At 41.6% G+C, this 288358-nt stretch overlaps 3 protein-coding genes across 4 annotated transcripts; all 3 read left to right on the forward strand.

The window, feature by feature from the left end:
- Positions 1-36732: 36732 nt before the first annotated feature.
- On the forward strand, positions 36733-131443 carry ANO5 (anoctamin 5). Of its 2 annotated transcripts, XM_065403062.1 has the most exons (23): positions 36733-36793; positions 66966-67010; positions 70061-70131; positions 77063-77110; positions 83348-83389; positions 84935-85048; positions 97897-97965; positions 99141-99425; positions 99881-99994; positions 102782-102897; positions 103788-103922; positions 105493-105598; positions 105694-105754; positions 107625-107776; positions 113110-113184; positions 114005-114227; positions 118011-118180; positions 121752-121849; positions 122177-122307; positions 123988-124193; positions 127558-127739; positions 129516-129621; positions 131219-131443. In XM_065403062.1, the coding sequence occupies exons 1-23, from the start codon at positions 36733-36735 to the stop codon at positions 131441-131443; spliced, it is 2835 nt and encodes a 944-aa protein (XP_065259134.1). The 2 variants fall into 2 exon arrangements, with proteins under 2 accessions (XP_065259134.1, XP_065259135.1); XM_065403063.1 differs by lacking the exon at positions 66966-67010.
- Positions 131444-146950: 15507 nt separating this feature from the next.
- On the forward strand, positions 146951-149944 carry LOC135877258 (P2Y purinoceptor 1-like). Its single transcript, XM_065402652.1, has 2 exons — positions 146951-146977; positions 148964-149944. The coding sequence occupies exons 1-2, from the start codon at positions 146951-146953 to the stop codon at positions 149942-149944; spliced, it is 1008 nt and encodes a 335-aa protein (XP_065258724.1).
- Positions 149945-164012: 14068 nt separating this feature from the next.
- SLC17A6 (solute carrier family 17 member 6) lies at positions 164013-213837 on the forward strand. The gene is made up of 12 exons (XM_065403209.1): positions 164013-164098; positions 166966-167218; positions 168794-168912; positions 195121-195235; positions 197069-197156; positions 197271-197357; positions 198748-198890; positions 203278-203427; positions 206108-206240; positions 207713-207823; positions 212086-212213; positions 213502-213837. Exons 1-12 carry the CDS (start codon positions 164013-164015, stop codon positions 213835-213837), a joined length of 1749 nt encoding a protein of 582 aa, XP_065259281.1.
- Positions 213838-288358: the final 74521 nt, after the last annotated feature.

Raw genomic sequence — 288358 nt, forward strand, 5'->3', positions numbered from 1 at the left:
AATAATGAAGCTATAAGGAACATTCAGCCAGCTATTATTTGTATTCTTTCAGATCCTGAAATACCTAAACTCATTGTAGCCTGCTGGCTTTTGGTTCAATGTGGCTTCCTTATGAGCACCATGTTGAGATATCCTGGCTATCGCTGCAGCATGGAATTAGCACACAGCAAAATTTGGATAGTGTAGGGGCCAGATTTTCACTTATATTAAGGAAATGGAGGGAAGGGGGTGTTCCCTGACCTCTCCTTGCTTGTATCTTTCCTGAGTTGCTTTTATGCTTCAGTAGGATTCCACGTGATGCCATGGCCTGACATTACATTATTGTAATGACTGTGGGGAGTGGATAAAGCACACGACCAATGTGGTTGCAAGCTGAACTCTGAATCTGTTTATTACAAGCTTTCTTTTATAGTCTTTCTAAACATTACACAACACAATTAGGCTACAATCACCCATCCACTGATTGGACAAGAAGGAGAATCATGTGCTCACCACATGTATAGCCCCACACCGATAGGTTCAATTGTTCCTTACATAAGGCCTCATCTTATATAACCACCAGGGGCCTTACATAAGGCCTCATCTTATATAACCATCAGGGGGCCTTACGTAAGGCCTCATCTTATATAACCACCAGGGGGCCTTAAATAAGGCCATGATTTATTGCCAGGCAAGTGTCCCATCGTGACCCTTACCCTCTCATGGAACTTTACATCCCCACACCTCCCCCCTTTTTCTTAAATAAGGAAGTACAGCATTATCAGGTGTCTAGGCTGTGACAAACAATAAGTGCAGGTCCAGTGTCACTACTGGATAAGCCTCGGGCGCAAATTCCCCATCTATATGGGCTTCCCTAATAAGTCCGTGCCAACGCCTTACGGGGTCCGGGGGGCCTGAGCCGCCCGGGATATTGTTCGAAGAGTATGCCGGAGGCTTCGGGGCAAACGGGTTGGTGAATTAACTGGTAGATGAGAAACTGTATATGGTCATCTGTTAGCTTCTGGCACTTTACAATGTTATTCAAGTCAGCACCCATTAAATTTGTTACAAGATACACTTCATAAGTTGCTGGTATAACAAAAACCCGCGTCTTTGTCCCCATTTCAGTAAATGGGACAAAGCGTCAGAGGGAAGCTTCTCTCCCTTTTTTTTCAGCGATGCGTAATAAAAAATTATGCACCGTCTCCTCCTCTGCAGACAAAGCAGAGCCCATTTTATGGAATGCAGCCGCTCACCTGTGAGCTCACGAACGTCTCTCTCGGACGACCAGGAGCCGGTATCCTCCGGTACCTCCTGCCGCGGCTGCCATCGAATGCAGCCGCTCACCTGTGAGCTCACGAACGTCTCTCTCGGACGACCAGGAGCCGGTATCCTCCGGTACCTCCTGCCGCGGCTGCCACCTCCGCCTTTTCTCACCGAACGCTTCAGTCGGCTGTGTTTGCATACGTGATAGGAGAATTTGGACAGTCTTTATCTGCATCCCCAATTTCTTTAGTTTCCATGGCTGCATCCTCACTTTTCAGATGTTTTTATATATTTCATTCTTTTTGTTCTGGTGTAAGGTTCTTCTGTATGTTTACGTTTTTGTTTCTTTATATGTGTTTGTTTTTCTTCTTCATTATGATTACCATTTCCATTTCTTTCCACCCGAGCTGTATTATTCCTCTCATGCTTTTTCTTCTTCTTCTTCCTCTCTGCATTATTGCTTTTGGAAGTTTCCTCATTTTCATCTTCAGTACCTTCCTTTTCTTTCTTAGGCTTTAATCGGCTGCCTCGATGTCCAAGCCGAATCACGTCGGGGTCACCATTTGTGGGGAGCGGATAAAGCACACGACCAATGTGGTTGCAAGCTGAACTCTGAATCTGTTTATTACAAGCTTTCTTTTATAGTCTTTCTAAACATTACACAACACAATTAGGCTACAATCACCCATCCACCGATTGGACAAGAAGGAGAATCATGTGCTCACCACATGTATAGCCCCACACCGATTGGTTCAATTGTTCCTTACATAAGGCCTCATCTTATATAACCATCAGGGGGCCTTACATAAGGCCTCATCTTATGTAACCACCAGGGGGCCTTACATAAGGCATCATCTTATATAACCATCAGGGGGCCTTACATAAGGCCTCATCTTATATAACCACCAGGGGGCCTTACAAAAGGCCATGATTTATTGCCAGGCAAGTGTCCCATCGTGACCCTTACCCTCTCATGGAACTTTACATCCCTACAAATGACTATATTGAAAATGTGCCAGTTATGGACTTTGGGGACAATAAGTGTTCAGTGGATTTCCTGGGGAATCCCTAGAGCGAAACTAATGCAAATTCCCCACCTCTGGTTATGCAAAAACCCAGCAAGTGTCCCAGTCTGGGTTGACAGACTTGGGTTAGCAGGGCTTGTGCTAGTGCTCAAAAAATTGCTGCATAGACAGAGTTTGAAGTTTCAGTTCAGGCTGGAGCTCAGGCTCTGAAGCTCATGCCCCTCCCAAGGCTTCAGAGTCTGAGCTCCAGTCTGAGCCACAGCATCTAAACAGATATTTTTAGTGAGGTAATGCAAGCCCCACAAGCCGGAGTCTGTTGACCCAGGCTCGAAGGTTAACTGCCACGGGCGATATAGTCATACATATCCCTAGACAGTTTGGCTTACTAGGGATATCACCGTGTAAATCAGGAAGCTGTGCAGATTTAAAATCCCCAGTCAGGAGGAAGTGAGACATGGGTGACACCTGGGGTGATGACTGGGAGCCGAAAGCCTCAAATGGGTGCTCTTGGTGGACCAGAGAGTGGAAATACAGGTTCAGTTGCATTGAGGACTGTGACACTTAGTATTTGGGACATTCATCGCAGACCCAGATCAAGTTACTGATTCAACTTTCTATGGCACCTTTAGAAACCCCTCAGGACAAGAGAATAAAACTAAAAGAAGATTTTGATCATTTGTATTATATCACAGTCGGGCTTGAAGAACACCAACTCCAGCATTCCTCAGAACATTGCATCAATTTGATTATCGGCACTAGATGTTAATTATTCCTTCGACACCTGGCTTGAAGATTGAGCCACCTATGGCATATATCCTGGAAATGTCAACCAAAGAGTGAGAACTATTATTTTTGGATCTCATGGTCCTTTCTCACCCGTTTTATTTTGGACCAGGTTATTAGATTAGTTGGGTGGCAGGATTTTGAGTTTCTGTTAGTAATAAGCAGAGTGGAAAAAGAAGCTAATAGAATTTAAAAACGCACTTCCCAGGGTGACACAGTACAGTTCTATGGGAACAGGACATTTCAGAGAAGCAGAACAACAAAACCTACATGTAATTTGATGCCTTGTCAGAGAAAAGTTGTCATTGAACTAAAATTAACATTGTTCTCCTTCACCCACTGCCAGCTTTTATCTTTGTGTTAGTGGTCAGATCTCTCTAGTATACTAAATGCAATGAAAGATGATGATCTCTGTGATACCTACAGAGTTCTCACGTGCACTGCAAACAGCAAGTCGAGATTTTAAGAGACTTTCTTTTAATTTACTTTGAAAGAATTAAAATCATTGCTGAAATGGATAGTCAACTCCATTTCTTAGGCTTTCCCCAAATGCATTAATTTTTACTTGAATGAACTGAGTTGAGTGAGAGAAATTCCCCTGCCTCAATTTTTACAAAACCATTGCCTATCATGTCAAATTGAACCTGGTTTTCACTAGCGACTATTTTCCCACAAGTCCAGGTTTATTTCAATTTGTACTATATCCAGCTTCAGGGAAGGAGTATGGTCTACTGGTAAAGGACAAGACCAACCTAGTTTCTATTCCCAGAATCTTGCAGTCCCATGGATTGGATATTGGAGAGAGAGTTCTATTCTGTTTGTCTTGTCTTCTTAGATTTTAAGCAATTTGGGCTCTCACAAAATGTTTGTACAGAGCCTCGCAGAAGGGGGCCCTCATCTCTGTAAGGACCTCCCTTCACTACTGTAATACAAATAATAATTATTATAATAAATATTTCCCAGTACCGCCACCAACATGCTGTATACTTGGGGCAACCTATCAGTGCCATAGTTTCCCCACCTGTAAAACTTGTATAATAATGTTTACCTACCTTACATGGGTGTTGCAAAGCTTACTACATTAATGTTTTCAAGAGCTTTGCACAAAACATCTACTGTTAGTAGACTTGTTATTTCTAAACAAGTACATGTGTAAAACGGTGACCCAATTCTATGTTGCCTCAAAAAGGTCTTAAATCAGGTAATTCTAAAGAACAAAGTGCCGTGTCATAAATGAACAAAATGCTATTATTTTTTTCTTAAAAGTCTACACTGGCTGAGAGCAGTAGCAATATAATTGCAGGTTGTCAGGACTTAGTATCTTTTCAATACTCAGTTTAATTAGGAATAGTAGGGTCAAACTGACCTCACTCTCACTGAAAACATAACTTGCTTTCTCTTTTCTGTGACTTTGGAAACACACTTTGTGCTATTAATGGGACATTCTTTTTCAGGTACACAAATTTCAGAATATTTCTGGATTAAATTTCAAGACAGTCATAAATCTATTTTAGAAAATACCTTGACTAGCTGTATAGTGCGTGTGTATACATAACACTAAATAGTGTTACATAGCAAATTATTGCTTCAAAATTGAAGGGCCACAATCAAACCTACTATAATCAGGTGCAATTTAATTGACATCAAGAAGGTCCATTTACACCACATCTTTATTTCGTCCTAAAATTTTAGGAAATATGGATAACATTTATGACCATGACACTTAGGGCCAGATATTTAAAGGAATTTAGGCACCTAACCAGACAAGTGCCTAAATACACCATGTGGGAACCACCAAAGTTTCTACCTGTTGGCATTTTCAAAGCAGCCTAAGCCTTGTTGCCATCCCACAGCTAACAAGCTGTTCAGAGCCCTAGCTCAAGCTGAAACACTGGAGGCCCTGCAATGGGATTTTTTAAAGGCGTGTGTGTGTGACGGGGAGCGGGAGGGGTCCAATCCTATAAGCATGCACAGAGGAGAAGCAGGCCACCAGTTGTTTCATCTTTAGGACTGAAATTTTCCATGTTTCATTTTGTTCAAAGGTTGTTTTTCTTTTTTTTTGCTTCTTATTCTTGTAAATTTCAGCAAAATCCCTTAACCTGTTGTGGGACCAGATATTCAAAAGAGCTCAGCTCCGATTTAGTTGTCTGAATAAGGACCAGATGTTCCAAAGTACACCCAGCAGCTTCCATTGTGACACTTATAGCCAGATTTTCAAAAAAGCTTGACATAAGAGCCATCCACAGAAGGGAAATCTGTTCCTGTGAAAAAAAATTGCATTTTTACAATTTTCTGTCCCAAATCAAGTTGAAAACTCAAAAATGTTGATTTTTTCATGGGAAGGAGTTTCTAGGAAAATCACTTTTTGGAAGAAATTAAAGGTATTTCTTCCTGCAAGTGAAATTGGCAAGATCCTTCCAGGCAGGCAGATGGGCAGCCTGTGGAAAATTTTGATTTTCCAAAAAGGGCATTTTCCATTGAAAAATTATTTCACCAGAAAATTCCTGACCAGTTCTGTTTAGCATGTAATGTGCTGAATTGTGGATAATGTGTCTGCTTCTTTGGGTGCCTGCCTAAATGACAGCTGAACTCTTAAAAATCCAGCCCCTAAGGTTTTTGAAAATGTAAAAGAACAAACTTTTCCCATATAATATACATATTTATTATATATAATATATTAAATGTTAATCACATTGATCATACAAATATGCCTGAACCTAGAAACAAGAAGCCTAGGGCCTGATCCTGCAAATATTTACAAATCAATTACAAATCAATGCAGCATTAAGCACTGCATCCAGTGGTAAGAATATATAGGATTGGGCCCTTAGATTGTAAATAGGCCTCCCTGAGGCATACTGTCATGAGTAAGTCTGAAAACAATTAGTTGACTAATAGTAATGTTTGACTAATGAAGCCCCACTGCCATGGCAGAGCCTGATGAAGCCCTGTTCTTTCTGTGACATGAAGGTGCTTAGCTGATCAAAGATCTAAAGGCAAAGATGTTGCTTCTCTTCAAGCTTCTGCTGGGACAATTTATGTGAGGAAGACTGTAAATCTCTCTTTGAAATACAGAGCAAAATTTTCCTAAAACATACAAATAACAGAATAAACTCTGCCAGGGCCGGCTCCAGGCACCAGGCACCCAAGCACATGCTTGGGGCGGCACCTGGTAAGGGGCGGCGGGAGGAGCGCGGCTCGGCATTCCACGGGGGGGCGCTCCGGCAGCGCTCGGCGGGGGGGGCAGCGCTCGGCGGGGGGGGCTCCGGGGGGCGGCGCTCGGCGGGGGGGGCAGGCTCCAGCGGCGCGGCGCTCGGCGGGGTGGCAGCGCGGGGCTCGCGCTGGGGGGGGTTCCGGCGGCGCTCGGCATGGGGGGGCGGACTCCGGCGCGCGGCAGTCGGCGGGAGCGGGCTCCGGCACGCGGCACTCGGCGGCGGGGGGGGGGCGGCACGGGCGCGGCGCTGGAAGGGGGGTTCCGGCGGCGCTCGGCACGGGGGGGCGGCTCGGCGCTCGGCTGGGGGGGGGTTCCGGCGGCGCTCGGCGCAGGGCGGGGTGGGCTCCGGCGCGCGGCGCGCGGCGGGGGGGGCGGCGCGGGGGGCAGCGCTCTGGGGGGGGTTCCTGCGGCGCTCGGCTGGGGGGGGAGCGGCACGGCGCTCGGCTGGGGGGGGCTCGGGGGCGGCGCGGCCGCTCGGCTGAGGGGGGCTCGGGGGCGGCGCTTTTTTTTGCTGCTTGGGGCAGCAAAAAAGCTAGAGCCGGCCCTGAACTCTGCCTTAGTATAGTAGAAGCAGGAGAGAATCATGTGTGCAAAATTGTCAAATACCTCCATTTCATGGTATCACCACAAATTTTGCTGCATTCTCTAATAATTCTATCTTGTCATTTAAAAATATTTTTCTTTTTCAGTTGCCAAGCTACAGCCACATAAACAGACGCTCTGCTAACCTAGTGTTTTAGGAAACTGTCTCCAGGAGGAGGATCCAGTGGCTAGGAGACAAGCCTTGGCCTTGTGAGGCTGGGTTCAGTTTCCAGCTCTGTGTGACTTTGAGGCCTGGTCTACACTAGGAGTTTATGTCGAATTTAGCACCATTACATCGAATTAACTATGCACCCGTCCACACCACGAAGCTATTTAGTTCGACATAGAGGTCTCTTAAATTCGACTTCTGTACTCCTCCCCAACGAGGGGAGTAGCGCTAAATTCGACATGGCCATGTCGAATTAGGCTAGGTGTGGATGGAAATCGACGGTAATAGCTCCGGGAGCTATCCCACAGTGCACCACTCTGTTGACGCTCTGGACAGCAGTCCGAGCTCGGATGCTCTGACCAGCCACACAGGAAAAGCCCCGGGAAAATTTGAATTCCTTTTCCTGTCTGGGCAGTTTGAATCTCATTTCCTGTTTGGACATCGTGGCGAGCTCAGCAGCACTGGCAACGATGCAGAGCTCTCCAGCAGAGGTGACCATGCAATCGCAGAATAGAAAGAGGGCCCCAGCATGGACTGATCGGGAAGTCTTGGATCTGATCGCTGTGTGGGGCGATGAGTCCGTGCTTTCCGAGCTGCGATCGAAAAGACGGAATGCGAAGATCTCTAAAGCCATGGCAGAGAGAGGATACAGCCGGGATGCAACGCAGTGCCGCGTGAAAATCAAGGAGCTGAGACAAGGCTACCAGAAGACCAAAGAGGCAAACGGACGCTCCGGATCCCAGCCCCACACATCCCGTTTCTACGAGGCACTGCATTCCATCCTAGGTGCGGCCGCCACCACTACCCCACCACTGACCGTGGACTCTGAGGATGGGATATTGTCGACGGCCGGTTCCTCGGACATGTTAGCGGACGGGGAAGATGAGGAAGGAGATGAGGAGGACCAGGCAGTCGACAGCGCTTACAACGCTGATTTCCCCGACAGCCAGGATCTCTTCATCACCCTTACAGAGATCCCCTACCAACCGTCCCCAGGCGTTAACCCGGACACAGAATCAGGGGAAGGATCAGTCAGTAAGTGTTTTAAACATGTAAACATTTATTTTTAACAGAACAGGAATATTAACAATATTAACAATGGGTTTTTCATGATTACTTTGCCCTAGGCGCTTAACGTTTCAGTCCTTGGCAGTGCAACTACTGGAAAAAAATCTAACAATGTCCGGTTTAGCATGATTGGTTTGCCCTAGGCGCTCTACTGTTTAGTCCCTGCCAGTGCAGCTACAGTAAAATCCGGTCTATATGTCCGGGGATAGAGCAGAAATCCTCCTGGGACATCTCCACGAAGCTCTCCTGGAGGTAGTTGGAAAGCCTTTGCATCAGGTTCCTGGGGAGAGCGGCCTTATTGGGTCCTCCGTGATAGGAAACGTTTCCGCGCCAGGAGACAATCAAGTACTCGGGGATCATTGCCTTGCAGAGCATGGCGGCATACGGCCCTGGTCTTTTCAGGCTTTCCCGAAGCATCCTTTCTTTCTCGGTCTCTGAAATCCTCATCAGAGTGATGTCGCTCATGGTGACCTGCTTTGAATTAGGTAGGGGAATGTTAGTATTGGGACTGCTTGCCTGTTCCTTTACAGAACTGTAACCGGCGGTTTACAGCCACGCGGTGGAGGCGGGAGAGGAGCAGCATACAGGGATCTTTCCCTGGGACAGCCGCGAGGGGGTGGGACAGGGGCAGAGTTCATGCTTGCCGGATTGCTGGCAGCAGGGACTGGCATTGCTTTGAACGTGAAAGGAGGCCAGTGCTATTATTAAAGTTTTAAGCAGCCACAAGTCTACGGCTTACCATGTCAGCCTGTTACCCAAATTCCGCTGTCCTGCCCCGCTTGTCTGATCTGCACTGCAAGACCCCAGGCACTGAATGCGAAGGCCGAAAATTCGACCTTGTCCTGAGTGCGCATGTGATAGGTGCTGTGCATGGTCTTGTTCACAGAGAAAGACTATGTTCTTTGTTCACAAAAAAATTTATCTTTCTGAGGAATTTACTCCCTTTTTCCCATCCCACAGCTGCGACTGTCTCCCGACCTACCCTGGCATCACACTCCCAGAGGCTAGTGCAGATTAGGCGTAGGAAGAAGAGGACACGGGAGGACATGTTCTCAGAACTTATGGGCTGCTCCCGAGCCCAGGCAGCACAGCAGACCCAGTGGAGGGAGAACTTGTCCCAAATCCACCGATCACACATGGAACGGGAGGAGAGGTGGTGGCAGGAAGACCAGCAGGTGACTCAAACGCTGCTTGGACTAATGAGGGAGCAAACGGACACGCTCCGGTGCCTTGTGGATGTTCTGCAGGACCGGAGGCAGGAGGACAGAGCCCCGCTGCAGTCTATCTCTAACCGCCCTCCCCCGCCACAAAGTCCCATACCCCCCTCACCCAAAGTCCCAAGAAGGAGGGGCGGCAGAGTCCGTGAAAACTCTCACTCCACCCCTGCAGACTGCTCAAGTACCAGAAGGCTCTCATTCCCCAAAATTTGATAAGTCCTTTCCTTCCCGCCTCACCCAAGCCCCCGTCCCAGTTTCATCCCCCAGTTTCATGTGTAGTTGCTAATAAAAAATACGTTTCTGTTAATTACTGTTTCCATCATGTTCTTTTAGAGGAGAGTCTGTTTGAAGGGGGGGAGGGGGGGTTGGTAATTGGACAGGACAGTCACCTTTACCAGGGTACAGACGCGGGGGCAGGTTCAGCAGCAGGGCACACACACATTGCAGTCACTAGTTACCCTGGTCAGTCTGGGAGGTGGTTTTCATGTTCTGGGGGGAGAGGGGGGGCTATGTGACTTTGTGGCGGGGGAGGGCGGTTAGAGATCTTATGCAGCGGTCCTTATCCTGGATCACAGAGCCACGCAGCAGGGGATCTGTAACCGTCCTCCCCCTGCCACAAAGTCACATAGCCCCCACACACAGAGTCCCGAACAGGAGGGGTGGCAGGCTCCATTGAAACAACCAGTCCTCCAGTGCGGAGCCTGTCATTCCTGGAGTTTAGAAGCGTCCTTTGCATCACTACACTACATCCGCTCCCCACCACAGTCTGCGTCCCAGGTTCAACACTTTACCGCGAAAACAGTAATAAAGAAAACGGTGTTCATTAACAAATTTCAAGTGATTTTATTTTTAAATGTGTGTTGGAAGGGGGGGAACGGGGTGAACGGGGTATGTAACTGGAGAGGATAGTGAACATTCACTGGATAAAGAAACGGGGGCAGGTTCAGCTTCTCTGTAAACAAACTTAATAGTCACAGGTTACCCTGCTCACTCTGGAACCTAGCTTTCAAAGCCTCCCGGATGCACAGCGCGTCCCGCTGGGCTCTTCTAATCGCACAGCTGTCTGGCTGGGCGTAATCAGCACCCAGGCTATTTGCCTCAACCTCCCACCCCACCATAAAGGTCTCCCCCTTGCTCTCACACAGATTGTGGAGCACACAGCAAGCTGCAATAACAATGGGGATATTGGTTTCGCTGAGATCAGAGCGAGTCAGTAAGGTTCTCCATCTCCCCTTGAGACGTCCAAAAGCACACTCCACCACCATTCTGCACTTGCTCAGCCGGTAGTTGAAGAGTTCTTTTTCAGTGTCCAGGGCGCCTGTATAGGGCTTCATGAGCCAGGGCATTAGCGGGTAGGCTGGGTCCCCGAGGATGACTATAGGCATCTCCACATCCCCAAGAGTTATTTTGTGGTCCGGGAAGTAAATACCTTCCTGCAGCTGTCTAAACAGACCAGAGTTCCTGAAAACACGAGCATCATGAACCTTGCCCGGCCATCCGACGTTGATGTTTGTAAAACGTCCCCTATGGTCCACCAGTGCTTGCAGCACCATTGAAAAGTAGCCCTTTCGGTTAATGTACTGGCTGGCCTGGTGGTCCGGTCCCAGGATAGGGATGTGAGTTCCATCTATAGCCCCACCGCAGTTTGGGAATCCCATCGCAGCGAAGCCATCTATGATGACCTCCACGTTTCCCAGGGTCACTACCTTTGACAGCAGTACCTCAACGATTGCGTTGGCTACTTGCATCACAACAACCCCCACGGTAGATTTGCCCACGCCAAAGTGGTTCGCGACTGACCGGTAGCTGTCTGGCGTTGCAAGCTTCCAGAGGGCTATGGCCACTCGCTTCTGGACAGTCAGGGCTGCTCGCATCCGGGTGTCCTTGTGCTTCAGGGCAGGGGACAGCAACTCACAAAGTTCCAGGAAAGTCCCCTTCCGCATGCGAAAGTTTCGCAGCCACTGTGATTCATCCCACACCTGCAGCACTATGCGGTCCCACCAGTCCGTGCTTGTTTCCCGGGCCCAGAATCGCCGTTCCACAACATCAACATGACCCATTGCCACCATGATGTCCTCGGCGCGGGGTCCCGTGCTTTGTGACAGGTCTGTGCCACTCTCAGACTTCAGGTCCTCACCGCGCTGCCGTAGCCTCCTCGCCCGATTTCTCAGCATCTGCCTCTGGGAAAGGTGGATGATAAGGTGCGAGGTGTTGACAACGGCCATAACTGCAGCGATGGTCGCAGCGGGCTCCATGCTCGCAGTGCTGTGGCGTCCGTGCTGTCACTGACCAGAAAAGTGCGCGAACTGATTTCCCACCGGCGCTTTCAGGGAGGGAGGGCGGGAGTGACGGTTGGATGACGACAGTTACCCAAAACCACCCTCGACACATTTTTCCCCCAGAAGGCATTGGGGGCTCGACCCAGAATTCCAATGGGCAGCGGGGACTGCGGGAACTGTGGGATAGCTGCCCACAGTGCACCGCTTCCAATGTCGACGCTTGCCCCGTTAGTGTGGACTCACAAAGTCGAATTACTGTCCTTAGTGTGGATACACACGTTCGACTTTGTAATATCGATTCCACATACTCGATTTAAGTAAAATCGAACTACTCTCGTAGTGTAGACATACCCTGAGTGAGTCACTCTCTGTGCCTACATTCCCTGTCTATAAAATGGGGATAACAGTACTTACCTGCTTCAGTGGGGTGTGGTGAGGATAAAAACATTTAAAGACTGTGAAGGGCTCAGACACTATGGCAATGGAGGCAGTATAAGTACCAAAAATAGATGATAGGAGAACAACAGCAAAAGCAAACATGCTGCACACTTTACAGGACTCCCTCACCTAAAGTAAAATGCTTTTGTTCTTTTCAGTTCTTTTATGATGTGTAATGCAAAGTACTCTACTTAGGAAGGAACAATCAGTTGGACATGTACAAAATGGGAAATGACTGCCTAGGAAGGAGTACTGCAGAAAGGGATCTGGAGATCATAGAGGATCACAAGCTAAATATGAGTCAAGAGTGTAACACTCTTGCAAAAAAAAAGAAAAAAGAAAAAGAACATCATTGTGAGATGTATTAGTAGGAGTGTTGTAAGCAACACATGAAAAGTAATACTTCCACTCTGGTCTGCACTGATTAGGCCTAACCTGGAGTATTGTGTCTAGTTCTGGGTGCCACTTTTCAGGAAAGTTGTGGACAAATTGGAGAATGTCCAGAGAAGAGCAACAAAAATGATTAAAGGTCTAGAAAACATGACCTGTGAGGGAAGATTGAAAAAAAATTGATTTGTTTAGTCTGGAGAAGAGAAGACTGAGGGGGGACATGATCACAGTTTTCAAGTACATAAAAGGTTGTTACAAGGAAGAGGGAGAAGAATTGTTCTTCTTAACCTCTGAGGATAGGACAAGAAGCAATGGGCTTAAATTGCAGCACGGGTGGTTTAAGTTGGATATTAGGAAAAGGTTCCTGTCAGGGTGGTTAAGCACTGGAATAAATTGCCTAGGGAGGCTGTGGAATCTCTGTCATTGAAGATTTTTAAGAGCAGGTTAGACAAATACCTGTCAGGGATGGTCTAGATAATACTTAGTCCTGCCTTGCACGCAGGGGACTGATTAGAAGACTTCTTGAGGGTCCTTCCAGTCCTAGAATTCTATGATTCTGTGATGGAATTGTGGGGCAGTTTCTCTGCTGTGTCCGCCTCTACTAGGCAAAGGTGAGCAATTATAGCTTCCTGATTCCCTATGCCGGCCCCAATGCAGGTAGGAGGAATCTGCAAGCTGTTCTAAGTTGTGCCAATTGGGTATGGTCATACACCAGGATAGCTGAAGTGCATTGCTCCCTACACAGAAACACTCCCTGTCCCCTGAGCCCAGGACTGAAGAGAGGGAAGGATAGGAGCTGGCTCTGTTAGCTCTCTGCTTGGTGGGGCTCCCTCGTGCTGGGGGTATCAAGTGGAGGACTAATGGGAGGATTTTGTTCCCTTTTTGCCACCTTGAGAATCTGCAGAATCTGCTTTTTCTGCTGTTGTCTTACGGATGTGATTTTAATGAGTAAGCTGCATGCAAGCAGGGCTGGCTCCAGGCACCAGCTTAACAAGCAGGTGCTTGGGGCGGCCAAGGGAGAGGGGCGGCACCTGCGGCAATTCGGGGGCGGCAGGTCCCTCACTCCCTCTAGGAGCGAAGGACCTGCCGCTGAACTGCCGCTGCCGATCGCGGCTTTTTTTTTTTTTTTCAATTGCCGCCGGGGTGGCAGAAATGCTGGAGCCGGCCCTGCATGCAAGGGATAGAGGAAGTTGTACTGCACAGCCAACTATTATGGACCATTTTGGCCAATGACAGAGCAGTTTTGAATCATAAGGAAAGAAGCAACGCAGTCTTCCTCAGTCAGATTAAGAGCAGTGCCCACAATGTGGTCTTCTGCATAGTGTTTGTTCTGTCACTTGCCTCTGCTACATTCAAGGGTTCCAGAGAGAGCCTTTGCTTCTGACCCAGGCATGGGATGTCCCTTTCTCTCTTTCTTTTTGCTACATATGGAAGGGAAGATGACCCCTAGCAGGCAGCAAGTAATATACTATCACAGAGCATTTGGAAAGGAAGCCTTTGAGGGGCTGAGTTACTTTGCCTTTGCACTTCCTCAAAGAAAAGAGGTTTTAAGTTTCAACCTTCTGCATATGTTATAAAGAAAACATTCAGTAACAAAACAATAAAAGAACATGTATGTCCTAAAATACTTCCATTACTGGCAGTAAACAGCAAATTACTGCATATGTGAGAAATTTTGCAAGTTAATTCCAAGTCAGATAATGGTTCTACTTCCACAGTACCTTGAGACAAACTGTGCCACAAAATGACCACGACAATCGTCATAACATGGTCTTTGTACAAAAAGGATGCAATCATCCAAAGAGGCATAAACTTACATGGCAAATAAGGTGTAATGGACAAAGTCATACATGAAATTTTGCATTGTTTTTTCAAGAAGAACAAACCTATTAATTGTGTGGATGATGATTAATGCTAAAATTGATTTACTATCAAGTCTGAGTAGACTTGGGATAACACTAGTCGCCTTTGATAGAAATTTGATTCTATGCAGACTCTCTAAGCTTTTGATCCAGGTCAGGCCTTTAAAAGAAATTCAAAAATTAAAAGGAGCATCCATTTTTACCATGCAGCTTATGTTACAAATTATTTGCACTGTATTACTAAACAGAACTTTAAATCTAAAGAGGACACATAGAGGGGAAATGTTAAGTAAGGTCCACCCCAAATTTGACCTGCTTTAAAATTGACAGAATATCTTGACAAATAATTTGCACATGCTAAATATCTTTCTGTCCTAATACATGGAGAGCTACTATTTTGTTGGATGCACAAAACAATCGGTGAGCTCCCCTTGCTGGTTCTGCAGTAGCATTAAGCCAAGAAACACTTTCTTCAGAGAGCTGTCCACATGATGAGTGATGCCAGCGCCCAAATAAGGAAGTAAACAAAACAAGTCCTTTTCACCATTAGGAATACAAGGAAAAAATAATCATGGCCAGATTTTTAAAGGTTTCCATTTGGAAACACCACAAACCAGATTTTCAAACTTAAACACATACAGTTACATGCATACCTTTGCACATGCCTTATCCTTGCAAATACCCAATGGCCACATATGGCAAGTTTTCTCCCTATGAATAGAAAGATAAGATGATCATGTGGCTGACACTAGACATCTCTCAGAAGACCTGGGTTCAATTGCCAGCTCTACCCCAAATTCCTGGTGTGACTTGGGGCAAGTCATGTAATATCTCTCTGCTTTAGTTTCCTTCCTATAAAATAGGGATGATAAATAGTATTTCCTTGACTAGTATTGTCTATTCAGATTGTAAACTCTTGCAGACAAGGGCTATCACTTGTTATGTGTTTGTACAGTAGCTAGCACAATGGTACCCCATGTGGTTGGGGACTGTAGACATTATTGTAATATAAATAAAAATATTTGTGTTTAGAAGTTTGTTTTGAGCATATGTATAAATTACATTGCCTACACCAGAAAGTTGGACCACTTGCTCTGAGACAGCTGCCAGTATGTGCTATGCATATTGCATAATTCAAGCTACTGTCTACTCGCTTGCTTTATTTCATAATGTGGGGATGAAGCGGGCACTATGGAAACGATGCACATCTCTTCTTTCCTAGGTCCTCCCATCCACTGCCTCTGGCTTATTGCTGTTTAGAGCCCCCTCCTGGACCGTAAGACTCCTCTTCCTTCCCATACCTGAACAAAGTGAGGAAAAACTACACTACACGTAGCAGTATTGGATGTATGTTGCTCTTTAGCTGAGAATCAACATTTCATAGAAGCAGTGCAGAGACAAATCGAGCTCCTGACGCCACAGCATTTGGTGTATCCCGCATTGGCATATGACAAAAACACAGAAAATGAATCAGATCCCTAAATAACTTTTACTTCTTAGCTGGAGATTACAGTGGAGATATATATTTTCAGTCACCATTAATGTCAGCACTTTGTTTCCACAATGGGGATGAAATGAGAATAACAGGCAAAGAAGAAACAATGAGTAAATGGGATTCTTTGTAAATTGGGACAGTTTGAAATACTTCCATTGCGTTTTCTTAAAAGGTTATTAGTCACTTGTAACAGGATGCACTTGATAAAACTGAGATTTAAGACATGGGGAGGTTTGAGGTCTAGAAAGTCAACACTTCTGCTTTCACTTCCACAACACCAACAGGAAAAAAGAGTCTTACTTCCAAAGTGACTGATCTGTCAAAAACTCAACACAAAAAGAAATCTGAGTTGCAAATGGATGAAAAGAACATATAAGAGCTAAATGGAGACCATAGAATCCATTTTAGATTTAACCTTAATAGGCTGATTCACACAACAAAAAAACCTTCTCTTCCTCATGCATACACTAAAGAAAGGGATGTTATTGTTACTAATACTAGCCCAGCATTGTGGACTACAGTAAATTGGACCCATTCTATGCTCACCACAGGCTGTATAAGCAACACTTTTTTGGTACATATCTAGTTATCAGTAGACTGGGGATATCTGATCAGTACATTTATCAATGTCATCTAACTGTCATTTAAGACAGTCATTTAAGAGTATTACTAAAGTCAGTAGAAGAGACTTGTAAAGAAAAGAAAAAACAGATCCTCAGAACACTGTTAGTGCATACAGCCTATGTCAGACAGCTCTTCCAGATTAGAAACTCTTGCTGCAGGCACACAGTGTCTGACTGAGCGCAAGCAGCAGCCATCGGCCCTGATAGCATTTGGAATTTCACTCAGGAAGGCACACAGCAGAGGCCACCAAATTAACAATTTCACCTTTATTAGGCGCTCCAAGATTTATTACTCACTTTTCAATTTGAAAAGATTCCCCAGGGTAATTTCTAAGGAGTGCTTTATTTATTAGTCTTTATTAAGTTGGACCATTTGACAGCTTGTGTGTCATGTTTGAATAACAAAATCTTTGATAGGAGAGGATCAAGTGACCTCTGGTGACTGATATAGAGGAAATTAATTTGATTTGAGCACAATGCTCCTAGTTTCCATTGTTAACAGAATACAGACAGGTTAATTTACAATATTAGTAGGATCTCTGCGCAGTGTACACGAAGGAGTCTGTCTGGGTCAGTGCTGCAACTTTTACTCATGCAAATACTCCTTACGCCCACAAGTAGGCCCATGGATTTCAATAAGATTACATGTATGAGTATGGATTACTCATATGAGTAAGAATTGTTGGTACCTAAACTTCGGTGTGTGATACTCACAGTGTCATTCCACTGATGTATGATAGAAATCTTTTTAGGGCCTGATCCAAAGCTGACTGAAGTCAATGTGAGTCTTCTCTGGTATTTTTGAGGACAGACACTGAATGATATACATATTTGTAATATGTACTGAAGCCTATCCTATGCAAAATGCATTGCTCATTAAACAGAAGTCGAGTTTATAATGTCACTGACAGTGAATGCTTCAGAAATATGGCTGGTAATTCTATCATAAATATTTTATATTTCTTTTTATTGTTAATTATTGATACTCAATAAAAAAACATGCAGTGAAGTATTACAGCAAATTTCAATTAAGCTTCAGCTGGCCTTTGGGGTAGACAAGTTATATATCTAATCCAATGGGCCAAATTCTTCTCTCTTATGTCTGTGCAGCCCCACTTCAGTGGCCTTGCCTGGGTCTGACTGCTGAGTTTTGCAGAGAAGTAAAAGTAAGAGGCACCATGGTGAGTGGATGGCTCACTACACCAGGAAACCTGAATTCTATTCCCAGATCTGTCACTGATCTACTCTGTGACCTTGAGCAAATCATGTCACCTCTCAGTGCCACTGATTCCCATCCCACCTCTTGTCTGCTTAGAACATAAGCTCTTTAGAGCAAGGTCTATATCTTATTACATTGTAAAGTTCCTAGCAAAATGCGGCTCTCCGGTAGCACTGCCATGTAAACAATAGTTGCACTGAAAAAACACACATTGAAAGAATGTAAAAGTCAAACACATAAAATTTAGGATAGGCCAGAATTATAGGTGCTCATGCAGACTTGTGCTTCTCTATTACGATACAGGAGAAGACAAGTTTCAGGATCAAGAGAGGAGAAGGAAAGAGGACTGTGGCAATGGGAGTAGGAGCAAGAGAGGCAGTCCCAGTTGCAGCAGGAGGAGTAAGGCACTGGGCTTTCCAGCGCCAGAGGCTTAGAGCATCATTATCATTAAAAAAGGCATAAAACACAAGGAGGGAAGTGGGGAAGCCTATTATCACAGGTATCACCCTGCTGTGAAATGGCCCTCTCAGAACCCTGATGAGAGAGGAACACACACCAGTTACTGTGAAGCCTATCCCAACAGGGGAGAGAATTGCAGTTCCTTCATCTGTCCTCTCTCCCCTCAGGAGAAAGTGCTACATGACTTTTCCTGACTGAGCCAGGAGGACAGGAGCAAAGTGTCCACAAAAGTAGGAGACTGGTTGTCACAAAAGTAGCAAGTGCCCATGGCAGACATGCATGTCAGACCCAGAAAGGAGCTCTGAGCTAGGGGTAAAGATGATGGCTGTGTATGAATGGATGGAGATAATGGACACCCACACTGTGAAAGAAAGAGGGGATGTACAGTTCCGAGAGCAGCTCCTGAAGGGGCATCATAAAGAACTAAGGGTGCATCCCAAACTGCCCCCCCCCCCCAAACTGCAAGCCTCAGGCGGGCACAAAATTTGCCCCCCAACACACAGCCCTGTTGGCCTAAATGGAGTTGCCCCCCCAAAATATAGAAGTCAAACTACATCTATGCATCCATTCAAAGGCTGCTCAGCTGCCTGAGTGGAATTTGGGCATAAAACCCTCCAGTGCTTGAGGGGATAGCTGAGGGAAATAAATCAGGTCACAAAGATAGATCCAGGCATTGTTCAATTATACAAACAGAGTCAATCCCATGTGTGTGCACATGTGCAAAAGCACAGATACATGTGGTAAGAGGCACATACTCAGGCACGTGCACAGGCTCCCAGGTAGTCATGTAAAGACTGCACCAAGACAGTGCATTGATTTTGCTAGTGGATGTTCCATACCACAGGCTATATGGGCTGCCTCCAGACTTGCAGCTGTAGTGTCGTCTTCCTCCTAGATTACTGAATAATGACAAAACTGGCAATAGTTCTGACTCCTCCTGGGCCAGCTGACTTGGGGTGGGATGGTGCTGGCAGTTTGAAGGGGGTGAAATTAATGGGCTGTATTTCTCAGGTAATAAACTCAATTCATTAGCAAGCATTTGGAATACAGGGCCTAGCACCAATGATCTGAGTCTGGCTATGCTCCTTAGATCCTGTCACAAGACGAATGTTAAATAACAACAGCAATATAATAAAGTGAGACTGAGCCTCATTGGGTTGGAGCGGTTGGGATCAGGGTGCATGACTGGCACTACAACTGTGAGATCAGTCAAAATGCAGAATGCCATGTCCTTCCTTGCTAGGCTGTAGAGAGAACAGGAAACTGCATTGCTGTCAACCTGCTCCTAACACTTGCGGCTCTGCAAGCAGCCAATTACTATAACCAGATCTCATGTTTTAGGGCTACAGCTGCTCATTCACAGGATCAGCAAGGAATTTTTTCCCCCCTGATGCACAATTGGCAAGATGCATTCTGGGGTTTTTCACCTTCCTCTGAAGCATCAGCTATTGTGCAGAGTTGCAGGCATGACAGAGGGACAAGATGGGTCAATGCTATGAGAGGGTACAGTGAATCCTGTGTGCCTAGAAGCTCTGCTGGATAAATCTTGCTCACATGCTCAGGGTCTGATGGATTGCCAGATTCGGGTTGGGAATTTTCCTTGAGGACAGGTTGGCAGGGACTGTAGTGGTTTTTCAGCTTTCTCTGCAGCATGGAGCAGGGATCACCTTCCAGGATCATCTGGACATATTTCACCTAATCAGTTCCCTGCCAATGAAGGGGCCTCAGGCATTGGTGGCATGTTGGTCTCTCTTGTTCACACCCTGTGGCACATAACAGTTTAGCCTTCTGAGGATTGGAAAGTGGGCAAGACATTTGCCTCTGATTTGGTCAAATAAAATCAAGTTGGAAAGATTCAGAAGCGAGTTGTCTTTTATCCCTAGTTATTTCTAACATGAGGCACAGAGAGGGCCAGAGATTTACCTCGAGTCACCCAGCAAGTGAGTGGCAGAGCTGGAAATGGAACCCAGCAGTCCTGACTCTGAGATGCACTAACCTTTAGAGCTGGAGAATTATTGACAGGAGGAAAGAATGTTCAGCATCAAGAAAGAAGGAGAAAGACAGGGCAGTGGGAGCAGGAGAGAGAAAAGCTGCCCCATTGCATCAGGAACAGTAAGTATGCTGGCAAATATAGAACCAGAGAGAGGAGAGGGGACAAAAGCAGCATGAAAAAGAACAGGCACAAAATTCAAGGGGAAAATGGGGAGTGGACAAATACAGATACAGTCCTGATATGAAATGGCCCCCTTAAAACCCTGACAAGGGAGGGATGGACACCAGTTAGTGGGAATTTGGAAAACTGTAGCCAGTTCCAATTGGGGGAGGGAATTGTGGGGCCTTCATTTCTCCCCACTCCTCTTAGGGGAAAGCTTTCTCTTCACTGAACCAGGAGGATGGGCATACAGTATCTATGTAAGTTAAAGATGGGGTGTTACGAAGATACCAAATGCGCATGGAAGCTCATGGCAATGGCAGACATAGCTCAGGCCCAGAAAGGGCCTGGGAAAGAGTTCTGAGATGGGGCGCAGATGGGGACCATGTGGATGAATGATTGGCAATGGTAGATGCCCACACTGTGGAGGTAAGAGGGGATGTAGGAGCAGGAGGAGTTAGTGCAGTGGTGATTACAGAGCCAGAGAGATGCGAAGGTAATGCAGCATGGTAAAACAGAACAGGCACAAAACTCAACAGGGAAAATGTGGAGGCCCATGAGGGGATGATACCCTTCCACATCCCATTTTCTGTGCAACCTTAATTGGCCCCCTGGTATAAATGCATTATAATACAGTGTTTAATTACACAATCAAACACTTTTTCCACAAGACCTCTGCCTTGTTCAGTGTTCAGGACAGAGAGTGCACATGATTAGCTAATAAAGGTGTTTTTTTTATCCTCATTATTCAGTGTGTGCCTCTTAAGAATGTAGCTTAGTTGTATACTGTGCAAATACAAATTGGAGAAAGAGTCATTTGGCAGAAGATTGACTCTTACAAGTGTTACAGGTTATTATATCCAACACCCTCTTTATCCAATCCCTTCCATGGTCATCACAGTATTGCCAACCACAAGCATTCAAATAATGTGAAAAAAATCAAGACTGTTTTAAAAGTCATGAAGTTTAAAAAAATAGATTTTGGGTGTGACATGTTTCCCCCTGAGTTGTCACCTGGAACTGGGGTACCACTGATCCCCCGACCCACCAGCCTGGGCTCCTTCTAACACTGTACTGCTGTGACAAGCTGCAGAGCCCTCCAGCCTGCACTTTCACCAGCATACATACAGGTAGGGACACACCCAGCTGCAGTTACATGCAGGCTCTCTGACCAGCCCCTGCATAGGAAGGCTACAGCCAAGGCAACTCCCAGCTCCCCCGGCACGCACCCTCTCTAGAGTATAAATGCAAAATTATACCATCTTGCGCTGCACGGGGAGTTGTACAGCGCAAGCTCATGAAATTCACCCCCTCCCTCAGTGTGGAGAGGAATATGCAACAGCCTTTTGCCCTGAGCTATGATTCCCACACACTTCACTCCAATTCACTGGTTTAAGCAAAAGCAAAAGCAAAAAAAAATAAAAAAATTATTAACTACAAAAGATAGATTTTTAGTGATTATAAGTGATAGTAAACAGATCAAAGCAGATTACCTAGCAAATAAACCAAAACACAAACTAAGCTTAATGTACGAAATAGATTTGATATTCTCACCCTAAGAGATGATTCAAGCAGGCTGCAGTTTCTTAAGGGGCAAGCTTCACTTGCTTTACAGCTTGGAATCCCCAGGTGTTTCATTCACAGGCTAAAAATCCCTTTAGCCTGGGTCCAGCACTTCCCCTAGTTCAGTCTTTGTTCATCAGGTGTTTCCAGGAGTCTTCTTGTGTGGGGAGTGAAAAACACCAGATGATGTCGCTCTCTGCCTTATATAGATTTTGCATATGGTGGGAACCCTTTGTTCCCAAAGCTTGGTTCCCAGACCAGTCTGTGGAAAAATACTGATATCCCAAGATGGAGTCTAAAGACATGTGGTCTTATCACATGTCCTTGTAGAGTAATAGCAGCCATTACTTGGAGGTTGTCTGTAGCGTTCTCAGGAAGGCTACCCAGGTGGGAGATAAGCTTCTCCTAAGGCCCATTGTTTTTTCCTAATGGCTCATTGCCCTGGGTGGGCCCTTCCCCACCCACTATCTAGACTGAAAGCATCTTGTCTAGTGGGCATTACCAAGGTGTAACTACCTTTTAAATACAGATTCATAGATTCATAGATTCTAGGACTGGAAGGGACCTCGAGAGGCCATCGAGTCCAGTCCCCTGCCCGCATGGCAGGACCAAATACTGTCTAGACCATCCCTGATAGACATTTATCTAACCTACTCTTAAATATCTCCAGAGATATTTGGATATCTGTAGATTCCACAACCTCCCTAGGCAATTTATTCCAGTGTTTAACCACCCTGACAGTTAGGAACTTTTTCCTAATGTCCAACCTAGACCTCCCTTGCTGCAGTTTAAGCCCATTGCTTCTTGTTCTATCCTTATAGTCAATATTCATAACTTCAGATACAAAAATGATACATGCATACAAATAGGATAATCATATTCAGCAAATCATAACTTTTCCAATGATACCCCACATGACTTATCTTGCATAAAATACATTATAATTATGCCATAATATCACTGTGGAGAATATGGGGTGTGGTGTCACATTGGGATTCTTTTTATTTGCTGTCTGGTTTCTGAGAATTGGGGTGCACATCAAGCTTTTCTCTGCAATTGTGAGGGTTAGAAACTTCCATTTTCATTAAAATTGAAAGCTGAGATTTTCCTGTAATCAGGTTACACCAGGATCTGGGATGTTAAAATTAATACTGGAAGACTCATGGTTATTGTGAGACATGGCAACGTGGCAGTCATTCCTATCAAGGCTATGCAATGGGCCAAATTCATCCTTGGAGTATCTCCTTTGGATGGGGAAGGGTCATGTATTTTAGAGTTTGTTGGAGAAAATAAATTAGCGGACAAATATCTGTACACCTCCTTCTCAGAGTTACTGCTTCTTGTCTTTCTTATATCGATATAACTCCCCTGTCTTGGGTTGACTCATCCCTGATTTACTTCACTAGAATGAGGCCACAGTCCGGATCCCAGTGCCCTTCCTTCCTAACTGGAAGCATTGTGCCTGCCAGCCTGGAGTTGCAGGAGTCATATGCTTGCTGTGCTCTGGCTAATGGCAAAAAGTTAGTGAGTGGCTGTGATTCTCTAAAACAGACAGAACACATTATGTGCCATTAGCACCCTTTCCCCCAAATGATGCAACATTGCATTCCTTCCCAACAAAACTCTGGCTGAGCTACTAACAGGCAGAACAACTCAAGAGAGAATGTTCTGCAATGTAATTCAGTGCAATTCTATTCATTACGCACTATAATGCCTCAGTGAATGAAAGAGCCCAGGCATGAATGCTTCTTGAAAGGCATCTAACAAGGAAGCAAGGGAGGAACACACCTCTTCAAATTAAACCAAATCATAATACCATGTTCAAAATGCTAGCTATAGATGACTAAGCCTTGTAAATTGTACAGGCATATTACGGAAAGTTATAGTCATTATGATATTGATATCATAAAGCAAGAAGCACTCTGAATCTAAGGAGCAGCACATAAGATCTGCCTCATTCAAAGAATGATTGATTACTTGCAAAGAAGTAAGAAATTACACAGGATAGCTCTTTTCAGGGACTGTGCATTCTTACTCATGCTTTTAAACCCAAGACAAAGCCTCAGATAATGTTGTGAAATATCGATTTAGAAGAAGTAAAAATCACTTTAACCTGTTGCATCAAAACCCTGTGCTACAGCCCTTTCACTCACAATACAATATTGGCTCTTCTCAGTTATATTTATTTTTTGGTTCTGCCTTGTTATTTAAGATGTAACCACTGTTATCTAAGAATGAATACTTTGGACATTCTTCACTCTTTTTAAGTTTAAGTTTCAGTGATGTTATTAAAGGGCCAAAAGTCCTGAGGCATTTACTTCAACGGGAGTTTGGCCTGAGTAAGGATTTCAGGACTAGGCCCAAAACGGCAGACTGTGATACCTTTTCTCATGATGAATACTATTTTACTCCACATTTGTGGGAGAACCTAGGAGTACCAGAATCTGACCAATAGTGATAAGTTTCAGTCAAGCTGTCCTGAAGAGACTCAAGAAAATGGGTACCAACCTCAGGGCAGACTGTTAAGAAGGAGGGTACAAACCCCAAATTGTTTGTGAGTTCTATACTTAGATTTCACCTACTAATTATCAAGCCATTATAACTGCCTTAATGTGGAGTCACAGATAGTCCTTTGGGGTACTCCAAATTATCCTGCCCCGCAGATACTCTTACCTTTGTGACAGATGGTCCCTTACCCCAAAGATCATAGCAATATTCAGGTTATTCCCAGTCACAAAGGATCAATCACTGGCCCAGGTCAGTTGCACCTTAGATTTCACACCAAAGTGAGATTGTAGCCAATCCTACAATAAACTATCTAAAGATGTATTAACTGGGAATATGAAATGAGAGCTATTTACAAGGCTAAAGCATGTAAACAGTATACACACAAATGAGTTCCAGTCTTAAGTTTCAAAAAGTAATAGAAGCTTCTATAATAAGCAAGCTTTAGATGTCCTCTGCCAAGCTGCTATTCTCCATCCTGTGCAGGTGGGCAAGGACTGGGTGGGCAGGGGCAGGGATAAGAGGACATTTGGCTCCATCCCCAAAGTACCAACTATGCAGGAGCTGAGAGGGAAGTAAACTGTGGCAGTAATGGGTCTGGCACAAATTATTTCCCTCAAGGAGCAAAGGGACCAAATTGTGAGTTTCGGAGTAATAATTCAGTCCTTAGTCTGCTCCTGAGTCAGCCAGCTATGTTACCCTTACTGTGAGCAGATTTCATTCTTACAGTCTAGTCCTTGCTATTATTATTTCATGCAAATCTTCCATACTTTTATTGTTTGATAACAATGTCTGTATTAAATGTTTATTTGTGATATTTACCTAGATCTCATTTCATTAGAATTGTGACCGTTTTCTAGAGATACTAATATTTCACTGATTTTTTTTAAAATACACATATAGTAACACTTGAAAGCTGAAAAGAAACCTACCACAGATAGAAAAACATATGACTGGTGGAAAACTTTATAGAAAGACATCCAGTTGTAGGCCTTGATCCTGCAGTCAGGAGGAAAGACTCACATGCATAAGGGTTTGCAAAATTAAGTCCATAATTAATACACATCAAGGACCTGATTTTTAGAGATTTAAGTCAATGGAAGCTTTGGATGTTCACAACTGCTTAAAATCAGACTCCAATCCTACTGAAGGTGTGAAGTTTATCCAGTGTAAAACAATTATTATGGCTACTGATCAATTTCATAAGAACATAAGAACATAAGAACATAATCTTATTAACTAATCTATTAGAGTTCTTTGAAGGGGTCAACAAACATGTGGACAAGGGGGATCCGGTGGACATAGTGTACTTAGATTTCCAGAAAGCCTTTGACAAGGTCCCTCACCAAAGGCTCTTACGTAAATTAAGCTGTCATGGGATAAAAGGGAAGGTCCTTTCGTGGATTGAGAACTGGTTAAAGGACAGGGAACAAAGGGTAGGAATTAATGATAAATTCTCAGAATGGAGACGGGTAACTAGTGGTGTTCCCCAAGGGTCAGTCCTAGGACCTATCCTATTCAATTTATTCATAAATGATCTGGAGAAAGGGGTAAACAGTGAGGTAGCAAAGTTTGCAGATGATACTAAACTACTCAAGATAGTTAAGACCAAAGCAGATTGTGAAGAACTTCAAAAAGATCTCACAAAACTAAGTGATTGGGCAGCAAAATGGCAAATGAAATTTAATGTGGATAAATGTAAAGTAATGCACATTGGAAAAAATAATCCCAACTATACATACAACATGATGGGGGCTAATTTAGCTACAACGAGTCAGGAAAAAGATCTTGGCGTCATCGTGGATAGTTCTCTAAAGATGTCCACGCAGTGTGCAGAGGTGGTCAAAAAAGCAAACAGGATGTTAGGAATCATTAAAAAGGGGATAGAGAATAAGACTGAGAATATATTATTGCCCTTATATAAATCCATGGTACGCCCACATCTCGAATACTGTGTACAGATGTGGTCTCCTCACCTCAAAAAAGATATTCTAGCACTAGAAAAGGTTCAGAAAAGAGCAACTAAAATGATTAAGGGTTTAGAGAGGGTCCCATATGAGGAAAGATTAAAGAGGCTAGGACTCTTCAGTTTGGAAAAGAGAAGACTAAGGGGGGACATGATAGAGGTATATAAAATCATGAGTGATGTTGAGAAAGTGGATAAGGAAAAGTTATTTACTTATTCCCATAATACAAGAACTAGGGGTCACCAAATGAAATTAATAGACAGCAGGTTTAAAACAAATAAAAGGAAGTTCTTCTTCACGCAGCGCACAGTCAACTTGTGGAACTCCTTACCTGAGGAGGTTGTGAAGGCTAGGACTATAACAATGTTTAAAAGGGGACTGGATAAATTCATGGTGGCTAAGTCCATAAATGGCTATTAGCCAGGATGGGTAAGAATGGTGTCCCTAGCCTCTGTTCGTCAGAGGATGGAGATGGATGGCAGGAGAGAGATCACTTGATCATTGCCTGTTAGGTTCACTCCCTCTGGGGCACCTGGCATTGGCAACTGTCGGTAGACAGATACTGGGCTAGATGGACCTTTGGTCTGACCCAGTACGGCCTTTCTTATGTTCTTATGTTCTTATTGTGAGGTGTCTTGTATATGAGCTTATGCACCAATCCTGTAAATGGATCCATGGAATCTGTGGAGTCCTACTGGAGTACAAGTGTGTTTGAAGGTCTAATCTGATCAGTACATATATTGAGAAGGTTATTGTTTTCTGGCTGAGCCACTAAGCTCTTCACTTCATTTTAATACTCCGGCTTTTATACACAGAAGCCCCGTTCACTCTGTTCATAATCCTCTGTTTATGAAACGAATACATTACTTTAGTTGGTAGCCAGATATATTCATATCCTGAACCAATATTTAACTAGCTATGTGTTCTTCCTATCTATATGTGCACAGTTTATCCATCTATTGCCCTATGTAAATTAACAGACATAAGTATAAATAAACTCACATAAAACAAGACACACAGGTCAACAGATCCAGCCTCAACAGGAAAGTATATTTTCTTCCCGCCAGAGGGCGCTAAATACTGAAAAAACAGAACTATCCAATATGAGACCAAACAGAGACAGATTAGTCTTTTCACTAGAGGATGGAAAATGAGTTCAGTAAAAAGATGAGTTCAGTAAAAAGGTGCAGCCTCTGAACTTTATGTGGTTAAATAGGCTTTGCTCATCAGAGCTTTGTAGACAGAATTTGGGGACTGGCTAGGGCCTTATCTTGCACGCAGTGAAATCAATTGTTGCTTTGCTATTAGCTTCAGTGGGAGCCCAGGCAGATTTGTAGTGTCATATGAATACAGCCATCTAAATAACCCTCCAGAACCTGATTCTGATCATGCTTGAACTGGTGTTAATTAAGAATAGTTGTAATGGAATTACATCAGTGTGAAAGTGGTGTGAGAACAGAATCAGGCCCCATAGGTTGGCAATAAATGATGAATATAAAAGAAACTAAATCCAGATTTTTTCCCCATAAATGGACCTTTCCCTACCAGCGTGGAGGAGATGGAACCCACCCGCCTTCCACTCCAAGGGAAATCTATAGGAAAGTGAATTACCTGGTGTGCCTTAGGGTTTCTGTGGAATTTCCCCTTTTCAGGAGGTTCTGGGGGCAGCTGCACACCGAGGACAGTCTTACACACTCCTTTACAGCTCGACTCCAGTGAAACTGCAATATCAGAGAGCACAACAGGGGCCTTGATCCAGAAGCACAAGGCATGTGTGTAGATTCCCTTGGTCTCTGGTGGATCTCCCATGATGTGTGTGGGTTTCAGGAGAATCATGAAATTGGGGTCTGAACCCCCTGTTTTTTTTATTGGGGCCAATCCCTCACAAAGATATAATTCAAAACAAGATCTACAAAGTCAGCATCATGTAATTTTCTTCCCCTGTGGGACAGTGCAATCTGGGACTCTGCTTTCACTTAGACTGGTTATGGTGTAAATCCGGAGTAATTTAGGCAGAGAAGAATTTGGCCCATAAACTGAAAAACCATCAGTTACTTTACAAAAATCTCATTTTTTTCTTTTTGCACAATTTGTTTTTCAACCCAGAGCCAAGATCACAAACTGCTAATAACTGATCAACTGAAAAGCACTGACTTTGAAAAAAATACAGGGGATACTTATGTGCCTATAACTACCGGGAGTTATTTTCTTTAAGAGCTATTTACATCTAACATCTCTTTAAACAGGAAATCTTCAATGTGCACTGTCATTATTACTATTCCTTTAGCTTACATAAGGACTATATACTGTGGTATCTAAATTTAAGCAGCTTTCTTCAGAAATGTAGCATATTGTACACAAATATATCTCATCAACACATACGTTACCATATAATCCCAGTCAGAATTAGTGTTTAAGTGTCTCTCCAGGTACTGTAGATATCCAAAAGAACCAACAGGCTCATTAGGATCTCAAATTGGGTAAAACGTGGGGATCTTTAATTTTTTGTGGTGGGAGCACATTCATGATGTTGGAGTAGGAAACAATATTAGTTTTAGGAATGCAGTTTATGAGCAGTAGAACTTCAGAGCAACAGGACTGTGGATGGTTTAGCTATCTGGGGACCAGTTAAACATTACAAGGGGAAAAATAGCAAGCGGGAGATGAGACTAAAAGGGAAATCAGCTACTTTCCTGTTGCTGTTAGTTCTATTTCAATTCTCTTGTGATTACATTTTCTAAAGTATGTACAGATGGAGCTTTGCAACTCTGATTTGCACACAGTGCCTGCTTTGAAAATTCAGTCACTCTGAAGTTGACTGAGAAGGTATGATTAGGGAAAACATTGTTTCCAGGCCCCTTGGAGGAATGAAACTGGTAGAATGATTAATTCTCTGTCAAAGCTATGTTGCTTAAACAATACAATGTTATAAGATTCTGAGTGCACACAATACCTGGGATCCTGATTGCACATGGTACTTGAGAAGTACAGACACCCACACTCTCCTATACAAGGCATGGGAATTGCCTAGTATAGGAATTGCATCCAGAAAAGCCAGCATGCTGAGCAGGGGGCTGCCCAAGCTAGCGAATAGGAAAGGCCAAGGAGAAGGGTGTGGCCTAAGCCCCCTTCCTCCTAGGGCCTTAGGTGCCTAATTCTAGGCCTGGAGGGAAGCACATCCCTTTGCTCAGGATTCTCAGCCACAAACTCTTTCTTGGAGTTAGGCAGCTAAGCCCTTTCTTGCAAAAATCCAAGAGGGCGAAAGTGTTGGTGATGGTTGCCCCGTATAACTTTTCAACAGCACCTAAGCAGCTTAGATCCTAACTCTATGCTTTGAAAATCCCCCTAGCACCTATCTGCATCTCTAGCCACTTAAATAAGAACTTAGGCACTTTTTAAAAATTTCCCCATAGAGAATAAGAGTCTAGAAGTTCTAACACTTAACAGCATTACTCCTTTAGCTTACATAAAGGAGTAATTCTATTCACAGCCTATTCTGTGATAGTGAGGGTCCCAGGTTCAGTCCCTGATGATATGTGATACTAGTGGTCATTATACATCATATACCCTGAGATTTTCTACTTATTTCCATTTTAAAACATAAATACTTACATGAAGCAAATATATCAGCTAAAAATGTTTCAATTAAATCCCACCAATTTCAAAGAATAAAGGGCTACAGCCTCTATTAAGAGACTGGGGAGTGCAGGGATTCCTTCATAATAATTGGTGGAGTGAATCATGCCTATTGAGGGGCTGGAGAATGCTCCATCCTCCCCACATACTGGTCTGTGGAACTGCCTGGCTATGGAGAGATGGGCAGGGAATGTCATTTTAAGGGATAGTACAGCATGCACACTTTCCGGTGCTCTGGGAGCTACTCTTGGATGGTACAGCTCTCTGCCTCCAGCATGGGTCACTGTGTAATTTACACGATCTGGCCCCATACCTCAATAAACCATAAACAAGTTCAATTACAAAGGTTTATTCTTGGAATTCCAGATACAGAGTTTAGAACTATATAATAACATGTGGATATAATACAGAACAACTTGTAGCACATGTTGGGTGGAGCAGGGAGGAGACAGCAGATAATTAGAAGACCAGAAACCTAGTTGTAACCACCAGTATTCTTGCCATCCCTTGCTCTTGTTGAATCTTAGCATTATAATTGTGTCCCCTGTGTACATAAAACATGTCCCCTGTATTTGAAACTGTGAGTAAATTAAAGGCTTAAGGAAACTGTATCTTTTTAAAGAAAATATTTTGAGTCAGTGAATTGTAGGTAGTAACATGCAGTTTAATTGCCTTCCTCAACTCACCACGAGCGAGCAAAGTACTTAGGCAACTTTAAGCACATGAATAGGCCCGTCAGGGGAACTACACGTTCTTAAAGTTGGGCACATACTTATATGCTTTACTGAATCAGGTCCATTGTGCTTACTACATGAAGAGGTGTCCCCCTGAATTTAACACTATGTTAATTAATTATTAATTATTATTAATTATTATTTGTATTGTGCTAGTCCCATGAGGCCCCAATCAGGGCCCAGTTGTGTCAGGCAGCATATAAACTTAAAATATATATAACAGCCCCCTGTTGCAATGAGCTTACAGTCTAAGTCAGAGGTGGGCAAACTACGGCCCGGGGGCCACATCCAGCCCTCCAGATGTTTTAATCCGGCCCTTGAGCTCCTGCCGGGAAGTGGGGTCTGGGGCTTGCCCCGCTCTGGCGCTCCAGCTGGGGAGTGGGGTCGGGGTCTTGCTCCACTCCACACGGCTCCTGGAAGCAGCAGCACATCTCCCCTCCAGCTCCTACACATAGGGGCAGCCAGAGGGCTCTGCACACTGCCCCCACCCCAAGCGCTGCCCCTGCAGCTCCCATTGGCCGGGAACCGCAGCCAATGGGAGCTGCAGGGGTGGCACCTGCAGACAGGGCAGCGCGCAGAGCCTCCTGGCTGGGCCTCCACGTAGGAACTGGAGGGGGAACATGCCACTGTTTCTTGGAGCTGCTTGAGGTAAGCGGCACCCGGAGCCTGCCACCCTGACTCCCTCCCACGCCCCACGCCCCAAACCCCTGCCCCAGCCCGGATCCCCCTCCCGCCCTCCAAATCCCTCCGTCCCAGCCTGGAGCACCCTCCTGCACCCCCAACCCGTCATCCCTAGCCCTACCGCAGAGCCCGCACCCCCAGCCGGAGCCCTCCTGCACCCCAACCCCCAATTTCGTGAGCATTCATGGCCCGCCATACAATTTCCATACCCAGATGTGGACCTCGGGCCAAAAAGTTTGCCCACCCCTGGTCTAAGTAGTATGCTCAGTAGCATTTCTAGTTTTGAGCGCTTATTTTGTATGGCATCCTTCACTGGAAGCTGTAAACAAATGTCTACATGGTGCAGTAAAGCACATTAGAAGGGTGTGATTGCAGAGTGCGCTGATGTGCTGTGCTCTAACTGACCCTGCTGGCATGAACTAAACTGACATGAACTGGGTACCTTTTAGTTCACACCAGCAAGCTCTATGCAGGGCAGTTAGAGCACTCTACAAATCACACTCCCTTATGCACTTTACCATGCTGTATAAACAAGACCGAAGTTCAGCCATACTATGACCTCCATTTTTAATTAGAACAATATGACCCACAGTAGAGATTAAATAAAGGAAGAGGGGAGAAAAATGAAGAGGTCTGAGCAAGAGAAGAAAGAGCATAGATTTTTCAGATCAGATTTGAAAAGCGATGGATTCACTGAGGCTGAAAATATAGGAAGGCTGTTCCAGAAAACTGAAGTGCAGAGAAAGTATACAGAGACACAAAAGAGAAGGCTAGTGTTAGATGGGTGGGAGAGAGACATGAATAACAAGAGACTGGACTCAATTTTCAAAAGCACCTCAATGACTTAGGAGCCTAAGTCCCATTTTCATAAATGACTTAGGCTATGTCTACACTACCACTTATGTTGGTATAACTTATGTCACTCAGGGGTGTGAATAAGCCACCCCCGAGTGACATAAGTTACACCAACCTAAGTGCTGGTGTGGACAATGCTATGTAGGCAGGATAGCTTCTCCTGCCAACATAGCTACCACCACTCTTTGGGGGTGAATTAATTAAGATGATAGGAGAGCATTGGTGCAGCTGTGCCACTGCAAGCTGTCTAGTGTAGTCATAGCCTTAAGCACTTAGGGTCAATTTTCAAAGATATTTAGATACCTAAAGATGCAGATAGGCAACTACCAGGATTTCCAAAGCATCTAAGCTGGTTAGGCACCTAACTCCCATTGAAATCAATATAGATCAAATTTTTGAAGGACTTCAATAAGAAGCAAGCAATTTTGAGCTGAATCCTGAAATGAACTGGGCAGTTATGGAGTCTGAGGATGGGGGTGGGGCAAGGGAAATATGATCTTGCTTCTTATTATACCAGGAGTCAACAACCTTTCAGAAGTGGTGTGCCGAGTCTTCATTTATTCACTCTAATTTAAGGTTTCGTGTGCCAGTAATACATTTTAACGTTTTTAGAAGGTCTCTTTCTATAAGTCTATAATATATAACTAAACTATTGTTGTATGTAAAGTAAATAAGGTTTTTAAAATGTTTAAGAAGCTTCATTTAAAATTAAATTAAAATGCAGAGCCCCCCGGACCGGTGGCCAGGACCCGGGCAGTGTGAGTGCCACTGAAAATCAGCTTGCGTGCTGCCTTCGGCATGCATGCCATAGGTTGCCTACTCCTGATCTAGACCAGTGGCTCTCAACATTTTCAGACTACTGTACCCTTTCAGGAGTCTGATTTGTCTTACGTACCCCCAAGTTTCACCTCACTTAAAAACTATTTGCTTACAAAATCAGACATAAAAATACAGAAGTGTCACAGCACACTATTACAGAAAAATTGCTTACTTTCTCATTTTTACCATGTAATTATAAAATAAATCAATTGGAATATAAATATTGTACTTACATTTCAGTGTATAGTATATGGAGCAGTATAAACAAGTCATTGTATGAAATTTTAGTTTGTACTGGCTTTGCTAGTGTTTTTTATGTAGCCTGTTGTAAAACTAGGCAACTATTTAGATGAGTTGATGTACCCTCTGGAAAACCACTGAGTACCCCCAGGGGTACACATATCCCTGGTTGAGAACCACTGAGCTAGACCAAGCAGAGCTAGTAGGAATGACAGAGAAGTGATTCTCCCTGAAAGAAATAGTGGTCTGACAGTGGGAGGAGCTTTTTGGTTTTGCTTATAAAGGCATAACAAGATCTAATGGCTGGAAGTTGAAGTTAGATAAATTCAACCTTGAAATAAACTGCAATAGCAGTGAGGGTGACTAAACCTTGGAGCAGCTTACCAGGGGAGGGTGTGGACCCACCATTGCTGGGAGTGTTTATGATGAAAGTCAATATCCTTCTAAAAGATGTGCTTAACTACAGTTTCCGGGAGAAATTCTACAGCTTGTGTGTGCAAGAGGTCAGGCTGGATGGTTGTGGCCTTGGAGTTTCCTGGCCTGGGAGTCTGTGCACCAGTGAATCTATGATTCCCTCCTCTCATAGGCCATGGGGAGAACAGGATTGCCTGCATTGCCCTCAACATGTACATAACACTTGCAGCTCTGCATTAAGACAATGACTGTAATAAATCTCATGCTTCAGGGCTTCAACTATTCACGTGCAATGGTTAGGAAGGATTTTTTTTCTCTGATGCACAATTAACTAGATGTTTTCTGGGAATGGGAGGGTTTGCCTTTTTCTGAAGCATCAGGGATGGCCACACTTGGAGACAGGGACACTGAACAGAGTGGGTTAGTGCTCTGAGGCAGTACAGAAAATCCTCTTTCTCAATGCTTGGCTGGTCACATACTCAGAGTTTAACTGGTCATCAGATTTGGGGGTAGGAAGAAATATTCTCTCAGGTCAGATTGTCAGGGACCTTGGTGGGGTTTCACCTTCCTTTGCATGAAATGTGGATTGCTTGCTAGGGCATATCTCTCCTAATCAGTTCCCTGCCATTACAGGCACCTTCAGCATTGGTGTCCCCTTGATCTCTCCTGTGCCTGTGTCACACAATGGTTTAGACTCCTGAGGACTGAAATACTTTGGTCTGACCCAAATTATTGGGCTCAGTATATACGGGTAACTGCATGAAATTTAATGGCCTATGATATACAGAAAGTCAGACTAGATGACCTAATGGCCCCTTCTGGCCTCAAATGCTATGAAAATATGAATGGAAGGATGGGAGTGCATGGAAGAAAAAGTCTGAGATTATTTGTGACTCTTATAAAATGGCTAATTAAATAAATTGAGATGCCTGTTTGGAATGAAGTGGTCTAGTAAAATTGTTTTAAGAGGGGGATGCCAAGAAGCTTATCTATAACTCAGTAACTCTGAAAGTTAGGTGCAGTTGGGAGGTATTTATAAGATACACACACAGTTTTATCTAAGTATTTATTATATGTCTCATAGACTACAATCGGATACATAATGAAATGTCAAAATATAATACTAGCAACCTCAAACAAAGCCTAGAGCAGATAAAGAAGAAAGACTTTATGAAGAAAGACTTCATGAACATCAGACTTCATTAGCTCTCTTTTGCTACAAAAAGGGAAAGGAAGTGAAATATTTCTTTACATTTTGGCTAAAAAATTCTTCCATTAATCCATTTTTAATGTTTCAGTAAATTACATGAAACCATTAATGATTTATATATTTACTGCATTTGAAGTAATCACAAAGTTAATTTTTTACTCTACCCAGTCAGTTCTACTTATGCACATTCACTGGACCATTTACTGGACCACTCTAAAGTCAATGTGAATAACATCAAAAAGAATAATTAATTTTTAGTGGGGAAACTGTGGGATGTATTATCATGTGGAATGCATTCTGTTTGATTGCAAAACAAATCTTTTTTAGAGTCAGTTCTGATAGTTCCTATATAATCTTTACTGTAGGTGCTGCATTAGATAAAGGCATTGTATAATACAGGGGTAGGCAACCTATGGCATGCATGCCGAAGGCGGCACGCGAGCTGATTTTCAGTGGCACTCACACTGCCCGGGTCCTGGCTACCGGTCTGGGGGGCTCTGCATTTTAATTTAATTTTAAATGAAGCTTCTTAAACATTTTAAAAACCTTATTTACTTTACATACAACAATAGTTTAGTGTTATATTATAGACTTATAGAAAGAGACCTTCTAAAAACGTTAAAATGTATTACTGGCACGGGAAACCTTAAATTGGAGTGAATAAATGAAGACTTGGCACACCACGTCTGAAAGGTTGCCAACCCCTGGCTTAGTCCTTTATTAGCTTCCAAACTCCATGTTAGTCCATTTGCAAGATCACCTGGTACAGGAAGTATCTGGCATAAAACAAACAGCCCAAATACCATATATACATTACTCAGAGGCATGACAGTCATGCAGGTTATAGGGTTCCCTGTCTGGTTGTCTGCTCCTCCTTAATAGGTGCAGCCAAGAATAATAAATGTTTAATCCTAAACATATTCCACATGCTTAATCCTACAATAGTGTTCATTCTCCCTAAGGGGAAATTCACTCTAAGGGACTAAACCAAACTGTAACAGCTGGTGTATGATGCCAACTTTTGGGCAGCACTATGGTATGATAGAGAAAAACAGAGAAGATCTGTATTTATCTGCTCTGTTCTCTGATTCCATGGCCCCCACATTCCCCTGCTCAGCCAAGAACGCCAACCTTGAATACTTGTCTAGTTCTCCTATCAATATTTCTGAACTTTCTTCCACGCTGGGCTTTACACATAGCACAAACTCACGCTGAAAGGGCTCTCCTTCTCAAGATCCCTGTTCGGAGTCTTTCAAATGAGAATCACCTGAAGTGGTCCCGCTACTTGTCTTTCCTGTTCACTGGCTAGTTTGGTTTCTCTTTGAGCAGTTGTAGTGAACACGGATCTATTTCGATAACTCTGCACCACTCCATGCACCTTTTACTTTTCTAGGTACTAATATTTCAGGGCACAGAGATTTTGGTCCAAGAAAAAAGCCAGCAGTTTTCTGCCGCTACACCGGCTTCTTGGGCGGAAACAGCAGATGTGATTAAGAGCCCGCGTGTGTGCAAGGAGGGGCATCCCGGCTCCATCACTAGCAGCGTGCAACATTGCTGGCACATCCTGGAACAGGCGCCGCTGCCGTCCCCTCCCGCTCCAGCTGGAGCTGTGAGAACTACGCATGCAGCCTACTGCCCGGTAACCCAAGCCCAGCCCCGGCGCAGACCCTGACTCAGCCCGCGCCCCCCCTCCCTCCCAGCTGACACAGTAACCCGAAACCGGGGCGGGCGCGGAGTTCCGGCGTCCTCCGGGAGCAGGAGCAGCTGGCGAAGGGAGGAGACAGGGAGGAGTGGAAGAGGGAGAAGGGGAGCGGGGTGCTCTCGCCTGGCTCCAGCACTTAGGCGGCTGGGTCTCAGTCTAGCGCAGGGCCTGGTGAGCGGAGCAGCCATGAACAGGCTGGGGCGGAAGGACAACGAGACCCTCATAGAGATGTCGCTGGCCACGGATGGTAAGTGCCGGCAGCCGCGGGGTGGGCGCTGCTGTTCGTTCTTCCATGTGTCCCCGGGCTCCGGCTGGCAGTCGCGCGCTGGCTGCCCCACCTAGGGTGACCAGATCTCTCCCTCCCCGGGCTGCGGCCTAGGAGCCTCCCTGGGCTGGCGGAGTGCCTGGCCAGGGACCTAACGGTGCCGCCGGCGGGCAGGCGTGGCTGGGCGTGGGAGGAGGCTGGAGCTGGGGCGCTGGGCGGTCAGAGCGAGCCGGGGAGCCGTGGCTGCCCTGCCGGGTGCTTGTGCCGACGCTGGGGGCCGGCAGCAGCGGGGGATCCGCAGAAAAATGGGGACAGGTGGTGGGGGGTAATAGGCACCTATATAAGAAAAGGCCCCGAATATTGGGACTGTCCCTATAAAATCGGGACATCTGGTCACCCTAATTCCCCCAGGCCTGGGCAGAGAGGTTCCCACAGACGGGGAATAAGGCGTTAGAGGGGGTGCTTTAGGCAGTTTAGGGGCCACTGGAAGGCCCATTCGCCCCAGTAGGGAGCCGCCTCCTTTCCCTCCTTCTCCCCTATGTTGGAGCCTTCCCCACATCCTTCCCTTCTTCAGAGGTGGGAGACTGCACCTTCTCCGTCCTGTTTATAGCACGCTCAATGCTTTAGGCACAACACATCCTGCATCTTGGCAGGGGGTTAGACTAGACCCTTGCAGTGCCTTCTAACGCTATGGTTCAGTAGACCCAGGGTATACAGCTCCTTGCACTGGTGCAGAACTCTACCTGGGGCAGCCGCTTGCTGCTTCCCTCTCTCTGTGCTTTGCTCTGCTTTCTGTAGAGCTTGTCATGCCAATGAGTGGACTCCCAGAGAAGCCCCCTGGTTTGAGCAATGATGGGCAGTGGGGCTGCAGCCTGATGCATTTTGGGGACAGGATTAATCTGTAACAGTGGTTTTCAACATCTTTTAATTTGCAGACACCTAAAAATTTCAAATGATGATGCAGACCCCTTGGGAAATCTTAGACATAGTCTGCGCCTCCCCTGGGGTCCATGGACCACAGGTTGAAAACTACTGTTTTATGGTAACAGCCACCTTTTGCAGACCCCTTTAGACATAATCTGCAGACCCCAGTTTGAAAACCACTGGTCTGTAATGATTTGCGATCCTGAAGCTGATATTTCCAGGTGCCTGGAGTACTTATGTGTACACTCCCCCCTTTTTATTAAAACAAATAAACCTCTGGAGGAATATTTATATTTTAAATAAAACTCCTTTGATTTTTTTTTTTGTAATACCCTCTGAAAAGCTTGAAAAAGGAGGCTTTTGCCATATCACATTGGCCACAATTTTTTTTTCTCTTTTTGAATGCAGTTGAAATTAACATGGATGCCATTGTTTAACAGCAACAGAGCATAACTTTCGCTTAGAACAGTGGTCTGCTTCTACTCTTACTGAAGATAATAGAAAATATCCCCTGACTTTAGTAGGTGCAGGATGAGATCCGTTGTTTGTGCACCGGTATTCCTGATTAATATGACAGGAATTCTGAAACCAGAGTTTGTCAGTTTCATGTTGCTTCAGAGTGCATAAACATTCCCAAAACAGCAACTATCAGGCCTAAAAACAAACAAACCAACACCACCAAAACACCTATTGAGAATCTAGTGGACTTTCCCCATCAGATTCAAAGTATGTTGAATCAAATTTTGGCCCTCAAGGCAAGCATTTGACAGTATTGCTTTTAAGGAGTTTGATAGTGAGCAACATCAAATGGAAAATTAACTGCCAGGAGCTATTTGCAGTGACAGCTTTTCTGGGTACACAGTTCAGATATCACTGGGTTCACAGTGAGTTTGCGTATTCTGAAGCTAATACCCACTGAATATTTGCCCATATTCACATTTGATGGTACTGGAAGGAGTGGGGTATTTGAGCCTGCTAATCAGCAGAACGTTATCAGAGCCATGTGGGGAGTTCTGCCTGACTTGTCTTTCCCCCACTTTACCTAAGCCAGGGGTCGGCAACATTTGGCACGCGGCTCGCCAGGGTAAGCACCCTGGCGGGCCGGGCCAGTTTATTTACCTGCTGACGCGGCAGGTTTGGCCGAGCGCGACCCCCACTGGCTGCGGTTCGCCGTCCCGGGCTAATGGGGGCGGCGGGAAGCCGCGGCCAGCACATCCCTCGCCCGCGCCGCTTCCCACCGCCCCCATTGGCCCAGGACAGTGAACCGCGGCCAGTGGGGGCCGCGCTCGGCCGAACCTGCCGCGTCAGCAGGTAAATAAACTGGCCCGGCCCGCCAGGGTGCTTACCCTGGCGAGCCACGTGCCAAACGTTGCCGACCCCTGACCTAAGCACTGAAATTTGTAAATTGTGCCTAAAACTGACCTACTAGAATACCTCATAACATATTCCAACTAGTTGTTTTTCTGTAGTAGTCTGAGATGAAGTTTTCCTCATGAGTAAAAAGGAAAGATTAATATTTACAAAGTACACACTGTTTTGGGAATAATCCCATTGCATTCATTTTTACCTGTATGTCTCCTTTATGTTTTTTTTATTAGTCATAAACAGAGAATGTAAGGAGAAGCTAGTTTTCCTGCTAGTTTTAAGTTTCCATGATCATATAAAAAAATGACTGGACCCTACCACATAGCAAATGTTACAAATGAGAAACTGGAAACTGTTATATACATATTTTAGAAACTTTTTTGGCAAAATTGATTTGGATTATGGTGAATCCTTTCATTGCTTTATTTTTTCACACATTTGCAAAGCAACTTGTAACCATCAGATTCCTAGACAATTTTCTAGGGTTGGGTTTTAGTGTTTGATTGTCTGAGAACAAATACAAGGCCTTTATTTAAAAAAAAAAAATCAGCACACTCACACCTCTGATAAAACCTGTAAATGTTGACAGTTTAAGACCTCCAATGACTTTTCAGTAAGTTTAACCTCACTCTTAGTACTTCTGAGGGAAAAGTTAAGCAAAACCACTTGCCCACTCTTTAAAACAAATAAACAAACAAACAACAAAGAGCAAAACACACAGAGACCTTTTTAAGCCTTCTTCATAAAGAAGCAAACAGGGAATAAGACCAGTTTTGATTTTTTTTTTCAGATCACGTAAATTGTCCTTCCACTTCAGAACATTGAATTATTAATGTTTTCCCTAGGTGTGCTGCAATACAGATCTTGACCTATATGCACCAATTCAGTAATAAAAGTGTAAGGGAACACAAGCCATCCAAGCTGTATTAGAGGTCACGGAAAGTATGGGTTGATTGGGGCAACAGCTCTGCAGAATAGGCCCTATAGTAGAGTCTTCTTCATGGCTCCTCAGAGCTAAGATCAAAATATATTTTTACAATGCCTAGCAAAAAGGGACCCTGATCCTTGATTGGATTCTGTAGGTGCTATTCTAATGCAATTACTCATGATAATTAATAGCTTCCCACTGAGCATGTAGAAGCTTTTCCATGCTATAGGTATTCAGATACTACAGTGATAGGTGACAGTATAAAACCCCTCAACTATACACCCTATATGCCCTGTATGCAAAGGTCTGTGGGTCAGGAGGGATAAAGCAAAGTGAGCAACTGGAGCATATTTTCCTCCAAGGCTGGTTCATATTTGCATAGGAGTTAATGTGCCTTTGCACCTGTTGTACAACTGCAGTCCCTTCAGGAACTTGAGTAGTGGGAAAGCAATGATAGTATAAGGGGAGGAAAATCACAGGTCCATCTGGAGCTGAAGCTTCCTCTTGGGATTTGGAAGTCACTCCAAACCTTCTCCTTTGAGGGGAACACTTCAAGGAAACTATGAGTTTCCTAGACTTTCTTGCCTCACTCCTGTGGTTTTACCACAAAAAAGGTAGGGTAATGGTCCCCTATTCATGGGTGTGACATGAAGTTTTTTACTGAAGAATTTTATTTCTTACTATTCTGGTAAATTTAAAGGCATGTCAAACATCACTTGGGAAACTTGAAACTAATAATAAAAGGCAGGAGACTGTGGGCTTTGGCTAGGAATATTTCTCTGATATTAGCTGGCTTTCTCCTTTGTTTTTTTTACATGAAAAATTAATGGTAAAGGTAGCACTGTTGTGGAGGATAGCCCAAGGCTCTGGACCATCAGAAAGCTAGTATACACTTCAGTGCCATGTTGCAAAATGTATTGCTTTCCATTAGTAGTTTTTTGTATTTTGAAAAAAGAACTTGCATAAACTCTGTGTGTGTGTGTGTGTGTGTATACACACACACACACACACACCCCCCCCACACACAGTTTGAACTCAGAATAATTAATACAATGCTAAGAATTTCTTGACAGTAATAACCTAAATTCCATGACACTTATTTATATTGCTTGTTATCTTATTTGTCTTTTCATACCTGAGAAAGAAAAGTAACAAAATGACAACAGGAGCTAATGTTTTCTCTGAGTGCACTTGTAACGTGTTATTGTAGTCTAATAACTCATCATCATTCTGGGCCATATTCTGATCTCATGTAATCCAAGGTAAACTCCACTTATTTCAGTTTAATTACTTGGATTTACACTAGAATAATGAAATTAGAATATTCTGTATTCAGTACTACAGTAAACTTCAATTATTGAAGTGATAGGTGTAATAATTTCTTGTCCACGTATAGAAGAACTGAACGGGATATCCTGTTCTAGGAGGATTTGAACTAAAACGGGAAGATTTATTAACCTGAACAATGTTTGAAAAATTACCCTTATGTGTTGAAAAACAAGCCTGTAATAGTTTAGAAACAGTTCAGAAAATATGTTTATGAGACAACATAGAAAAAACTCCTTAAAATCAGAAAACATGTTATCTGTGGATGGAATTTAGTTAATAAAAAAGCTGACATGTAGCTGCGTGTGACAAAAGTAGATGAACAACTTAAAAACATTTTGGCTAACGAAAAGGACAACTATGTTTTAACAAACTTCAGTGTTGTTTGTAATAGGAAAGTTTACAATTTGGAACTGGACCCAGCTAACTTAAATATTACTGGTTTATATAAATGCAAATACATATGGTAAGTGTTTTAGTGCATTTAATGAGAAAATGAATCTGTAGCCCCATTTCAACACACATTTAAGTATTGTGGAAATCTGCTCCCTGACTTGGCACAGCACCTAAGCACATGCTTAACTTTAAACATGGGGTTAAATCAATCTGTTCAGCACATCACTAAAGCATGACTTCAGTAGGATTTAAATACATGCTTAAAGTTAAGCACATGCTTACATGCTGTGCTGAATCATGGTCTAAATGCAGTTTGGATAATGCCAGTTGAAGTTATTAATTCTATAGCATGTATGAATTATAGACTTGCTTATGATAAGTTACAAATGGAGCACTTTCCATATAAAACCATTGTTTCAGGACGAGGAAAGTTGCATGAAGTGAAACTTCATTCAATTTTTTGGCCAGAACTGGATTGTGTATTAAATTTAAAGTTATCAGAAAAATAACAGTTTAAAAATAAGTTTGTATGGCATTCAGTCCTGGATTTGGATGTCTCTGTTCACATGTGAAGTCTATTTTCCTTGGATAATTTTTTAATTGGATTTGGAAAGTGTCACTCCCTTGCCTTTTATTAAGTCTGAATGTACTAGCTCTTTAGCACTCTTAGGACTTCTCTACACTTAAAATGCTGTAGCAGGGTAGGTGCACTGCTATAGTGCTTAAGTGAAAACACTAATCTACAACAACAGGAGGGGATCTCCCATAGGTGTAGGTAATCCACCCCCCCCCAAGAGGCTGTAGCTAGGTTGACGAGAGAATTCTCCCATCCACCTAGCGCTGTCTACACCAGGTGTTGCGCTGATTTAATTGCGTCGCTCGGTGGGTGTGAATTTTTCACACCCCAATGAGCAACAGTCAGACTGATCTAATTTCTAGTGTAGACCAGGCTTTACAGTATGTCTGCACTGTAATCAGAAGATGTTTCTAGCTAGAATAGCAGTGTAGCTGTAGCAGCATGGACTGTGACATAGGCCGACTAGATCAAAGCTAGCTCAGATATGTCTACATGATGCCTTTGGTATCATGGGAGATAAGGGAGCAGGCCAGAAGTTATTCCTGGATATCCCGCCTGACAGTGCATAACACGGAGCAATTGAGCCAAATTCTTTTCTGTTGGACATTAGTATAGTTCCACTAAAGTCAATAGAGTTGTGCTAATTTACTCTAATTTGGCCCCTTTGTTTTAATACATTTTAGCACCCAATCCAGTGCTCATTGAAGTCAGTGGAAAGACTCCCACTCACTTCAGTAGCTATTAGATCATGCTCTCAGTTAATTCTGGTTTAAAACTTTGATTTCCATCAGTGCCAGCTCCAGGCACCAGCTTAACAAGCAGGTGCTTGGGGCGGCCAAGGGAGAGGGGCGGCACCTGCGGCAATTCGGGGGCGGCAGGTCCCTCACTCCCTCTAGGAGCGAAGGACCTGCCGCTGAACTGCCGCCGCCGATCGCGGCTTTTTTTTTTTTTTTTGCGCTTGGGGCGGCAGAAATGCTGGAGCCGGCCCTGATTTCCATGGAGACATATTGTAATTTCCCATCAACATCCAACAGTCTGATGTCAGTATTGGAAGAAAAAAGGCAGACAGGATAATTTTCTTACTGTTCCCAGTTTTGTCAAGCTCAAGCAGTCAAAATCAAGAGTCAGGTCTGACAATCACGAGATTGTTTAAATCTCATGAGTTTTAAAACCAAAAAAATAATGCCTTTTGAGTTTTTAATTTATCTTTGCCTTAGAGCCTTTAGGGCACACAGGCCATATTTTCTAGCTTTTGTATTCAACCATGAGGTTAGAAATTTATGTATTTTTTAAAAATGAAAGTTGATTTTCTCACATAATCCCAGGATTCCAGCAGTTGGGGAATAAAGAGAAACACCACATCCCACAAGATTTGTGATGATGACAATGGGCAACACTGAGTTCCCCTGAGATTAGATGTGTTCATTTGGAAGGCAGTTCTTTCATTTTATTTTAGTTTAGGGTTGCATCCACTTTGCTTGAGTTCAGATTGGATCTAAATGAAAAACCTATTAATTTAATTGCCAGCATTTTCTAACAGTGAAATGGTTCCCTTACAAAAACAAAGGGAATCAGAATAAACTGAAAATTACCCTTTTACCAGCCTGTAGAGTATAGTTATTGCTGCACATCTTACACAGTTAGAGTAGTCAATTTTCAGTGATTAAAGCCCAGTCCTGCAATGGGCTATGAATGTATCAGTGCAGGGACCATCCTTGTGGAACATATTGCAGGAGTGGGGCCTAAACCATATGCTCTCTTGCTTTATGTGGTGTAGTGAGGAACAGCTTGTGCTAACTCAGGTGTAAAATGGATTGCACACTAAGCTTCGACACCCATGTTTGAAAAGTTTGGCCTTAATTACCAAGACCCCAGTTCAGCAAAGCAGTTAAGCACCTGCTTAAACTTTAGGCCTAGGTTTTAGTCCATCTCTGTTCATCAGAGCTCTTAAATGCACACTTAGATTAACTTTAAGCATGTGCTTTGCTGAATCAGGACCTAAAATCAGGGTTAAGTATATAGTGATGTATGAGTTCAAGGGACTTGTTAGTCATCTTTATTTCAGAGTTTCTTTTACAGGAAAAAATATGTTGTATATTCTAGCATACGTAGTGGCTCTTACAACCTTGGAACAGCCTTAACAATTAAAGGTATTAAAATAGATTTTCAAAACCATAATACTGTGCCCAAATGTCAATATTTATCTTTTATACGGTCATTCTCTTTAGGATTTTTGTTGGAAGTAATCAGGGGAAACTAGCATTTAGTTCCATACAATTTGCTTGTAACATGGTTTAAAATAACCCCAGTTTTGAATACATTAGACAGATAAACTTAGAGCCATTGCCGTTCTTATTTGGGGAAAACTCCTATTGACTACATTAGGATTGGACTGTTAGTCCCGGAGGGGGAGTGTGAAAAGGAAAGGTTAAGAGAAGGAACGTGGTGAACAGTTTAGGATGTTTAAATCTTTTCCTTCAACTAAAAAAATGTCTTAATCTATAAAAATACATTTAAGCATAATGTTAGCCCAAATTGTGGACTAATTAGAATTGTTTTAAAAATTTAAAAACCAGCATTTATTTATACTTGAAAAGAAGCTATAGAATATATACAGTAATTGCTTTTAAGCTGTTCATAATTACACCAAATTACATGGTATATAATACTTATGGTTAGTACCATCATTCATTTTAATGGGACTTACAGTAATTATTATAGTTCTATAATTTAATCAAATACAATACACATATACCAGATCCAAGAGAGCCCTGCACTGAATGTTACAATTTTATAACCATTTTGCATAGGGAAATTATGTATTGATAGGATATGCCCTTTTACCAAGATGTTGTACAGTGTATAGTGCATATTTCTAATATGCAAAATGTTTATAAGTTAATGATACATTTCCAGCCTTAAAGCATTCTGTGTGTGCTTTTTGTTAGCTTTATGTGCATGTGATGATTGATAATTTTTAAGTATTGTAGCTCATCAGTAAATGGGCCAAATTATGCTTGCATTACACATGCAAGCAATCCCACTGATTTCAGTGGCAGAACTCATGTGTAAGGTTAAGATTTTGTCATGGTTATATTTAGTAAGAGTCACAGACAGTTCGCAGGCAAAACAAACAAAAATTCACGGAAGCCCCCGACCTGTCTGTAACTTGTACTAAAAATAAGGGGAGGGTTTGAGAAGGGATGACTGATGCCTAAGGTGGGGGAGGGGGAGTGAGAGCCCAGGCCCTGCTGCAGGGGGGTGTAGCACTCACTGCCCACAGTGGGTGGGAGCTGCGGGAGCTGCCCATGGTGGCTGGTAGCTTCCCTGGCTGGCTGACAGTTGTAACCCTGCTGCCCCGGGGCTGAGGCGGAAATTGTCACAGAGGTATCTGGAAGTCACAGAATCCACAACTTCCATGACCTCCATGATGTAATCTTATCCTCATGTGTGAGGCGAGCAGAAATAGGCCTTAGTTTGTCTAACCTAGCGATTGTTAATTTGGGTTTATTAATTGCCAAATAACTTTAGTTAGGTGACATGTTTGTACATACATTTTCATTTGACTTTCATGAACATCCATTTGAGCAAAATTTTGTTTGGATGAATGTTCTCTGAAAGCAAATTACAGACCCATAGACAAGATTTGTTTAATCAAGAAACAAAATTTATTTTGTAATGAAAAGGAATTTGTCTTGAGAGGATGCAGAAGTATACTTTGCAAACATTAAGTCATCCAGTGAGGGAACAGAAACAACACTATGCGAGTTAGGTTGAATAGTGATTTCTGAATATTGAATAATTGTATATTTGCTATGAAGAATCAGCAAAATAACATTAATTGCACAATTTCTAATAATTAAGAAATCTGTATAAAATGTGATCTGCTTGTGGACAGTTCATTCATTCAAGTGCCTATTGAACCTAGGCTTTGAAATTCAGGGTGCTTCTTTACAGGGCTTGAAAAATTTACCTGACATATACTAGCCACAATAAAAAAATAAAATAAAAATGTTTGTCTCCAGGTCCCATGCTGGTGGGTAGAGTTCATAGTTTTCCCAGTGATCAGCATAGCAAAATTGATCTGATGCTTAGCCATTTCACTAGTACGCAGAGAGTTCAGAAGTGCAGCAGTTAAAATTAATGAGACCAGGCAGCAGCAGAAACACATTGGAGCTGTCAGTTTTGGTGTGCAAGTGATTCAAATTTGGATGGTTCTTTGCAACCATAAGGGCTAGAAACTTATTATTTTTTTAATAATAATAATAATAATAATAATGAAAGCTTAGATGCTGCAGAGCTCAAAAGCATTAGTCCCCATGCTAGTCCAGAAATGTGGATTTTTCAAACCCTCTAGTAATTCATTATAGACCAGTGAGCAGAGGAGGGAAGGGGAAAGAAAAAAAAAATTCACATTTGACTTTTCCATTAGAGCCCCCAAAAGGCCGCCAGCCTTTTCTGGGAGATTTCTACCATTTAAATAGCACTTTAAGGTTATGAGTGATTGACAGATATCTAAGTGAAGCTGAAGGGTGGAATGCTTTCAGCTTGATGGTGTTGTATTGTTCCCCCTGTTAGGGGGGGAATCTGAATACACCTCAAGATGGAGAAAATATATTAGAGCATTTTCAGAAGGAGAATGTTTTTGCATGTGTGTGGTGGGAGGTGAGGGTATGGGCATGTGTGATGAGAATTTCCAGAGGTTTGAAAGGCTTGCTATTACATACTTTGAAGGCTCCCCAGCCAATCTGGGTCTAAACTTTCACATTAAACCATTAGAGGTCTGTAATACAACACTGAAGTAAAGCAGTTAGTTCAGTATCTAATGAACACTCTCAAGTGGCAGCTTCCTCCAGAGAAAAGGGTGGGGGATCTTTTCTGCAGCTTACTCTTACCAAATATAGATTGAGCTATGCAGCTGACTCATACATACAGTACATCCGATGTGCCCGTCGCTCCACAGTGCTGAAAAGCAACTCTTTTGTGCTTTGTTTAAAAAAAAAAAAAAAAGCCATTGTAAACATTTAAGGCTGGAGTCTTACCTGGTGTAAATTGGTATAGTTACTTCGAAGTAAGTCTGTTTAGCTCCATTGACTTCCATAGAACTAGACCAAATTACACCATTTGAAAATCTGTTTTGATATTTGTAGTGCAAGATGCTATCATATGCAGTTGTCTTTTGCAGTCTAGCTAAACATGTTGAGAACTGTAATAGAAAGAGTAGTTAAATCAAAATGCACTTTGAATTTAGAATACGCCAACATTGTTAAGCAATTTGTTTACCTATATAATATAATATGGATGTAGCATACTATGATTTACATGTCTCACTTATAATGATTCTATTCTATAAATCCAGTTAATCTAGGGTTACCATATTTAAAAAATAAAAAAAGAGGACACTCCACGGGGCCCTGGCCCCACCCCTTTCCCACCCCAACTCCGCCCCTTCCCCAAAGTCCCCACCCTAACTCCACCCCCTCCCCTGAGCACCCCGCATTCCCCCTCCTTCCTCCCAGCCACGCGAAAAGGGCTGCCCGAGCGCTACCGGCTTCACGGTTTGCCGGCCAGCCCCCAGACCCTGCGCCCCCAGCGCAGCTGGAGCCCGGAGGGGAAGCGCCCAGCCGGGGGCGCAGGGTCTGGAGGCTGCCCGGCAAACCGTGAAGCCGGTAAAGCCCGGGCAGCCCCCATGCCTCTGGGCCCTGCGCCCCCGGCCGGGCACTTCCCCTCCCGGGCTCCGGCGGCTGCTGTGCTCCCTGAACTCCTGGGCTCTGTAAGCGCCGAGCTGCCCGAGCGCTACCGGCTTCGGGCAGCCCCCATGCCTCCGGACCCTGCGCCCCCGGAGCCTGGGAGGGGAAGTGCCCGGCCAGGGGCGCAGGGTCCAGAGACATGGGGGCTGCCCGAAGCCGGTAGCGCTCGGGCAGCTCAGCTCTTACAGAGCCCAGGAGTCAGGGAGCACAGCGGCCCCCGCTCTAAGGTAAGCCAGGGAGTATTTTTCCCAGACATGTTCGGCTTTTTGGAAATTTCCCCCGGACAGGGGTTTGATTACCAAAAAGCCGGACATGTTCGGGAAAAAACGGACGTAAGGTAACCCTAGTTAATCTAAAGAAAAATGCATCTTGTGTCCCTAGCACTTTTCAATTCTTATTTGGCTTAGCAAACAACAGCATGCTCCAGGGGCAGAATACCATTACAGTAAACATCTGCATTAGCAACATAATCTTCATACTAAAGTACTTCATTATGTAATGTAAGCCATCAGTTGTGGGTTTTGTGGCTATCACATCTAAACAGTTTGCAGGCAGTTCACTGGTTAATTCACAGAGTCTTCCCCAAATGCAGTGCTGTTAATGGCCTTGTGCTGGGCCCATTCCACCACTTATGGCCCCTCGACTCCTCAGTTTAGAAGTGAATGACGCATTGGCCATGGCTTTTTGAATAGAGGTGAATTTCACCCACAAAGAGTTGCAGAGGGGTGTTGAATTCCCTTCTGTGGCTTCTGCTATTTAGCTCCTCTCACACTGCAGAATCATGGCATTTTCCTTTCAATTTGAGCCATCCACAGCTGCAGAGGTGCCAAGAATATTTCATCATGTAGCTAAAGGAAAAATCCTTTCTAACTTACTAGGGTGCAGCTGCTTCCACATCTCTCTGAGCAAATCTTTTCATACTACTAACAAATTCAAATATTTAGCAATAAATTCTGAAAAGCAATGTAAATGCAGACTAGTTGGCTTTAGTTAACACCCCTTAACTACAGGATATTTGATTGGAGCATGAGAGGTTTGTTGCTGTTGCCCCTGGAGAAAAGATTAAGCACTGAGATAAGCTTTTCTAAATGAGCTTATTTCATCCATCAGACATTCTTGGCTGTTCTTGCTGTATAAAGTTTGCACTTCTTGCTGAAATACTGAACAGCTGCTTCATACAATGGAAGGACAGTGTCACATGTGTAGATGAGGAGGCTTGCAATGTACTCTTATTCAGCTGATTGGATAGGATTAGCCGAAGGAATGAGAACTCTACCAAAAATGCTTTTAAAAATTATACTAAAATGTTGTCAGCAAATATTTAGTAAACAACCCAAGATATATTTGTGAATATCTTTCATTAAAGTAATGAGCCTTCTAAGGAGTTGCAAGTGGTTCTGATTATTGTTAAATAAAGATGTACATAACAGTAACATTATCTCTGACACAGCAGCTTTCTCGACAGATTTATGTCATTTGTGATAATTAGCAATTCAATGAACATTGGTACTAACGGTTTTATTATCAAGAGGCTGAATTAAAGGAGTGATGTGATTGCCGGGCAGGCTTCATTGCATCACACACTAATGCCCTAGATAAAGCTAATTAGATATTCTCAGTTGTACCTCTATATACATGTAGGGAAGGAAGAAAAACAAAATTGTTTGGATATTTGTTGCAATTATAACAAGATCTCACCTCTGGAATGTCAAATTTGTTTTTCCCTGTAAGGCAGTAATATGCAAAAAAGTCAACAACGTGAGTCAGGGATAATATTGAAGATGGAGGGAAACTTATTTTTTAAAATACTGGTTAAGGACTTATTGCTAGGTGTACTATACTCCCAGTGATGTGCAACCATTTGTGATAGATTTGTAAAAGTCTACAGCTTGTTAAACATTGGTCACAGAAAGAACTCCATTTTGTTTGCCAGTTCTACACCAGGAAAATTGCCCATTGCTGATAGTGAATGTTAGCATGGATGCAGACAAACAGCTGCTGGACACAATTTAGACCAGAACAAACCATGTTCAGCAGTATTTCAGAAAGCTATGGGGACAGATTTTAACCCTAGTTTTCTGAAGCAGAGGTGAGCAAGATGTCTCGATCTACAGTTGCAGTTAAACTGTGTTCAGCACCAGTTCAGCCGCACACATTGTTGACTTTATATCAGCAATGGGTAATGTTTTAGCATCAATCAGGACTTGAATGCTATTAGATGAATTCAACATACTACAGTAGCACTCTTAATTTTCGGCACTTTACAGCAGTTCTAAATGTAAATAGGTCATTAATATCCTAAAATCTTTATTAAAATATATTTGTTTAAAATACTAGTTTTAGTGTATTTAATTGAAAGGTCTTATAATTGACATATACACATGCATTTAAACAAAGTTAAATATTAAGCTTAATGTTAACATTATATAGCTTATATTAAGGCAATGGAGTACTGACAGTTTTGACCATAATGTAGTTGTTTACACTTGCTTCCAAACAGCTTTGAGGCTTGTCCAAATTAACTCTCTCATATCACCGAGGTTTAATTATGATAGGCTGACCCTAACCAAGTCTACTTACCACTAGGCACCCCTCTTATACCTAGGCATGGCATAGCAGCTCCTCACTGGGCTAACACTTCCTATCTAAAGTCACTCCAGTGCTGTGGCACTTCCTGTGTCTGGAAACTCATTCAGCAGCTCTGGCTAGGTCAGTCTTTAGTCTACCCTTCCTGGGTCACAGCTGTCCAAACTGTGAATCCAAAACTGTTTTTAACTGAAACAAAAATCCTTCTGCCTCTCTGGGGCTCTTCCTCAGAGAGCCCTCAGTTCAACCTGGAGCCTCCTTGCTAGGCTCAACAACCATTGTGACAGGCTTGTATACCCCATTCTCAGGGCTAGTAGGGGAACCTAGTCCAATTCTCTACGCTAGGTTCTAGCCTAAGGTCCTGTTCTACACTTCTAGAGTCAGCTTCTTGACTCATGTTGAGGTTTTCCCTAGGCCACTCACCTCACCTCTTTATTTCTCTCTGAGTTACCCAGTCCCTTCCCTGTTTGTTGAGAGTCTCTCCTAAGCCTCCCTAGAGAGCTTTCTTTTCCTGCTGTGAGCTTCCCCCTTCTTATTCCCTGTCTAACTTTCCTCCTGTCAGTAGCGAAACCTGATTCCTTTTATAGAGGAATCATCTGATTCCTCTCATGTGGGGTTCATCCAGTAATCAAGGTTGGCTTAGCTTCAGGCTCTCAAGCTGATGGGGCAAACCATCCTGTTACACTGACTAGTGAGTCAGTAATGGTTAGCATTGTATTATCTAACTCAACTCTTCACAATTGTGTTTGAACATGATACAATTTTATAATGTAGTCTAGGTCTTGCAGGTGGGATCTTGAGGGAAGATCCTGAACTAGATCAGACCTTCCCTCCCCACTTACCCCAGGCATTATTCCTAACAAGAGAACATGAATTCATCATTTCTGAAACTACCTTTTTCTCACCCACAGAATATCACATTTGAGATCTATCTTGGTACACTGAATTTTCTGTACAAAGTGCTCTAGTAACTTTTTGATTTTTAGGGTCCCTCCGCCCGGGAAAAGCCTGTGTAAGCGGACTTTATGAGTCCTCTTTTACCAGGCTGCGGAGCACTAATTCCACTACTGTGTTGTCACATTGGCTGCTCCCTTGTCCTTGTTGAATGTGTGGAGAAGGATGCCAATGGATCCACACACACACGTGGAACATCAGAGCTGAAGCAGGTCTGCTTTTAGGCCTTTTGCTCCTGGGTTGGGATTGAGGCAACATTTACCTCTTTCATAATTTTCAAAAGTGTGTAGAAATTACTATGAACAGAGATGCTAGAGCACTTGAGCCCTTCTTATTATGATCCTTAGTAATATATTACATTTCAGAAATCTGCCAAAAAGTGTGAATGGATTACACAGGCTCATTTTCCTGAGCGTGGCTCCATCATACCATTCATATACTGTGAATACTGAGCTATAGAAATAGGTTCTGCAATTCTGACTTCTGCTTCTTATGTTTAATTGCTACTGAATTTCTAGTGTGTTATCTCTTCAGATGTGCACACAATAGTCAGACTTTGAGGTTTGACTTCTTTGGTTTTTTGTTTTTTTTTAACCCTTCCCTTCTATTCAGCCTGGATTTTTTTTTAATTTTACTTTTAAGTGTATTTAAATCTAGTGATTGTCAGAATCCACAGAACAGGCTTAATGTGAGGAGTGACAGCATGAGCTTCCTTGCATAGCTCTGGCACTGAACGACCTGGAGGGATCAGAGTGTACTCCAGTTACCATATCCCCTTCTCAGTTGTGGGTCTCTGCTGAAGCTGCTAGCAAAGGGTTCAGGTTAGTGCCACTTGTGGTGTTGCTGATTGTAATGTGGGTATTTAGATATCATGCTCTGAGATGCTGCAAAATAGCTAAGATGGATGGGGCTGGCTTCTATATAAGTTTTGGGAGGTAACCCTGCAGCTGTGTGTGTGTTTCTCAAGAGCGGGTAGCAGAAACATCTCCTCTCACTCCCAAGATGAAGTGCCCTGGGTGGTGCCTGAGCCTGCATAGTTAGGAACAAATTCTGCTCTCTTTTACATTGGTGTAATCCAGCCTAACTTCAATGACTTTAGTGGAGTTATTCTGGATTTACTTTGGGATGACTGTGATGTTTTGTGGATCACCCAAACTGGTCAGGAGCTCTGTCACCACCTACTCTGTAGCTTCGGGGTGTCTTTGTGCCATGTGGCTATCGTTCAGATCCCTGCCACAAGTAGCCAGCTCTTAAGCATAAGGTTTCACCCTGGCTTTCACCAGCCTAGTTACTCTTTGCAGGGTGACACCAACAGCCCTCCCAGTCCTGTGTGTTTCCAAATCAATCCTCACCAGGTTCTTAATTACCAGAAACCAATCCCCCAGTTATCTGTTCCCTTGGGCATACACAGTACACACAGATTTCACACCAGAGACCTGCTCGGGGTATAAATAAACAAACATTTATTTAATAGAAAAAACACACATTCAAAGATGAAATAATAAGAAAACAAGCATACACAAGTTACACAGAAAATAAACATAGTGACTTTACACTTCCATATTAGATAAAATCCCTTTTCTAATATAAGTTATCTATTGCTTTTAAACAATTTCCCAGCAAAACCCCCTCACTATAGGGGGGATCTACTGTTCCACAGACAGTTTCACTCCTCAAGGCTGTCCCTCAGTTTCTGGATAATTTTCAGTTCAAACCCCTTCCATTTTAAAACGGTTTGCAGTTTTTTCCCCCTTCAGTCACTGTAAATACTCAAAGGGGAAAACTCCCTCCTTGCTTAGTTTTCGAAGACTGGGGTTTTCTTTTCAGTTTCAAGCTCTCTCCATGTGCTTTGATGCTTTCTTGTTGCTCTTTCTTGAGCTGTACAATAGCTAGGTGCTGGGAGTCAGTTTCATCTGGTAAAGAACATAAGAGCTACCATACTGGGGTCAGACTATGGTCCATCTTGCCTGGTATCCTGTCTCTGACAGTGGCTTGTACCAGAGCTTCAGGGAGAGTGTAGAAAACAAGGCAATTATGGAGTGATCCAACTCTGCCTTCTGCTCCTGGCTTCTGGCAGTCACCCTGAACACGGGGTTGCGTCACTGGCCATCTTGGCTAATAGCCATTGATGGACCTATCCTCCATGAACTTATCTAGTTCTTTTTTGAGCCCAGTTATACTTTTGGTCATTACAACATCCCTTGGCAATGAGTTCCACAGATTTGTTTGTGTTGTGTGAAAAAGTACTTCCTTTTGTTTGTATTAATTTCATCGGGTGACCCCTGTTTTTTTATTGTGTGAAAGGGTAAATAACACTTCTCTATTCACTTTTTCCTCACAATTCATGATTTTATAGACCTCTATCATATTTCCCCATAATCCTCTCTTTTCTAAGCTGAACAGCTCTAATCTTTTTAGTCTCTCCTGGTATGGAAGCTATTCCTTACCCTTGGGAGGTAGCCTCTCCTTGCTTGATTGCCCTATTGTGAGGTGATGATGAAGCTGCACCACAGTTACAATTATATCAGTTACAATCTATATATGATACATACTAGTGGTTCTCAACCTATTTACCATTGTGGGCCAGATATGCAGCTCTCTGTGTTATGTGGACCACATCCACACACTATATATACAATCTGTATGGCCCTGAGGATGTCACATGGGCTGCAGCTGTGTGCTGATTGGGCTGCGGATTTAGAACCACTGATGTATACATACATTCATAACCATAACATATATACATATCTCATAATGACTATTAAGTTCAGAACATTACAAGCGTTCATAAAATTTTTTACTTGATATACTTTTATAGTAGCATAACACAGTACACAATCAGTTGGTTTAACTGCTTGTTTTTAGAGTTTAAACCTTCTGTTCTCACCTTGGGGTGTCTGGATCCTGATTGTCACTGACAGCAAAATTTGGGCCATTGAGTTCCTCTTCACGCTCAGTTATATTAGGGCTAGATTCTGGTTGTAGATTCTGTGCCTGGTTTCATCCTATTCCTCCTCAGTTCCTGTGGGGATCCATGTACCACTATCAACGCTATATTAGTGGAGTGCTTGTAATTCCCACTGATTGTTGCTGGCCCCTAGTAAGTAAGCAAGGAGGAAAGGTCTGCTGGTGCCCTTTTCCCCAGTTGTAATCTGGACCTTACTGTGCAACCCTTGGAATGTTTGTTTTTGCATTTGTAATGTAACAGTAACACACAGATCTATAGATGAAGAATAAATGTAGGGTAAGGAACTAATTATAGTCTTTTCTCAGCCAGAACAGCTGTCACATTTTATCTTGCTAGTGTAAATGGTGATAATTTCAGGCTTCAGTTTGAAAACAGACATTTTAAAGGAGCATATGGGTTACTCATGAACATAACAGTGTAGTATCAAAATTTAATTAATTTACCACACTGATTAATCTGCATGGAGTTCTTGATTATGGTCAGAACCTTTATGTATACCCTCTTGGGTATCTGTGACTGATTAAAAGCTTCCAAGCATGTTCTGTTAAGAAGCAAGAATCTCTTTAGGAGTGGTGCAGTTTTATAACAAAATCTCAGGAGATGACGTGGCCTTCTCAGCAAGGTTATAGGGATAACTGCGGAACTTCAGCGTTATCAAATACTTGGCAAGAGAGCAGAACACCATCAAGCCATGAAAACTGTAGGTGGGGCACATATGCAGGCAGCACATCTAAATATATCATAGTCAGGCCTTTAATTTTTCTACAGTCTGTCTTGAAACTACAGAGTGCCCTGTGGTTTGCTCCTCAAAGAGGTTTTCTTAATTATGAGTTAGGATATTGGAGAGCCTGGAGTTGGCAAATTTGTAGTGTTCTGTAAATGTATCATGCTGACAAGTAAAAACTGTAACAGACACGTGTATAGTAAACATCCAATTTCAAGGCCATTGTCAAGTTGGATGTCTGTGATCACTTCACTTCGTTTTAAAGACTAATGCTTATATCAGATACTGTAAGTGCTGAGGACTATGGTCCATTGCCCAAATCATCTTATTGATTGATGGGAAAGATTTTTTTCTGAGATGATCTGGGATCTAGTGCCAGCTCCCCAAAAGTCATCCCATCTCTGTTACAGTATCTTGGGCACAAAGCATGAGTTTTCCAAATTGGGAGTTTACAAAACCAAATAGAAATAGGAAGGTTTTAATGCAATTCTTTAAAAAAAAAACAAAAACCCCAAACAAAACAAAACAAAACAAAACAACAAAAAACATTTTGTGTTGTTCTGTTTTTGTTATGGCTGTTTTGATTATAAGCATAGAAGGTGAAATCCTGGCTCATTGAAGTCATTGGGAGTTTTGTCACTGACTTCCAGAGGTCCTGGATTTTACTCATATTTCTGGATAGGTCAGGAAAACCAATGGAATAGATCACCAAACTTGTGCCCAAGAACCAAAAAGTGCGGAAAAATATAATGTGAAATTGACCAGTTGAATTTCAATGTCGAAATGGAATGAAATGCAAAAAACTTGCCTAGTGAACAGTAAATCTAGGGCCTGGTTCTGTCTTTACTGCTTCTGATCATCTTATTATGCCTACAAATGGTACACACACCCAGTCTGTGTAAACCATCTTATTATTATTGTTATCCCATTCACTCTGCTTGTTCATTACACCCAGCTGTTACAGTCTTCAAGACTGTCAGCTCTTCGGGGCAGTGATTGTTACTTACTCTATGTCTGTACAGTAGCTAGTGCATAGGGCCCCCCACCAGGTTGAGACCACTATACACCAGTATAATACAAATAATAAATAATAATAAAATTAACCACTGTGTTACTTCAATTTTACACCACTATAACTCCAGTGATTTCAGGGGATTTTGGAGTGTGCAGTATATCATGGCTGCATGCTCATTCAGAACCTCTTCTCTTGAATATAAAGACTAGGGTGGTCCTTGGCATGTCTCTATGTGTGCAAGTTAAGCAGGTATCCAGAGCATTTTCCTCTTCTTGTGCAGCCACATACGTAGTAATGGACACATCTGGCCCTGAGGGTATAGAAGACGTAAGCAGTACACTACAGTGAAAACAAGTGCATAGTAGTTGTTACAGCTGAAATGCTGAATTAGATCGGTTTTTCAGGAATTCCAGTGTTTGGTATTTTGCCACTCCGCCTTTGGGAGGCTTCTTCAGCATCTTGTTTCCCCTTTATTTAAAATACTACCTAAATGTCTAGCAGTTTAAAAATACTATAGGTTTTCCCTATGTCCAACTACCACAATTTAGAATATTCCTTTTTGGAACTGTAATTGATAAGATTATCAGTGTAGATGTGTATCATTTTGCAAAATGTTGAGCTGATGATACTTGTAACGTATAATATGTACAGAATGATATTTTATTATAGCCCACATTGGAAAGAACTCCCAGCACTGCTAGCTATTCAAATATTGTTTGCTGTTGAAAAGAGTTGCCAGCAGCACCACATTAAAATACCATTTAAGTAATGTGCCACTAGACCCTTGTTTGTGGTTTTTTGCTAAAAACAGACCATTTCCAAAGCTGATGCCTTTTATACCAAAGGGTATAAAAGAGAGACACAAAGGGTCAAATCCAAGGTCTCTGCCAAAATTCCCATTTATTACAATGGGAATTTTTCCTGAATAAAATTGACCTAAAAACTGAGTAAGGATTTTAAGATTTGACTTATACTGTGTAGGAGATCAAAGACATTGCACAATGATAGACTTTTTCTTTCTGACATATTGTTCCGGATTGCATCAATTTAACATGTTGGAGCTGCCCTTGGCATTCTTTCTAAAATGATAAAAGAGATTTTGTTAGCACTGGGAATAGGCCTTGTTCTCTCTCCTGTATGTTGATGCCTTGTTACACACTATCATTCTTGTAAATTTTGTTTCTTGTATTTGAGTAACACGTTGTTCTTTGGAACAATTCAGGAGGCTTGTTTGTAGCAAAGTTTAAAAATAAAGCACTTTTTGTAAATGAAAGTGTCAGTGCAGCAGATAACATTTGCTACACCCTTTGAAAAGGAGGCACAGCTCCTGCTCCAGCATGTTCACCCTCAAGGCCTCTTCCTGAGTCATCCGAGATGCCTATGGGGGACTCCTGCTCTGCTAATGGAATTAGTCTGGATTTACACTGATGTCAGAGCAGAATTTATCCCTGCATTCACCGTAGAGAGCGAGTATATTTAAAGTTAATTTGGGCTTGGTTTTTAGAGATGAGACATGCAGTACAGTACTAATATTGCATTACAAAATAATGGTACCAGTGTAAATGTCTGTAGCAGCATCTTATTCCTAGCTGCTCAGGAAAACAGGTATCTCTAGTTAAGAGAGGTTTTGCATCAACTATGTTATGAATTCACATGAGGAACATAAGAGGTGATTTCAGTTCCTTCCTTACACTTTGTTTATATTTCTGCTGATTTAGAAACATAACATTTTCTTGTAGCTTATTTACGTACAATATTAATGTATTGTCTGATAGAAATTCAGTTCTTTTGATACAAGGGCCCTTTATATGAGGCTATATTATTTTTAACTGCTGTGTTAACTGGACTTCTCTGCAAACTCTAGAAAGAGGGAGAGAGAAAAACCTGATTAGCATTTGCTTAGGATTATTATTTATTAATTATAGATTATTTATAAGTGTCAGTTCAGATGTGCTAGCTTCTTAATCATATCTTTAAGGGAGGCTATGTTACTTGCTCTGTCTGTGTTCTGTGTATGTATTAGTTTGAAAATTGGGCCAGCTTTTCAAGAATATAATGATTGCCAGGGCTGGCTCTAGGTTTTTTGCCGCCCCAAGCAAAAAAATTTTTGGCTGCCCCCCACCCCAGCCCTGGGCTCTCACCCCCACCTCCACCAGTGCCCTCCCCCACCCGCACCCCCTGCCGCCCCAGCCCTGGGCTCTCTCTCCCCACCCCACCTGCACCCCCTGCCACCCCAGCCCTGGGCTCTCCCCCACCAGTGCTGACTCCGCCTGCTCCCCCCTCGCCTCCAGCTGGTCTGGCGCTGGCAGGGTTGGGGTAAGCAGCGGGTCTCCCGGGCCGCACCTCAGCCCAGGGTCCCTCCAGCCAGGGCTCTCGCCTCCAGGACTGGCCGGGACCCAGGAGGGCAGAGCCAGGGGACCGCCCCGGCAAGGGGCTGAGGAGCCGGGGCAGGGTAGCCCCAGAGGGAGCGGAGCCCCGGAGAGCGGGACACGGGCCCTGCATGGCAGCGCCCCACCCTCTATGGCCCCGCTGCTGCTGCTTCTGGCCGCCCTGCCGCAGTCCCTGGGCGGCTCGGGCTGCTTCGCCCAGCCCCGGCTGTGGTGCTGGGGGGCGGCCGCCCTGCGGCACCTGAAGGCGGCTCGTGTGCCCCGCGGGGCGGCCCCCAGCCCGAGTGTTCCCCACTCGGAGCCTGCCCGGCCCAGCCACAAGGTGCAGGCGCTGCTCCCCCACGGTGCGAATCGCAGGCCCCAGGGTGCTCCCCGCGCTGCTGATGCCAGGGTCGGCTCTAGGCTTTTGCTGTCCGAAGCAACAACAATAACAAAAAGATGGCCGAAATGCCGCCCCTGAAAATGTGCCGCCCCAAGCACGTGCTTGGTTTGCTGGTGCCTAGAGCCGGCCCTGATGATTGCTCATACAGTGGATGTGCAGTAGCTTTTAGGGCTGAACAGTATGATTTATATAAAAAAAATTACTTAAGGAGAGTAGATCCAGTACCTTAGTTTCTGTGTGTGCATGTGTAATTGAGTTTGGGGACACATGCTTAAGTTAAAGGGCTAAATTCATCCATAACTCTATTGATTTCTGTGAAGCTGTACCAGGGTAAGCTTGACTCTATGCCCAGCAAGACAAACATAATAAATCATGTTGACATCACTAGGAACTCAAACAATGTTTTTTAAATCTACTAAGAAATAGATTGTGTATTTAGGCACAGCTCTGAATGTGTGTAAACCACCAGTTAGGAGTAATCCAGGGAGGCATTGTGTCTCAGAGACATGCTTCAGAGGCACAATTCACTCTCTGCTTCCCCCTTGCAGAGATTCAGATAGTAATTTATTGCTTATGCAAGCAACAAGTTGCAACACTCCCCACATTAACTTAAGTATGCTGGTCAGCATGCTGAATGGAGTCAGAGATCCACCTCTCCCAGCCCACCTGCTCTAGAGGTCCGGGGTGACCTACCTGCTATGCACCTGGATCCAAAGTCCAGGTAGCCTGTGAAAGGGGGCCCGGGATCTTCTTTTGCAGGCAAATACTCAGAGTCACAGTCTATCCCAATAGTATTTTTAAAGATATTTATAATAAAAGGATGCTACGTTTGATTGACCCTCTTTAAAGGAAGGTACATATTGGGGCCCTAACTGGTTGTCAGTATTCTTTTGATTGTGGCTATTTCATTACATCTTTGTATTAGCCAGTAATGTTTTTTTCTCTCTCTCTCAGTACTCAGAATTGTGGAGTTAGCATTTATTGCATGATTTCTGTGCATCTGGTTTTCCTATAAACATTTATGTTAATGATTTTCTAGTGACCTTAAACCTGAGCAATGTTTGTTGGGCATGCCTGTCTTTTTGAGTGACAATGCTGAATCAGATGCCTGGGTCAAAGATAGAAATTAGTCAGACCATGACTCACTGGTAAGTATGGCACAGATTCCACTGTGATCCTTACCGCACACAAGAAAACCTCTTGATAAGTAATTCATTGACTCAGTGGTAGGTTATCATGATGTGAATTTTAATTTACTTTTTGTGTCAGAACAGGCCATGCAACTAGAACAATGAGTAGGATTTGGTAAGGCTGTTACCTCAGAGACCTTCTAGGATAACATTCTGTCTCACTAGTTGAGCATGATGATGGCTAGGGAGTCTAGTAAAACGCAATTATTTCATCCTAGATACATTGTTTCCCTTTTCTCTGAAACATCAAGTACTGATTGTGACATTGCACTCCATATGTTTTATGGAAATAATAACAAAATGTTTTTTAAGTACATCAGAAGCAGGAAGCCTGCTAAACAACCACTGGTGCCCCTGGACAATTGAGATACAAAAGGAGAACTTAAAGACGATAAAGTCATTGCGGAGAAACTAAATGAATTCTTGCTTCAGTTTTCATGGCTGAGGATGTTAGGTAGATTCCCAAACCTGAGCCGTCCTTTGTAGGTGACAAATATGAGGAAGTGTCACTAGAGGAGGTTTTGGAATTAATTGATAAACTTAACAGTAACAAGTCACCGGGACCAGATGGCATTCACCCAAGAGTTCTGAAAGAACTCAAAGGTGAAATTGCGGAACTGTTAACTATGGTTTGTAACCTGTCCTTTAAATCAGCTTCTGTACCCAGTGACTGGAAGATAGCTAATGTAACACCAATATTTAAAAAGGGGTCTAGAGGTGATCCCAGCAATTACAGACCGGTAAGTCTAACGTCAGTACTGGGCAAATTAGTTGAAACAATAGTAAAGAATAAAATTGTCAGACACATAGAAGAACATGAATTGTTGGGCAAAAGTCAACATGGTTTCTGTAAAGGGAAATCATATCTTACTAATCTATTAGAGTTCTTTGAAGGGGTCAACAAACATGTGGACAAGGGGGATCCAGTGGACATAGTGTACTTAGATTTCCAGAAAGTCTTTGACAAGGTCCCTCACCAAAGACTCTTATGTAAATTAAGTTGTCATGGGATAAGAGGGAAGATCCTTTCCTGGATTGAGAACTGGTTAAAAGACAGGGAACAAAGGGTAGGAATAAATGGTAAATTTTCAGAATGGAGAGGGGTAACTAGTGGTGTTCCCTAAGGGTCAGTCCTAGGACCAATCCTATTCAACTTATTCATAAATGATCTGGAGAAAGGTGAGGTGGCAAAGTTTTCAGATGATACTAAACTGCTCAAGATAGTTAAGACCAAAGCAGACTGTGAAGAACTTCAAAAAGATCTCACAAAACTAAGTGATTGGGCAACAAAATGGCAAATGAAATTTAATGTGGATAAATGTAAAGAAATGCATATTGGAAAAAATAACCCCAACTATAAATACATTATGATGGGGGCTCATTTAGCTACAACTAATCAGGAAAGAGATCTTGGAGTCATCGTGGATAGTTCTCTGAAGACGTCCACGCAGTGTGCAGAGGCAGTCAAAAAAGCAAACAGGATGTTAGGAATCAATAAAAAAGGGATAAAGAAAAAGACGGAGAATATGTTATTGCCCTTATATAAATCCATGGTACGCCCACATCTTGAATACTGTGTACAGATGTGGTTTCCTCATCTCAAAAAAGATATACTGGCATTAGAAAAGGTTCAGAGAAGGGCAACTAAAATGATTAGGAGTTTGTAACGGGTCCCATATGAGGAGAGACTAAAGAGGCTAGGACTTTTCAGCTTGGAAAAGAGGATACAAGGGGGGATATGATAGAGGTATATAAAATCATGAGTGGTGTGGAGAAAGTGAATAAGGAAAAGTTATTTACTTGTTCCCATAATATAAGAACTAGAGGCCACCAAATGAAATTAAGGGGCAGCAGGTTTAAAACAAATAAAAAGAAGTTCTTCTTCACACAGTGCACAGTCAACCTGTGGAGCTCCTTGCCTGAGGTGGTTGTGAAGGCTAGGACTATAACAGGGTTTAAAAGAGAACTAGATAAATTCATGGAGGTTAAGTCCATTAATGGCTATTAGCCAGGATGGGTAAGGAATGGTGTCCCTAGCCTCTGTTTGTCAGAGGGTGGAGATGGATGGCAGGAGAGAGATCATTTGATCATTAGGTTTACTCCCTCTGGGACACCTGGCATGGGTCACTCTATGTAGACAGGATACTGGGCTGGATGGACTTTGGTCTGACCCAAAGGCCATTCTTATGTTCTTATGCTTATGATTGTGAATATAATGTAACTGGAATATGCTTTATGCAAAAGATCTCTTGTAAGGTATCATTACAAAGCTTATAATCTACTGAGTGTGTTCATCCTATTTGTATGTATGTATCATTCTTGTATCTGAAGCTAGAAATATGAAGTATAACTCTGAAGTCCTATTGTAATTATGCAAAGTGTGGGCCATTAATGGTGGTTTGGAAGCTTGATGGCTCCCATTGACTAGGACAATTGGTTGTAAATGGCTCTGTTTGCTTGTAAGTAAAGAACACTGTATAAGTGTGTGCCAGCCAGTGAGTAATGAAGTCTCACAGGACATGTGAACATGTCACATGATACTGGAACCCATCTCAGACCTGGTGCTTTTCCATTTAGAAGGAAGGGTGGGAACCCAAAGAGAGACAAAAGATTCCCATCTTGTGCCAAAGATATAAAAGGGAGTGGAACAGAACAAAGGAGGCTGCCAGTCATGAGAAATCCCTCAGTTACCACCAGAGCTTCAACTAACAAGGACTGTACATGGGAAAGGATTGGGCCCAGATTAGGAAGGAGTCTAGTTTGTGAAAGAAGCTTATTGGAACATCTGAGGGTGAGATTTTATCTGTAATCCGTTTCTTAATGTATTAGGCTTAGACTTGCATGTTTTGTTTTATTTTGCTTGGTAACTTACTTTGTTCTGTCTATTATTATTTCAAACCACTTAAATCCTACTTTTTATACTTAATAAAATTACTTTTGTTTCTTACAGGAGTGGGTGGGTGAGATTCTGTGGCCTGCGTTGTGCAGGAGGTCAGACTGGACGAGCCGATCATAATGGTCCCTTCTGACCTTAAAGTCTATGAGTAAACCCAGAGTAAGTGATTAATACCTGGGGGAGCAAACAGCTGTGCATATCTCTCTTTCAGTGTTATAGAGGGCGGACAATTTATGTGTTTACCCTCTATAAGCTTTATACAGAGTAAAACGGATTTATTTGGGGTTTTGATCCCATTGGGAACTGGGTGTCTGGGTGCTGGAGATAGGTGACCTGCTGAGCAGTTTTTGGCTGCAGGCTAGCGTGTCTGTCTCAACAAGGCAGGGTCCTGGAGTCCCAAGCTGGCAGTGAAAACGGGCTCAGAGGTAATCTCAGCATGTCACATGACAGTCTCAAGGGGGTCTCTGTGACCAAACTCGTCACACTGATTATGACCAGAGACAAGATATTGCATTAGATGGTCCAGTGGGTAGCATCTGGGGTGGCAGATATTGTGTGTACATACTTCTGTGTTTTGCCCCAAACCCTAAACGTTCACAAATCAATATGGCAACTAGACTAATGTTTTATCCAGCAGTTTTTTGATAACTGGAAAGGGCAGTTAACTAACTGTTAAAGTTAACAGGTATAAAAGGCAGCCTACCTTGACAGTAGTCCCAAGGCTTACCTGTATTATTATTTCCATATGTTATTTCTGATAGAAGGTGATGAGGTCTGAGCACAGGACTGGGAATCAGGAGCTCTTGCATCTTAATCCTGGTTTTGAGCATCTCTTTCTTTGTAGGCTTAGGGCAGTCATTTACCTCTCTGCCACAGTCTACTCATCTGTAAATTGAGGATAATAATACAAATGTACTTCCCAGGAGAACTATGAGGATTAATTAGGGTTAAGTAACATTGTTGATATTAACTTATCCATGTTACCAATAGGAAAGTGAAAAAAGTATCTTTGTAAAATAAAATTATGGCTGCTTGCACATGGCACTAAGAGCTTTTTGCTTACTTTTAGCTTACTGGTAATTCTCTTAACTTTGTAGGGATTAATTGTGCCTCTGAGACAGTGCCCCAGGTTGGAGTGAAGTGGAGCTGTGAGGATGCATTGGGCTAGATTCTCAGCTGTGCTAAAGACTTCACTTGATGCAGATGAGTCAGGGTGATAGGAGATGAAGGAAAAGAGGCCTTCAAATCACCTTTATGCTTCCCCACTTCTGGCTATTCTAAATTATGCCTGGCCACACCTTCCCTCAAAGGTCTCTATTGCAGGTGAAGACAGGTAGAGTGCTGCATCACTCTGGTCATGTCCCTGCCTGTAAGTATGCTCTTGACAGTAGGGCAGGAAGGTGATGTGGCCTGTGACAGGAGAATTCCCGGTTATGCCAGAGTTAAGGGTACGTAGAACGGTCAGAGCCTTATTGAGTCCAGGGTCTGACCCATTATATCTTATGGAGCTTTGAGGGAGCAAAGCTGCCATTTCATCCTTAAACAGAGTGCAGAGCATGTTCATTTCTGAAGCTGACCAGCTGGCTAGTGTGGAGGGGGTGAAGGTAGTGTCCCTCGCTTACACTTTGCACAGGCTAGCACTAGCAGTAGCACTAGTCCTATGGAGTTCATCTCATTTCTCAGAAAAGATGTAATACACCTCTACCCCAATATAATGCTGTCCTTGGGAGCCAAAAAATCGTACTGCGTTATAGGTGAAACTGCGTTATATCGAATTTGCTTTGATCCGCCCGAGTGCGCAGCCCTGCCCCCCCGGAGCACTGCTTTACCGCGTTATATCTGAATTCGTGTTATATCGGGTTGCGTTATATCGGGGTAGAGGTGTAGTTCATAACTGCAGTGAGGTCTTGCCTTACTAAGGCTTCATTGCTTTTTCAAAATACATTGCATATGTATACTAGTATATTGTGAAGCTTTATAAATACAGTTGAACTACACATGTCAGGGTAAATGAACAGATTACATTTTATGATGCTTTTCCTTGATTTTCTTATCTTGCATTTGTTTTTTTACTTGCTAATTAAAAACATATTCTGCCATCTATGCTGGGTCTCCCTGCCATGAGAGTGAATTTACCTGGTTTCACCATGTTATCATATTAAGTCTAGTGCATTCATTTAGTCTCCTGCCCATGTATCTGCTTTTTCAAATGTGTGACTACCAGCCACACTGCACTCTCTCACCTGTTGGTCATTGGAAGAGTACTTTATTGATGACGTAGAAAATATATGAGTATACCGCTGTCTAAACCATTGAGGATTTTGTCCGTGATCTTTCTGGAATGAGATGGATCTAAGAAGAGTAGGTAGATTTTAGAAGAAAGCCAATATTTGGGTTTTTGAAACACTGAATTATCTAAAAAATCCATTTCTTAGATGCAGATATGTGAAATGCAATTGCTTTTATTTTGGGTTTTTACTTGTTACTGTATTTCTTTTTTGCCTGGCACACATAAGGAAGACCTTTTGTGTAATTCCAGTAAAGATGTAGAATGCTATGTCTAATGTCCTGTACTGTAATTACTTAAGAAATTTTGCACATTTATAATAAAAATATTACCTGATCTCCCTAGTGAATAAATCCCTTATTTTTATATACAGTAAGTTGTCTAAAAACCAACAAAAGTGTCAAAGCAGCTCTATGCCCTCCACATTCTATTCCTACTGTTGACTTATATATGGGCTATTTTACAGCAGTCTGATTGTCCTGGGATGTGACTGAAGTGGAAAGAACCTGAAATTCTATGGGTGTGCATACATATAGATAATGAAATACGCCCTGGGATTTGGTTGGCAATACATTTCTACTATCACCTCCTGCAAACAATGGCTGCTTGTACAACCAAACTGACAGTTTTGGCCATGGGAGGGAGTATAGTGATTCAGGGGTAACATTTTCAAGTGTCTAAGTCCCGTTTTCATAAGTCTCATTGACTTACAATGAGATGTAGGGTCCTAAATCACTCAGGTGCTTTTGAAAAATTTAGCCTCAATTATGTATCCAATTGAAGAGACATCAGAGACAGTGGTCGTAGTGGGAAGGCATTTCTTTCAGAAACCCCATGTTGCTGACTATGGAGCGGCAATAACATTTACTCATATTTAAATGTGGAAACGTGTCCTTATCTTTCTAGAGTGGATTTCTATAGATGTAGTTTATCCTGTGATTATTTGAGCCATTGCAAAGGCTGACAGCAATTTATGTGCTTGAATTCTGCATTGTAAGGTGAATGAGTCTATTTATTTTCCAATAGATGTGTTCATTGCATACTCCTCTGAATCTACAGTCATTTTAGATCTCTGTTTACTTTTATTAGACAATCAATGTTGAACAGCAAAACAGGGCCTCTGCTGCGGTTGTACTCTGTATGTGTGGAAAAATGCATTCTCTTTTGTCATCTTTGGCAAGCGGAAGTAATGTTTACTGCAGATGTGACTGTCCTTTTCTTGCTGTTGTGGCTGTCATGCTGTTTTAGGCTGCTGAATAAGATGCTTGTGTAAGAGGGTGAAGGACAAAAATGTACACTAGAGATTTTTATTTTAGGAGGGAGTCTTATAAAAATCATGCTGTTTGCTCAGTTGATAACCCTTTATCTCTAATGGCTTGTTCTGGTTATGGCAGCTTTGTCTGCTGCAACAGGAGAGGTCTGTACTAACTGTATCATGATATAAAATGGATGTGACTTTCAGGATTTTGGTTCTTATTGTAATGTTTTTTCCCTTAAAGATAATATTGCAGTTCTCACCAAGTTCAAGCCATCAAGGTCAGCAGGTATTGTACTAACCAGCAATGTGCCTTGTTCTCTTTTTTTGTGTGTCATCTTTTAGTTTCTCTCTTTGTTCACATTTGGAATTTAGATCAGTTGTGTCATAGATATTTCATAAAACCAGATCATAGCTCAGTGAGATACATGGAACCATGTTAAATTTATAATATGTACCTCATACATTCTAATGTAAATTCTTGATTGGAAATAGAGATTGTCCTTATTAATACTATTGAGGAAAGACACTTTTTTTTAAATGCAAATACTGCCAAATACAGATAGAACTCTTTTCACTCCCAGCATATGTAATCAGCTACATTACTGATAGGTCAGTTCAATATTACAATTCTGAGTTATAGTTTCCCTTGAATTTAACGTTAAACTCTCCTGTTCTACATTCATGATAATACAACATGATTAAAAATTGTAAGGCTTTCATCCCAGACTGTCATTGTCTAAAGTTCCAGCTTTCTTTAGGTATTTTGTGATATGAACAGCTTTGTTTTTCAAATAAATGGGACAAATATAAGAATACTAATTACTTGTTATCAACAACTATCAAGCAGTCAAATGTCCTTTTTTGTGACATGCCTCTCATGTTAAGTGCAGGTCTGTTTTCTGTTGTGTGTTGAGTATTTGTGCTGTGCTGAAGATGTACTGAATTAAAACGTCAGCGCTGAAGCCTTTTTCCTTGTCTATACTTCTGAAAATCTAGGGTTATTGTTTTGAAACAAATATTCACCACAGGAATTATGAACCTCTATTTTGAGAAGAGCACAGTTTTGGCTAGTACTCAAAGTGGTACCTAAGGGATAGTGGGATATGAAAGGAAGAAAATAATCCTATTACTCCTGAGCTGAATTTTCAAGGATGCCTTAACACTTGGCCTGTAAATTTGCATCAACAAACGTGCATGTGCAGATCTCCAAATATGGGTACACAAACCATATTTGTATGTGCAAATTGTGCAAATATGTAACTGCAAATTTAACTATGCTGGCATAACTGAATCGTATAGACATAGCTTGCACCAACACTGTGGGAACAACACCTCCCTGAATGACAGTGACTCGGTCAGTGGCAGCATTCTTCCATTGACATAGCTGCATATACACTGGGGGTAGGTTGGATTTTTTACACCCCTGCCTGACATAGCTATGTCGACCTAAATGTTGAGTGTAGACCAAGTCTCAGATAACGTTTTATGGGGAAGCTTCGGGATGTTATAGTAAATTAATGTATCCGTTGTTTAGTATCTCCTCACCTTAGATGGTGAAAATATAAAGAATATATTTTAGAAACAAGCTTAAATGGACACACATTACTTTAAGAGCATTAAGTTTGCTCTTAAAGATAAAGTAAAGAATTTATTTTTACCCTGACTTGCTTATCATAACTTTTGGAGAAAACCAGATGAGTGCCAGATGAGATTTTGTAATCAGATATGGATACGTTTGCAGGCACTATAAGTGTAATAGATTTGTTACTTGGTTTACACTAGTGAGGAAAAAAAATACACAAATAAACCAACACTGAGATTTGGAACAGTTTGTGGAAAGGAAAAAGGCTGATAATGCAGCACTTGATGTGAATTGTCGTTCCGTCTTGTAGAGCAACTCAGTGAAATACATGTTTGTCTGTGTGTTTCTTCAAGCGCTTCTGGTAAAATGCATAGGCTTGATTTTAGATGTGCTAAGCCCCCACAGCTAAATTCAAATGAATGGGAGTTACAAGTGCTCAGCACCTCTGAAAATCAGACCCTGTGCACATCTATGTTCTTGGAAATGGAGGGAAATGATGATGATCTTCCCTCTCTATAAATGCTCCAATGTGTGGATCAAATAATTCTCTTATTTCTCTTGTTTCTTTTAAAGGCATATTTTTCCATGGACAGCCAAAAACAAACCGTCTTGTTAACCTTGTGCAAGAATGCCTCTTTGTAAAAGTGAAAGGCTGAATTGACAACACTTCAACCCTATAGTGAATACTTGTTTCACTATATGACTAAACAGTTTCATAGTAGCAGAATGTGGAACACACACTATTTTCCTACATTTTTTTTTCTTAATACAAGGAAATTCTATAAAATGTATTTTATTATTTTTTTAGAATGAAACCTGAATATAATAAAAAAGTTGACATGTCAGCAACCTTTAAACATTAATAAAAGAAAAAAACTCAAACAGGGACAGAGTCCACAGCCTCCTTATTAGAGTTAAAGCCAATATAAACCCTAACTCCATAGTGATATTTATTAACTCTGCCCTTGCAGAGCATCTAGCAAGGAGAGGCAGTCAGTCATTCTGGTATTCTAGTTCAATCACAGGTGTGGGTGCGATAGATGACAGTGATATCAACACCAAGCACTAGTATTGTGGGCTGAGTATACATGTGGTAGGTAATGCTAGCGATCAGTGCTGCTGTCAAAGTAACACCATGAAGTCCCTTTTCCTTTTTTTTTAAACAAGGAGTTTGGTAATCTGAGCTGTAGTTACCCCTCCTGAGTCTCTCGCCATATCTCCATTACACAGGCATCTGTGATTCAAAAAGACCTCTTGTGAAGTTTCAGAGCTGTACTCTATTGATTCCCCAACAATGACAGGCCAATTTCAATTTCTAGCTAACATCCTCAGGGAAAATTGAATTTTCAGAACTCAGGCAGCAGGGTTCTCAATGTGTGACCCTTATAGATATGATCCTATTAGACATTCCATGCAAGAATGGATTTTATCTTCTGAGATTTCTGACATTCATTTATCAGAGTTAAATTTATTTCTGTGACTGCAAGGTTACAACGAGCTAGTGGAACTTGAGCACAACACTTGGAGTATTTTGTCTCCGAGGCTACAGGAATCATCTGTGAAGGAAGTTTCTGGTTGTTGTTGAGAAGTACAACTATTTCCCAGCTTTGGCTTTTGATTTTTTTTAATGTAAAATTAGTATTTTTAGCTTGATGCATTGAATTTTTGCTTCACTTACACTTTCAAATATAAAAAGGTTTTAAATAGGAAATACATATTTTGATGTGATTTTTTTTTTTCCCTGCACCCTTTAGGGGAAGATAGCAATGGACCTTTGTGTGAAACTATTTCAAACACAGAATCAGAACTTCCAAGCAACTCTGAGGTAAGATACAGGATATGTGCCATTCACTTTTCAAGTTTGTGTACATCAGTTGTAGACAGGAAGGGGAGCACCGCTTTGGGAGATGGAATTAATCTGGATTAATAGTATGGCTTTAGATGTATTGACATTAGTTTGTCTAACCTGATTTAAATACTTATAATATTATCTATGCAAACACTTTCTTCCTTCACTGGTTTTGTGATGAGCAAATCCTACCTTAATATTGTTCCTGTACATAGCATGATTATATATTGAATCTTGCAAAAGAGTGTTACAGTATATCAACATTAAAAATATGGCGTGCAATTTCAACTGTAAGTATTTCCAATATCAATCTGAAATGAGAACCACAGTGCAGTGTCTTGGCAATTGGGAAAACACAATGTTTCTGTATAAGCACAACACAGGATAACACAGCACATTGCTATATGTTACAAAACCTTATGATATTGGCCTGTTAAAGAGACAAAAGGCATATTTGCATTCCTGTGCCCTAGGAATTATTTGAGATACAGCTATTGAACTTGGTTATGAAAAGGATAAAGGAAATTGTCTAATTTGGACATGTGAGCCCATCTGTTCAGTATAATGGTGTACAGTTCCATGTAATGAAATAACAAAAGATATAATTTGTTTAACAAAGCTCACAGTATCTCATTTAAGTATATACAGTACATTGTTTACTTAAAGAGAGGGAAGTGTATGTTCCCTATTTTTTAATTCAGGTTTAAAAAAAAATCTAAAAAGACAATATTGAAGATGACATTCATTTTTTATAATGGTTTAATGATTTTTAGGGGATGCTTGGGACATCTAATCCCCCAAGAGTTTCAGGTGTCACAGCAACAGAAATATGTGCCCTAGGAATATATTCACATGCTTGCTATGAGCTACTAAGCTGAAACAATATCCTTCAAACTTTGGGCATTGATAGGCCTTTTGCTACTACTGCTAAACCATTTAGGTGGTGAAATCTCTGTTCCTATCACTAAAAGGCTTACACAGAGTTGCTTCCATTTTCTTTGCACTGGTCCCTCAAAAATTGTTACAGTAGGAAAATATTAATGGTCCCACTTAAAGGCACAATGCAAAGGGGTTTAGAGAAAGGAATTAAATCATAACATTAAAGGAGAAATGAGAAGACAGCATACTCCTTACATTAGACCTATCAGCTTTGATTTGGTTTAGTTTGCAAGCATATCAAAACATCACTCCCCTTGGGCTGTCTGTTTTGTTTGGAAGGGAACAGAGGCCTGGTCTACACCTTCGATGTAAGATACGCAACTTCAGCTACGGGAATATCGTAGCTGAAGTCGACATATCTTATTCTGACTTACCTCCCGTCCTCACGGTGCGAGATCGACGGCCGCGGCTCCCCTGTCGACTCCGCTACCGCCGCTTGCTCCGGTGGAGTTCCGGAGTCGACGGGGAGCGCGTTCGGGGATCGATATATCGTGATCCCCGATAAATCGATCGCTACCCGCTGATACGGCGGGTAGTCTGGACGTACCCAGAGGTGCACATTACAGGGACAGCATGACCAACCCATGATCGCTGTGGAAGAGTAACCTATGGGTTTGTTTTTGGACAGTCATCAAGATGAGCTGTTAGATTTTAGGTTTTATTATGAAAGGATAATCTCATTTGGTTTTGGTTTATTTGAGGGAGGGGTTGCATTCGTATGGAGTGATTTTCCCCCTGTAATTTATACCAGTACTTTTATCAAAGGATGATTTAATTAAAAACACAAAACAAAACTATAAACAGCTCAAAAAATAAAATAAAAAACAACTCAGAAGCTCATCTGGCAACAAAAATCTACAATATTTATTTTTTCTTTCTTACCCACTCTGTTCTTATTTTTCCAATCTCCCTGCATTTGTGACCTACTTTGACATTACTTCCCTATTTCTTCCCCTCTCATTTCACTGGGTACTTTATTTGGGGGGCGGGGGAGTCTTGCTTGATCTGCTTCTTTTCTCAGTCTCTCCCAAGCAGGATGCAAGCCCGGTAACATTTGAGTGGAACTTTCTAATTCACAGTGTTTATGGGGGTTTGATATTGTGCAGAACGTGCCCTTTCTTAAATTCAGACCAGTAGTTTTCAAATGACAGGCACTAAATTCCCTGAATCTCTCAGTATGCCTTCAGTGCAATGGGAGAAGAAGATCTTAGCAGTTGCCAGAAAACAGCCGATTGGGGAGGAAAGGACAGGAATTCTTGTAAATAGCTGCAGTAGGGAGGACAGTGTTTCAAATTGCTTTCTATGGGTCTGTCATCTGAGACTGGATGCAATCATAGCATGGATTAGAATATAACCCTGCCTACCAGTCGCGTCCAACGTTAATCTTTGTAAATAGACTGCTTGGCAGACGCTCAGGGGATCTTACCTCGGTTATCCTTAAATCTCCAAGATATACATAAATAACTCTAAAGCACTCAAACAAGTGACAAACAGAGCTGATTTAAGTTATAATGAGCCTGATTCTCTGATGCATTTTATCCTATCTCGTCACTTAGATGAGTGCAAAGATGGTGGAAAGTGAATGTAAAATGCTACCATTCCAATTTGGTAGCATTTTACATCACTTTTCACGGGTGCAATTGATGACACAAATTGTGAGGCAGCAGAGAATCACTGACTTTATTGCTTTCCAATTCTTTAACTTCAGAAATAGAGGAGAAAAGGGCACAAAAGAAAAACAGTCCAAATTTTTGGAGTTAGAAGGGAAGTTTAAATGGAATTTTTTAATGAATGACCAATTAGTAAACCAGGTATTGTAGCACAGGGGAAATCAAATCAACCACAGTTCTTTGCCCTCTGTGATATCTGCACAATATGTATACTTGGGTAGGTTACAGATGGAGCTTTAGTCTAATCTTTGTCTATCTGCTACTATAGATTCAATTAAGGGATTAATGATACTTGAACATAGCATTTTTTTGGTTTGTTGGGTTTTTTCAAGTTCCTCACCACCATAGAAGGCAATGGCATTACTCACATAAATCAGGTGGTGAACCTGTTAGAGCTGTTGAAAGTGATGAGAATTTTTTTTGCAAATTTATGCTCCAAAATGTTCATCATTTTGGGTGATTTTATGTGTAAGAAATTTTGTCTTTTGTGAAGTTTTTGTGAAATTAAAATTTCCATCATGAAAGGCTCTCAGCGCCATCATCTCTTATTAAACCAGATCATTAGCTAGTTTAAACTGCCATCGTTCCATTGTAGATAACGACGCTACACAATTTACACCAGTTGAGTGTCTGGCCCGGCCCACTGACTTCAATGTGAGCTGCAGGTGGTCAGCACCTTTAGGTACGTGTCCCAAAATGAGTTAAATTTTATCTGAAAGAAATAGCAAACACCGATTACTTTCCCATTTTAGACAGACCTATTTTCAAGTAGAAAAAATGCAAAATACCACTTTTTGTAAGTGTGAAATCAGATCAGTTTCAAAAATTGGAAACAAAATTTTAAAAATTGTAATTTTAAAATTTTTTGATTTTTTTTTTTTTTGCACAATTGTACCAAATGCATCAGTGAAACATTGCTAGAGGAATACTGTATACATATTGAGTACAGAAAATGTATAGAAGGTCAGATTTCTAAAGCACTCAGCATTGGGCTAATTCTGCTGCCACTGAAGTCAATGGAAATTTTAGCTTTAACTTCAGTGTGAGCCAGTTCTGACAGAAAACCCCATTCATATTTCTTCCTGTTATTATTGTTTGTATAGTGACAGTGCCAAGGCAACGTGCACAGACAGGTGATAAGATCTATGCAAAAGATCTTGCAAATTAAGTATATGAGGAGAGGGTATTTCATCTCTCTGACCAGTTTGACACTTCTGAACTCCAGTAATGTCAGTGAAATTATTCATGTTTTACACCAGCGTGCCATGAGAACAGACTCAGGTCCCCAGCTTGATGAGAAAGTCTTTTAAATTATATGTGTGTGTTTCTAAGGACCTGACTACTAGGGTCGTCAACCCTCCCAGTTTCACCGGGAGTCTCTCGGAATCAGGCCCTATCTCCTGGAGGCTACTGAAGCCAAACCGGGAGATTTTAGGTGCTGAAAGTCTGGCAATGCAGCGGGGCTAAGGCAGGCTCCCTGCCTGTCCTGGCCCCGCGCCACTCCCCTCCTCTAGGGGCCAGCAGTCACATTCCTGCGGCCCCTAGAGGAGAGGCAGGGGGCGCCGTGAGCTGCCCCCGCCCTCAGCGCCGACTCTGCAGCTCCCATTGGTCAGGAACTGCGGCCAATGGGAGCTGTTGGGGCGGCACTTCCAGGTGCTGGCTGTGCGCACCACGCAGAGCCACCTGGCCATGCCACTGCCTAGGGGCCAGACATGCCAGCTGCTTCCGGGAGCAGCGTGGAGCCAGGGCAGGCAGGGAGCCTGCCTTAGCCCTGCTGTGCCGCCGACCGGGAGCCACCTGAGGTAAGTGCCGCCCAGCCGGAGCCCACACCCCGAACTCCCTGCTCCAGGTTGGAACCCCCTCCTGCACCCTAACTCCCTCCCAGACCCTGCACCCCTGCCCCAGCCCTGAGCCCCCTCCCACACTCCAAACCCCTTGGCTCCAGCCTGGAGCCCCCTCCTGTACCCCAAACCACTTGGCCCCAGCCCAGAGCCCACTCATGCACCCGAAACGCCTCACCCCAGTCCCACCCCAGACCCTGCACTCCCAGCCAGAGGCCTCATCCCCCTCCGGCACCCCAACCCTCTGCCCCAGCCCTGAGCCCCCTCTGGTACCCAAATCATCCCCCTCCGGCACCCCAACCCTCTGCCCCAGCCCTGAGCCCCCTATGGTACCCAAACTCCCTCCCAGAGCTTGCACACCACACCCCCTTCTGCACCCCAATCCCCTGCCCCAGGCTCAGCCCGGAGCCCCCTTCCACACTCCGAACCCTTCCCCCCCCCCCCCCCCGCCCAGAGTCCACACCCCTTCCCACACCCCAACCCCCTGCCCCAGCCTGGTGAAAGTGATGGAGGATGGGGGAGAGTGAGCGAGGGAGGGAGGGGGATGGAGTGAGCAGGCTGAGGCCAAGGCCAAGGCCTCGGGGAAGGGGCAGGCCAGGGGGCGGGGCAAGTGTGTTTGGGTTTGTGTGATTAGACAGTTGGTAACCCTGCTGACTACACTGAGTTGTTGGCTTCATCCTACTCTGTTTCAGCTTTGTTCTGTACAATTATTTTATCTCCGTTTTTTTTTTAAAGTCAAGATTTTATTAAAACAAAGCAGCTGCAGAAGCCAAATAAAGGGTGGTATGGGGCCTAAAACTGATCATGGAGGAGATGAAAAATGTTTGAGTGCGAATGCAGAAAATAAACTCAAAAGGGAGAGCTAGTGGAATTGTGCAAACTTGAAAAGGGAGGGCATTTTTCAATTGAAGAGGCTGAAATCCTTAAGGGAACAAAGAAAAGCAAGAATAAGCACAGTACTTTGAATTTTTAAACATATTAAATATGTAATCAGGGGAAACTTTTCCACTGAAGACTGAACTACAAAGATTTAATGTGCTTCTCAAGATTTCTTCCATGGCTGCCAATAATGGGGATTGGCATTAACAGCAGCAGGATCAGTCCTGAATGCAGAATTGAGACTAGGTAGCATATCAAGGCACTTTAACCATCAAACAGATTGATCTACATACTGTTGTCTAGGTGGGACTTTGTTATGAGGATTTCTTTTTTGTTGTTTGAACAAAATATCAATAATTGAGTTCATTAGCAAAGTAAAGAAAGACAAATATTTGTTTCTTGACTTAAAATTTCAATGCAGACAAAACTTTTATGTTTGCTTTAAATAAATTATATTGATATTTCTTTATTTTTCTCAGATTTCTAGTAAATGAAAAAGTGAAAAGTAATAATAAAAACATTTTCATTTAATTGTAATTTCATTTCAGTTTTCAAAATTCTGTGTTTATTCCAATTGACTAACAACAAGGTGTTTTTGTTTGTTTGTTTTTTTACTCTATTTTAATGCACATTATGTAAGATGAGTTATGGGAAATCCATTATCGAAATACTGTAACTGCACAGTACTAAAAAGCAAGGATTTTATGTGAAGTAAATAGGCTACTCTGTCCAGCATCAATTCCAGTTGGCAGACAACTGCCATATTTTCACATCATGTGTCATCCTCTGCAGTTGCTGCACCACTTTATATCCTACCACATCCCATTGCTCATCTCCATCTTTATGCTGTGAGTTAGCTTTGGAAACAGATTTGTAAAATGACAGCACAAAGGATTATCACTTATTAGAAAAGCATTTTCTGCAGTTGTTTTGCAAATTGTTATCTTTTTCCATTTTTACAGGCTTGATCCCACAAACCGTCACTTGTGCAAGCAATGCTTATTCACACTGGTGGGATCGGGGCATGTGGTTAACTTTACTCTCATTATTTACCTTGCCTTATTCACATCAGAAACCAAATCATTTCTCTCATCATACTTGTTTACATTATGAGGTGCACGTTGTACTTCTAGTTTACATGGGAAAAATAACTCTAGATGAAGGACCTAAATAACCCTTTCCAAAATTAAGTAGGAAATAGCCTATTTCTATAAGGTTTTCCTTTATCATGAGTTCCAGAATATTTACTGATTATCATTTTTACAATGGAAAATCTTAGAGATATTGGATTGGCACCTTTTAAAAAGTATTCTTCTTGTTAACTATGCATTTCTATGTTCTACTAAACCATGCAAAACATCAGTGGCTATAATCCAAACAACCTGTTTTGTCTGAAGAAGTAAAGATGATGAAATGATTTAGTTAATCTACAGTTTCCTGGGGCTGAAATCCAGCAATCACTCTGCACAACTTTTGACAAAAACAAACTTCATTGTTTCTGCTGAAATAACTTTTAAAACATCCTGCTGCCTTTGCATCATCACTAACATTATGTCTTTCCCATGATGCCACTGGCAGGGCCTAAGCAGCACTGAGACTTCTTTACTCATCCCTGATCATCAAGTGGTAAGCAGCAAGCAATATTCATGCTTCCTTGCATGAATTTTTGGTGTCTTCTATTATTGTGTGCCAAAATACAGCCCCCTGAAAATTTTCCAGTTTTTCAAACACGTCATCCTCCTTCAAAAGCTAATCATGTTTTCTCTAGTATGTGAAAGCAAATGTGGATTTGAAGTATTCTGATAGTAGATTGGCCTATGGGCACTTGTTGTGTTTGGTTGCAACCCATAAACCAAGCGAGTTGAAAATGATTATATAACTTAATGTGGACAAAATTAAAATGTTAAATGAGAGAACTGGAAAGTTTTTCTTTTATGCTTTTACTCATTGTTTTGTTTGATGAAATAATCTATATAGGGTGTGTTCTAATTCTGGTGTTATTAGTCCATGTAAGTTTGTTTCCTCCTACCATAATGATCAATAGTTCTGTGTCAGTGTCAGCATGATACTTTAAAATGTGTTAAAGATCAAGAAATAATCACTAACATAATTTGAGGTATTTCATGTGCTTGTTTCTTATTGCAATAAATTGTAAATAATAAGTATAATGCCAACTCATCAATACTGAAAAATTTTCAAACCTATTCCTTGTTTGCTTCACCAAATATACTACATTACTACACCCGATATACATACTCCCGTCATAAAGCAAAAAAAAAAGTTTACATATAAATGGAGAATTACATGCTGAGATGCACTGGAATTGTATGCTTACTTACACTGGGCTCTGGTGTCTTACATTAATATACATTTTCTCTTTTAGCATAGTTTTTTTCTTTTTTTGTTTGTTTTTTGTTTAAATGTTTCCCTGTGTCTTCCTAGTTTTTCTGTGTATTTTAACTTCAGACCAAAAACATTAAACTGCTTTGAACTGTACCTTCACACCCCCTCAGTATCTAAGTAGTTCAAAATCATAAGAACTGTAGTGAACGTGCAGGAAATACTTATAAGCATATATTTTTTAAATTGAAAACTTTATTGCAACGTTGTGCTGCTTGCGTGAAGCAAACCTTGAAATTGGGACATTCATGGCCTTAACAAGGTTTATATTACACTTTCCTGGCAAACTGAGAACAACCAATTAAATTATATTGATTACTTACAGCAAGAAAATGCTACAGAACCTTATGCTAAATGAATCCCTGGTGTAATAATTCCACTGGAGTTACTGGAGAGCTATACCAGGGATGAATTGGCTCATTGATTTTTGGTGGAGCACATGTACATTTGCATGTGCTGTGTAAGTGCCGTTACAGAATGTTTTTGTTCTTTGGGAATGACTTTCATTTTAGAGGGTTTTTTTAGCGTGGAAGAACTTTAATCAGTATCTCTCTCTTTTAGTTTTAAGAAAATGTTTAGCTAATTCTGTTTAAAAGGTGTTTTTTCATGAACATCAGATTCAAAAATTAAACCTAATAAGCTACTGGTGCAAACTATGTTTACTTTATGAGCCACTTTATGATTAAGGCTACGTTTTAGTCATGGGTATTTTTAGTAAAAGTCATGGACAAGTCACCGGCAATAAACAAAAATTCACGGCCCATGACCTGTCTATGACTTGCTGGAGCTGATGGGTGGGGGAGACCAAGACTGCCCCAGCAGTGGCCGGTGCGGCTGGCCAAGGGGCCGCCCTAGCTGCACTGGTGGCCCTGGGGTCAGTCGTGCCGGCAGCTGCAGAAGTCACAGAAGTCCCGGATAATCACGGAATCCGTGACCTCTGTGACAGACTCGCATCCTTACTTATTATTAGAATGCTGATTCCTGTAATGCAGCTTTCAGATCTTTTTAATCTTCATGCATTCCAGTATCCGCAGGGAATATTTCTGCAGTGGATTGTTAATTTGTACAAATTAATAACTAAATTATTTATAGTGTATTAATTTCAAATTTCTATATTATCTCAGAGATAAAAATCTACAAAACAGGCTAGAAGTAAGACAGTCATAACTATGCAATAAAAAAACACACACTAAATCATCAGTTTTTAAACATTATCCTTACAAATCTGCAAAATATTCTAAAATTGAATTTATTTTAGGACAGGTGAAATAAAGATTTTAATTCTGAGGGATGATGGACATTGTCTATTGCCTTCTCCGGCAATGGAGGCCAATGATTGTACAACTCCTAGAACCAAATGTGGGGATAATGTTATTGGCATAGTTAGCTAGTTAACTTATAAATTATTTTCATATCCTATAGCTCTTCAATACAGTACAACACTGATTAAGCTAATTGATAAGGCGTCCTTCCTAAATATTTGAAAATGACTGAAGTACTTCTTAGATTACAGTTGATTTAGTGCCCAAAAGTACCCATACACTGTGAAAATAAAATGGAACATTAGAAAACTATAGATTGGAGGAGCAGAGTTTGAGTCTTTGGTCCCAAGTCTGCAATGTTGGGGCTCTGTGGGATGTTAGGGAATGTAGTACGGTTGGAAGGGAATCAAGGCTGGGAAGTACTACATTCCAAAACATGCTCCCCCCAAGGACCACACAGATTTTTGACTAGAAATAAATGTGGAAATGAATGCTCAAAGCAGAGTTCCCTCTTTGGCTTCTACTGTGTAGACACGTAGGTGGGGAGATGTTTAATGGCAGGATGAATGCTGAGGAATTACTATGTTGCCACTAGAAAGGGAGTGGTGCACTCAGCAGCATAGACAGGTAGGCCTTCCATGTTAATGTCTTGGAATGCAGGATGTTAGGATTTGCCTGAAATCATACAGGGTTCAATCATCAGTGGTTGTTACAACATCACCTGGTAAATGATATTGAATGTGTGTGTTTTTTGCCTCAGTAATGAGGGATATTTGACAGAATAAATTAAGGTCAGAACTCTGCATGTTAGTGGGTACTTAATGTTAAGTAAACATTTACAACAGTCACTGTCACTTAGTGTGAATCCCAGGTGAGAGTCAAGTCATTTTTATAAAGCACCTTCTGTTATGATTTTTCAGTGGTTGATGCCACATCCAGCAGTTTGCTTTCCCCTCTTGTATTAGTGGTGGCTGGTTTGTTTGCTTTGGATCTGGGGCAGGGCGTGAGGTGGTCAGGACTTGTACATAAGCTGTTTAGTTGTGTGACAGGATTTAAATGGGTGGGATTTTAGACTGCAATTAGTGGGGTGGGCCCACCAATAAACTTTTAGTCATTTTACACTAGTGCATCAAGGCAAAACAGAATGTGAAATTTGTTTAGAGTTGTCCTTAGCTCTAGGGCAGGCTTTGTTTAATTCCAGACTCAAATTTTAGTCCAGTTTATAACCTTTCTTTTTAGATCTGAAGTCCCTGGGATAGGGCTTTAGCTCATACCTATATGAACACTGCAACATACTGCTAGCCCGGCCATTCTTTGAAGTAGCTGTTAAGACATAGTCCCTTCTGCCAACTTCTGGTGGATGGTTAGGTGGAAAATAAAGATTCAGGGTTAAATTATGAACTCAGTTAAAGCAGTGTAACTTTAATAGGCTTGCACTTGCGTAATTACATGAAAGGGAAATTTTGCCCTTAATAATAGGATAGTGATAATGCTCAATTACCTGACTGGTCCAAATTTAATAAAATCACATCACTCTCATATAGGTTATTGGACTGTATGTATCATTGGAGAGTTACTATAGGTGAAGATTGGAAACCAAAAAGTGAAATAATTTTTTTTTTTTTAAGAATAGTTTCTATTCATCTCTCTTATAATTGTTGGATTTATCAGGTTCTTGTGGGCACTGGTAAACTATGAACATTCTGGGTGACATCATTTCATAAGCCTCTACCAGTCATCTGTAACACTTGTGAGGTACCTTGTAATTCAGTTATAGATTCCTACAAGAGCCATATAAATCACATAATATAATAGCTGCTAAATTGAGTCAGGATATTAATGAATGTAATAGATAGTTTGTCTCACATCAAACTGATCTGCCATAATTAAAAACAGAACTGTTAAGAAAGAGAAAATATGAATCTGTCCAACTGCTACTTTTCAATATACAACTGATGCAAGTTACTTTACAGTGGTTTTATATGTGAGCCCCTAAATGCGCACATGCACACAGTGGGCAAGAGTGGTCTTGCTTTTGCTGCAAATTCTAAAAACAGAAGGGTGGAAGGGCATAATTAGTGTGCTTAATAAGGCCTTCCACTAACTGTTACAGATAAATATATTTGTGCTGACTGAGAGAGAGAAAGATTCATATGAGTATTTTTCCCATCCTAGATTAGATCCAAACAGAAATTATAAGATTTTTAGATATCTAAACTGACAGTACTTTATGGACAAGAAAAAAATTAATGATGTTCAGTACCATGTAACTGTGGTCAGAATTTGGTTCACCTGTGAAACCTTGTGGATTTCACTATAAGTGAAGGCCAAATATAGTCCTAGGTGTATTGTAATACCTGAACACTGCTGACCTCAGTGGAAGTTTTGCTTGATTAAGGATTGCAGAATTGGATTGATTTTCTTTGTTTGTGTAGATTTTAATCAGGTTATTTGAGTCAAATGCTGTTCAGTGTAGTCAGCTCCCACTGTCTTTTCACACAGGTAATTAAAGGCAGAGTTTAGCTCCTAGGGCCTGATTTTTAGAAGAGACTTCCCATTCTGAGTGCATAAAATACTGCTGGTGCACTTTTTTCAGGCCAAATACGTATGTGTGCAATTGAAAGATGTCGACAAATTGGGGAGAGTCCAGAGAAGAGCAACAAAAATGATTAAAGGTCTAGAAAACATGACCTATGAGGGAAGATTGAAAAAATTGGGTTTGTTTAGTCTGGAAAAGAGAAGACTGAGAGGGGATGTGATAACAGTCTTCAAGTACATAAAAGGTTATTACAAGTAGGAGGGAGAAAAATTGTTGTTCTTAACCTCTGAGGATAGGGCAAGAAGCAATGGGCTTAACTTGCAGCAAGGGAGGTTCAAGTTGGACATTAGGAAGAGCTTCCTAACTGTCAGGGTGGTTAAGCACTGGAATAAATTGCCTAGGGAGATTGTGGAATCTCCATCATTGGGGATTTTTAAGAGCAGGTTAGACAAACACCTGCCAGGAATGATCTAGATAATACTTAGTCCTGCCATGAGTATAGGGGACTGGACTAGATGACTTTTCAAGGTCCCTTCCAGTCCTATGATTCAATGATACTATTTAAATGGCTATCTGATTCAAATCAAGTATTATATGTGTAGATAACAATAATTGCATCTGTAAGTATTCACCCTCATATTTATTTGTACGTGGAAAAGCATATGCTACTCATAAAACTCAGATCCAAAGTGTCTTTTCTTCCCTTTCTTGGATTGCATGTTTTCTGGGATCTTCTCCGTCTTCAGGGGTACGTGGATGCAAAATCATTCTCCAAGGCTCCCCATGTTTCTTCTCTAAGAAATTAGTCTAGCTTAGTTGGTCTGGTGTATTTATTATACACAAAAGCAAGTATTGCTAGTTAATGAACAAGAGGACCAGGAGGGGATTAAAGAATAGTTCTGAAAAAGATTGTATTGTCACTGTATGTTTCTCTAATTTGAAATATATGGTCGATAATTCTCTGAAAGGTTGGCATATTCTAAAGAAACATAGAAATTGCTACATCAGAACAAATGATTGGTAGCTGGTCCATTATCCTGTCTCTCACAGTTGCCAATACCACAAGTAAAAAATGAAGACATAGCCCCTCAATTCACTTTTTCTATGTTGTGGAACATAAGGGACATCTCTTTCTTGATCCCATTTAAGGATGAGTTTATGCCCTGAAGCATAATTTTATCAGATATGGCATTATATAGCTGCCCATTTGCTTTTTGTGTGCTGCATGACTCCAAAATAAAGTAAGCCTAAGAAAAAGATGCTTGATCTTTTTATGAGCTGCTGCTTGGTTTTGTTGTTACATTTGTGTGCTGATGACCTTTTCTTGGCCTGTTGTTTTGATCTGCTTGACTTTTTAAGTGACCTCATAGTTAGCAACAGGTAGTATTATGGAAATAAAATAAAGAAATTGGGGGCTCCTCATTTTTACTTGATGAATGCCAGTTGCTGCATTAGCTTTATTATAATTAAAGATTATATATTATAGCCATATAGGGCTTGTTTTAATCCCCTCCCCATATCCTTGAAGCTATATCTTGCCTTTGATTTGGACACAGAATTCTCACTATCTTCACTGTGAGTTCTGTGCTTGGAACAATGTCAAGATTTGGGTCCTTGAAGTGGATAACATGCTTGCTAACTCCTTGATGGTTGTTCCAACAGACCGGAAGGAGATACAATCTGTTCCTGAAGCAACGTCTCAGGGTAAAACAGTGATGAATGATACTGCTAGTGGCTTGGATGGCTGTGGTCATAACTTGCTTCACTGTGTCATGTCTTTTGTTAATTGGGAGCAAAGTTCATACTCAGATAACTACGTTGCAAGTTTTTAGAGAACTTTTTATGTACTTCGGGGTGTAAACTAGGGCAAAATTTGATCTATAGCTAATAATGACATACGGTACCTTCTTTGTACATGATTCCTTTTTCAGCTCTAATAAAATGTTGAATTGAGCCCTAAAAACCAAACTCAGCCCTTGTGTAAGCACATGCAACTCTTACTGAAGTCTATGACACCTAAGCCCATTTAGGCCAGGGTTGAATTTAGCCCTAAGTGTCAGCTTGTGTAGATTGCTTTATTTTGGCAAGGCAGATTTTCTGGAGTGGGATAATCAGAAAGATCCTGTTTAGAAAAGTTGTTGTTTCTAGACAAAATGTTGTATGGGATTATCCAAGCCTAACAGTATTGGCAAGAGCAGACATGCTGAAGTAGTGATCTTTATTAACTTGAAAGTATAAATTCAGTAGCTCACTTACACTGAGAGAGATTTATGCCATTCTAGCATCCTGCAAATGAAAATATGAAATTAACTGTTAGATTTTTTCTTTAAAGTACAGTTTCCCTGCTTTCCTGGTCCATTGGTCTAGGAGATTTTTTTTTTAAAGGAAGCAAGTAATAAATTATGTAACCTGTTAAATGTAACCCATATGTTCTTTGTGGTCCAATTATATATGTGATCATCTAAGTATTGTTGCTTAGCAATGTTTCTGGACAACTGCTGCTTTAATGAGCCTTGTTGTGAAATGGAAAGTGCATGGACTTTCTTTACTTTCAGATTTCACAGTGGTAGCCGTGTTTGTCTGTATCAGCAAAAAAGAATGAGGAGTACTTGTGGCACCTTATAGACTCACAAATTTATTTTGGCATAAGCTTTTGTGTGCTAAAACCCACTTCAGTTAGTCCACGAAAGCTTATGCCCAAATAAATTTGTTAGTCTATAAGGTGCCACAAGTACTCCTCATTCTTATTACTTTCAGAGTTGCTGTAGTGCCACCTGCTTTCAGGTTTTTAAACTGTGCCCTTGTTTGTCTTTGTTTAAAGGGGCATGCTAATATTTTACAGTGGGCATCATACTCTCTGACACTGAAGCACTTACCATGTTCATTTTTGCAGAAAAGTGTTAAACTGAAAAGAGGCATTTCAGAAGATTGTGAGTGACCTTTAACTATAGTAGTATTGCCAAGTATTGCTATACTAATGTGTTTCATTGTATATTGTAGTGTATATAACATTTGTGACACATAAGGTATGTGGATGGGCCATGCATGTGTGCAGCCAGTTTTGAGATCACTTCATAACTCCCATATAACAGGTGGAGCTGTTGTTGAAATTTCACCTGAGTTCAAATCTCTTCAGGTCTGAAAAGACTGAAGAACTGAACCAAACTGAGGAAACAATTCTCTCCTCTGCCTGGTTTCGGAGCAATAACAAGATTTGGTTTTTAATTGTGTTCCTTATGTTCTCCACAGATTAACAAGAGACACCAAAGCAAAGATTCTGTTTTCTTCAGGGATGGTGTCCGACGAATTGACTTTGTACTTTCTTATCTGGATGATCCAAATAAAGAAGAGGAAAAGAAGGCAGTAAGTTTTTTTTATGATATCTTCTGAATGATGACCTAGCATAGACCTGAACCTCCTTACTAAGCCCTTGGAATCATTTACATGAATTGGACTATGTAAAATCTCATAGCTTGGAAAGAAAGTTCATGCAACGTACTGAAGGTTCTGGTGTGGAATTTTGTTGTGAATTAGGACTGATCCTGCAAAGTGCTGATCACGCTCAGATCCTGCTTATTCTCAGCACCTTGCATGACTGGGTCCTTAAGCCTAACTAATGATGATAATATTTTCTTCATTTAATGATATTGCCCTATACACCTTTATCCCAATATAACGCGACCCTATATAACATGAATTCGGATATAACGTGGTAAAGCAGCGCTCCGGGGGGGCGGAGCTGTGCGCTCCGGTGGATCAAAGCAAGTTCAATATAACACGGTTTCACCTATAACGCGGTAAGATTTTTTGGCTCCTGAGGACAGCGTTATATCGGGGTAGAGGTCTAATTAGTATACTGATGGTGAAAAATTTCTAAGTAGTCATAATGAAGCCTTTCCTTTTTCGAGAAGCATGAACTGTAATCAGACTGATGTACGGGAGCAACTGAAATACTTTTATACAGAAGAACTGCAGCCTGATTCTCCTCCCATTGATGACAGTAGAATTTTGACTTCTGTTAGAGCAGGACTGGACCTGCAGATGCTGCACTGATCTACTTTGATTGTCCTTTTAATACCGATAATGGAACAGCAATCAGTGTCAGAACATCAAAAGCTGAGTTAAAACTAAAAAATTATTTTGCAAACTCAATTTACAGCAACTCTAGGTTCCTGGAAATTGAATTATAGGATACTCGCATAAATCTCAGGTTTCTTTGAAATTGCTGTCTTCAGCTACCTTCAGAGCTCCAGATACTCTTCCTCATTATAAGGCTCCTCTTTAAACACTTTGTCTGAAATAATAATGTTTAGTTTCTTGTACTTTGTGCTAAATCTCATCTGTCTGCCCAGAGCTTATTACAGGGGATGCCTCTCTTCTCATGTTTTACCCTGGCACTTGTGATCTACTGATGCTCGACCTTACTGTGGAAGGCCCTTGAATTTGGAACTAACTGTTGCTCATTGGTTTATTGACCTTCGGAGCATGTTGCAAAACCAATCTATTTTGCAGGCTTATGTAGTTTGAAAGGGGTAAATGGGGCTCTGGCGAAGGGGTATAGTTTTGTTGATTGAGAAGGATAGTGAATGTGGCCATTAGTTCAACAGTGTGTGCTTTTAAATGGTATTGTACGTGAGCTCAAGAGACATGGATTAGTACATTCAGTAAATCTTAAAACAATTTAATAAATAATTACATAAATAAATGTAGGCATCTTTTCCTTTGAGAAGCCAGACTGAACTGCTGCATTTTAATAAATGTTTGCTGCTAGTCCTAGCAACTTTTGGTCTGGATTTCCTCATTTGGAAGCATAGTGTAAAAATAATCTTATCTTATAAGATTTTATTGAGATGAAGATGACTGTGTCCTTGGAATCTGGAACCTAAAGGAGCAAGAGGTTCTGTTAAAACTTTTAGTTTAGGAGTGGAAATAATCCACCCTGAAACTATGAGGTAATTTTTTTCCCCTTTGCTTGTAACAACACTGAAAATGCTTGGCTCCCGAGGGTGATAGTGCACAGAGACTAAAGCTGACTTAGTCTTTTGGTAGTCACTGGAAGGGGAAGGAATCTTGATTCAGATTTTCCACTATTTAAAGTACAGAGTCAAAGGGAAAAATGCGTCAAAGGGAAAAAATCCAATTTCAGAAAAATTAGTGGCTTAGCCAAGTGCTTTTATGTAAGCAGGTGTGAGTTATTAGGGACACCATTTATTCCTGGCACTAGCATTTTTATAAATACCTTAGTAAATGCATTGATAGTGTGCTAGCTTCTTAAAAACATTGATGTTTACCCTTTACAAGTAGAATAATGTTTTAGTGTACTGGTTAATAGGAATCATCATTTTATGATGAATGACATGCCTGGGGAAAGACGAAATAAGACAGGCACCATGAGAAAAAGTTACACTTGATGATACAGTGTCCAGGTTTGATACTGTTTGTCCCTACTACTGTGAGTAAGAGCTGCATGACTGGGTCCTGCCTTTCCACAGCTGATCTGCACAATATTTATTTAACAGTTAGTGTCTAAAATGTAATTTTAGGGTTTCACCTACAGGCATTCCTGCATTAAATTAATTTGGTCTATTTACCTGTGTGGGCCATTGATGACTCGTATATCCCCCTACATCCTCCTGAGGTTTCTGTGATGGATGAGGTCTGTGTGAGGCTGTTAGTGGAAGAGCTTTTATTCCTAATTACTTACTTTATACTCCCGGCACAACAATCTCAGCGCCTGCCCCTTCTAGGCTCTCTGCCTGCATTTTGCCTCATTGCCAAAGTACTTGTAATTTATTTCCTTTTATTTTTTATTATTAAAGCATTCTCATTCCTTTAAAAGCAAGTTTAAAGTGTCCCTGAAGATGGAATCTTCCATACAAGAGGCCATTAAGTGCAAGCGTGCTGGGTTTTGCTGCAAAGTTCCAGTTGGAACTCAGCACTCAAGTTCCCAGCAAGGTAAAACAGCAAAGGTGGCGACAGTGGGCCACATTTCCGGAAAGAATCAAGAAGTGACTTTTCTAATTATTTTTTTGTCTACTTTAATATTTTGGGCCTGACTTAGGCTGTTTACATTGTAAGCTCCGGTATTTCCAACCACAGGCATTTAAAAAAGAAGTCACGAGATTGGCCTAAAAATGCTAATATTTTTAAATATAGTAAAGTTGGGGTTATTTTGGCTTTTTTAATATGTCTTCACTTTCTTGAGCCATTAGAGATTGCATTTGGAATAAGAAATAGGACTTAACTATATTTTTAAGCCTACTGTATATTTATGGTGCCAAAAATGTTATGTAAGTAACAATCGTATTTTTTCTAAGGGCATGTCTATACTTACCTCCAGAGCGATCGATCCAGTGGGGGTCGATTTATCACATCTAGTGAAGATGCGATAAATCGACCGCCGAGCGCTCTCCCGTCGACTCCGGCACTCCATCGGAGCGAGAAGCATACGCAGAGTCGACGGGGGAGCGTCAGGAGTCGACCTACCACAGTGAAGACACCGTGGTAAGTAGCTCTAAGTACATCGACTTCAGCTACGCTATTTTCATAGCTGAAGTTGTATAACTTAGACCAACTTAGCTCGCCCCCCCTCCCCGCCCTAGTGTAGACCAGGCCTAAGAAAGGAACTGCAAGGCTGGGCTCTTTAATACATTATTAGCTAAATTTATACTTTCCTATTAAGGAACGAATGCCTTGTTTAAAAGTTTGTGCTCCCTGCACTCTTATGCAAATGTTAATCCTCCTTTTAAACAAAGAAGTCCTGTGTTCTAGTTGTAGGAGGCAGAACAGCTGGAAAGATCAGTCCCTGACTTACAAAACCCTAGAATTTTATTCTTGTAATCTCAATAAACTAAAAAAAGCAACATCAAGAAAAAAATCAAAAGAGAATGCCCTTTCTTCTGACATAAGCACATCTGTTCTGCACTTCCCTGATCTTACAACCTAGCCTCCTTAGCAGCCCCAACCCAGCCAACGTGTCTGGAGAGAGTAGAGTTTTTATTACAGCAACAATCCTATAAGACCTTGCTTGTTAAAAAGCACTCTACTGCTTGTTTAAAAGCACTCTATTCCATTCTCATATTGATCCTTTGGCTTCTGCATATACAGCAGTATGATTCCCCAGACAGGATTATCAAGAGGCTTCCTCTTCTACCGTATAGCAAAAGGAATAAAAAGATGGAAGAGGACGCCAGTCAATAGAGAAAAGAAAGAAACAGATATACATACATGATGAATGGTTCGGCACTTCTGCTATAAACACAAACCCCTATATATTGGGCAGCACTAGTCAACCTCGGGAAACAAGAAGGAGGAGAGAGAGGCTTAATTACCAAGATTACAAGTGGAAAAAGATGAAATAAAAACCCAAGGCAGTAGTTAATTCAAAAGCACAATTGAAAGACTGCACACAATGCTTTCTCTCTAAGAATATGTCTACACTGCAGCTGGGACCCCGCTTCCCAATGTAGATAGACAGATGTGCTAGCTCAGCTCAAGCAAACATGCTAAAAATAGCAGTGTAGCTGGGGGTAGCATGGACAGCAGCTAGACCAGGGGTGGGCAAACTACAGCCCGGGGGCCACATCCAGCCCTTCAGATATTTTAATCCAGCCCTCAAGTTCTTGCCGGGGAGCTGGTCCGGGGCTTGCCTCGCTCCGTGCGTTCCATGGCTCCGTGTGGCTCCCGGAAGCAGCGACATGTTCCCCTCTGGCTCCTATGTGTAGGGGCAGCCAGGGGGCTCTGCACGCTGCCCCCGCCCCAAGCGCTGCCCCTGCAGCTCCCATTGGCCAGGAACTGTGGCAAATTGGGAGCTGCAAGGGCTGTGCCTGCGGACGGGGCAGCATGCAGAGCTGCCTGGCCACGCCTCCACGTAGGAGCCGGAGCAGGGACATACCGCTGCTTCTGGAAGCTGCTTGAGGTAAGCGCTGCCCGGAGCCTGTACCCCTGACCCCCTCCTGTGCCCCAACCCCCTGCCCTAGCCCTGATCTCCCTCTTGCCCTCTGAGCCCCTCGGTCCCAGCCCCACTCCCACCCCAGAGCTCACACCCCCAGCTGGAGCCCTTCCCCCCCCCCCCCCATCCTGCACACCAACCCTCTGCCCCAGTCCGGAGCCCCCTCCCACACCCTGAACTCCTCATTTCTGGCCCAACCCGAGAGCCCTCACCCCCTCCCGCACCCCCCAATTTCATGAGCATTCATGGCCCGCCATACAATTTCCATACTCAGATGTGGCCCTCGGGCCAAAAAGTTTGCCCACCCCTGCTCTAGCCTGACACTGGGAATGCTACCCTAACATGCTGCTTCATAAATGTACAGCTCAATCAGTAGAGGAATGGAAGAATCTTAAGTAGTTTGTCCAATCAAATACAGTGAAACACAAATGCATTCAGTAGTGAAAGTCATTGATCAGCGGCATCTCTTATCTGTGTCCTGACTGAGGATATCACTTTGAAGAGTAATAACAAATACTAACTGATGTTCAAATGTCTCTGTGAGGTAGGTATTATAGCTACCGCCCCCTTTGATTAGATGGGGAAACTCAGGCACAAACAGTTTAGGGGTACGTCTACATTGCAGCAGCGAATCTCAGAGCGTGGATCAGCTTGCAGGGCTCACGCTCTGAGGCTAAAAATAGCAGTGTAGATGTTCCCACTTGGGGTGAAGCCTGGGCTCTGAGACCTCCCCCCTTTGCTAGGTCTTAGCTATTCCTTTTGGTAATTAGAATTTTTACTTCACACTATTTTAGGTCTCCCCTCACAAAAAAATTATGAATTAAAGCACAGATATGCACTATAGGTGCTTAAATTCACTCTAAGCCAAAACTTTCACTGTAAAAGTTGCCTCGGCACCTAAGTTTTGTCTCTTGGCACGTGTACTGCTGCCTCACACCAATGTCCTGCCTAATCCCCAGAGCAATCCACAAACCAGGGAAAGCTAGGAAGAGAAGCATCTTTCTCACCTATGGAGCCTGATCCAGTGGGCGTGCTCAGAGGCCATCTGTTGGATCGAATCTCATTTAGAATTTGGCTGGAGGAGGAGGTGGGAGTGCTATTACCTACCTTATAAATTTTAGCCCAATGGTTAGAGAACTCACCTGGGATGTGTGAGACCAAGGCTATGGGATATTTTGGTATGGGGCTTCTTCAGTCTCTCCTACGGAAGCTGTTCCACTGTGGATAAATAATTAAAGAGTCAATGGAGCAGGGGAACTGGCCCCAGGGTCTCCCAGCTCCTGGATAAGTCCTCTATCCATCAGCCTATAGAGTCATTCTCTCTCTTGCTCTCTCTCTGGCCCAATGACTACTGATGTATTTAAATGCTCTAAGCACTGAGCTAAAAGCTATTAGGTGGGCATCTCTTCCTCCTCCTCCAACCATTGTGTGTGGAGTGAAGCAGGGTCCTAACTCATTCTCACAAGAAACAACTTAGGTACCTTAGCCAACTGACTCCAGGAGAGGGTTCCTGGCTGTGAATCACAAGCAGATAGGGACCTCCCTGCAGCCTGGATTTGGGCGCCTGTCTCCGTGAAAGGGATGGGGCTTAGATATACCCCTCTCCTTCACATCTTCCATTGGCTAGCTTAGGTGGCTCCCTGCCTAGCGTGCTGGCTTTTGTGGATCACATTCTTAGACACCTATCTCTCCTGATACATTGTATAGAGAACCCAGGGAGTATAGGAAGCCACCTAACTCAGGCTTTGTGGATTGCATTGTTGTTCCTGTGATTTTCGAGGTGCCTAAATCCCTTTGTGGATCCAGGCCCATATACAGAGCAGGAGTTAATACTTTGTTTAAGCCCAGCCCCCGAGTGAACCTGCTGCAATAAAAGGCTACCACCATAGGCCTGCCACTTCCAGCAAACTGTCTTCTCAACCTCAAACTCCATTGAATTGCAGCTGACGGCGTTGAGAGTTAGAAATACGTGCACTGAAGCTATGACTTTCCCATTCCATGTCCCCATACTATTTATTCCCACTTCCCCTCCATCAGCACAACTGAATGGGACCATCACATCTTAAATTTGGAGCAGATCAAACCTGTTTTCCTTCACCAATTCTCCCGGCAGGGAGACTAGGACTAAAGCCAAAGAAAAAGAGTGGTGCATTCACAGTTAAATGGCCTGATTTTCATCCTAGTCTTAATGGGACCTCCCTGCTTTTTACTCACAAAATTAGGATTGCAGGCACAGTTTTGTAACTGTAGTGTTTTGTTCCCAAAGTATACATAATTCAGGTGTCTCCTTTTTTGTGCCAAAAATCAGTTCAGGTTTTGAAATTTTGGCCTTAGAAGCACAAACGTCATTGCACCAATTTCAGCATGGAGATAGGGTGAAATTCACCCCTGTATTTAGGGCCAGCACAAGGCCTATGTGCACAACTAATGTCCCTCTTAAACCCTATAATGGGTAGGTGCTATGCTGCTCTCTGCTCAGAATTTTATCCATAGAGAACAAATCACCATCTGTGGTTTCATATGAATTAAGTACACACTCAGGCACTGGATTTTGTTTGAAAGGTTACAGAAATCCAGTGCAGTTTGTTGTTGTTGTCTTGGGAGAGATGTGCAGTTCTCTTACTGCAGTACAGTGACTTGGCAAAATTGTACAGGCTAAGAATAGAAACATTCTTAGGAAAGGAATAAAATTAGTGACAGCCGGTTTCTAATGCTCATGCTTGCTTCAGGGAAACAGTTTGTTTTGCATAAATAAGAGTGGGATTAACTTCTTCATGGCATTTCAACATTACTATTCAGTCAAAGGCACTTTAGATGATTAAAGCTATGTGCATCTTCTGTCTTAGCTTCATGCAAAACAAATCCAGATACTACAGATTTAGTGTTTTGCTGATCTCTAGCTCACACTAGGGAATCTGCCAAGTGAAGTCTTGAGAAAAATATGCTGTTAAGAAAATGGTCATACTTTTGAGGCCACGCCCTTAAAATGTAATCAGTTTGTTCAGTTCAGAGTTAATAGGGTGGTGTCTTGAGATAATCCTCAAAGTTACCATTTGAAACAGATTTGTAAATATTACATCCATAAAAAGCTTTCTTATTAATAGAGCTTTCCTTATCACTCATGCAAAATGAAAGGGATGGACCTGAATAGAAAAGTTTGGATATGTATTCGATTCAACCCCTCCCAAAATCTGGATGTGTTTGTATCTGGGGTTTTGATTCAGGCCTAGTTTTTTTCCCATTTGATCTCCCCTGCCTGTTGATTCCCATTATCTCTACTATTGATCCTCTAATGGCTGTTGTGGAATGCTATGGTCTATGTAAACAGTGCTTTTTAATCTCTGGATTCAGTCCAACTCTGAGAAGTGTTAGCCTCAGCTGTCTTGGAAGTTAGACATTTATTTCTAATACTGCTTTGTCTAGGTGACTTTTCAGCAGGCAGCCATCTGGTTAGCTGTTTTAATTTTTCAAACCAAGCTGTCTGATGATGCAGGGAGATGCTGAGTATTCTTAGCATTCACAGAAGGCAAAGCTAGATAAAGCCCTAAGATTGAAATTTTTAGTAAATTTTAATCAAATATTCAGTCAGGCTGGATATATTTAAGAAATCTATTTGTGATTTATATTCATCGCAGTCTTACTGTATTCATTACAGGTTCCCAGTGGTCTAGCACATGTGAAAAGAGAGATTTAAAAAATAATTGATATCTCAGTAAGGGGTAATCCATAAAGTTACTGATTGCATTACCTTTTTCACTTTGAAATCCCACTTAATAAGCTCATTTGCATTAATGTATTTATTTTAAGTGCAAAACATAAACCCACTATCTTGTACATAGCTATATATAATTTTTATTCACAGGGGAATGGAAAAAATTACATGCAAAACATTCAAATCAGAATAATTTTCACAGTAAACCATTTTTTCTATGTATTGTACTTGGCTGTTCATAAGCCACATGACTGAATCCTAGCCATAAAGCTTTCTGTTAACAGAAGTCTAAATTATGTTGTATGTTCAGCAATTTACTTTATATTTCTATTCAATACCTCTGACAGATAGTGTTTATTTTTCTGACTGATCTCACTATTTTATTTTTATACACACATTTACTGATTTTATTGATCAAAAAGAGCTGAGTTTGTTTTTTAAAAAGTTCTGACTAGACCTATTTATTTGGGACTAGAGAGGTGGTTTTCAACCTTTTTTCATTTGTGGACCCGTAAAAAATGTCGAATGGAGGGGATGACCCCTTTGGAAATCTTAGACATAGTCTGTGGACCCGCAGGGGTCCGCGTACCACAGGTTGAAAACCACTGGACTAGAGCATGCTCTTTACCACCCCATGCGGAGCACCCCAAACTTAGTGCCTCTGGGAGCTCTCATATGGGGAATATTTTATGACACCATTTTCTAGGGTGCAGAAATCTCCCTGTCTCCAAGGGCTAGGCTGGTGCCTGGAGGGGCTGAACCATAGTTTCACCCACTGCCTGCCCAGTTTTTGCTCATTTTCTCTAGGGAAGAACCACTGATGTGAAACTCCTGCATACCCCTAAACATTGTGAGCTATGTTCTGGGTAGCTTTAATATCGGTTTTGGAAGGAGTGGGGCAAGGGGAGATCATTACTCTGTCCTATTCCACAGTGCATGACTATGGTACAGCTAAGCACAATCTGGCCTTCTCTGCATTATCACTTGGCAATTACTATTAAATGTAATATTTTATTGCTTTTTAAAGTAGAAAAAGTAAATACATTTCCAAAACGTAGGTCTTGGACTTGCATTCCTTTCACACTCAAAATTCAAATTGCTTCAGTGGGAGTTTCAGGAGCACAATATATAGAGGACTGACCTTTTATCTTTATGGGTCTGATCCTGCCAAGTGCTGAGCACATTCAGCAAAGTACTGAAAAACCCTGTTGGGAACTGGAGATGCTCAGCACTTCATAACACCAAGCCCCTAAATTCCTAACTGAGGGCCAAATTCTACATTCACTTATGCCCTGTGCAACTTCAATGAAGTTAATGGGGTTGAATGAGGCCTAGATTAACACAGTATTTGGTCACATATTTCATTTTTTTTTTAAATATAAGAATGTTCGTAATTTTTCATAGGGCCCAAAATTACACAAATGGATTTCAGTCGGAACAGGAGTGGATGCTCTACCACACACCAAACTTTTCCAGCATGACAATCTGTTGCTCAAGAGTAGCTTTTTAAAATTTATCTTAAGGGATAATGTGCTGTAAAGTTTAAAAATTAATTTTACTCTATTACCCTTTTTTATTTACTGATTATTGTTACTAGCAAACAGCATAGTTATCAAGAGATGGATTTATCTTTATAATATATGTTTATCTTTCTTAGATAACTGATATTACTTATGTATGATATTAAACCTGCATTAGTCCCCCTGTTCCCATTGGACTTTGGGTCTAATTTTGGTAATCTTATCAAATATGTTTTCATATCTAAGTCTACTTTAGGCAGTAAATTCATACTGGATCACTTTAGTGCGTATAGGGAATACACAATGGTGTGGTTTGAAATGAAAGTTGTGTTAGCGTAGATGTAGGATGGGTACACCTTGATCATGAAAAGCAAAGCTGGCAGTGAGTTTTGTAGGTCATTCCATGAGTGCTGATTTTAGTTTATCCCACCGTCACAGTATCATGTATCGTGCATATACTGCATATAATACATATGCAGTATATGCACGATACATGATAGTGTGAGGGTGGGATAAAGGTAATGCAATCAGTAAACATCTCTTAGAAACACTTAAGAGAGTTTTTAAGTTATTTTTTTAACCTCTGCCATAGGGGTGGTGTAAAGTTAGTGTAATTGTATAAATTAGTTTTACTATTCCTCTGTGGTTCTGGAATGACCCAAAGGGTCTATAGTAGAGGCAATAGTATGGGCCCCCATTTATAGTCCTGCAGGATTATGAGATAATGAATTTTTAAATTGACATTTTTATGTCTAGAAAAAATATTGCCCATCCTAAGCCTGGGACAGGGGACATTTGGGGGAAATTCCATTCTTGGCAAGAGAAGAAAAATTTTCCCTGGCAAGTTGACATTTTTAAAAAAATAAAAACATTTATGATGGTTTATTTGAAACTTTGGAGGAGTACAAAATGCCAGAATAAGTTTCAGAGAAGATGAATTAGTGGACAGAGGACTGGTGAGGTGATCAACGGAGCATAATAATTTCACTTATCTTATGGTTCTACAGTTTATTTCATGGGGTATTTTATATAAAATATATGCGTGTGTCACTTAGGACTGGACTCTCCAGTCCTCTGTATACCTGCACCTCCTGAGCAGCACAAAGGATCAAGCGACTGTCCTTAACTTTCCCACTGATGATTTTGCCAATATGTTTGAGTCCCCAGTGGGCATAGAACCAGCAGAGTTGGCTCCTAATTCTCCTCTTCCCCACAGGTTCTAATACAGGGGCTGGGGAGAGTGAGGAGTTATTGCTGGCTGATGCAAAATTAAAGCAGACCCCAGCTTGCTCTAAATTGTATGTAGGGCTGAGACTCAGGGACTGACAGCCTCCCATGTGCTCTATTTAGCTGAGTACCTGCCCCATAACATGGCATTGTTTTTAGATAAGCCACCTGAATGTAATGGCCATCATGCTATACAACCTTTTCATATGCATTGTTTTGTGTTGATTGGATCATCAACTCAGTGAATTACAATTCTGTTTGTATGCTTATGCTGGTATGGGAGACAGAGAAAATGTAAAGGTCAAAATGATTCCAGCTCAATACATAAAAAGAGTAATTAACCAAATCATAGAAGTCATAGAAGGAAGATCTATTTTGTCTCAATAGGAAATCAGTTTCTAGGAACATAGGACTTGCCATACTGGATCGGGCTGGTAGTCCATCTGGCACAACACTAGATGTTTCAGAGCAAAGCTACTGTGATCAGTAAACATACTTATCTATTTAGCATATAGTACCATAAGACATGGGATCCCCATTTGACACACAATCAAATGCAAAAGGAGTATCCTGCATTTCCTTGTGTTCTACGGCATTCTTGCTTTACAAATTGCCTTCATACAGAAATAGTTATAGTCTAAAGGAAATTTAGGTGAAAATTAATTTTTTGATGTATGGCTCAAAAATATTCTGTAGAAATATCTATTCAGTTAAAAAATATATTTAATTATAGTCCTGATCTTGAAAGCAGTAAGAGTTTTGCCAGTGATTTCTAAAGGAAGCAAGATTGGTATTGCTTATTTAATTTAAATGATAAATCCAATATGATAAACTAAGTATTTAATTGCATGTAGTGCAATTAGCGACTGTCACCAGGGCCACACTTCTCCTTTGCTCCAAAGCATGCATTGCCGTGCTCAGTCTTTTGCAAGGAGGTTTATTTGCTCAACAGGTTAACAAACAAACCAAAAAACAATCTTAACTCATTCCTTAGCCTCAGGCCACCCCTCCCAGGAGTCTCTAGTTCTCCTGCTTCTGGCAGTTTACCAGTCTGTCAGTTGCTCCCTTCTTAGGGCAACAGCCCCCAGGGCTGCTTCCCTGAGCCCCTTACTCCAGGTACCCACCACTCCAGTTTGGCTGTCACAATCCATCTCTCCCAGTTGCTCACTAACAGTGCATTTATAGGACCAGGTGTAGCCCAGCTCTCTTAAATTGGCTGGATTGGGCTCACCTACTCTGGTCTAGGGAGCTAGTCCTAGGGTATGTCTATACTACCCGCTGGATGGCGGGCAGTGATCGATCCAGCGGGGGTTGATTTATCGTGTCTAGTCTAGATGCGCGCTCCCATCGACTCCTGTACTCCACTGCCGCGAGAGGCGCAAGCAGAGTCGACGGGGGAGCAGCAGTAGTTGACTCAGCGCAGTGAAGACACCGCGGTGAGTAGGTCTAAGTACGTCGACTTCAGCTACGTTATTTACGTAGCTGAAGTTGTGTAACTTAGATCAATTCCCCGCCCCCCCTCCCCCCGCAGTGTAGACCAGGCCTTAAAGTCAATACACAGGGACCAGCTACTTTGAGAGAGATTGGTGATTAAAAGGCAACAAGTAGAATTTGGGAAAAATTACTCTTTGGCATCCAACTTTGCTTCTATTTAGGCAACGACAAAACTCGTATTGACTTTGATGGGTACAAGATCAGACCCTATATGCAGGGATACAGGGAGGGTTAAAGTTTTTGACAGATGAAGTAAAATTTGCCTCAGCTTCATTTTTTTTAGTAAAGTCTCTTTATTTATCCTCAGGAAAGAAGGCGAGAATTTGAAAAGAATCTACAAAAGGCTGGTCTGGAACTAGAAACAGAAGACAAAAAGGTAAAAAAAACAGTGTTCTCGTCCTAATGAGCAAAATAGGACCAAATAACTGAATTTTCAGATTGCTAGATAGTACATTTGTTGGTCTGTTCCGACAAGATTTTATCCACCATTGTATCAGTGGTTATAGGGGATTTCAGTACTTCAAACCATGTGAGTAACTGAAGTTAAACAGGCTAATATAGGAGCAATTTTTCTTGATAAGTATTCTAAGCACTGTGAGAAGAGAACTGTTGTGTTTCAGGAGGAAGTGATTGTGTTTTACTCAGTAATGAAAAGGAAATGGACTCAAAATAACTGAATCGTGAATTCATTTACACAGGGAGACCAGTGTAAAAAGGAACCTCTGCTTGGGCCAGATTCTTCCTCCAGCACCTCCGCACGGCATACCAGTAACATCTGTTGAAGTCAATGGGAATTACTCATATCCTGTGGGGGATTAGGATCAGGATGGGGAAAGGCTTGGGATGGTAGTTGTGTCCATTTGTTTAGTGTTACTTTTCTGCCTCATATGATTGGGACAGCAGGGGGAGTGCTTCTCTGATCAGTGTTATCCTTACTCTACTTGAGAATAGGTGGAGCAAAATAACTTCTGACAAAACCAATGGATTCCATGAGACCCAGAGATGGGGCTCCAGTAAACCAGGGATTAAATATTACATTTTCCAGATTAAATATTACTGTTTTAGAGTCAGACCCTCACATATACTATGTGCAGAGAAATTCCAGCAGTTTCAGTACACCAATCCTAAAACTGCCCTCTCTGCTGGGAGATGGCACAGCACCATTGCATGCAAGGAGTTTTGACTGCTGTGTGGGTTTTTTATACCCTGCATAGCCTGCTCTGTAGAACCACATCATTTCCAATGCATTCAGTGTCTTCTGTGGCCTTTAAGTAGGCTGGAGAATTTGACCTTTAATGTACAAGTTTGATGCAGTTTGAAATCTCCTCATAAGCCTCTAATCAGTGCAAAGAGTACAGATACCCACTACCATCAATCATACAAGCTTTCTGGCGGAGGGAAATTTTTCCTCCTGTTTTTTCAGAATCAATGTACGCCTTTAAGATAATAAAAGAACAAAGAGAGAAAAGTTTTGGATACCGTCTGGCTTGATTTTAATCCAAAAAAACCCCCCACCTCAGTTTGACCTCAGGCTTAACTCTTCTTGTGCAGGAATCTGAAGATGGCAAAACTTATTTTGTGAAGATCCATGCCCCATGGGAGGTTCTGATCACATATGCTGAAGTGCTGAACATTAAAGCACCCATCAAGGAAAATGATATTCCCCCTACTGTAGAGAACCCATTGGACTGTATGCTTGGACCATTTAGGCTACCGGAGAAGGTGATGCACCCTGAACCAGACTACTTCACGGCACCCTTCAGCAAAAGTAGGCAGGAGCTCTACCTCATTGACAATGAGAACACCTTCTTCTCACCATCCAGGAGAAACAGAATAGTACGTATCTCAACCCATCTGTTTACAGGTGCAGGCAGAATGTAACATAGGCCTATGGGTGGGTGGGTGACTGGAGATATGTGTGATCACATATCAAACACTAAGCTGAGACAGCCATTTGAGTTCTGAATCTACAGAAGGTCAATTACTTTGATGCTGTATGGTACAGTATCTCTGGATGTTGTGTGATGAAATCTGATGTCTATGTATCTTTCTAAATACAGATGGCATTTGAGAAACCAGTTCTCATCCAGGGTGGGACAGCTGGGGCATCCTTGTTCCAGCTGGAGCCTTGAGGATCCTCTAATTTCCCCTATATTCCAGTTACTGCAATGCATTGCCTTTGAGGGGGATTGGACAGTCCCATCAGCAGTGCTCCTTCATCCATCAGTGGAGTGTGGTATTAAACCATATTATAACAGAAGAGGATTAAACTCTCTGTGTTTGCATTTTAGGTGTACTATATCCTAACACGGTGCCCCTATGGAACAGAAGAAGGGAAGAAAAAGTTTGGAATTAAAAGATTGTTAAGTAATGGCACCTACACAGCTGCTTACCCTCTCCATGATGTAAGTATTTTAGCTTTACATTCCCAAAGGTATAGCACGGTCCAGCTTTCCTCCCTCATTTGCTTTGCCTGCTGTGACATTACTGTTTCCAGTCGAAATGTATTTGGTCCCCAACCCCTTCAGCTTTTATTAGGCACTCTGATCTCCTGCCCTGTAATGCACAAGGAATATCTGCCAGCCCTATTATGCTGTTTTTGTATGCATTACAGTGCTTTTCGATATACTCAAGTGTATTGGGTTTGCCTAAGTGTTTCAGTCACAGAGTTCAGTATTGTGATTCACACTGCAATGTATTTTATAAATGTTTTTATTTTACATTGTGAGATAAATTATAATAGTAACATATTACAAAGACAGATGAAAACAAGGAAATGAATAACATCTTTAGCTGAGCCCTCTGGGTAATATCTATATGTGGTATAAAATGCCATTGAAGTACTTACACCAGGGATAAATTTGGCCCTAAAGTTTTGCGCTGTCATTTCTCCACATCAGGATGCCCTCTGGTGGCATACTGTCAGTATTGTAAAGTCTGGTTGCTTTCTCTGTTTTTTGCTTTAGGGCAGTGGTTCTCAACCTATTTACCATTGTGGGCCGCATATGCAGCTTTCTGTGTGTTCTGTGTATTATGCGCATCCACACAATATATATGCTACTTGTATGACCCTGTGGATGTCATATGGGCTGCAATTGTGTATGCGGGCCATGAGTTGAGAGTAGGGTGACCAGATGTCCCGATTTTATAGGGACAGTCCCGATTTTTGGAGCTTTTTCTTACATAGGCACCTATTACCCCCACCCCCGTCCCGATTTTTCACACTTGCTGTCTGGTCACCCTAGTTGAGAGTGACTGCTTCAAGGTATGCTTTAAACACAGAATACCTGCATATAGCCCTGCAGCCACTATTAGTGTAAACAGGAGGGAGCTGTGCTACTAAATACCAGTGTATTACACTGGAAGTTTACCTCCTAGTAGTATTTTTAATTTATTGTTTTTGTGAGGCTCTAATTTAATTCCTTATTTGTTTTTTAATAATTGTTTGAGGATAATTATGATGCCTAGTGGCATTTTAAATCACTTGTTTATTTTTTAATTTCCTTGTTTGTTTTTGACAATCCTTTGATAAGTTTCTGTCACAAGACAAATCTGAGAAAGAAAGACTCTGAAAACCAGAAACTTCTGTTGAAAGGAATGATGCCAGCTACTTGGGTGAATGGGAATTCTGGTGGTTTTCAGATTTTAAGCTTGGCAGGGTAGGACCTGTGCCATTTTTATGCTTGGCAAGCAGCAAATACATTGTGGGCAACATCACAAACAATAATAATAAATAACAGCAGTGGTGCCAAAATACAATTTTGATGCCTTTCCACACAATACCAGTATTAGCAACCTCAAGAGTTTGAAAATTGAGTGAGGCTCCCAGAATCATGATATTGACTTAAAAATCATGAGCTATTTAAAATATAATATTTGGGGTTCTTTTTAACTTACTTTCTGATTTTTGAACCAGTAGGGTGCCCTTGGGTCATATTTTCATGCTTTTTCTGAACAAACAATGAAGCCTTTAAAAAAAAAAAAAAAAAAAACAGAAGCAGAAATTCTCAATAAGGGAATGTCTAGAGCTAGAGGTGTGATTCCCAGCTCAAGGAGACATTGCCACTGGCTGTGACTGAGCTAGCGCACTAAAAATAGAGTATAGCTGTGGAGGTGTGAGCCCCAAGAGGGGCTAGCTGCCCCAAGTGTGTACCTAGGGTCTTGGATGGGATTGTACTCAGGGCGGCTAGCTGCTCCCACCGCTTAAACCATGTAGCTACACTCTATTTTTAGTGAACTAGCTCAATTACAACTAGTGCAGGTATGTCTCCTCGAGCTGGGAATTACACATCCAACTCAGAATGTAGACATACCTATAGTCATGTGACTCCAGGAGCTGGGGCTTTAAGAAATGCAATAAAAACATTGACAGCATTCCAGTCCTTCCATCCTATTCATTTCATAGGAAGCTGAAATGATCAGAAAACTCTTCTTATTCTTAGTATTCTGTCATACAATAGGAAAATCTGTGAAAGTACAGCCTACCATTGAAATGAATTAGTGTGGCAGTCTTATTTTAGAGGATGTTTGCATTATAGCCTCAGAAACTGCAGTGATAAACACAGTATAACAATCTCTGAAGAAACAGAAAATAGCTTTACGTTGTGTTATGTGTATATCTTTGCATCTCTCAATGGAAGGCCCTTGATTACGGAATTTATCACAAGAGCCTGATTCTGACCTACAAGGGATTTGGACTTGAGTCTGTTTCATGAGGTGGGGATTGTTTGGGGCTCATCTACATCAGGAAAATTTGCACTGATGTAGCTTCATCACTGCAACCTCCTAATGTAGACAGGCTACACCAATGTAAAACATGGCTTGTACCACTGCAATTTACTCCAGTAACTTACTAGAAGAAATCAGAAGTGCAAGGCCCATTTCCCAGAAGTGCAGCATCCCTACATTAAGAGTTTACACTAAATAGCTATATCAGTGCAATTTTCCTTAACGTCTAATGTATGCAGGCCTTTCATGTTGACAAGTGGTCTATGGGTCCATATATTTTAAAATATTGTGTGTTGAAAGGGCTATTCTTGGGTTGAGTTATGATGTTGAGCACCAAGTCATTTTAGCTGGCCCTAAAACTCACCCAGGATGTGTTGCTGTTATGATTTTCATATTTTAGTGTAAAGTGTTAGTCTACTGATGAGTTTCTTTGTCTCTCCTCTGATCTGTGCACATCCACACAGTGCCAATACTGGAAGAAGGCAAATGATCCAAACTGTGACAATGAGAGATACACATTGTACATGGAATGGGCCAGGTTTTTACGGTTTTACAAGGAGCAGCCTTTGGATCTCATTAGGTAAGATATGGGCTGTGAAGTGTTCATTGCACTTGGCCACATTTCATTGGTTTTCACTGCATTCATTTGTGATTTGTTCCTCCTGGGGATTTTTTATTCCTTTCTAATGTTTGAGGAAAAACAGGTGCCTAAACAGGCACATGTGCTGAGAGTACACAGTGTATGTTTTATTAGAGATGGCAAAACTCTACCTCAGATCCAAAGCCATTCAAGCCAGCCAAATGTAGAAGGGCCAGTTTTCCAGATCTGCTTCAGATGCAGAAAAAAAATTATGAGGAGTATCAGGTATTTTGTAAAATCAGTTGATCTCTTTCACCGCTTAAGGTAGAAATGTTTCAAGAACAGTCAATGAGATTTTGGCACATTGAATCTGAACTTGAAACTTAACTCTAAGTAAGCCTAAAACCCAGCACAAACCTGCCTGAGATTCAATCAGTGTCCCCTTAGTCCATTAGTTCCTTTAGTAACACACCTTGTTGCCTGTGTTATGATAAATATCCAGTTCTTTTAAAATGATCCATTTGGAGCCATTGTGAACCGTTAAATTTTATACTCTGCTATCCCCTTTTGGTGCATAACACAGGTAAATCTGTATTTTCATTGAGAGTGGGGGAAAGAGTTCCTTAAGCAAGGTATTCCTTGAAGGGAAAGCAAGGGGTAGCTTCATCTGTTCCCTAAATAAGGTCCATGTGTTGTGCTTGTTCATTGTAGCTCTCATTTATGGGCTAGATTCAGATCTCATTTATACAGCATAAATCATTGGATTTACTATTTGGTGGGGTCAAACGTTGGCCCATTGTCTTTAGTTTTGCTTGGGTCTTGCTAGTTTTGCCTTTTGAGATTTGCAGTCTTTGTGTGTTTGCCTATCCAATTGTATTCTTTGTGTGCAGGAAGTACTATGGAGAGAAGATTGGAATCTATTTTGCCTGGCTGGGTTTCTACACAGAAATGCTGTTCTTTGCAGCAGTGGTTGGCTTAATCTGTTTTCTCTATGGTTTGTTTACAATGGATGAAAATATGAGCAGGTGAGTGTAACTGCCAAAATTACATTGAAAGAGATATCTTTACCTTGTTTGTTAAAAAGCAGGATTATCGTTTTAAAATGTCTAGTTGTATAGTATCAGAGGGGTAGCCGTATTAGTCTGGATCTGTAAAAAGCAACAAAGAGTCCTGTGGCACCTTATAGACTAACAGATGTATTGGAGCATAAGCTTGCGTCTGACGAAGTGGGTATTCACCCACGAAAGCTTATGCTCCAATACACCTGTTAGTCTATAAGGTGCCACAGGACTCTTTGTTGCTAGCTGTATACTGTGTTTTTAGGGCATCGCATTTTCATAACTGCTTATGTTCAGTATTTTTTGTATATGTAGAAGTCCTAATTTGTACTAACATTTACCAACAAAAAAAATTACAAGTAGGAATTATTCTGAAAATACAAAGCCAACTAAAGAATGTAGTTTTGCTCATTATAGAAAAGCAGCAAACATAAAATGTTTTTAAGCAGAGGGGGAAATTCTGCTCTGTTACTCCCAGACAACCGCCAGTCGCTTAAATGGGGTTGCACAAATAGAGCACAACTGTCCACTGTACAGTAAAATCTAACATATAGTTGGAAGTTGAAATTTTTGTTTTAATTTGGCAAAGGGTTTTCTCTCTGCTCGTATCCGGGCAACGCTGTGGCCGGTAGGGTCCTCAGGATACTGCCGTTTCTGCCCGTTTAAGCTTCTCTCCCATTAAGATTGTTTATGTATCACTGTTCATTGTTGCCTTAGACCCTCCAGTTTTGATCCATCTTGTAGAGAAAGCTATTTTGCCTCCTTCAGAGGGCCATCAATGGTGAATAATTACCAAAATGTCCAGGAGCAATACAGAGAACATCCCGCATCAGAGATGAACCAGGCTTCACATGTAGTGGACATTCGAAGTTTGTTTTGGTCTCTGACGTGTGTAGCTAAAAAGTACATTCAGGAATGGGTACCTCTGTGCCCTGTTCTGCTGAATAATGCCAGTATGAAACTTGTGTTATATTCATAATATCCTATATTCTTCCTGAAAGATCCCTATGCACATTCAGACTTAAATGGTCATTAAAAAGTATACACACAGGTCATTTCACCTAGTCCATCAATACAGCTGCTTATGATTAAAAAATGGAAGCTGCTTAACATCATACAGCAACACTACACAACAATATAGAACAGGAAGTAAAAAGAAGAAGCAAGTTGAAATTACAAAAAAGTGCTATGAGATCTTTAGTGACCAGATTAGAAAGAACCTTTGTTTATATCTCATCTGAAAGACTGTACATCCAGCACAGTGCCTCCCGAACAGAATGCTGAAGTACTGATTCAGTACTGACACAGAGAGAAGCATGGCACCAAGTGAATCACCAACTCCATCTCCAGGAGCAACTGGGTTTTTCCTGGAGGTTTCTCTGGCCCTGCTACAGTTGTATCAGTGTATGTAACCTTGACACATCATCAGCAAAGCTAAAAACCCATAAGTTTGAATGAATGAAGCTTTGATCTTTTTCCAAAAGAAATGTCATATTGAGCTTCTGAAGAAAATGTAAAACCATCTTCTTCTCCTCAGCACAGAAATCTGTGCCCCTGCGATTGGAGGAGAGATCATCATGTGTCCTCTTTGTGATGAGAAGTGTGAGTACTGGAAGCTAAACACCACATGTGAATCCTCAAAGGTCTGTATCCAACTCTGCAATTATTTGTCATGTTCTGCTTTATTTAAAACTGTTCTGTCACTGAATTGTCCTGTCCCTGTGTGTTTCTGTTACAGTACTCCCATTTGTTTGATAACGTGGCAACACTTTTTTTTGCAATTTTCATGGGCATATGGGGTGAGTACATTTGATAACAAAGTTTTTAAATAAAGCAATGGGGAGATCTTGACTAAACCTTTCAGGGACATTGGGAAAGCCATTTTGTTTTGCCTTAAATCTAGAAATATTTACCCCATCAAAGAATAAAAATAATTTAAAGTTGTGGAGGAATTGCTCTTTACAGAAAACATAACCTAGTACCTTAAACAACCTACACACCTGGTGCAATGCAATTAAAAGACTGTGTTTTTGCAGAATTGTTTATCTGCAGGTCACTCCTAATGTTACAATTATTATTTTCTTTTAACAACCTAATTTGTAGTGAACACATTGCTAGTTTCTTCCCTACATGACAACAGGTTTTATACAGTTGTAAGCAATTCAGACTGTGTTCTCTCTTTTCTCCTGATCCTTGCAATAAAGTTTCTCTTTCTAACCCTATGAAGCAAATTTCTTCTACTTCTGATTGATGGCTGCCACAAGCAGAAAGTAATACATAGGCTCAAATAATGCATTATTATAGGTAGCCTTAGGACCAGGACCTGTACATTGTCCCTCTTTTGCACCAGGGAAATCAGACAACGAGTGTATTTTGAAGATACAGAAGGCAGATGTATTTAACTGAGTTGTCTTCTCTGTGATGAGACTTCCTGTAAGCATGTATTTGTCATTGTTTTATTCATACCATTTAACATATCCATTTTAGATACAAAATTCTATTTACTTTAATGCTTGTTCTTTTGTTAAATTTCATATGCATCTTTGTAAATGTCAGTGAGAGCATGCTTCTTATTATTTCCTATTCTTTACCTTAATTAATGAAGAACCTTCTTTCCCGTTTGGGTGACTAAAGCATGAAAGAATGTATCAAATGTCTTAGCCCACCAGAAATAACCATATTACAGAGTTTCCATTATCCCACAAAGGTCTGTCTATCATATGTCTATTTACCATCTTAGCATCTAGGCACCATCTTTTGCACTGGGATCTTTCAGGAAATTTCAGAATGAATAGATTTTGTAAGCCTGGGTTCTTCAAGATCTGTCTTACTTTTAAACACTGTCCCTTGAATGGCATAAATAAGTTTATATTTCCAGAATGCTCTACCAAGGCTTATAGAGCACAACAACATAAACTCTTTCTTGTGTATGTTCAACCCACAAACTCTTACCAACTCAGATACAGACATTTCAGGTTACCAGAGGTTTGCAGTATTTTAGATCAGTTTGTAGAGGGCTTTTTGAAGCTTTTTAGATGCCTCGTCATTTTTATATAAATATACACACACGCCTCTACACCCTGCTATTTCAAAAAAGAAAGTTCTTAAGCCAAGCTCTCCCTTGACTTTGAGAAACATCAAAAGCTCAGTATCTTCAAAATTCCATCTTATCAAAATAACCCTCAAAAGAGCATCTGACGCTTCATGAAAAACTTTGGAAAGCATTCTACTGAAAAACCGTTCAGCTTATCTATAATAAAGATGTTTCCATAATGGATTCTTGTACCCAACGGCCTAGGTTGAAATATCCCAGCTTATTTGTTAGTTCTGTGTGGCTGCTTGTGTTTTAACTAATCACTGTAATAAAATGTGTGTGTCTTATCTAGTGCGGTCATGAGGGCTTGCTACTTTGTCATCTACTCTCTACTCACATTTACACTTCAGTTTACCAATAAATATATCTAATTCATATTATAGCTCTTAGCAGTGAGTTTTCTTTTGTGGCTGATATACTGAATGAACATCAGGCAAATCACATTGAGAGAAGAAGTAATAGAATAGCAATCATGAGACACGGGAGAGAAGGGTTGTTTAATTTGGGTGGTATCTAGAACCTACCAGTCAGTTCACTTTTCATAACATGGTTTATTTGACACTTTTCACTTACAGTAACACTTTTCTTGGAGTTTTGGAAGCGGCGACAAGCTAGACTCAAATACGAATGGGATTTGGTTGATTTTGAAGAGGAACAGCAACAGCTCCAGCTGAGGCCAGAATATGAAGCCAAATGTACCCGCAAGAAAAAGAATCCAGTGACTCAGGTAATTTAAAAAAAAAAATGCTCAGTGTGAGAAGATGTCTGTTGAGTGGACACCAAAATGAACAAAACTTTATGCTAAAATTCCATACTAACTTTTTTGTAATGTGATGGTTCTATCTTAGGAACTAGTTAGCATCTAATTGCTGAGTAAAGATCTGTGACACTATGGTGGCAGTGAACCACTTGAATGAGGACAAATCAGACTTTCAGGTACTGTGCTACACGAAGCAATGAGGCACATTCTGCTGTCTGTTATACCAGGAGCAATCTGGAGTAAATCCACTCAAGTCAGTGAAATTTTCTCTCATTTACTGTGGTGTCTGACAGCTGGTTGAAAAATGGATAAGCACTCGGACATTATGGTGATGATGGTTATAGAAGAACCAAGATATATAGAGAGCGTCAAAAAGATGTTGCAAACACTTGGTGAAATTATTTTCCTTGTTTTTCATCAGAATGATTGTACATTAAATTTTTTCAACAAGCCCTATATCTGGGAGTAGAAAGTTTGGCATATAGAACTTTATAGGACTAAATTCAGTCAGCCCAGACCCCGTGCAACCTCAGTGAACACAATAGAAACACATCAGGTTTAAACTAGGGCAGAATCTGGCCCCATAACTTGTCACTTATTATTTTCTTGCAGCAGGTAGCTGCATGGTAAGTAGTCAAGTTTTCACTCTTTACATGAATGTAATGTGACAAATAGATAGATAGACATGCACACACAATGTAGCTAAGGAGAAATGACCAATCAACAGATGTTTGCTGTCTGCATGATAAGGAATGCGGCAAAGCAATGGAAAGTACTAGGTATAGAAGAGGAAAAGTCTGCTGCACAGAGATAGCAAAAGTCATACTGGCTTTTAGGTTTCCGTGCAGTAGACATTTTTGTTTACTTAAAGGAATGCTGAATACAGAAATGATATAACACAAACTGAAGTATCCCTCCTCTCTGTTTCCAGTTGAAACAAACCTATAATTTTTCCTAATGAAAGAAAACACATTTGTTGTCTTCATTGCAGAATGGAATGGAAGACAAATAACTCCTCACACAAAAAAGATGCAGAAAAGGTGGCTAGGTGTTGTGTTTGTCCTCTGATGGCTAAACTTGCTTGTGTTAAGTGCTGGGGAAGTAAACCTTGTGGAGGCCCATGATATGAGTCTGAAGTTTAATTTGGGATGCAGTTAAATGTTATGTGCTTGTTAGTTTTTCCATTATCAAATTTTTAAGCAGGTGTTAATTTGCAGGTTTCTAGAATATATGATTGAGATTTCTTGTATTCTGGAATAGCCCCCGTCATCTTAAAATGGACTGTTTCAGTCACACTCTTTGTCCCTGGAACTATGTTTTAAGTAGTTCCTTTTCACCAGTCATGCAAATAGACACATGAAAGTAACACATTTTTCAGAGGAAACATTTCAATTTAGCCATGGCTGTTAAAACAACATACTGTTATATGAACAACATGGCCCTTCCCTTCAAGCCTCCTTACTTTTTAGGAGAAATGTACATTGACCTTTTTTTCTCACTGAGAGTTTTTCTACTTATGCTAGGGCACCATTGTCATTTTTATGCCTCAGTGTGATATGCACTCCAACAGTGAAATAAATATCTCTGAAGATCACACAGCATGACTGCTTGAGCACGAGGCCATGGGTGTAGCTCTGTGGAGGTTTTGTTTTTAGATTGATCAAAAGAACATTTCAGGCAAGTAACTGTTTTTGACTACTGGATCAAACTAATTGGAAAGGAACATCTGCCTGTTTAATAATATATGTTGACCTGTGTCCCTGTCTATGCTTAGGGCTAAATACTTTCCCTTCTTGTATAGCTCCACAGTACCCACAAAGCAGCAGAACCACTGTGATTCTACTATGTAGGGAGGAAAGGCTATGGGAAAGTCACACAACTCTTGTGTCTTGCAGAGCAGTGTGCTGCAGCCTCACTGTCCATGACAAAGCATAGTGGGTTTTGGACCGGGAAGTAAGGGCATGACTAGTGGACAGTGATTGTGTACATCTACTGGCCTAAAATTCCAGTGTTGGGTTATGGAGGGTGAAGCAAACATAGATGCTTATAGAGTTACATATAAGCTATAGTTGCAGCTTATCTGGAGCAGATTTGCTGGTGCCGCTAGACTCAGAAAGGATTCCATCACCCCCAAAAACATGGTGGACCCCTGTGCAAAATTGTTTATTTTGTCTTTGTACAGGAAATCAGGAGTTGGCTATCAGTGTATTTTCTTGTCTCAAACATGAAAATCGAGCATGGAGTTATAAGACAGACTAAGAAATCAATGCATAGCTGTTTTTTTTTCTTTGAGCATGTATTGACATTTGCCTTTAAAACCTTAATTACCTTCTGATCCTTTTCTTTATGACAAAGAGCATTTGTTATCTTTGCAGATTTTCAGAGGCTTTTGTAGCAATCCCTGTCAGTGCTCAGCCATAGAAAATTATACAGATTAGCCACACTGTAGCTTCATTTCCTTTCATTATCTAATGTGTGGTACTGAAAGTGTGAAGGGACATTGGTTTCAAACAGATTAATTTTGTAAACTGAAAAGGTAATATAGATACAGTTCACTGAATTTAGAGAGCACTGAGGCTAGCTTTGCTTCAATTGTAAAACCAATTTCTCATCACTACTTGCAAAGATTCAAGGTCTTTGCCCCTAACTGGATACACTGATACAGAAATTACCCATTGCGAGAAAGTAATCTTCACCTTGTTTGCTATTTCTGCTGACTTAGCATCACAATAGTCAATGGTGAAAATACTGAACTAGTTCATAACAGGTCAAATTCTTCTTTCACTGGCTTCAGTATATGTGCAAATGAAGGAGAATTTGGCCCAGAAATTTTAAGGCTTGGTCACTGTACAGCATCAGTTCTTAAGTAGTAAACTAACTGTGTGTCAAATAGCCTAAAATAGTTCTGAGACAGTGATTCCTAAAAGGAAATTGTGTATCCCTTATGAGAAATACTTGCTTGAACTGCATATTATGGGCCTAAATAAATCCTCGAATATTTGTATACATATCACATTAACTTCAGTTGTTTTTATAATTCCGTTAAGGAGGAAGACTTTTATTGTATACTGTCACTGAATATAACTTATGCCAATCAAGCTGCAAGAGTGCTCAGAATTATTCATTGATAAAAGTGTGTTAAGTACATTTTAGACAGTAATATCTCTCACCCATAAAAGTACAGCACTATACACTTCAAATTCAAATTGTGTCTTGTGGACAAATTGGTCTTCTGCTGGCTAAAGAATGTTGTCATTTGTCTCAGTTATGAACAGCCCTCACATAAAATGATTGATACTATGTGATTGACGCAAAAGAAAATGCTTTTCCCAGTTACACTGAGATACGTTCACTGAATCCAGTAAAATTACTCTGCATTACACCAGGGTAACTGAGAGCAGTATTCTGTCCAGTATTGGTGGTTTTGTATAACAGAAATAAAGTAGTGTGAAGAAAATGCCTGAGGTCCAATATCACCTTATTTCAAAACAAGCATCTACTTTGTCTCAGTAGTTATATGGTATTATTAGTAGTAGTAGCAGTACTAATATTTGTATTGTGGTAGTGCCTAGAGACCCCACTCAGGGATCAGAGCCCCATTGTGGAAAGCATTGTACACAGACATAATGAGAAAACAACGCTTGTCCTAGAGCAGGGGTGGGCAGACTATGGCCCGGGGGCCACATCCGGCCCTTCAGACATTTTAATCCTGCCCTCGAGCTCCCACCGGGGAGCGGGGTCCAGGGCTTGCCCTGCTCCACGTGTGCCGTGGCTCCACATGGCTCTGGAAGCAGCGGCATGTCCCCCCTCCGGCTCCTACGCATAGAGGAAGCCAGGGGGCTCCGCACGTTGCCTCCGCCCCAAGCGCTGCCCCCGCAGCTCCCATTGGCCCAGGCAGCACGCAGAGCCACCTGGCCGTGCTCTGGGTAGGTGCTGGAGGGGGGACATGCCGCTGCTTCTGGGAGCTGCTTGAGATAAGAGCCCTCCAGAGCCTGCACACCTGACCCCCTCCCATACTCCAACCCCCAGCTCTGATCCCCCTCCCGCCCTCCGAACCCCTTGGTCCCAGCCCGGAGCACCCTCCTGCACCCCCAACCCTCCAGCCCCACCCCAGAGCCTGCACCTCCAGCTGGAGCCCCCACACCCCAACCCCCAAATTTGTGAGCATTCATGGCCCACCATACAATTTCCGTATCCAGATGTGGCCCTTGGGCCAAAAAGTTTGCCCACCCACCCCTGTCCTAGAGAGTTCCACGCTATGGAGACTATATGACTAGATGACCCTTCTTCTAACCCTATGATTTCTATACCAGCGGGATAGCTTTGTAGTGTAGATGCAGCCTATACCACAGAATGTTTCTTTCTGTAAGTGTAGGAACACCACCTCCCTGAATGAAATTATCTATGTCTGCGGAAGCTGTCTTCCATCGACAGACCTGTGTCTACACTGGGGATTTTGTTGGCATAGTGATGTCAGTCGGGGCTGTGGTTTTTTCACACCCTTGATCAATGTAGCTGTGTTTTTTTCACACCCTTGACCTGTATAACTTTTTCAGTGTAGACGAGGCCTAAGTAACATAATTATCAGATTATATGTGCTGTACTAATTTCTCTGCCCTTGGTATTAGCCCTTGTTAATCCATCTGATCTGATATTTTAGGAGTCAGAAATGGTTGCTAAAAAGAGGACATTACATGAAAATGGGAAACTGTTCTTGTGCTATATGGGAATAATCTTTTGGGTAAGATATAGCTGCATGATAGTGCAGTTAGACTGGCAACTAATAAACTTAACCATTTCTTCAACTGAAAAAAAGGATTTGAAGAAGTGGAGTAAAATGCTTTGTGGCTGTGTGGAACAACTTAGTACATCTAAGTAAACATTTATTGTAAGAAACCTTGATGTGAAAAACACTGAAAACAGTAATGAAATTTTGAAGCCAGAGCTGTATTACAACTGACCTGGAACTATAGTAGTAATTCTCTCTTGTTCTCAATATCAAACACTGTTAATTGGAGAAAGTAAACACAATCGTCCTTCAGGCACTGTGACTGATTTTGTTTAACCTATTCTTCCTGGTTATTGGCTTTATTATTGATACTGTTTATTGGCCTCTTCACTTCTGATTTCTTTGCTACCACATGCAAACCATACAACATACATTCTTCAGAATGAAAGGGGTTAAAATGATTTTCATAGGATGTTTGCTTTCACACAGCTGTTCCAGGCATTGTGTGCTGCTTGGGGTCCAAATATGTATGTGGATTGTGAACTGTGCTGTGCTTGCTTGACTGTTGCAGGAGATGGAGCCTTATTTGCCTCTAACTAGCCAGGCTGTACGGTTCTGCATCTCAGGAACTACAGTGTTGTTCTGGGTGAGCATCTTTTTGAATCATCACTTTAACATGTATTACAATCGCTGATCTTCACTATCACATTAACTTGTATTACAGTGTTTGTTTTAGATCTCCCAATTAATACTATCCTGCATGTTTCTTGCTGTCATGCAAAGTACACTTTAATTTATATGGAGAAGATAAAGATCTTGAAGATCTATCAGTAACTAAAGATTTGGTGAGTTTTGCTAGGTTAGGGCCAAATTTCACCTGGGCTCACACCTTAGTGTAACCCAATTATCGTTGAAAAAATCTAATACAGAAAACTGCATGGATTATCATGTTTAAAAATAAAAAGGGAAATTTTTTTGCTAAGATCAAATGTAGTGTCAGTTTGATAGATATATAAACAGATAGTGAGTTTGCAGGGAGATGAACTACCCAGTACTATTATAATTATTATAAATTATTTGTACTACCATGCACATTGGAGCCCTAGTCATGGAGCAGAACCTTGTTGTGCTAGATGCTGTACAGACACAGAAAAAATAATTTAACAGGTGTTTTCCATCTCTAAGTCTATAGTCCAATGTCTTCCCACACATGTATTTTGAATAGAATTATTATACTGTCAAACTTCTATGCTGATAAAATACTTTTGGTGGATTATGTAACTAATATAACAGGGTATTTCATCTGTGTACTTTGCATTTCAGTGCTCCTGAACTCATAGCCAAAAGAACGAAAGAAAAGAAAAAAAAAAAGTTAAAGCATGACCCTATGAATTTCCATTCTTAAAGTGCATGCGTGCAACTGTGTTGTAATGTAAATTTACTCTACATCTCTGTCCTTTCCTTAGATCTCTCTGATCATAGCTAGTATGATAGCTGTGATAGTGTACCGTCTTGCAGTCTATGCTGCCTTTGCCAGCATCATGGAGAATACACAAACTCTGCAACCCATCAGTGGATTACTGACCCCACAGCTGGCAACTTCAGTCACTGCATCGTGCCTGAACTTTGTCATCATCATGATACTGAATTTCTTATATGAGAAAATAGCTGTCTGGATCACTGATATGGGTAAGCAACTTGCAAGAGGACAGAATTGCCAGGGAGACATTCTGCTCTATAATGGAGTCACTAAAAGTAGAATCTATCTAGAGGGGCCTGATACTGCTTTCCTTGCTCATGCACAATTCCCATTGTGCCCAAGCCCTATAGGTTTGTGGTGAGTCTTTGTCTTGTTACTATGGCTATGCTGGACAAAGTTTAACAATTTCACTTAGTCTCCTTGTACAGTAACTCCTCGTTTAACGTTGTCCCACTTAACATTGTTTCAATGTTACGTCCCTGCTCAATTAGGGAACATGCTCGTTTAAAGTTGTGCAGTGCTCCCTTATAATGTCATTTGGCTGCCTGCTTGTAAGATTCTGTGGAAGAGCAGCGACTTTATAAGGGAGCATGGCACAAGTTCCGCTTCTCCGCCTCCTCCCCCTCCCTCCCAGCGCTTCCCCCACCGCCAAACAGCTGTTTAGCGGCACTTAGGACTTTCTGGGAGGGAGGGGGAGGAGCAGGGAAGTGCTGCGTCTCCACTCCTCCCCCTCCCTCCCAGAAAATCCTAAGCGCCACTAAACAGCTGTTTGGCGGCGCGTAGGACTTTCTGGGAGGGAGGGGCAGGAGCGGGGAAGTGCCGTGTCTCTCTAAGCACCACCAAACAGCTGTTTAGCAGCATTTAGGATTTTCTGGGAGGGAGGGGGAGGAATGGAGACGCAGGGCTTCCCTGCTCCTCCTCCTCCCTCCCAGAACTTCGCGCTTAGGACTTTCTGGGAGGGAGGGGCAGGAACAGGGAAGCGCTGCGTCTCCGCTCCTCCCCCTCCCTCCCAGAAAGTCCTAGACTTTGGGGGGGGCGGGGGAGGGATGTGGCGTGCTCCGGAGAGGAGGTGGAGTGGGGGTGGGAAGAGGCGGGCCTGGAGCATTCCTGGCAAAATCCGAGCCTGTTCTCCGGGGAAGCTGCTGCTGCTGCTGCAAAGGTGCTTCCTAGCGTCCTTGCCTGCAGCGGTCTGTGCCTGTGTGGGGTAAGCCAGGGGCACTTCCCAACCACAGTACAGTACTGTACAGTATAATGCCTTTTGTCTGCCCCAAACAAATTTCCTTGGAATCTAACCCCCCGCAATTACATTAAATCTTATGGACAATTGGATTCGTTTAACATTGTTTCTCTTAAAGTTGCATTTTTCAGGAACATAACTACAATGTTAAGTGAGGAGTTACTGTATCTGAATAGCTATTGTCATAAGTGGCTTTGTCTTGTTATGTGTGTATCTTTTTGTATAATGTCTGCACATGCTGGAATTATCCTGACACCAAGGCAATCGTGTTCTGAAATCTAAATAAAATTATAATTGTGTGTAATATTAAACTCTTCAAAGCAAGATCAAGCCATCTTGGTTTAGCAGAATTTCCTTTAGAAGTCCTGAATATGAATTAACTGTGATTCTAAAAATGGAGCACTCTTTTCTACATCAAGTAGGACCAGTTAAATAAGCATGCTCCTTAACCTAATTTTATTGTGTACAATTGTCTCACTCAGATTTGTACACCTGGATCTCCCTTATGGAAAAGGAGCAGGGTGGGGAAAGCTTCCACAGTACTGGAGCCTGCAGATCCAGCATTCATACAGGGAAGGGAGTGGAGACTGAGGGCAGGAGCAGGTGGATTTAGGACTGTGTCATCTTTTTCCTCATGTCTGTGACCAGGTGGGGGTCCCTGACAGTGCATCTCCAATAGAGCCAAGCTGCCCAGGAACTGGAGGATGTTGCTGGAGGCCCATTACTGACATGGGAGTGTGTATGGTTATTTGCATAATGAGGTCCTTGTAGAAATTTCCTCCGCCAGGACCCTTTGTGTGTGTTTTTTCCTGGGAGGGAGCGATCCGGCTTCTTCTTATTTTTCAGCCCCTCGAAGTTGCTTTGCATTACACAGAGAATGAGTATGTTGCCAAATGTTCAGTTTTAACAAACAAGCTAACTAAAAAAGTACTGTCCACTAACATGTTAGTTTGTGAAACTAAGGCTACGTCTACACTACGGGGAGGGGGTCGACCTAAGATACGCAACTTCAAGTCAAGTTGGACTGGACTGTGCACTGTGAGAGTTCAGCTCACTTTGCAGCTGCTTGTCTTGGTATACTCGGAGCTTACCTACTCCCTATTTGTAATGAAATTACAGTGGGAGTTCTGCCATGGGCTTCAGTGTGAGCAGAACTGGGACAAGAAAACCACATCTAGAACTGTAGTTCTGTATTGCTTACTTCTCTGGGCTAAATTTGATTGTTTGGCTCTTAACTTTTATTCCCCTCTCTGTCCAATAATGGGATAATAGGCGCAAATAAACTACTAAGATAATCATTTGCATAGAAGAGAAATTGATTCCTATTTAATTTGTTTTTTTCATCTTCAAATTGAATCCTGCTAAATCCCACTAATATGTGCATGAAAGCTCAAACAATCATTTTTTTTATGTCTGCACATTAATGTGAAGGACTAATTCCTTGTCTGTGAAATACCATTGACCTCTGTAAATTAGCTCACACTGTTTTGTGATGATCAGCTAATATCAGAAAAGATCATCAACTTCTTCACTTTTGTGTGACTACTGCCCTCTAATGTTGAGAAGAGAATCTGCACTTTGCTGGGACTTTTGAAGCTTTAGCGGAAGAAAGGAGTATGAAACATTGACTATATCTGTCAAGAATGTGATTTACCACCTTCATTCCTGAATTATATGTAACAATTAGGCCAAATTTTGCTCTGAGATGGACAGATTTAATTACCAGTGGCGTCAACATTTGAGGGCAAAATTTGAACCCAGATGCAAAATGTGTCACTTCAGTAGTTCTAAGACCAGAGTTCCCAAATATTTCCCTATTATGACTCCCCTGTTTTGGACTGTCCAATTACTTGAAAGCCCTTTATGGGCTCCAGAAATTATTTGTCAGGCCAAACTCACCAACATTCATGCAGGGAAGAGTAAAGTAGCCCTTTCCCGAAGCCAGCTTAGTCCAGTGTGTCTGCAGGGAGATTCGGCCCACTGCTGGCCAGCCTGAGTTCTTGTGGTTTATTTTTCTCTCCCCTCCTGCTCAGAATGGCTATTTAGCTAATGATATTTTACAGTTTATTTTACCAGTGGTGGGATTAGTGCTTTCTGCTACTGAGAAAAGCAAACATGATGGAAAAGATGGAGCAGAGTCCTCAGTAGCACCCTTGTGGTGATCACACCAGCATGTTACTTCTTTGCTTCAACTATCTTCCTGACAAGTAGGAAGCCTCCTTGCTCTCTCACCCACCTTTGGCCTTTCTTTGTGAGGTGCTGAGTACCTACAGCTCCCACTGGCTTCACTTACAGTTATGAGAGCACAGTACTTTTGAAGATCCAGCCCTATAAAACTGCAGCAAGTGATTCTCTTTCAGAACACAGGAGATCTTCTCCATCTATGCTAGGTTTCTATTTTACTGCCAAAATGGAAACTTTCTCACTCTGCGAGGGCACAACCAACAGTTTGGGAAATGCTACTCTGAGGAATTAAGTGATGAAAGATTCCAAGGTGGAGCTGGTGACACTAGCCGATATGTGAAAAGGGGGAAATCTGATCCGATTAGCATTTCTAGAATGAGTCCCATGCCCCTCCCTGCTCAAAGAGCTGTGCTGTGCATAGAGGATGTACTGTCTGACAACAGGAATGCCAGCTGCTGACTGTAATGTGTTTTCTTGAGATGTTAGACTCCTGAGGGTGACAAACATTTATGAATCTGCATGTTTGAAATGGGGTAAAGGCAATTTAAAACTGTTTATTTTGGTTTCCCAGAGATCCCAAGAACTCACCTGGAGTATGAGAACAGACTCACTATGAAGATGTTCCTGTTCCAGTTTGTCAACTACTACTCATCCTGCTTCTATGTGGCTTTCTTCAAAGGGAAATTTGTGGGATACCCTGGCACATATACATACATGTTTAGTCGCTGGAGAAACGAAGAGGTATGCATTCCTCTGGACTTTAGGAGGAGGATATATAATAAATACAGTTGGCCAGATCCTCACTAACGCCTCCCTCCCCTTGATAACAGAAGTTTTCTAGATGTGGGAAGGTGCTTGGAATGAATGCCCTGTTGCTGCTCTAAACTGGCACTAGGGACCGAACTAGCCCTTGACTGTTCCCAGGATCAGAAAGATGAAAAGATAATAGAAAGCTACCTAGGGCCCCTACCCCTCCTCCTTGGGGACACCAAGTGGAGTCCAGGTATATCTAAGGATCTAGAGCTAGATCCTTAAAGGGGACTTAGGGTCAGCATTGCAACACCTAACATTTAGGCACCCTGCCACCCAGTAGAATCCACAGCCCTACATTAGCTGCCGAGGCTCCCTATACAGTGGAAGGGGCGAGTTAGGTAGTTAAGAATGGGATTCAGAAGGCAGCAAGCTGAGAGGGGAGATGCCTAAACTACACTATAAGAAATGCAGAGGAGAGGGTTGTGGCCTAAGCTGTGCTCCTCAAAGGGAGTTAGGTGCTGGAGGGAGATGCTTATTGCCACTTGGGATTCACAGCTGTGAACCCTCTCCTGGAGTTAGGTGCCTAAGCCAGCTCAGCTCTTTCTTGCCAAAAAATTATGGTGATGGTGGCAGCTCCCTTATGCCCAGCGGTTAGAGCATCTGACCCACTGAGCCAGAGAGAATAACTCTATAGCGTAGCAATTAGCGCATTCTGCTGGAAGACCTGGGCTCCAATCCCTACCCCAACAACTATTTAAGTGTTTTACACAATATGGAATAGTTTCAGCAGGAGAGATTGAGAGCCCTGGCCCAGAATACTCCATAGCTCATTGAGCAAGTCACTCACCTGGGAGATGGGAGACCTGGGTTCAAGTCCCTGCTGTGAATCAGGCAGAGTGGGGATTTGAACCCAGGTCTCTCATAACCAGGGTGAGTTCTCTAGTCACTGGACTGTTAGTATAATGGTGACTCTGGCACCATGACCACCTCCAAGGCTGTTGTCACAGTTTGGGGCAACTGCACCTGTACTTCACCTCAGTGGTCCAGCAAGGGCACCCATTCTTGGTCTTCCAGCTTCCCAGCCGTTGCCTTTCTGGCAGAGAGATGTGTGTCTCTCTGCCTCCTGATCAGGGTATTTCCAGGTCCCTGCTTTCACTGTTATTCCCAGCAAAAGTCAGGCTGCCTTCTTCATTCTCTTCTCAGAGATGGTACACAGTATAATTGCCACAGTTGTAAGTTACCACACAGTTCTTTCTAAGCAAGCACATATTCTTAAGGTAAAAGCACTATAGAGAAAACATATTAAAGACAATAAAACCTATACACATGCTAATAGCTTACCAGGGATCACCTCAACTACAACCTGGGCTCTGGCAGGAGCAGTCCTTCAACCTGGGGTTTCAAGTTCACCATACCCTTTGCTCTGAACAAGAACCCTCAAGAGTAAGATAGTTTCTCATTTATCCAGCATGGCTCTTTGAAGAGAACATGATCAGGTAATTAGCCAATGGGTCTCTGCTCAAAGTGCAGCTTTCAAAGGATGGATTTGAGGGGGTCATTTGCATTCCCCTCACCCCTAAGTATTTCCTAGGAAATCCACTTCACACTTACAGTCCCCAAAAGACCTTTGAAGTTCCTAATATCTTCCAAAGATTTAATTAATACTGCCTTCCTCCTAAAGAAGTTCTGTACAATAATACACAGTTTATATTTTCAATATAAGGGACCCGAAAGGTATTAAAATGTAATTCCATAAGGTTTGCCCAAGATATGGCAGGATATCGTCATATCTGTCACCGCTGTATTTTGTGCAGGGCCGGATCTGGTAGGTATGGCCTAAGGCGACCTCTAAGCCTGCCTACCAGATCAGGCCCTGCAGATAAGATAGATGGGGAAGAGATATGTAGTTTGAGGATTCCGCAAGAGTTTAGACGTGAGCTTGGCTCTGAACAGTTTGGCAAAGTCATGATTTGAACAGTATTGCTCATGCCCACTGGAAGAATTTTGTTCATTGCTGGGACTTTACAGGTGTAAATTTAGGTACGTAGGGAGTTTAGATATCTACAGGATTAGGTGGCTGCTGAGTGAGGGTTTGGAGGATCTAGATTTTGGATTTATGTGCCTAAAGCAGCAGTTAGGAACCTAAATCCCTTTCTGGCTCTGGATGTATTTAGCACTTCTCAAGATTTGGCCCTTGCTGTTTGCAAAGAAGACTAGTCTTTAAAACTTCTGCTCTTTATGATGGCCACCATGAGAATTTACTGTCCCTAAACAGCATGAGGACCTTGAGGATTATTTTTTCTAAATCATTGATGGGCACCTTACTTATCTCAGTGATGTACTGGCTCTGTTTAGTGGGGCCTCTGGCTCTGTGAGTACTGTACGCGGGTGAAGACGGTGCTCCTCTGGGCAGATTAAAGCCAGGGTAAATGTAAGTGCTCACTGACATTAAGGTATCTCCACCAGCATTTTGAACACAGGTTAGCATCAAAGATGACTGGCCTTCTGCTGCATGCAAAACACTTCTAAAAGTTCTGGCTTTGGATATTCATGCACGACTCCCAGTGAAGCCATGTGTAAACCTCCGAAGGCAAAATTGGGTGTTGAATGTTTCCTGGAGGGCAAGAGGGAGAAAAATAGCTTGAGGCAAACAAAGGGCAGCTATATTAGCAAAGTTAGGGACTGAAGTCTTCTAGATGTTTTCAGGGCCAGTAAATTCTCATGGTGGCCCTGATAAGGAGCAGAAATTTTAAAAATCCGCAAACAGCGAGGGCCAAATCCTGAGAAGTGCTAAATACATCCAGCTCTCTATGAAGTGAATGGGAGATGCAGGAGTTGAGTACTTGGGATTTGGCCTCTGGTATTTCGAGGTACCAATGTTGGTGCCATGTTGGCATCTCACTGGATTCAGTGGGAAAGGCAGGAACTGTTACTGGAGGAAGTTGGAAGACTGCTTATGCCCCATCCACATGCACCCATACGGGGTATGTCTGCACTCAGCTGGGAGCATGGACTAGGTCTGTTCAAGCTAGCACACTGAAAATAATAATGTGGACATTGCTGTATGGGCAGTGGCTCAGGCTAGCTACCCAAGTCCAAGCCCCAACCTGACCCCATGGATCCAATCTCAGGGGGCTAGCCCAAGCCAGTGCCCATGCCTCTCCATTCACACGGCTATTTTTAGTGTGCTAGGTTGAGCAGAGCTAGCACGAGTCCGTCTCCCTGAACTGGGAAACACATTCCAAACTGCAGTGTAGATAGACCCAGAGAGGCCAGTCTAAGCCCTGTTGAGTCACTTTGTCTTTCAAGTGGTCTGAATATTTCAATTTTGAAATGTTTTACCTAGCACATTTCCTTTTTGGACAAAAATACAACACGGTGTAGCCTTTTGGAACAGTCTCCCTGAAGGTGAATTTTTAGCTGGGAGCTGAAGTGCAAATTACTTCTTTCCCTAAGCACTTTAAGAACTCTTTCTTACATTAAATTGTATTGTATGCAGGTGATGGCCAACTTAGTAACTTGCATGATTGTTTTCTCCCCAACTTCTTTTTTTGGTCAGTGTGATCCTGCAGGCTGCCTGATTGAATTGACAACACAGCTCACCATAGTTATGGCCGGCAAACAGATTTGGGGAAATATACAAGAGGCCATTGTACCGTAAGTGATGCCTTACATTGAGCCACTCGGTTTGTAGATGGCTGAAATTAAGGGTGATGAGTAGCATCATTTCACTGGCCACGCTGAGAGAAATGCTGTAGGTAAATTAACCGCGTAAGTGCTGAAAAGTAAATCAAATTTTTAGAGTTCTTTTGGCTTCTTTTCTGTAGGAGATGTTTGTAAAGACTGTTCAGTATGGGAGTGAGGAGTTGGTTTCCTTTGGGGGAAAGAGGTGCTTATGAATCAATTTATAGCGCACAATATATTCTCTAATCATGACTCTATATTCCCCCCTCCCTTATTGTTCCTATTTCCCCACACACACAGCTGGATTTGGAATTGGTGGGGACGCAGGAAAGCCAGATGTAATCCAGAGAATTTATATAGTCGCTGGGAGCAGGATCATGATCTGCAGAGCTTTGGAGCCTTGGGGCTATTCTATGAATATCTAGAAATGGGTGAGCTGAAAACACAACTTTGAAATGAGGATAAGAAACGTTGTTATTATGGTTATAAGAACAGAGCTTTCCAGTTGGGGGGTTGGCATGTTCTCTGATAAGTATTGTAAGCAGCATAGAATTCATTGATAGGAGTTAAATAGGTCAGCCCAATAAATGAAGCTGCCTTTATATTGTTATAATGCATTGAGCAAAGTTCTTGTTCATAGTATTTATATATCCAGGAACTGTTTCTCTCTCAGTTGAATGGTGGATCTGTTATCCACACTGCATCTCTCTAGTGCATATTCTGCCATTCTTCCCAGGCATAACTTCCACTGATAGTGGAAACTCTGACCATGGGATGAGTGCCAAGTATGCTGTAAGAATCTGCACTGCAGATATGAGATCCACAATGTGGATCAGAGAATCCACTGTGTTTTGGGTCTGCACTGATTTGTGCTCTGATACTACCCAGCTGACCAGCAGAGGGCGCATGAGCTAACCAACTGGCACTGTTTCTAAAATGATGCCGACATGACTGATGAAACAGTTTGCAAACAGCTAACTAAAAAAACAGAAATTAAGCCCATGCAAAATCCAGAAAACACTGAAAAAAATCAGTGTTTGTCAAATAGAAAGGACAAAATTTGTTGAAAGGGTTGCCTGGTGGTATCCCTCTTAATGAAACTCCTAAGCTGTGCATATAAATCTATAAATCTTGTTTGGAACCACCTAGCGACATTCGTGTCATGTAGCCATTTCACCTTGGGCTGTGATAAAAAATAGCTGCTGTAGTAGCTGCTGGTGGCAGTGAAGATGCAGTAGATGTTTTTCCTTTTCCTGAATCATAATTGAACGATTGCCCCAGCATAATTCAGCGACCTCTTGGTTGTTGGAGATTCTGTTTTTTGGCTGTGATGGAAAATTGAAGTCCTGACCACATGTGGTTATTAGAGATCTCATGACAGTTTTGGAACTGTATTTAACGCCAATGTCCTGGCCAAATGTTATGGTGTTTTACATTCTCCTTGGGCTTTAAGTAGATCTAGTATTCCTTTTCACTTTCTGTGCCTAAAACTATTGTGGGGTAGTGTTGGCACAACTGAAAAGGCTGCCACATACCACACCAGAGGTGCTTTCATTTTGGTGGTAGCTAAAGTGATTATTTATGTATATAGTTTGTAATTTTTTTATTCATATTAAGATTTACCAGTGGCACTAATCACATATATAATGAACTGTCAATAAACACATGAACAATAGAGTCACAAGGGAAGAATACATGTTCAACAATTTCTTGTTCGGGAATGAATTAAAATTAATTAAAAGCTAAAAGAGGTTGGTCTATAAAATAATTGGAGGATTTGAGAGCCAGCATGTAAAGTCCTGCATCAGTCCAAGTCTGGTCAGTCAGACTTTACTGCTTTGTACATTCAATCTCTTCTCCAAACTGCTGAGTCTTTCAGTTATAACACACACACGCTATTCTTTCTTGAAAGTACTTGGATACTATACTTTTATTAGCACGCTGTTGTAATTTAGAAAATTGGTGATATGAATGCATTCCACTAGAGTTGTTTTTCACTTGGTAGGGTTATCTTGAATGCTCTGGTATTACAATAGCATGAATTGTGAACTTAACGATAATTTCCCTAGAGTTCAAAACAACTGTTGTTCATTTCCCTTCCTCCCATGCAGTCATTCAGTTCGGATTTATTACTCTGTTTGTGGCCTCTTTTCCACTGGCTCCCCTTCTTGCACTGATGAATAATATCTTGGAGATTCGAGTAGATTCCTGGAAGCTTACCACTCAGTTCAGGAGGCCTGTTGCTGCCAAAGCCCACAGTATAGGAGTTTGGCAAGAAATTCTAAATGGAATGGCCATCTTGTCTGTTGTCACTAACGTAAGTAAACTAACTAAGTCCATTTGCTTATGATTCTTCATATTTTCAGGATTTGTAGGTTTTATAATCAGCTTCTACTGTTTCTCATTCTGCATAGAACCTATTCATTATGTGTATAACACCACCATTTGAGTTGCAGTGCTACCAGGGTGTTGATCATAGAATCATAGAAGATTAGGGTTGGAAGAGACCTCAGGAGGTCATCTAGTCCAACCCCCTGCTCAAAGCAGGACCAATCCCCAACTAAATCATCCAAGCCAGGGCTTTGTCCAGCCAGGCCTTAAAAACCTCTAAGGATGGAGATTCCACCATCTCCCTAGGTAACCCATTCCAGTGCTTCACCATCCTTCTAATGAAATAGTTTTTCCTAATATCCAACCTAGACCTCCCCCACTGCAACTTGAGACCATTGCTCCTTGTTCTGTCATCTGGTACCACTGAGAACAGCCGAGCTCCATCCTCTTTGGAACCCCCCTGTGACGGGGGTGACGACTCACCGGTGCGGCACCTCCTGTCGGTCGTCCTGGGAATTAGCTCTTTTGACCCGGAGTGCCCTCTGCAGGCCGGTGCCTCGCTGCCGCTGGCCCTGTGTCCCTCCCGGACCTGGTGCCCCCCTTTCTCATGGGGGGCTACCCCCTAGCAGTATCCCCACAGTTTCTGGGTCTCCCCACGCAGGGGAGCCCCACCCACTATCCCCACCTCGCCTCCGTCTTTGGCTACTGCCAGTCACCATCTAGCCCCCGCACACTGGGGCAGACTGCAGTGTACGTGCCACTCATCACTAGCAAGGGGAGGGTTGGCTCTGCTGCCTCTACCTGCCCTTGGGCTGCCCCTCTGCAACCCCAGTATCTTTTCGGCCTTACACTAGGCCTGCAGCCTGGGGGGTTTCCAGGCTGGAGCTCCCCAGCTCCTCTGGCCTTCCCCCAGCCCTGCTCCACTTCAGGTACTCCGCTCAGCTCCCAGCAGCCAGGCCCTTCTCCCTCTAGAGACAGAGAGAGAGAGAGACTCTGTGCTTCTGGCCCACTGCCCTCTTATAAGGGCCAGCTGGGCCCTGATTGCACTGGCTACAGCTGTGGCTGCTTCCCCCATCAGCCCAGCTTTTCTCTGCCACAGCCCTCTCCCGGACTGCTTTAAGCCCTTCCAGGCAGGAGCGGGTGACCACCCTGCTACACCCCCGTTCAGGTAGTTGAAGGCTGCTATCAAATCCCTCCTCACTATTCTCTTCTGCAGACTAAATAAGCCCAGTTCCCTCAGCCTCTCCTCATAAGTCATGTGCCCCAGCCCCCAATCACTTCCCTCGATCTGCTGGCAACGCTCCTACTAATGCAGCCCAATATGCCGTTATCTTTCTTGGCAACAAGGGCACACTGTTGACTCATATCCAGCTTTGCGTCCACTGTAAACCCCAGGTCCTTTTCTGCAGAACTGCTGCTTAGCCTGTCGGTCCCCAGCCTGTAGCAGTGCATAGGATTCTTCCGTCCTCAGTGCAGGACTCTGCACTTGTCCTTGTTGAACCTCATCAGATTTCTTTTGGCCCAATCTTCCAATTTGTCTAGCTCACTCTAAACCCTATCCTTACCCTCCAGCATATCTACCTCTCCCCCCAGATTAGTGTCATCTGCAAACATGCTGAGAGTGCAGTCCATCCCATCATCCAAATCATTAATGAAGACGTTGAACAAAACCGGCCTCAGGACTGACCCCGGGGCACTCCACTTGATAACGGCTGTCAACTAGACATCGAGCCATTGATCACTATCCGTTGAGCCCGACGATCTAACCAGCTTTCCATCCACCTTACAGTCCATTCAACCAATCCATACGTCTTTAACTTGCTGACAAAAATACTGTGGGAGAGACTGTGTCAAAAGCTTTGCTAAAGTCAAGATATATCACATCCACCACTTTCCCTATATCCACAGAGCCAGTTATCTCATCATAGAAGGCAATCAGGTTGGTCAGGCATGACTTGTCCTTGGTGAATCCATGTTGACTCTTCCTGATCACCTTCCTCTCCTCCAAGTGTTTCAAAATGGATTCCTTGAGGACCTACTCCATGATTTTTCCAGGGACTGCGGTGAGGGACAGTCTGTAGTTCCCCAGATTCTCCTTATTCCCTTTTTTAAAAATGGGCACTATATTTGCCTTTTTCCAATCATCCAGGACCTCCCCCGCTCGCCACGAGTTTTCAAAGATAATGGCCAATGGCTCTGCAATCATATCAGTCAGCACCCTCGGATGCATTGCAACTGTCCCCATGGAGTTGTGTATGTCCAGCTTTTCTAAATAGTCCTTAACCTGTTCTTTCACCACTTGAGGGCTGCTCACCTCCTCCCCATGCTGTGCTGCCCAGTGCAGCAGTCTGGGAGCTCACCTTGTCTGTGAAGACCAAGGCAAAAAAAGCATTGAATACTTCAGCTTTTTTCACATCGTCTGTCACTAGGTTGCCTTCCCCATTCAGTAAGGGTCCCACGCTTTCCCTGACCCTTTTCTTGTTGCTAACATACCTGTAGAAAACCCTTCTTGTTACCCTTCACATCCCTTGCTAGCTGCAACTCCAATTGTGCTTTGGCCTTCCTGATTACACCGCTGCATGCTCGAGCAATATTCTTATACTCCTCCCTAGTCATCTGTCCAAGTTTCCACTTCTTGTAAGCTTCCTTTTTGTGTTTAAGCTCACCGAAGATTTCACTGTTAAGCCAAGCTGGTCACCTGCCATATTTGCTATTCTTTCTGCACATCGGAATGGTTTGTTCCTGTGCCCTCAATAAGGCTTCTTAAAAATACAGCCAGCTCTCCTGGACTCCTTTCCCCGTCATATTAGTCTCCCAGGGGATCCTGCCCATCAGTTCCCTGAGGGAGTCAAAGTCTGCTTTTCTGAAGTCCAGGGTCCGTATTCTGCTGCTCTCCTTTCTTCCTTTTGATGACATGCAGCTCTCCATTGCTATTTAACCGGGACCGGGTAGTTCATTCACTTGACTTTCCCAGTGTCTGGCCAGATTGAGGCATGGATGGGAGTTAGTTTACTGAAGCTCAGTGCAGATATGGTATTGGCAGTGCTGGTTGGCTAAGGGAAACCATAGGAGTTGGCCACGGTAATTTCATTCCTTCAGTTGAGAATGGTTAATAAGATTCACAATCTATGGGTTCAGTTAGATCCTCAGCTACTCCTGGATGTCCAGATAGCAGCAGTGACTAAAGATACTTTTATAAACTGAAAACCAATAAACTGCTGCATCTAGTGTTCCAACTTCACATTGGACTGTCAAACAGAATCAGATATTTCATTTCAAAGGAAAATATTAAGCAAGACACTAAGTCACGGCTTATGCGGCACCATCTCAAGTTCTGTTTCTTTTTTCAGGCCTTTATTGTAGCCTTCACATCTGATATGATCCCTCGTTTAGTTTACTACTATGCCTATTTTACAAATGAAGATTCGCCCATGTCTGGATACATTAACAACAGTCTATCTGTGTTCCAAGTCTCAGATTTTCTAGAGGGAAAAAGGCCTGAAAATAATCCAGAGAACTTTCTCACATGCAGGTTTGTGGTGATTTTAAAAAAATAATTGTCTCTATGTTTTACATGCAGTTTTCTAAGTAGATAGTTCTTACTTAATTATAAAATAGATAGGCCTAATTCTTCAATGTTTGAACTAGTGCAGGATCTAGCTTCCTTTAGAAAATGATTTAGATAACCCCACTAACCACCAAAAATCATAATTTTTTTTCATTTGAGTCAAAAGGAGTCCAGGTTGGTGTAACTAATAAATGCAAAGGCATGAAAAAGGGTGTAACACAGAAAGCAACCAACAGGAGAGACTAAGAATGTATGATTTAAAGCCATCCCACTTTGGTAATTGCTGGAAATAGGTCTGACGGTATCTAACTGAATCTAAGGAACCTAGATACTCACCACTCATTATATCACCTCTGAATTCGGCTGTTTCTAAAACTGATTTTGGTCTATGTAAGGGATGATCAAACTGTGGCTTGCAAACCACCTGCGGATCTTTTACCATTAAAGTGAGACTCATGGAGCTCCCCTCGCTCTCCCCCATTCTCCACCTACCAGACTGGGGGCGGAGCGGGGAAGCTCAGGACCTCTGCCTTGCAGTGGGGTGGTGGGGTAGGGGCTTCTGCCCAGCGGAGGTGGGGGTCTCTGGGCTTCAGCCCTGCGGGGCGCACTTGGGGCTTCAGCAGAAGCGGGGCTAAAGCCCTGAGCCCTGTTGGGCACCTCCCGTGGGGCTGAAGCCCCAGCCCCCGGCAGGCGGGTCCCGGCTCTCGATCTAATGAAGATTATCGTATGCGGCTTGGAGGGCCAGTAAGTTTGGTCACCCCTGTCACAAGCAGTTTGATGCAAGTATTCAAAATCCAAGCTCAGCTGGTGAGTTTTGATTGAACACACAGTGCATATGGTGTGCTTCTGTTGCCTGATTGGATACAAGTAAACCTCCTAGAATCAGGTTTAGAATGGAGTGAAAAAATACCCAAAGAATAAGGCCCTGGCATAGCACAAGTTTCTCAAGAGCAATGTTGTGCTTCACACTGTCATGATGGAGCCCTGCATTTTCAAAATGACTCTAGTGTTGTCTTCTTCTGCCTGGCTTTGCCGAGGTATTTGACATTTTATACAGAAGGGCCAATATCTGTATACACATATTGGGACATATTCTTAGCTGGTGTACATTAGCATAGACATATTTTTCCAATGGCAAAGGAATTATGTCCATAAGGGTTCAGTGTGTTGGTGAAAAAGCCTGGATTTGTCCATAGTGAAGGAATTGTGAATCAGAGAAGGAACTTCAGAGACATCCATGACAAAAGGAAAACATATGATTGGATACAAAACAAATCCACTACAGATAGATCATGACTCAGAGTAAAGCTCCCGTAGTCTGTCTTTATCCTGCCATAGATATTAATGCTGAACACACACATGCCTGCTCACACATTGAGCCCTTGATCTGTCCAGTAAATCTGTCCATTCTGATACCATTCAATCAGCTTCCATTGTGCTATTCAGGAATTGTCCATTATTTGGTCACCACCTGAATACAGTAGTAATCCATGTATAAATTTCACTTCTCACACATCCTCAGCCATTCTGTGTTGTTGTGAATAAGAGTGTCTGAGCAAATTGGCAATAGAATCAAGTTATGAGGGCCAACCTGTTCCTGCCAAAGAGAACAGAACATTTAGAACAAGATCAAAAGGTTCCTTAAATGACAGCTGTATTTGCATGTAAATGTCACTGAGCTTGTAGTCTGTCTCAGATTAAATATGACATTTCACCTTTACATTTATTTATATCTAACAGGTACAGAGACTATCGATATCCACCAGGCCACGAGAAGAAATATTTACACACTATGCAGTTTTGGCACATTCTTGCTGCAAAAATGGCCTTTATCATTATAATGGAGGTATGTGCCAATCAGTCTTCTGAAATCAATACATTATACATTCTGTATATAGTTACTATCTTTTTATGAAAGTCAAACAACTGCTGATAATATCCTGTATTCGCTTGCATAAGCAACACAAAGAAAATGTCAGCTGTACAAAATAAAGACCAAACCCTCAATTTTCACTCAGTCCTTACTCAGGCAAGACTCCCGTTGAAATCAAGAGATTCAGTCCAAAGAAAAGAGCAGAGTTAAATCCTTTTATGCAAATAAGAAAATAACTAAACCACTAGGCCTCCCATATGTATAACTCCCATTGGTTTAGTTGGGAGTGCTACTTGTGAGAGGACTGCAGTACTGCTTTCTAAAAGTGTTTTAAGATGATGAGCAGCAGCTAAAATTGCTCAAGTCAATCATTTCAAGTAGTAAGCCAGCCTTTTGCAGGCTATCAAAGGAGTAGGGGGATTGTTTATGAGCTGCATCCATGGCATTTCCCACTGCGATCCTGTCAGTTCTCACAAGTTGAGCTGGGTCAATACGTGGATGGGATATTATGGTAGGGCGAAGACTCACTGGCACGGCGCCTCCTGCTGGTTGTCTAGGAAATTTGTTCTTTTCCAACTCCAGAGCACCCTCTGACAGCTGATGTCTCGTCTGTCGCTGGCCTCCGTGTTCCTCCCAGACCCTGGTGCCCTTTGCCCAGGGGTTCTAACCACCGCAGCAATCCACAATTTGGGTCTCCCCACCCAGGGAAACCACCAACCTCCTATCCCCACCTTGCCTCAGTGGCTACTGCCAGTCATCATCTAGCCCCTGCTCCCTGGGGCTGACTACAGTCTATAAACCACTCATCATCGGCAAGGGGGTTGGACCAGCTGCCTCCGCCTGTATCTGGGCTGCCCCTCTGCAGTCCTAGTACCCTTTTGTGGGCCCTCAACTCGGCCTGCAGCCTGGGGCTTTGCTATACTGGAGCTTCCCAGCTCCCTCTGCCCTTCCCCAGCACTGCTCCACCCTAGGTACCCCGCCCCTCAGCTTCCCAGGCAGCCAGGTCCTTCTCTCTGTACCGCTAGAGAGAGACTCCTCTCTTGAGCTCCTGGCTCACAGTCCTTTTATAGGGCCAGCTGTGGCCTGATTGGGGGGTGGCCTCAGCTGTGGCTGCTTCCACAATCAGCCTTTCCCAGCCACAGCCCTCTCCAGGGCTGCTTTTAATCCCTGCAGGGCCGGAGCTGGGTAATCACCCTGCTACTGTTATCTCCAACGAGCCATCTAGATCCAGCAAAATGGTGCTAGCGATTCAGAAGGTATCACTCTTCCTCCTGAACCTGTTATGAAGCACTTTGGGATCAAAGTTGGTGTTTAAGTGTAAGGGTGTTTTATAATCTTTTTATTTGTACATAAAATCCAAAAATAGCAGCATTTTTTGTAACATGGTGTGTATTGTTCCAGGACAGTCATATTACAGTATGCTCAGTTTTAAAGGAAAAGAGAAAATTTCTTTTTAATAATAATACCTAGCTCTTATGTAGTGCTATTTTAGCTGGAGATTTAATTATTTCTTTATTCTGTAATACATCATCATCACTTTCCCTTGCCTCTTTTTTTTTTTTTTTGGCAGCATATTGTGTTCATTGTCAAATTCTTTGTGGCCTGGATGATTCCAGACGTTCCAGCAGAGGTGAAAGCCAGAATAAAACGTGAAAAGTTCTTAACTCAAAAAATCCTGCATGAATATGAACTCAATAAGCTGAAGCAGAAACTGTGTGAATGCAAGACGTATGAAAACATGGAAAAGGAAGTAATTGCCACAGAAGGAAAAGTGGAGTTATCCGAGGCAATGTAGCTGGAGGGGCTATCCGATTTTAGTCCCTGAAACTCTAGTCCTTATTTATCTGTGATCTGCTCAGTATGCAGTATGTTGAAAGCCATATGATAGTTTTAACCCTTTGCTTTCAGTCCAAAGATTTTAAACATTTGTTTTTCTAAAAGACACCTGTTGCTGAGTATTGTAGTCTTGGTAAATACTATTTCTCAATTTCCCTGTTTTGTAGCTACCCATCGGTCTGGACAATGGATAAATCTCAGGGGTCTAAAAATCAATATATTATTTGGAAATCCTGTGACACTGATTCCCAGCGTAGAGGTTGTGACTCTCCCCAAGAGGTTGTGATCAGGTGTATGAGGGTCATGACTACCCTGAGCTTCCCATACTTCTAAATGGGAGAAGGAGGGGCAGTGCCAACTAGCTCCCAGCTAGATGGCAAGGTATGTACTGGTCAGCTCCTGCTACAGAGAAGATTGAGAATGAGTGTTTAGAACATCACAACTTAATTAGCTAACATTGGAGGCGGAATGATCTTTTTTTGTATCCACTACATTTCATATATAATATTTGTTCACGGGCTTGCAACTTGTATTCATTTTTTTAGGAACATGTGTTTTAAAGATATATTGACTTAATTCTACTTTGGATTTTTTAAGGCTCAGAATTGACATAGGATATCTCCATTAATTTATTTATTTAGCCTATCTCCTAGAACTGGAAGGGACCTTGAAAGGTCATTGAGTTCAGCCCCCTGCCTTCACTAGCAGGACCAAGTACCGATTTTGCCCCAGATCCCTAAGTGGCCCCCGCAAGGATTGAACTCTCAACCCTGGGTTTAGCAGGCCAATGCTCAAACCATTGAGCTATCCCTCCCCATGAAGAAGCTATCCCTCCTAATAAATAAAAAGAATAGTTTAATTTATTTTCAATTTTTTACTCTGAATAATCCTCATCTGCTAAAGAGTTTCCTCATAATAAAGTTTAAACATTGAAAGTTTGTGGAATAATCTGCTAGTTACAGTACTTTTGCCAGGGTTTGATAGTTTAGTTTAGACTACATTATTTAAGGAAACTTAGCTGTTTTATTTCTTAACTCTACAAGACATCATTTGAAAAACTATACTAAGTTAGTAGGGGTCTGCCCCGTCATATGATTTCTGATTATGCACATGTTATCTCTGAGAATGACAACAAAGGGATAAAATGGTTTGAACCGCCTAGTCAGAAATTCTTCAGGAATTAACCACAGGGCTGTGAATTTTGAACAGACCCCAGTGTGGGGTAGCTGGACTGTAAAACAAATTGATCTATATATGTCATTGTGTTTGTATGTGAATGTGATTATAAAGCGATAAAGTTAAGTATTCTTAATATTTTAAAAATGCCAAGCAATGTACATTTATGTAGCCATTGTCCTGATAGTAGGAACCCTTGAATTTTTTTGTTTTTAATCTTGCCAAGCAGAAACCTTTTTTATTTTGTCATGGGGCTGTCTGCAAAGGTATGAAGTATATTAATTGTCAGCTATTTGTGCAAGATAGCTACAAGCTGTTTATGAGCACTGCCCTTGCTATATAATTTTAATTACAAAGGTTTTACTGATTTTACTATATTTTAAAGACATATCAACCTTACAATGCTTAGTGCCTTGTTTATATGCATTTTACACAAGATGTGAAAATGCTAGCTGTATAATTAAATGATATAGCATATCTTAGAAGTGAACCTGCAGGCATCATGAAACTTTGAACCTCCATATGGCAGTGCATAGTGTTGGCTTAGCAATGGCTACATATGCAAACTTCAGTTTGTCAGTGCTATGCAAAAGAGTGGAAAGCACTGTGAAGTGGACTGCGAGCTGAAGATGCAATGAACTTGCTGTATTCTCCCAAAATGTAGTATGCTAGATAGTGATATTTGGAATTTTAGTATATCTGCACTTTGAAAGTTATAGTTACTCAAATGTACCAGACCAAACCCCCCATCATCTATTTTGCCTTTCAGCTAAAGAACTCATTGTTTACTAAATCCACAAGTTTTCGGTTCCACTTTTGGTTTTAGCAGAGCAAACTTGTGAATCAGAAAAAGAATATAATAAATACCTGGCTAATTAGCTGATTATTATAACAGAGTTTTAAATCTGTGTCTTGGGCAGAACTAACATTACTGGTAGAATTTCTAATGATAAAATGTTTACCTCGAATGAACATCACATGATTCTCCTACCGGCCAGGAAGGTTAAGAAGATGTACATCTCTTTCCATTGTAATTCAGCAAGAGTGTTGGCTTAGCAATGGCTACATATGCAAACTTCAGTTTGTCAGTGCTATGCAAAAGAGTGGAAAGCAGAGTGGCAACTGACCACATTTGATGACTGAATACTCACTTGGCTTTCTTAGACAGGCTTCCCAGAATCTTTATTGACGTGGGTGTCCCCAGGGCTTCTTGGTTAAATCTGTAACATTGGCGATTAGTATATGTGATGAGCTGAGATTGCGCGGTAACATTGATGTAACTTTAAAAACTCTGATTCATTGTAGAAGTGCATGTATAGCTAAGATTAGTCTGCTGCTTAAGAGCGTATGTTATATTATGAAGTGCAATAAGCCAAAGATTCATTACAATTGCTGTAATTCTGTATACTCTACCCAACCATAGTAAACGATGCAAGCACTTTGCTGCTTTTTACAGATATTTTACAAATACTGTAAATTAAATGGAGAATGTGCAGTTTTCATATTATTTTCAAGTTTAAATTATTTTCATAATTTTGTTACTGTTAGCAACCGGCAAAGCATGTGTAAAGTAGTAAGGTGAAAAGATACAACATGGTAATGTAACCTCTGAACAAGATGCACAAAAGGTCTGCTTTCAAGTTAAAAACCAGTAAACTCAGTGTCTGATGTTGTATTCATGCAGATTTAAGAGAATGTCAATTACTCCAAGTCTTTGTAGTTTAAAAAAAAAAAGTCTTAGTTTGCCACACTTAAAGTTTCCAGCAGTGTAGTTGTGTTGGCAATGGACAATGCATCTTAAAAAACAAGGAGAGAAACAAATAACTTAAAGATAAGGATGCAGCACTGATGTGCAGAAGCACCAGGTAGTAAAACAATGAAGCTGATTTAACACGTGGCCCCATTTCTTACTTCTAGTTCATTTTCGGAGAGCACTTACTATGTAATCTTATACTCTAGGAACATTGGGTTGTTTTCTTCACATACTATAGTATATATTGAAAAGTGAAAAACTCTGGGATCAGCTTTAAACATACACATATTTTACACTTTAAAGCATCACTTTTTGGCGTGCACAAAAAACTATTTAAAAGACAGTAAATTATCATGAAATTAACAGCTAAAGTTACATAAGAACAGGTCGGTCTAAGCTGTCTCAGAATTTAACTATTTACCTTTTCTTTGTTAGTGGCTAAGCATTGTTTCAACAAACTTTTATTAGCATAACTAGGGTTATAACCTTTCACAGATGATATTTTTTTTCCTGAAAGGTGTTGCAAAGTGGCAAAAATAAAAGCCATACTGGGAATCTGAAAGTATTAAATATTCTGTGTTGGGTTTTTGTACATTTGAATACCTAGTTTTGATGTTGAACATTAATATTGAACGTACAAAATATATACTATGACTGTATATATGTCTCTAAAAGTGTCCTTTAACCACAGTGAAACGAGTTCGGTGTTGTAGCTACTGTAACTTTTCGGCAACAGTGGATTGCTTCAATAGAATTAGTAAACGAGGAAGATTATTGGCTTTTAAGTATAAAGAGTAACCCGATCAGGGAATTTTCCCCCCAATATAGTGGTGATATTTGTGCTATAGAAAGATTTAACATGCAATGATATAAGCAAATGACCATGAAATAAGCGTTCAACCACAAAACACTATACTGTTTTTCTAGCAAATTTATTACTGTGGTTTATCTTTTTTATGTAAATTGTTTAATAATGTTGCCAGTTTCAGACTGCAGGAGAAAGTGGCAGGGAAGGATAGATTTTCTTACTGAGCTGTTTGCCTCTTTTGCTTCCAACTGATATTGTCATGTAAATGGACTGGTATTTTTGACTGTTAAGTATCGTACTGATGTATATGATTCACTAATCCTGGGATAATTTTTTAAACATTGCATTAAACTAGCCTATGTGTACAATACTGAGATTTAAAATGCATTGGTGAATAAAGCAATGTTTATTTTTTAACTGGACTGTCAACTTTTTTTTAAAATATTGCTTGTTTTGTAAAATTCGGCATGTGTCTGGAGTTAAAGGGCTGAGTCTGTGTTCACAGGGCCTCAAAAAAAGTGATATTTGTATTATAGATGATTAATCTTTGATCATCGATTTGAACACGACATTGTATTTAGAGTCAACAAAAATACATACTGCTGATGAATTCCTTTTACATACTAAATGCTATAATAGAGAAAGAGTATAGTGGACCTATATCTTGCTTGAAAGAACTAATAGAAAATCACAAGATAGAATGATTTATGTAGCTTCATCATGATTCATAAGAAACCAATTGTAAGGACCAATTTTTTCTTGTATTGTATGCACTTCCTCTTGACTGATAGGCACGTGTATATCATATCTAAGGGGAGTATATCCCTGAATAATTTGTGTTTGCTATTTCCGAGAACCATGATGACATGAATCCACAATCCAATAATTTTGCTCCTGGTGCAAACAGGACTGTGCACAAACAGGCTGTCATCTCAGACAGGCTATCTTTTCCTGCACTATTTGAAGCAGTCTCTTTTTTCTACTCCTGAACCCAATAACTTAGATGGCAATTTCCTCACATGCTTTCAGCTCCCAGAGTCTGTCCCACACAGATACCACCAGTAGAACCAGTGGACCACACATTTGGAATTCACGTTTTTAGAAGTATTTTTATTAAGATATTGGATCAAATTGTGGTCTCAGTTAACTAACTTACGGCATGAGCAGAGGAAAAAAGTGCTAAAAAAGGTAAAAAGTTCCTTATGAAGAATTTTTACAGTGCTTTACTCAATGGATTTGTAAACATGAACATATTTTATTCTCTTCTTTCAAACTCAGTTGTGACAACAAGCATCCATTGTAGACTCTGTGTTTGGCACTCCCACTGGTGAATCTGGAGTCTGGTCCATCATTGCCAGAGAATTCACTTTACTTTCAACATTCAGCAGATGCTGCCACTATTATTAAACAAAAGGCAACAGGCCATCAGACATTATCAGATCCTCTCTGGGAAAAACTGAAGACGAATCACAAAAAGCACTTGGATTGATTCCATCCAGACTTCAAAGGGGTTTAACTCCAAGAAATGAATAAGTACAGGTGCAGTGACAATATTTTAATGCAAACATAAAATGACACTAGCTTGGGAAAGGATGCTGTGCAAAAGATAAAGTAGACAATGTGATTATCTACCATGCTGTTGACTCTGTAACCCTATGTTTGGTGGGTTCCTTAAGTGGGTATCCAAAGGTAAAGTAAGAACAGTAGTAGGAAAGTGAGGAGGAGGAAAGCAGCAGCAGCAAAAGAGAAAAATAAACAGAAAAATTGAGAGAAGGTGAGCAAGATGGAAGCAGATAAAGTGTAGGGGGATGATGTAGCTATGCCTTGATACATGATCGTTATGTTTTATGATAGGGTATCTTTCAGAAGCTCCCAGAAGAAGAAGAATTAAAGCTCATTTGACACTCTCAAGAAACAATAGCCTGGCCTTGAAGGCCAGCAGCATAGACAAAGGGTCAAATCCTGGCTACATTTAATTCAATGACAAAAACACTCATTGACTTCAGTGGATCCAGGATTGCACCCAAAGAGGGGTACATTGTAATGGGAAAAATTCATAAAAACTTGTGAGACACATTGTTCAGTCATACAAACAAATGATGGGACCTCGCAGAGAACCCTAGTCTACTCTTGTGACAGGTATGGCAATGTCCTGCAATATCCCTGTAAAACATTATTGAATTAAGTTTAAGTTTGGAGTCCATTGTATTAAATGCAAAGGTTTTGTATTATTGTGGGCTGGGATGATCAAAGGACTATACTGAACAATGAGCCAGACAAGAATGGTCTTTTGGGACAATATGTATGAAGTGGATTTCCTGGGAAATATCTAGGAGGAGGTGAATAGAAATTCCTCCCTCTACCCCCAAGTTATGTAAAACCCCAGCCTTTTGAAGCTACATCCTGTGAAGGGAGCCTTTGTCTGCTGATCACCTGTTACCTGAAGCCAAGATCAAAGGCCCAAGGTGTATAAAGGAAGACTGAACTATTCATGGGTGTGAGAGTTTTGACATAAAGCTGTTATGAACTTTTAACCACAGAAAAATCCCTTTGGGGGGGTTGAAGGACTAACTCTTACCAGAGCCATTATTGAAATTGGGCGTGGGATGATCTCTGGTATGTATATTAATATGCACATAGGTTCTTTTATTGTTTTAATATCTTTTCTCTGTAATGCTCTCACTTTAAGAATAAATGTGCTTGCTTATATGGGGCCGTGTGGTAACTTATAATTGGTAGCAATTACAGTGGTTCATAGTCTCTGGAGACAAAGCAAAGCACAGACACTGGCCTGTTTAGGCTGTCTGGCTTGCTGGGGTATTGTCACAGTCCTCGGCAACTGCACTTGTATTTCCCCTCAGTAGTCCAGCTGCACAGTTCCCAGCACAGACGGGTTGCCTAAGGACACTTGCTTGCTTTCTCTTCAGAGATGGTTAACAGGTCTGATTGCTACAGTTATAAGGTACCACACAGCACTTCCTATGCAAGCCTACTTTATTCTTAAGATAAAAAGCACTCCATGCCAATAAACATGCTGGAGTTAACTGCAGCCGTAACATAGATTCTGGCAGGAGCAGTTCTTCAAACCCCCACTCAAGGGGGATCCCCTGGGGTTACAAGTTCATTGCACTATTGCACAAGTTCAGATCAATACAAGCACTCAGTCTCTGAGACATTGGTAGGCCCCAGTGTTTCCAACCCTACCATAAGGAGCAGGGCCCTCCTTGGACCAGGGGTCCTGGCCATTTGCTTGAACAGGAAGAAGACCATGAGCCTGTTTAAAACCAGGCTCTTTCTCCAAAAATTCTTTCTTTGTCTGTTGGTCCCTAGAGAATCCATTCTGAACTAGGATATGTGCACGTCTCCATCGGGGTGGTTTTCAAGGATTGATAATGGAGGAAGTACATAGTGTTTCCCCATCTCCACTAGAGATGGTAGAATGACATACACAATTGCATTTTTAATGCCATGTACCCTAAAGGTATTAAATCTAATTCAGTAAGGTTTAACTTTATTCACTAAAGTTTAACTAAATTCCATAAGCTTTGTTCAGGCTATTATAGGGTATTGTCAGTCTGTCATAGGGATATCACAGTGTAGGCCGGGAACTGTGCAGCCTGGAAAAACTCTGGTCAGGAGGGAGAGAGATGTGGGTGTACACCCAAGACAGGTGACGGCTGAGGAGCAGGAGCCTACAGTGCGTGCCCTTGGCAGACTACAAGGGGGAAATACAGGTGGAGGTGCCCTGAACTGTGACAACAGCCCCATACTGCCCCCATTAATGTAAATGGCAAATTTTCAATGGGGGAAAATATCAAAGCTTTTATTTACCTTGCATGATTACCAAATATCCAATAACAAGGGCTGCACTCAGAATATACCTCTTCTGTTTTAACACGGTACAAGAGGAGAAATAGTGCTGTGCTAGTTTTGTCCAGTGCACCTGTTTGTGGCTAGTCAATGTTCTTCCTTTATGTTCCTCATTTGTCCTATGCAAAAATGGGAAGGGCATTCTCCATGTATTAGGATGTATTCGGACGCCTGACAGTACTGATGGACAACATGTAATGAACTTATATTAAATATCAAGCAAATTCATGCTATACGTAAATTAATTGTAATTCAATTCTAGAAACGTAAGTGTCCCATTAGTAGGTATGTGGGAGAGTAGGTGCTCCAGCTAGGGTCTGGAAGGTAGCATGCTACATCATCAGAATCTGCACATTTCAAATCTGTCTCAAAATGGAGCTCAGCAACACACTGAGAAGATGCACTTGGAAAATACCTTGTCCAAAATGAAAGAGACACTGCATCCATAAAGAGAGGGGCTTTTGGACCTGACACCCTGAAAGGGTTGGAAGTCACAGGCGCAACACAAATTTTCAACAGTTGAACATCTACCCCCCTGTTTTTAAGCACTGGCTTGGTGTCCTTAAATGGTGACACTGAAACTTAGGTTTTTGGTCTAGTTTAAAATAGTTAATTACCTACTCTCAATTATGCCCATACATAAAATGCTTTATGAATTGCATTGCAATGGTTCAAGGCTGTATTTTGAGAAATCAGCTAGGAGAGGAGTGGGATATGAAATCTGGCAAGGAGATCTCTACTTTGAAAGATGCCTAAGAACAGTCCTCTGCCCCAATAACTGAGTCTTCTTTCTTAATGAGAAATGATAGTCTAAAATGTGAATTAAGTGAGTTTGGTTTCTTTAGCTGTTGGACAAAGCAGCGCTGCAACAGTTAACCAGGAAATAACACCTTTTTCGTCGAGATTACTAATTGATTTTGATTTGTCATTTTGTAGTCAAACAGTCACAGCTGTTGCTTGAGAGTACTATGCACTAACTGAACAGCTTGGGTCAGGAAAGGAATAGAAATCTATATAGCTCTGCTCTTAAATGAGGAAAAACTATGGTGTATATATATGAACATAAACAGCTTATTTTTAAACTCAGGTGGATTTTTGATATACTTTGTGATTTAAATTGGACCATTGCTGGCAGCAGGATACCAGACTAGAAAGGCCAATAGTCTGATCTGGTATGGTAATTCCTATGTTCCTAGGTACAAGAGCTCCTTGTGGAATGTTCTTTCCACTCACAGGGGCCAGATGCTGATCTGGTACATGGTCAAATCCAGAGTAATCTCATTGATGTCCCTGGAGTTACTTCTAATTTACACTGAAATCTAACCCAGCCCAGGATCCTTAGGTCCAGCTGCAACATTGTAAAAGCTATTAAATCAATAACAGGGTATTTAAAGTAATGGCTAGTTACTTCTAGATGGAAAATAGCTACATCGTTAATGAGAACTACTAATGTAACATACTGCAAACCATGCTGAAAATGTACACTTTGCAGGGTCTGATTCAATTCTCATTTACATTGGAGTTAGTGAGGCGTAACTCCAGGACAATCACTGGAGTTGCACTGGTGCAAAACTGTTGTTAGAGCGGAACAAGCTCCATCCATGTTGATCTACGTACAGTCGAGCCAGTATTGCACTGGTAACCACACTCCAATCTTTGCCTATGAGCACTCATTCCTGGCCTCCTAAAATACTATCACGAGATCAAATTCTGAGTTTACTGGTGGAAATCTGAACTAACCTAAGTGAAGTTTAACAGTTACTCGGGTTTTACATCATCCTAACGAAGAGCAGAATCTGTCCCACTGAATCCCTGCTCCTTGTAGAACTTATTGACACAGGCCCATGTGACCTCACATAAAAAAGAAAAGCCTCTCATATTGCTGAATCCCTCCTGTGCAAACATTCCTGCTCCATCTGTTCCAGTCCCGCCAGCCACCTATGTTTAGCCTCGTGAACCCCACTATGCTACCCCTTTCCCAGCCAAGACAGGATTGGCATTTCTCACCTTTACACACAACCTACTTAACATCATAACCTTAGAAGTCTTCACTGGCATCCCATTTCCAACAAACACAAAGGGAGTTCGGCATAGGGAGATGGCACTGAAATATATTGGGGCAGGGACATCATAATTTCTACTGACATTATGTGCGTTAAGTAGCTGGATCTTTTATAGAAGATTCATGTTTTCCTCCCCCATCTCGGCATACCTGACATGCTTGCCATCAATGCTATGTACAGCAGCTAAACTGTCCTGCACTCAGCAACAAAAAAACTTTGGTTCAACATCAGATTTTCCCTTATTCCATTTAGCTCTCATCATGTTGGCCTTTGTTGATTTCCCGCAACAGTTGCTTTGTGCAATTTAATAGAGAAAAAATGTTCCGGAAGCATGGACCATATGGTAGCTGACTCTGCATATATTTTCAAGAGTAGTTTATGGAAAAGGTATAAAAATGCCCCGTCAGGAATGTACTAAAATGGAAGAACTGCTAGGAAGGTAGAGAGAAGTCTATGGTGTGTTGCCATATAGTCACAATGTAACACTTTGCTATCAGTGTCTCTTGAATAAACATTTCAGTTGACATTATCCCATTAGCAGAGTATCAGTAAACATTGCAATGTTGTAGACAGTTATTTATTCCCAGGTATTGCAATGTATTCTAGAAACTCTTTGGGTAAAATCCTGACCCCACCTGTAAGAACCTGGACCGAAGGGGATTTTGGTCTGCTGTCATTTCCACATCACCATTGGAAACTTAGAGTAGGGGCTTTGGGAGGACCATATGCAGGTAGACTGTAGGCAATACCACCCAGCAGGGCCTGTGTGGTGGCCCTTCACACCCTAGTGATTGGCTGATGCTAGTATTTAGACCAGGAAGCCATTATGGGCAGCTGCCTGAGCAACAATGCAGACTGCTCCAGAATCTGCTCGCTGTAGACCCTAGACTCTGGCTTCTGACCCTGGTTTGTCCTTGGCTCTGCTAGCTGTCTGCAACTTGGTGCCTGACCCTGACTTCTTGGCATTCTGAGCCGGCTCACTCCCAAGCCTGCTACTCATCTCCTGATCACCGTTTAGCAGCTGACTGGTGCAAACAGGCTGCCCCTGGCCAGCCCTAACACCATGAAAGTACAGCTGTGTGAATAACAGATTGTTCAATTCAATGGCCATACCAAAGCATCTAACTTTAAAAACAAAATTTGTTTCAGATTGAAAAAAATGTATTACATTTTCAAGATTTTTTTAAAAACTCTTTTTAGCATAAATTTGAAATATATTTTGACACAAAAAGTTTTTTGAACATTTTCTATTTGAAACAAACCATTTTGATTTTTTTTTTTACTTGTGGAGGGAGTTAGAGCGGATGGAGGTTTAAACCAAAACAATTCTGCAAATTCAACACAAATTTGTGATGTCTCTTTCATAGAAGATAACTAATAGTGAGGCAAATCAGAAACAAATACAAGAAAAAATTTCCTTACACAGCCCACAGCATTCACTGGCCTTGAAAGTCACAGTCAAGTATTGTGGCTGGATTATTTAGAAAGGCTGGATTTTGCCAGCAGTGAGAGCAGTTATATTTTTTGCATGATAAGTTAAACCTCGTGCTGCTAGATGCAAGCTGCTAGCATACAGAAGTCAGGAAGGATTTCCTCCTTTTTTGCATAGCACTGCACTGCACAGCTGGTTATGTGCATCAGAAAAGATGTTGAGCTTTCTTTGAAGCAATTAAGAGAAAGGATGCTAAACTCAATGTGCTAGTTTGCAAATCCTATAGGCCAGATCACACCCCTATAATTCTGCTAGTGAAAGAGTTCTCCAGGCAATTTCCACTTCTTTATTGAAGTAGGATTCAGGTGTCTCTTTGACACTGTCTTCTTGCCTCCTTCCTAATGGACATTACAGAGGACTCGCTATTACTGATCCCAGAGAAAGAGCAGTTTCACACAATATAATTGCTGAATGTAGCTCATTGGAACACCTAGGCACAATGAGGTGAGTTAAAGGCACATGGCAGCCTTTAATTAAGATGTGACGTTGATAAAAAAAGGTGTAGCCATTGTTTGACCTCATTTGTGGTTTGTTCTTAAAATTGTTCAAGAGATGAAATAACCAAACTTTAGCTATATTTATTAGCTAAAAACAAAGCCGTACAACATGAAAAGGAGATATACATACCTTGAAAAGGAGATATACAGGAAGCAATTTTTATCTCACAGCATGATTTAGCTACGCAGAAGGTGTACTTCAGTGATACGCATTTCAGCTAGTAGTATTTATAGTATGATTTTTACAAGTTACAAAACTCTTTACATTTCACTAAAATCCAACCCACCAGTTCTTTAACTTCTTGTTTTGTGCTCTGTGGTTTTTCTTACGAAGTTCCCAAAAAGAGATTCCAAACCAGCTGGGTGTAGAGGTACAGTCTAACCTGTGCTAGACATACCTCTCATGTAACTTGGTTTTGACAGGCTTCCTATTTTCTAATGACAACACTGACTTCAGCTTTGCAAATGTTGTGGGATACTTGACGTGGGTGAACAAAGGTGTGGAGAGTGCATAACATGTTCCATTAACATAACTTCCCAAGACATATCTCTAATGAATATTATACTAATATCATGTACATAATACCCATTAATGTGGTGCATATGACACTTTCCATGTATGTATTGGCTAACCGATACCTAACAGTGGACTGGATTGAAACCATAGGAGAACCACCTGCCATTTACACATGAATGCACAGCAACGAAAATGTAGTTATAAAGCAATGGCTTCCTCTTTGTTGTGACATAAAACGGAGGGCCAGATTAGATTAAAATGTATGAAAAGCCATGGGAGGAGACTTTTTACTTGAAAAGCTTAATGAAGAATCCATTATGGAGGTTACCCCAAATTGTCCCATTAAGGGAGAGGTAGGAAGGGGGGGGGATGTTCCTCCACACACATAGGAAAGCCACTTTTAGACCTGATAGATCCCAAAGGACCCACACAGAGACCCTATACCTGCATATTGTCTCTGGCCCCCATAACACATTCCTCCCTAGTACCAATGGGGTTGCACTGTTAGGAAACCCTCTAGCTTCAGCTGCCCAGTGTCTCCTGGTTGGACATAGGGAATCTGCTGAAAGACACGTACAGCTTGTGGCTGTGTGGGGAACAATGTGCATCACACCCAGCCTCACCCCCTGACAGTCGCTGACTCTCCCCTCTTCCCCATGTGTAGCCCAGACTTTGCAATACTCTCTCTTCAGCCACTTGATTCACTCTCTGCATTGTTCTACTCTGTGGTCACTCCTCTGCACTGCCAGTCACTTGGCTATAGCTTTGTAGACATGACCATTTCTTTTGCTCTTGCTGACATCAACCATTTCATTCACCTTTCATCAGAGGTTAACCAGAGTTTCTGGCCAGCTGTGTTCCTCTGGCAAGCCAGAAGTGCACTTGACACAGGACAACTTCTTACTTCTGGCCATAGCGAATACATGTGAGCGTTTACTGTTTCCAGCTGAGCAGTCTGTGTGGTAATGTGAGGTTAAATGCTGAGCAGCTGCATTTGAACCAGAAGGTTGCTTCCTCTTACTGGGAAATGACTGTGAAGTTTTGGAACTGAAGGGCTGGGAAACATGTTCCCATGGGATTGTGGGATAGAGTGGGCAGACTCTGAGCTATGTCCACACTGCAAAATGTGTGACCCACTTGCCTAGCAGGGACCATGGGGATGAGTCCAGAGGGCTTCTTGCCCCAAGTCACACTCATTTCTGTATGGACAAAAAGGGAGCTTGGGCTTAAACCCGAGTCTGAAACCAGTCTTAGTGCGATGGGTAGACACCCCTCCCCCCACCCAATGCGGTCGCAGAGTCCAAGCTCCAACACAAGCCCAAATGTCTACACTGCAGTTTTATAGCTCTGCAGCCTGAACCACACAAGACTGAGGCAGCTGACAGGCCAGCCAAGGGAGTTTTATTGCAGTGTAGACATACTCTCAGAGCCCCTTTATGCTAACTGGCAAAGGGTGCACCCAACACACTGTCTTCAGATTATTTAGCCAAACAGTGTCTTGTAAGGTATACAAAAACTGGTGACATGCTGGTTATTAATATTATTGTGTACGGTTAGTTTGTAAAGCAATATGTATGTGTGCAGGAAGTATGTTCCTAAAATATGTTCAGCCCAAGCATTCCAAGGAAAGCAAATAAACAGTCATAAGCAAAGGAATGTTGTTTCACCCATTTGCCTGTGTCTCCAATGTAAATTGAGCAAGGTGAGGCCAGAGACAATGGAAATACATTTACATGTAAGGTAAAAACCGTGATTAAGCCAATTGAAAAAGCAAATTGACCAGAGGATGAGGAAGACAGCATGGCATCTACCAGCAGGGGAGAGAAACTTTGTCTGGATTTACTTTGTAAAGAATACAGTTCAAAGGTTTACTGGACTATAAAAGGAAGGGGAAAGAACCACTTAGTTATCCAAAGGGGACAACCCCCTCTGACTCTGTTAGAGTTGGATCCTGAAGGGCTGGAGATGCTGCAAACATGATGTAAGTGAGAAAACTTCTTAGGCAAAGATTGAAACTTGCTAAAATTGAGTTTTAGTCACTAAACAGATTGTTTTGTGTTGGCACCGTACCTGTTTCTTTTTCTCTCGCTTAGTATCACTTAAATCTCTGTTCTTTATTACTAAACTTAAACTTAGTGTTACTATAAACACTAAGTGCTGTTATATTGAGTTAAAGTGTGAGTCTTCAGTTAAACTGAGAGACTGGAGTGCTCACTGTCTCTTTGGAGGCAGCAAACAATCATTTCTGTGAGTGTCCAGTGTGAGGGACTGGACACTGCAGAGAGATGTTTCTGAGGGGGAAACAGGTTCACTGACTGTTACCTGCAAGGCAAGGTTAAGACTAGCAGAGTCTCTCCAAGTTCGCCGGTGAGGCGGACAGGGAGCTGACACACAGTCCAAGCCCCAGCAAAGCATACGCCTTGCTGAGGCAGAGGGGTAACACAGTGACTCACTGTTCTGCCTGTCCTGAGGAAAGAGTCACAGCTGGTGTTATACTTATTGATGCCACAGTGATTATATTAGAGAGAGAGACAGAGAGAGCCCTTGCAGGAAATCAAAACAGCAGGAAACCTATTTCTTTGAAATGTAACAGAAGGTCATCAGCTAATCATGTGAAGGGAATGACCTCGAAATTAAAAGTCATTTTGAACTTTATGTTAATGAACTATGAAGGGGAGGGCTATTCAGAAAACACTTGCAGTGTGAAGACTGATTATCTGGGCAATGAGGGGAAACTGAGGTGGTGCATCAAAACTGAGGCAGTGGATGGATTTGAAGCCAGACAAGGTAAGTTCCTGCTTCAGGGACCAACAGAATGCTTATTATCTTATGGCCAGGAGGAGGTTTTAAATTCAAACTACAGTCTGGCAGTAAATCACTCTTTTCTTCTACACAAAATAAGACAGAGGAGCCAACTTATGGATAATGAACAGGAAGAATTGAAGCTGGGCATGCATAGAAAAGGCTGGTTGTGGGGAAGGTGGGGTTGTTTTTTTGTTTTTGCATCTAGCAGCTGAAAGAAATTAGAAGCAAAGGCAGAATTTGGAACCATACAGAAAATCTATCTTGACTCAATTTTAGCTTTGGGAAAAAAACACTTCAGATTTCCACTCAGTGTAATCAGACACCTGCGTATGTATGGAACACCCTCCCCTCCTCCTGTGCAGACGCAAAGCCATTATATCGGTGATATTATTCACACATCTGTCATGTCAGGGAGCCGGGCAGTTACCTTAGTAAGTGGGTAATTACAGGAGTAAACAGCTTTACAAAACAGTACAGTATATGGGATGAGGATGGGGAGAACACCTGGCCAGGTAAGTGCTTGCCATGTCTCTCTTTTTTGGGGGTGGTCGTGGTGTTCATGATTTCATATGAAGCTCGATGTGTGAAGTTTCCTAACTCAGTGTTTAAGTACAATTACTCTAGTCCAGGCAGTCATGGGCAATTCTGGGACTTTATAGTTAACTACTGCAAAAGGTATCCACAGTTTATAGTTCTTAGCACAAGAAATGAAGTAAAGAAGCAACACTGTCATCAAAGCAACACTTGCTTTGTTCTGTTTAGAAATACAGATTTTTACAAATCATTTTAGAATCTCTTCCTTGCAGTCCTGATACTGTATGGCAGGTGGTGGTAAAGTAATGAAAATAGAGCACAGTCCACAAAATATACAAGAAATGGGCGGGAGGGAGGGGGGAGGGAATTGTTTCAGTCTTTAATATTGTACATTTAACACAAGTAGATCATTTCTTATGGTAAGAACTGAGGTTTAATTTGATTTTTAGAGCCAGATTTTTGCATAATAGTATCCATTTCTGTGGGCATTGAATAATTGTGGATTCATTTTGTCCTTGCAATTGTGTGCTTCAAATCAAGGCTTCTAGATGACTAAGTGAATCAAATGTTGAACAAATTATGGCTGACTGAATATTTGGTACGTAATCCATCTGGCCAGAATGTGATGTCTGTACTCATGAGGAACAATAATTTACACCAAAGGTACTCCCTTTGAAATCAGTGTGGCTAGTTGTGGATTAACGTACTTCCCAATGTGCGGAAGGGAATACAGTGGAATAAGAGGAGAATAAGTTTGCAAATCTTTTTTCAGGAGACTAGTGAAAAGTCCATTCCAGAGGTCCTAGTCCTTCACTAATTTCTCTGGGACTTGTCTCTCGTTGATGTGAGCGAGGATAAAATACAAGTTGGGGATTGCAGATAGCTGGAGTCCCCAGGGATTCTTTGCTAAAAGATATAGTCACAGCAAGGGGAACAAAAGACCATATAGAATGACACTTGTTGATGAAACAGAACTTCTAGATCTCAAGTCTTCCTGGTGACTTGAGTGTACAGCAGTGGATGATTACTTTATTAAGTAATTAAGTATTAAGTATATTTTCACTCCTTTTCTCTTCATTAACTGTCTGCTCACAGTTTTCTCAAATCTATTTGCTATTCAAAATTGTAATTTCCGTGAGTGCATTTTGATCCATAGCTCCTTTCACAAGAAGATAGTTTATTATGGATCTCTAGTATATGAAATTCAAGCTTTGTTGACTAGTTTTCACTTGGCATATAGGTTACACTGCATGTTTTTGGCCCCTGATTGGTTGAACATAACTTCTAGAAACAGGCTTTGGTGCAGATAGTCACAGCTACAAACTAAAAATGTGTTTACAACAATTATGCTCCAATATTTGCTTAAAATTTGCTATTTCTGGGAACACTCCCACCAGCAGACTAGTTTGCTTGGAAGTTCACAGAAAGCAAACACAACATGGATATGAATTCAGTGAAATGAATACTAACGTATACTTTTCACTTTGGCCCCGCTCTAGCAATGAAGAGTCAGAAAAGCTAGTCTTCTAGTTTGCACTGTCTTAAATCAGGATTAAGTCCACTGAAGTCAGTGGAGTTACATCAGTGTACATGATAGATGAATCAGCCCTGGAGTTACTATTATGGGCCTTGATCTAAAGCGTATAGAAGTCAGTGGCAGTCTCTATTGATTTCAGTGGGCTATGGATCTAGGGTGACCAGATGTCCCGATTTTATAGGGACAGCCCCAATATTTGGGACTTTTTCTTATATAGGTACCTATTACCCTCCACCCCGTCCCGATTTTTCACATTTGCTATCTGACCACCCTACATGGATCAGAACGATAATGATTTATTTGTCATAACAAGACCAGTGTGCGAAGGCTCAGACATCTCATCTTGGATATGATGGGAGGTGGACAGACTTTATTCAGTTGATAATGTTGAGCTTCAGTGAAACCAGTTTGCTTTGTATTTGGACAGAAAGCAGAGGCAGACTTCTGTGGAAGTGCTGGCACCATCCTAGGCACCATCCAGAGGACTCTCATCCCAGGGACCTTCCTCTTTATCCTGGCTGTGGGACTAACTTTGAACATGCCCGTCATCTGGATCCTCATGTTCCGGGTGAAGCGCTGGAACAGGAGCACTATTTTCCTTTGTAACTTAGTTTTGGCTGACATCACTTGGATCTTAACCCTCCCCTTTCTGATCTACTACCATCTGAATCAGCTGCATTGGATCTTTGGAGATGCTCTTTGTAAAATTACCAGGACAATTTACCATGTTTCCTATTACTGCAGCATCTACTTTGTCACTTGTCTGAGTGTGGATCGCTATTTGGCTATAGTGCATCCGTTAAAGTCTCTGTGGTTGTTAAATAAACAACAGTCACTACTGATTTCCCTCTCCATATGGGCAGTAACTAGCTTGGCCAGTGTGCCAGTCCCCTTCGTTGCCAGCACCCAGATATGCCCAGACAACAAAACTATTTGCTCTCTTTATGTATTTTCCAGCTCCACCTATATAACGCTTCCCTTTTCCATGTGCTGCACAGTGGTTGGCTGCTTGCTGCCTTTCATTGCTATCTGTTACTGTTACTGCAGCAGTGTCAGGACACTGCAAAAGACTGGCCTTCATCACTTTCAGAAAAGGGATAAGCTCACCAAGCTCATGTACTCTGTTCTGATAATTTTTGCACTCCTTTATTTCCCTTACCACCTGTCAAGAAACACCTGCATCTTCTTAAGAGCATTGTGGCCCAATGGCAATAGGTCCATTGAGCATGCAGACACCATGTTCTTTGTAGAGGTAGCAGTGTGTAGCCTTAATACTTGCATCAACCCTCTCTTCTGTTTCCTGGCAGGAGGGGATTTTCGAGACCAGGTTTGCAAAATAGCCTCCTCTTATTGTCACACCAAAACCTGGAGGAGTCAACAGCAAAGGACATCTGTGTACCCAGTATAACTCCATTCCCTCACAAAACTAATTTTGTCAAGCTGAAAATTATGGGAAAAATTTTAGCCCAATTGAAGTCAACAGCAAAACTCCATTGACTTCAGTTGTCAGGGGTTCACTGTTTATATAGTACCTTGGAGATGCTTTGATCTCTCAGATTTGTAAGAACCATTAACTTGGGGAATTTAATTCTGGAGATGTGGGAGATGGTTATAAGCAATACAATTATTCAGGAAGTCCCAGAGTCTAAAATTTGTGTGAATCCTGGTTCCATTTTATTCAAAACACCAAAAATTAAGGAGGTAGTGAACAGAACTGGCTGGAAAATGAACTTAATGTCACAAAAAGTATTACTATTTCAAAAGGTTCAAAACGGATCCTTTTTTGGTCAAAATTGAAAATGTTAACAAAATGCTTACTAGCATTTTTCACTTACCAAAGCCCCCATTCCGATGAACAAATATGTTTGTTTATTGAATCTTGTTTTCAATTTTGATAAAATTTCAATAAAATTTTCAATACTTTTGATTTTTTTCAAAAATATTTTAAAAATGTAATTTTTAAATGAAAACAAAATTGTATGTTGACCATTTTTCATAAATTTTGTTTTGAGAAAAGCCCATCTTGCTACAAAATCTTTTCACTCAAAAAATAAAATACCTTGGGTATAAGAAAATGTCTGCTTCTGGCAATAATTTCAAAGGTTAAGGGGGACAGATGCATTATTTTTGCTCATCTTAGAAAGTAGACAGGTTTCAGAGTGGTAGCCATGTTAGTCTGTATCAGCAAAAACAACAAGAAGTCCTTGTGGCACCTTAGAGACTAACAAATTTATTTGGGCATAAGTTTTCGTGGGCTAAAACCCACTTCATCAGATGCATGGAGTGAAAAATACAGTAGGCAGGTATATATATTACAGCACATGAAAAGATGGGAGTTGCCTTACCAAGTGGGGGGTCAGTGCTAATGAGCCAATTCAATTAAGGTGGAAGTGGGCTATTCTCAACAGTTGACAAGAAGGGGTGAATACCAAGGGAGGGAAAATTACTTTTGTAGTGCTAACGATGCCAATGCAATCAAAATGGCCTATTTCCAACAGTCAACTTTCTTGATCAGCCACCAATTCTACCTCATGAGTAATCTACAATTTCTCCATTCTGGTTGCATTGCAGCTACCTGGATTTACTCCTTGTGCAGATTCTCCTTTTGCTATAAGGCCAACAGAAAAATCAGTAGATTATGATAATACCTTTTGAAGCTTATTCATACCAAACATATTGTGCTGGATAACCAGTCATAGGCCAACTCATTTCTCTAAAAGAACATATACTGAAACATTGGGAGATACCAGGTGCTTGGATGCAATCAGGAACCGAAAAGCTTAGTTTACACTATCTTTCCTCCTCATCCACAGAATGGGCTTGATTCTGATCTTTCTTACACTGACAGAACTCAAAGGAATTACACCAGAATGAAACTTTTGCAAGTGAGATCAAAATCAGGCCCAGGTGTTTAGCAATCCTTATCAGCCACTCGTTAATCATTTTCATTTTAAAATGTTTATTAGTTGCTTTACATCTTTCCATAACCCTTTATGAAACAGCAAAGGATTCATTAAGAAAAGGTCTTCGAGGAGAGGGTGAAAGAGGCTAAATTCTCAGATGATGGAATCCTTAACTAAATGGGACACATTCATTAAGAATGAATAAAGCCTCATTTTCAGAAGCACTGAACACCCAGAACTCCCACTGATTTCAGTGGGAGCTCAGCACTTCTGAAAAATCAGGCCACAAAACTAACTAGAGACAACTTCTGCTTATAGAGTGGCATTCACCCATATGCAGGGTGCCCATACCTGGACTTTTGAACCACTTTGCTCCTTTACAGGGAAGTGGAGCATGGATAGAATGGCCATTCATGGTGGCTCCTATTCCAATATGTGCCAAGGAGGGGTTTCATGCTGGCATTCAGATAGCTTACTGGGAGCAGACAGGGAACTAGAGAGTGGATCAGCACTTGTGAGGATCCAGAACCCATGCCTAAGGGCTAGTGAGAATCTGCTTTCAGCCCCACAGACTGTCCATAGGTTGGGAAAGGATTTCCAGCCCTTGCATCCCTGAGGCATTCCCTGCATAAGAACTAATGCTCTCTAAGGGTATGTCTACACTACCTGCCCGATTGGCGGGCAGCGACTGATCCAACGGAGATCGATTTATCGCGTCTAGTCTAGACACGATAAATCGACCCCCGAGCGCTCTCCCATCGACTCCTGTACTCCAGCGCTGCGAGAGGCGCAGGCAGAGTCAACGGGGGAATGGCAGCAGTTGACTCACCGTGGTGAAGACACCACGGTAAGTCAATCTAAGTACGTCGACTTCAGCTACGTTATTCACATAGCTGAAGTTGCGTAACTTAGATTGACCCCCCCCCCCAGTGTAGACCAGGGCTAAGAAGATTCCATTACATTTAAGGCAGTACTTAGCTTCCTGTAGTTGAGTCCCAACAGAGAAATTTGCAGACTTTCTTATAATTCCCTCCCTTCGGTGCCCCACCAAATCCTACTATTTTTCTCTCACTTGACACACACTCCCATTACCATTCAGGATTTATGACTTACTCACCATGCTTCTAGTCAAGGAGGACTGATGGGGGCTCTCTGTTAATACTGCTTCTTAACTTCCCGGAGGTGGGGTGGCTTTTGAATAACAGGCAATTGATTTATTAAGCTTTTTGGAAAAGAACAGTCAAGGCACAGTGTATGTGTGAAGTTAAGTTGCCCATGCAGACTGAGACAGACTGCCGTGCTTGATACCTTAGGTGTAATGCTAACCAGATGTGAAGGTACTTCTGGATGATTTATGATGCATACTGATGATGAGGCATGCACCATGCAGAGGGTGATTAATATTCTTGTCATAAATCATAAAAAGCAGGCATCATGCTATGAAAATCTGTGGAAGCAAAGAAACCAACTCAGTTTAGAGGGTGACATAATATTAGACTGGCTGGACTCATGGATTCAATAGAGATCTTTAGCAAGATAAATTGCCTCCAGGGAATGCTGTTTCCATGACCTATAGGTGCCTTCCAGTAGAAGAGAGTGTGAAGGTGAACACAACCATGCAAACAGAAAGGTTTTTTAGAAAGTATTTGCATCCCAGAAATTCAGTCTAGGAGTTTGTGTCTAATGAAGAACTTTCAAATTAGTGCTAATAAGAAGTCAAAACTTTATTATTGGCCTGATTCAAAACTCACTGAAGTCAATGGGAGCCTTTGCAATTAATTCAATGGGCTTTGGATTGGACCCTTAGAAAGAAGCCGACAACCAAAAGTCATGAATATCTGACAACATGCTCAGTGTGAAAGGAACTGGTGGTCTCCAATTCTTAGTAGACAAGTGCTGTGTCACAATTGTCTCTAATTGATACCAATATTGGGAGGCTGAACAAAGAAAATCAACCTTCTGCTGGTGGCATTTGACTCAGATAATGAAAATGAACATACATTGGTCCACACTGCTTTGGATTGTTATAGAGCAGAACCCATAATCAGCATGGACGCATGTCCCCTGGAATGGTGGTCGAAGCATGAAAGGACATATCAATCTTTAGCGTATCTGGCACATAAATATCTTGCAACGCTGGCTACAACAGTGCCATGAGAATGCCTGTTCTCACTTTCAGGTAACATTGTAAACCAGAAGCGGGCAGCATTATCTGCAAATATAAACAAACTCGTTTGTCTGAGTGATTGGCTGAACAAGAAGTAGGACTGAGTGGCCTTGCAGGCTCTAAAATTTTACATTATTTGATTTTTGAATGCAGGTGTTTTTTTTTTACATAATTCTACATTTTTAAGTTCAACTTTCATGATAAGGAGATTGCACTACAGTACTTATATTAGGTGAATTGAAAAATATTATTTCTTTTTTTTTTTTTACAGTGCAAATACTTGTAATCAAAAATAAATATAAAGTGAGCACTGTACACTTTGTATTCTGTGTTGTAATTGAAATAAATATATTTGAAAATGTAGAAAAATATCCAAAATATGTAATAAATTTCAATTGCTATTCTGTTGTTTAACAGTGCAATTAAAACGTGATTAATTTTTTAAATTGCGATTTTTTGAGTTAATTGTGTGAGTTAACTGCAATTAATCAACAGCTCTAGTTCCTTGCCCTGAAGAGCTTTCATTCTCCACCAGACTTAGTAATTTTATACTGCAGGTTTTCTATAGCCTGGGATATAAGCACGTGGAGCCTGGTCCCGCATTACTGGAGTCAATGGGAGTAGGACCAGGACCATGCTCTTGAAGAGGTCAGTAAGGTGCACGGCCATAGGTTTCCTGAAAGGAGCATACATTGCTCTGTGATACACCAAATCCATCCCATAGCAAGCATGGGGAATGGTACTTTCCTTCCAATTTGGCCTAGTTGGTCATCTAATTGCACATACCCAATTGCATTTGAAGCCACAGCTTCCTCTAACAAAGCCAAATAGCTCTTCCAGGCCATAGCGGGTCCTTTTCCAACATATAACAAGAATGTTTGTGTATAAAAGGTGTAAAATTAGCCATCATATGATTAAATGAAATGAGATGAACCACATCCCCAGCCTCAGGTTAGTCTGTTCCCCAGAGACATTTGGAAATGAACTCTGTGTTCAGGAGAAGCCAATGTTTCCAGTTACAGAAGATCACTTCAGGATCACAGATCTTTCAAAAGCAATGGAAAACAGGAGGGTGCAGTGTTTCAGTCTCAAACTAACAAGTGTCTTACACCCCTGATCCCTTGTTCCCTTGAACACAGTACAGTCGTCAGCATGCTCATTAGCAGTGTACTAAAATAAAGCAGAGGTTTTCCTGCCACTTTTAATGATGTACTGTTTAAATGTTCCCAGAGGGAAAACTGAGAAACACCTTAGGTATTCAACAAAGCTGTGGCAATACAGTCATTCTGTTGCACAGGTTCCCTCAGAGCCTTTTAAAAGCTTCAGCTCTCTTTTATGTCTTGTGGTAAGAAAAAGGACATTTATTCTCATGTTCGCCTTGAAAAATATGGACTCTTTCCCCAAAGAAAATATCTACCACCATTTACCGCTTTAAATATTTATTGTGAAAAAAAGCCAAAATCTTTGTTGCTGATAGGCAGTGAAAGAATCGTGTTTCAAAAGATAACAGAATATCAAAGAGAGCTTCTAATGTCAACAAGACCACAGACAAATAACAACTAGAGCTGATTGGGTATTTTTTGTATTATTGTGATAATGAGAAAAATGAAATAGTGCTTTCTTGCAAAGTTTCTTACAAAACCAGTCTAAGATGGCAAAAATCTTGTAATGGCTCTTACTTTTCTGAGGAAAATTTCTGTGTCTGTTCAAAAAGAATAGTTACATAACAGATAGGAATGACTCATTAGGGCTCAAAGTTGCTCATTAACATAGTGCAGTTATCCTGATTTTCTAAAAACCTTTAGTTGAGCATCTCCATAGATAAGAAAAACCTTCCAAAATGGGGTAGCCTATTGTGGGGACTTTATTATGCTTAAGAGGTATTTTTAGAACTGGAGGGCCAAGGGGTCAAGGACCCAAAAATGGCCTTTAAAATAATATAAAAGCAACAAAAGGAAGTTGACACTGTGCTTCTAGAGAGGCTGGGACTGATCCTTATTTACACAAAGACCCTTTTACACAGCTCTGGCAATGTGAAGGTACACTAAAGTAGCATAAATTACATTTACATTCACTTTAAGCCCCCCTTTACACTGACAGAGTGGTGTAAAGTAGCCTTAATGTAATTAAGAATAAGCCACGCTCGTCTGTTGTATAAGATTTAATTCAACTTTTAAATACAGCAATAAAGGATGTTATTAAAACAAAAATAGACTAGATTAGATATAATAAGGTAAAATAGAGATCTTGACAATTTATGATAATTAAATATCTCATAATAGCATTAATAAATGAACACATGTTAACACCAATGTGCTTGGCCAGATTTCAATTTAGGTAATTACTTCTCATTGACTAAATTCCACCACCATAAACTTTTGTACAATGTTCCTATGCACTGCTAAAATTCTTGATGTTTCACCAAGAGGTAGTTGCACTTCTATGTGTTATATGACTGATTGCTAAAGACCTTTGGGATCCTTTGGTATTAAATTTTAGATGAGCACAAGAATGTAAAGCATCAGCGTTGCTATGATAGCCAAGAATATAAGAACATAAGAACGGCCATACTGGGTCAGATCAAAGGTCCATCTAGCCCAGTATCCTGTCTTCCGACAGTGGCCAATGCCAGATGCCCCAGAGGGAATGAACAGAACAGGTAATCATCAACCGATCCATCCCCTGTTGCCCATTCCCAGCTTCTGGCAAACAGAGGCTAGGGACACCATCCCTGCCCACACTGGCTAACAGCCATTGATGGACCTATCCTCCATGAACTTATCAAGTACTTTTTTGAACCCTGTTATAGTCTTGGCCTTCACAACATCCTTTGGCAAGGAGTTCCACAGGTTGACTGTGCATTATATGAAAAATACTTCCTTTTGTTTGTTTTAAACCTGCTGCCTATTAATTTCATTTGGTGACCCCTAGTTTGTGTGTTATGAGAAGGAGTAAATAACACTTCCGTATTTACTTTCTCCACACCAGTCATGATTTTATAGACCTCTATCATATCCCCCCTTAGTCGTCTCTTTTCCAAGCTGAAAAATCCCAGTTTTATTAATCTCTCCTCATATGGAAGCTGTTCCATACTCCTAATAATTTTTGTTGCCCTTTTCTGAATCTTTTCCAATTCCAATATATCTTTATTTAGATGGGGCAACCATATCTGCAGGCAGTATTCAAGATGTGGATGTACCATGGACTTATATAGAGGCAAGATGATATTTTCTGTCTTATTATCTATCCCTTTCTTAATGATTCCCAACATTCTGTCTGTTGTTTTTTTTTTGTTTTGTTTTGTTTTGTTTTTTGACTGCCGCTGCACATTGAGTGGATGTTTTCAGAGAACTTTCCACAATGACTCCAAGAACTTTCTCTTGAGTGGCAACAGCTAATTTAGACCCCATTATTTTATATGTATTGTTGGAATTATGTTTTCCAATGTGCATTACTTTGCATTTATCAACATTTAATTTCATATGCCATTTTGTTACCCAGTCACCCAGTATTGTGAGATCCTTTTGTAGCTCTTCGTAGTGTGCTTGGGACTTAACTATCTTGAGTAGTATCTGCAAATTTTGCCACCTCACTGTTTACCAGATCATTTATGAATATGTTGAATAGGACTGGTCCCAGTACAGACCCCTGGGGGACACCACTATTTACCTCTCTCCATTCTGAAAACTGACCATTTATTCCTACCCTTTGTTTCCTATATTTTAACCAGTTACTAATCCATAAGAGGACCTTCCCTCTTATCCCATGACAGCTTACTTTGCTTAAGAGCCTTTGGTAAGGGAGCTTGTCAAAGGCTTTCTGAAAATCTAAGAACAAGTTAAGCAAGCATATTCATTTCTAAGGCATAAATAAAATGTATGATACAAAATTTCTCTATGACAAAGCAGAAAAGCTGTGAGTGTTATAATACAGTGCTGCTTTGTTTGGCACTTTAAATGGGCTTTGTCAATTGTTCATAATTTCTGTTAGAATTTTTTGTTCAGTATCTAGCTGTCTACGTTAAAAGTAAACTAGTTGGAAAAAAATGAAACTAGAACCTCCCAATGTAGCTTGAAAATTTATAACCGCAGAGCAGTCAAATATGCTAACCTAAAGTCAAACTCTTTCTATGTTCAGGCTGAAATACCATACGTACTCTTACAGGAAAAACAAAAAAATTAATCCCCTTTACATTGCCTTATTCGCTTCCACCACCAGAGGGCACAAGCAATGCCTTCAACCAAATAAAGCATGCCCTTGATTCTTATGTGTCAAATTAACTTTTGAATCAACCCAGAATCAGATTCTGACATTATAATAAAACGCGACACTTGAATGCTTTAAAACAGAAAAAAATACCCTTTAAATGAATTCTCTGGATTAGTGCAATAATCTCATTTTTCTTTCTTATTAGAATTATTAATTTTATACCTTTGCCAAGCAAATGCAGCAACATGGAAGTGGAAGGAGGCGAAAGAGGACTTTGTAGCGAGTCAGTTTTTCACTGGAAGAGAAAACAGTGACAAAGGGAGTCTCAGAATATTTCCCAATTTAATTTATTCTGTTTACTTTGAACAGAGTTTGCCAGCAGAGCTACACACAGAGGATTCTACTTGCCGAAAGACCGCACAGTCCAACCCTGTAGCCAGCTCCTCGTTAGATCCTTGGTATCTTTCTCTCTCTGTGTCTTTTCTTGTGTCCTACCTGTTCCTGTGCTCTCACTCCAACGCCACAGGGCTGTATTTATAAGCATGGGCTAATTCAGGGTAGATCTCAGCATTAACTTTCCTTCTGTCCACCTGCTTAGGAACTCCTCAGCCTGGTTCAGTTAAAAACCGTATTCTGTAGAGCCACAAGAGGAGAATACTTACAGGGGGCCTTTAAACTGGATCTCAGACTGCTTTGTACTGCTATAGTTGAATAATATATTCCAAAGTGCGGCATATGCAGAGACATTATTTATTATTATTTGCCTTGTGGGAACTTCCAGTGAGGATCAGGGTCCCATTGTGCAAGATGCTGTGCAGACACACTAGAAGACACTATCCTGTCCTTGAAGAGTTTACCATCTAATAAACCAAGCAACATATGGAGGGTGGGGGAACAGGAAGCAATCAATTATATGCAGTTTTAGTACGTACTTTACAGAACCTCTCAACATAATCCTTCAGTAGCCTTTACTTCCATATTTGCCTGTGTGGGACTGGAGTCATAACCTCAGGAGAAAGTGAGGCTAGCTGGCTATGAAGCAGATCTGCAGCTACTTCTGAGACGGCACCTCAGGCAAAATCATCAAGGAAGCAATGTTAACCAAGCTACAACTACATGTGACATTGGCTGGCATCCTGAGTGCTTCAACAACTGGGCTTCAGAGCAGGACACAGCACAGAGACCTCACTAATGGATGTCCTCCCACGACAATGGGTAGAGGCCACATTTGGGTTCTTAAGTGACTTGATCTTTGCAGCTTTCAACAGAGTTGCCCACTGGTTAGGTGCTACTAATCAGGCCTTCAGGACCTAGCTAGATCAGCCAAAGGCTGCTCTAAATTCTGCCAAGGACAAGACCAGCACAGACCCCTGATGGGGAGAATGGTGCAAAGATGAGTTAAAGCCATCTTTGTGTTTCCTTTTCTTAGCTGTAGCTAAGGATCTGCCACAGGATTTATTTAATGAGCAACCTATTAACATAAAACTATATTATAAATCAGTGGTTCTCAACTCATGGCCAGTGGGCTGCTTGCGGCCCAATCAACACACAGCTGCGGCCCATGTGACATCCTCAGGGCCAGACAGGTAGTATATATATTGTGTGGATGTGGCCCACATAAACATAGAGATCTGCATACGAGATCCATAGTGATAAATAGGTTGAGAACCACTGTTATAAATGCACAGGAAATAGATGCCCATAGGTTTAATGAGCTATTGCTTCTTCCAGACACAGTCTCCCTTCCATCAATTTATCTGCCTTCACACTTCCTATATGGACTGACTTCTTTCCAAGAGAAATTACAATTCTTTGCATCCCTTTGGGATTTTATGGTTCCCCAGTCCCAAAGGAGGTACCAAACTACCATTGTTAAGGTGAAATCCTGGCTTTATTGATGTTAATGGTCAATTGACTTCAATGGACCCAGAATTTCAGACTTAATCTGTGAGCCTTGCTCACACTAGCATCATTTCCAAATTGATTTGGATTCCGTTGCAGTCATGCACCTTACTGCTGAATTTTTATGGGATAAACAATTGTGAGCCTCAAAGAATTGTACTTTATATGATGCTATTTTACTGAAACAGATTTTCAAAGCCTCCGAGGGGCTCTGGATACCCCAAAGTCTCAGGCTGAATGTGAGTGTGTGCGTACAGGGGAGGGTCTTTTAAATCTTTTAAATTTACATCTACAAAGTTGCACTTTTGTAAATAGGATTCTATCACACAATACCACTTCATTTGTGGATCTGTGTGCATGTTACATAATAAGAAAGGACAATACATTTTGTAATGAGTGATGTAGCAAAAGCAAGGTTGCAGACAATCTCTAGAGAATCCAAATATTTGTAAATTAATCAAAAATCACCAATTTATTTCACTGATGCAATCTTCAGATATCTAATATGATAACACTGTACTGTGTTCATCAGCGACACAACTAAATTTAGCAAGCGGAGTCAGACACCCAGTCAGAGATGTATATTATCAGGCTGATTCTATAAATCTCTAGATACTATTGTGATGAGTGCTATAGAAAACTTTAAGGATGGATGGATCGATATTAATATGAAAATCTGAGCTTTGAAAAATACAATCATGAACTCTTAGCTTCTATTTTGCTTAATTCATTAGGAATACAGTCAGTCAGAAGACATATAGGGAGACTGTGCAGTATTAGGTTCATTTCAGGCACCCAAAACCTGCAGTCTTCAGTCAGAAAAAAAAACTTCCATTGACAGGTAGTGGGAATGCTGCCTGATCAAAGGGTGCAGGATCAATCATAAATACAATTGTCTGCACTCAGTTCCATGAGAAAAACTTCAGGGATGTGCAGCATCCTGCTGGACTCACACATCAACCTACAATTGTTCCAAGAGCTTCTTCGAGAACAGTGTTCTTATTGGGTTGTTTGAGGCAGATTTATCTGCTTTCAACCAATGTGTGCAAACTCTCGCAGTGCTATCATAACTGGTATTTACTGCATAAGGGCCTGATCCAAAGCCCACTGAGGTCAATGGAAAAACTCCAATTGATTTCAAGTGTGTTGATGGATAGACTTTAACAATAATAATTAACAATGATTCATATCTTCAGGCCACCAATTAAATAGGTAAATCTCTAGTGTTATTTAGAAGGCTGACTGGTCTGAGCATGTTTTATAGCACTGGCCATCATAGCTTCTTACTACGCAGTGCTTCCTGAACTACAGTTGAAACAATTAGTAGAGCTGTCATTGGGAAATGACTCAGGAAACTGCTAATATGGTATACACTAGGCATAGTATACCCACTTCAGAACTACCGCTACACCTATGGATGGTACCATTTTAACTTTCCAGGGTCCATTGTTAGAGTTTATTTTTATATACGTAAGGACTAGTTCATTTTTTTCAATGAAAGAGCACATCAGGCCTCTAAAGCTATTAGGGTAGTGTTAGGCTGGATATAGACTGACATTATTAATTATTATTTAGTTCTCCCAAACCACTGAGCACTCCTTATTCAATGAGCTTTAGTAGTAGCAGTACAATAACAATATGGCAATGCTAAGGAATCCAATTCGGGCTCAGAGCCTGTTCATAGTAGGTACTGTGCAAATGAATAACACAAAGATAAGCCTCTGAGGCAGAGACTAACACTATCAAGCCCTGATTCAGAAAAGCACACTTTTAATTTTAGATATGTGCTTAAATGCTTTCCTGAACAGGGATGCTTTTCTGAATCTGAGTCTAGAACATTTCCCCATTACTGACTGAATTACTCTCTATCCCTTCTGGCTCTTGGAAATGTCCATTAATAAATAGGTTGTCTTAAATATCTGCAATGATAAACTGGAGAAATGAAGCAACAGGGCACAATGGACAGATGCAGTTATAAAAATTATGGATGGCAATAGAGACTGTAATAAATCCTAAAGTTCTTTTCAACAAACGAAATGAGAAGTATAAAGAAGAATCTATAATGAAACCTGCACTGAAAGTCACATCCAGTATTTAGCATGCTGTATAAAGCAAAGCTGAATTACAGTATGAGGAAGCATCTTGTTTTAGGAGCATATAGTTTAAATGTACTTTCTATTGTGGTACTTTCTGGTGCTTTCACATCTTTGAAATACCACTACAAACTGGAATATACTATCATTGCAATAGCTGCAGTGTTATAAGAATTGGCCTTACTGATATGAATGTGCTATGCTAATGTAAAATATCATTGTCCTTCCACCAGGGGGCAACATTAGTAAAAAATTTTAAATAATCCAGAACAATTGTTTTTAGAATATTGTGGCAGGACTATATATTTTAGCAGGACATTATTCTTTTCACCTTGGTTTTTAAAATATTTTATTTATAGAAACTTTTGTTACAGAGAAAGTAAGCAATGCAAGGGCTTCAATTTTCAAATAAATTTGTTTTGGGGTATAGAATTATGAATTTCCTTTTTTCTAATTAATAAACATTGTAATAGAAACTCTGAGATGGATTTCATATTGGAAAGAGGTCTAATATAAATGCAATCATCATGATTTAGAAATAAGACATTACTTTTAACATGTACAATCAACTCCTGGGTGATTAAAACTGATAAATGACTACCAAATTCTGTTTGCAGTGGACCTGTGTAAGCTGGAAAGCTTGTCTCTTTCACTAAGAAAAGTTGGTCCAGTAAAATATATTACCTCGCCCACCTTGTCTTTCTACCAAATTCTGGAAGGATAAGATGACCAAACTCTCAGAACGTACCTTGATCACTGAAGTGGTGAAAAAATATCGTATGTAAAAGTTATATTAGATATTATACAAAAGTGTCATTAAAGGGCAGGACACAAAGGTATAAAAATTATACATGTATAAGAGTTAGAAACCATGTACATGTCTAATATATGGATCTAAATTATGACAATATATTAGAGAGCTAGAAATATTGAGCTAGAAATAAAATATGATCTTAGACAGATTCTATCTATCTATGGAGATACATCTGTCAGATTATATCTGGTATTAATATTCCGAGGTATTTTGCCATTGGTGCCCTGTTTTTCCAGGAGCTCTGAATGACTATCTTTAGCGAGATGATCACGTCCTTTATTTACATTAACAGCACAATTGAATTAAGTACAATAGCCTCTGCATGCAGCAAACTCCCTCGTAAACGTGCTCTGTAGTCCTTGCTCTGAACAACAGGGTCGGGCTATGCGTCAGAAAAGGCGAGGGGGAGGGGGGGGCGACGCGAGAGTCCAAAAGTAAATTGTCAGCGTCTCATAAACTCCAGTTTCCCTTTTAGCTGCATCATCCTCTGGAAAACCTGGAAGGGGACGATGACACGGCTCCTCTTCGGTTTCCGTAGCATCCAGTCTTCAAGCCCCCCGCAATGAATCCGCCCAGTTCCCCTAGGAAGTTGGCAGCCCGAGAAGCTCCCGATTGCGCTCTCCCTGGTGCTGAGAACACTCGGGAGCAACCCGAGAGCCAAGGGCGCTGTCTGTGGTGCTGAAATCACTCTGGCACACGCTGGAGCGATAAAAGGCGCTGGGCCGATTAGAATCACCAACCCCCGGCGCGCGAACTCCCAGTCTACTCTATATCGTTGCTCTGTGCGCGCTGCCCTGGGAGCAAGTGGCTGCTGACTTGCGCACAGTAATGAAGTGCTAGGGCTGCTATTGTCCGAGAGCTTAGAACTTAGCCATCAGGTTCTCTCAGGCTGGCACGTGCTGGGCATTGGGAACTTTTGACTTCTTCTTTGGAGTGATAAACTAGATGACCCCCGCCCCCACCTCTCAACCCATAGGCGTTAGGGAAACGTTCAGCGGAAAACCAGGATTTATTTTAAACACTGGACCATCTTCTCCTAGGAAGTAGGGTCATTCCCCCTCCCAAATCAGCCATGGCACTGCCTCCACCTTCTGCCAATGACTCCTGCACTTCCGAAAAGACTTTCTAATTGTGGCTCCCAACTCTGTTCTGTTAGGAAATCCGTGGGTTGCATGTAACGCGCTGTGTCTCTCTGTCTGTCTGTCTGTCTCTCTCTCTCTCTCTCTCTCACACACACACACTCACTCACGCTCCCTTTATCTGGAGACGCACCAATAGCCATTTAATGGGTGAAAAAGTTAGAGATTAAACCAATATGAGCGATCATAGCTGTTCATAGCAGTGCTCTGTTCAGCACAGAGTGGAGCCCAGTGAAAACCTCTGCAGGCATGGAGTCGGTAAAACAAAGGATTTTGACCCCCGGCAAGGAGGGAATGAAGAATTTTGCTGGGAAATCGCTCGGTCAACTCTACAGGTAAGAAAGATCTCTTTCGGGGGGCTGGATTTCTTATTGGAAAGAATGGGAGGCTTTCCTTAGCCTAAAATTGCTGGATCAGTTCGAATATACGCTATTTGTGTAAATTTGGTTGCGGATAGACTGATAGCTATTTATAGGTTTTCTTGATATCATCTGGATCCTACAAACTAACGCTATACCATTACACTATGGCACCGAAAGAACTTGTATAGTTGGCTTGCGGAGGATGTTTTTAAATATGTCCTAAGAGATTTCCCCCATCTTTCTACCCCAGAAATTTAATCTCATTTCAAAACTAGAATCAGAGAGCAGTACTCCTGTACAGTATTTTTATTTAATTTCAATGCAGGGCACCCGTAGGATCCTTTTCACTTTCCTTAGAGAGCATTTTTTTTTAAATTAAACTATAAAATCATTCCTGATTTCGATTAACCGATTCCCTTGTGTAATCGCCCGTCAGATGAAGAAAAACACGGAAAAGCATAAATAATTGATAACCGAACGATTTCTCTCTTTGAAGCTAGGACAAATATATTGAGAGAGATACCGTCAATTATTTATCCGTCTGCATAGAAAAGGGTCGATTTCTTTTGTAGAAAATGCACAACCGCAATGGATGAAATCATAAAGTTAATCCAGCAATAGAAGGGTGCGTGTATTTCCATCGTCTTCAGGTGTGTATATAGATGCACGCAACCACACACCTGAAGTGCATTTACACGAAATTTGAACACACCATTCCTCGATTTGAACACACCATTCCATCATAAATGGCCCTGTGAAATCTGACGACTTTGATGACCCCCAAAATATGATTTTTACGAGAAAATTATAAAATAAAAATCGGGAGAATATATTTTCGGACATTTTCCTTTAAAACAAAGTACCCCACTCTCTCCAACGTTATTAGAATTTTCCGAATAAAGCAAAATGTCTTAATACCTACAGTGGATGTGGTTTTTCTCCACCTATGCGGCAGTATTGTACACAGGCACAATATTATTCCAACAATAATGTTACATGATTTACAACTTCCTATGCAATTTTGAGAGGAAAGGCAATATGAGTTAAATTATCAAGGTAAAATGATGCTTTCTATTTTAATAGAAACTAGTACAGTTAGAGTCTAGAAATATATGGTTATTTTACCACCAGCCTACATAAATTCAATCGTTTTAAACTGACTGAAAATATGTAAAATATCTGAAAAACAGAATATATTATTATGGGCCTCTCGAATATTATGGAAAATGTACATTTCTTCTCTACGAATATAACTACAATAATCGAGTTCAGCACTAAATAGTCTTCGAGGGATATGAAAACACACTTGCATCTCACAATGCCTTCCATGTCATATCTCAAACAGGTTTTTAAAGAATTATCTAAATAAGACACTCTTTGAACTTCCGAGGACTTAACAAATATTCCATCAGGACTAGCCACATTCTTTCGAGAATCAACGTATAATTTTCTATCCGTAATTTGAAAGTAGAAACAATCAGTTTATTATATCCCAGGATCTTTGCTTCATTTCAGGGGGGACCAAATCAATTCTATGCGAAAGCTGGTGCTCAGATTTTATCATTTGAATGAACCAGTTTTAACTATAAAATATATTGTTCTATTTTAACTACATTTTAAAAGGATGGGGATCTTACAACCCTGACTCAGGCGAGTAAGCCTTACCCCAGTGAATAATAAGAGTAAATTCAACTGAGTAGGTGTTGCAGGGCATTGCCCATACTTTCGTTATACATAATATGAATAATGTGTTGGGTCTGATCCTGCCAAGCCTTACTCACCCATTACTCAGGGGAGTTGACCTCGGTTGAATTACTCACCTGCGGAGAATTGTTCACGTGAGCAAGGATTGGCAGGCTTGGAGCGTTCTAGCAAAATGGAATGTTTGGATGCAGTTTTCAAATACCCTGTTCTGCAGGGGCTGCACTTCTGAGTAGTTAATCTGCCTCTTTTTCATCTTACTGAGAATCAGCAGTGTGGGGAATATTTTAGCGATAAACCCAGCACATTTTTTCCTCAAAAAGTCATATTAAGATTTTTCTCCCCTATAAAAATAAAATGCATGTACATGTTTTGAAGCATACTATCTGGGTGCAAATGTATGCATTGATTCATTATATTATAATCAAAATGTGTAAATATGAATTATGAATTTTCCTTTATACGTTCACACTTAAAACCCTGGGAGCTTCGATTTAATATTTCGGTAAATGTGGGCACTGAGAGAGCAACCTATAAAACAGACCTAGACTAAGTCTAGTTAATGATCACCGTGCAGATTATTGAATGTAATCTTTACAAATTCAAGTTTTTAAAAATGCAAGGGTATTGAGTCATCTGAAGATGGGTAGTTCTCAAACACTAGCATGTTTCGTTCAAATGTCTATGACAGCCATTTTGCAGATGTGGAATAAATAGAAATAATTGCTCATCTTTACAGCATTTCTTTCTCTCCCACATCCACAAGCAGCATGCACTGTAGAACTAATTCCTCTCGTGTTTATAATGTAATAGCAATAGAGTTAAACCTCCAAGATAATTTTTCATCTCCCAACAATCCCCTTTGAATTAGACAACATGGCGCCTCTGCAGTGGTTGCAGCAGATGTCTTCTTAATGCATCCTACATATTTAACCAGAGATCTTTAATGATAGATGAAGAGTTCTCATCTGCTGCTCCTCCCTGTTTTTTTGGGAAATGAATAATTATGAATCCCACAGGTCTTGCTAAAGAGCAACTGGAGGTGATTTTTTAGTCATAGTGACTTTGACATTCAAGTGACCTGTTCGGGAGAGTTGGCTTCAAGTCTCTTGCTTGTCTTTCCCCCTTATGTTGGGCAGAGTCCTAGAGAAGAAACAGAAGCCTGGGGACAACATCGAACTGACAGAAGATGGGAAACCCCTGGAAGCGCCCGTTAAGAAAGCCCCAATGTTCGACTGTACCTGCTTTGGGCTCCCCCGGAGGTACATCATTGCCATCATGAGTGGACTGGGATTCTGCATCTCTTTTGGAATCCGTTGTAATTTGGGAGTAGCCATCGTGGATATGGTCAATAACAGCACCATACACCGAGGAGGAAAAATTATTAAAGAGGTGGGAATCAGTCCCCTTTAATCCCGCAACACGAATAATGCCCTCAGGATAGAGTAATAATAAAGAATGAATAGAATAAATAAGGCCCCTTTAGCTTTTTATGATATTTCCAATCATTCTAATAATAAAATCTAGACGGTTTCCTCCTTCTCCTATAATCTGCTAGTTTCTGGGTAGGAGAATCCTATACTGAACTGTCATATTTTATTTATAACAGAAAGGACAATGATCCAAAGAATGTTGGGGGGGGGGGAATAAAAGATCGATTATGCCTATTTTGTTTTCTTTCTTTCCCAGACCAAGAGGTCATTCCGTGGCACAAGTTTGAGTGCAGATATTTTGCTATTTTACCCAGCTTTGGAGATCTCAATCATTTTCGTAAATTAAATGCACGTAACAGAGAACATGACCATGAATAAACGACTCCAAAGTGGCTGCCCAATTTTCTAAAGGAAATGGAGTGGTTTGTTGCGGAACGTTTGGAAATATCAGGATGAATGAGTTTTGGTTAACAAAATACAACGCTATAAAAGCAATCTATGGCCCAATGAGAAAGCATATTTAATTTATAAGGTGCTTAACCATATGTATATAGTCTATGTACACAAAGACAAGAATATATATGATACATAAATGTATACATTTATATATCGTATATAATGTATATGTGTGTATATACACATACACATGTGTACACACAGAGGGATAAACAGACAGCTAGATAGACTGATATGGCCGTTTTCAATTCCACTGAGTCCATACTATATATATATATATATATATATATATATATATATATATATATATATATATATATATATATATATATATATATATATATATATATATATATATATATATATATATATATATATATATATATTCGATGGGTTCAATTGCAAATGCAGGTGATTCACTTATAATGAGACAAATAATTCCCCCCCCCCCAAAAAAAAAATACCCTGAAACATTTTCCTCATTCCCATGTTTGTGAGCTTACCTGCGATGTATGCAACTGGCTCTCTCTCTCTCTTTGTAGAGAGAGATGTATTACAACTGGCTGTGTGTGTCAGAGTGAGAGTGAGTGTGAGTCTGAGTGTGTGTTTGTGTGTAGAGAGAGAGAGGGAGAGAGGCCCTTTCCTCCTCCCTCCCGACCCCAACCTTCGCTAGACTGGATCGGACAGAAAAAAATATACTTGTTGCCACCCCTTTCTCTAGGGGATTCAAGGACATCTTTAGTTCCAAGATTCACATATTTTTAGGGTTAATAGCGATCACGAGATATAAATCATGTCCCTCCTCTCTCCTCCAGTACTAATGCCAGATTTTTGTAGGTATTCTAGCATATTTGATCTAGAGACCAATTGTAAAGTAAATCGATTATTATTTTGGAGGTGAGCCCCTTGCCCCATTTCTATATCGTACCGGCTAGTAAATGGGCATTTTCAACATTAATCGAAATTCCGCAAAGATTGCCTAGTGTTAAACTATTATTGATAAAATGCTTTCGTTTGGCCTGCTTACATCCTTCCTATTTTCTTTCTCCCCTTTCTCCTTGCTTTTTTGCACTGGAAGAAAGCGAAGTTTAATTGGGACCCTGAAACAGTTGGCATGATCCATGGCTCTTTTTTCTGGGGATATATAGTCACTCAAATCCCTGGGGGATATATAGCATCCAGACTAGCAGCTAACAGGTAATGACGATCTAATATAAATATATAAATGTATATAAACATAAACATGTATACTATACATCGGGTTGCTATGTTTAGATTTTGACTGTTAAAACAGCCGGTATAAATGCAGGCACATTTTGCGAAAAGCAGACGGAGCAGGGTGTCTGGTTCGTTAGTGCTATTCTGCTGATGGCTCCCTACAATTGTCATCTGTTGAATTCAGTATAAAGCCAGCTTTCCTCTTTTCAAGGCTGTTAGAGGGGCAATAGCGGACGGGCACTTTCCTTCGGTAAAACTCCACTCACTGTAAGATGAGCCTTTATGGATGGTGTAGACGAGACAAAATATGTTGGGCTATGCTTCGCTGTATCAGCGGTGTCGTGCAAACCAAACATGAACCCCAACGTAACAATTTGCCTCTGCAAGCCAGCATTTATAGCTGGCACTGCAGCACATTGAGGCAATAGTTATATAGCAAGGAATTATTATTCAACTCAAGTCACATAGACGCATCTCTTCAATGGCATATTTCTGAAAAGCATGGGGGTATTGAAAAATACGTCTGTGTTCCTCTGTAGTCATCGAAATAATAATACAATAATTTTAAAGGACAAGAAACAAACATTTGAAATAAATGAAAATGAATACTGGAATTGTATTTTATTACCATTTTAATTATTTTCTGATTTTATATGGATTTCATGTTTGTTTCTTGTCCTTTAAAATGTATATTAAAATAGAGTTGCTATGATTATTTTTTACTTTATTCAGTCCCCTTTTCACTAAGATTATCACGATAGAAATTTTCAAAGTTGAAAGACACTGAAATCCCTTTATTTATTTAGACATGGTCTTTTTTAAAAAGAAAAGGGGAAAATAACAGATATCAGTAGTTATTAATTGACACAGAACTGAATATAGTCCACTCTGAATAAAATGGAAGAAAAACATGTTTCAATGAGCTTTGCACAATGAAAAGGAAGTGCAGATGGTGCAGGGTCTTAAAGATTCGTTTCTATGGTGTCTGGCAATATTTCAAGCACCCAGGGTGTGATTCCACCTGTTAATTAGATCCACTGAGTATTCAAGACACACGAGGCATTCATATCCATCCTTAATGCCACAGACTCATCATTTGGAGAGGTAGGAAAGGTCCTAGTGCCACTCTTCTTGAGCAGTAATGGACTAGGTACAAATGGATATTAAAAGGGAAGGTACAGTTTAGCTCATCACAAGAGTATGTAACATCAAAGGTAGGACTAGGAGCGTTAGACAGACTTATACAATGAAGTTCTCTCACCAGGCTATGCTTTTTTTTTTAAATAAGGACACAAATATACTTGCCAAGCCTCCAGTTCTCTTGAGAGCACAGAGCTCCATTAAAAGATAAATCAATGAATGGTGAGATCCTTAGCTGTGTAAATTGGTGTAGCTCTATTGATGCCCATTTACACCAGCAGAAGTTTTGATCCATGATTTTGGAAATAAAACAAAAGCACAGTGTTAACATATATTGTAACCCCTTATATTTTTATCTTTTAGTTAAAATGTCCTTTCCCCATCTTTCCAATAATAGATCAGAAATATAAAAGGTGATTTAAAAAAATCACAAGAGATCATCCCCTAAAAGGCCTCAGTCCATCAAAATACAGCACCTTTGCCTTCCTTTCTGTACCAAATCCTGCAATCTTCATTCAGTCCATTACTCATTTACTTCAATAGGAGTTTTGCCTTAACAAAGACTGTAGGGTCTGAACCAGAAAGCCAAATTCCATTCTTGATTATTCCACTGTAATTCCATTTATGTAATTTGACTCAGTACCATTATAAAAGTAGAACTTCAATCAGAATTGGATCAAATAGGTGGAAAAGCCCTGGAAGTCACCAGGAAAAATTCTGTAGTGGAATATGCAGCCTGGAATGTTTCAACCAAAATCTGCTCTCCATTACATTGGTGTAAATCCAGAGTCATTCTAGTCACTTCAGTGATGAAGGTAGTCTGCATCTACACTAGCATAGCAGAGAGCAGGATCAAGGTCACTAGTTGTAATAGCCAGGGAAGTCTTAGAGACAAATTCACCAGTGATGTAAATGGTGGTGTAAATTACACATCCAGCCTTATAAAACATTTGCAAATAGTTGTAAATGGCAAAGTAATAGAACTTGCACAGATTTTACATTCAATTTGTGGGAAACATTAATATAAATGTTAAGGGACAGAAGTGAGGTGCAGCAGCAGAAAATTTACAGATAAAGCAAGTTCCCAAACTTTAGGGCTAGGTGCTGCCACCCAGGTACTCAATTGAAATGAATGGGGTACTGGAGGAAGAAAAGTGCTACTCAGCGAGGTCTGAGAATCTAGATCTTTTATATGCATACCAGTCCCAACAATCCTAAGGCCTAAATGAAGTCAAAGTGAGATGTGGCTACTTAGGTGAGGGCTGAATTTATCAGTGTAAGTTACCTACACCTCTATTTCTGATCATATTATACCTGATGTGTGACTTATCTCCACCATTTTCATCAGTGATGACTTTGGCCAATGAGGTCCAATGGGAATTTTGCAGAGTATGGACTAGTAATTTGGACCCTATGCTCTCCTAGTTTGTACCACACCCTCCAATAATGCACACACATGCACAAATTCCCTGGGCCAGATGTTCAGTGGGTGTAGATTAACATCGCTCCATTAACTTCAAGGTGATCTGCAGCTCCTCCAGTAACTTCAGTGTAGCTGTACATGCCAGTTGAAGTATACTAGTTTGAACCAGCAGAATATCCATTTAGAAGTGAACCATCACATCTAAATGGATGATACATTGATTTATTTTTATTGGGGGGAGGGATAGCTCAGTGGTTTGAACATTAGCTTGCTAAACCCAGGGTTGTGAGTTCAATCCTTGAGAGGGCCACTTAGGGATCTGGGGCAAAATCAGTACTTGGTCCTGCTAGCGAAGGCAGGGGGCTGGACTTGATGACCTTTCAAGGTCCCTTCCAGTTCTAGGAGATAGGATATCTCCATTACTTTAATTTAATTTTTATTATGAACCTCATTATATGTCTTGGAAACATTGGTTTTTGCTTGCATGTGGAGCAGCTCAGAAATTGCTAGTGGCTCTGAGGCTAGGAAACAAATTTCAGGTGTGCTCTTCATACTTTGCAATACAATATAACTCACCATCTTCCACTGAGGGTATTACAGGCTCAGTCATGAGCTAAAGAGAAAAAGATGACTCACTGTCAGGGAAAGAGGGAGACAGTGATCAGATTGATGGGAATGGCGTGAGAGTAAGAGTGACTCCTAGCTTCCAGGAGTGCCAAGGGAAAGGGGGGCGGGATTCACCAGGCACTTAATTTGTTATTGGCAGGGTGCTGCTGAGTAGGCAGGAGCTTGCTTGTTTGACATTAAGATTCAGTCCAACAGCCCAGTTGTAGCTTTAATTACAAGGATTTGGACATATCTCTAAAATGTCATTAATTTATTAAAATATGGAAAAAAATCAAACTCCAGTTAAAACACATTCATGTTCACATCATGAAATCCTTCCTACAGTCCAGTAATTCTCAATTTAAATAGAAGAATATTTTTATTTTGTTGATCTGAAACACATTAGCTAGGCCTTTAAAGCTGTCCCCCCAACCATCATCTTGTTCTTGCCCAGTTTTAAAGTGTTTACTACTTCCTGCCAAGCAAGAATCATGAATGGTGAGCCAAGCCCTTGCTGCTATTTATTTTTCATCTGGTCAATCAATGAGAGCTTTTTACTGGGATCATGGATTTCTTTGCTAATTGCAGAAATTAAGACAGTTGCTGCGCATTGGCTCACTTTCTAATTTATTTGCAGCCTCAATCTCACATCTATTACCATGCATATAATTCGCAGTGAGTTCTTCAAGTTCACATTTAGAGTCTTATGACAAGGAGGACTGAATAGAGATTTCTAGGGTCTGTTTATCTAATTATTTTTGCATGATCCTTTGGGTCATGGTTAATTTCACATTGCAACAGTGAGATTTTTTTTTTCCTTCAAGAAGTGTCTGTTTTTAAATAAGAAATCCTTCTATCCCTATAATTAGATTGATGTTTTAGTTCAAAGATGAATACATTTACAAGACTGACAATGGTGGCAAAGAAAATAATGGTCTTGGACAATTCAAAAATATATTTCTGAATTGTCCTTGATTGACTCCAATAACATTTTCAGTTTTGAAGTCAATGGGACTATTTGCATGAATAGCAGGAGGTGGGTTTGGCATTGTATATTTCATTCTGATTTAAATTAATGGAGATATCCTATCTCCTAGAACTGGAAGGGACCTTGAAAGGTCATTGAGTGCAGCCCCCTGCCTTCATTAGCAGGACCAAGTACTGATTTTGCCCCAGATCCCTCAGGGCAGGTCTACACTTACTTCCTGGTCCGGCCGTAAGCAATCGATCTTCTGGGATCGATTTATTGCATCTTGTCTAGACGTGATAAATCGATCCCGGAAGTGCTCGCCATCAACACTCCAGCTCAGCAAGAGGAGTATGCGGCATCGACGGGGGAGCCTGCCTGCCGCGTCTGGACCCGCGGTAAGTTCGAACTAAGGTACTTCGAATTCAGCTACGTTATTAACGTAGCTGAATTTGCGTACCTTAGTTCGAAGTGGGGGGTTAGTGTGGACCAGGCCTAAGTGGCGCTCCCAAGGATTGAACTCACAACCCTTGGTTTAGCAGGCCAAGCCTCAAACCACTGAGCTATCCCTCCCCCCATTTACATTGTTGAAGGGCTTTCTAATGTGCTTCTAAGTGCTGGTTATCCCCTGAGCATCCTCAACTGCGTTGGATATCAACGGGAGCTGGGGATTGTATCATAAAGGCCTGATTCTCTGTTGTGCTGAACACCCTCAACTCCCATTGACTTCAATGCACTTAGTGACTCACAGGACGTAATCAGCACTTTACAAAATCAGGACCAGTCCCTAAGAGCCCAAAGTTCATTTTTAACAAAGAGTTTCAAACGTTGCATCTCCCTGTGTAGTAGCTAAAAATGGAACAGAGATCCCTTTGGCTAGAATGCAAGAGTCATCTCTCCTCCCAGAGGAGGTTCTGCCATTGGAGGACGTTGATGTGACATCACCCTGCAAAGAATGAGAGCAGAGAACAGGAACCTAGGGTTGCACAAAGTCCCAAGGCCTCACATTCCCTCCAAGTGAAGATAATCTTTCCATTGATTAAACATTAAGATATTAATAGCATGGAGTACAGGGGAACATTCTGGTAGTTTAGTGGCAGTGCTCTGCCACATAGGAATCAGGACTAACAATTTCTTTCTCCCCAGACCCTCAAGCTCTGGGAATGTTGTAGAACTAGTGGGCTCACTTCTGGAGGTGTATCTTGCCTCTTATTGAACAACACTACTTTCCTCCCAAGGCTAATTTACACTGGGAATGGAATTAATGGGATTTGCAGAGAGAGAGAGAGAGAGAGAGATCCTTAGCTGGAGGAAATGTTGTCATGATGCAGGGCCCTTGAGATGACTCTGGCAAAGGAGGAGAGGTGGATTCCAAGAATTACCCCAGAAAAATGCACATGCACAAATATACTATAGATCAGTTACAATACCATGCCCGTTGATGCTCTCACGCAAAACAAGCAGGTTCAGGCTCATACTACTTGCCCAAAGGTCTAGAAATGATGAGTATTAATTATTATTGGTTTTACTGGATTCACTCTGGATTTCCTCAGGATAACTTACAGCAAAATGCATCCCAAGGAAGGAGGGAAGGAAATGAGCACACAATTATATTTGTATTTTTTTTAAATTCCTTTGAATATTATCAGTGAAACCAGGAAAATTCCACGCAGAATTTTGGTATCAATTTTCTGCATTGCTAAATCAACTGAGTCATAATTCACAATGCAAGCTACTGCCAATTGAAAGCCCTGAAAATCATATCTGGGTTTTTAAAGGTTTGAATGCCAGTATTATAGTGGCTCCCCACAAGAGTGCCTAACATTAGGGACTGACAGCATTTCACAGTGTCTGAGTGAATAGCACTCCATGAAATGCTGACTGTTCTCTAACCCTAACCCTCAGAGTTTAGAATTAGGCCATAAAAATAATCATGGTTCAGCTCAGACCAACAGAGATTTTTAAAGCAAATGCACTTTACACGGATTGAAGCTTTGTTAAATAATGTATAAATAAATATGATTTGTGATTTGGGAGCTCTTGAGCTCTTATAATTCAAAAAATAATTTCACTGTCCATTTGTAGCATAGCAATGACATTATACTGAATATTTTCTAAGTATTACCCTTACACCATAGTCCAGAGAAGCTGATGCAGTTTGTTTCACTAATATATCAATTGAGTAAAATACATCATAGAATATTAGGGCCCAGCCCTGCAAATCTTAACCCATGAATGGTTGTGCTTAAGTCAGAGGGCTCAATTGTTCCTTGAGTCTGACCTCTGTTTGATGCAGGAGAAGGGTATTGGGGAACCAGTTACAATCCCTTATTCTGTGCCAATCCAGACCCATCATTTGTTAGAGCAGCCTAGGGACTGCATTACCTTATGCCACAAGTGCAGATTTCCAATCGGAATTTAAATCAATGAAAGACTGAAAGTGTAGTGGAGCTCTATCAATTCCCTTCCCATGTATCCTCTTCCCTATACTAGGGGAGCAGTTGGCACATGAGTCAACTCTACTGGGTTTATACCAGCAGTGAGTGCCTACTCCCATCATGGGATTTTCCACTGATGGGTTGCAACAAGGATCTGGACCCTTTGTATCACCTAAGTGCTTTGGGGAGGCATAGCTCAGTGGTTTGAGCATTGGCCTGCTAAACCCAGGGTTGTGAGTTTAATCCTTAAGGGGGCCACTTAGGGATCTGGGGCAAAATTAATACTTGGTACTGCTAGTGAAGGCAGGGGGCTGGACTTGATGACCTTTTGGGGGTCCCTTCCAGCTCTATGAGATAGGTATATCTCCATATATTAAAGTGGCTGGAGTGTAATGCAGAATCGGGTCCAAAGTGATAAATCTCATGACAAAGGGTTTACACAACCAGCCTCTTTCCTTGTAGAGACAACATTGTCTAACAGGGTGAGAACAGGACTGGACAAAAAGAACTCTTGAGTTCTTATCCCGCGCTAACACTGACCGATGGTGTGAAACAACTCACTTAGGACAGTTCAATGGTGCCATTTAGGCAGGCCCTGCATTGTGGGAATCTACTGCCTAATGCCCTAATGGGAAGCTGCAGGAGGAATTCTGATGCAGGGAGACTGATCTCCTCCCAGAGCTCACTGGCACACAAGGGGAGTGAACCGATGTTAACTATTTCCCCTGTTGCGCTGGTCACACTCCAAGAGATAGCACGGGGGAGGCACATGGGCCTGACGCCTGGCCACTCTCACTGCCCTTTTGGGCACTGTGTAGCCCTGGAGGTGAATGGAAAGGATACTCCTATAATTGTGACAGGACCATACAAGTAGAGGAGAGATTCCTTGTGCCTTCCATATTCAAGCCAGTGCCTATAAATGAACCAATGCTGATGAACACATTGGGGGTGCTGTGAGGATTAGCTATTTGTGCATCCATCAAAGATGTAAATCTCTATTACATAAGAGGTGCTGAGGGTTAACTGTAGTTTACCTTTAAACTAGAAAAGTAATGAAATTCTGAATTTAGCCTTCTTCCACACTCACACCTCCATGAATACTACAGAGGTCTGAGAATAATGTGTGATTTCATGTACCGGTTGTGCTAAAACACCAAAGTGAAAACGTGTGGAACTGTAATATCACTTTTATATTGTTTTGCTGCATTTGCCAAGCAGAATTCTAATAATCTATGATAGTTAAAATAGGATTTTTAATTGGAAACAATGGGACCACATTCTTATAAAATAGGCTAAAAATCTGGGTGAAATCCTGGCTCCATCAAAGTTAATACCAAAATTCCCTCTGACTTCACCACTGATTGATTTCACCACTGATAGACAGCTAGATAGTGTAAATCAGGGTAGGCCCATTGAAGTCAATGGAGCAATGCCAATTTACACTAGGTGAGGAGCTGGTCCCATGTGTGCAATTTCATGCTTAATGTAGGAAAGCAATACTTGTGTTTGTACATGAAAATAAGGAGCTGAGTATCCAGGCGGCTAGTCAGATGCACAACTGGTCATGAGCACACACACACAAAAAATCCATTCAGCATGAGTAATTATCAGTCATTGCTTATGAAAATTCGGTTTTTGAAAATCAAACCATAAAAGAGTTGCAGGCTTCTGTTGATTAAAAGAATGGGTCATGAACATTTTAAATTGTGAGTGTTCAGATGTTAGAACTTTCCCTTATGAAAAATCATATAAAATCTAAGAGAAGATAATGATTTTAAAAAAGGAAAGAAACAACCTATGAAATTCTATGGTAATGACATAAGGTTTTCTTTCTCTGTTAAGTCCCGTGGGTCAGATTCTTAGATGGTGTAAATGGGTATAGTTCCATTAAAGCAGCTGGCCTAATATGTTTTTAGTTCATTTCACAGAATGCTGCTGAATTTCTGTAGAACCTTTGTTAATTTAATTTATATTAAATTCTATAGTATTTTCTCATGCTGGCTTAAATAGAAATATATAAAGCAACCTGTGACTTCAAGTTCTTCCTTTTATTTCAGTTTTTAAAATCCAATTCACCCAAGCAGTAAGGACTGAATTCTGATCACCCTTACTCATAGCAAGTAATCCTTTTGATTCCACTGAGATTACTTGCATGAATAAATTGAGCTATATTCCATACAGATATATCAATGCATTTCTTCCCAAAAGGTCGGAAATATTTTAATCTGAACTCTGGCATTAGAGTGAGAGTGAAATTGTTATTATTGTCACTGATCCCTAACTAATTAGTAAATTAATAATAATAATAATTTAAAGCCAAATCTTTCTAAACTAAGGTATTCTGATTTCAAAGTGTGACTGCAGCTTAATAACTTTCTATTCACTTTTTTGCAGGATAAATTATTCCACACTCATTTTGTATATAGAAGTAACAAAGTATTCTTATATTTAACATAGAGTATTGTTATATTTAACAAACAATAAATGAGTCATACTGTAACTGGGATATGTAGGAATGTTTGATTTCCGGTTTGGTTCTGCAAGTTCTAATTTCTTCCCTTCTAATGTAACTGGATTTTAAAATAACCCCTGAGGCTACTCCTGTCAACCCCTCCCTTTCATGTTCACTTCAAAACCATGCAGCTTGAACTGGGCTATGCTGCCAGACACAGGTGCATGCCTCTTCTGTTTCCAGTCAGAGCAGCAGCCAACACAGCACAAAGCACCAAGAAGTCTCAGTCGCCCCACTGTGTTGCAGGGCCTTTTAAGTACCACTTATGAAGGTGGCTGGTGGTGCTGCTCCCTGTGCCATATGGCTCTGGGTCCTTCCATTTTTCTGTCATGAATGATGAAGCCATTTTCACAATTTAATGATTCACCAAGGGATTTGGGTGGGGTTTTTTGTTTGATAAAAGCGAGCCTCAGATGTGTGGCAAAATTAATAATGCAGCCAAGCCTTTATTAGATTGGATTAGATAGTGAGGGATCAGCTTTTACATATTAATGCTTCACAAAAGGCTTAAAATAGGATTTAGTATGAGCAGCACACAGACACCTCCCCCATCCCATGTAGACGTATGAATGGAAATAGCCCGTTTCATCACCTTTTCTCGATGACAAGCAAAATTGCTATTCTAGCACAGCTCGTTGAGATACACCGCATTATGAACAGGACCAGCCTTAAGGCTAACAGCACCCTGGACAAGCACAGACAAAACATAGGCATTGGGGATAAGAGTTCACCTCTAATTTTGGTGGTAGCTTCTTGTATTTGTCTTGCTTAGCAGCTAGGTTGGTAAGCCTTTCTGATATTCATGGAACAATCCCAGGTTCGTTGGGCCTATTCTGTTTCATTTGAATTCGGAGGCCATTTCAGCAAAGTAATTAGGCATGTGCTCAACTTTGAACACGAGCCTTCCTATCCCTGTTTAAGTAATTAAACATGTGTTTAACTTTGCATCAAATGTTTCCTAAAATACCTTCAGACTAATGCAATGCCATCATCATGTTCTGAAAATATTGAGACACTTTAAAGACAACTTGGAGACTATACCTTTTGGCTCAATCTTGAAGAGTCTCTGGAAATGTGAAGTCTCTCTCAATACTAGTGAAGGGTAAATAAAATGGGATTGGAAGAGAAACACTAAATGATATAAATCTTAAACTTATTGAGAAGTTCTGTTTTTCTTCATGGTCAGGAGTATGTCAGCTTGGTGACATATCTGCTCCTCACCTTGAAAAGGGTTGTGTTCTTAATGCAATGAATATAAGCATTTAAAACAGTATCTCCAAATAGGTGTCTCAGAATTCTTGGACCAAGTTAATTGACCAAATTCTCAAGATCACACACATCAGTGACAATGCTGAACGTTGCTCTCCTGTATTGCCACATAACCCATGAAAATGTTTGCATATGGTGGGCAATGTACAGTGATGGATGGTATTTTGTCTAAATATTAGGACTGTCAAGCGATTAAAAAATTAATCGCGTGATTAATAATGTGATAAAAAATTAATCGCACGATTAATCACACTGTTAAACAATAATAGAATACCATTTATTTAAATGTTTTTAGATAGTTTCTACATTTTCAAATATATTGATTTCAATTACAAAACAGAATACAAAGTGTACAGTGCTCACTTTATATTTATTTTTGATTACAAATATTTGCACTGTAAAAATGATAAAAGAAATAGTATTTTTCAATTCACCTCATACAAGTACTGTAGTGCAATCTCTTTATCATGAAAGTTTAACTTACAAATGTAGAATTATGTACAGTAAAAACCTGCATTCAAAAATAAAACAATGTAAAACTTTAGAGCCTACAAGTCCTTGTTCAGCCAATTGCTCAGACAAATAAGTTTGTTTACATTTGCAGAAGATAATGCTGCCTGTTTCTTGTTTACAATGTCACTTGAAAGTGAGAACAGGCGTTTGCATGGCACTATTGTAGTCAGCGTTGCAAGATATTCACATGCCAGATGCGCTAAAGATTCATATGTTCCTTGATGCTTCAACCACTATTCCACAGGACATGCGTCCATGCTGATGATAGGTTCTGCTCGATAATGATCCAAAGCAGTACAGACCGATGCATGATCATTTTCATCATCTGAGTCAGATACCACCAGCAGAAGGTTCATTTTCTTTTTTGGTGGTTTGGGTTCTGTAGTTTCCGCATCAGAGTGTTGCTCTTTTAAGACTTCTGAAAGCATGCTCCATGCCTCATCCTTCTCAGGTTTTGGAAGACACTTCAGATTCTTAAATTTTGGGTTGAGTGGTGTAGCTATCTTTAGAAATTTCACATTGGTATCTTCTTTGCACTTTGTCAAATTTGCAGTGAAAGTGTTCTTAAAGCGAACAACGTGTGCTGGGTCATCATTCGAGACTGCTATAACATGAAATATATGGCAGAATGCGGGTAAAACAAAGCAGGAGACATACAATTCTCCCCCAGTGAGTTCAGTCACTAATTTAATTAATGCATTATTTTTTTAATGAGCGTCATCAGCATGGAAGCATGTCCTCTGGAACGATGGCCAAAGCATGAAGAGGTATATGAATCATTAGTGCATCTGGCACGTAAATATCTTGTGACACCAGCTACAACAGTGCCATGCAAATGACTGTTCTCTCTTTCAGGTGACATTGTAATTAAGACGTGGGCAGCATTACCTCCTGTAAATTTAAAAAAAAAACTTGTTTCTCTTAGCGATTGGCTGAATAAGAAGTAGGACTGAGTGGACTTATAGGCTCTAAAGTTTTACATTGTTTTGTTTGAGTGCGGTTATGTAACAAAAAACCCCTACATTTGTAAGTCGCACTTTCATGATAAAGAGATTGCACTACAGTACTTGTATGAGGTGAATTGAAAAATACTATTTCTTTTATCATTTTTACAGTGCAAATATTTGTAATAAAAATAATATAAATTGAGCACTGTACACTTTGTATTCTGTGTTGTAATTGAAATCAATGTATTTGAAAATGAAGAAAAACACCCAAAATATTTCATAAATTTCAATTGGTATTCTATTGTTTAACAGTGTGATTAATTGTGATTAATTTTTTTAATCGCGATTTTTTTGAGTTAATTGCGTGAGTTAACTGAAATTAATTGACAGCCCTACTAAACATAGAAGTTATGATTAAATCTGAGAACCATATCTAGTTCTAATTAAGGCTGGATTGTGTACCCATGTTGCTGTGAAGATATAACACCCAAGTTGGAATTCCATGGGACACAGTACTCCCCAGTAGACATTGTTACTGTGTCTCTCCTTGGCCCCAAGCACACAAGTATGAGCTTAACTTTAAGCATGTGAGCATTCCCACTGACTTCAAGTTAAGCATGTGCTTAAATGCTTTGCTAGACTGTTGTAGAATATGTGACATTCAGGGTCTTTGCAAATTCTCAGGCGTTGAGCCTGCAAGCTGTTGCAGAGCATGCAGTAGAGAAAACAAGGTGGTTGCACCTCAGTGCCAGTGTGAGCAAAGACTTCATGTCAGCACAGTTAGTGTTGAACACTCTATTTAGTCCTCAGCACCATATGAGCAGTGTAGATTTCAAATCACTTGTCTTCCCTGCAGAGTTAACTCAATTTATAACTTGGGGCTTCCCCCTAGTTTAAGTCCTGTACACACACAAACCCTTTTAAATCATGTGTGGAGGTGCTTTTAACTCAAGTTGGCTGGCCCAAGAGGGGGTATAGACTAAAGCCTGAGTTAGCATGATTCCTCAGCTGTTGACACAAGTACTGTGTATAGAGTGCACACAGGCTAATTCCACATGAGTACCACTAGTCCTCCAATGCTTCCCACAATTCTCCCCGTGTGCCCGGAAAAGACAATTCCCACAATTCACTAGGATAGAATTAATAGAGTAGCTCATCTTAGTGTGGTGCTAAGAAGCATGGGATGTGCGTCCAGAATTCTTAGTGTCACACATGAGAGAGTACAGTGCCAGTGTGGACACAGCAACTTGAGTGCTATTTTGCAGTCTGGCTGCTCTTGCTTGTGCTAGGGTAACTTGAAAGGACTAACTTGAGTGTTGAGAACATGAGCTGCCTGGGAACGTTGTGAAGACCAGAAGTATAAGTGCGCTCAAAAAAGAATTAGATAAGTTCATGGAGGATAAGTCCATCAATCGCTATTAGCCAAGATGGTCAGGGATGCAATCCCATGCTCTGGGTGTCCCTAAGCCTCTGACTGCCAGAAGCTGGGACTGGATGACTGGGGATGGATCAGTCGATAAATTGCCCTCTTCTGTTCATACCCTCTGAAGTGTCTGGCACTGGCCACTGTTGGAAGACAGGATACTGGGCTAGATAGATCATTGGTCTCACCCAGTACGGCTGTTATGTTACTCTGCAGTGAAAACATACTCTGTACCTTCTCTGTGGAGGATTAAGCCCTTATGAATCTCTACCTAGGGTGAAATTCACCCACTAATTTGGCTGTGCGAGTTCTGGATGGACTAGTGTTGAGGGAGTAATGTGGGCTGAGTGAGGAGAAGTGGTTGGTCAGTTGGGTCCATGATTACACAGACACAGTATTCCTATGCATAATTCATATGGGTCACAAATCCTCTTCCCAAGCAAGGGCTGGTTTAAAGTGGTGGCTATACCCTGCCAGTGGGTTGTCCCAGCAAACCCAATGGTTCTCACACATAAAGTTGTTTCATTAGGTTTTACATGAGTGTTGTTGAATTTCAACCAGAAGGAACTAAGAATGCTGAAATACACCAAAAAGGTATCCACCATATTGCACATGTTTTCACTGATGACAGCTCCAGTCTTTGCTTAAAAGGCTCTGGAAATGATGTGAAGATCACAAAAGGATAGGAAGGGGATGGTGAACAAAAGTAAACAGAGTGTATTAGTTTGGTCTGAGATTGTTTGGGAATGGGTACAGGGAATGCTGTTCTTGGTGAAAATACTTAGTTCAGTAAATATAGGAAGAGAATAGAAAAGTAGGAGAGTTCTTCTCTCCTAAGGCTTAAAGATACAAGTGTGCAGTGGTGAGAGATCCTGGTGATCATGCGGAAATGCTCACCCAATTGCATGCCTAGGGTTGTGCATATAGCTGCAGCCATTGCAAGCCAAATTCTGCCATCAGTTATATGGGTATAAATTGACATTGTGGGCAGCACAGTAGAAACACATGCTCAGGCTCAGTGCAGAGCAATAGTTAATAGAGCAAGCAAGATATTAGGCCATATTAAAAAAGGGACAGAGAATAATAATGAAGATACCAGAATGCCACTAAAATCACTCAGTGGTATGCTCTCACATTGAATACTGGGTTCAGTTCTGGTCAGCCCATCTCTAAAAGGGAGTGAACAGAAATAGAAAGGTCCAGAGAAGGGCAATCAATGTGATTAGAAGCAAGAGAATGCATCCGTATAAAGGGAGATTAAATAGATTATTAGGACTATTTAGTTTAGAGAGGAGACGAATAAGAAGTGACATGATAGTTGCATATTAAATAATGAAGAGTGCAGAAAAGGTCAGTCAGGCGCTCCTAATTAGCCTCTCTCATAATATGTGATCAAGGAGATATCCAGTGAAACCAAGAGGCAACCCTTTAACTCTGGTAGAAGGAAATACATTTTAAAAAACACACTACATTATTATCATGTGGAACTCATTGTAACAAAATATTATTGAGGCAAACAATGTAGCAGGAGTCAGAAAAGGATTAGAATGAAAAGAATATAATCTGCAATTGCATTCGCTGGAATAAAAAGGGATAAGGGATATCTATCCTCATTCTTCAGGACATAATCAAACACTAACGACCAGGGTTTAGGACAGAACTTTCTCGATTACTGAGAAACATCTGATACTGGTCCGAGCTGGAGACATGAAACTGGACTAGCCATACCATTGATCTGAACCAGAATGGCAATAACACTTACGTTACTAAATCCAGAGTACCAACATTCACTCCAATGGAGTTAATTTCAGAGAGTTATATCAGTGTAATTGAATTCACCATCTGGCCCTGCATGTGCAGTTATGAACATCAAAAATGAGAGCAAAAGTAGGCTGTAAATTAGAACTAAAGATTGGACCAAATACCCTGCTGGCGTACATCACCAGAGAACATGGCCATAGTCTGTACAGAATGACACAAAGGTGTCCTTTCATAAAACTTTGGGATAAAGCAGTATAAACAAACATACGATTTAGCTAGATGAGATACCTCTGGGTCCTCCACATGGTAAATATATCACAAAACAACTCCACAAAGCATTTTAGATTAAAACACACTGGATTAATTCTAAAAACAGCAAGTGCATCTAAATCAAGAGAGAAAAGTGGGAATAACAAAATGAGACCAAGATCTTTAGTCAGGTACTTTGAATGAGCTACTCTTGTTTTGCAACATGATCTACCAGATTATATATGTAAGGACTGAGGCATCCCAAAGCTAACGTATTAGAAAGAATGAGTCAAGACATTAGCTAGACCTAGAAGATTATATTGAGCTGTAAAGTGAAACCCCTGGGTTGAGTGTTATCTGCCCATGGATCAATAAATGTCTTCCAGCAATGCCAAAAATATACATTCACATTTCAAAACCAGCCTGTGAGCAAACAATGGAGAGGGCAGCTTGATAGCCACATAGGGCCACATCTGGGTCATTAGAGTCAGTGAGAATTTTGCCATTGTCTTCTAAGTGGCTCGTAGCAAAATAAAGGCAGGAGTTATTATGCATTATTGATGCACTGGATTGTTAAACTCAGCCCTGGAGTTTCACTATGCCACTCAGTCTAGCCCTTCTAGATAATGTCTAGACTCTTTCTGGCGAATCAGTTAGCTTTTGGGTGTTTTGTTCTTTCTTCCACATATGACCTGATGGATCATGTTGCAAAACAAGTGCAGATCACTGAAGTACTAATGCTCTAAACCAGATTTTTATATACTTGTACCTTGATGCAAATTCAGATGGATTTAGACTTGATAAAAATAAATTAGTCTGGAGAAAAGAGGAGGCTTAAATATCTGCCTTAAATCCATCAAGGGTAGAATGAGCAGATCATTTGTGGATCCTAGAGAATCTACCAGAAGAAATGGTCTTCCATACAGAGGCTTCTTGCCTCTGCACAGCCCCCTGGCCTACTAGCTCCCCTTGAAAGTACAGTTCCTGTAATCACTATCCAGGCTACTAAGAACGCACCATACAGCCTGCTGTCCCCAGAGCCCTCTTGGAGTGGGGGTTCTTAGTGAAGCAGCTGGGGAAAAGGTATGTGCAACTGACAACTAAAATTGTGGGAGGTGTAAGTGTTCGGCCAGTGCTCAGCACATCTCAGGATTTGGCCTAATGAGAAAAAAGCATAGGCGTAGAGACAGAATCATGGTGGCAACATTTGCAAGATGATTCTAGTAAAAATCTTCATGGGAACAAGTCTCTGGACATTCTGGGCCAGATCCTGGCCCCTGCTATGTCCCCTGGAATTGTTCTTGCACTGAAAAAGAAATGGAGGGCTGGCTTAAATTTGCTGTCTGGGAATTACACAAGGGATTTCCTAGGTCATGTAAAGACAGTGTAGCTAGTCATATACCACCTGCTGATGATATTCTGCTGTAGATATGCTGGGGATAGGAAAGAGTAGGATAGGTTGTGGGCACAGGATGTTACACTCCAGTAATTGTGGGCTGGCAGAATAGTCCCATGGAGCATTATCAACTAGGCAAGTTAAAGCTGCCTTGCTCTGACTTGCACTGGGAGATGAACTAGCCCTGGCTTCCCTCCAAATCAGCATGGTGGAAAGATAGCAGAAAGCCACCTATATTCATTCCTCGGGTGCTCAGCAAGCAGACTTCGAACACATCTAAGGATCTGGTCCTGGGAGTTTTTGCATTTTTTAAAAATAAACTGCTTTCATTTGTAGCAATAGTTGTACTTTTCACAAGGGTGGATAACGTGCATCATCTGGGAGGATGGGGAGGTGGTAGGTGCAATAATAGGCATCTTCCCAATCCACCAGCCAATCCACATTTCTGGATGCCAAATACCTTGCTTCTTCCACAGGAGGCAGCACTCCCACCTCACTTTGATAGAAGAGTTTGGAAAAGGAAACTCATGGATTTTCCCTTTACCTTAATCTGCTCCCAAAGGGTTTTCTGTGGTAACAGAGATCTGGATCTAAGACATCAAAGCACTGAGGAAAAAGTTGTTATATAGTTGTCCAGTACTAAATCTTGAAGTCCTTTTACAGTTTCGACTCAGTACCTGAAAAAGGCAAAAACCTCATTGAGTCACATTTGCAAACTTTCATTTCAATAACAAAATATTAATTCATTTTGGCTTTCCACAAACATTCCATTTTTGTTTTCAAGAATGAATGTGGAAAGGCTACATACTGTGAATACTTGTACAAAGGCATTCACACAAATGTGCACACTGGAAGTGTTCAAACAATCGTCTGGAAAAGTATGGGAGTTGACTGGTCCAGGAGCAGAAACAACAGTAAGAATGACAAATTATGAATTGTGAATACTCCAAGAAATGGTGATGATTAGTAGTTTGTAAGTAACAAATAGGCTGTGAGTAATTCACTAAGAGAATAAGGAAACAAATGTGTTAAATAAATTGTTCACTGTAAACAATGCACTGGATTTAGGACTTAAAGATTTGGCCAATTAAGAATAAATCACCACTTTATTTGTATAATCATTTACAATTAAAACACAGTTATAAGCTTCAGTAATATAGTAATTGTTATTTTATGATCCTTAAATAAATCCAGGTTCGCTTCTTGGTCACATAATAACTGGGCAGTTTCTTCTCAGGCTTCTGCTTCATGATCAGAATAAAATGCTGTGTATTATTTTGATTTAATTTACTGTAACAATATAGATATTAATAGTTGTCTCTCTATTTCTACGAACAACCTTGGAAACAAACTGCTTCATCTTCAATAGGTGATTTAAATAAAATGGAGCTTGGCAGCTTTTGGCAGTGAAATACTCTTTGTTCCTTTTGTAGTTTAGAAATAGTTATGGATCTGAACCAATTTCCACTGAAGTCAATGGGAGTCTTTCCAATAGCTTCAATGGGAGCTAGGTAGAGCCTTGTGTGTATAAATAATTACATTTTTAATGAAATTTCATGAAAAAATGTTAATAATTTTGTTCTGTCATTTGTCACCTGGAAATATCTTTTTAATGGATTTTTTACATTAAATGGCGTGTTTTAGATTTGAACACATTAAACCATTTAGCATCTTTCAATTTAAAAAAGTCTCTCAAATAACCACAAAACTTTGATTTTCAAAATTAAGGATTTTCTTTAATAGTAGGATAATATTTAGTGAAAATAATTTATATTTAAAAGGATTCTAGTTTTTGATTTTCATAGGGTTTTTACATAATGTTTTTACATTCTGAGCATAACAGCTATGGTTTATCTAGCAATTTGTCAGTGCTATCAGTGAATGGTATCAATAGAACTATGTCAGTTTACACCAGCTGAGGATCTGACACCTAATCTGTAAGCATATAGAAATAACTCTTAGCTTTTGAGTATCATCCTAATAGCTTTCATTCACAGTCCTTGGAGTTAAACACATGTCCACATTATCAATACCACAAAGGACACCTCCAAACCTGCACTCCTGCTCTATGTCATATCTCTAACCCAATCAGCCACCCATCTGCCTTTAAGGAATTTGAATCTTTTTTGGCATGTATCTGTACTACCATTATTTTCAGTTCAGTTTGGGATCTGGTGTTTCTTCCAAGGCAGCAGCAAACAACGTCTACAACACTCCACAATGCTGTGTAGTCATACAGTGCCAGCTGCATGCCAAAGGCAGCTGACAACAGCAGAGCTGCAGAGTTGTGGGGATGAGAAACCCAGAGATGAAGAACATTTATTCTCTTTCATTTCCCTCAAAGGAGGGCTATGAACCAATCAGTTTAAAGGCAAAAAAAAAAAAAAAAAAAAAAAAGTTCCCTCTGCAACTTCTTTCCATTTTAAATCACTTTCTTCCTGAGTCATCATCTTTTCTTTCCCATCTTAACTATTCCAGTTCCTCCTCAAAATTGCTTTTGCTGTTATTACTCCTTGTATTACAGAAGCACAAATAGGCATACCTGTTGGCATTCCAACCTGCCAATGTGTGTTAGCATCAGCTGAACATTGGAGCTCAGTAATCCTGGGTTCTATCCCTGGCTCTGGGAGGGGATTGCATCTAGTGATTATAGCAGTGATTGGATATAGGATAATCTAAGACCATAGGTTTGGCACACTCACTCTGAAAGGGAGTATGGCTTCTTGGATAAGACTTGGGCCTACCTGATAAGTGACCTGAATTATAGTCCCAACTTTTCCTGAAGTGACCATGTGAAATTTATTTCTAAAACGTGGAGTTAATACTTGACTGATGTCTACACTTGAGGTATGAGGCCTTGTTTGGTAACAAGGGTCATGAAGTGTCCAGAATTATAACTAGCAGAGATGAGGCCATAAACGTGTGATTTCCTGTCACCCAGTTTAGTGCATATTTCTCTAGGCTACAGGATATTTGGAGGAGAGGTCTCTCTCTGAATATTGCTTGACTTGCTGGTGCAGCAGCAGAACAGGCAAACAGATTCCATTCCAATATACTGTGTCTAAGACAATCCAGTACACCACAGATCCCCCCCAAGATAGCCCCATTATGGTAGGTGCTATTCGGAGTTCCTTCAGTTCCCAGATGTGTTTCAGCACTGTTTGTGCTGGCTTCCATAGTGCCATTTCTTTAGACTCCCATTGGATCAGGCCCCAAAAGAGAGACCGCAAAAGATTCTAGATCCTGGGTAAAAAAAGGTTAAAGTGTCTAAGTGACCTAGGAGCCCAAGTGCCACTGACTTTCTCTGAAATGGTGAGGTAATATATGGGTGAACTGAAAAACCAAGTAGGATGGGAAGCAGTGAGGAAAGATAGACAAGAAAAGATGGTGGCAGTTAAGGGAAAACAGGATTGGGGAGGGTGGTAAATAGAGTAATGCAGCAGTAGCAGATGTTTTGAAAGATGGTGCTCTTTGGTGCAGGGACCATCTTCTTGTTCTGCATTTGTGTAGCTCTTAGCACAATGGGATCTTGATCCACAACTGGGACTCAGAGGTGATACCATAAGGCAAATAATAAATAATAATAATATTGCTGAGATAATGTGGATAGGAGCTAAGTGTTTTAAATATAATTGGGGGAATCCTGATATTACTATAGACCTATATGTGTTTTAGAGTAAGACCAGAATATAGTGTGCAGATGAGTGTAATTTAAAGGACCAGAACTTTGATCACAAAGGACTTTAATTACTCAGATATTGATCTAGATAGGATTTCAGTAAAAACAGAGGGAAAATATTTATGGAAATAGTGCATATTTACTTTCTTATCTGCTCTGCTGAGCAGAGTACAGGATTAGAGACAATTCTGAACCTAATTTTATCAGATGAGCCAGGTATGAGAAACAGGACTGAAGCTAAGGAGCATTTAACGTATATTGATCAGAATATTATTAGAATTTAAAATACTAACAAGGGTGAGAACTAGAAGGAAGCAATCAACTGATTTTGATGTTAAGCAAACTGATTTTGTGTGACTATAACATATCCTGAGAAAATTGCAACTTCAATTCCCATCTGTGGGTGTCATCTATTAAAATGGGAACATTAAATATATACTTAGCAATGTTATAAATGAAAACTATCCTGGTTTAGTTCAAACCAGAATAAATGTCAGCTGTGGACTATGTGGTTAACCAGGGTTATATGAAGTAATAAACAGAAGGCTTATAAAAATATAAACACTCTGCTAACGAGGAAGAATATGAGATCTGTGGAGAACAAATAAGCACAACAAGGTCAAAAGATATACGAGCAAAAGGAAACACTATGTTCAACTGCAGGAAATAATGAGCTGTTTATATACGTGTGTGCGTGTAAAGGCATAGGCAGATATAGAAGGATAGATTTACTCAAGACTTAAGGTAATATAGAAAACTGGCTCCCGGAAAACAGTAAGGCATTAAAATGGTGTTACTATTTTTAATTTTGCAACAGAAAATGAGGATAAAGTGCTGCCTAAATCCAGAATAATAATTTTTGGTGCTGTTTTATCCTAGATTTGAGTTCATATCTATTTAGAATAAAAATAGCAGGGGAACAGGTTTTTAAGAGGCTGTGTTAAAGCGTGGTACTACAATTAAAAATGACTTGTTATTAATAGCATTGTGGGGTTCTCTGTTTATTGTGTCATCTGCTTATAACTGCTACTGAATGTTTACTGTTATTTGTAGTTCTAAATAGGTCCCATCTGGGAGATATAAGTTTGTGATCATTCTTTGGGGGGGCATCTTCCTTCCTCTTCTAGAAGAGGACAAGTTTAAGGAGTCAACTTATATCTGTTTGGTGGAGACTGAAACAAAGGTCATTCAGGGAAATATAGCCTTAAACTGAAAACTAAACTGTGGAAAACAGGCTCTAGGGGCTAGAGTCTGAACTCAGTTATAGTGGTATAGATATAGAGTCACTTTGCCAAAGCAAAAATTTACACTGATTTAACTTATAAGGAGGTGGTAATTTCCTGGCCTGACTGCTGAAGAGAATGGTGATTTCCACTGTTTTCAACTAAGTTGCATTGATTCACACCAGCTGAGAGTCTAGCCCAAGGAGGTGCATCTGTGAAAGAACAGACTTAAAAGATGTGCATTATTATTGCACGAGACACTTAGCTAGATGATCTATTCAGAAAATAAAAGGAAAAAACCAAACCAAACCAAAGAGCCTTTCATCCCTGCCTATGAATAAAATAAAACTCACCTTGCATTCTGTTTTTGCCACACTTGCATAGGACAGTTACAGTCTATTGCTCTAGAGAGGTTGAAAAAACCACTCTAGAGCAATAATAAAAATGCATTTTTAAAACAAAGTTCCTAAGAAGCTGAATTTATTCTCATTTGTAAAACAAAAAAAATATTTTAATATGACATCACTGTAGTATGCTTGAACATCTGGGAGGGATCTGATTAAAATGAAAGGAAATGAACTGCACATGCTTTTGATGGGATTCATCAACCAGGAAACAAAACCTATACTTTAAAAAATGAAGAGCTAACACAGAATTCAGGCATCTAGAAAAAAATACAGAAAATGTTGCCAAGCCATGCCATAAATATATCCTGTAGGAAGCTAGACATTGTTTAAAGGGTTGATAGGAGACAGCAACAAAGAAGAGAAAAAGGGGTGTTGAGAGGTATATAAACAGAGGCCTCTTCCTGTACAGCTGCCCTTTACCATTTGTCAAAATTAAAAGTACAGTATATTTAATTTTCTATTCAGGGATTTGTATCAGTCTGTAGACTTAAATAGATATATATGAAACAAACATATCTTTGGAAGAATTCCTCCTTGTAACTAATCATTCCTTCCTGCTTGTTCAGATTAAGGCCTGGTTCTCACTAAATTTTGGTCATTAGCCAAAGATAATGTTGACAAATGCCTTGGTGACCTCTTTCCCATCAATCAGCTCTGGATGTGATAGCAAAATGTCATGTAATTGGAGGTCCCTATGATTTATTTTAGCATTATATTTTTCATAAATAAATGGTCCAGCCTTGGCCACTGGCTGCATCCCCTTTGTGTTGCTCCAGTGGCACAAAGGGGACCCTTGGCTGGTGTAATGATAGAATGGCCGGTTGGTTGCTACCTGCTCCCATCCCACCATCCACCCAGCATACGGAACGTTTCTGGGTGGACAAGTAGCATGGGCCAGGAAAGGAAGGGGACAGAATGCAGAGCCAGAGGTTTACTGAGCTCCAGCAATAACCATCCAGTGGAGTTGGGCACCTCCTTTGTCTCTCATAGATAAGGCCCCTGCCTCATCATGGTGCATGGTGTCCTCCCTGGGGAAGCTGGGAATGTGCGTCTCAATATTCTGTGCCACAACTCTGAAGCACTCACTCTGTGACACTTTCTGGGCTGGAAAAAAAAAGAATAATTTGATTTTAAGAATGGGCATTTTTAAAGGAATCAGTTTTTCAACACAAATCCACTTGCAATTTCAAGGTGACAGAAAGAGCCATATAATGAATATCAAGAGACAAAAGGGACAATCATATAAGGCCCAAGACAAAGCCCACTGAGGAATCTTTCCATTGAATTTTGGATCAGACCCATAATAAATGTCAAGAGCTAGGAGAAATGGAAACTAAAATAGACAGCTGAGCTATACAGTCTTGCAGACTCTTCTGTAGTAGGGAAACTGGATGGCTCCTTCTTTGTTGGATCTTGTCCTAAAATATGATATAATCATAGACAATACAGAACAAGATTTCAGTCTAGTCACTAGGTAACTGTTTAAAACATTCAGATTGTTTTAAATCTTATTATCATCATGTAGATTTTGTATTAACAGACATACCCAACAGGAATTAAGGTTATAAATGATCTGGTTTAACCAAATGATCGCTGTAGGTTTCACATGGTATGTACAAAAGTTGACATACTTTTTGGATAAATGTGGTTTACTTCAGACAATTAGTTAATGAAAATTTGAATGCTTTTTGAGCACTGCTGTAGAACTGTTATACAGTCATATAAGCCATTCTGAGCTTTTATAATGAGCAGGCTATGGAAACAAATGATATTTTAGGAAGAATATATAAATTTCACAAAATTACATGGAATACCCACAGAATCATCTATGCTGTAGAACTCATTAATTACACAATATCTGCAAACCACTTTAAAGATGAGAAGATTTATATTGTTTACTTTAAGCACTATTATTAAAGGCCAGATTCTGATACACTTAGTAATATTCAGTGGCACCAATAAAACTATTTGAGGAGTAAGATGTAAAATTTGGTCCTAAATTAGCAGGAATATTGTATATTGTTAGACTGCAGAATCAGAGCTTTGAGGCAAACAGATATTGTACTGAATGTTACAGTGGGTCATTTTCTTAAAGTGGAGAAGAGTTTGAATATTATTGTTATATTTCACATCTGTTTGTTTTAAATATTAACAGGCTAAATTGTCAATAATCCACTGTCAATTACATCAGTGGAAGTCCGTTAACATCAATAGTTACTTCTGATTTATACCAGCATCAGACAAGAGTCAAACACTTGGGACCTGATTTTCAGAGGTGTTAAGCACATATGCAAGTCAAAAGGAGTTATGGGTGCTCTGTAATTTCAAGATGAGGCCACTAGTTTCCAAGTAGACACTGTGTTTAAACAGTGTACCCGAGGAAGAGATTACATTACACTATATTAAAAATAATGACATTTCCCCTAATTTGGATGTTTTATTATATTTAAATAGATATAATGGAATGAAGAGAATAACAAAACACCTGAAAAATCATGGTATGATATGGTCTAACCAGCAAAGTTTCTGGAAAGAAGTATAGTGTGTCACAATTCTCACAATGTCAGCAAAATGTATGCGTGTAGGGGTGTGAAAAAACACCCCTCCCCTAGAGTGACATACCTTTTGCTGGCATAAGTGGTAGTGCACAGCGCTATGTCAGTGGGAGAGCTTCTCCCACCAACATAGCTACCACAGCTTGTTGGGGGTGGTTTAATTATGTCAACAGGAGAGCTCTCTCCTGTCAGCATAGAGCGACTACACGAGATCTTACAGAGGCGCAGCTGCATCAGTACAGCTGTGTCTGTGTAAGGTCTCTAGTGTAGACACAGCCTTAGAATTCTTTAAAGGTGTCAGTAAAGTAGTGGGTAAAAGAGAACCTTTTAACATCATTAATTAGACTTCCAAAAGGCCTTTGACAATGTCCAGTGCTAGATGCTACTAAAGAAGTTGAATGGACATAGGGTGAGAGGCAAGATATTGTGATGGATGAAAAATGGGCTAGGAGACCAGAAGCAAAGAGTAGGACTGAAAGGTCAATTTTCATTGTGGCCAAAGGTTAACCATGGGCTGCCTCAAGGTTCCATACTAGGTGTCCATGTTGTTTAACATATTTATTAAAAGAAAAGAAGAGAGGGGAATGAGAAGTGAGGTAACAACATTTTCAGATGATACAAAAAGTTATTTATGTTAGTCAAATCCAGTGAAGACTGTGAGGAGCTTCAGAGGGATTTAATCAAGCTAGGTTAATGGACAACATGATGGCAAATGAAATTCAGTGTTGATAAATGCAAAATAATGCACACTGGAGAAAAACAATTAAACCAACCATATACATTACAGAGTTCCAAATTAATGGTATCAACTCAGGACCTGAGTGTCATTGTAGACAACTCAATGTGCAGCTGTGATCAAAAAAGGAAACAAGACATTAGAATGCATAAAAAATGGGATGATGAAAAATACAGAGAACATTATAATGCCTCTATAAAATAAATGGCGTGACCTCTTCTGGAACAGCATGTGCATTACTGGTCATCTGTCTCAAAACGGTATTGATGAATTAGAGGAAGTTCAGAGAAAAGCGATTAAAATGATTGCGGACCTGGAAAAATCTTTCATATGTAGAGAGATTGTAAAGACAGGGATTGTTTAAATTAGAAGGGTGATGAATAAGAGAGGCATGATAAAAATATGTAATGGCAGAGAAGGTAGAACAGGAATTTCTGTTCTCCATGTCTCATAATGCAAAAACAAGGGGACGGACATTCAAAGAAATTAAAAGATAAGAAATTCAAAATTAATAGAGGAGAATTTTTTCACACAATGTTTACTTAGACTGTGGAACTCAATGGGAAGATGCTGAAGTCAAAGTCATTGAAGCCAAGAACTTTGGAAGATAAAAAAAAGTGATTGCACATCTATATGGATATCAAGAAGGTTCAGAGTCTTCATAATTACTGATACACATTTTGGAAGGGATATTAAACCTCATGCTTTAGGGCTTAAACCAATCACAAACTATTACATATCAAGATGAGCCCTATGTGTGGAGGGGAACCGATTATGCTGAAGTATACAGTGCTGGCCACTATCAGGGAATACTGGACTAGATAGACTGTGAGTCTGCTCCAGTCTGGTAATTCCAATGTTCCTCTGTAAAGAATGTTCATTTAACACATGTGTGTGTCGTTTTGACCACTACTGCTATCATTTCCCCGGTTTTCTTTTACAGGGTGTTTGGGGCTGCCATATTGCTGACCGCCACTCTTAATATGCTAATACCATCTGCTGCTAAGGTGCATTATGGGTGTGTCATCTTTGTCCGGATCTTGCAGGGCCTTGTAGAGGTATGGAAAAGAAGTTGGAGTAAGAAGAAAATGTGACTGTGGATGTTCATTAGTTGCTAAACAGCAGTCTTTGTTTTAAGTGAAAAAATATGATTCCAGTTAAGAGCTGAATCCTAGTGCAATGAAATGCAGCCATTTGAACTGTTAGGTTATGTTTTCAATGTATCTTTCTTTCACCTATAAAATTACATGGTAAAATCCCCCCTGTTCAGAGGGACAGCACAAGGCATACACACTATTTAATTCCCACTTAAGCCAACGCTGCATAGACCTTGATCTGGTGGGTCTTCCACACAGGGTAGTTTGTGGACCAGCACCAGAGAATGAGCACTTTCTTTAAAATCAAGTTTGTGTTTCTATAATAGGCATTGACCATGTACCCACTGACATCAGTAGGAGTTTTGCAACTGAGTTCAATGGGAGCAAGGTCAGGCCTGTATTGTAAATTTGATTGTCTCATTAACATTTTTAGACCAGATTTGAATACATGGTCTCCAGATCACCGATGCACCAGTTTTGAACACATCTTATTATATAAAGACCTTAGATTTGGGTGAACAACCTACGTGCAAGGTGGATACTTTGAGTACTACCCATATTTTCATGTGCAAGTTAGGTAGTGAGGCATCCAACTATATAAATTTGCATGCACAAATACAGGCCCAGTCTTGCAAATTAATTGATGTATGCAGATCTTTACATCTCCTGAGGAAGTGGGAAAGAGAGAAAGAGGACTAGGAGATAAAAAGTAAAACAAGATATTTTTAGACTTGTCACATTAAAATATCCTCTTTCCCTCTTTGATGGAATTCTGTATGCAAAACTCGCTTCTGAATAGGATTGTGAAGAACGTTTGCAATGGATTCTGGAAACCTCATAATTGGAGTTTTGCATAACTTGTTGCAAATTCACAAAAAAATGTCCAATTTGTAAAAAAAGAAAAGTTTTGAATTTAAAAATTATGTTCAGTTGAAGATCAAATGTTACATTCAAAGAAGGAAAAATACTACTGTTCTAAAAATATGCAAAAATCCAAATTTTAATGTGTAATTGGCTATTAAGTGAACATTTTGTAAAAACTTACTGTATATTGCAAGGTTGCAAATATGGTCCATAAAAATATTAATAATCTGAGTGAAATTCTACTATTTTTATACAATTAAGGCTGAACCTGTGTTGAAGAGAGAGCAGTCATTTTAAAATGAAATCAACTAACATTGTTCAGATTTCCTTTTTCATATGTGCTTAAAGAATTTATTACACAAAGACATTGAGAAGAATGTCATCCCAGAATCACACTGCTCTTGTTTTCTAGGGTCAGGGTGACGGGAAAGTGGCTGATTTTTAGCTTCTATGTCATTGTACTTTTCAATTATATTACTGGTGGCTAGAACTTAGGATAGCTCAAGTATGGTCTGAGGGAAGAAACCTGGGTTTAGGAGAAGTCAGGAGGTCCTGAGTTTGAATGCTGGCTCTGCCATGGATGTGATGGGTGGCCTTGGGCATGTCACTTCACCTCTGTGCCTTACTATCCCCACCTATAATTATTGTAACCACTTATTTCACAGGGGCATTGTGAATATTAACTGGTTATTAAATTACGTATGGTGTAGTAAACGTATAGGGCTTGATCTAATTTCCATTCAAATCCCTGGGAGTTTTTCCATTGTAAAATGGGAGTTGGACTGTGTCCATGCAGTGCTATAGAAATGCTAGTATAATTATTAGATCATTATTTTCTTTATATTAGTTTTAAACAGAAATAAATGCATAAACAATACTAACTGACTAATTGATCAGCACATGTTAACTTGTGGAATGCCCACTCCACAGGGTGTCACTTATCCTGCCTGCCATGGGATATGGAGCAAGTGGGCCCCTCCTTTAGAAAGAAGTAGGCTAGTAACCACTTCTTTTTGTGGTAAGACACCCTTTAATATTGTCCTCTTCTCTTCTCCCCTCCTATCCCAACTGCATTAAATAGTCCAGTAGAGAATGTATGTCCATTTTCAATCATGTCTTTCTTGTTTTATAGGTTCCTATGCAGGAGCTGTTATTGCAATGCCTTTAGCTGGGATTCTGGTGCAATATACTGGATGGTCTTCTGTGTTTTATGTGTATGGTATGGTAGTTTTTGTTTACCTCCCACCATTACTACATGAATCTAGTCTGTACTGTTAACGGCTTCATTATTTTCATCCTATGTTAATAAAGGAAGACTAAAATTTGAGTCTAAACATACAACCTAGAGAAATAGGTGTTGGAGGAAGGGAAAATATGAAGGAATTGTATAATTAGAATAAGAAGCAATGGGGTCTTAAACAGGAGAAATTTCAGCTGATGAAAGCGAGAATTACTTTTATGATTATGGTACAAACTAAATAGGAAATGTTGTAGAATCACCAATTCACGATGCCTCATTCTCCTCTCATTTACATCAGTGGAAATCAAGAGTAGCTGAACTGAGATTGAGTGGCAGATCTTCAGATGGCATAAATTAATTAAGCTACACTGATTTACACCAGTGGAGTATCTGGCCCATGGAGTTAATTATTCAGTGTAAAACTTGTATGAAGTAGAGAAATAGCCCATAAAGAGTGAGAATAGATCTGAACTACTGGGAAAGATTTTGAGGAAGTTTGAAAACTGCCCTGCAGTAGTGCAGAGAACTGGATTAGATGTCTCAAAGTGGCTATAATTTTTAGTGCTGTATTAGAAATTTATAAGTCAGAAGAAAGGCCAAAGCATAATGGTAAAACATAAACATACACTCTGCGTAACCCCACTGAAAACTTGGGGTGTAAGGTATGGGTTGAATTTAATCCTAAGGGTTTATTTCTTTAATCTAAAATGACTTTTAGCCAGAATGAATACCTCCTTATGGTATAATATAATTAACCAAACTAATCACAGGAAAAAATACAGAATACACACACTGCTCTAATTAACACCATTTATTTCACATGCCTCCTAGTGTATCACACCAACAGAAACTAGAAAATTTCACATAAGAGCTGTTACTTAGACAAGACATTTTTAAAACCCATTTCAGCATTGGTACGAACAGAGAATAAGTTCACTCAAAATGACACAGAAATGTGGTGGAAACAGTGCCACAATCTTATATTTTTCAGGTAAAAAATGTTAGTGTAGTGAATTACTAACAGTGACATAGGATAAGTAGAAATGAAATTTCACTCTAGGTAGAATGAAACTCTGAAGCGGTTTCCATGCACTGAAATATACCAGTGGCTATTCAGGATTCAGTGATTCTCCATTTATAGCGAAGTCATTCTGTAAATGAAATGACAGACTCTCTATGGGTCCAACCCGGCAAACACTTCTCACCGATAGTAAGTGTTTGTGGTATCTGGTCTTTGTGAGAACGACACTGTAAAGAAGGCAACCCCAAATGCCATTGAAATGAAATATGCCGGTGTTTTTCCTCGTTGGTTGCTTTAGTGCGTTTGTATTTCCTTTCAAGATCCTTCTTCCTTTTACATTTTCAACAGGGAGCTTTGGGATGGTCTGGTATATGTTTTGGCTTTTGGTGTCATATGAGAGTCCTGCAAAGCACCCAACAATCACAGATGAAGAGCGCAGATACATAGAGGAGAGCATTGGAGAGAGTGCCAACCTCTTAGGTGCAATGGAAGTAAGAACTTATATATATTTCAATCCTTACATACAGTGGCATCAGATTATAGCATGGTTTTTGGGTGGAGAGGAAAGGGGTAAAAAACTTAATTGAGTTAACTCCACTCAAGATAGACGTACTTATTCTAAACAATTCAACTCTCCAGAAAAACAAATTCCATCAGAAATGTCTGTATGGCTCGTGCTATTACATAAAGCATACAAGGTCTAACTCTTCCCTCCTTTTAATGGGACTACACATGGAGTAAAGGACTGCTCTATATAAGGGTGACAGTAGATCAAAGCTCAAAGCTCTTGATCATCAGAAAAGGGGCCTATGCCAAATGAAAAGGGTTTGAGCTAACCTTTTCACATAGTTGGCAAATCTCATGAAGCTTCTATTCCTTTAGCTACCATTCCCCAAATACCCCCCTTTGCAGCTTCCTTCACTTCTTTGCTAGCTTCCCAAAGCATCTTTCTGCTCTCTCTGCATCATCCCCCTCCCTGCCTCAATACAATCCTTGCTATGTACAGATATCAGGTACATAGCCTAATTTATGTCCAATGAGTTTGTTTTTGCACAATAATACAACAAATACCATGCTATGGAATCACTGATGTTCAGTTAATCTACATCTGTTGCATTTTTCAGTTCATTTTTTTAAAATCAGTGTCTAAAAGTGGCCTATGCTAGGAGTGATTTTGAGGATATTCCTTTAGGATCCATGCTGTCTCCCTCACAGGTGCAGAATAGCTGCCATAGAGGGGACCTTGAAGGTGCTAATCCTCTTTGGAGCAGCATTAACTCCTAATCAGACATGGTCTCTGTGGAGTTTTCCTGATATTTCAGGGAAAGCAGGAGCATGCTGTGGAGTGGGTGTTTCTCCCTCACACTCCACTCCAGATCTAATGCCTCACCACATGTGGAAACCCTGGGGGTTGTTGGGCTCTTAATGATGTTTCTAGGTCTAGGGCAGATGACAGTGTTTCTGTTTCCTTCCCATTCTATCCCTTCCCAACCATTTTACTGTTAAAATGAGGAACAGCTGAAGTAGAGGAGAAATTAGGATACACAGTGAGATGCTGAGAAGTAGAATCAGATAGGGTTGCATCACCATCTGGTCTAGTCTAAGTTCAATTTGTCTGAAAGCTTATGTACTGAACTGAGAGAAGCTCTCACAATTCTGTGCCTCCAACTATTGTTTTTAAATCACAGTATATAGCTTAACTGCAGAGATGTAGGGGGATAATAGTTCTCACCTTGCCACAGCTTTGAGAAACAATTGTAACTTCATTACTTAAGGTTGATTTCAAGAAGAAAGACTCTAGTGGAATCATGAGGACCTTTCCAGTTATAATAAACACCCTTTCAATGAACAGCCTTTTGGGCCCTGTGTAATCTGAGATTGTCCTATACAGGTTTACATCTCAGAGAACCCTGTGAAGTCTGGTATGAAATGGAGACATTTCTAACAGCCATTAAGTAAACCTGCCATGCAAAATGAGCACTTTCCCATTCCTTTAATTTCTAAAAAAAGTTTAAAGAAATAGCTTTACAAATGCTAACTAAGGAAAATCAGACTTTGCTATTTGTTTCTTAGCTTTCTAGCCTCCTCTATTACCCTTCCTACCTTCCTTTATCACTGATTCCCAGAGATCTCTCTTAATAGTGTTTTCTAATTGGGTCAGACCATTTGCTGTGATTGAGCACAGGCTTAGGCCACTTTTCCCATGATCAAGACCTTTGAGCTTTGATCCGTTGACAGCTGTAGTATCCAGTTGGAAATTCAGTGCTACTTGTGCTTCTCAATGACATAGGTGCTTTTGAAAATCTCATGCTTGATGAGAGAAATTTGCACCAGATTGAAATTCTAAACACAATATCTAAGGCTTGGGCAAATATTATTTAAAGAGAAGTCAGTATATTCTGCTCAGATTTGGGTTGGAGATTTCCTGTTTCATTTATTTGTACTTTCATTGTTCAAAACTGGATTCAAAATTATATTTGGAAGTGATTAGTCTGTATTAATGGCTTAATTTCTTTTGATATGTGCAGTATGACATTCTTCCCAGGGCATTCACCAGGTCCTCCTCACAATTAAGTCTCACTTAACCCTGTCTAAGGATCGTAAGTGGAACTTAATAGGTGCACAGGGCATTGCACATACTCTGTGTATTAGAGTGAATTTCACCACTTCCCTTTGGAACCATGCCAGTTTTCAAGACATAATGGACCTAATCCTACCCTCAGCTGCACCCAGGAAACCTCTTTGAAGTAATTTCCATATACTCCTATACAGCCAGATTCAGCAGTTGGATCCACACAGACAGGACGGAACCTGGGCCAATGTGGAGCTCCAGTCAAGTTACTGGGGCCTGAATCAACAAAAGGACTTAAATGTTGTGATAGTGAGCATCACAATGCCTAGAAAAATCACAGGAACAACCGTGTGATCCACAAAGCCTGAGCTGTGTGCCTAGACTCCTTATACAATGCATGCGGAGAGACAGTCATTTAAGCATATGATCCACAAAAGCCAACATACTAGGTAGGGAGTCACCTAGATTAACCAATGGGAGATGCTGAGGGGAGGGGTATGTCCTAAACCCTGCCAAGAATTAGATGCCTACTGCATCTGCATGCAATACACAATGAGGAGCCCCTCTCCTGGAGTCAGGTGACTTAGGTGCCTAAGTTGTTTCTTGTAAGAATGAGTTAGGTGCCTACTCATTCCACATACTACGGCAGGAGGAGGAGGTTGTTTTGGTGCACTCCCCTGGGACATAGGAAACCAAGGTTCAATTTCCCCCTCTGCCTGAGGGGGGGGGGGGAACCAGGATTTGAACAAGGAGCTCACACACCACTCAGAGGCACACGTTAATCATAGAGCTATGGGACAGTCTAATGGGGAACCCTCAAACTCTCCTGTTGAAGGTGCTCCACTGAGTTTAACTAATTAAAGAGCCATTGGAGCAGGTGTGTACCCTAATCATCTGGCTATAGAGTCATTCTGTCTCTCTGGCCCAGTGACTATTTAAGTCTTAAAGTGGAATTACTGTAACAGGCAAAGCGCTGTAGTTCAGAGGGTTAGAGGTGTGGTCTTGGAATGCAGGAGTGGAAGGTTCAAATCTTGCTGAGGGCCTGGGTAGTAATCTCTGCAGAAATTGAAAGAGCCCCATATCAGAATTCCCCCTAATCTGGTGGTTAGAGCACTCTCCTGAGAGGTGTGTGGAGATCCCTCTTTAAATTGTTTTCTGTTCCTCAGACAATGGTGGAGGTAGAATAGAATCTAAGTCTCTAACATCCCTAGCTGAGTGCTCTAACCACTGAGCTAAATGTCAAAAGGTGGGGACCACCTGACAGATTTTCAATGGGACCCAATCTGGTAGGTAGTCACTGAGCATGCCTGCCAGATTGGGCCCCAAGAGTGAGACGGGCTCCTCTGCCTATCGGGTCCTGGATCATTTGGGGACTTAGGTAGGAGATAGGTGTTTGAAAGCCTAGAGTGAGGTGGCAGTGCATATACCCAGAGGCAGAAACTTAGGTGCTGAGGGAACTTTTACCCTGAAAACTTAGGTGCTGAGTGAGTTTAGGTACCTACAGAGTTTGGTAGCAGTGAAGCAGGAGTTTGGTGGATCACAGCGTTGCCTGATATTGGGACTTAGGTGCCTAAGTCTGGAGTTTAGGTGCCTAAATACCTTTGTGGATCTGGGCGTGGGATGCTGTAGGGTTGCAGTGTTGAAATCTGTAAACTTTCAGCAACTCTAAATTCTCTCCCCTCCCCCTCCTCCATCAGCCTATATTGGTCAAAAGTTATTATTTTAAAAAAATAGAACAAAATGGTGCTTCAGCTGTGACGTTGTTTAAAGAAATTTCCAGAATGTCATAATGAAACTATACACGCAATTTAAATAGGGTTCAAAATACAGAGCTAGATTCTCAGCTGGTGACTTCACTGGAGCTATACTGATTTACACCAGCTGAGCATATGTCCCAAAGTTTACAATGGAAAAGCCAACTGCCCTTAATGATAGCATTACTACCTGACATTGCTATATTACTTATGACTGGTTCTAATCATACTTGCAGAGATTGAATGAGATTTTTACATAATATTTGTACAAGAAGAATGGAAATGAATGACAGTATTGAGTAAATTTGAGTTGCTTCACTGAATACTATTGTAGACATCTGTCCATTTGCTCAGGTTTCTATGCTAAGTCTTTGATCCTCCACATACTTATGCATATATTTTACTTTATGAACATTAAAGCCAATGGAACTACTCGTGTAAAGTTAAGCACCTGTTCCCTTGAACAGTGGCTAAAATAGCATGCATGCTAAGGGAAGCTTAATATTTGTTAACCAAGAAAATATTAACTGGGCTTTTCTTTCCACATTTCAGAAATACAAGACTCCATGGAAAAAATTTTTTACTTCTATGCCTGTCTATGCAATAATTGTTGCAAACTTCTGTAGAAGCTGGACTTTTTATTTGCTGCTTATTAGTCAGCCTGCTTACTTTGAAGAGGTGTTTGGGTTTGAAATAAGCAAGGTATTTAATCATAATGTAACAGCATGTATTTTGAGTAGCAATAACTGAAGAATCATGTTTGTAGATATTTACTTGGAGAGGGAAAATTGTAATGCACATATTTCCCCATGTTTTATAATTCTTGACGCTCCTCTCCAGTGCAGAAAGTCACCATTCCTTTTATGTACCAGCATATGTGAGTGAAAGGACAAAATTGAAAAGGGATTGTATCCTTTTGATTAGGCTAAAATTTACACATAGTGCACTCACTAAATTTTTTTGAAGAGGAAATAGTTTATAGTGATCTGTCTGGAGCCATATTGGAACAGGACTTTGCACTGGTGTTTGGGGGTGGAGCATACAAAGTGCCTCTCCCATGTAGACTGCACAAAGGCCCATCACAACTGCAGTCTGTCAATGCACCCCCAGAGAGCATGGTGCCCCCAAGACTGTGGGGAAAGTTGTGGGGGGAAGTAGGACCATCCCCTTCCACCTCCCTGCCCTGGTCTGGAGAGTACACTGGTAATAATGGGGACAGCAAGCTCATCATCCAAAAAAAAAAAAATGGTGCAGTTTGCACAATCCCCTATGCATTGGGGCATTCAGCCAGGAATTGCACCTCCCATTCTCTCTGAGGTTGATGGAGTTATGTATCACCCCTTGCATGGGTCAGTGGCACAATCTGACCAATAAGGACTGATCCAAAGCAGTCTTTCCATGGAATTCAGTGAGCAGATCAGGCCCTTGATTTGCACATTAGATAGATGGAATAATAATTTATCACCTGTGTGTCTTAGGTCCTATGCTGCAAAGAGTGAACAGAAATTTTTCTTAGGTCAAGTGGTAGGGGCCTGAGGTTTTGGTGCAGGAAGTTCTAAATTCTATCCATGTTGTTACTATGAAGGTCCAACTGTCTATGGTGTGCAGCATATTGACAACCAGAAAACTCTATGTAGCCACAGAATTGTTACAGTATTATAGGATACAATCACAATTATGTTATGGCATTCAGAAGTCAGAGATGGGCATGAGCTGCAAAATTCATATCTGGATTCTGCACCACTCACTCTCATAGAATATCAGGGTTGTAAGGTACCTCAGGAGGTCATCTAGTCCAACCCCCTGCTCAAAGGGTTCCCCAACTAAATCATCCCAGCCAGGGCTTTGTCAAGCCTGACCTTAAAAACCTCTCTCAAAGTTTAGATTGAGTTTTGGGTTTAGCCATCACACAGAGAAAGGGACCAAGGGTGAAATTCAGGTCCAGATCCAAGATTGGATTCTGATCACCTCTCTTCCCACCTCCAAAAACTGGTTTTGATTCCACCCCTTCCTTAATATACATTCTACAATATTGCAGCTTCAAAGAAAAGTGTGAATGGTCTATGGGAATTTAACACTGCTTCTAACTTTTTCACAGAAGAGGCAATATTAGAAGTTCTAGTTAAAATCCATTGTGCCCTTTCCATTCACTGATGAACAAGCAACATGGCTGCTTATCATGTTTTACTTGTTCTAGTACAGCAGATAAATTAATCTGGAAATTTAAATGTTAGTCTTCATGTGAAGCTATGTACTATTCAATATTCTGGGTTAAGGAAATTAGTCTATCTGGGGGTATTCTAAGAACTTTTTTTTTAGTTTATGTTTCTAAAGAAACCTCTTCTATTGGGCATATGATTAGAATGGTCATTTCATATAGAGTTAGTCTTAACATTTCATCCCCAAAAATTATTTTAAGAGCTAGATATTCAAATAATGGTCCGCCTATTGTAAACTTAGAAAAATATTTTTGGCATGAGGACCAATATTTTACTCCCTCAAATGGAGTTTGTTTACGGACAGTGGTTGCAACTGAAAAGCCAACATTTACCTACAGTATCGTATAGTGGTACCTGAAATACTGCAGCTACTTCCTATTCTAAATATCTGACTAAATTGGAGTAACACCTGCTTTCATCAGGGCTGAATCTGGCCATCTGATTAGACTTCTATCGTGTAAACTACAGCAAATTACAGAATTTCACACTTAAGATGGAAAAAGGAGATCATTTTCTGCCTTCGATCATAGTGCATTTTGTAAAAGGTACTACAGAAATGCTGTTCCCCAACAAAACCTCATTTTTAATATTATCCTTGGCATACATCATTTATTATGTATTTTCAGTAAAGGATTTTCTGTGAAGGTTAGTGTGTGTATGGAGCCAATCGTCAGAAAAATACCACTGATTTGCATCTGAGTGTGTCATTAGTGTGTAGCTTACATATGATTTCTAAATGTGGAGTATTCTGGGCCTGCTCCTCAGTTCCTTGTACATTACAAAGTTCCACTGGCCTCAACAGGAGTTTGAAAGTTCAAGGAATGTAGATCCAGTACCTCTGTGCTTCTTGATGTTTTTTAGTTCTGAAAACCCCTGACTTAATTTACCTATTGATCTGTATCCTGTAATGTTTAATACTTAGAGTTCTGTGCATGATTCCCAGTTTGTCTTGGCTATCCTTTAGAAAAGAAAATGGCAAGTTACAATCATGCACATTGTCACATTTCAGTCATTTAATAAAATAAATCAAGATGCCTGCTTTAAACACCTACCCTGAACTTGTAGAGAATCAATTAAGTAGTTGTTGATTGCCAGGTGCTTCAGAAAATGATAAATCAATATTTTATTATGGTGCCAACACTTCCCATTTGTCATTATTTTAGGTGGGTATGTTATCTGCTGTGCCGCATTTAGTGATGACCATTATTGTGCCTATCGGGGGACAGATTGCAGATTTCCTAAGAAGCAGGCAAATTCTTTCAACCACTATGGTGAGAAAGATAATGAATTGTGGAGGTAAGTCACTCTACCTTATTTAGAGGTTTCCCATATACCTTGAATGTGATTTAGAATATAGCCCATAAATAAATTGCATATGTTCATTTAGGAGCCATGGCTATATTAAGTATTACTTTCACCTTTTACTTGTATGATAAAGATGTGGCTATTAAACAAATGTGGTTACTAACTGAAGGTAACCTCCAAGCAGAGATATAAAGTTGTCCGCTTATGCCTTCTTATTTCACTCACTGGAGAAATTATTAGGAGGGACAAGGGGACAGTTAGATATTTAAGGGTGCAGATAGTGCCTAGTGAGATTTTCAAAAATGCCTGAGGAGGTTAAGTACCCAAGTGTCATTGAAATCAAGGGGGGTTTGGTGACTAATTTGCTAAGGAACTTTTGAAATCCCATCAGGCCTATCCACATCTGTAGGCACCAAATACCTCTGAAAAATCTGGCACAAGATGCCCAGTAGAGTTTCTTTCTCAGGCTCCTTTGCCACTCCTTGATCCTCCCTCTTTTTTCTTCATGCCCTCTGGGACACAAGAATTTTACTGAAGGAATGGTGGTTGCCACACTGGGATGAAGGTTTCATACATGTCTTTCCCCTACAAATGCTTGTTTTATTTCCTCCTGTCTGCCCAGTTTCTCCTCACTGAAATTCAACCCCTTCTGGTGTAGACATGTGGTAGCCATTACAAAAAGATTACAAAGCAGTGGCTTTAATAGGGAGACATTAGAAAAATTCACACAATGTATGAAATGGGAAATAGGCAGAATTCTAGTCTAAGACTTCTTACAGCTATTTGACGTTACTCACAGTAGCTTAAGGTATAGGGCTTCCCAACAATTCAGTGTGCACCAAACAACATTATTCAAATAGCTGAATACATACAAATAAATACACTATCACATTATTGACCTCCACAATTGCAGATAGAGTCTAAGTGAATAATTAAGTAGGTGGGAAAATTGGCTCAGTGTGTGTAATTTTTAGCCATCTACTGTATACTTCTGCATTCTCTTGAAAAGTTGTTATATGCTCTTTGCATTACTCATAGTCTCAATGTCTAGTGACTGGACATATGAGAAGAGAACATAACTCTTACAGTGAGGCTCCTTCAGTTCGAGGGTGAAATTCACGCTTAGGACCTATGCAGCACTTCAGCCTTTAATACAGATAGTCAAATTTCAGCTGCATAACAGAGGTGCTGCATTTGGATCACTGTGAAAAGAGACATACAAAAGCTTGTATGGAAATACTGAACAAAGAGGTTATTTGACATTGCAAAAGTGTGTGCTTTCTTGGGGGAAAAAGAGTTGTATAATTATAATTCTAATTAAAAGGCATTTCTAAAATAATGAAATTTAAAAAAATGTTTTTTCACTCATTATTCTAAATGAGTACCAGGTCTAGTACCTTACTGCTTGCAGTTTTTAATAGGCAGTTGAAGCTGATGTGTATTTCCTTATATTATTTCCCGAGGTTTTGGTATGGAAGCAACTCTTCTTCTGGTGGTGGGGTATTCTCATAGTAAAGGAATGGCTATTTCATTCTTAGTACTCGCTGTGGGCTTCAGTGGATTCGCCATATCCGGTAAGATACCATTTCTGCTAATAGGGGGAAGTTATTTCATCTCAAGAAAAAGATAACATGAGGTCCTCACTCAGTTTTCACTCAGTGACATTAAAATTGAGTAAGAACCTCAGGATTCAGCCTGCTGTTATTTATTATCATTTTCAGAGAAAAGAATAATGAATACGACATCTTGTATATTATATTTGCTCAAGTATTTCCATTCTCCACCCCCATATAGCCTGCACGTAGATAAATGCAAATATATTACTGTAAATTCTGCTTTGGAATCTGCCTTCTAACAATCTAGCTTGAGTTTTACATGTTGTTGTTTCTACTGTGTATTACAAAATAATAAATTTGGTTATTGTTTTCTTGATGTAGTGCATATTCAGAAGCTGCTTTCTCTGTTTTAAGGTTCTGCACAACTCCATTCCTGCCTACATCTCAGCACTCATACTTCCCTTCTCGTGCACTTGGCATTACCGGGGTCATCTGCCTTTGCCTCATTTCCCCACTGTCATCTTTGCAACCTCTTCCATGCAGGCACAAATGGAGTGAGGCATTGTGACACTCAGCATTACAATGCGTAACTTTTAGGTGCTTAGAAAATCACTGCAATTCACAAAGCTTGAGTTTGACACCTAAGTTCCTATACAATGAATGGGGAGACATAGGCACCTTAGACTGCAATTCACAAAAGCCAGCATGCTAGGCAGGCAGTTGCCTAAACTACCCAATGGGAGACGATGATGACAGGGGTGTGTGCTAAGTCCTGCCCCTGTTTTGGAGATAGGAACCTATCTCTGCTAGCAGTTCTCAGCTGTGAACCTTCTCTTGCAGTTAGGCGCTTACACTGTTTTAGTAAGAGGCTGGCGTGAGATGGGGAGAGGAGCAGCAGCTCCCTCATAACTTTGAACCCAATGGCTAAAGTATTCACCTGGAATGGGGGAGACCCCTGGTTTAAGTCTCCCATCCACTTGAGCAGGAAAAGGGATTTAAATGGGGCTCTCTCCTGTGAGTGCTCTAACCATTGGGCTATGGGATATTTTGGTGTGGGGCTCCCTCAGTCTCTGCTGTTGAACCCTCAATAAGTAATTAAAGAGTCACTGGAGCACAGGAACTGGATCTCTCATCTCCCAGCTGAATGCTCTAACCACCAGGCTATAGAGTCATTTTCACATTTGTGCTCTCACTCTTTCTGCGCCAAGAGACAGAGAGAGAGAGAGAGAGCAGGGCCGGCTCCAGGCACCAGGCAACCAAGCTGGTGCTTGGGGCGGCACCTGGAGGGGGGCGGCGCGGCGCGCGGGCCGCCGGGGAGAGCGGGGCCACAGCCGGGCTCGCCGCCCTCCCCCCGGCGCTCTGGCCGCCCTCCCCCCCGGCTGCCGGGGGGAGAGCGTCGAGCCCCTTCCGGGGCTCGCCGCCCTGCGCTCTGGCCGCCGGGGGGAGAGCTGAGCCCCAGCCGGGGCTCGCCGCCCTCTCGCTGCCCTGCCCCCGGCGCTCTGGCCGCCGGGGGGAGAGCCGAGCCGCCACCGGGGGGAGAGCCGAGCCCCCGCCAGGGCTCGCCGCCCTGCCCCCGCCGGGGCTCGCCGCCCTCCTCCCAGGGCTCCGGCCGCCCTCCCCTCTGGCGCCCTCCCCCCGGCCGCCGGGGGGAGAGTGGAGCCCCCGCCGGGGCTCGCCGCCCTCCCCCCGGCCGCCGGGTGGAGAGTGGAGCCCCCGCCGGGGCTCGCCGCCCTCCCCCCCCGGCGCCCTGCCCCCGGCCGCCGGGGGGAGAGCGGAGCCCCCGCCGGGGCTCGCCACCCTCGCCCCGGGGCTCCGGCCGCCCTCCCCCGGGCGGGAGAGCGGAGCCCCCGCCGGGGCTCGCCGCCCCCCCCCCGGCTCCGGCCGCCCCCCCCCCCATTCATGTTTGTGAATCACTCTAGGGCTTAGGAGAGAGAGAGAGATGACTGGACACCTAGAGGGAGGCAGCAGTATGCATGCCCTGAAGCAGAAACATAGGTAACTAGGGAACTTTTACTGCAAAAACGTAGGTGCTGATTGAAGTTAGGGGCATAGGGGTTTTAACAAAAGTTTTGTGCATCACAGTGGTCCTAGAACTGGGACTTAGGCACCTAACTCCTTTTTGTGCACACAAGTCCTTATATCTGGAACAGCCTCCATAGTCATTTATGTTAAACATTTACTGTCTCCTTATTCAAATCTCTCATTAAAATCCATTAATCCAGCAAGACCTATCAGCTCTAGTTCTTCTACTGAAACATAACTTAATTCCATCATTGTAAAACACCTCTGTGACGGGTTGGATCACAGAAACCCCCTTGGGAGCTGCCACCTAATGTGCAAAGACTACCCCTGCTTCTGTTTTCCCTGCCAGCTCAGGATTCCAGCACCCTGTCTTGCTGAGCCAGACACTCCAGTCTGCTCTAACAAAGACTCAGGGTCTGAATCACTTGTCCCAAAGCTGCAAGTTACCTGAAAACCAGCTCACAGGAGTGTGCTTGTCTTTAGCATTCAGATGCCCAACTCCCAATGGGGTCTAAACCCAGATAAATCCGTTTTACCCTGCATAAAGCTTATGCAGGGCAAACTCATAAATTGTTCGCCCTCTATAACACTGATAGAGAGATATGCACAGCTGTTTGCTCCCCCAGGTATTAATACATACTCTGAGTAAATTACTAAATAAAAAGTGATTTTATTAAATACAGACAGTAGGATTTAAGTGGTTCAAAGTAGTAACAGACAGAACAAAGTAAGTCACAAGCAAAATAAAATAAAATGCGCAAATCTATGCCTAATCAAACTAAATACAGATAATCTCACCCTCAGAGATGCTTCAGTAAGTTTTTCTCAGACTGGACACCTTCCAGGCCTGGGCACAATTCTTTCCCCTGGTACAGCTTTTGTTCCAGCTTAGGTGTTATCTAGGGGATTCTCCATGATGGCTCCTCCCTCTCTCTCTTCTCTTCCACCCCTTTATATATCTTTTGCATAAGGCGGGAACCCTTTGTCCCTCTGGGTTTCCACCCCCCCTCACTGGAAAAGCACCAGGTTAAAGATGGATTCCAGTTCAGGTGACATGATCACATGTCACTGCAAGACTTCATTACTCACTTGCCAGCACACACATATACAGGGAGACTCAGAGGTAAACAGCCATCTGCAGACAATGGGAGTCATCAAGATTCCAAACCATCATTAATGGCCCACACTTTACATAATTACAATAGGCCCTCAGAGTTACATTTTATATTTCTAGTTTTAGATACAAGAGTGGTACATTTCTACAAATAGGATGATCACACTCAGTAGATTATGAGCTTTGTAATGATACCTTACAAGAGACCTTTTGCACAAAGCATATCCCATTTGCATTATAGTCACTTATTATTAATTTTTTTTATAAAACTATCCCAGTTACATTATATTCACTTATTATCATGTTTTTATAAAACCATGTAGACTGCACAACGTCACAACCTCTAAACCTAGTAACAAACAAAATACCTAACTAAGAGAACTTTGTGGTGTATCCAGTGTTTACCACAAACTTTCTGTAAGAAATTGTGTCCTGAAAGGATGTATTATACTTTATTTTTTAACAGTTGTCCTCCCCACACCATCTATCTTTTCCCCCGATGCCTAGGGATCCTGGTATTCAGATTCTGTTTTGATATGTTTTTGGTGTTTATTTGGGGGAATTTTAGTTTTGTAACTTCCTAGAAACACTCCCCCCCCTCCCCCCTAAGATTCTTTGAACAGTGGCAGCCTACATTTGAAAATAATTTGCTTGTTAGAGCTGCAGGAAATAAACACACTTTTTTTAAAATCAAACAAATATGAAATCTTTTAAAAATAGTCTTCTTTTATTGATCTTATCTTACCCTCCCACACAAAAACAGCCATTACCCTGATGCTTTGTGTGACCAAGAAGAGAAATGTGGAGAAAATGAAGAGGAAGTGACACACAAAATCTGTAATTTACAACATGAAAGGGGTGTGAATTATACTGCAAGTCCCTCTATGAGAACTTCCCCCAAAGCCTAATCATTTTGTGGGTTCAATTTCCCTCTTCAGAGTTTATTTTTTTAAAAACAGATTTTTGAGGAAAAAATACAGTTATAATTTTATAAGCTGTTTTCAGTTTAAACTTAAAACATGAATCTGTCTCATATATTTAGTCGTACTTCACATTTTCCTGTAAAGCACCCCCAAAATGGCTCTATATAAATAGTCATGGACACATTTTACGGTGGGAATACACATTTGTATTTGTGTTGCAGGATTCAATGTCAACCATTTAGACATAGCCCCAAGGTATGCCAGCATCTTAATGGGAATTTCTAATGGAGTTGGGACATTATCTGGAATGGTTTGCCCTATAATTGTTGGAGCAATGACAAAGAACAAGGTAAGCTGTAATGTGGTTTTCAAAGTAATTCTCATTAAATTCAAGACGAGCAGTTTAATTCCACTAGTATTAAAGACAAAACCCATTCCTAAACTTACTTTCCATATCCCTTAACTTCTGGCTTTATCCACTAGCCATTCAGTACTTTGACTTCCTGGAAATCTCTGAGCAACCTTCATCGTATGCCACCTCAGTCAGAAGTCACTTGTACCTTGGCTTCCTCAGCTCTGTTGAATTTCCCAGACTGTTACTGTTTTTATTTGGATATTTATTACCCTCTCTTAAAGTAACCAGTTCCTTCATAAGGAAAACATCACCTTCCGGCACACAAACAAGTATTTAAATTGTTTAGATAAAATCAATAGCAAATTTGACACATATTTCAAGTATGAATTTGTACATTTTTAAAAAACAATATTTAAAAAATATTCCCGGATCAAATAGTCCTTGAAACTTTTCATAACTAAAAGTAAAGTACAAAAGGAGAACAAGGTCTAGTGACTGAAAGTACTCATGGAAGAGAGAAGAAGTGTAGTGTTGGGGAAAGTGGTAATAAAGCTGAATGTATTGGAAGCAGTGCATTTGTTTCATAGTACTCTGAAATATAGTGATGTTTTCCTTTATTAACTGGTTAACATTTTTCATAGGGACTCCCTCTTATCCTCTTTGATGTCAATGGGTGTTTGCCCATAGTTTTCAATGGTTCCAGGATTGAGGCCTAGAACTGGAAACAACAGTCCAGATTCTTTGGTCTAGCTGAGCAGTGCTTGACACAGATTTTGCATTTCCCCAATACAGGGGCCAGTCCAGTCCATAGCGTACGTTAGGGTAGCTAGTGGCAGGACCTCACCAGCAACACTTTTTCCCCCTCAGATGCCAGCAGGCAGGATTCCTCAAGCAAAGGGATATTTCTCAGGGTACTAAATATGCTGGGTTTCCAGTTGTTTTGCACTGCACACAGCAGTATAAGAGAGTCAAAACAGACCTGAGTATTGGTTTAGATATTTTGGTTAGCTTGTCACGTTAACTTGTGCATATGAATTAATGATGGTGGAGGTGACTTTTCATTGATTTTTACAGAAGTTAGCCAATAAGTAAGAGAAATATCTTGCAGTTGTACAAATTGAGCTTTTAGACTAGGATTATCAAAGGAACCTGAGGGAGTTAGATGCCCAGGAGTCGGGCTCTTTTGAAAATTACATCCTCAGTGCCTTAATCAGCCCTTTCAGCTCAGAACAGCTATCAAGTCTGTGCTGCTATTTTGACTTAGCAATACTCTTCTTTACAGACACGTGAAGAGTGGCAGTATGTCTTCCTTATTGCTGCTTTAGTGCATTATGCAGGAGTTATATTCTATGGCATATTTGCTTCGGGAGAGAAACAACCTTGGGCTGACCCTGAACAGACAAGTGAAGAGAAATGTGGTTTCATTCATGAAGATGAACTTGATGAAGAGACAGGGGACATTACTCAGAATTACGTAAATTATGGTACCACTAAGTCTTATGGTGCTACGACCCAGGTCAATGGTGGTTGGCCAAATGGTTGGGAGAAGAAAGAAGAATTTGTACAAGAGGAAGTCCAAGACTCATTCAGCCATAAGGAAAGAGAAGATTATTCATAACAAATCTCAATATTGGATATATTTTGTAGTGTTTGTGATTAAATTCATTGTGATTGTTTGCACACAAAGAATGTGGTATAAACATGTAAACACATATCAAACAAGAAGGTCTAACTATTTTAAAAAAAGGTTACCATTAAAGTGCAATCTGTATGAATTGTGATATGTCATCACCTCCACTCGGGTGTATCCATTCTATAAACATTAGAGTTTTAAGGGTTTACTGGTCAAAACTATAGAGGCAACTAGATACTTTCAGTATACATGAGCTAAAGCTCATAATTAAGGATTAAAGCACAACTAACCAACTAAGTTGGCACATCTAATAGTCTGTTTAGAAAGCCAAAACTACTTGATCTTTAAAAAATGCACTTATATATTTGTTACACCGTATTGGAAGAGATCATAAACTGATTGTGTTAAGTATACACGTTTACTCAGTAAAATGTAGAGATTGTGTGTTTGGTCTAAGACAAGGACTTTCTTCAAGAAGAAAGGATTCAGTCCTAGACATCTATAAGGGTTTGATACAGTTCTCTTCAATGGGAATTGGATCATGCTCTACAAGAACTAAATAAGACATACTGTATGTTTATTGTGATTACATGCTGCAGGCTACTCTGTGATAAATGAAGGAATTTATTTGGGTGTTTTATATCAAATGTTTAGGCACAAATTCTTATTTGTATTCTTTACAGAATATAATGAAATTATAGTATGTGTCATGTTCTTCCTTACATTTACCAACCAGTATAAAAACAACATATAATGTTCAATCTGAATTTTCATGCAGATTGTAAAACAACTTTTGCAAGAAATACTTCAGTGGATTTTTAGTTATAGTAAATTACTTTGTACTGGTTGCAAATCACTTTAGAAGAAAAAGAGAGATCCTACAAAAATATATGCCCCCCCATATAATCCAGAGTAAAAATTACCATGAGCAAGTAGCCCTACACAAAATGGACGTATTTGTTTTGCAGAATATTTTGAACTAAATGAAAGAAACAGAAAATAATTTAATCATCCTTCTTCTCTTGATAGTTTTCCTATTTTGTCATACTGTGGCACAGTTGTATAAAGAGATAAAAGTTTATTGAAGATACTATAATTATAGAAAATGTTGTTATTTTACAAATCCCTGAATTCAAAAATGTATTTGTCAAATAGAATTATAATGAATGCTGAATATGAGTAACAATCCTCACAATAAACCAAAGTGGCAAATAACTAGTGATGGATTTAGGAAGAGCATTACTTCTACTTTCATTATGCTTGTCTTCTCTTAGCATAACTCAAGAAGAATTGCAACATTAGTGTACCAAGCAATAAGTGCAATGCATTATAAAGTGCATAATCTTTTAGTCTATATAGTACCTTTATATTAAGCTTGTTGTAGACATTTGGGATTGTTGGGATTAAACCAAACCAAATTAAAGTTAGCAACACTTGACCGCTTCTTAATGCTCTAAAATGACAATGGTGATCCATTTCCCAACTCAAATCAAATGATTATCATTGTATGTAACAATCCATTCTGGATTTTTTATCTGTTCATTGTATTGTGCTAGTGATTGGAGGCCCCGCTATTGCAATATACAACTTGAGGATTGTTTCTTCTTCTTCTTTTTTTAAATGCAAATCATACCTTGACCTTAAGGGAAAAAAATATTTTGCTCTGTGCCTCAAAGTGATGTAAAATGTGACCATAGCTTTTGCTGTGTTTAATGAAAAGATGTGGACTGTGTCACTTTTGTTGCTGCAAAAAGTGTTAATAAAATGCTCTATTTATCCTTTTATATAAAAAAAGGATATTGTAATCTTTTTTGTTTGTTTGGGATGCAGAGAGGTATAAACGACTTGAATCACGTTACTACAATTACTTATTCTGGAGTATGTCATGAGCACTGCTGTGCACCTATGCAGGGGAGTAAAAAGATATAAAGAGCCCTGCATGGGTTATTCACATTACCTATCTATACACAGATGTGTAGTAAGAGAAGCAGCCACTACCAGGTTGTTATTCCCCCTTCCTCACTCAGGTGAGTGAGGAGTGTGGGGCAGGGATGGGGAGCAGGTGGAGCAACATGCCAGCCAGGGCTGCAGAGCTGACACACAGAAGGAAGTAATCTGTGTCAGCAAAAAGATTGGTGCACTTTACTACCCCCCTGGAATGAATGAGAAGCTGGGCTCAGATTGTGACTCGCGGAGCTGAAACTGTTTCCTGCCCTGTTTCTACTACTCTACCCCTTACTTAGGCTAGTATAGTATGTAGGATTACAATCCATCCCTCTATAGCAGTGGGTCTCAACCAGGGGTACACATACCCGTGGGGGTACACAACTCATCTAGATAGTTGCCTAGTTTTACAGCAGGCTACATAAAAAGCACTAGTGAAATCAGTACAAACTAAAATTTCATATAGACAATGACTTGTTTATACTGATCTATATACTGTACAATGAAATGTAAGTACAATATTTATATTCCAATTGATTTATTTTATAATTATATGTTAAAAAAGAGAAAGGAAGCAATTTTTCAGTAATAGTGTGCTGTGACACTTTTGTATTTTATGTCTGATTTTGTAAGCAAGTAGTTTTTAAGTGAGGTGAAACTTGAGGGTATGCAAGACAAATCAGTCTCCTGAAAGGAGTACAGTAGTCTGGAAAGGTTGAGAGCCACTATTCTATAGACAATCTCAATAGAAATCAGTGAAATTCCACAAGTCCCAGAATGAGGGTGGGTATTTTTTAATAGGAGCTTAATGGTGTTCAATTGATTTTACCCTGCAGGACAGAAGGAATTGTAGGGCTCAAAAAGATTAGGCAGAATGATTTTTGTCCCAGATTTTCCCACTCTTAGGCTAGGCTAGTTCTCAGAACACAGAGTCAGGCAACATTTGAAGTTTTCTTTAATTGCTTCTGTGGGTCAGGGATGTCATGATGGAAACATGCTGAAAGATACAGAAAGCATAATAAATAGCACCAAGAATACTGTGGTATTATGGTAGAAAGTGGACAACTCTGAAAATGCAGCTAATTAACAAAATGAAAATCAACTCGTCTCAGTTTTCAATCTATCTCAAAGCTTCTGTATTTTTAGGAATTATTTCCATCACATACTTTCACTAAGTTCAGGCAATATTTTTTCTTACTAGCTTGACATCTTCTCATCCATGCAGAACTCAGAAACCCAACAATTACCTTATTTTATAGGACTGGGAGAGCTCTGCCATTTTAAAGGAGATTTTTATAGGAACTGGAATATCTTCTGGTTTGCAAATTCTTTAGAACTATTCAAAAGAGTTCTGCATATTTTGCAAAACTTTCTAGCATGTCTGAATGTCTGTTGTAATATTCATCCATCATTTAAAAATATAACGTATATACCACTTTTCATCTTCAAAGCCCTTTATTAACACTAACCCGTTAGCACACAAAGCATCTGGCTGATTTTTTCTGTCTCTTCAAAAGATATATCCCCTCCCTTAGATTTCTCATTAGTTCTCCACCTCCTTTGACTTTCTCCTCCACTGCATCCCCAGGGTCTCCTGCCTCCTCTCTCTCTCTCTCACCTCCTGGTGCTTTCTAGTCCCCTGAGCATGGGGGAAAGGAATCTATATAGCAGGTCAGGAGGAGGAAGGGCTGTAGGCTTCTTCCCTACAGATCTGGGGTCTGTTATGTCCAGGAGCCAGCCAACAGCAATATGATCTAGGAGGTGAAGGGGAGAGATCGACTATTGTTTGATCCGGGGGACCATTAAGTAGGAGGAGGGCATGTTTAGGGAAAGGGGAAGCTTTTTCATTTTTAACTCCCCTGGCATGGAGATGGCAGAATTAGGAGGGAAGTGAGAAGGTAGTTGAGGGGACATGTCCCTTTCCCTTCCCATCTTGGCGATTATATGTATGCCTCCCTCTGTTTTAGGCTTTAGCCTCACAAAGTAGCATTACTTAAAAACCCCCCACCTCTTCAGCCTCTCCTTGACTGTGCTAATTCCAGACCACAAGTACCCAGTCCTTCAATCAGTTCCAATGACTTCAGCTGAACCCTGCATAGGCCTTAAGGTACACCTGCCTTGCCTTTTAATCTTCCCTTTATTCCTGTGCTGCTCTGCTTACCTGATACATGTGACTTGGTGGCTGTGGTGAAAGGAGGGGAAATGAATTGTCACACAAATCTTCACTGTCCCAGTTAGCCTTTCAATTGGCAGCATTAAATAGAGGTCAAAGCCAGTTTTGCCATTGACTTCAATGGGGCCAGAATTCCACCCTCTATGTCCAATGGCCAAGTTCTGTAATGATTTCACATGGATGTTATCCCTAGCCTAATGACCACTATTTATATTTGAAGCCACAGTGGCTGAAACCCTTTCCTGTTCACATGTACTCTTTGTTGCAAAGATGAAGTTATCATAAAACACTTTCTGCCTTCAGAAGTGGTCATGAAATTTAATGGAGCAAATTCCATGAAAATGCCTTTATATGGAGAAAAAAACCTTCAAGGTAAAGACTGCATTCTAAGTCACAAAAGAATATCTGTGAATCAAAATGAAATCCCCCTTCGGTATGAAGCTTAGAATAGGAACAAATACTGAAGTCAGAATAAATGTCACAGTTCAAAGCTGTTCTGTTTGAAAGATCACATCATAGACTTAAGTCACCGCTTCTGAAAGATAAAAATGTTTTGTTCCTTTCAGTGAAAGCTATGTGGGAATTTGAAGACTGAGTATTTATGAGTCCAACTCTATATTAACTATTTAAGAGCAGGTGCTTTATCCTTGGTTTTCCTTTGCCCTCTCAGCTTGTTTAAAGAATAATTCACGTTGCACTCTGAGATTTAAAAGTAAATTATAATGAACCTAGAACTGCACTGAACTACTTTTAATTTGAATTTGAATATCTATGTACATTCTCTCCAAGCCACTGACTGTGTCTGATGTTATTAGTCTAGTTCTTCTTAATATTTTTTCAATGTGCTATCACCTAAGGCACAGCACAGAATAATCACTGGCTGGTATTGTGCAACTGTATATATTTACATGTGTGTATCTGTATAGCATATGTAATTAATTAACTCCAGCCAGAACCCCTTGTTGTGCTCTTCTCCCACCTTTGGAGGTAATGCTATAGAAAGACTGCTAAGTAATGCACCCTTTTTAGGGTTTTTTATACCCCCACCCCAAATCTGAGTATTGTTCAAAATTTCTAATTTTGGATTTTGATGTATAGCAACCCCTAAGGAAAAAGCCATGGATAATTTATCCTCAGGCAAGTCATTGCCTGCAGGAAAGAGAAGACTAATGCTGTCCAAAAGGCAGATGTGACCACATTGGAATTAAACTTTAAATATTAACATTTAAAGATAAATAAGAAATTACAGAAAGTAAAGCAAAGATGGTGTTTAGAAAGTTTAAACAATTAAATGTAACAAAGCAGCCTAGATTCTTTGCTACATCAAACTTCTGTTCAGGCAGCAGTGAGGGAGGGGGAGAGTCAAGGAACTGGTAAAGCTCCCTGATTTTCAGCATGGATAATAATAATATATACCTATCTCCTAGAACTGGAAGGGACCCTGAAAGGTCATTAAGTCCAGCCCCCTGCCTTCACTAGCAGGACCAAGTACTAATTTTGCCCCAGATCCCTAAGTGGCCCCCCTCAAGGATTGAACTCACAACCCTGGGTTTAGTAGGCCAATGCTCAAACCACTAAGCTATCCCTTCCCCCAAAAGATTAAAGCAGCACTGAGCCTGGGGGCTGCTCTAACTTCTGCCAGCTGCCAACAGTCCCTAAGAGACTGTACATCAGATGAGCAAAGCTGGAGCACAGCATGCTCCAGCCACACGCCCATATTGTCCCTCCTGTCTATGATGTGCCCTCTGCACAGGAGCTAAGTGACAGTTGACACAGAAGTCAGCTATACCTGCTCCACATCAGTGGAGAACTCCCCCACAGCAGGGAAATTCTCAGCTGGCCAGATCTCCTGGATGCTTTCCAGCCCATCGTGATAAACTTATCCAGAAGCCATAACTCAAATCACAGTAAATCAAAGTCTTATAACAAAGTGATAAATTTACTCTAATTCTATGCTATACTGCGGAGGGCGTGGGGGCGGGGGAGGGCAGCTAGGTTTGGCACCAATATGGCTCATGTATCCTTAAAACAGGCACTTATCTATTGTTAGGCAAATTATGTATAAAGCAAAAGATTTCTGTCAGTGAGAAATCACACAAAAGTAATGATAAGTTAGACATTGCAACAATTACTTAATTACTTAAATATCAATCCTTCCAAGATAATGACAATTCATAGCCAAGCCTTTTCTAGTCACATACACACACAAATATCACAAACCAACTTCAGGTATGCACTTGGGGACTGACCCATAGCCCATTGAAGCCCTTAATGACTGAAAGCTATTTCTAATTTTTTTTTATAATTTACCATAGACCAGGTATAACCCAAATCTTTGTTGAAAAGAAACTCTTACGTTATCCAAATATTAAACTCTTTGGCCTAAAAATCTCTGCTGGTTTACATAATTCAATGGATTTATGCTGGCAACTAATTTGAGCCTTTATCCAATAGTTCATCACTTACTAAGTTACTTCTATCCTAATAAATCAAGCTTTTGGTATTGTCTATGAAGCTGTCAGTTTCACATGATACTATAAATTGGATGCTTTGAAAAATCTCTCTTCTCAAATTTCCCTAGGTAAGCATGCTGTTTTCAACTATCTTTTCACTGCATGTAAACACAGTTGCCTGCTAGAAGCCTATGCTGAACTAGTGTAATGAATTTTCCCAGTCTCAGCACTTTTAGCTGCTTATTGACTCAAAACTATTTCCATACATGTAGGATGAATCTTTTCATGAAATACAAGTACATATTATGACTAGGATTTTCAAAAGGGGCAGAAGGGTATTAGACACCCAATCCTACTGAAAGTCAATATCAATTGTGCATCTTCAGCGCCTTTGTAAATCCCAGTCCATATGTTTTAGTCATTTACATGTTTTTTATTACTCAGCTTTGAACTCTTTGAAGTGTTGAACTTAGAATAACCAAGTAAGCACTTAGATAAAAGAGGTACACATAGAAACTTACAAAGCAAAACTTGCATGTAGATAAATTCTCCAGCCTAGTGTGACCATTTGAAATGTCTGGTCTGATCGGGCAGCAATCGATCCAGCAGAGGTATAGTATAGATGTGATAAATTGACTGCTGAGTGCTCTCTCGTCGACTCCGGTACTCCACCAGAACAATAAGCACAAGCAGAGTCAACGGGAGAGCGTCAGCTGTCGACTTACCACGGTGAAGACACCGTGGTAAGTAGATCTAAGTACGTCGACTTCAGCTACACTATTCACGTAGCTGAAGTTGTGTATCTTAGATAGACCCCACACAGTCGTGTAGACAAGCCCATAGGTAGAAACATCAGTTCAGTTCTAGGCAGCATTAGCTAAAGAAAGTATTATAACAGAAGTCTTATTAAGCTGGTATTACAGTGGTAGTGATGCAACAGTCTTCCCTGACATACTTAAGCAACATCCTTTCTGTGATAGGTGAGGACATGTCCAGTAGAAGGAGTACTCAAAGGCCAGTCAATGCTTCTAGTTCTTTGTCTCCGATGCTTGTGGGAAGTAATCCAAAGCTGAAGCCATCCAAAGCTTTTTATCCAATTTTATAGTGCAAGCCCCGCAGTTATATTTCTGTTCAAGATACGATCTCTGACAAATGAGTGGAAGAACCATACTTCCAACATCACTATCCATACATCCAACTAGAGTTGGTAATGTCTGCATGTTGTCTAGAACTTCCCTATCTTTTAGGTGTTAATTTTTCAGTTGGGCATACACCTGGCTATCTATGGGGGAATTCCTTTTAACCGCAAACCCTCTTTTATGTTATTTATATTCAGACTGCTTATAACTAATGCTATTTTCTGCTTACCACCAGCTATTCTCTTTTATCATAATGTACATGAAGATTGACTCAGCTTTTCCCTTGAAAGGCCAGTTTGTTTTTTACTATAGAGTTATTCAAATTATATTTTAACAGAAATTCTAGGACTCACGGCAGTTTGTCTTTCAGATTGTTTAGAAGAGGTGATGTTATCATCAGCTTTTGCTTCCTTGGGTACTTATCTTTCAACTGTGGGAGTCTTTGACATCAATGCACAGCATTCTTCTTACAACAGCTCTTCTCTCAGAAGTTATCACTGATGAATTTTTCTTTCTGCTTTTAGGCTATTTGTTCTGTAAAATACTAGTGTGAACTGTACAGTTTTGACATTTCTTATGCTACTGTTACAGTATTCACTTTTAATTAATTTAAAACGGTTGAACATTGCTTCAGAGAGCCTTTTAGCTCCTGTGCTTCACTTTTCACATTGTGTGTAGTGAACTCACACAGTTAAGCATGTGCTTAAGTCTTTGCAGAATCAGGGTCATGGATAATTATTCCCGATGTTTGTGTCTTTTTCTTATATAGGCTCCTATTGCCCCCCACCCCCTGTCCCGATTTTTCACATTTGCTGTCTGGTCAGCCTAGGCACCAGTGCCAGAATTGTATCCCTGTGCCCTGCTCCTCCTCTTCCCCTCTAGGCCCAGCTCCCTGGCCAGGCCAGAAGTTGGAGCCAGGCCATGGTAAGAGCTGCCCAGGAAGCCTGGGCTGCTGTGGGGATTCTCGGACTCTTCGCCTGCCCAGGTGCCAGAGAGCAGCTTAAGCCCATGTCCCCACCTGGTTCTGGTGCTCGTGGATCCCCAGAGTGTGGAGGGCCAAAATGTTCTATGTTAACATGACCCCAATAAATCTTAATCCACCTCTGGCCACAGCCTTTTCTAACTCTTTTCTAACATTGGAGGCAGTCAATGTTTCCTTGTAATGTAAGACTTATTTTCCAAAATGCATAGACCTTTACACAACTCCCGGCTTAGCATGGCTGCACAATTGCCCAGCATCTGTTCACAAATACACGCAAGGACATGTTTTTCTTTGTCTTTCTACTAACCAGGTTCAGCAGTTCAAACAATGGATGTGTTCCAACGGCAGCGTGCAAGGCATTATAAAGACTCCAGTACCTCTGTTCTAATGACAAGGAGTCAGCACGATAAGACGCATTGCTTGTACCCTGAAGATCAGCTGGCAGATTCTGTACACTTAGGCTAGTGAATGGGATGAGCATTTGAGACAGGCATACAGTCCAAGTGTACTTGGCTAGGTGATGAAGACCCCAGTTCATTAAATGCAGACTAGCTTGAATTCATTCACACAAGTGCTCTGACAGGTACTCCTGCAGCCTACATAACGAATTTCAAGGTAAGCTGTCTGCTGATTTTCCCTTGGAAGATATTGTGTATGCAGGAATAATAGCATGTTTAGAAAGTTATATATTTTAATTTTCAGCCTAACTAAATACATGAATGAACCCAATCAGAAATAGGAGCAATTTACTCCAAATGGTAAATATCACATATATGAAGAGGATAATAGCATTTCCTGGTCAAAATGTGCTGTCAAAGATTAATGCAAGTCTGAGGAATAGCTCAGTGGTTTGAGCATTGGCCTGCTAAACCCAGGGTTGTGAATTCAATCCTTGAGGGGGCCACTTAGGGATCTGGGGCAAAATTGGTACTTGGTCCTGCTAGTGAAGGCAGGGGATTGGACTCAATGACCTTTCAGGATCCCTTCCAGTTCTATGAGATAGGTATATCTTTATTTATTAAAATTAAATGTAATTCTGTCTAAAGTAATCTTCTTGCATGCACCCAACAATATAGCGGAATGTGGAAGAGAGATCTTAGTGCAGTGAGTCTCAAACTTTTGTACTGGTGACCCCTTTCACATAGCAAGCCTCTGAGTGCAACCCCCCTTATAAATTAAAACCCCTTTTTAATATATTTAACACCATTATAAATGCTGGAGGCAAAGCAGGGTTTGGGGTGGAGGCTGACAGCTCACGACCCTCCCCCCTTCCATGGAATAACCTTGTGACCCACTGAGGGTTCCGATCCCCAGTTTGAGAACCCCTGTCTTAGTGATATGAGGAAAGTTCTTACTTGATCAAAATCCTGATATTTCCCCGTCTGTCCCATGAAGAATGTGTGCAAGGCATCTCTTGAAAACACAGCACTTCAAATTGAACAAAGACTTCAGTAACAAATGTCATCAATTATGTGCAATCCATAAAAAGTTTGGAGGTTCACGTTCGTTTTGGTAGCACCTCAAAGTTTGATTGCTTCTCTGAAGCTTGCCCCAGCTATCCATCCCTCTTAAGTCTGCAAAACTGGGCTGGATATCTCAAGAGAGTACCTCATATTGAGGTACTATATCTGGAGACTTTAACATATGGTCCGTGTTGAACCCAGGACTGTAGATGTGTCTACCTTCCATCACTTTACACACCATTAATTGGAAGAGAGGTGAGTTTGGAGAGTGTTGTAGGCTATGCAAGTTTATTCAGTAAGTTGCTACTTATTTAGACTAGATACAGTGAAGTACTTAAAAAGTTCATGCAAGTCCTAAAGATATCACCAGCTCTAGCAGTATTCTCCATTTTAAGTATAGGGAATATCCTTGAAACCAGAATTAACCTTTTAAGTGCCTCTGCTGTGCCAGTCACTTTAATTCTAAGGTGAAATATGAAAAGAAAAGTACCTTTCCTCAAGCAAGGGATTTCTTTCACTTATTCATCTTCTTCTTTCCCACCCAATTTGTGTCTGTCAGGATGTCCAGCAGCTGGGAAGGGCAGCTGTCAGGACAAGAATGACAAAAGACAGAGCTGCGTAAAGTGAAAATGAAGCTTGGCAACAGAAAATAAACTGAATTAGAAAATATTCCAATAGTAAAGGAGACTGGGGGTAAAATTAGAAGGGTGCCATCTATTTAGGATTTGTCATATATAGTTGGTAAAAATGTGTCAACATAGGATAATTGCCATACCAGCCCTGATCTAAATAATTGTATAGGGGTCAGGAACAGCCTTGCAGGTGGGTGACTGTCCAGAGACTGTGGTCGGGGGGGAGGGGGGGCACTGTGATCAAGAGGCAAGGAGCGGGGCAGGCCTGGGATGCAAGGCCATGGAAAGGAGCTTGAGGCACTGTGTGTGTGGGGGGGGGGGGGGGGGAGGCAGCAGGGCCCGGAGACAATGGGGGGAGCCTGGGAAGGCAGCAGAGGCCAGGAGCAATGGAGGGAGGGATGGTTCGGCAGGGGCCAGGGGCAAGGGTGGGGAGCTGGGGGAGGCAGTGGAAGCCAGGAGTGATGGGTGGGGGGCCAGGAGAGGCAGAGGTGGCCAGGGCAATGGGGGAATGGATGGGGAGACTGTGAGGGCCAGAGGTGATGGGGGGTGGGAAGCCCTGGGAGACAGTGGGAGTCAGGGGCGCCACTTTCCCTAAGGCTGGCCCTCATTGGGAAATGATTATTTTCTTGCAGGCAAATACCAGGACAAACAATATTTTTTTCAATCTCTACTCCATTCAATTTGAATTAGAAAATGCAAAATATAATTTTTCCAGTAAACTTTTCCAAATGTTGCTTTGCAGAATGAAAATTGTGTTGAGCAAAGAGAAGCTTATTCCAAACCTCTACCCTTTTCTTCTTGATCCTTCTTCTCCATGCCGGAGTGATTGATACCATAGCAAAGACTGTTTATCATTATCAGTATGCAGGTGAAGAGCCAAATTGCATTTAAAGGATGAAAATCTGTTAGGCAATGTGACTATGCACACGAGAGAAAGCATTAAAGCAGCAGCAGAAGCATAAGATGAAAGCTGACCACCTTGATTTTGCCATTTCAAGACTGTCATGGAGACAGTGCTCCACAATTGCTCCATGGATGATGGGATATAAAGGAATGGGGTTATAGGGAAGGGGGTATGCAAATGCACTCATACATAACTGGCTGACTTGACCACACAGTGGTCCACACACACATAGCCTTGTTGTAAATCATTCCTATTTGTAGCAGGAACATAATACGGGACTGCACATGGGGCTGATCTCTGACTGAAACCGGATTTGGAAAATGGCCAGGGTATTTACACAGAGGTATAAAGAGATGTATGGAGCCTGCCTCCTCTGAGCTCGTTAACTGAATTGTGTGGGTTTGGATGTGTGTGTGGTGTAGGGGGAGAATTCTTACATTGCTTTTGCAGCATATATATGTGCCCATTTTATGGGGCGAGAACAGATTGTGACACTTTCCCCACATTAGCCAGAATTGGGCCCACAAGCTGGAGTGCAGCTCCACATTCTTTCTTGAGTACCACTGTTGAGGCCCACATTGAGTAATACCTTCCTATCCAAGTGGTCCAACGGAATTCGGTGGAACAACTCATGATATAAAATAATAGTCAATATGGCTGAGAATATTTGAAAATGTGTCAAAGGAAAATTGGGGTTTTGCCTATTTAATTATTTTTTTTAAGTATCCGCTTTTTGTCAAATAAAAAACAAAAACAACCCTCACACCTGAAAACCATAAAGAGGGGAAACTTTGGTGCAGCATGAAAAATTTTGTCTGGCCAGGGAGCCCTGCATTATAAGGAAACTGGGGATATGAGGTACTCAGATTATAGCTCACATGCAGCATCTGCTGGCATTTCTGAATTTATTTTTTCAGTTATAAAAAGAAAATTTTCAGTGAAAAATTTTCAAGCAGCCAAAATATTTGTTTTTTATCCAAAATTTTTCAGCTTTTAAGTTTTCACTGAAAAGTCAGAATTTCATTGGAAAATTTCAGAGACAAATTTTTTAAATTATTTTTTAATTTTCATAGGAGTATTTGGTGGAGGAAAAATATTCTGACTATTCAGCATGAGTACGCAGATCACAGTCTGGCCCTAAGTGTCTAGCAGTGCAATATATTTTTTGTCTGTATATACTAAACAGTCATGTTTAAATTCTTTGCTTTATTACAAATCCTGCCCACTTGTTAATGCGCATCTATGTAAATTAAAAATACCTAGCATAACATACAATAATAGAGTTTCATTTCCATAAGCTGCATGTACAAATCCTCATGGAACTTTTCATCTCATTATTTTAATCAACTTAACCTGAAATTCAGTTGCTGAATTTACAATGTAGTAAAACTATTTAGAGAAAAATGTCATAGAGAAACATTATTTTGATACATTGTTACTATTTTAGTAATATTTCAATCACATGCATCCTGTTAACATTAAACTTCTTGTTCCTTTCCAGACATAATCTCTTTAGAACTTCAGAACCATACTGAGAAGCTTAAAATTTGACCTTGTCATAAATCAATAAGCCTTATTTGTCAAACTAACTAATCAGTTTTAGATATTGAATATGTCCCACAGAGATGGAAATGAAAACGAAGACAATAAGAATTACCTTTTTGAATCAATAATTGTCACATGGCAATGTTTCTGGGTTTATTTCTCATCATGGAGATATTTAAGAGTAGGTTAGATAAATGTCTATCAGGGATGGTCTAGACAGTATTTGGTCCTGCCATGCGGGCAGGGGACTGGACTCGATGACCTCTCGAGGTCCCTTCCAGCCCTAGAATCTATGAATCTATGTGTCTCATATGAATAAAAACAGCTAAGGCAAGATATCTTAAACTCAAGCAAGCATTTGTTTGATTGTCTTAGAACATCTGTAGTAGGCTATAACCTTGAGCACACAATTGGTGAGAGCTAGCTTTATTGCCACAGTCATATAGTGTATATATTACTAAATTTAATTACACTGTGCTTTATTTAGAATAAAATCCTCTGGGCCATGAGTGATTCACTTGTTCTTGACCTAGTTTACAGAATGTATATGAAGTCTATTTGACAAGTTACAAACTGTACTTAATAACAGAAGATATACAAATTAAAACGTTCACCAGGGCCCTGATTCAGCAGTCCATCCCTATTCAGCATAGCATTTAATCATGTGTTTAACTTTAAGCATTTGCTTAACTCCCATTTTCTAACAGATGGACATAAGCATGTTTTAAAACTTTGTCGAACTGAGGCCTATTCTCTGATAAAGGGTCAGAGGTTGAGAATCTGTTCAGTAATAATACCCAGATCCTATATAGTGCTTTTTAAAATCAGTAGATCTCAAAGTGCATTACAAAGGAGGTAAGTATAATTATTCCCATGTTACAGATGGAGAAACTGAAGATTGAGGTGACTTGCTCCAAGTCACCCAGCAGAGCCAGGAATAGAATTCAAATCTCCTGAGTCCCAGATAGGGTGACCAGATGTCCCGATTTTATAGGGACAGTCCCTATTTTTGGATCTTTTTCTTATATAGGCTCCTATTACCCCCCACCCCCTGTCCCGATTTTTCACACTTGCTGTCTGGTCACTCTAGTCCCAGACCAGTCTCTAGCAACTAGGTCACAGTATCTCCGACAGTAAGAAGTGCAGTTGTGTGAAACTCAGTGGTCTCAAAGCCCCAGGCTTTTGGGGAGAGAGCTGTGATCTCAAGAGTAGGATGTGAGCAGTGAGGGTTGGCACTTGAGGCTGGGATAATGGATCTTCATTTCTTCTGGTTTTTGTTGCATTTATTTCTCTGTTATCAGTATATAGACAGTACTTTCAGGTGCATTTTCAAAAAAAAAAAAAAAAAGGTTGTATAAATCTTCATTTAAAAATAGCATGAGTAATTACAACTTTTGTTCTGTATTAGGGATTTGCATGTATATTGGCAACCCCTGAGTTGCATTCACTTGAATATAGACAGAAACTCAGAGCAAAAGTCATCCAAAACCACTGAGTTTTGTCTCATTTCAAGTCAAGGCCATATGAAAACACTGAGCTTCATCCAAAATTATAGGTTCCATCCAAACCCATAAACCACACTATCTTTATTCAGGTCTTGACTAGAGGGTTTGCTCAAAATATTCCATCCAAGTTGAATACCCTCAAAATCTAGCCCTAGGCTTGCTCACAATTTGACCAAGGTTCTCTTGAAACTTGTCTCAGGTGCACTCAATATTTGCCTAACTCTGCTCAAAATTCTGCTCAGCTTCACTTAAAACTTGTCCCAAAGGTTCCCAGACTTCAGACACCGTTAGATAAATCTTGTCTAAGATTTCCTAAGCCTGGCTGTCAGCCTTACTCAGTAGTAAAAAGGAGTAAGGCTCCATTCAGACTGAGACTCTTGACAAGAAGGAATTACCCCCTGAAAGCAAATGGGTGAGGATAGGATGGTAGTGGATGAAACCATGACTCTGTCCTCCACCCACCCTCCATTTGCTAGCAAGAGAGCACATATTGGGAAGTAGCTACTCCAAGAACTCTATTGTTACTTCTCCTCCAGAATGAAAGAATAGCAGGGGAGAAATTGAGACTCTGTGGTTCACAATTAATTTGCTAATCTGCTCCTGAGCTCATGCTGCTACAATGCCTTTTCTACTCAGAATTGTAAAATAAAATAGCAGTAAGAGTCAAGGCAAATTTAAAAAATATATATTTTATTGAGAGCAGTGAATTCAAATGACACATCCAAGATGGGGTTTCACAAAGAAATCCACCCAACAGAATACTGAGTGTCAACACATTCACCCAATGAAACAAACTAAAACCATTATGTCATCAGAACATATACTAAATGGGTAATTAGTGGGCCTAACGGCAGGATACTGTTACCTAGGAATTTAGGACTGATTAACTTTCTCTTGGTATTTTCATTGGTACTGATTTATTTCCTTTTATGATTTTATCATTCCAAATTATGTTATAAAAATTAATTGGTGCATTGCACACTAATTAATGTCATTACTAGCAGCAGATCAGTGATCCTTGATCCTTTTCTCTAGGATTACTAAACCTTTTCATAATCCTTTCATTCCAAGTGGACTTGGCTCATAGATGAGACCAGATGTTTTCCCTCAGCAGAATCCTACAATAATCTAAAGTGGGGAATGGGGTTAGGTAAATTTGGGAAACCTAATTTGGAGAGAAACAAATCCTGCAGTTCAGTGAAGGGATAAGTTTTGAATATTTTAAGATATTATTGTCAAAATATGTTGCAAAACCAAAGATATAATTTCTGCATTAGGAAAAAACCCACAATAAGTGTGATTAACAAAAATAGAATGCTGCAGCTAGTAAAAGAATGGCATTGAGCAACAGTGTACACAGGTGTCATGTATACAAACATGCTTAAATTCTCTGTCACAAATAAAATACAGAGACCTCCTCATAACTTGAATAAGAAGGTAATATTAACTATCCCTTTTTTCTTAAACCTTTTTGGCTGTATATAAAGACATTTGAAGCATATATGGATACAAAACACTTATTTGGAATACCCTTAAAAGATCCTGAATCTGCATGATTCTGCTTCTATTCCATGAGACAACAGTGAACCATTGAGTCTCTATGCCATTTGCAGTGAAATGGTGTTGTTCTCCTGGGGGGAAATGGTGGAGTAATTCTTTTCATCTGTCATGTGCTGCCATTAATTTAGTCTGTGATTGCCGGCAAAGTACAAGAAGATGCATAGGGATGAATTATTGATTTACACTTGGGCACTGATTGGAGAGAGCTTGCAGTTCATCTCTAAAGCACTCTTTTCTCTTGTAGGCAATAAAAATAAAAATAAATTTCACTGGTCTTTTTCACATTCTCACTGTTTGTGATTAATTGGGTATATAAAAACAAATCAGCACATAGCTGATAAGCTATTTGCAAATGAACTCTTAAGTTTTGCAAATACCCTTTTCCTTGTTATACATTTGTAGAAACAGCAGCAACTTTACATAACAACTTTTTACAGAATGCAAGACATGGTGTAAATTCAATTATACCCTAATCCTTGGCATATGGCAAATCAAATGTTTTTGTGTGAAAACAGAGCAGGCAAAAACTATTGATATTTTATAAACAATAAAATAATATATTATCATAATTATGAACATGTAATTTTTGAATTGGCCCTGTCATCACTGGTTCTCCACTTGTGAGGTAACTCCCTTTTCTTCATCTGTCATTATATAATGCCTGCATCTGTAATTTTCACTCCATGCATCTGAAGAAGTAGTTTTTTACCCACGAAAGCTTATGCTCAAATAAATCTGCTAGTCTTTAAGGTGCCACCGGACTCCTTGATGTAATTTTCTATTGACCATCTCTCTCCCTGTCCCCCTCTTGATCTGCAATGTGACATCTCCTTGCATATAGTAGCTAACCTGCAATTCCATTGAAAGCTTCCTCAGAGCCTCTCCTGTTGTTAGCTGTATCCAGAGTGGTGATGCAATACTCCTTTTTATTTCCATTTGCTTTAGAGACAATTGTTCCAAAAGCAACTTCTGGCACTGACAGCTTAAAATACGGAGCCTTGCCACCTGTGCTGCAGTTCCAAATCTCATGTCACACCATAGCATTAGGATTTGATCTCCCAGGATTTGATTTAATGATAATAGAGACACATTCCCAGTAAGTCAAAATCAGTCTCCACAAAATATTATCTTGTAGCAGCATCCTCTGTCCCTAATTCATTTTTATTTTGTTTGCCAAGTCAACATGCTTTGGAGGATCCATCAGGATGACATGAAGAAAATTTTTGGCATATAATAAATATTTTAAGTGTGAGAGATGACGAAAACTACATGAAATATCAGTTCCATTTATTTGCTCATCCTCACTTCTAAAAATTGTACTCATGTTAATTAAAATTATATCATGCTTTTTATATTAATATTTTCATAACTACCACATTGCTTAGCATAATTAGATTTATTTTATCCTGGAGAATATTACCATTGGAACAGACTCACTCAAGGTCAGACTCCATATTCCCTCTGCACCTAACACTCAGTAGTTGACTTGCATCCACAGGGACAGCAGGATGGAGCGCTAATGAAATTCCCTCTCCCCGCCTCACGCTTCCAAGGACACACAAGCATCACACTGAGCAGGTGCAATACATTATCAATATATATTTTATTACACCCAAACTATCTGAAAAAATGCTAACGTTGCAAAATCAAGCACTCAAATGTTAAGAACTGCCAGAATTAAGATTGCTTGTGCAACCGTAATTTGGTCCCTGGTGTATATGCAAATTTTTTAAACAAATAAATCATAAGACATAAGTAATATCTAATTCACACAGATTTAAATGTGTTCCATTCTTTCAGTTTCCCAACTGAGATTTCTCAGAAGTATATCACAACAGTTTGCGTCATTTGGCATTAAGTCTTGCTATATTATGTATGAGTGCATGCAACCCAGTCACCGATCTTTCAAAATGTCCCTATTTGTTTTCCATTTTTCAGGATAAAGTGAGAAAGCTGTAAGTGAGAAATGTTAGCTTTTGTAGAGATTGTTGTTTGTTTGTTTAATGGAAATTTATGGGGATATATGGTTACTCCATTAATCACTTTGCAGGGAAGACAATATATACTATCTGTGGGCCTGATTCTGGACTCACACTGGGTTTACATCAGTCTAACTCTATCAGCTTCAGTGGAATTAATCCTAATGTACTCTGGCATAAATGAGAGGAGAGACAGGTACTGTTTTTTAAACAGAGCTTAAACAAGCTGTGCAAAGTTAAAACATATACAAGACAAATCTGTTCTCAGTCACACTCATTTTGACAGATAAAGAAGAATTGATCACAGACCTAAAAATTAGTGGTTGCTTAGGTACCAGTGATCAAGACTTGATTACATTTGTTATCTGACAAACACAATAAAGTCCAGACCAGCAACATATACTTGGTGCTAAAAGGGACAATTGCACAAAGCTGAAAACAACTGTGAGCTAAATCAGCCGGGAGAAAGAATGTAGAGAAAAATGTGAGTGATAACTGGGAACTATTTAAGTTTATTACATTCTCAAGAAGTCACAGGGCTAGATCTACAAAGGGACTTAGGCATTGTAACACCTAACTTTTTGGCACCTAGCCATACGATGGAATTCACAGCACCGAGTTAGGTGCCAGACTGCCTATACAATGCAAAGGGAGAGCTATGCATTTAAGAATGGGATTCACAGAAGCCAGCATGCCGAGCATCTAAACTAGCCAGTAATAAATGCTAAGGCCGGGGGGTGGAGTGCCCTAATCCCCAGTCCTCAAAAGTAATTAGGTGCCTTAGGCCTTGTCTACACTAAACAGTTTTGTCAACAAATGTCAGCTTTCGTAGACAAAACAGCTGAGGTGTTAACATTACAATGCTCCTCCCACCGATTTAACTCTCTTGCTATGCCAACAAAATAAAACCACCTAGACGAGAGGCATAGCGCTTTTTGCGACAAAGGCCTGGTCCTCCCTTGGGGGGGGGGGTCGAGCTAAGTTATGCAACCTCAGCTACATGAATAACGTAGCTGAAGTCGACGTACTTAGATCTACTTACCGCGGTGTCGTCACTGCAGTAAGTCGACGGCTGATGCTGTCCCATCGACTCCGCCTGCGCCTTTCGCCCTGGTGCAGTACCGGAGTCGACGGAAGAGCGCTCGGTGGTCCATTTATCGCATCTAGACTAGACCCAACAAATCGACCCCCGCAGGATCAATTGCTGCCCGTCGATACAGTGGGTAACATAGACAAGCCCAAAGTTAGATTGATGCAGTGTCAGTGTAGACCAGGGATCTCAAACTCAAATCAACACGAGGGCCACATGAGAACTAGTACATTGGCCCGAGGGCCGCATCACTGAAACCTTTTCATACGATACAAAAGTATAGTCAAAAATGAAAAAAATGAAGAGTAATATAGTATGCTATTAAAACTCAATGTATTAACTTTTTTAAAACTGTAATGCGAAGAGGGGTTTGAATAAAATATAAACACCTGTAACTATTCCTTATGTGGTCAGTAACACTGATGATGATCTACACTAACAGTCTATCAACATAGCTGTAATGGCAGGAACTTTTTAAAGTAACTATTCATACAAAATACGTTGCCACTTTTAACAAACATTCTTCCCAACTACTCACAGCATGCCTTGCTCTGTCTCTAAGGCAGCAGCTTGGTGCAAGGTGGAGTAGAGCATGCTGGGAGTTGTAGGCCTCTATTGAGCGAATTTACTCAGCAGTCAGCACCTGTGTTGAAGCCTCTGCGTCCCCTAGGAGGATCGGGGATTTCTTTCCCACCCAGGCATTGTTGAGGGTGAGAGGCGCCGGGAACAGGCTTGGCTTTTGTAAACTGGAAAATTCAAGATCCCTGTTCCTTCTTTCCCCTCCCCCCCGTGATTTTTCTCTCTGATTCACCTTCCTTTTCCCTCCCTCCCAGTGTTAAAGGAAAAGGGCTTTTCCCAGTGACTGCTGCTGCTGCTTTCCTGGCTCCCTTCTCCCCCAGCATTTCACACTGCACATGGGATCAATCGGGATGGATTTCAATGGCGGGTGTGTTTGGCCCTCCCTTGAGGGAGGGGAGATTTGAAGAGTGGCGAAGGGACTGGCGGAGGGTTGGTGTGAGTCGGGATATAGCTGGAGGGGAGGATTGAGGATGCAGGAAGAGCAGGCTCAATGGCTTGGTTGGGAGCGAGGAGCTGCAAGGCTGTTTGTCAAGCTTGGGCAGTATGACTTGGGTAAACTTCAGAGAACTGTGGAAATGGCTCATTGAAATGCATGCAGCAGACACCCCCACCCCAGAGTGAGAGTGACTGTAAACACTGCCTTAAACAGCAGCTTTGAGAGCCTGCCTTCCTGCCTGCATGCCCTTCTCCCCAGAGCATGTGTGTGGGAGCTGGCAGCAGCAGGGCCAGAGGTGGGTTATGTTTTGCTGATCCAGCTAACAATGTCTTCCGTGCCCGCCTCTTCCCACCCCTTCCCCGCCCCCATTCCAACCCCTTCCCCAAAGTCCCCGCCCCAACTCCACCCCCTCCCTGCCCCTATTCCAACCCCTTCCCCAAATCCCCGCCCGGGCCCTACCTCTTCTCCGCCTCCTCCCCTGAGTGCGCCACGTCCCTGCTGCTCCCCCTCCCTCCTGGAAAGTCCTAAGCAGCTGTTTGGCAGCGGGAAGCGCTGGGAGGTAGGCGGAGGAGCGGGACGCGGTGTGCTGGAGGAGGGGAGCGGGGGAGGAGGGGAGCTTGGCTGCTGGTGGAGTCGGCACCTATGGTGGGCCTCAGGAAATAACTCCGTGGGCCACATGCAGCCCGCGGGCCGCGTGTTTGAGACCCCTGGTGTAGACACTGCACTTGCTTATGTTGTCCTAATTGGCCTCCAGGAGGGGCCCCAGAATACCCATCATGACCGCTCTGGTCAGCAGTCTGAACTCCGCTGCCCTGAAGGTACACAGGCATGTGCCCCTCACCATTTAAAGGCCCAGGAATTTTTGAAATTCGTGGACAGTTCACACAGCATCTTCCCAGCTGACCATGCTGACTTTCCACAGTAGATGCGCTCCCCTGTGCAGTACACCAGAGCTGTTGGATCTGCTGGGCATGTGGGGAGAGGAGGCTGTGCAGTTGATACCTATGGGCTGATTGCTAGTGGGATGCAGGAGAAGGGGCACAAATGGGATATGCAGCAGTACTGTGCTAAGATCAAGAAGCTGAGGCAGGGGTACCAGAAGGCAAGGGAGGCCAACCGTTGCTCTGGTGTGATGTTGAAGACATGCCTCTTCTACAAGGAGTGGCATGCCATCTTCGGTGGTGACCCCTCCTCCCCCAACAAGAGCCCTGTGGATACTTAAGAGGGCTGGAGGCAGTGACCAGCAGAGTGAACCCCAAGGACAAAGTGGTGTATGAGGAAGTGGAGTTGGAGGGGGATGTGGTACACATGGCAGCATCATCCAGTGGCGATGTGAGTCAGGACCTCTTTTGACTCTAGAGGGGTCCAGCCAATCCCAGAATTCCGGCTCTGGAGTGCCTGAAGCAGGGGGCACAAGCTCTGGTAAGCAAGCATTTTGCTTTGATACAGCACGCTGAGAGGAGATTGAGCTCTCATGTACTTCGTTATATGGTAGTGGAGGGATAAGGGACAGAAATTAACATATGAGCCAATACAGCTATGCAGTGGGGCCTGGTGGAAAAGTTTGTTAATGTACATGGGGATGTACTTGGAATCCTCCATAGAGATCGCTAGGAAACTTTTCTGTAGGTATTCTGCAATCCTCTGCTGAAGGTTCCTTGGGAGAGCTGCCTTGTTTCTCCCCCAGCTGAAGGAAACTTTGCTGTGCCATCTGGCAATTATTTCTGCAGGGACCAGAGCAGCACACAGGTGAGCAGCATATGGGCCCAGTCTGAAGTCGCATGCATGAAGAGATGCACCCTTGTATCCTGGGTTACTCTCAGTAGTGAGATATGGGTTTGATTATCTCAGCCTGTGCCAATATTCAGAATACTCTTCCTAGGTGCATGTAATGACCTTCTTCGCAAACCATCCAAACCCTTTCTCCGTTCTTGCCCATTCCCCTTCCCAACCCTGCCCCCCCAACTCACCATATTTGGGACTCTCTCTGAGCTGTGTGCTAGCAAAGGGACAGTGAGAAAGGGGTGTGTATAACTTTTGTGATTCATGGCTGTGAGTGAACTCACAATACTGTCTCTGTTCATTGTTTATGTGGTTTCTGCAGATGTGCCCCGGAGGACCCACTCCTGCACACCAGCAGAGCGCCTCTGTCAGATAAGGTAGCCAACCAGGAGGACTAAGGAAGATGTTTTGTGAAGTGCTGCAGTCATCAGATGAAGCACATAGCAAAACAAGAGCTTGGAGATAGACAATTAATGAAAGACCCAGCCTGGATAGCCTCAAAAGGACACGGGGCAGAAGCAGATGATACAGTTGCTGGAGGGCCAGGCAGAGATCCTTAAGTCTTGCATTACACTGCAGTCTGAGCACATCCCTGCATACTCTTCCAGCAGCCAATACAGAACTCTGTTCCATGCCCTCCTCATACTCCTCACCACATTCCTCACATGTTCCCGGGTCCTCGCAGTACCCTGTGCACTCCATCCCTAGGGACTGGTTTCACAATGAAAGCTGGAGTCAAACGCATCTGTGAGAGCGGTAACCAAGAGACTGTTCCTCATTACCATGTCCCCCGTTTGACAAAATGTGTGTTTTGAGCTGGAGGCCATGAAAAAAAAAATTAGTGGGTGCTTAGCAACCACTGGCAGCTAGCTCCCTCCTCATCCCCCCCAGCACCTCCCATCTGCCGGCAGCCCTGCCAATCAGCTCCTTCCCCTCTCTCCCAGAGCCTCCCCCTGCCGCGATCAACTATTCCGCAGCGTGCAGGAGGTGCTTGGGGGAGAAGGGGATGGAGCGCGGATGGGGCACGCTTGGGGGAGGGGACGCAACTGGGCGGGAAGAGGTGAGGCAGGGATGTGGGCTTGGGAGAAGGGGTCAGTACAATTACTGCTCAGGAAGCAAGCACTACAGGGGTCATTCATGGCAGCAAGTAAACATTGCCTAGCCGAATGCATCACAGAAAGATAGATTACTGGGAATCATTGTCAAAATGCTCCTTCAAAGACTCCCTAATTTGAATAGCCCCTCCCCACCCTACCCCTCCAATTTCCCTGGTAACTGACTGCTCATAATCAACAGCCAGCCAATCTACCTCAGTGCTCCACGCCTAAGGAAACTTCCCCCTTCGCTTTGCAGAGCACAGCAGGCTGCAATGACTATCAGAATATTTTCCTCATTGAGGTCTAACCTGCCAAAAATGCCGCACCAGCGGCCTTTTAATCAGCAAAAGGCATTTCAATGGTCATTCAGCACCTGCTGAGCCTGTTGTCGAAGTGCTCCTTGCTGCTGTCTAGGTTCCTGGTGTAAGGCTTCATGAGCCATGGGAGCAAGGGGTAGGCGGGCCTCCCAGGATCACTATGGGCATTTCCACATCCCCCATTTGAATCTTCTGGTCTAGAAAGAAAGTCCCAGTGTGCAGCTTTCTATACAGTCCAGTTCCTAAAGATGTGGACATCATTCACCTTCCCTGAACACCCTGCACTGATGTCAGTGAAACGGACCCATCAGTGAAACGGTGATCCACCAGCCCCTGCAAGACCATCGAGAAGTAGCCCGTCTAGTTGACCATCACAAGGCGGTCTGGGACCAAAATTGGGATATGCGTTCTATCGCCCCGCTGCAGTTATGGAATCCCATTGCCTCAAAGCCATCAAATATTCCCTGCACATTACTGAGAATCACAGTCCTTCATAGCAAGAGGCAATTAATGGCCCTGCACACTTGTATCACTGCAGCCCACACAGTGGACTTTCCAATTCCAAACTGATTCGCAACTGACTGGTAACAGTTTGGAGTTGCCAGCTTCCATACAGCAATTGCCACTCACTTTTCCACAGTGATGGCAGCTTTCATTCTGGCTCCTTGCACCACAATGCTGGAGCAAGCTCCGCAAACGCTTCCAGGAAGGTAGATTTGTACATCCAAAAGTTCTGCAGCCACTTCTTGTCACCAAATACATGCATCACGATGTGATCCCACCACTCAGTGCTTGTTTCCCAGGCCCAGTGCTGATGGTCCACCATGTGCAACTGCTCCATGAATGCCTACAACAATCTTGAATTATGTCTTTCCATGACACACAGCAGGGCAGGCACCACCTATTCGCTTTCTGATTCGCAGCTCATGAAATTCCGCAAGACCAGCCAGCTGCACTGTGTTCATAAGACTCATCACCAGACTGATCAGCAGTTCAGGATCCATGCTTTCAGGCAGAGATGGTGGATGCACAGTTAACAAGAGCCACTGAAAAACAGCATGAAATAAAGTCAGAAGTCCGTGGAATGATGGGTCAGAAAGAAATGCATCATGGGACGGTGAGCATGTCCCAGTGATGCACCATGATCCATTCCCAGAGCTCCCAGTGGCAGAGGGTGGCAAGTTGCACAGTGGGATAGCTACCCACGATGCAACTCTCTCTCTGTTCATGCAAGAGCACTGACTGTGGATGCACTCCATCAACACAAGGAGCATTGTGTGGACATGCACAACCAATGTAATTAAAGCAGCTTATGATCGTTAACATAAATTAAGTCAAATTAACTCTGTAGTGTAGACATGGCCATGCTCTGGGCTGAAGGGAGGTAATTATCTCCATTCGAGATTCACAGCTATGAAACTTCTCTCAGAGTTAGGTGCCTAAGACAGGTCAGCCCTTTCTCTTGAAAAACTAGAGAGAAGGCGCTCCACTCCATTCTGTAGGGTATTTGACTTGTTGCCAGAAGAATTTTGAATTAAGAAACTAGAATGATACAAAATCAACATAGCACACTTTACATGGATTAAAATCTGGCAAACTGATAGGTTTCCAAATGTAACTGTAAATGGGGAATCATCATATAGTGGGTGTGTTTCTAGAGGGGTCTCATAGGGATCGGTTCTTGGCCCTATACTATTTAATATTTTTATCACTGACATGGAAGAAAACAAAGTAATTAGTAATAAACTTTGGAGCTCATAGAAAGATTGGGGGAGTGACAAGTAATGAAGAGAACAGATCAATGATCTAAATTGCCTGGTAAGCTGGGCCCAAACAAACAATATGAACTACATGTAAAGTTATAAATCTAGGAACAAAGAATGCATGCCATACTTATAGGATGGGCTACTTTATCATGGGAATCAGCAACTTGAGGGTAATGGTGGCTAATCAGCTGAACTTCAGCTCCCAGTGGAAATGGCCAAAAGGGCTAATGCAATTCTTGGAGTACAAATAGGAAATTTGAGTATGACGGTTATATTACCTCTGTATTTGGCAATGGTGCAACCACTGTTGGAATACTATGTCGAGTTCTGGTGTCCACAATTCAAGAAAGTTGAAAAATTGGAAAGGGGTCAGACAAGCCCCACAAGAATGGTTAAAGGACTGGAAAACACGCCTTATAAAGGGAGACAGAAGGAGTTAAATCTATTTAGCACATCAAAAGGAAGCTTAAGTGGTCAAGTCTATAAGTACAGAATTGTGATTAAAGAGAGCTCTTCAGTCTAGCAGACAAAGGTATAACAAGATCCAATGGTTTGAAGCAGAAGTTATGCAAATTCAGACTAGAAATAAGGTGCAAGATTTTAATCGAGGGTAACTAACCATTGGAATAATTTACCAAGGGTTGTAGAAGATTTTTCATCATTGCAAATTTTTAAATCAAGATTGGATGTTTTCCTAAAAGTTATGCTGTACTTCAAACAGGAATTAATTCAGGGGAGTCCTATGGCCTGCATTATACAGGTGGTCAGACTAAATGATCATAAGAGTCCCTTCTAGTTTTATAATCTGTGAATCTATAAAATCTGGAGTAACTTCACTGAAGTGATTGAAGTGATCCTTTTTAAATCCAGACTAATCAAGGGCAAAAATAAATTTACTGCTTAAGCAAGGTGCAGAGCTTCTTTGTTAATCTCCTGGAGACGGATAACATGGGCAGTGGTTGTTCAAGCTTCTTCACTGATCAAACTTTCTCAAAAGAGAAGAAAATAAAGTAGTATATTAAAAGAGATCATAATGGACAAATCAATTGAAGTCTAAGCCTTGATGGTGTCTCTATGTTCCCTGTTCTCTTACTCTGCTCAGTCCTCATATGTTTTGAAAAAGTCCTCTTTAATTACTTAGAGGTCATTTAACTTTCTTTTACAGCTGTAGCCTTGAAAATATAAATTTTAGGAACAGGAAAAGCCCATCTGGTTCACTAGCAGGGCCGGCTCCAGGCACCAGGCAACCAAGCTGGTGCTTGGGGCGGCACCTGGAGGGGGGCGGCGCGGCGCTCGGGCCGCCGGGGAGAGCGGGGCCACAGCCGGGCTCGCCGCCCTCCCCCCGGCTGCCAGGGGGAGAGGGCTCGAGGGGCTCGCCGCCCTGCGCTCTAGCCGCCGGGGGGAGAGCCGAGCCCCAGCTGGGGCTCGCCGCCCTGCCCCCGGCGCTCTGGCCGCCGGGGGGAGAGCCGAGCCCCAGCTGGGGCTCGCCGCCCTGCCCCCGGCGCTCTGGCCGCCGGGGGGAGAGCCGAGCCCCAGCCGGGGCTCGCCGCCCTCTCGCCGCCCTGCCCCCTGCGCTCTGGCCGCCGGGGGGAGAGCCGAGCCCCAGCCGGGGCTCGCCGCCCTCTCGCCGCCCTGCCCCCTGCGCTCTGGCCGCAGGGGGGAGAGCCGAGCCCCAACTGGGGCTCGCCGCCCTCTCGCCGCCCTGCCCCCAGGGGGAGAGCTGAGCCCCAGCTGGGGCTCGCCGCCCTCTCGCCGCCCTGCCCCCGGCGCTCTGGCCGCCGGGGGGAGAGCCGAGCCCCAGCCGGGGCTCGCCGCCCTCTCGCCGCCCTGCCCCCGGCGCTCTGGCCGCTGGGGGGAGAGCCGAGCCCCAGCCGGGGCTCGCCGCCCTCTCGCCGCCCTGCCCCCGGCGCTCTGGCCGCCGGGGGGGAGAGCCGAGCCCCCGCCGGGGCTCGCCGCCCTGCCCCCGCCGGGGCTCGCCGCCCTGCCCCCGGCGCTCTGGCCGCTGGGGGGGGGGGGGAGAGCCGAGCCCCCGCCGGGGCTCGCCGCCCTCCTCCCAGGGCTCCAGCCCTCCCCCCCCCGCGCCCTGCCCCCTCGCCGCCGGGGGGAGAGCGGAGCCCCCGCCGGGGCTCGCCACCCTCGCCCCGGGGCTCCAGCCGCCCCCCCCCCTCCGTGGGGGGGGGGGCGGCCGGAGGCTTTTTTGCCTGGGGCAGCAAAAAAGCCAGAGCCGGCCCTGTTCACTAGGCCTTTAGAGGTTTATTTTTATACTAGTATCCTGTTTTTGGTTGTTCCCCATCCATCCCCAGTCCCCAAAACAATGATCCTATATACATCATTTACTCTTTTGGATACTAAGCCTGTTACAGTGTCTCTTAACATAAGAGGGAGTGGATCAAATAGAACTCTTAACACTGCTTTTGAATTTTAACAGATTAAAATGTCATTAATTTGTGCTTTCTGATGGCTGCCTCTGAAAAGAACAGTGGAAATCATATTTTATGCATCAAACTCATTGTAATCTAGCCCAGTGATTAAAGACCCCCATTGGTTTGGTGTGAAATATCCTCAACTCGCACAAATCAGTGCTGTCTCCTACTTACCCTTTCAGTAAAGCCAGCCATTTGTCTCACAGACCAAAGGTAGATCTCATTGTTCATCTGAAAGTTTTTTTAAAGCTTCTTAAACTTTTGCTCAGCAATTTGTTTCAATAATAAATGTCCCAGGATGAGACTATCCTCATACCCTATTTGTCCATATTAGCCAATTACATTTGTTCCCTAAGGGATACATCAGACAAGATTTTTCTCTACTGGGTATTAGGACTATTTGATTTGCAATTTACCCAGACATCAGACCTTGATTAAATCAATGTCCTTTGGGTTGTGAAGTATTACTAAAATGGCAGAACTAAAAGCTAATGTTCCAGTTCTCAACATCTGTCTATCTATATCCACTTAAAGATTCCTAGAAAGCATCCTCTGTGTCACCAGGACAAGGTTTCCACAGTTCCATCATAGTTTTAAAATATTTACTATTTTTTATCTTCATCTAAAGAAAGTAAAGGCAGTTCATGGTCTGACCATCATTTGTGGGACCTGAAATTCTATGGCTCAGTTTGAAGGCTGTACCTGAGCACTCAAAGCAGCTCAGGAGAGAAAGGGTGCAAAAACATCTTTATAATCCCTCAATCAAAGGTCTTGTTCCAGGGTCCATCCCAGCATCTGGGAATTACTAGGTCTCACTTAATCCCTGTCCAATCCTTAGAGGTTGGGGACTGGAGCTGCCCTGGAAGCTCCACATCACCCGAGGAACCACTTTCACAAGGGGACTTCTCCGGTGGCTGTATCCACTGGGGTTAAGTCTGCACTGTATTAAGGGAATAGCATGAAGCAGCCTTACTAACACACCAGAGAATCAAGGGCCTAGATTTACATTAGCTCAAATGAGGTCTCTCAACAGCAATGAAAAAAAGAAACAGTCATGCCTCTAATTTTCATCAGTTATAGAAAGCTAAAGAAATGGGCTAGGTATTGAAGACTTTTAGTAAGATTCCAAATCTAGAGTAAATGGGAATAATAATGGGCTCAATAAGGAATGTGAAGAAACACAAGAATTACATTGCATTTTAAAGATTTCATAGATGTTTGACTAAAATATTTAGCCCATATTTTATTCCATTTATGCCAAGGAAGTAGCTGCATAGAGGCTACTTAATTTCCCTTACATGAGTGCGTATCTGTGACAGGTTGGGACTCACCACCGCAGCGCCTCCCACTGGTTGTTCCGGGAATTAGCTCAGTCCATGGGGAGCGCCCTCTGCTGGTGGTGTCCTGTCCGTCATCTGTTCCTCGCTGGTATCTGGACCCGCATTGCTCCCCTCTTGGCAGCATCCTCTTCAGGCCACTGCCCTCCAGCAGTGCCCCCTAGTCCATCCTCACCCCCTTCCTGGGTGTGGGGGGTGTTCAGCAGTCCTTGCACTGGCCTCAGTGGCCAACCACAACTTCCAAAATCTAGCCCCTTGTCTCAAGGGCCGGTTGCAGTTTGTCTCAGCCACCCTACTGCATGGCCAGGTGCAGTACAAGGGGGAAGGGGGGGACCCAGGCCCACCCACTACTCTGGGTCCCGACCCAGGGACCCTCTAGTGGCAGCCTCCCTGCCCTCCTTCTCTCCCCTAGTCCAACTGTCCCTGGGCCACTTCCCCTCTGGCCTCTCACACCCTCTAGGCCCTTTCTCTCAGGGCCCGCAGTCTGGCAGGTATTGGGCCGGAGCCCTACTGTGCTCCCCCTGAGCCTGCCCAGCACTGCTCTGTCCGAGGTGCTGGTCTCCTGCTCTGGAGACAGACCTTCCCCCATGAAGGTCTGGGACAGACTCCCTGCTGCTCTTCTGGGCAGCCTTTATATAGGGCCTAGCCTAGCCCTGATTGGCTGGCTCTAATGTCGGCCCTGATTGGCTCTCAGTAAGCCCTTTCCTGATTGGCTGCCAGCCTGCGCAGCCTCTCTGGCCTACTCTAGCCCTCTCTCACATGGGGGTGGGGCACTCGCCCCGCCACAGTATCTAGTTCAAAACAGGATGCTCACTTTCAAATTAGACATATTTGTGAGACAGCTGTAACTGCTGTAATAAATATAAGCCATGAAAAAGTATATTCTTGAGATATTTAAAATAAAACTGAGTAATTTTGAGCTAGATTGTGCCCTAAACTTGCCCCACCACACAAGGGAATAAGGGGGCCCCACATTTCCTCTCTCTGCTGAGAAAGCTCTACCTGGATCTTGTTTCAAGTTCTTGTGCAGAGGGAAGACCCTGCAAATGGGAAGGGAATGGTCCAGAGGTGTAAGAAGTGGCTAGAGCCTTGGCTATTCTGTACTATATAGGTTATTATACTGTGCTTATCATATTTTCTAAACACCTTCCAGTAGTGCCTTAAGCAACATGACTAACATCTGCCACATACCTGCCCCTGGGGGAGAAGCGTGCACAGTGAAATAGCCCATCCTTGATCTTCTCTGCTCTCTTTGTTTCTAGTAACTGGCTAGAGACGCTCACGCATGAGGAGGAAGAAAGCTCCAACATTGGCAGTAGCTGACCTCCCTCCCCCTTTGGAACAAGAAGAAAGCAGAGGAAGAAGTGGAACTCTTTGAGGGCTTCCATCCTGGGGCTGGTTTGGGAGTGGCTCAGCTATGTCCTACCCCTTGCTCAAAGTTGAACCTAATGGCTCAGACTAGCTCTTTGTAAGAGATCTTGTTGGTACTCTCAGCAAAGAAATGAATTGGCCTTTGGAAATGAAGTATATGGTGGTGTCTAAATTTAGACCCTCCACCTCAGAGATGAAACACACAGCTAGGCTGGAGAAGCTTGCATTCTCACTGCCCATGCCATATATGTCCTATGAATAAATAGGACTTCCATATATAGGGCTATCAGTCATGCTTTATTCTTTAAAAAAAAAAAGGAAGGAAGAGATGTAATAAAGAAATTCCTATAGGGCTCAATGCTGCAAGGTGCTGAGCAGTTCTTGGACATGCTGAGAGTCTCTAGTCCCATTGACCTGAACTGCTCTTCACCTTACATCACAATATATTAAAGACTACATTTTCAGCTCACTTCAGCCCAGCTTCTAATTTAATACACGCAGGCAGGTATTTGCACACATTAATGCAGTAATCTGGTGCCTAATGTACTGCACTTGAGTAGATAAATGTGATAATTACATATGGCAAATCAGAGCCCACTTTTCAATCATTTTGCCTCCAATTAGTTAAATGTGACAGTTTTAATGCATTAAAACTTAGTTAGTTATTTAGTCATTTTCCCCTTAGCATATCATCATATCCCCAGAAATGTTTCTTTCTTCTTTGTGATACAGTGATTTCACTTTTGCCTGTGGGATAGATGAGTATTCACATTTCATCACCAATTTTTAACTGAACAGCTGTGGATTGTGGCGGAATGTAGCAAGTTGATGGCAACAAAGCGAGAGCATTACTAAGAGAGGGCCATATCCGCCACTGGTATAAATCAGCATCACCCAATTGACTAGGCCAATTTACACTATCTGAAGATCTGGCCCATAAATGTTCCAATCAAATATGGGTTGATTTCAAAATATATATTTTTTATGAGTTAAAACAACACTGAAGCAAAGTTGATTAAGCAAGATGCTGAGAAGCAGAAAAGTATCAAGTGAGCACAGTGAGACTGCAAAACTGTCTACTCATGTACTGTTGTGTTCCAATTTTTAAACACCTCCTTTTCCTACAATATATCATTTAGATCATGACCTGCTCCTCTATAGGTTAAGACAAATACCTCAGCATTAAATAGTGAATTATGTACAGGAGTTCAGTCTAAAAAAGGCAACTCCACAAGGAGCCACTAGAGCCTAAGAAATTTCACTAACTTATTCTTAAATGAGAGGAACCCTTAGTCAAGTCCAAACAATGAAATATGAATGAAAATAAAATGAGATTCTCCCTGATATGGAAAAAATACATATACTATACAAGCCAGAGAGAACATTGTTTTTATTCAAATGCTGGGAAAACTAATAAAATATATAACAACTGGGGATGTAGAAAAGATTTTTTATCTACAAATAGTCAATCTGCAGATAAAATGCGTGTTTTGACTATCTTATCCACTGTTTCCATGCAGAGTTCAGTGATGAATTCATCAATTCTGTTATCTATCTATCTAAGGTGTTTCTAAGGTGCCTACCATCTTGGTAGCTATTAATATTTCTTGCCCTGGCTGAGACCACAAATGTTGTTTGTGGCCTAATTCTGTTGCTCTTACCTCATCTATGCTTTGGTCTTGTTTTGGGTATACAATAAATGATGGTATAACTATGCTTTTAGAGCAGGGGTCGGCAACCTTTGAGAAGTGGTGTGCCGAGTCTTCATTTATTCACTCTAATTTAAGGTTTCGCGTGCCAGTAATACATTTTAACGTTTTTAGAAGGTCTCTTTCTATAAGTCTACAATATATAACTAAACTATTGTTGTATGTAAAGTAAATAAGGTTTTTAAAATACTTAAGAAGCTTCATTTAAAATTAAATTAAAATGCAGAGCCCCCCGGACCGGTGGCCAGGACCCGGGCAGTTTGAGTGCCACTGAAAATCAGCTTGCGTGCCGCCTTCGGCACACGTGCCATAGGTTGCCTACCCCTGTTTTAGAGAATAGAGGAAAAGAGGCAAAACAAAAATGGTCAAAGACATTTATGAATTTAGGTCTATATGTTATTAGCCATTCATAATTTTCACAAGTCAAATCAAATTAAGAAGGGGGGAAATTCTCTCTCTGGTTCATTTTTCTCTATTGATCACTAGAAGTTGCCCCTTTTATTCACTGTTTCCTCAGTCTGTAAGGCCTATAAGCAAATACATCTGTGACAAAGATGGTGACCTGACCACTGCCATGATCTCCTTTTCTGTAAGAGCAGCCTCCTTCAACAATAATAGTTCCAGAATGGCTTGTTTGCTACGAAGAGCCAGAGTTGCTGGAAATAAGCTTTTACCACAACACATCAGCACATAGGGGAGAGTGTACTAAGCTTCACAACCAAACAGTACATTGATTTTTTTCCCCCTGGATCATGATAACTCACTGAACCAAATCCTGTTCCCCTTATTTATGCAGGATATCCCAATGACATCAAAGTCCTACTGTCAAGACTCATGTATAAAAAAATGGTTCTCCCAAATCCAAGCTAGCTAATAAAATTTGTATACACCATAGTGTTATTATTTTATAGCTAGATACTCTCTCTCTCTCTCTCTCTCTCTCTCTCTCTCTCTCACACACACACACACACACACACACACAGATGACACACTCAGCATATGGCGTATAGGTGATTAGTCATTGAGGCAGTGCAAAGCAGCTGAAAAGCTGCCCGAAAGGGGAAGCCAGGATTCTTGAGGAAAGAGGAGCCCTTACACCCAGATTACATTACTTCCTCTCCCTCCTTTTGGGGGATATGCTGGGGGCAAGACAGAGCATATGGCATTCTGCCAGAAGCTCAGCAATCATAGCTTCCCTCTGAGATTGCTGCAACCAGCATAAGTTACCCTGGGGGAAGGTTTTTTTGTGGCTCGCTCAGCTTGGGGGAGCAGAAAATGGCTTAGAGCTAGCTATTCTTCCCTCACCTCACTCTTCTAAGCTGCACTGTGGTTAAACTTGGCACAGCTGAGGAATATGTCCCAATCTGTGATGTCTGCATTACTCATAAATTACTCTATTTTTGTGGAATGTTGCTTTTATAAAATGTTAAAAAGGTAGTAGATATGGGGCCTATCTGACAGCTGCTCAGCTGTTTGGAGGATGAGAAGTAGTCCCAGTGGAGATAGATTAGTGGGCAGAGTACAGATGAGGTGGTCAAAGGTGGAAGATTATTGCAGTGTATCATGTTGCTGTGTAATTTATCACATGCATATCTCTATCACATATACATGTCTTTTTTTGTATATTATCATTATTAAATCTCTGGATAAGTGCATTTTTAGAACAGAAATGAATAAAATATACTGTACATAAATTATATATACATACACAAGTTATACACATGCAGCTTTTGTTCAGCATCTGTGCATAACATTTTTCTACAGTTTCTACCAATATTCTGTATTATAATAAGAAGTTCTGGCCAGACGAATGTCCTGAGGCTAGAGAATATCATTGCTTTGTCCAATTACATTTTTTAATTTTTTTTCTGAAATATAAATGGTTGAAAATCACCATTTCCCTGCTGTGGCTTATGTTATTCAGGCCATCACTGCCATCAAAGCAGCTGTAAATTGGGAATACCTGGAAGCTGGTGGAGCAGCTATAAAAAAGATGAGGGATGAGACTTGGTGGGAGATTGATAGGACAGATTTCCTCCAATCACCTCCTGGCCCTAGGACATGCCCCCAGCTGCTAATTTCCCTCTGGGGGCAGGCAGGAATTCCATCAGCTCCTGGGTGGGAAGAAAGAGAAAGCTGAGCTAGGCCAAGCTCCCCTGGCCTGACCACCTCCTTGCACCTGGCCCCAGGGGCCTAGCCCCAAATTCTTGTAGAATAACAGCATTTTCTGACTGTCAGCCAAATATAGTTTTGTAGTTCAAGTAGTAACAGTCTGTGCTGCAGATTCAGGATTTAAGCCTCACTGATGATGCATGATGGGAGGGCTGTTACGATTATTTTGACCTTTGTCTTGACCTTTTTCCTTTTTTAAAATGCTAATGTATTATCAGAACTAACCCCATAAAAACCCTGTTAATTGAGATCTTATATGAGTGACATCAGCATCTGTGCATTGGAAGCTAATGTGGCTTTGTGGAGGGGTTGAGTCTGGCAGCAGGCAGCCGATGGTGTTGACAGGGAGAAAGACTCAAAGCAAGAGATTTGTTATTTTTAAAGTCTGTGTCTTCAATCCAGAGCTGGAAGGGGTTTGATTTTTTTTTTTTTTTAATGAAGTCAGGCTTTGGTAGTAATCCATCCAGAAGTTACGTGGAGGCAATTATTTTAGGTTAAGATGTGGCAAGTCAGTGATCTGAAAACTACGACAATTTAAACTTTATTATTGTACACCAGTGTTTACAGCAGCAGATGAAAAATGAGTGATAGTCTTGCTTCCAAAAAATAAAAGAAATGGATCCACATACTGCATACTGTATGCCGGTGGATGCCCTTGACTACAGTCATGTTTTTCCTCAAAGGAATACTTGAGAAAAAGATAAGGGATAATAATAGGAGATTTTTGCCTGGAATGTAGGCTGCTGACAGACCAACTAAGGCCCCAGTCCTGCAATTCATGGTGTGTACCCCTGGTGGCAACCAGGGCGGGGAGAGCAGGGCAGCCGTCCAGGGCACAAAGCCTCAGGGGTGGAAAAATTGAGCAGAAAAATTACAAAAATATGGTAGGGGGCGCAAATATGCTTGCTCTCATTGGGTGTTAAAAGGGCTCTGTGTGTGCGCTCAGTGCTGTGCCCACATGGAGCCCCCATATAGTCAGTAGGAGCTAGATCAGGGACAGAAAACAAAAAAAGGGGGGATGGGATTTATATGATTGTTCAAAGCATTTGCTTTATGATGATTATAATAATACTCAGCTCTTATGCAGGGCTTTATGTCTCTAGGTCTCAAAGTGCTTTTCAAAGAGAGGTGAGTATGAAGGTCATTTTACAGAAAGTGGAAACTGAGTCACAGAGGTTAAATGACTTGCTCAGGTTCACTCAGTAGGCCAAATGCAGAGCTGGGAATAGAATCCAGGTTTCCCAGTTCAATGCTCTATCAACCAGCCTATTCTGCCTTCCTGATTAGTGGGGAAAAATATAAACTTATCTGAAAAGTTGGGTTTTGACACGGATTAACCTCGATGTAGTTTAAATCCTGATTCTTACAGGGCAATACCCTATATCTGAGATTAAAACTAACCATACCTGAATTGCTTGCAACATCCTTTAGTAATTCCTCTCTTTTTCTCTAATATGATTTGCATCAACAGGACATTTATAACCTCGGTCTGTGGGAGATGAGGGTATTCAGCACCTTTTAAGATTGGACTCTAAAGCACAGGACTAGGTAATAATGAGTTTGATGCATAACAAAATGATCGCCATAGTCCCTTTTGGAGGCAGCCTTCAGAAGATACAAATATGTTTTTCACTTAGGAAGATGCTGTTGTTCTCGTTTAAGCAATGAAGAGCTATGAACAAAATGTTGCTGGGCACTTCAATGAGCCACTTAGAGCCGCTAGGCTTTGCTTACATGGAATGAATGAGTAGCAAATGCTTCTTGAAGAATCAGCACAATCTTAAATGAATGAGATTACATGTAGCCTCCTGCTGCTGCATCTCCTGGGGTGGAGCCCAAGACCAATATACAGGAGCTTTTTAGGGGTGTATTCTGAACATGATAAATGGTGTGCTCTAAATCCCGAGATACTACCATCATCTCAGACTAAAACAATAATGCATTTCAGTTTCTAATCCTCTTGCTGTATAACACTAGAAGGAAATGGGAACACAGTAATCCTATAGGAAGAATTTTATCAAAGTATTTCTGAAAAAAGGCTTAATTTCATTATATCAAACACATAGCCACATTTTCCTCGAAGTATACCATAAAGCCTGAACAGTCAGAATAAATGGCTGGCTTAAAAAGTATGATGAATGACATGTGTTCTGTATATGAAAGAAATTATTTTAGGCATCAAGTCACAGGGAACATGCAGGCCCCATTGCATAAGAAATAAACTGAATCGTTTCCACACAATTGTCACCAAAATGTGTCTGAGATTAATTTTGTGATCCAGAAAAAGCTCTTTTCTTTCTCATGCATAAATGAACTCATCTCTGTTTTGCTCTTGAATGATCTGCACACAGCCTCCAAAGGAAAACTAGTTTGATGTAAAAAAGATATGCATTCCATTTAAAAACAGCGATATATTTTCACCACAGCTAGTGACTAAGCTAACAGATCAAGGACAGCTGTAACTTGTGTGCCAACAACTTATGTGGCTCTCACTTGCCTTTTGATTGTGCTGTTGAATAAAAAATGCATACAGGTAGTTACCATGGTAATTCCTGCATCACATGATGATCATCAGCTATTGCAGATATATAGAGCATCTTCTTAAAGAAACACACATATACACGCAATAAGAAATGTCAGGGGAACTTTTCTGTTCTGTACAGTTTTTAAAGACAAATATTAGACCAGGGTTGAAAACAAACTGATTCACAACAGGTCAGGGGCCAGATTTTCAAAGTGAGATGAATGCAATTGTGTGCATATATTTGACCATGACTCACTCAATAGGCACAGCTGAGATAATGTGATCTGTGAGATTTTAATCTCTTTGGGGAGGAACTGCCTTCATCATTTTGTGTCTTGTTCTGTACTGAGAATATTGTAGGTGATTCATAAATAATAATCACAGCAACAAATGCCCGAAGTGTGCAATCCTATCTGCTTGTTGTTTCTTTTCTTGTCTTCACTAATGCAGATGAAGGTGCCTGGCTAAATATGCGCGTGCAAATAGCTAACGTGGCCCCACATATATCAGATCTGGGAGTAGCAATAGGTGTTTTGTTCCCTGATTACCATCAAACACATCAACATTTGGGAATAGTAGTTCAGGGAGATCAAACAGTCAACAGCATTTTAAATTAGGGGGGAAATCCTTGCTTTAGAATCAACTCCAGAGAACAGAGTTCTCCCCGCCACTGCTTCAAGCAGCCATTTTAGCTGTTCTTTGACTGAGATGCTCTCTCTTTCTCTCTCTCTCTCACATGCACACACACTCTTTTGGGCTCCATTTAGCTGGGTCTCAAGCAGTGTTTTGGGTAGGGCTGGGGAATGATAGGAAGGCATAGGAAAAAAGGAGTATAATAGAAAAATCCTTCACCAAAAATGTGTGTGGGGGAGGGGAAAAGAGGTGGCTTTGTTTTTCTTATCTCTGACCTGGTTTGGCTGAGCTGACTCCTGCGTTTTTGTGCAGCTCACGGCAAGTAGTGCAGGATAGCTCAACAGGGATTAGTCAGCCTTGTCTCCATTGTCTGCAGACTCGGGGCAAGGCAGGATTTTTCATTTCCTACTTCACATCATTTACAACCTGCTGCAGTGATTTTTTTTTAAAGAACTGTTCTGCACAAGATCGCTCTGGGTCAGAGTCACTACAGCCAGGAAAGTGAGATGTGAATTATAGTTCTCTGCATAAACCTGTTCCCACCACACTAATATACAGAAGAGTCAACACAAGAAAGGGCAAGTGATATTACCACTACACTGCCTTCCATCAGGGCTTTAGGAGCACTGAGAACAGAGGTTGTTGGGTAGATGATCCCAGCTATCTTAGTCAACTCCATCTTTGGCAATGCTGCTTTCTATTGTGTGTGTGTTTGTGTGTCCTGGTGGTGCGGAGGCTGCATCTTTCAACCCTCCCTCCACTGCAAACTCCTCCCCAGGCTTTCTTCCTAGATTGTGGTAGCAGACATGTTTTCTGGTAAGATGGAAAGTCACTGAATTTGATTCTGATCTCACATAGATTTTACACTAAAGTAACCGCACTGATTTCACTAAGATTACCCCATATCTAAACATACCTGAAGTTCAAATGCAGCTCTGAAATGTGGAGCTTGATCCCACCACTACCTCTGATAACACTAAACATATTTTATACAGACAATGATGAAAACAGCTTAAAATAAAATTATAATTATTTCATGTATAAACGTCTCCCCTGAACGGTACTGGGAATGCTACACAAGGAGTCAGTTTACAATACTAAAGCCTGCAGTATACAGTCTCCATGCACCAATCTATTGACTGTCGCTGGAAATGTCTTAGCTGATAGCAGTCAGGGTGGTACATGAGGAGAGATAGGGATGGATCTTGTCTCCATTCAAGTCAATGGAAGCTTTACCTTTAACTTCAATGAGGCCAGTATTTCACCTATGGTCTGGCTGGGTATGTTAACACTGAACCTCCCCCTCCCAAAACTTGTGGCAGTGAGTCTCAGAGCTTGGAGCAACTAGGGTGACCAGATGTCCCGATTTTATAGGGACAGTCCCGATATTTGGGGCTTTTTCTTATACAGGCTCCTATTACCCCCCACCCTCTGTCCCGATTTTTCACACTTGGTCTCTGGTCACCCTGGGAGCAACTGACTTGAGCTCATGGGCCTCCTGTTACAGGGCTAAAAATAGCAGTATATTTGTTCCGCTTAGGCTCTGAAACTAGTCAAGAGGGGTGAGTCTCAGAGCCTGGACTTCAGCCCAAGCAGAAATGTCTACACTGCTATTTTTAGTCCCATAACATGTGCCTCATGTGCCCAAGTCAATTGGCCTGGGCTGAGACTTGCTGCTGTGGTGGTTTTTTTTAAATTCAGTATAGACATACCCTTAGCTAGCCAGACGTGAATCTTTTTAGAGCTCAAATCAATACTTTGAACTGTACCTGGAAACTGAGCCAGTGCAATCTGTGCAGAGCAAAGGCATAGTATGTTTCACCTATAAACACTGCTGAGTTAGTGAGCAGCAGGTTTCTGCACTTATCCACATTTCTGAATAGAATTCAAGGACAGAACCATCTGGAGTGGATTGCAGAGATATTAGCAGACATGACAAAGTCCTGCCTGGATAACTGTGGAGAACTCTTGCTTTGAAAGCCAAGGTTGCAATCTCCTTGCCAAGTGAAGATGTTGGGGGAGAATCGCTGTAAGATCTAGCTTGGCACAGGAATTCACAGCAAACTAAAGCCTTGTGCCTGAGTTCTGAGCAACTTTGCAAGTAATGGAGCATACTCAGCTCCCACTAGGGTCTATGGGTGATGACTGGACATTATGTACTTCACAGAACCAGCCCTAGCTCACCAATGTCTTCTCCGTCATTTGAAAGTTCTTTTTCATATGTTTTCTTTGTGAGTGTTCTATATCACAGCAGACCCTGTTCACTGTCACAAGCTACTTACAGTTAACAAAATTCAGTCTCAGAAAAATGTCAAACATAATGAAAAAGAAAGGGAAAAGTTATAAAAAAAGAGAGCAAGTTGGCAACAGCTTCTCCTGTGGGTCACATTCTCACAGGTTCTGCAAGTTCTTCTGTTTCATCCACTAAAAATCATGCTACCACCTCAGTTGCTTCTGCTGCTGCCATTGCTGCTCTGGCTGAAGTCCCTGGGGTATTATCCATCAAAAGAACACCTCCTAAAGAACTGCATAATGTCAGTGCTGGCTGACAAGCTTGAAAAATAGCCTTACGATTGAAAACCACCAACACCACACCACTGGGAGTTTATCCCTTTCCTCTTCTTAGCCACTGAGCAGACTGATAAAGAGACAAAGAAGAACTGTTGTAGTAGAAATAAAGAAGGTCACAACTATTTCCTTGTGTTATGCGTAGTGGCTAGGGTCCCAGTGACACTCCAGGATAACATTGCCAATCACCAGAATACATCACAGGCCAAAATCTGAGCAGATGCTAGAAAAGTAACATGTTTTAGGGTCCTCTAACAGAAGTGAAGGGAGGTTTGAAAACTGAGAACCACAAGAAAGAGGAAATGCCACTGGTTTGAGTTTGACATAATCAGTCATAATGAATTTATTCAACTCCTTGGAAGGCAAAGAGAGCCATTACTAACTAGCATAAGAATGACTAAGATTAAACTAGAGGTTAGTGCGGGTGTGTGTTGAAAAATAACAGAAGGCATGTCAGGGGTCTAAAAATTTTTTGTATTTAATTGTCTATTGGAGCCATATGTTAACAGCAATTGATTTGCACCTCCAGTGAAATTCATCCTTGAGACAATCTAGAGATTGTCTCTCAATCATACCCTCAACCTGAACATAATTGAGAAACTCAGTAAAGATTCCAAAGGCACCTTGGATATTTTGTTGACATTTTAAATTGAGTCAGGGTGAACAACACTGGCTCTGGGGAAAATCAATGAGCAAGTTTTAATATGAGGGAAGATAGCACCTTTCCTCCATCATTCATTGGTGCCTGTGAATACCAACAATAGCTAATTGACTTTGGCCAGTAAACAACTACATTTGTTGCAAGGAAAGTACCAATGGAGAATATTGTTCTAGAAGGCCTCACAGAGTGGCACTATTACCCATAATCTTCAAAGTCCTCTTTCTTGGCATATAAGTGAATCATAGAATCACAGAAATGTAGGGCTGGAATGGAACTTGAGAAGTCATCAAGTCCAGTCCTCTGTACTGAGGCAGGGCCATCCCTGATAGGTGTTAGTCCAACCTGTTCTTAAAAACCTCCAATGATGGGGATTCCACAACCTCCCTTGGAAGCCTATTCCAGAGCTTAACTACCCTTATAGTTAAGGCTATGATTTAGTCATGGGTATTTTTAGAAAAAGTCATGGACAGCTCATGGGCAATAAACAAAAATTCATGGCCTGTGACCTGTCCATGACTTACACTATAAATACTCCGGACTAAATCTTGAGGCGGCTACTGCTGCAGGGGCCACAGGTGCGGGGGGAACACCCCGGGGGGCCACGGCTGCAGGGGGAAAGACCCAGGGGGCTGCTGCTGTGGGGGACAAGCCACAAGGGACCTCTTTGGGGGGGGGGTGTCAGGGCCAGCAGCACCAGCTATCGGGATCTGCCAGAACAGCAGCTGCTCCATCCACCCTGGGAACTGCTGCTCAGATGGTCACTGAGGCCAGCCACACCAGCCGTTGCTCGGGCGGTCCCTGGGGCCAGCTGCCCGGGGCTGCCCAAGCAGCAGCCAGTGCGGCTGGCCCCACTGCTCCAGCAGTGGCCGTGAGGTTGGCTGCGGGGCCACCTGAGCAGCTGGCCCCTGAGCCAGCTGCTTGGGCGGCCCTGGAGTCGGACACACTGGCTACTGCAGAAATCACGGATATCGTGGAAAGTCACGGAATCTGTGATTTCTGCGAACTCCATGACAGACACGGAGCTCTAATTATAGTTAGAAAATTTTTCCTAATATCTACTTATAATCTCCCTTGCTGCAGATTAAGCCCATTACTTCTTTTCCTACCTTCAGTGGACACAGAGAGCAACTGATCCCCATTCCCTTTATAATAGCCTTTAACATATTGGAAGACTGTTATCAGGTTCCCCGCCCCCTCAGTCTTCTTTTCTAAAGACTAAACATACCCAGTTTTTTTAACCCTTTCCTCATAGGCCAGTTTTCTAAATGTTTTGTCATTTTTATTGCTCTCTTCTGGATTCGCTCCAGTTTGTCCGCATTGTTCCTAAAGCCTGGGGCCCAGAATTGGACACAGTACTCCAGCTGAGGCTTCATCAGTACCAAGTAGAGTGGGGCAATTACCTCCCATGTCTGACATATACTTTTGTTAATACACCCCAGAATGCTTGTGCTGTTCTTTTGTGCTCCTCCTTAGCAATTCATCCATGTTTCCACTTTTGATAGGATTTCTGTTTGATTTTCAGGTCATTAAAGAGCTCCTCAATAAATATTCAGTCTTGGTAAGTCATTCTGTTTAGCTGCTAGTTTTTGTCATGCAGGGTTCTGCGTAGAGGCAGTGGGTCTCAGAGAAAGAGCTGTGTGAGCAGCAGGAAAATTTACTCTCTGCCTTGGTCTCATATTAGAGTCAATTTTTGAGGCAAAATTGCTCTCTGGGAACCAGATATTGGTGTTGGGCTGAGACTCCTGAAAGAAGGGATTGTCCTGCATGCTGTTTGAATACCTCATTCTGGGACTGACGTATATTTGTAAATAAACCAGGTACACTTAGAATATATCCAGACTCTGTGTCACTCATTACTCCTTCACTGGGAAGCCAACCTGCAAGCCCCTGGACATCTGCTACTGCTTGGCAGAGGTGTGACGCTGGTGTCAGAGAATGGTATAGTGGTGTCAGAAGATGGGGCAACAATATCTTCAAGACACTAAAATGTGATTGCAGTTGCAGTCTCTGCTCCTTTGTTAACAGAGTATTGTTCTTAAAGAATGTCTCATCTATACAGCACTCTTTATTTTGCTTATACTGTAGTCGTTGCTGATATGTTGTAAAACTACATTTTTTTCACCCTTTTGCAAGTTATTTGTTTTTATCAGCATTGATTTAAGTAATTCAAATCCCATCTCATAAGTTCAGTTGATGGCTGTAATACAGTTCCATACTTCTTGTATTTGAATGGCTGGGGAAGTTTGGGCTAGGGAGATTTATGGTATTCTTAACACATAAAGAAAATGTCCATTCTGATTCCCCACTAGCGCACCTCCATCAGTATATCTACTCCTTTTTTTTCTCTTGAACCTTCCTTTCCACCTTATCTTTTCCCACCAACGCTGGTGAGTTTTGTATTCCCTTCAACTGTCACTGAGCAACAACAAAGATTCCCTTCACCCATTCCTCTATATAATTGTGCCTGTAGAAGGAATTTTTGATTTTTCTTGAATGACCAAATACATCCTCTCCTACCACTGAGTTTCATGAATATCAAAAGGTCATCAATGATCAAGATGAATCTTTTCACGTTACATGATTTTAATGAAGTAGGGATGGATGACTGAACTGTCTGCCACTCTTGCTTTTAACAAGCACCTTCAGGCTACAGTCTTCTATGTAAACTGAACCATGAGTTCTACAGAATCTTTACCATCAGAATCTGTCTAAGAGATACTTCGATTCACAAAGTAGAAGAATGGTTTGGTCATTAAGGTACTGAAATGAGACTCATGAAATCTAAATTCAACCCTGGATCTGCCAACCTTCCCTGGGGTAAAATGAGGATAACACTAATTTCCTCCACCCAACTTTTGTGTTTACATTGTAAACTCTTTGGGACAAGGACTGATTTTTACCATGTCCATGATAGCAACTAGCATAATGGGGTCCTGATCTCAGATGGGGTCCTTAGATGTCACCATAACATTAATCAATAATCCTCTGGATCATTTGTTCATGCTTCCTATCCATCCCATATCACACACTTTCCTGCTGCACTGATCACCCCACGTTTACCTAATAGAAGAGAGGTCATGCCACCAAAACCCTCGCAATGGTAGACTTTTACTAGTAGAACTACTATTTCTGGGGTAAAGCTGGCATGGATCTTAGAACAAATTGACCTCACATATGTGAATAAAAAGACTGAATAAAATCAGCAACACATTAAAGCACCTTCGAAAATCCCAGGCTAAAGGATTTAGATGCCCAGTTCCCATTAAAATCAAGAGTAAACGCGTGCCCAAGTGCCCCAGGCAACTTTGGAAATCACAGCCGACAATTTCAGGCAACATCTAACAGGCTAAAAAGGAAACTGGTTTTTAGGCAGCAAGAAGGTTTATTAATCAATCAGCAATCTCCATATTTAACAGCATTTTCCAATTACATGGCACTTGATATATCAGCAAAGAAAAAAGATTATTGGTCTTACTTATCTTATTTGCTTATACTCCAGGTACAGATATACCTTTTACTTATTAATGGCAGCATTACATTTGTTAGAATGGGCAGTACACATTCTATATTAGTTACAATGGAAACAAATAGATTTACTAGGACTGTGCAAAATATTTTACTTATTACTAACTGTGGTATCGCTTACATGCAGGCAGAGTTAGTTAAAGAAATTTGTCTATATTTAGTGGTTTCTGCACAAGCCCACCAAAGACATAAAAATAATCAGTCCTTTAGGGCAGTGTTTCCCAAACTTGGGACGCCACCTGTGTAGGGAAAGCCCCTTGCGGGCCGGGCCGATTTGTCTACCTGCCGCGTCCACACGTTCGGCCGATCGCGGCTCCCACTGGCCGCCGTTCACTGCTCCAGGCCAATAGGAGCTGCTGGAAGTGGTGCGGGCTGAGGGACGTACTGGCCGCCGCTTCCAGCAGCTCCCATTGGCCTGGAGCAGCGAACCGCGGCCAGTGGGAGCCGCGATCGGCCGAACCTGCGAACATGGCAGGTAAACAAACTGGCCCAGCCCACCAGGGGCTTTCCCTACACAAACGGCGTCCCAAGTTTGGGAAACACTGCTTTAGGGATTCCCACAGCCTTTAAGTGTGTTTCTGTTGTGCAGAAATATGATGTGCTCTAAAAGGAAAATGGTGTCCTAACTGCTGATAGTGTTATTTTATACTACAAAATGTACAATTCACTCTCTGTGTTGTGTAGGTACAGGGCCAAAATCCACCCTCACTTTCTCCCATGCATCCCCACTGATTTCAACTTGATTTAAAGTGTTTAAAACAGAAAGTATTCCTACAATTTCTAGGATGAAACAGAACTTTATTGTACTGAAAATCTGTGTACTGCACAGCTCCTCCTGTCCATTCCTCAAAGGGAGCACATTCCGGCCACAGTGGCTACTGAAGCTCAGGTTTCCTGGTCCCCCTAATCTCCCAGGACAGCTACCCCAACATTCACCCCAGTCACTCATCAGGAGCTAAGATTGGTCTGTATTTACCACTCCTGTGCCATCACTGCCAAAAGCATCAACCACCTTCCTCCTCCTAACACCCACTCTGAGGCAGCCCTGGAAATAGCACCGGCATACCCTGCATTTTTCAGTATTTCTAGATTATGTTCTGTAAATGAAGTAGTAAGAGCATCAAACCAACATTAAATCTTTAGAAAGCTACTGAGTACTAAAAACGCTCCTGCCTTGTCTTGTCTCCATAAGCAGACTCCCTGCTTCAAGACTACTTATAGATGGTATTAGCATTATCAGTCCAGAGTGTAATGGGAAGACTCAGTAAAGCAAGAAGTTGGTAATTAAAGCATAAATGCATATTTAACACTTTTTTCCTGGGATGTTTTTAAATTATGCACACATAGGCAGTAAGCAGCTTCTGGTAAGGCTGGACTGTGTTTTTTTTTAAAGAAAACTTAAGTAATGCTTTGGGCTATAGATTATAAGGGCACTTGCTCTTCATCCTTTTTTATTGCTGAAGGACTGACTTGGCTACGGAGCCAAACTCCAGGTGAATCTCAAGTGGAGGGAGGTGTCTTCCTCCATCCTGGAGTTAGGCATCCAAATCCCTTTGAGGCCACACCCTCTCTTTGGCATTTCCTATTAGCAAGCCTAGGTGGCTCCTTACTCTGCGTGCTGGCTTCTGTGAACCCCATTCTTAGGCACCTGACTCTCCACATTCATTCTATAGGGAGCCTGCATGTCTAACTGAGGGCTGTGAATTCAATTAGGTGGCAGGACAACGAAGTCTCCCTTGTTATTCCCTCCCCCGATGCTAACAGGTATATTTGAAATATTCTGAAAGGAACAACCTCTCATACAGGCACAGTAGCCAGTTTTTAAATGTGAATAACCTGGCTGAATACATTTACTTTTAATTTTAAAAAAAATCCTCCAGTGCCTATGTATTAATTCTCTGAGTGTTCCAGGAGAAGGCTGGACACTTCAGGGCAGATGGTTATGGGGAAATTTGGGACTAAGGGTGTGTTGGGGTCACCGGGCAAGTAGTAACAAAGGCGAGGAGAAAACAGGATGGGGCTGTTGTGTTGCCTGCTGGGATCAGAGTGCTGAACCACTGCTGCACAGCATACAGACACTCAGGGAACTGTACGCTTGTCTTCTGGCTGTTGCTGATCAGGCTGTGAGCCACTGCAGCAGAGCATTTAAGGCACCCAGGGTTTCCGGGCAGGTGGTGACACAACACTTTACTAGTCTGGGTTTCACCCCAAAATGTGACAGCATAATAGTCTGATCATTATATTGTTTCATAGCTCTACACTCTGGTATAATAATGCTGCATAGGATGTACTGGAATCTGATAGCCTCAGCTCTGGGATAAAAAAAAAATAGCAAAATTAAGAGTAACGCTTTACATTAGGCCTGGTCTACACTAGGAGTTTATATCGAATTTAGCGCCGTTACATCAAATTAACCCTGCACCCGTCCACACCACGAAGCTATTTAGTTCGACATAGAGCTCTTTTAAATTCGACTTCTGTACTCCTCGAAAACGAGAGGAGTAGCGCTAAATTCGAAATGGCCATATCGAATTAGGCTAGGTGTGGATGGAAATCGACGGTAATAGCTCCGGGAGCTATCCCACAGTGCACCACTCTGTTGACGTTCTGGACAGCAGTTCGAGCTCGGATGCTCTGACCAGCCACACAGGAAAAGCCCCGGGAAAATTTGAATTCCTTTTCCTGTCTGGCCAGTTTGAATCTCATTTTCTGTTTGGACAGCGTGGAGAGCTCAGCAGCACTGGCAACGATGCAGAGCTCTCCAGCAGAGATGGCCGTGCAATCTAATAGAAAGAGGGCCCCAGCATGGACTGATCGGGAAGTCTTGGATCTCATCGCTGTGTGGGGCGATGAGTCCGTGCTTTCAGAGCTGCGCTCCAAAAGAAGGAATGCAAAGATCTACGAGAAGATCTCTAAAGCCATGGCAGAGAGAGGATACAGCCGGGATGCAACGCAGTGCCGCGTGAAAATCAAGGAGCTGAGACAAGGCTACCAAAAAACCAAAGAGGGAAACCGACGCTCTGGATCCCAGCCCCACACATCACGTTTCTACGAGGCACTGCATTCCATCCTAGGTGCGGCCGCCACCACTACCCCACCAGTGACCGTGGACTCCGAGGATGGGATATTGTCCACGGCCGGTTCCTCGTCGGAAATGTTAGCTGACGGGGAAGATGAGGAAGGAGATGAGGAGGACGAGGCAGTCGACAGTGCTTGCACCGCTGATTTCCCCGACAGCCAGGAGCTCTTCATCACCCTTACCGAGATCCCCTACCAACCGTCCACAGCCCTTACCCCGGACACCGAATCAGGGGAAGGATCAAGCAGTGAGTGCTTTAAACATCTAAACATTTAATTTTAACATAACTGGAATATTTATATTGTTAAGAATGGGCTTTTCAGTCAGTCATTTAAACATAGAAACTTTTATTTATAACAAAACGGGAATATTAACTATATTAGCAATTTGTTGTTCATGATTTAGTTGGCTTAGTCAACTATTTAGTCCTAACTATGTATAGAAAATCAAATAATGTCCGGATATTCATGATTAGGCCACCACAGGACGCTCCACTCTGTAGTCCCTTATGCTGCACTTAAATGAAAAGACGGTCAATGTGCCCGGGAATGGACAGAGAGTCCTCCTGGGATAGCTCGGCATAGCTCTCCTGGAGGTACCGCTCAAGCATGCGCATGAGGTTCCGCGGCAGGGCGATCTTGTTCGGTCCCCCGTGGTAACACACGTTCCCACGCCATGAGTCCATCAGGTAGTCCGGGATCATTGCACGGCACAGCATGGCGGCATACGGCCCTGGCCTCTGCATGGTCTCACGAAGCATCCTTCCCCTCTCAGTCTCCGAGATCCTCATCAGTGTAATATCACACATGATGCCCTGCTTTAAATTAGGGAGGGGAATGTTAGTATTGGGACTGCTTTACAGCCACGCGGTGAAGGCGGCAGAGGGGCAGCATACAGGGAGCTTTCCCGGGGACAGCCGTGAGGTGGTGGGACAGGGGCAGAGCTCATGCTTCCCTGATTGCTGCCAGCAGAGAGTGGCCTTGCATTCAGTGCGAAAGGAGCCCAGTGCTACTATTACATTTTTAAGCTGCAACAAGTCTACGGCTTACCATGTTTTCCTGCAACAGAGGTAGAGGTGTCCTGCAACGCTTCTCTGATCGCAACTGCAGGACCCCAGGCAATGAAGGCGAGGGCAGAAAATTCGACCTTGTCCTGAGTGCGCATGTGAAAGGTCCAGTGCATGGTGTGGTTCACAGAGAAAGACTATGTTCTTTGTTAGCAACTTCATTTATCTGTCTCAGGAATTTACTCCCTTTTTCCCATTCCCACAGACACATCTGCGACTGTCTCCCAACCCAGCCTGGCATCACACTCCCAGAGGCTAGCGCAGATTAGGAGAAGGAAGAGAAAGACGCGGGAAGACATGTTTTATGAACTTATGGAGTGCTCACGAGAGCAGGCAGCCCAGACGACACAGTGGAGGGAGAACTTGTCACAAATGCACAGAGCAGTCATGGAACGGGAGGAGAGGTGGCGCCAGGAGGACCAGCAGGCTACTCAAACCCTGCTTGGACTAATGAGGGAGCAAACGGAGACGCTCCGGCGCCTAGTGGATGTTCTGCAAGACCGGAGGACCGAGCCCTGCTGCTGTCTATCTCTAACCGCCCTCCCCCACCACCAAGTCCCACACCCCCCTCACCAAAAGTCCAAAGAAGGAGGGGCGGCAAGGGCCGTTAAAACTTTCAGTCGGCTCCTGCACACTGCTGCAGCAATGGAAGGCTCTCGTTCCAAAGTTTGAAAAGTCCTTTCCTACCCATCTCACAATAGCCCACGTCCAAGTTTCCTCCCCCCCCCCTTTTCATGTGCGGTTCATAATAAAACATCTGTTTCTGTTAAGTACTGTTTCCGAGAGTGTCTTTTACAGGGGATTCTGTCTGAAGGGGGGGAAGGGGTTTGTTACTTGGACAGGACAGTCACCTGTAGCAGGCTACAGAGGCGGGGGCAGGTCCAGCATCAGGACACATACACAGTACAGTCACCAGTTACCCTGGTCAGTCTGGGAGGCGTTTTTCATGTTCTGGGGTGCGAGGGGGTTGATCTGTGACTTTGTGGCAGGGGAGGGCAGTTAGAGATCTTATGCCGCGGTCCTTATCCTGGATCACAGAGCCACGCAGCAGGGGATCTGTTACCCTCCGCCCCCTGCCAGAAAGTCACTTGGCCGACACATACATGCAGTCCCGCCCAGGACTGCTGGCAGGCTGCGTTGAAACAACCAATCCAGCACTGCGGAGCCTGTCATTCCCGGAGTTTAGAAGCATCATTTGCATCAAAACACTAAACCCGCCCCCCGCCACAGTCTGCGTCCCCGGTTTAAAACATTCCCGCGAAAACAGTAAGAAAGAGAACCTTGTTCATTAACAAAACGGAACAGATTTTATTTGTTGGGAAGGTGGGGAAGGGGGTATGTAACTTGGAAGGATAGTCAACAGTAACTGGGTAAAGAAACGGGGGCAGGTTCAGCATCTGTGTCCACAAAGTAAACAGTCACTGGAGACCCTGCTCAGTCAGGAACCTGGCTTTCAAAGCCTCCCTGATGCACAGCGCGTCCCGCTGGGATCTTCTAATCGCCCGGCTGTCTGGCTGGACGTAATCAGAAGCCAGGCTATTTGCCTCAACCTCCCACCCCGCCATAAAGGTCTCCCCCTTGCTCTCACACAAATTGTGGAGCACACAGCAAGCAGCTATCACAATGGGGATATTGGTCTCGCTGAGATCACAGCGAGTGAGTAGGCTTCTCCATCTCCCCTTGAGACGGCCAAAAGCACACTCCACCACCATTCTGCACTTGCTGAGCCGGTAGTTGAATAGTTCTTTCCCTGAGTCCAGTGCGCCAGTGTAGGGCTTCATGAGCCAGGGCATTAGCGGGTATGCAGGGTCCCCGAGGATGACTGTAGGCATCTCCACATCCCCAACAGTTACTTTGTGGTCCGGGAAGTAAAGACCTTCCTGCAGCCGTCTAAACAGACCAGAGTTCCTGAACACCCTAGCGTCATGAACCTTGCCAGGCCATCCAACGTAGATATTGGTAAAATGTCCCCGATGGTCCACCAGTGCTTGCAGCACCATGGAAAAGTAGCCCTTTCGGTTGATGTACTGGCTGGCCTGGTGGTCCGGTCCCAGGATAGGGATGTGAGTCCCATCTATAGCCCCACCGCAGTTTGGGAATCCCATCTCGGCAAAGCCATCTCTGATGAGCTCCACGTTTCCCAGGGTCACTACCTTGGATAGCAGTAGCTTGACGATTGCCTTGGCTACTTGCATAACAGCAACCCCCACGGTAGACTTGCCCACGCCAAACTGGTTAGCGACGGACCGGTAGCTGTCTGGCGTTGCGAGCTTCCAGAGGGCTATGGCCACTCGCTTCTGGACAGTCAGGGCTGCCCGCATCCGGGTGTCCTTTCGCTTCAGGGCAGGGGACAGCAACTCACACAGTTCGAGGAAAGTCCCCTTCCGCATGCGAAAGTTGCGCAGCCACTGGGATTCATCCCAGACCTGCAGCACTATGCGGTCCCACCATTCCGTGCTTGTTTCACGGGCCCAGAATCGCCGTTCAACAGTATCAACAAGACCCAGTGACAGCGAGATGTCCTGGGCGCTGGGTCTCATGTTCTCAGAGAGGTCGGAGCTAGTGTCCGACTTCATGCCGTCACGGTGGTGCCGTAGCCTCCTCTCATGATTGATCTGCAGCTGCCTCTGGTACAGGTGGAGGAGAAGCTGCGATGCGTTGAGAACTGCCACAACTGCAGCGATGGTCGCAGCGGGATCCATGCTCGCACTGCTGTGGCGTCCGCGCTGTCAGTAATCAGAAAAGCGCGCGAACTGATTTCCCGCCGGCGCTTTCAGGGAGGGAGGGAAGGAGGGCGTGAGTGACGGACGGATGACGACAGGCGCCCAAAAGCACCCTCGACACATTTTTTTACCCAGAAGGCATTTGGGGCTCGACCCAGAATTCCAATGGGCAGCGGGGACTGCGGGAACTGTGGGATAGCTGCCCACAGTGCACCGCTTCCAATGTCGACGCTTGCCCCGTTAGTGTGGACTCACAAAGTCTCACAAAGTCGAATTACTGTCCTTAGTGTGGACACACACGTTCGACTTAGTAATATCGATTCCACATAGTCGAATTAACTAAAATCGAAGTACTCTCGTAGTGTAGACAAGGCCTTAGTTAAGGTTTACAGTGTTAACAATAATGGGGAGAAGCTGATCTGGCATTAATAAGAGCACAGTTAGGAGGCTGCCAAGATACCCCTCCCAATTATTACTAGGAGTAAAACCTAAGGTTCTAATCCTGCAAATACTTAGGCAGGTGAGAAAAGCTACTGAGGGTTATGTCTACACCTGGGGTGTTAAGTGTTTGTAGGATCAGGCCCCAAGAGGGGAGTGCATAGCTGAACACTATGGGCCAGATCCTCTTCTGGGGTAAATTATCAGAGCTCTAAATTCATACAGTTATGCCAGTTTATACCAGATGAGGGCCTAGCCTTGGTTGCATAATGGACTTGTGACTTTCTTTCCCTCACAGCAGAGGATCAAGTCCTTTGGAGGTGCATCATTCCAAAGCATCTGGCAAAATCACAGCTTATATATACACTTATTATACTAGTTTGCTAGGCCATATTGAAAGGAGATATCACTATTATTTACAATAATCCATATTTAATTAGAAGAAAGGACAACAAGTCTTGTAGATTTGTATGCATTGCACAGTAATGGTCTATACAGCTGACAAAGGGGAGCTATGTGTCTATTTAATTGAATTATTTTTTTCAAATTCCTGTACATTTTTCCAGGGATAATGTATCCCACTATTTCCTAAGCTATTTATTAACTGGAATGATGTTAGTATACTGAAGATAGATAAGTATTAAAACATCTATCATGGAAAACAAAAGGCCAAGGTAAGTTTTTTTCAGTTCTGTGGCAAGATTTTAGTAATATTTAAGCAGTGTAAACTTTCCATTTTGGTGTAGGTTCATTGTAGCAGAGCCTTTAGCACTACGCCATTAACAATATTAATAAATGCTGGTAAGCTTTGCTTATTTATCCAAACACTGTTCACGCTGCTTTGATTTCACAGCATCTGTAATGTTGGGCTGCATTTCACAGATATTTCTATGCACAAAAGATGGACGCCTGAGAAAGCTTTCACAGAGCTAGCTAGCTGTTCCCCATCTGCAGCCCTAAATGAGAAGCTTTGGGTTCACGATACCCCACAGGGGACATGCACACTAGTGCAATAAGGTTTCCCAAATAGCTTGTTAAACCAGCTTTAGATTGAAAAATGCCAGTTTGCATCCACACACCACCATCTCCTGAGCCCTCAAGCTTGTCTTCAGGTTTCATAAAATACTTATTTCCACCTGTTTCCACCAATATCCCCCAGAGCTAGCCATGAATTTAATTGCCTGCCAGGTTTTATGTCTGCTTAAACTACAAGGCCTTTAAATAATTTATGCCCTAATTACTGTTCATTATTTTTTAACTAAAAGTCTCAATTCCATTCACACAAAGAAAAAATCATGGGATTTATTCTGAGGAAATGCTTTCAAAGGAACTGAATAAAAATAGCGAGTGTGACCAGGATTTTGAAAAATGAAGTTCAACTTACTTTAATAAAATGTCATAAACAATGTTAATCAGTCCCTCCTGCTATGAATCACAGCCATTTTAGCACAGCTACTATGAAGTGAGTTCATAGTTCATGTAAAATGTAACACTTCAGATTTCTGTGAGCGCTTATTTATTGATCATCCTATTTGGCACTACCATTCTGTTTACAATTTATATTCCTTTCTCGCAACCATCATGATTAAACCTGACTGATGTTTCAATCAATCTGAACTAACACAACCTCAGGGCATCAAATTCATCTATGGTAATTTGGAGTACAACCCTGCTATGCCTCTGGGCCACCGTTCAAAATTAAACTTTTTTTTTTTTTTTTTTAAGGATGGTGATGTTTTTTCAGGAGCTTAATATTTTCAGGTAGTAGTAAGTAATTCCTTACTTAAAGTTGCTATCTAATTTGTGGCCATGCCTCTTGGGAAAGTGGGGAATCATTCTAATGGAGCGTTTTAAGTTTCTTGATCTCAGCTAGTTAATGGGAGTCACATGTTGGTATCTGAAAACAGAATTTTGCTGTTGGTATTTTGTCTGGAAAAAAATATGCCAAGGCAAAGTACAAGCTGGAGTAAAATGAAGCCTTTTGAAGATTTATTGTCCTAACTAGGAACAGTTTCGTCTCTCTCATAAACTCGAGGTGCTCCCAATAAATCAATCTTGCCCACTATTTAAAAATCTGATTTACCAGTACAGGACTGATTCCCAACTGCTTTTACTCAAATAGGTCAAGTTAGCCAGATTTTCAAAAGTTCCCATCACCCAGTTGCTTTCAATGTTTTCATTCTGGCTTCAAAATATACAGAACTTGCTATGCAGTACAGGGAAGTATGGGATATATTGGTCATGGAAAAATGGAGAAAAATGGGAGCTGCAAGGTGATGACAGCTTTTAAAAATTCAGTCATATGGGCAGGGGTGAAAGTAACTGGTAAGTAACTTACCAGTACACCTGAGTCCTGAGCAGGGGGCAGGGCTTCAACCAGAAGGGGCATGGCCTCAACCGGAAGGGGCGGGACCTTTAGAGCCCCGGGCCCTATAAATCAAGATTTAAATGGCCTGGGGCTCCAGCTGCCACTACCGCAGCAGAGTCCCAGGCCCTTTAAATCACCGCCTGAGCCCTGCTGCCAGAGCCCCGGGGTAGCAGCAGCGGCCGGGGGCTCGAGCAGTGATTTAAAGGGCCCGGGGCTCCCAGCTGCTGCTACCACAGCAGAGGCCCGGGCCCTTTAAATCGCCGCCCGAGCCCCGGGGATCCTGGCCACCTCCGCTACCCAGAGGCTCCGGCAGCGGGGCTCTGGCAGCAATTTAAAGGACCCGGGGCTCCAGCAGCTGCTGGGAGCCCCAAGCCCTTTAAATTGCGGCCTGGGGAAGCTGGTCCGGTAGCTGGTACACTGTACTGGCTTATTTTCACCATATGGGTCTAATCCTGCACACATGGATGTGAGCAATTTTACTTCTATGTGTAATATCACATGTGTCTGAGAACATGTCTACACTGTAATTAGACATCCGTGGCTGGATCATGCCAGCTGACTTGGGCAAGTGGGATTCTGCCCCCCATCTCTGGCACAGGGATTGGGTTGTGGGGCTGTTTAATTGCAGAGTAGACTTACAGGCTCAGGCAGGAGTCCAGGCTCTAGGATCCTGCGAGGTGGGAGGATCTCAGAGCTTGGGCTGCCGCCTGAGCCGGAACATTTGCACCACAATTAAACGGCCCTGCAGCCCAAGGCCCGCAAGCCCGAATCAGCTGGTGTGGGCCAGCTGTGGGTTTTTTATTGCAGTGTAGACATACCCTAAATGTTTGCAGGAGCTCGTCCTTAATTTGAAAAACTAAAAGTCCATTCCTGTATAATTTGATGGACAAGAAAAAAGGTCAAAAACATCAGATAAATTCATTCAATTGTAACCATGAACCAGAACACATACAATGTGAAGATTTTCCCAAAATTGCCTCCCAGCAGTCAGCACCTACCCACCACCCCTTCCGTACATGTGTTTTGCAGTAAAGTCGCCATTAAAATAAAATAAAAATTAAACAATCACTTCTTAAGTGTTTTCACATCTGGATTCTTGAAATTATGTTCAGAACTCACTTTTCAATTGCCTACAACGTCCTTATTTTCATCCACTCCAAAGTTAACAAAGCTTCCTCTACTTTTGACACAGACCCACTAGAAAGTGTGGGTAGAATTTTTTCAAAACACAAACAACAGTTTTTTAAAAAAATAACAGGAGTACTTGTGGCACCTTAGAGACTAACAAATTTATTAGAGCATAAGCTTTCGTGGGCTACAACCCACTTCTTCGGATGCATATCCGAAAGGAATGAGGGGGGAAGGGTCAATCTCTCCTTGTTTAAGATCCAAGCAGTTTGGATCTGTATTCACCAGGGAATTGGTGAAAGGTTTCTCAAGGCTTCCCAGGGAGGGAATCCATCGAGAATGGTGGCAGCGGGACCAGAGCTAAGCTGGTAGATAAGCTTAGCAGTTTTCATGCAGGCCCCTACATTTGTACCCTAAAGTTCAAAGTAGGGATACAGCCTTGACATTTTTTAATCACCTTAGCCTGACACAACAATGGCAGAAGGTTTTTTATTGAGTCCCTCACTCTCTCAAAAAACACAGCAGGTACTCTGTGCTATGCAAGCTTGAATACTCATAGTGGCATGCATGCACCTTGGCCCTGCTTCTGACAGGTGCCTTTCTGCCCCCAGATATACCCCCAGGAGGCATCTGCACAGGGCCTGGTGCAGCATAGGGATACCTAAGGCAGCTCTATGCACACCTTCTCCGGGGACTTTTCCTCCAAGCCCTTGCAATCTGTTTACACTTCTCCCTATAGACAGAGAAATATATTAGGTGCCAGAGATGGGGGCAGAATCCCATTCGCCCATGTTCTACTCAAGCTTGAATGTTTCAGTCCCAAAGAAAAATTTTTTTGCATTGTTATGAGCACATGACAATGGGGATTTTAAAGAAACTGTCTAGCCAGCATAATTATAGTATATGATACTAAACAATTGTTCTGTTAAAGTCTTCTGTCTTTTAAAAAATAAAAATGAAGTCCTTTAGTCTTAATATAAATACTGAAATCAACCAGGACTTTTTGCTTTTGCTATATCTCCCATTTTAAAAATATATGATGCCAAATTTGTGTATTAAATAGCTGTATATTATGAAAGGTTTCATTTAATGTTGATATTAGCTGGTATGAGTTCTGAAAAGATAAATCAACCAAAGGAAATATTTAACAATGCTAATACTGCTGTTCATTGCCAAATTTTCTGTCACAATAATTTTTGTACCAATAAAGGAAATTCAGAGAATGTTGCTGTAATAAATTAGTTTTCCTCGGAGGAATTAGAGTCCTCTGATGGTGCCTCATATGGTCTAACAATGCTGGACTATGATAATTTCATCACAGCCCCACACACCCTTTGTTGATTTATTGCTTAACTAATAGCCTTCAAAGGGCAGATTTACTAACATTTTGCAATGCACTCTACATGGGGTTCAATACAGATAGCATTATGAATAGCAATGGATTGTGAATTACTAATGGACCAAAAGAATGACCAAATAGCAGGCTTCATTTACAAGACATTAGTCAGTGTTTAAAGCCAAGATGCCTGTTCAGACAGCAAGATTCCCAGTGGGATACATGTTTTCCAGCTCTTAAAGAGACAGAGCTCTTTAAAAAACCTTATCATAGAATCATAGGGTTAGAAGGGACCGCAAGGGTCATCTAGTCTAACCCCCTGCCAAGATAGAGGATTTGAATAGTTCATTCACAGGATGTGAGGTCATATGTGTCTTCTCATGTAGCACCATTAAAGAAAACAAATGACACTAACTGAAAAGGCAAAATTGTCCTGTAATTATAGCAATATGGGAGGAAAGAAACAGAAGCTAAACATTTTCTTTCCTTACTTATGTTCTGAAGCCCATTATATCATGAAGTAACCCTATGAATTTCATTGGGAATACTCATGGAATAAGGGGCACTCAGCATCGGGATTTCAGAATCTGGCCATTAGTAAATTCACAAAACATAAACAATAGCTCTCTCTTGTATGCCCACATCAGTAAGATCCTTGACCCTTAAAAATATATTGGACCACATGTACAAACTATCCATGGAAAAATGCCTGTAAGTTTTGTTTTGGTTTTCCTTAAGCAAATTGGATTTTATCAAAATACAAACAGCCAACCAAAACTAACCTTCACCTTTAAAATGGCTCCATTCATTTTGAAGAGCCCCATTGGATTTCTCAGTGTCTGAGTAAAGGATGTTGAATATAGGTGAAAGTGAATTCTCATGGACATTGTTGCAATCTCTCTCTATTCTAACCAAAAAGCTCCACCTCAATAGCCATCTTCCTTAAAATTACTCTGTTAACAAGCATGCCAATTTGTACAGGCATGGCAGGAGTTTGTATGATGTGGACAACTGCCCGTAAGGAACTGGACCAAGCCCAAGCCCATCAACTGATTTCATATACCACAGGGACAATAATAATTCTGGGACTGGATTCAATCTGTGGCCTATGAATGAAAAGCTTCATATTCCAATAATAATACTAGGGACTAACCAGTGCCTGATGTTTTCACTCCTTTATGATATCTATCTATCCATCAGGAGGAGGTGGCTAGGTTGAGAAGCATCCGAATCCACGAGCAATTCCTGGACAGTGTCCATGTGGAGACAGCTGAGGTAGCTGTCCCAGTACACAGGACTGCTGATACACCACTGGTGGAGGAGGAGATGGCTCAGGGTGGACACTGGCAGCTGGTTACTTCTGGCAGAAGGCAGTGCTCCACCCCTGCTCCGAACCCTTCCACTGTGGTAATAGGTAACCGTTATGCTCTTCTTGATACAGGAAAGAAGGCATCACCCCCTACAGTAAAGGAGGAGAAGCCTCGTACCCCTAAGGCTGGGAGGTCTGCTGCCACCACTGCGAATAGGAAACGTAGGGTAGTGGTGGTCGGAGACTCTCTGCTGAGGGGGACGGAGGCGCCCATCTGTCGCCCTGACATTTCATCTCGGGAGGTATGCTGCCTGCCGGGAGCCCGTATCCGAGACTTACGGAGGCATTGTCGAGGATTATCCAGCCCTCTGACTACTACCCCATGCTACTCATCCATGTGGGCACAAATGATACTGCGCGGTGTGACACTGAGCGGATCAAGAGTGACTACAGGGCTCTGGGAGTACGGGTGAAGGAGTTTGGAGCGCAGGTGGTATTCTCTTCGATTCTTCCTGTCAAAGGTAGGGGCCCGGGCAGAGACAGATGCATCATGGAGGTGAATGCCTGGCTGCGAAGATGGTGTCGCCAGGAGGGCTTTGGCTTCCTAGACCACGGGATGCTATTTGAGGAAGGACTGCTAGGCAGAGATGGCGTTCACCTTTCGAGGAGGGGAAAGACCCTATTTGGACACAGACTGGCTAACCTAGTGAGGAGGGCTTTAAACTAGGTTCGACGGGGACAGGTGAGCAAAGCCCACAGGTAAGTGGGGAACATGGAGACCTGGGAGATGGGTCGGAAACGAGAGGGAGTGTGGGCTATATTGGCAGAGAGAAAGGAGGGTCAGGACAAAACTGGGAGGAAAGATCAAACCAGTATCTTAGATGCCTATATACAAATGCGAGAAGTATGGGTAATAAGCAGGAAGAACTGGAAGTGCTAATAAATAAATACAACTATGACATTGTTGGCATCACTGAAACTTGGTGGGATAATACACATGATTGGAATGTTGGTGTGGATGGATACAGCTTGCTCAGGAAGGATAGACAGGGGGAAAAGGGAGGAGGTGTTGCCTTATATATTAAAAATGTGCACACTTGGACTGAGGTAGAGATGGACATAGGAGATGGAAGTGTTGAGAGTCTTTGGGTTAGGCTAAAAGGGGTAAAAAACAAGGGTGATGTCATGCTAGGAGTCTACTACAGGCCACCTAACCAGGTGGAAGAGGTGGATGAGGCTTTTTTTAAACAACTAACAAAATCATCCAAAGCCCAAGATTTGGTGGTGATGGGGGACTTCAACTATCCGGATATATGTTGGGAAAATAACACAGCGGGGCACAGACTATCCAACAAATTCTTGGACTGCATTGCAGACAACTTTTTATTTCAGAAGGTTGAAAAAGCTACTAGGGGGGAAGCTGTTCTAGACTTGATTTTAACAAATAGGGAGGAACTCGTTGAGCATTTGAAAGTAGAAGGCAGCTTCGGTGAAAGTGATCATGAAATCATAGAGTTTGCAATTCTAAGGAAGGGTAGAAGGGAGAACAGCAAAATAGAGACAATGGATTTCAGGAAGGCGGATTTTGGTAAGCTCAGAGAGCTGATAGGTAAGGTCCCATGGGAATCAAGACTGAGGGGAAAAACAACTGAGGAGAGTTGGCAGTTTTTCAAAGGGACACTATTAAGGGCCCAAAAGCAAGCTATTCCGCTGGTTAGGAAAGATAGAAAATGTGGCAAAAGACCACCTTGGCTTAACCACGAGATCTTGCATGATCTAAAAAATAAAAAGGAGTCATATAAAAAATGGAAACTAGGACAGATTACAAAGGATGAATATAGGCAAACAACACAGGAATGCAGGGGCAAGATTAGAAAGGCAAAGGCACAAAATGAGCTCAAACTAGCTACGGGAATAAAGGGGAACAAGAAGACTTTTTATCAATACATTAGAAGCAAGAGGAAGACCAAAGACAGGGTAGGCCCACTGCTTAGTGAAGAGGGAGAAACAGTAACAGGAAACTTGGAAATGGCAGAGATGCTTAATGACTTCTTTGTTTCGGTCTTCACCGAGAAGTCTGAAGGAATGCCTAACATAGTGAATGCTAATGGGAAGGGGGTAGGTTTAGCAGATAAAATAAAAAAAGAACAAGTTAAAAATCACTTAGAAAAGTTAGATGCCTGCAAGTCACCAGGGCCTGATGAAATGCATCCTAGAATACTCAAGGAGCTAATAGAGGAGGTATCTGAGCCTCTAGCTATTATCTTTGGAAAATCATGGGAGACGGGAGAGATTCCAGAAGACTGGAAAAGGGCAAATATAGTGCCCATCTATAAAAAGGGAAATAAAAACAACCCAGGAAACTACAGACCAGTTAGTTTAACTTCTGTGCCAGGGAAGATAATAGCAAGTAAGGAGCAAGTAATTAAGGAAATCATCTGCAAACACTTGGAAGGTGGTAAGGTGATAGGGAACAGCCAGCATGGATTTGTAAAGAACAAATCATGTCAAACCAATTTGATAGCTTTCTTCGATAGGATAACGAGTCTTGTGGATAAGGGAGAAGCTGTGGATGTGGTATACCTAGACTTTAGTAAGGCATTTGATACGGTCTCGCATGATATTCTTATCGACAAACTAGGCAAATACAATTTAGATGGGGCTACTATAAGGTGGGTGCATAACTGGCTGGATAACCGTACTCAGAGAGTTGTTATTAATGGTTCCCAATCCTGCTGGAAAGGCATAACGAGTGGGGTTCCGCAGGGGTCTGTTTTGGGACCGGCTCTGTTCAATATCTTCATTAACGACTTAGATATTGGCATAGAAAGTACGCTTATTAAGTTTGCAGATGATACCAAACTGGGAGGGATTGCAACTGCTTTGGAGGACAGGGTCATAATTCAAAATGATCTGGACAAATTGGAGAAATGGTCTGAGTTAAACAGGATGAAGTTTAACAAAGACAAATGCAAAGTGCTCCACTTAGGAAGAAAAAAATCAGTTTCACACATACAGAATGGGAAGAGACTGTCTAGGAAGGAGTACGGCAGAAAGGGATCTAGGGGTTATAGTGGACCACAAGCTAAATATGAGTCGTCAGTGTGATGCTGTTGCAAAAAAAGCAAACATGATTCTGGGATGTATTAACAGGTGTGTTGTGAGCAAGACACGAGAAGTCATTCTTCCGCTCTACTCTGCTCTGGTTAGGCCTCAGCTGGAGTATTGTGTCCAGTTCTAGGCACCGCATTTCAAGAAAGGTGTGGAGAAATTGGAAAGGTTCCAGAGAAGAGCAACAAGAATGATTAAAGGTCTTGAGAACATGACCTATGAAGGAAGGCTGAAAGAATTGGGTTTGTTTAGTTTGGAAAAGAGAAGACTGAGAGGGGACATGATAGCAGTTTTCAGGTATCTAAAAGGGTGTCATAAGGAGGAGGGAGAAAACTTGTTCACCTTAGCCTCTGAGGATAGAACAAGAAGCAATGGGCTTAAACTGCAGCAAGGGAGGTCTAGGTTGGACATTAGGAAAAAGTTCCTAACTGTCAGGGTGGTTAAACACTGGAATAAATTGCCTAGGGAGGTTGTGGAATCTCCATCTCTGGAGATATTTAAGAGTAGGTTAGATAAATGTCTATCAGGGATGGTCTAGACAGTATTTGGTCCTGCCATGAGGGCAGGGGACTGGACTCGATGACCTCTCGAGGTCCCTTCCAGTCCTAGAATCTATGAATCTATCTATATATATAAGCATGCTTATGCCATGCTGGAAATACTGTACATGAAAAGTGTATTACTACGCATACAAACACGAAATCCAAAGATTGCAGAATTGGTTGAAAAGGATGTTACATCAAGGAGCTGACAAAAAGTCATCAGTAAAAAAATCTACAGTATAACTGAGATGTATGTAAACTATTGTGCTGTTTTTAAAGTGACGCTACACTCTGTGGCAATGAGTACGGAACTTATTCCCTGCTATGTGACTTACAAATAGCTACATTGTAATTTTTAGTTTGTAGGTCCACAAAAAGTATACACTAATTAGGTCAGTAGTTTCGGTGAACCACATAATCTGGCCTTTAAAAATTCAGGATTTACTACAGAATGCTGGGAAGCATGGGGTATACCGTTTATGGAAAAACTGTCTTGCATGAAACAAAGTAAAAATGAATAATATTTTTCAATCTGGAAAACTTTTAAAAAAACATGTTGATATTGGGCACGTCTTCACTACTCGCCGGATCGGCGGGTAGCGATCGATCTATCAGGAATCGATTTATCGCGTCTAGTGTAGACACGATAAAATCGATCCCCGATTACTCTGCCATTGACTCCGGAACTCCTCCGCAGCGAGAGGCGGAAGCGGAGTCGACGTGGGAGCGGCAGCGGTCGACTCGCCGCTGTCCTCACAGCCAGGTAAGTCGACCTAAAATACGCAACTTCAGCTACGATATTCGCGTAGCTGAAGTTGCGTATCTTAGGTCGACTCCCTCACCCCCTGTAGTGTAGACCTAGCCTAAGATACTATGGCAGCAAAACCACCTAATTTAGGGCCAGATTCTCATACTCTTGGTCACATTCAGTAGAATCTTACTCAATGGGGTAGGTTAGACTCCTAAACTAGAGTAAGGGTGTTGGAATAGGCCTTTGGTGTTTGTTGTATCTTACTGGCACACTGTGTCACAATGAAGTTAATTCTCTATTTCCTGACTGTTCCACCTACCTGAAGCAATGGATTCCATTATCATATGATTGTAAACACCTTGCCTACATTCTGTTATAGCTGTATTGCTATCACCCTTTTTTCAGTTTTCTTTATTCCCTTGTAACTATCTAAAATAAAATCTATATTAAAAAGATGCAGGATGTATTGATGACAGTTCATGATAACTACCTTGAAAGTGTAACACCAGCAACTAGGCTTGCCATCTGCCTGGTGTAAGGACTCCTGGCCTGGTGTGCCAGTCTCTAATATCCCTTTCTGTTGCTTTATCCTCTCCCCCTCCTTCCTGCACTTATTTCATGTCTCTGAGCACACTGCATGAAGTACATGGATAGAGCAGGACACTGATCAGAATAATTTACTGTAGCACCATGAACATATACAGCCACATAAAAGAAATGCTTAGAGGGACCAAAGAGTGAGAAAGAATAGTTCCCCTGGAGCTGTTCTGAGGGTGAAATAACAGGATAATAAAAAGACAGAGAGGGGCAACTCCCTTCTAATTCTTCCCCTAGTGGCTGTCCCTTTGCCATGTGGTAGGAGTGATGTAGAAAATATTGGCTGTATTTTAAACAGGCAGGATGGTCCAGTGGTTAGGGCACTAGCCTAACCTTGCCATGCCTTAGGAAACCTAGGTTCAATTCCTTTCTCAGACACAAGCTTTTGCTGTGACTGCAGCCCAGTCACATAGCCTCTCTCTGCTTCAGTTCCCAACTGGGAATAAGACTATTTCCCTAGCTCCTAAGGGTATTGTGAGGATCAAAAACATGATAGTTTCTGAGGTGCTCAGATAGCAGAGTAATGTGGGCCATATGAATACTTAAGATAAAACAGATCTTGTTCTCTTTCACTGCTCACAGCCCATTATTTTCACAAATCAACATCTTGTTTTCTTATTGCTTCTTTTTGTAGGGCAGGTCACTTCTCATCATCCTTACCAGGCTGCTCAAAATTAATCCCTGCAAACTGATCGCTGTAGGTGGGGTTGCTCTCATTATCTCACGGGATCTTTGCAAGCCTGCCCCCTTTTTCTTTCCTCACTGCTGCCTCTAGCTGCTGCTCCAAATCTGAATTTACTAGCTATGGCTCACATGAAAGTTGTCTATATAAGGGGATGTATGTCATTCATGATCAGTTCTTTATTTAATGATCACATTATGATGAATGAAGAAATGAGCTGCACTTTCAAGAACTCATTAAAATTCCACCATGATAAAATGACATTTGCAGGCTTCAGCATTTTAGCATTCCTGCATTGAATGTCTGCAGCAGCAAGGACAATTTTTCTTATACAGATTTAGTCCTTTCATAAATCAATGCACAGATGCTGACAGCTGGCACTAGATAAAATAATAAATACTCAGGTTGTCTTTTGTGTGCATGGTATCACCTTGGTACAGTAAATGCTAGCATGCCACATGAGCTGGTAACTTCCTTGTGACCGCTCTCTATTTCCCGCCCCCTATATTTAGATTCATTTTTGTTTTCAATGAAGCTATGCATAGCACACCAGCACAACTCCCCAAACAGCTTCTTCTCCAGAATCTCAGCTCACATTTCATTTTAAAGTCTAGCTGTTATGGTTAGAAATAAAACCATGAAAACATGAATCAAGTGCAGTAATGCCTGCCTGAATCTGTGGACAGCCTGAAACAATAGCTCTGAATAATGTGAACTGCCCCCATTTAACCTCATGGGTGTTAATTCAGACACCCAGTGATGATAGTTTAAGTGTCTCCATGTTAGCTATTTCACTACATGGAAGGAGAGGAGGCATCATATTATGAAGATCTATTTAATCTCCTCAGAACAATAGCACATTTTGGCACCATGAATGGGTGGCCTTGGAAGACACCTTCACTCCCCTCTCTCCCCCCCAAGTTAAGGAGCCAAGACCTAAATGCACAACAGGGCTTCTGAGCATGAATGAAGACAAGTCAAGCCGGGAAAGCTCAGCAGAGCCCATGGATATATTCAAACTCTAGTGACAGGAAGTCAAGTCCAAGGAGCCCAGAGGATACACATGTCATATTTTGTAAGGAGAGTGTAAATGGTGTAACTCTATTAAAGTTATAGGAGTTATACCAGTGTAAAGCTGCTGTAAGTGAAATCAGAATCAGACCCATGTGTTTTTCAGAAAACTCCAAAATATTAAATTACTGAATTATTTTTGCTAATCAATCAAACAGATCAAGAAAACTTTCAGTCCTGTTTTATCCAGTAATAGTTATTTTTTAATGCTTGTTAACAGGATATGAAAACAAATTACTGCTGCTGCTACAATGTTCACTGGAGACTGCATAGTTTCTTTCAATCAGATGATATTAAGGCAGGGAAAGAGCAAAACAGTAGAGCAGTATATCACAGAAAAGGCATACACCATTTTGTAGTTGTCGGAAGTGTTCCAATTTAATCAAATTCACTAAATCTTTGTGGTAGCCTAGCCCAAGCTTGATTTAATCAGGCTAAGAAAGATTGGTCAAGATCAGAACCCTGGTTGAACCAGCCTCAACATCTATCATTTATTTCCCTTAAATGAGGCCATGTTCGTTTCATACAGTTTGTCACTTTCAGTAATGAAAATAGTAATAGGTGGGGAGAATTATAACACTCCTATGAGTAGGGGCTGCAGGAAAGGGCTCTTGATCTATCACAGATATTTTATATTGATGCCTGGTAACCTACAAACATAACACAGTGGGGTTGATCCTGTGGACTGGGTCTCAAGAGACTTGGGTTCAGTTCCTGTCTCTAGCACAGATTTCCTCCGTGACCTTGGGCAAGTCTTGTGTTGATCATTGTGGGTACATCTACACAGAAATTAAACGCCCACACCTGGCCTAGGTCAGCTGACTCAGGCTCATAGGGCTCGGGTTGTGGGGCTGTAAAATTCCTTTACAGACATTCAGGCAGAGGCTGCAGCCCAAGCTCTGGGACCATGTGAGGGAGGAGGGCCCCAGGGTCCAGCCCAAGCCCAAATGTCTACACAGCAATTTTTAGCCCGAGCCCCATGAGCCCAAGTCAGCTGACCCAGGTCAGCCACAACTATGCTGGGGGTCTTTTATTCCAGTGTAGATGTACACCTGCAGTGTAAGCCCAGGGTTTGAACTCTGGCTCAAGCCTAACCCCTCTTCTGTCTACACACAAATCACATTAACCCAGGGCTTAGATCAAGGGTACCAGGACCCTATGGATGAAGGGTCAAAGCCTCAGTCAAGCTAGGATTCAGGTTCAAGCCATATTGCTTTGCAGTGTATATGCAACCCCACTGAACTTGTGTTCTGGGAGTTTGCCAAAAGTTTCCCACAATCCCATGGGCCAACTTTCTTTGTCCTGTGGACAGTCAAGTTTGGTGGACAGTCAAGTTTTCCCACACTGCACCATGAACAAAGGGCTAGAGCAGCTACATTTTGGGAGGAAGTTAGGAAGCCTGAGATATGGGTGGTTGGACTCTGGCCTGAATAATGCAGTGAAGACACTGAAGCCCCAGGTTGGGACCTAGAGTTCAAAAATTTCTAACCTGGGATTACGAATGAGTGTAGACACTCAAACCCTAAATTAACAAAATCAAGGTCTGGTAACTTGATTTCTACTAACACTGGGCTTACATTGCAGTGTAGATATGCCCTAAGTGTTTTGAGTCCCATGAGTAAAATGTGGATAAGTACTACTTCCTTGGCATGTTTTATCCACTTAGACTGTAAGATCTTCAGGGCAGGGACTCTTTTGTAATAGGTTTGTAAAATGTCAAGCACATTAGGGCTCCAATCTAAATTTAGGCCTCTAGGCACGTCATACAATTTGTTTTGGGGCCACTAAGTACTACCATAATACAAATAAATAATCAATGGAAAGCTCCTATTGACTTAAATAGACCCAATAGCAATGGGATAGTACAATCACTCCCAGTATTTTGTGTTGGAATTATATCTATAAATCCACTATTTTGGGTCTTTTTGTTTATATCCCATGGATTATAATAAATATAATCGCTTCCCTCTATATTTTTAAATCAAGAGGAATTTCAAGAGGGCAACTTCTACTAAATTTAATCACTTTCTCTCTGCATGGCAGAAGTGCATAGTAAAGATGTAATAACTAAACAAGAATATCTAGTAAATAGAGATGGCTTTTATTAATGCCAATAAAAAGAGGCAGTGTTGTACAGTGGATAAGTTTCTAATCTCTATTATATAGTTTCTAGCCTCTTGCTATATAGCCTTGGGAAAGTAACTTCAGTCCCTGCACCTCAGTTTCCTTGCCTGTAGATTGGGGATAATGATATTTAGCTTCCCTTGTAAAATGCTCTGGGAGCTATGAATTATCTAAGTGATATCTAAAGCTCAAGGCACACTGAGAATACAACATACAAATACATTCAAAAATTCAAAAGTGATCTAATATCGACATGTAAAATTCTCCCAAACCCACAAAATAAAACAGGGACCCGTCCCTTCCCAACTCATTCCTCCTCCAGTTCAAGAAAACACTGAGGAAATACATAGCACTTTTAACATGCCCTGAAGGTAAACAGAATCAATGAGGGAATAGCAGGGTATGAGGTGACTGGTCCAGGATGGCCTTTATACAAATTATATATATATATATATATATATATATATATATATATATATATATATATATATATATATGTGTGTGTGTGTGTGTGTGTGTGTGTGATTAGAGCTGAGTGAATAATTCACAATGAATAATTTATCTAATGAGTTTAACCACTTAATCCTCATGGAATATCTGAGAGCAGGTTGTGATTGCTTCAGATTAATTTATTACAGGCCTGATCCAAATCTCACTGAAGTTATTAATGATCTGGAGGATGGCGTGGACTGCACCCTCAGCAAGTTTGCAGATGACACTAAACTGGGAGGAGTGGTAGATACGCTGGAGGGTGGGGATAGGATACAGAGGGACCTAGACAAATTAGAGGATTGGGCCAAAAGAAATCTGATGAGGTTCAACGAGGACAAGTGCAGAGTCCTGCACTTAGGACAGAAGAATCCCATGCACTGCTACAGACTAGGGACCGAATGGCTAGGCAGCAGTTCTGCAGAAAAGGACCAATGGGTTACAGTGGATGAGAAGCTGGATATGAGTCAACAGTGTGCCCTTGTTGCCAAGAAGATCGAGGGATGTGATCATTCCCCTCTATTCGACATTGGTGAGGCCTCATCTGGAGTACTGTGTCCAGTTTTGGGCTCTACACTACAAGAAGCATGTGGAAAAATTGGAGAGAGTCCAGCGGAGGGCAACAAAAATGATTAGGGGGCTGGAGCACATGACTTATGAGGAGAGGCTGAGGGAACTGGGATTGTTTAGTCTTCAGAAGAGAAGAATATGGGGGAATTTGATAGCTGCTTTCAACTACCTGAAAGGGGGTTCCAAAGAGGATGGATCGAGACTGTTCTCAGTGGTAGCAGATGACAGAACAAGGAGTAATGGTTTCAAGTTGCAGTGGGGGAGGTTTAGGTTGGATATTAGGAAAAACTTTTTCACTAGGAGGGTGGTGAAGCACTGGAATGGGTTACCTAGGGAGGTGGTGGAATCTCCTTCCTTAGAGGTTTTTAAGGCCTGGCTTGACAAAGCCCTGGCTGGGATGATTTAGTTGGGGATTGGTCCTGCTTTGAGCAGGGGGTTGGACTAGATGACCTCCTGAGGTCCCTTCCAACTCTGATATTCTATGATTCTATGATAAGTTAATGGAAAGACTCCTATTGACTTTAATGGTCTTAGGATCAGACCCCAAATGTTTCTGGGAATTATTCTAGCTCTATAGATCAATCATGAACAGCTCTTTGGAAATAACGGTACAGAATAATTCTAGTTATACAAATTCCCTTTAACCAAAAACTCCTAATTATTCGAGTCCACAGTATATTCCCCATGTAGCCCTATGTTAGTTACAGTACGCTTCCATTTATCCAAACACCGGGTTACTTGAAACTTTCAGAGGTCACCCAGGCTAAATGGACCTCGATAAGCAGGTGTATACTGTATTTACTATTTGCTGTTTGGCTCGGGGTGGTTGTTCAATAATGTCACATTGTATTGTTTCTGTTTCTTCATTAGATTAATGCCCATGAACCTCTGGTACAAATGCTTGCATGTATGACTTTAAAATTCATTTTCCACAAAGCCATGCTGAAACTTTGAAATCTCCTTTCTATAAATACTTGTGCCAGTAAAATTCAGTCCCAGAAAGCAGACACAAAAAGGGTATGAACATGGCCAAAGCACAGTCGTTTAAAGATTGGAGAGTGCGTTTGTAGGAAGAGTTTTGCAGCAGCTGCTGTTCTGGACATGCTGGCCTGGATTCTCATTTATGGTTAAGGAGAGCACAATGGAGCTTTGGAATGATGACCCAAAGGCCTGGAATGACCTTTACAGTGTCCTGATCATAGGCCAACTGTTCACTAGACGAGTTGTAACTACAGCAGCCTGAAAGGTATTTTAAGATACAGTTAATGGTGGCCCCAAAGATCAATACAGCACTCAGGGATCAGTGGGGTATAGGTAAGTCTCAGACTTCCCTCCTCCTCTTTGTTGCCCCGTCATGTCCTTATTCCAGCGAAAGGGAAAGGGTTGACATAGAAGGCAGCATACTAATGTATCATTCCTTTACACTGGCGGTGATCTTCCTGTGGCTAGCTGACCTGGCCTTGGCGTCAGATTGTGCTGCAACTGCAGTGCATCACACCAAAGCATTGCATCACACCAAAGAATCTGGCCTGCTCTGTTTACAGGACTCATGAAAGTTTCAAAGACAATGTCATTGTCTTCTGGGGCTGTAGTCTGCTAAGCAAAATGTCAATAATATAATTCTAGTGTAAATGAAAATAATTATTTTGAATCACTTTATTTATGAAGCAAAATATTAAATCTACATACAAATGAGCAATAGCAGAAGTGTTTGAGGATATCCAAATTGTAAATTCATTACAATTCAACATCATTGTAAAATTATAGTAATGATATACAATAGTTGCAGTTAAGATAGTTAACTTCTTATCTTGTTGTGAAGGATGGCTTTGTTTACATACATTATATCTATCTATGACATACTTTAGTACAACTCTTCTGCCCTGATAATCCTGTTGTAATAGAGAGCCTCATTTTCTGAGCTGATATATTTATAGCTCAGCAGCATGAAAAAGTAATGCATTGCTTATTTTGGATTCACAGCAGTGCCTGTGTCTCCCTTGTGACTAATTCTGCATTCAGTCAGGTTTCTGTGCCTGCCTTCCTCTGCAGAGTCGCCATGAATCCTTAATGCCATTGTAGCTCCATGATGCCAAAGTCAGTTTTCATCAGCATGTCCACTTAGCTGAAACCCAGTGACTTCCGCAGTGCAACGTATCAAAATATCTTCCTGAGACTGGTCTGCAGCTCATGAGCTATAGTAAAAGAAGGTCAAGTTCCACTAGACTGTACTAGTGGAACAAAGACTTCCTACGGTGTCTTCCCTCGTCATTGTAAAGCACTGGGAGCAGAGCTACTCAAAATGTTTTCAGTTAAAACAGTTTTGGGGAGAATTTTTTTTTTTTTTTAAACTTCATGAAACATAGTTTTTTAAACATTTTTTAATATATTTTTCATTTAAATTGGAAGTGAAAAGTTCTCTTTTTTAATTTTTAAATTCCCCTCCCCTTCTTTTGCAGTCTTTGTATTTGGTCTTCATATTTGATCTTCATTTTTACTCTTCTAGCTTGGTCATGGTTATTTTCAGCTGTTATTGTTGTAACTTTTTGGTTTGTGTTCAGTTGTAAGTCTTCTTATTTTCCATTTTTTGTTTTTATTCCTTGGTTGTATCTTTCTTCTTTTCTTATAATCATTCATCTGGTTTCGTAGCTTTTCTTTTCTTGTTTTCAGCTCCTTTTCATTTTTATTTTCTATTTGTCTGGGGATGGGGCTTGTGTGGAAATATTGTCAATTATTATTGGTTAGCTTAGACACATTTTCCCCCCCAAACCCAATAATTTTTGGAAATAAAAATTTTCAGTTTCAAAATGTGAAAAATTGCTTTTTTCAACATGACTTGTTTTAAAAATGAAAATATTTTCAATAAGAATTCTACAGATTGGAAACAATGAACAAAATTTATTTTGAATTTTATTATTTACTAGCTTCTTATGAATATGCAGTGAAGAACCAAAAAGTTCTTTCCTCAATGGCAGAGCTCAATAAGGTGAGCTGCACCATCTCTCTTTGCTAGCCAACTCATATGAGTAATGTCATATGTCTAAGTGTTCAATGTGTCATGAGACAAGTCATCACAGAAAGAGTTGCTTTCTTCTAACCCTGAACCAGAAACTATATTAGAGTAAGAAAATCAGCGTTAGCCCCCTCTGTTCGCTTCACCAACACAGATTTTGTCTCTAGACCCTCCTTCCTCCTGCTTGGCTTTCTTTTATGGTTTTTAAAAGCATGTACATCTTCAGACAAGCTCTGACTGTTGGGTTTGATATTTTTGGATTCACATGTGAGAATTTATCATCAGCCTCTTGTACTCTGCTATTCCACTATCTTCGGTGATAGTAATTCTAAAGCAAATGGTTAACTAAATGCGCAATCACATATGGAAAATAGAGACCCTTTTAAGTGAGTTATCCTGGGAAACTGGGAAAATTCATCAAAATGATCTTTTACTTAATAAAATCAGTCTAATAAAATCAATGCAATACATAAGTATGAACATTCTGTAACACAAAAAGAAAAGAAAAGAAAATTAAAAACAACCCAGCAACAAATACATAATCTTATGTGTAATCTGGACTGTGACATAACAAAGAGCCCTGAATAAGAGGTAGCATGCAATTGCACTAGCTTCAGAACACTCACAGTGGGGTTCATGATTTGACACATCCCCCCCCTCATTGATCTATGCAGAAGCAGCTTACTTCCCCTCCGCATCCCACCCCCTCCATGCTGGCTCATCAAGGCTGGCCAGTGCTTTCAGGGCTAAAATTAAGGCTCTGCCCACTCCAAGATTCTCTTTTCTCTGTGCTTTGAGCCACAGAGCATATGGCTCACACCGGGCAGTGAGGGGACAATTTATGCACCTTTACTCCCTCAAATGGGTGTGTAAGCTAAACAATAACCTTGCCCACTGAACTTGGAGGAAGAAGTGTAATATATTTTGTATTGGTCCTCTAAAACTGCTCAGCCTTCTGAATGGTGGCAGCTGCATCCTCTACTTCTACATTCTTTTCTACCTCTTCTTCACTTTTATTAATGTAAGAAATCATAAATTTTATGTCAAGAAAGCATAAAACTAACCCACTACTAGCTACTTAATTATTTACCATTACCTAGATTATAATGGAAACAAATCCTAATTTTTCTTTTACTCATTTATTATTTTTTGATTTTAGCTTCCCGATTAGAGATTTTATTGTAGATGCAGGTTTTCCAAGTTATTTTTTGGATGTGGGGCAGTGAACCCTAAAAGTATAGTCTGACCAGATGGGTACATGAATATAGAAAAATAAATAATTCAAGATAAATGAGGCTTCAGTGCCCCTGAAGGAAGTGAGTGACAGATCCAGTGCTCAGACCATTAACATGACACATATTCAAATAGCTTGAAATTTATGGGTACTGTTAACACTGCACACATGTGCCCAAAACACATGCAATTTCTTAATCAGCCCTGGCTCTATTTTTGTATACCAGCCCCAGGTCAGAAGGGGTGAATGATTCCAATCAATATCCAGTTGTTAGAGTAACAGCCATGTCCGTTCTGGATGGCTGAGTGGGTGAAAACATGTTTGTTCTACTTAATGTGACACAGTCCTGTCAAATTAACAACCACGATGGCAGGAGCCGGCTTGCTTAATGGGTTGAAGTCAGTTCCACAGAGAATTTATCATCAACACTCAACCAATAGATCTAAAACCTCATTACAAAGGTTTATTTGCAGATAATAACTTAAGGTACACTTTGTACTACACGGAGGTTGTCTGATTTTAAAATACAATATGCTATATTGCTTAGTAAACAACTGATCTTTAAATTGACATAACCCCAAGATAACTGAACATAGAGGTAGAGTTACTTACTCAAGCTCCTGTTGGGCTAAACCAGAGTGGATACTATTGTTGTATGAAAATGGACAAAAATGTAGAACAGACACAAAATTCTTTCCTCTGATTCAGAGCTGAAGCAGTATCCCCTCAATAAGATTCCATTATGTGGAATGATACTGCCCATTCACAGATGAGTAATCAGCAGAGTCTGAATCCACAGCCCAGACCTCTACCACTTGAAATAAATGAGTAGTCGGTAGCAGTAGTAGGCTGCTTTGTGGAAGGTCTATGCAACTATTTGCTAAACAGCAGTGAACTGTTGGGAATCAGACATGCCAGGTTCTCTTCTTGGAGAAGAAGGGTAGGGGCTAGTGCTTAGAGACAGCACAGCCAAGCACACAGAGTTGACACATTCATTCTGAAGACATTGTGTGTAAGTGAATGAGGCTTGAGTTTGAGCGCTGCAAGAAATGATCTTGTGTAGCCTCTCAGTTACTCCCTCTGTAATGTAAAAGAATGTTACTTGCCTGCCCAATAATAAAGAGTATATATTTTGCACAAAATTATTCATACCAGTAAATGAAAGAGCTGAGACTAGAATTAATAGTATCCTCCAGTTTCCGAATCCAGTAATCCTTTTTATATGCCAAAGGGTGTGTTGTGGTGGCAGTGTTGTACCAGGCAAAATTCAAAGTCTATGGGGCCTAGGAAGCGTGCTTAGTGCTGCTAGAATGTTCTGAGATTTTAGTAGCAATCCTCTAACAAGTTCCACTGAGCATATGCAAAGGACAGTTTCAAAAGGTTTAATACTTTGCCAGCTCTGGGTGGATTTCCTTTGGGATAACAAAAGGCACTTCTCTGACTTCAAAACAATCTTCCTGCCAAATTTCAATAATATGCTCCTAAACATGGAGTTACTAGATCGCTTCAAAAATTGGTAGGGGGAAAATATTAGCATTAGCATATTTTCCTCTAACCTTGTTCTCAGAAGTGACTGGACCATTTTTTGCCTCTAAGGGAATTCAGGCTGATGCAGAAATCGGACATGGAAAATTTCAGCCCAAATGGTTAAAGTTTTGCTAAAATTATAAGCAATAGAAAACAGGTGCTTGTAATCAAATGATAGGCAACTTTAATTGTAGGTGTCACCACCAGCTTCACTTATAATTAGGCCTGGCTAAAGTTTTTTCTTCAAATCTGTTTTTAAAGAGAAAATTGGGTCTTCATGAAAAAAAATACTTTTCATTGAAAGACTGAATGTCTGAAAATTGAAATATTTTGGCCAAAACTTAAATATTTTGATTTTAAACTGTTGCCATAGTGCCTCATGGGAGTGGTAGGTCAGGTGCCTTGCACTCTAATTCACGTCTTTGGAGAAGGCTTCTCTGGTGGACTTAGTCTCACATGGTAACATGATTGTCATGTGGATGCATCATGGGAGCTATAGTCCATCCAGGAAATTTAGCCTACAGAAGAGAATGGGAGTATGAGACACCTGAACTAAAATGTCCATGAGGACTGCAGCTGCATTTCACTCTTGAAATATTTTGGCATTCATTTTATAATTAGCATTGTAGAATTTAATGATTTTTGGCATGCCTCTTAGTAAAGTGTGCGGCATAACAAAATGGCTTTTTGGCTCAGACCTGCCAACTATGCTGTGACATGTGTCAGTCAAAAACCAGAACAGCTTTTAAAGAGAAGATGCATACTTTGATATCTTTTGCTCTGTTAGTAAAAAAAACTAATTGATCTCTCAAAGCCAATGAATGCATTGGAGTCAGAGACAAGACATAGCAATATCAGCTTCCCTCTAAAAAAAACCCTAAACACCTCCCCTCAGAAAAAAAACCCTACACCACACAAAGGGAAGAAAATATAAGGGAACCATTCAGAGGAGAAGGAAAGGGAATAAATGGAGTGAAGCTGGTAGCACAAGTGTACCCCAATAGGCTTTATGAACTTTGCCTGTGGTCTTTGTGAAATGCTCTCATACAGTTCCCTAGCGTGTCTGAAAGACAGAAAAC

This window comes from Emys orbicularis, chromosome 4 (assembly GCF_028017835.1).
Source record: "Emys orbicularis isolate rEmyOrb1 chromosome 4, rEmyOrb1.hap1, whole genome shotgun sequence".
NCBI lineage: Eukaryota > Metazoa > Chordata > Testudines > Emydidae > Emys > Emys orbicularis.

Bases quoted from the DNA above. Each gene is read 5' to 3' on its own strand.
- ANO5 (XM_065403062.1), top strand. From the start codon at position 36,733: ATGAACAGGCTGGGGCGGAAGGACAACGAGACCCTCATAGAGATGTCG. The intron at 118,181-121,751 runs GTATGCATTCCT...TTTTTTGGTCAG, and splicing joins GTCGCTGGAGAAACGAAGAG to TGTGATCCTGCAGGCTGCCT. The intron at 124,194-127,557 runs GTAAGTAAACTA...TTCTTTTTTCAG, and splicing joins TCTTGTCTGTTGTCACTAAC to GCCTTTATTGTAGCCTTCAC.
- LOC135877258 (XM_065402652.1), top strand. From the start codon at position 146,951: ATGAGGATGGGGAGAACACCTGGCCAG. The intron at 146,978-148,963 runs GTAAGTGCTTGC...GTATTTGGACAG, and splicing joins TGGGGAGAACACCTGGCCAG to AAAGCAGAGGCAGACTTCTG.
- SLC17A6 (XM_065403209.1), top strand. From the start codon at position 164,013: ATGGAGTCGGTAAAACAAAGGATTTTGACCCCCGGCAAGGAGGGAATG. The intron at 197,157-197,270 runs GTAAGACACCCT...CTTGTTTTATAG, and splicing joins AGTAACCACTTCTTTTTGTG to GTTCCTATGCAGGAGCTGTT. The intron at 203,428-206,107 runs GTATTTAATCAT...TCATTATTTTAG, and splicing joins TTGGGTTTGAAATAAGCAAG to GTGGGTATGTTATCTGCTGT.